General features: G+C 38.4%; 12 protein-coding genes, 1 long non-coding RNA gene and 1 other non-coding gene across 18 annotated transcripts; 9 read left to right on the top strand and 5 right to left on the bottom strand.

Annotated features, from left to right (window-relative positions):
- Positions 1-3,920: 3,920 nt before the first annotated feature.
- LOC105380669 (ecdysone oxidase) lies at positions 3,921-11,018 on the bottom strand. Its single transcript, XM_048629633.1, has 3 exons — positions 10,827-11,018; positions 9,798-9,931; positions 3,921-4,088 (listed from the first exon to the last, which is right to left on the bottom strand). Exons 1-3 carry the CDS (start codon positions 10,924-10,926, stop codon positions 3,921-3,923), a joined length of 402 nt encoding a protein of 133 aa, XP_048485590.1. The 5' UTR covers positions 10,927-11,018.
- A 43,383-nt stretch (positions 11,019-54,401) lies between these two features.
- LOC105380629 (GS homeobox 1) lies at positions 54,402-55,508 on the top strand. Its single transcript, XM_011550221.3, has one exon. It carries the CDS (start codon positions 54,402-54,404, stop codon positions 55,284-55,286), a length of 885 nt encoding a protein of 294 aa, XP_011548523.3. The 3' UTR covers positions 55,287-55,508.
- A 12,267-nt stretch (positions 55,509-67,775) lies between these two features.
- LOC119692629 lies at positions 67,776-67,882 on the top strand. Its single transcript, XR_005254308.1, has one exon. It is a non-coding gene; the product is annotated as a U6 spliceosomal RNA (small nuclear RNA).
- A 22,517-nt stretch (positions 67,883-90,399) lies between these two features.
- On the bottom strand, positions 90,400-244,782 carry LOC105380668. Its single transcript, XM_048629413.1, has 18 exons — positions 244,096-244,782; positions 210,734-210,773; positions 141,022-141,109; positions 134,520-135,235; positions 133,961-134,092; positions 117,135-117,313; positions 114,034-114,173; positions 113,165-113,301; positions 109,896-110,081; positions 107,357-107,497; positions 103,115-103,247; positions 102,387-102,587; positions 101,664-101,832; positions 94,798-95,005; positions 94,351-94,542; positions 93,089-93,254; positions 92,358-92,473; positions 90,400-91,952 (listed from the first exon to the last, which is right to left on the bottom strand). The coding sequence occupies exons 3-18, from the start codon at positions 141,065-141,067 to the stop codon at positions 91,446-91,448; spliced, it is 3,369 nt and encodes a 1,122-aa protein (XP_048485370.1). The 5' UTR covers positions 141,068-141,109; positions 210,734-210,773; positions 244,096-244,782; the 3' UTR covers positions 90,400-91,445.
- On the top strand, positions 99,133-101,009 carry LOC125490380. Its single transcript, XR_007267645.1, has 2 exons — positions 99,133-99,712; positions 100,049-101,009. It is a non-coding gene; the product is annotated as an uncharacterized LOC125490380 (long non-coding RNA).
- On the bottom strand, positions 110,488-113,036 carry LOC105380628 (cilia- and flagella-associated protein 157). Of its 3 annotated transcripts, none has more exons than XM_038113519.2 (2): positions 111,010-113,036; positions 110,488-110,871 (listed from the first exon to the last, which is right to left on the bottom strand). In XM_038113519.2, exons 1-2 carry the CDS (start codon positions 112,907-112,909, stop codon positions 110,684-110,686), a joined length of 2,088 nt encoding a protein of 695 aa, XP_037969447.2. In that variant the 5' UTR covers positions 112,910-113,036; the 3' UTR covers positions 110,488-110,683. The 3 variants fall into 3 exon arrangements, with proteins under 3 accessions (XP_037969447.2, XP_048485363.1, XP_011548521.3); XM_048629406.1 differs by having other exon boundaries at positions 110,489-110,767; positions 110,906-113,033; XM_011550219.3 differs by having other exon boundaries at positions 110,490-113,029.
- On the bottom strand, positions 156,984-159,479 carry LOC119692530. The gene is made up of 4 exons (XM_048629632.1): positions 159,405-159,479; positions 158,733-159,031; positions 157,660-157,711; positions 156,984-157,286 (listed from the first exon to the last, which is right to left on the bottom strand). Exons 1-4 carry the CDS (start codon positions 159,477-159,479, stop codon positions 156,984-156,986), a joined length of 729 nt encoding a protein of 242 aa, XP_048485589.1.
- LOC125490379 (proteoglycan 4-like) lies at positions 193,976-195,065 on the top strand. Its single transcript, XM_048629411.1, has one exon. It carries the CDS (start codon positions 193,992-193,994, stop codon positions 194,928-194,930), a length of 939 nt encoding a protein of 312 aa, XP_048485368.1. The 5' UTR covers positions 193,976-193,991; the 3' UTR covers positions 194,931-195,065.
- Positions 201,147-203,332, top strand: LOC119692529. Its single transcript, XM_038113417.2, has 4 exons — positions 201,147-201,279; positions 201,735-201,990; positions 202,252-202,470; positions 202,719-203,332. The coding sequence occupies exons 1-4, from the start codon at positions 201,183-201,185 to the stop codon at positions 203,011-203,013; spliced, it is 867 nt and encodes a 288-aa protein (XP_037969345.2). The 5' UTR covers positions 201,147-201,182; the 3' UTR covers positions 203,014-203,332.
- Positions 203,656-206,842, top strand: LOC105395529. The gene is made up of 5 exons (XM_038113723.2): positions 203,656-203,798; positions 204,019-204,238; positions 204,726-204,809; positions 205,295-205,404; positions 206,604-206,842. The coding sequence occupies exons 1-5, from the start codon at positions 203,753-203,755 to the stop codon at positions 206,825-206,827; spliced, it is 684 nt and encodes a 227-aa protein (XP_037969651.2). The 5' UTR covers positions 203,656-203,752; the 3' UTR covers positions 206,828-206,842.
- On the bottom strand, positions 208,797-209,500 carry LOC105395527 (protein transport protein SEC31). The gene has a single exon (XM_038113420.2). It carries the CDS (start codon positions 209,453-209,455, stop codon positions 208,865-208,867), a length of 591 nt encoding a protein of 196 aa, XP_037969348.2. The 5' UTR covers positions 209,456-209,500; the 3' UTR covers positions 208,797-208,864.
- LOC105385172 (juvenile hormone esterase) lies at positions 224,144-229,989 on the top strand. Of its 3 annotated transcripts, XM_048629407.1 has the most exons (6): positions 224,144-224,164; positions 224,358-224,435; positions 225,083-225,193; positions 227,773-227,904; positions 228,185-229,491; positions 229,810-229,989. In XM_048629407.1, exons 1-6 carry the CDS (start codon positions 224,159-224,161, stop codon positions 229,967-229,969), a joined length of 1,794 nt encoding a protein of 597 aa, XP_048485364.1. In that variant the 5' UTR covers positions 224,144-224,158; the 3' UTR covers positions 229,970-229,989. The 3 variants fall into 3 exon arrangements, with proteins under 3 accessions (XP_048485364.1, XP_048485365.1, XP_048485366.1); XM_048629408.1 differs by lacking the exon at positions 225,083-225,193; XM_048629409.1 differs by lacking the exons at positions 224,144-224,164; positions 224,358-224,435; positions 225,083-225,193 and adding an exon at positions 225,895-226,066.
- Positions 231,325-233,515, top strand: LOC125488454 (juvenile hormone esterase-like). Its single transcript, XM_048629410.1, has 3 exons — positions 231,325-231,696; positions 231,833-233,148; positions 233,231-233,515. Exons 1-3 carry the CDS (start codon positions 231,568-231,570, stop codon positions 233,448-233,450), a joined length of 1,665 nt encoding a protein of 554 aa, XP_048485367.1. The 5' UTR covers positions 231,325-231,567; the 3' UTR covers positions 233,451-233,515.
- Positions 233,522-237,080, top strand: LOC119692528 (esterase FE4). The gene is made up of 3 exons (XM_038113414.2): positions 233,522-234,547; positions 235,182-236,488; positions 236,727-237,080. Exons 1-3 carry the CDS (start codon positions 234,419-234,421, stop codon positions 236,905-236,907), a joined length of 1,617 nt encoding a protein of 538 aa, XP_037969342.2. The 5' UTR covers positions 233,522-234,418; the 3' UTR covers positions 236,908-237,080.
- Positions 244,783-288,358: the final 43,576 nt, after the last annotated feature.

The raw sequence follows: 288,358 nt of genomic DNA, 5'->3' as shown, positions 1-288,358 counted from the left end.
TTGTCTGGAAGGTTGAGCTCCGCAGCTTTTGCTGTACGGAAAATTAGACAGCTGACCGACGTTGAAACCGCCAGATTAGTTTACTTTAGTTATTTCCACAGCTTATTATCGTATGGCATTTTGCTTTGGGGTAGAGCAGCTGATATTGAAACTATATTTGTATTACAGAAAAGAGCCATCCGCTCTATATACAAACTTGGTTCCAGGGATTCATTGAGAGAACTATTTAAAGAAATTAACATCCTTACAGTTCCATGTCAGTTCATTTTTTCCAATTTAATGTATGTACGAAAGAATATTTCAACTTTTGATACAATTGGCAGTAATCATGACATTAATACTAGGAACAAGCATAAGCTGGCTTTTCCAGCGATGCGTCTGGCGAAAGTTAATAAATCGTTTTTAGGGTACTGTATTAGATTTTATAATAAGCTTCCAGCAGAAGTTGCTCAAATGCCAGAGAATAAGTTTAAGTGTTACATTAAAGAGAAACTCAGTAAAAAAGCTTATTATAAAATTGATGATTACTTAGAGGACGTTAATGCATGGCTGTGATAAGTAGTTAGCTCTGCTCATATTATTATAATAATAATTATTAAGCTTATATGTGTTGTATACCAACTAGTTTTAAGTCTTTTTTTGAAAAGATGGCTCAGGAGTTTCTTGCCTCCGTTCTTCTCCTTAGACAGAAAGAGCCCCCCCTTATCCGAACGGAGAGTAATTTGTAAAAATTGACGTTCATCAGAAAATTTTATATTTGTACGATGAATAAAAAAAATTGAGTTTGAGTTTGAGTTTGAGTAAGATACAAAATTATGATGCCAATCAAATAAAAATATAAATTGACACTTTACTTTTTGTTTATTTTACACACAAAAAACACCTTAGTTACGTATTAACTTGATATTCCATAGTACATTATTTTTATAACGATAGTTTGTTAAAAAATAAATCTTTTAATCCCAAAACGAATAAGTATTATTATTATCTATGTGATTTAAATTGTATCAGCGCACTTGCAGCATATTGTACGTATCTCCACCGTTTTAATCCCAATGTTTGCGCAGCCATATTTTATTGCATTACTGTATGTTATAAATTGGTATAATAATTCAAAAGATATTTATTTGTACTTTTTTAAACTGGCTTGGATTGAGATATCAAAATTTTAAGCTGGGCATACTCGTAATATATTATTATCATGCTTTTGAAGTTGGAGCCACGAAAGTAGTGTAAAGGGGCGCAAAATTACATGTAGGTAGGAACCTATTTTAATTCACAATATTTTATGTCATTTCAGAAAAGAAAGAAGTACCTACTTTAGATATTTTTTATATTTGCACGAACATTCTTAGCTTGGTTTTTTTTTCATAAAGTCCTTTATTACTTCCACGTATCAAACCAATCAATCATTCTGAACTTTAAAGCATTATGGCTAACTCTAGAGCTCCTACGTGTATGGCATATAAATAATAATTATAGTTTTTTGTTTAATTTACCTGAGTCAACCATTATTTATTTATTTATTTATTTATTTAATACTTTATTGCACAAAGCATTTTCTACCAGCCAACCTACAGGAAGTACAAGTAAAAAGGTGAAAAGGTGCAAAAAAAGATAAGATTACTACAGATTTGTTTCTTCAAAATAATGTTTTAACGACGTACTTATTTTTAATACAATAACATAATTGTAATAAACGTTTGCTGTGCTACCACAAAAAAAAAACTTTAAACACTGTTTAACTAGTGTTTAAAATTAAATTTGACAGATTTTGTAGGCGTTTGACAGCGCTAAACACCTGTTAAATAGTGTCTAAGTTTTTGTGGTAAGGCCCTTAACGTTTACGCATACGCCATTCTAATGGCCCCGCCTTGAACACAGATTATTATTTGAAGCTTATAATTTCAGAGCAGAGCAATCTGTGAGAATGTTAAACAAAATATGAATTGATATTGTATCAGGATCCGGAGGGGAGTGAGCAGTTTGTGTGCACAAGACCTTATTTTTTACTCTTATGCAATAAAGTTGCACAAAAGATATCCCTAGGCGATTTTGTTTTTACAGATAATATTATAGACGCTACCTGTTGCGATTCATCCTTTTGTATTGGTTTTTGCAAACCTCTTCCTTGCAACTACATTATTTTCAATTTATTAGAAACATAATTATACATAAAATATTTTATATATGTAATTTGGCAATGATGACGCTTCAATTTCTTACTTAATCTAATCTAGCAAATAACCAAATGTTAAATATAGCATTGTTTAATCATACTGGCAGCTCTTTCAGCAATCATAATGACGGGTGCATTGATGTTGCCGCTGGGCAGGCTGGGCACCACGCTCGCGTCCACCACACGAACATTGTTTATTCCAATAACTTTCAAGTCACTGTCTACTACTTTGCCTATCGCACAAGTACCGGCTAGATCGTACGCAGTCCTACCCATATTCAAGATATAACAACGCCAGTAATCATCTGAAAGATAATCAAAATTTGTACACTGAGGCAGATCTAATTTAACAAGAGAGGAGTTAACTCTTCCAAATGAAGTGGTGTTTGTAATATTCAAAACTAAGTTAATGCCGATTCTGAAAGAGTCAAAATCTTCTTCTTCTGTGAAATAACCTGTGTAAATTTTCGGTTTCGAACTTTTGCTAATATCTTTGATTCTAATGTATCCCGTTGAAGCAGGGTGAAGAAGAACAATATCGAAAACCACTACATCTTTCTCGGAATTTGAATTATTTACTGATTTTGCTACGCTTTCAGCATAGTTAAATTTATTGTAGAATAAATCATAGCCTAGACCAGAATATTTTGGTAGAAATGACGATATAACTTGAAAATCAGGTTGTATGCCACTATCTGATGATATGAATCCATGAACAGTTGGTATACTATTTATATCAGAAACCATCGGATAAGAAACATTCTTATCTAAATCTGAATCCTTAGTAAATACAAGTGGAATCACAGTATGATCAAGAAGCTCACTGCCTACAGGCAAGTCAGATTTTAACTGCAATCCTAAAAGTTCAACATCGTTTTTAGGTCCTATCCCTGAGGCTATTAGTATTTTAGGAGTATTTATAGCACCAGCACAGATTATTACTTCTTTCGTTGTGAAAAAGTCAAGTGTAGCTTTATTTACTATAGCTTGTACACCAAGAGCCATATTATCTTCATTTATTATTATTTTGCTTACATAAGCTTGTTTTAAGACGAATAAGTTTTTTCTGTCTGCTATGGGAGATAAAAATGACTGTGCTGTGCTGGACCTAAGGCTCGGTGGTTCAGATTGGGTAAAGTAGCGTTTAGAAGCTCCTAACTGTTCAGGGCCATTTATGTCTAAAAGTGTTTTCATACCAATATCGGCCATATATTCTAACAACTCTTCAACTTTGCTATCATTGCTATCTGTAGTAGATACTTTCATAGGACCTGCATCACTATGGTATGACGCATAATTTGTGTCATTCAAAAGATTTTGATCCGTCATATTTTCACTTTTTAGGAAATAAGGTAACACAGTTTGCCAATCCCATCCCTTAGGCCATTGTTTGTAGTCTTCTGGGTTACCCCTGAAAATAAAATAATATGGAATGTCAATTCTAAATCCAACTTTACTAAATATAAATGCTAAATGGCTGGAAGTTCAAAAATACTGAATAAACCTTGGTACAGGTTAGCCAAAATTTCTGTTCCGTGGTCAACTTTATCCATGTCTTTGTCTCTGTTTCAGTCATGTCACTTGTCAAACATGACACCTACATATAAATTTTGTTGGTTTTTAACCAATGGTAGCGATGTTTTACTATACAACTTAACTACGGAACAAAAAACTGACCCTGGGGGTAATTCTAAATCAATTTTGCTCAATGACTAATAAACAATAATAGAAAATGAATGAATCACCTGACATAGACCATGTCGTTCAGGCTGGAGGTCCCCCCGAGCATCTTCCCCTGCGCGAGCGGCAGCGCCCCGCCGCGCTGCGCCTGGCTCGAGTAGTGGTCGCTTTCGGAGGAGAAGGACCAGTCGTACTGCGAGTGAAGCAGTCGGCTCGATAGACTTGGCACCTGCAGATTTGAAGTAGAGGTTGATTTTATAGGTACACTCACCAGCTATGAAAAAGTTATATCTGCCATTGACGTTTTCCAATGTCACTTGAACTTTATCATTACTCTTGAGCGTAGTAGGTTTCTGATTGTACAGTGTACAATGTACATGGGTAAATGAATTGATTCAATAAATAAAATTCAAGAAGCTTTTTGAATTGAAGCAGTTTTATGTGAATACTGTATAAAGATAAAAGACAAAAATTATTTATTCGGTGACCAGCACCACACACCAAAAAAACACAAGGAAATACACACAGCAAACAACAAATAAAACAAAAGAACTTATATGACTAAACTTATAGGTAGATACTTAATATTACACATAACATGCATACAAGTGATAGCGGTGTGTGTTGTCCGAAAAGGCCCGCGCCTCAGCTTACACCGCTTCAAGTGAGGTGGCATCCACCCACCTGACGCAGCACTGACTTTCAGTCGCGTCCTTCGTGACTATCTCCCATCCATGAGTAGGTACCAAGGCGTACACAATATAATAAATACATTATATGTGATACTTAAATACCAATACTAACCAAATACAATATAATATACATTTTTTTTGGGCGGTAGGTGCAAAAAAAGTGACACATAATAATTAAAACTCTTTTAATTAAAATTAATAAAAACCAATAATTTAACATTTCCTTGAAATATTTACAATCAGGATATGTACAAAGTTAACTAATAATTGTTATCTGCACTGTCCTATACCTACAAGCAGTAAATAATTAAGCCTTACCTGCTGGCCTAATCTATACAGTATAACACCAATACACTGGACACAAAATAATAAATATGGCCACTGCTCAGAAAGTCCTAGAGAAGCAAATTAACATGGAGTCTATGATTGCTTCCCGACTGAATGACTTCGAGATGAGGATGAAGGCATTGGGCTCCACAGAGAAGAAGTCAGACCTCAGCGCCCTTGCTTCAGACTTTGCTGCGTTCAAGGACATGGTGCTCAGTGTCCTACGCCTCCTGCAGGAACAAGTGGCAAGTTTGGCCTGTCAAGTGGACGAGATTGACTGCCAGAGTCGTCGGAATGCACTGGTCTTCACTGGTGTCAAGGAACAGGACGACGAGGTCCCAGCCACTACAATCTTTGGCATTATTGTGACCAAGATGGGATTTGCTGAATTTGACCAATCTATGATTCACCATTGCGTCAGGATAGGAGCAAAGAACCCGAAGAGGCCACGTCCAATTCTTGTACGGCTGGTCAGCATCTCTGCTAAGGCATCAGTATGGGACAGGAAGAAGCAGCTGAAGTCGAGCGGCATGGTGGTCAGCGAGTTCTTGACAAAGAGCCGCCAGGACAACTACGCTCGCGCGCGGCGACACTTCGGCATGAATGCGTGCTGGAGCATGAATGGGGCCGTGTTCGTCAAGCTGCCCGACAACACCAGGGTGCAGATCGTCTCGGCCGCGCAGTTGGACGAGCTGTGCAGGAAGCATCCTGCAGTGGCTCCAGCAACCTCCACGGCCGCCAGGACGCCCGGCGACAAGCCAGCGACCAAGGCCGGCAAGATCACTCCCACTGCGAGCGCGGCTGCTGCTGCGCCTGCGACGAGGAGCAAAACGGGCGCATCTTCCAAAGATAGGCGAGTGTAAAATCACCAGGTGTACGGTAGATTTCTTTGCCCCTGATTATGCAAGTTTAGTTTCCTTTTTTTCATATTTTTCTTTGCCGTTGTTTTGTATTTTGTATCCTACCCTGTTTTGATTTTTATTCATATTTTTCTTTTTGTTGACACTGACGTCACTGACTGACAGCTGACAGATTTGATTCTGAAGTTTTGTTTTGCACAGATTAACATTTAGGCTGCGTTCAGAAATCAAATACTAAAATATTTAATAGGTATGTTTGGTTTGTTAAAAATCTATTTTCTATTTTCAAGTAACTGTTTGTTCCGGGGTTTGCATATTTTTTATTTGTAATTACAATTTTATCGCATGGACAGTGCGGATTGATATTATGCGTTATAAGATAACATATTACAACAATCATAGTTTTAAATTTAAAGTATTGATTAAACATTACATTTATACATAGTAACTAGTTAGGTATTTATATTGTATTTTGCAATATTTATTGATAGTATAATCTATATAGGTATATTTTATGAGTATATATGACTCTGCCGCCAGTGATGATGATGATTTTTTATCATGTTCTTCTGTAGGTTCCACCTCACTTGACATGTCATACATTCCTCTCTCCGCTAGCCTTAATACGGAACTCTCCAAGTATCGCAAAGCATTGAATGTGGTCCATATTAACGCACAGAGTATTCCTTCACATCATTCTGATATGCTTGCATCATTAGACAACAATAACATACACGCTATCCTCGTTTCGGAATCTTGGTTAAAACCGTCGCTTGACTCCTCTGTGTTTCCATTACCTGGGTTTAAATTAGTACGCAACGATCGTACCAACAAAGGTGGTGGAGGAGTAGCAATATACCTTCGCAGTCACATTCCTTACACCATTGTGAGTAGGTCTCCGAGTGAGTATTCTGGGAAGGCTGAGCATCTCTTCTTAGAAGTGCGTCTCGCCTTCAGTAGGATTCTTCTCGGAGTCTACTATAGCCCTTCTATGACTGTTAATTATTTCGAATCTTTTGAGAAACTTCTTGAGGATTATACTCCCAATTTTGATAACACCATAGTCATGGGCGACTTCAATACTTGTCTTTTAAAAAACGACCATCGTTCTAAATCATTGTACTCCATCACAACTGCACAAAATCTGCACATTTTACCCCTTGATGCTACTCATCATCCTCCGAACTCTGATCCGACACTTCTAGATCTTATAATCGTTTCTTCTCCTGACCTTGTACTTCAGCACGGCCAATTAACGGCTGACTGTTTCTCCTATCACGATCTTCTTTACCTTTCTTTTAAGGTTCGTACTCCTAAACCAAAGAAGCGTACAATTCTCCAGCGTAATTTTAAGAGGATGGACTTGCAGCGGCTCTGCGAAGATGCAAACGCCATAGATTGGGCGCAGCTAAATAGCATCGACGACATTGACGCAAGGGTTGAGTTGTTTAATTCTCTCCTGACCGACCTATTTGACAAACACGCACCCCTTCGTCCAGTTCGTGTGAAACAGCTGCCGGCCCCTTGGCTTACTGATAATATCAAAACCCTAATGTCGAAGCGAGATCATGCTAAGTACTGCTATAAGAAGCAACCGACAGATGAACACTTGCAGAAATATAAAGAGCTGAGGAATCGGTGCAATAGAGTGTGTAGAGATGCAAAGCGCCGATACATTCATACTTCCATTGATAACTGTGACACCTCACAGTTATGGTCATTCCTTAAAACGTTGGGCATAGGCAAATCTAAGACGCATTCTAATATTGACACAGACCTCAATGCACTTAATAAGCATTTCTCCACTCCTCCTTTGACCCTTAGTGATCAAAACAAGGCCGAGGCTCTGAGTAATCTTGATTCTATACCGCTGCCTAATTGCCCTCCATTCACTTTTAAATTGGTATCTGGTCGTGACGTTAAGAGATGTATTTCTAACATTACCAGCAAGGCAACCGGTACTGACAATGTAAGTGTCCTTATGATTAATCCAATTTTAGATATCATTCTGCCGCATATCACAAATATAATGAACCTCTCTTTACTTTCTAGTTCGTTTCCTAGTATGTGGAAGAATGCTTACATTGTTCCTCTTCCTAAAGTCCCTAATCCCTCCACCTTATCCCAATTTCGCCCAATATCTATCCTACCATTCCTTTCAAAAGTCCTTGAACGCCTTATATTTGAACAATTTTCCAACTTCCTCTCCACTCACCACCTACTTAATGAATTTCAGTCCGGGTTTCGAACAGGACATAGTACCGTCACGGCTCTGATCAAGGTCACCGATGACATTCGCTTTAGTATGGATAACCATCAAGTAACTATTCTAACCCTGTTAGATTTTAGTAACGCATTCAACACGGTGAACTTTGATATACTTTTAGGCATCTTACAATCTCTTAACGTATCTCCGACAGTCACCAGTTGGTTCGAATCTTACCTTAAGGGTCGTCAGCAGTGTGTGCGCACCGACGCAGAGAGCTCTGCCTGGTGTCCGGTACTAGCTGGCGTCCCGCAAGGCGGCGTACTTTCTCCTTTACTTTTTTCACTATTTATTAATGTCCTAGCTAAACAACTTACTTCTCTCTATCACCTCTATGCAGATGATCTCCAGATCTACACAAGTGTTCTTCCGGAAAACATAAACCTGGCAATTGATGAGATTAATAGCAACCTGGAAGTTATATCGAAGTGGGTAAAGAAGTTCGGACTTTTGCTTAACCCAGATAAGTCACAGGCCATTATATTGGGCAGTTCCAGATTGTTAAATAAGACAAATATGTTAATTAATGGGAAACTTACTTATGACGGCACTGAAATACGCTTTGTGAATACGGTAAAGAATCTAGGAGTCATAATGGACAGCACCCTATCCTGGCTTCCCCAAGTGGAAGCAGTCAGCAAAAAATGTTTGCATCTTTTCATTCGCTCAAGCGCATGCAGTTTTTCCTTCCTCACCACACTAAAATTACGCTGGCGCAGTCTTTGCTGCTTCCCATCCTCGACTACGCAGATGTAAGCTATCTCGATTTAACTGAAGAGCTACTTAGTAAACTCGAACGTCTCCAAAATTTATGTATCCGTTTTATCTTTGGATTACGTAAATATGATCATATTTCAGAGTATCGTGCTCAACTAAAGTGGCTCCCAATTCGCCTTCGAAGGAATACTCATATTCTAACTGTATTGTACAATGTTCTTAATAATCCTGCTGCTCCCCACTACTTACGGTGCAAGTTCACATACTTGTGCTCCCACGGCCGTGCTTTGCGATCACAGGAGAATAAGATGCTGAGTGTACCGTCACATAATAGTGCCACCTACAGTAATTCATTCGCGATTAAAGCGGTGAATCTATGGAATGCATTGCCTATGGATGTAAGATTGTCATCATCACCTAACGCATTTAAAAACAATTTGAAAAAATATTACTTTACGACCTTAGGTTGGTAGAAATTTACTATAATATTTATGTATGTTTATATTTTATTATTTATTTATTATGTATGTAAATATATATTATTATCTGGATATATATTGTTAATTTTGTAAATATATATTTTATTATAGACGTGTAATAGGTATAGTTAATTCTAATTAAATTCTATAAGATGTTATGTGTAAATATTAGGTTATGTTACTTTTGTATGCAAACATAAATTTAGTTATTAAGAGTTTAGACACTTGTCTCCTTACCTTCAGGGTTGACTGGAAGAGATCGCGTTTAGGCGATAAGTCCGCCCTTGTATACTAGGTAGTTAAGTTTATTTCTCTTCATCTTTTATTGTAACTAAGTATGTATTTTGTATACAATAAAGTGTTAAAATAAATAAAATAAATAAATAAAATAAATAAATAAATAATACATTAATATAACATACAAGTGAAGGCTATAATAGGCTATAATGTTTTCACATGGGGGACGGCTATATCCTGCAAAGGGTTGACATAGTCTGAAGTAAAACCTATAAAAGTTTCCTGTTCATGCTCTATTCGTTTAATTTATATTTGTTTATCCTATCTATTCCATGTCTCATCAACTCAGTCAGAACTCACAAGGCTCTCCTCAGGCGGGTCCCCCCCAGCCTCGAGCAGCAGCACATGCCAGCGCGCCGCCTCCGCCAGCCGGCCCGCCAGCGCCGCGCCCGCCGACCCCGCGCCCACCACTATGAAGTCGAACAGGTCTCCGCCTGCAACGGAAGGTAAGGTTTGTAAGCAATTGAGGTTCATCAGAAAATATTATGTTTATACGATGAATTGACTTTGAATGTTAAAGATAAAGATAAAATACTCTTTATTGCACACAAACAGAAACAGTTTCATAAATATAGACAAGAAAATAAATAGTACAATCGGCGGCCTTATTACTAAAAGTAATCTCTTCCAGACAACCACATTGAAAGGAAATGTTGTGTTTGTTATATTCAAAACTAATGTCGGTTCTGAAAGAATCAAAGTCTTCATGTAAATTTTATGTTTTGTGCTTTGGTTTATATATTTGATTCTAATAAAAATATCTCCTCTTGCAATGTTGTGTTTGTTATATTCAAAACAGAGTTGATGCCGGCTCTGAAAGAATCAAAATCTTCATGGTTTGTAAAATTGCCTGTGTAGATTTTAGGTTTTGGGCTTTGGCTTATATCTTTGATTCTAACAAACAGATCTCAGCATCAGAGTAAGTATTTGATCAGCTACCATACCACCACCAACATGATAGCAATTAACAATTCATAAGCAGCGCGTCGCTCGCCTAATTTGCAAGGATTTTAGGCATTGTTACTGCTAATTTTATGAGGTGGTCACCCCAAAGAGCTTAGATTACAGTTATATCGGTAACCTTCTTTAGTTATCCTGCATCAATTTAATGCGTATTAAAAAAAACAACATAATCATGCTCCACAATTTGAACATCTTATGAAAGATTATGGAACCAATTAATCGACAAATGGTCACATACTTACAGAGTGTATTATTAGTTATTGATAATTCAAGAACAGAGTTTATAGTGAGGTGAATTAAAAAGAGAAATGTGAAAGTTATTAATTATTTCCTAGTTACCAAAATATTATGAATAAATTATCGTACCCGCAACATTAGCGTTTTTTGGCCATTTTCTGGTAATGTTCTCCAGGTGAACAACATTAACAAACAATGCAACTACACAAAACACAACCTTAACCAGCATAGTAGATGTGTGTACCCGGCAGTGGCAAGCACTTGTACTGAGGACTTCATAGAACTATGTTTTTGTTGAATTTTTCCGTACAAAATCGGTATTTGCATGGATTTAAAAACTTTTGTTTATGTCGAGAACAAAAGAGTGAGCAGAGCGTATTTTGAAAACTGAAGGAGATGTTGTTAATATTCATAAGGCTTCAGAGGACTGGAGTTTCGCCGAGCAGAATAAACAAACATCAATTGCTAGAGCTAAAGTTGAGAGCGGCTTGATCAATTTTAATGATTATTTTTATCGGTGTGTTATATTTTGAATACAAACTCTGAGAACGTATTACCTTATTCATTTATTATGGTAATTATCGTATTCAATAATGATCTTGATCTTGTTTTTTACATTTAATTTACAATAAAATACATTTCATGAAGAAAATAAATATGGTAATTTAATTTAAAGCAAAATATACTTAGGTTAAAGTCAACTAACTCTACAATATATTTGTGAGGTATTCTTATACAGTCTAGTCCACCAGGGTGTCATGAAACCGGAGAGTGTATCATTGGCTCTCAGAATCACAGTTTAGTGTCGAGATACGCTCAGCTGGGACTGTCTAACGACTGCCAACTCTCTGCAGACTTGGTAATGAAACCACATGGACGATGAATCTTGCTGCGGTTGGTAGGTATCTCATAAAAAAATCTTTGAACTCGAATAAAGATACTGAGAATAGGACAGTGTACATAGAATAATATCACTGGGATGAATATTGTTGACAGAAAACGTTCTATCTTTGGGACAAGGACTCTCGAGTCTCTCGACATCGTATTTCTATACTTCCCGGATATAGGATATGGAGTGTAGGTACTTATTATTTTCTCCCACTGCCTGCATTGGTCCAATTGAGGGGATATACCTACTCTGGGTTATATTACTTTACGGTTTCATGATACGTGCTGCTATTCAATGTTCGGTGTACGACACGTGAAATGTCCCCCGTGTAGGGTTGTTCAGGTTTTGGGAATTTTATCGCATATTGGATGGCGCACTCCTCAATAACCATTTGCTGTTTGGTTCGCAAATTCACTTTTTGAAGAAAATTGTGGCGGCGCGAAGCACGATACGGTACATCATGTCATAGCTCGTGTGCATGCTTCAGGTAAAATGAATGTTTGCAGATAAATTTGTTTGGCCTATTACAAAGTATGAGTTTTATATTAGGCCTACAGATTATGGCAATACCCCTACAGTCTTAGAGGAGCTTTTATGTTCTATAGTGTATATGTTTTTGCGTTTTGAATAAAACGTTATAGTATTTTAAGTTAACCTTTAAATTAATCATCACCATTAAAGTGTAAGTACCGATGAAAAATCTAAATACCGATGTCACAAAACTAGCTCACTGCCGGCAGCGGAGCTAAGTAATTCCATTTTATGCAGCACTTGCGGCGAAGACGCTTCGTTGTACTAACTCCGACATCGAGGACAATCTAATATAACTCCTTCAGGCGCTGCGCTCCTGGTAACTAATTATATTTCTTTGCGGCACTCACTTCTATGATAAATTTGTTGCTAACGTAAGACTTTAACTAAACGTAATTTAAGTTAAGAAACAATGATCAGAAGTTTCTGTTATCTTGTCAATCCTTAACTTTTGACAAACTGAAAAGTGTCTATAGGTTCTCCTGAAAACATGAAGAATGTATATGCTCGAGGCGGCAGATAGACACAAACTTATAACATCTTTCTGTCTGTCGTGGAACTCGTGGACAGCAAGAAATATTTCATGAAGCGGCGACGCGACGTCAGCCGACGGGGCGCTGTAAACTTATTGTTCCAAAGTGATGAAAGAATTCCAATTTGTAGCGTTACAAAGTGGAAATATTGTACAAAGTGCTCCTGTACTTTCAAACAAAAAAATATAATTCTGTATGAACAAAGTAACGTAGTTTTCTGGTCTTTACTTTAGTTCAACAATAGCTGCTGTGGTCTCGAATAAAAGCGTGGCTTCTTGTTACTTTTTGCAATTCCAAATGTAGAGTACAACTCACTTTACACTGGTCCTCTTTCATGCAAGAGAACAACAGTTGTTATTTAACCGTACGTGTTCCATTTAAGATGGGATGTAGTTTACATTACAAACACAGCATGTAAGCGGGTGTCTCGATCTCTGAGATTTGCAGCAGGATTGTGTATTCAGTGTTGCACTTTGCATAAGCGTCGTAACATTACCTCTCCAAACATTGTGAAGACCCCGCAGTGCAATTAACCGTAATAACAGTAAACTCCGGGCGGAGACCGCTCGACGCGAGTGTCAACTAGTCGACCACTTTGTGTCTAGTTAATGTGTCGAGCCGAGCAGGTGTCGGCTGGAGTGGGCTCGAGCATTGTGAATCAACATTTTCGGCCGCATTCTGAATTTTCGTTGCATTCGGGATTGTTACTGGCATACATTAAAGCATTGTACACTTTTGCAATAAAGATTTTTAAAATTAATTGATTGTTTTTGACTACAAAGGTTTTAAATGTATTTCATCAGGACCATTTATTTCTACCGTGTATTTATCATATAGGTACTTAAATACTGAACTATATACCTTCATTGTCTTACATTTATTTAAAAAGAAACGTTAAAAATACAGTTAATGCTGTACTTAAGTACAAAGCCAATAAAAAACTCACACATAGACTTTAATCGCAAAACTCAATTGCACAAATCAGTTGCAGTCGCACCACTTATCGCGACACCCTGGCTGCTAACCCTACTCGTACTGGCTGCTAACCCTACGCCAACGCACAACGTGCGAGCGCTTTCCAATCCAATGGAAATTAAAATCAAATGCGAAAATTGCAGTTTATTCTCACTAACGGACTGTCAGCGGCAGGCGCGGCTGCAGGCGAAGTGGGCGGCCCCGGTTATTATTGTAAATAATGGAAGCGAAAATAATAGTGGAAAGCTCGAGCCACTGGCTCCGTACATGACTTGCTTTTCTAATTCCAGTGGTCACTGTAGTGGAGGAAACTGTGTAGCAATTGGGATGTTATAACGTTTGATATTGGGTGACAAGTATCAAAATATATCTTTTGAATGAAGCGCAGCATCCCGATGAATAAAATTAATGTTTTTGGTAGGTATAATTAAAAAAGTTTCTTTATGCAACTGGAGGTATGCCCTTTGGATACGGTTGAAGATACTATTATAAACAATCGATGAATGAACATAAAAAGCCATACATAATAATCATAACAGTTAACCCTAGCTGCCTGGTCAACGGTCAACGGTCGAGAAAGACGTTAAAAGGCATGTTCACACGAATTTGACGGAAATATTTAAAAACTCGGTGAACTAAAAACACGATTTTATTCCGCAGCTCAAAGTGAGGCAGGTCACGAATTTTAAAAGTAAAATTCTAAAATGGCACTGTTTCGTATTTTTACGGTTAAAATACTGCGGTACTCCAATTAACTTTTTGAGGGCGCCGATATTAAATAGGTATGTTTTTAATTTATATTTAAACGGTAAAATACTGCAGCTAAGCTTAGCGAGGTCAAGCGAAGTCATGTTATATTTTTTATGTCACACTACTTAAATAAAGTGTTCCCTAGACCAAACGTGGCGTGGGACGCCCTCTAGGTGGCTGGGCCTGCTACCCTAAGACAGACACATTCCAATGTAAGGCAGAAGATAGAGTTTTGTAGCGCTCCTTAAGATTCTTACGAAAGGCCTATTTTTAGCAGTGGATGATGAATGATGATGTTTCAAAACCACTCTTCAACATGCCGCAGCGAGTGAATCAATTGTAATTTCCTATAAATACTAATTATACCCGCTAGCTTACAAAACGGTCGTCCATTACTCAGAGATAATGCCCCGGCTGACGGATCGTCTTATCTTGGATGAGCTCGTAACTTGAATTTATACGAGTGGAAAAGGGTGTTTGTGGGTCAATTTAAATAGAAGAGTAATTTTAGTACAGATAAATAAGATAATCTATATTCAGACCAGTTGGTTTTGAATGTAGGTCATTATAGGTAGGTGTTCAAAGATTATGGAAAAGGTGAAAATAGATAAACTGATTCGTTATAAATTAACAAGCTTGTTAATTGGCGCCCACGCGCCTCGTCGAGTTCATTCAAATGGCTGTTCGCTCAGCCCCCGCCTACTGGCGGATAATTTTAGCATAAATCGACTCCACTTCTGCCAGTATTTGATATTTTAAAGGAATACGAGCATGAACTAAAATGCAAACGAAACGAGGTGAATTCAAATGAGTAAAAGCCGTTTTTTTCTTCATATGCAAAAGGTAATTTTCCTCTCATTTCTATTTCGAGGTTAAAAATGGCTATCCATTTTTTCTGAAAATTCAGAACAATGCTGAAGTTCTTCCCAGTATTTCCATTTTCAAAGGATTTAATTGTAAATTTAATGCTGGTTTACCTTATGGATTAAGTACATTAAAATAGCTAGCTAGAGTCCCAAGTGAAAAATAGGAATTTAATATGTTTTTTTATAATCGGATTGGCAACAACAGATTTTAAAGATTACTTTTAGGTAAGTAGGACATTGTATTTAAATTTTATTACTGACGTCTATTAATCTTAATAACTCGGTAGGTACATAATGGTCCTTCTAATCAGAACAAAAAATCGTTAGTGTAGAGTTGTCTAAATCGATATTTTAGTTAAAACGTGCTGCTTTTTAAAATACAAAAACACTTTTAGCTTGACCTGCCTTTATTGTATACACGATTATATTTCTCTTTCTGTTTATTTTCATAATTACATTGACTAATCACATACGTATATTTAACTTTTGCTATGACACTAAGCTGTTTGTGTGTGTGAGTGGAAATTCATCAAGTTTCAGAGAAGCTGCTCCGAGTGGTTGCATACCGCACTGTAATACGCTCTCTGCTTATTGTGCAACATACAGCTCAACTTGCGCTCTACTTCTCTACAACATTCCTGAAGTCCTAGTAGCCCCGTAAAATAATTGCACATGGTATTGAATGTTCACCGCAAGCACTAATGCGTACGTTTTGATGAAAGTAGTTTGACAAAATTTGCATTTCACTTCGATTAAGTTTCAGACGCAATAGAATTGTTTAGTCTTAGTGCAACTAAAAATCCACTTGGGGGTTTATTTTTGTTACGATTAAGCAAAATAATTACTGTAACAAAAGAGCAAATTAGATGACAAATTACAGGCATTCAGAATAGAATATGTAGTGTGTAGATGTTGTAGAGCTGTAGGTTGGCGGTGGGGGATAGATAGAAGAGATTACAAGGCATTCCGCGACGTGATCTTACAGCCGATTGTGGACGAGGACCCGTCCGACTCGGAGTTACAACTCTCTAGGTAAATAAATAAATAAACAAAACTCTAGAATCTAGCCCTAAATTGGAGTTAAAGGTCAAAGTTTCCTCATAATGTGTTCCTGCTTCCATAATTCTTATATTGTTATACCTACTTACATAATATGTATTTATGAATGTGAAATCATCCTGAAGTGTTGTTAGTCTGCCCAAACCAGCCTCTTGTAAAGTACAAAACTGTATAAATAATAAGTAAAAATAATGTATTTCTTTTAATCCCCACTACTGGCATCCCGATCAGTCCTTCCCCTCATCAAGGAATGTGGGTTCGCGCGCAAAGCTTTGTCGGTCACACGCGTCAACGCAAAAAGACGCCGCTGAAATGTCGACGAATTCGACGAAATTACGATAATTCGGCGAATCCTTTGTCGACGACAAACAGTAGCCGACACTAAAGGGTTATCGGGTTGATCGATCAGCCGACGCAGTGATCCATCTGGTTGAGGGATTCCTTATTGTAGTCGCGGAGACTGACGACTGCGGCGGCGATTGAGGCACGTTGTAAGACTGCAAGTATGCAAAAAAAAACGGTACCAAAATCTAACTTAAATAAAATATATTTTTGGTTGCAAAATTGTAATTGTAACCTCGAGAAACATCATGAAGCTTTTTATCTTAGCTCCATGCGGCGGCATGCAACTAAATTCTTCCACCCCGCGTCGCCGCCGCCGGTTCCTTTGAACGCCTATGTTTACACAAAACCACCATTCATATTAAATATGTCCTTTAAAACTACCATTCTTAAAATATATCGCATAAAATACAATATTTTATTCGCTATCACCTTTATAGCGACATTTACTAAACCTACAATCAATAAATCATTAAATAAAACTTACAATAGAACACTAAAATTCGCATATTGCCTACAACAGGTAAATTGTAAAAAAATATTAACTTTCGAATCGTTAAATAAACGACGCCAGAGTGTCTGAGTATTTCCATACAACTCTCCATTCACGGTCCATTCATTGACACTATCCATTCAAAAATCCATTCATGTTTTTTTTTCGTTCGAGAAATTGCTAAGGCTCTTAAAATCGGTGAACCTTTGTCCGTTTGAAGGTAAAATATCTTGTTTGTGGTAAATCGATTAGAGTAATTTATGGGGTACGTTGTGGAATCAATGTTCTCTCGTGAGTGGAATGGCCCCGGTACAGTTTGCAGGTAAAATTGCATTGAACGAAAGTAACTTTGGTCTGCTTTTAATGAACTGCCACGGTGTGTCTGTACTAACTATTAGCTTCATCATATTAAGTGCAAAGGCGTTATTATGTATGTGAATGTTCCAGTTATTGTTTTTTTTCAACATTCATACATTCAATAGATAAGTTTGAAACATATTTTACCCCCATATACAACAACATAATACTGAATATATTTTATGAACCTAAAATCTAATTATTATCAACAGTTGTGTTAGCTAGCTGGTTACAGGGTTATTAATGTTACTAAGTACTATGTAAGTATACCTATTTTCCACGCATTTCTAACAAATTCGGACCATTAATGCATTATTACGATGGTGAGCATGAAAGAAAGTACACGAGATAAAGTATTATTCTTCTATATTTTAATCGTAATTCATACATAAGTTTATTGTTGTTGAAACTTTTAAAATATACCTATGTATAATTATTTTTATCCGTTTTAAACTATAATCTTTCTATTGTTTTAAAACAGAGCTTTCTTTGTTAACTTAATTAAGTGAAATCGGCTAAAAAAGATTCTTTCATTGTTTTTTTTAACAAAGACCTCCAATCAGGAGCCGAAAAGGGATTGTCACAGTGAAGTGTTTTTTTGTCTTTTCACAAAAGGGCTGATTACCCGGCCGTATTGACATTTGCATAATTTGCCGGTTTCACCGTGACACGGGGCTTTGTGGCAGTTGCTTGCTAATTGCAATTTATTAGATTTTTGTATATGTTGTTAAAATGATGATTCTATCTTATTATTATAATGTAAGTAGTGTAAGTACCTACCTAACAACAAAAGTAACGATTGACGTTTTTATACGTGATCTAAGTACCTAGCACATTTGGAATAAATTAATGTTGTGAGTCTGTTTTTCTTAAAGTACTTCGATATTAAATTTAACCTAAATTTTCTATGCTAAATAACGAATGCATTCCATAATAATTAAACTCCTTGTCCACTCGTCTCTGATTGGTCCGTCGGCGCGTCGACTCCTGCGCATCTGTCCACTCCCCGCGCGGGGCGGGGCCTGTTGCCATGGCAACGGGACTCTGCCTTGTTATGCATATTAGGCAAGCTTTAATTCATTTCATAGACGTTGCAGTTCGTAACATCATGTTACATCGTTACATCTACTATCAGATTTATGGGCCTTACCATTTTTTATAAGAATGTTGAAGTAAGTTTGTAAAGTTGTTAATTTTGTTGACGTCGAGAATAAATGACGTTTTCGTCGTCAAAAATAATAATGCAGATCTTGATCCCGATGGATAAAGATTACTAACTCTTTCTCACCTTGTCAGGGGCGTATTTACCCTAGGGCTAAAAGGGCTACAGCCCGGGGCGGCAGGCGGCGAAGGGCAGCCCAGGGGCGGCCGGTAGGCCGCCCTTGGACTTTAGGTTGGAGGATTAAAAAAGTAAAGAACAATATTTTAGGACGTAACCCTAGAACGGCCCTGAGCCATCTTTCCAAATGTTGATTTCATGTCTTAAGAAATATGATTTAAACTTAAAGTATGAAAGCCGCCTTCGTTCTTTTCTGAACCGGTGGAATAGTCTAATTTTTTTCCGCCTTAGAGGAAATCTTAAGTTTTTTTTTTGCCTAACTCAGTCGCCCACCCTCCCTGCACAAGTTTATTTTTAAACGTTCTAAAATGTACTCGTCTATCCAGAAAAATCTTTTTTTTTTCTTTAGAAGATATCATTATGTTTGCAAATCTATCACCACAATGTTCCTATACATATGTAAGTCGGTAGATACTCTACACTTCTTCTTCTTTCGTGTCAGTGAACATGCGATTTTTTGAATTTGTCCAGACCAAAACGAAGCAATTTTCTGTCTGAAGTAAGTCTTCCCGAGTGCAGGTGGAAGGGCACAGGGGGCAGGAGAGTACATGCTCCATAGTCAAGGGGGCGGTACCACAGTCGCATAGGTAGGTTGGTACCAACGGTATAGCCCCACTTGCAAAGATTGTCCTTGCAGCAGCCTACCTCTGCTCGCAAACAATTTAGAGTATTCCAAATGTGCCAGGGGAGACTGATACCGGGAGCAAGTTTTTCCTCAAGAGGTAGGAAAGGATCCTGGGGCTGCTTTTCCTACCAGAGCCTTAGCCTTGCGTTTTGTGGGTTTTCATCCGTTAAGGACACCTCACTATTTAGAAACGCTTTGCGGCTCTTAAGGCGGGAAAGTGCGGCAGTATGTGAGTAAAGTGTATTTCTGGAGTCGATTTCTTGTTTGCCTTTCTCAACAGAACATGCCACTTTAGTAGACCTTGTAGTCGGTGTCGGTTTGAGGCATCCCGTTACTTCTCTAGCATGCGCGGACTTTGCCCATATCATCATCAGCCAATAATCATCCACTGCTGGACATAGGCCTCTCCCAAGGAGCGCCACAACACTCGGTCCTCGGCCTTCCTCATCCAACCACTACCGGCTCTACCCGCCTAAGGTCGTCAGTCCAGCGGGCAGAGGGCGTGCCACGCTGCGTTTGCCTGTTCGTGGTCTCCACTCGAGAACTCGTCTACTCCGACGGTTATCGGTTCTTCGGCAGATATGACCAGCCCACCACCACTTCAGCTTGCATATTTTGACAGCTATGTCGGTAACCGTTTTGCTTAGTCCTCAGACGGATAACCTCATTTCTGATACGATCCATCAGTAAAACCCCAAGCATAGCTCTCTCCATAGCACGCTGAGCGACTTTAAATCGGTGGACCAGTCCTACCGTCAGCGTCCACGTCTCTGCACCATACGTCATCACTGGCAGGACGCACTGGTTGAAGACTTTTGTCTTCTGGCTCTGAGGAACGGGAATCTTGCCCATATGGGGCAGGCAAATTCGGCTGGGGCGCCTCTCCGCAAGTTCTACGAACAAGTGCTACTTGTACTAGCTACTTGTTCGTAGAACTTGCGGAGAGGCGCCCCAGCTGGTAGAAGAAAGCCGTGGCAGAAGTTTGTTTCGGGAGCTGACTTTCTTCTTGGTGTTTTGGCTTTTGTACGTGAGGGTCACTCCGAGGTATTTTGGTGACGAGCAGTGCTGGATTTTTTAAGTATGAAATCCGGCCTTTGTTCTTTTTTAAACCGGTGTAAGAGTCTATTTTTTTCCGCCTCTATATTTTTTAAGGAAATCTAAAGAAAAAAAAATTGCCTCACTCAGTGCCAAAGTTTATTTCTAAACGTTCTAAAATGTAATCGTCTATCCAGAAAAATCATTTTTTTTGTTCGGAAAATATCATTATCTATGCAAATCTATCACCACAATGTTCTTATACATATGTAGGTCGATAGGTACTATACACTGACTGCTCTTTTTGTTTTCTTTCATTCCTTGATGGGGCGGAAAACCACAGGAGCCCAGGGCGCGTAATCTTTAAATACGCCCCTGCACCTTGTCACCATTATAATTTAGGGAATATAATTTTTCAATAGATAAATGATTACCAACCAACATAATAAATGATAAAGTTTGGAAACTCCAATCACCAAGGTGTTGAATTGAGTCAAAACTCGCCAGCAGCTTTACCTATCTTAAATAATACTAAGTCCCAAACTGCATCAACAGCTACTTAAGCAGATTGAAAGATTAAAAACTCTTTGTCGCCAGCACAAAGCGGCGCGACTCTAGCCCGTAATCTCATTTGAAAGCGATCGAAACGATAAAAATAAAGAACACTTTTTAAACGGTAATAAAGTGACAATTACCATGTAACAATGCGAGTCGGGCGGGGTGTCATACGATGCCCATTCACCGCGCGCCGCGGTGTGATATTTGAAACATGAAACCTCGTATTTACGCTCCCAACACTGTTAAAAGCCAAATATATAGTGTAACAGTAGGTACACGGTTACGTGGATTAAATTGACGCCTTTGTGAGTTCATTTTTTATTGCTCTGATTAAACTGCCGGTTTTGGGCTGATATTGTATAGACTGGCGCTCTATCAGTGATCAGGGTTTTTAGGCGGAAGCCTGTAGCCGAGATCCTACTGGACTAAGTATGATATCTGCTAGAATACTTTTTTATGCATGAATTTGAATAGTATAGTGGCCTACCTTAAAGCTTATAACATCTGGCACCCACGCTTGCAAAACGAGTTACACACGGGTTATCTTCAATATAGCATTAGATATATAGTTACTTTGCCTAACATCAGAAGAACCAGTAAAGTCCATACCTTTCATATTTATTAGCAATCATGGTGTTTAAGTACAATGTTTTTAAGTAACACAATAAAACGGCAGTTACAGTATACGAGTGTAGCGGTCGCGTGCAGCCAATAGCATTTAAAATGTAGCTTTACTGCTCACTTTACGATTACACTTCAAACATTGTAAATGTGACAACTGACCTTAGTTCTCAGATTTCCGTAGTTTTCGTATGAATGAGTAGGTACATTTTCCTTTATTTTGGTATAATGTGATTAATAAATACCTACATCCGTGGAATCAGTAAGTACATAAATATGTAAAACTTATTATTCATTATCCCCATGCTAAAAGTTATTATTCAAGCCAAGAAAAGCCATAAGTACAACATAACCGTAGGTGCATGTGTATTCGCTTTCCATCGTTAATTAACGAGTTTTGTACTCACTTTAACCACTTTTGAACAAGCTATTAATTTTTTGCAAAAAAATCTGACTCGTACAGAAATTAATTTGTAACTTTTGGTTTAATTTCACAACATTGGTTATTTTCCATTAAAACATAATGCAGGCCAAGAGATATTCTGGAATATTTAGAGTTCTCAAATCGATAATGTGATAGTGATATAAATGTGATGTGAAAATCGAACAAATGGCACAGTGGTTATATAATTGGTTACTAGGACTGCTACGCTTAAAATCCCGGGTTCGATCCACTCCACCATGATTATGATCCTATTCGACCATGTTTGTTTGTACCTATGGTCGATAATGTAAATAAAACAATTAGGAAAATAAGTGCCTACTTATTGAGTTTCCATTTTCTCCTCTATTTTGGCCGGCTGTAGTGCCGTACTGCCCTGAATAGAGCCCCGCGGCACAGGACGCGGCTGTGTTTATGCTAACGACACTGCGGCCGCCTCAGAATTATAATCCAGGTCTAGATTGACCTAATGTATAACACGAAATTAGCACCCAAATGAGCCAGTAAAGCACTAGGCACGATGAAAATAAATTAAACATAAATCTTGCTGTGACTTTATTAAAATTATCCTATATTTCTCATTTTAAGCAGTATCTGTGACCTGCAAGGCTGCCAGTAATTGGTTTTTTGATGGATTGTGTTTTGCGATACCAAGGTACTTACTTACTGGGGGATGATAGGTATTTTTAATTTGAAATTCCCCGAATCAATTTATATTTGTATTTGTACCAAGAAGGCGGTCGGTCTGAGACACGGCCCAGTTAATAACTTGTTCAGTAAAGTTATCATGGACCACAATATCATTAATCTAGTACATTAATAATATACTGCTAGGTACTAGGTATAAGGCATGTCCCTGTGGCTCAGAGGCAATCTAGCCATGATGCCACGAGTGAACACTAAATAGACCTACATTTTAAATTGTCAACTATTTCTAGGAGTCTGTACTACACGAGATAAATGAAACCCTTAATATTGCTACGATTAATTCTATTCTCTGTGGGAATGTATTTTTTTAATTATTCATTACATACATACTTATAGCATTAATATACTTACCTAGGGTTTTCCAGACAGGTTTTTCAATTTCACAGGGACCCAAAAGTAAATAAAATTACTCAAAAGAAAATCATGAACGCAGCAAAAAGTTCCAACAGGTGCTGGCAGCGTGTAAAAAATAAACAGCTGAATAATTCAAATTTGGAAAAAAGCTATCCGTTGTATTTTATCAGACGACACGACGCGTGGCTCCCAGCTGCAGATCCAACATGGCGGCGGACTGCCACCATTAATAAACGTAAATTAACCATAAACATCCACGCCCACTGTCCTTTAATATCAGTTTATGATACAAAAGTTATATTTGTATGGATGAAGAATTGGAAGACTTCGTGACATAGGCAGAGATATATTTTTTCTTTACATTTGACCTTTTTCACTCAGGTACGACTTCTGTATGGCCTGCTGGGTTGAGAATTGGCGATTGAATAGGTACATACATTATATAATATGTATTTAGAGCAATAGGGAATATGCATAATTTTTTTTAATACTTTTATTGGATAGTTTTACATCACTTTATTATAGTAAAAAAAAATTCTACGCCAAAATAAGTAATTTAAGGTATTTTAAAGAAAGTTAAAAAATTACAACCATCACGACCACTTTGAAATTCCCGTCAGGATGGCGGGCTGGTGTGACGTCATAATCTTTTAATTTCACGGCTCAGAATAATGAGTCCCGTCAGTCGGCATAGATTTTTACCTAATCAACACAGGGGTATAATCGTGACAGTTCTGACATTGCGAAAAAGAGACGCTTAGCTACATTAAGCGTAAGAAAGAAACGTTAAGCTGTAAATGTTTTTTGTCCTTTTTGCTGTGGCGCCTGTTTACGTCAGTTCTCTGTGCCAAACAATGAAACAAATGAAAAATCTGTGCCAAACAAAGGCTGACAGTTACAACAAAATTTTCTAAATGCTATTTATTTTTGATTTGCTAGTGATTTGTGGGTGTTTATTAAGTTTATTAGACTATTATCATCACTTAACGAGTGTGTGACATGGGTGGATGGATTTTGTTCGGTTGTACAGAGCATATTGAACGAAAACACGATGGAATGATGGATGAGATATATTTTCACATGTAAGTAGATACTATCAAGTTTAACAAGCTTACATTCATCATAGTACTATCTATTGGCTCGATTTTAATATAAAACGATACTAATTTTAATACTGTAAGGTCTTTTAGTATCAGTTTTAAGTAAAAATTACGAGGTACCATATCATAACAAATCACATGGTGTTGCAAGTTATTGAAAATTTATTTTACCCACAAATATTATAGTATGCAAAGAAAATACTAGAAATTGTAACGGACTCGGGTTGGGTTTACAAATGGGGCGCACGAATTCGGTTTTTGTGAAGATTGTATTTTGTAGAAGTCATTCTCCTCTTTCAAATGAGGTGCCTCTCATTGTGAGGAAACGTTCGTTTCTTTTTTTTTCTTCCATGTGTGATTTCTTCTGTATAATATAAAGTTTATTGTATTGATACGAAATACGTGTTTCCTTTAAAAAAAACCCCATCACATATTTGGCCCACGATTATAATGCTCATGCTCATCCATTTATCTCTTTCATAGGTTTCCGACAGAAAAAAAATATCAAGAAAATGGATAGACATTACCGGTCGCACAAATTGGGAACCAAGGAAACATACAAAAATTGTGTTCGGCACATTTTGAAGAGGATTGTTTCGATTGGACGAAGACAATGAATTATACAATTCACTCAGTTTGTGTATATTAAATAATTATATTGAAATCAAATAAGTATGAGTAAAGTTTTTTTTCTTATATCGTCGGTTGACAGGAAAAACTCACTAAGGCTGATTTTTCAATATTCAGATAAATGTTATCTGGGTAATACAAACATTGAGAAACATTGAGACGCAAGAGCATCAAAATTATTTCCCAGCAAAACTTTTGTCTGGCTATTGAAAAATTTGCCTTTAGTGTCTTTTTCCTATCAACCGACGATATACTCAAGTTTTGTTTTTGTTATTATGATAAGTTAAATTTCCCCATATTTAGGTTTTATTTTTTTGTCGGCAACATCTATGGTTTGAGTGAGAAAGAGAATAGTGCACACGGCGATTGCGAATCTATTTGTAGTTGATCTGAGCTAATCAAGTAATCTCACACTCAGTTGCAGAAAGCCTCTTTAAAATGTCACATTAGCTATTATGTCATTACCACTAATGATTCCATTATTTTAAAGCTGTTGCACAAAACTTTTTTGGACATAGAAATGAGGCGTTTGTTTAAAAAAAAAAAAGTTCCTTTTTGGAGAAATAGATGGCGTTGTCTGGGGTTGTACCAACTTTCAAACCCTCAGAACACACTCAGATCACAATATGTTATTCTGTGAGGCTAACGAAATGTGAAAGTGACGTAGGTAGGTAGAATTGTAGTATTATTTTCTCTATGATGTCGATGTCACTGTTGCTTCAGCGTTCAGTGCGATTGTGCGTACAGCCGTTCTTTTCAAGTTTTCTCAGTTTCCTTGTGTTTCTCCTGTATTAATTGAGTTGTAGTTGAGCTATCTGCTCCTCCTCCCTTGATACTGTAGAGTTACTGCACTCGAGATAGTGACTCTTTTGAGATAGTGACTCTTGTGAAAGTGACTGCTATACTGTAATAATGCCTAAGGACTATGGATCATGGTCCCTTGCCAATCTGAAGATAGAGTTACGAAAACGGAATGCCAAACTAACTGGACGGAAAGCCGTCATGGTTCAGAGGTAAGTTTGATTAAAGCATTTACAATAATAATATAGTAGCAACGTAGTAGTGCTTATGTTATATGGCACACATTCTCATCTTGTCTTGTAAGTATTTCTTTGGGATCTTATTTAGGATCATACAATAAATAAAAATAGAAAATCAGTTCTCGCACGCAGCACCCGTTCAAACGTCGCGCATAGAGAAAAGAACACTACGTGACGGCGCGGGTAGAACTATTCACAGAATACTTAGCACTATCCCAAGCCACATGCAGTCTGAGCCTCGGAAGGATGGCTCGCGCTACCACCCGACATTTAATCACAACTAGTAAGTTCTTATTCTGAGTTTAGTACTCTTTGCTCTCTATGTAATTTTTGACAGTTGATACACTGCGTTTTCACGCCATCTATCGGCTTACCCAAAATCTCAACTGACAGCTGTCAAGGAAAACGGCTCATTGCTCCTTTAAGTAATGACAAGTTCAACATATCTACTCTGTGCTCATTAGGAAATGAATGAACGTTTGAGTAGAAACATGGAAGTAATAATACAACAGGAATGCGCACTCACCAAAATGATGCAAACAAAAATAGACCTAACGAATTCACCTTAAGATTTATATTTGAAGTGAAAGAGGCCGCGAGCCGATAGAGAGGGTTACCACAGAGCCCTTCCTCTCTTTCTAACAATTGCCAGGATTTAGTTGTGTAAACTTTAGTAGATTTTGTACGAAGAGAGCTAGGCAAAAAAAATCTTAAATTAACTCATAGACTACTGTATATCATATCATTTTCAAAAACAAATTTATAATAAATCATTATAAATATGTAATTTTAATTAAATATTTGGTATTTGTATCAATAATAATTTCATAAAAAATATTGGTAGTTTTTCTAAATTCTTTACGACAAGACCGAAGTTGTCAAGATGACGGATGACGTTTATACTGTTGTGAGAGACGTTATGGTTAGGGTGACCATTAATTCGTACTTTTGAATCACTTTCCATTAATTAGGACCTGTTTCATTCAACTTTTTGTTTTATTTTATACCTAAGTATAATTAGTTATTATTGTGGCTGTTATCTTATAAGGCTGGTAAAGAGTTATGAGCTGTTGATTTTTTTGGTGATAGATATGAGTATTATAAGATAATTTATGAAGCTTAAAACCGGCGGAAGCACTTAGGTTGAGATTTTTTTTTTAAATCTAATGATTTTCATCAACGTTTTAGGTACATAGTTGCGTTTAATGTTAACCTGTTTTGACACTTTCTTGTCAACACTACACCTAACTTAATTTTATTTACTTAAAATTAGGTATATTTTCCCAAATTTCAGCTTTCCTTCTAATGAAGAAACATAGCAAAGGTGGTTCCAAGTAATTCCCATAAATTTTCATCATTTTAAACCCGATGATAAATCCCGATTCATCGCAAGTGTTTATTATCGTTACAGTCGAACTATAAAGTCCTGACAATAAAGAGTGCGATTTTGCTAAGACTTTTTATCATTGTCAGTTATTTACTTACCTGTACATCGAATTGTTCGAATAATTAGTGACTTTGAAACCATCGACACCTATTCGCGACATGATAGATTAGAAGTGATGTCTCATGAATTACCTAAAATTATGGTCACCAAAAATAGAAAGAGATGGAGGGCTCCGTGCTGACTATCTCTGTCGGCTCGTTTTTTTGGTGCAGTGCGCATTCCTGTTGTATTATTACTTCCATGAGTAGAAATGAGTGAACGAATGCGTTTTGATCATGCAAAAATCATAAAGTTTGGCATAAAATTACAATAATCAAAGAAATTCTACATTATTTTGAGATTTGATTCCTCTATAACAAAACGCAAAATGAAATGTCAACAAACAACAATCAACAAACAATACCACCGCATCGTTTTTCTTTATAATTACAATGTTGTTTTACCTACTTAACTACATAACTGCAAAATTATGCCGATACTGGAAGATAAACAAGTGAAAAATGCAGGTGTGACCTGAAATAAACTGCGGAAGAAAACGCGTTATTCGTTACTGTTTTAACTGGTAGGTTAGATGCTGCTACGACCAGAGTCTCTGGAAGACCATTGCCTTACGTATTGAATAAGTACAGGAAAGCCGCTTCGTGGATATGCAGATGCAGGCTGGGCAGGTTTCATCAGAGAGCCAGAGGTGCAGGCATTAACAACCCGCAGAGAATTGAATAGATAACTTTTATTCAACAATCATAGTTATAAATATGAATTACCTACTATTGTAGTAATATTAAACATTAAAAATACAATTTTAAAATACTGTTTTTTATTTATAAAGAGATAACACTGCATAGATAGATTGCGAAATTTTGGTAATGAGTACTTGTGTATTGGTTCCAATTCAAGCACATAAATGTTTTCCTCTGCTATAATAACGATTACAATTCTGTTTAAGACACTACACTGATTGAAATAGTTTCAAATACATAAATTATTATAAGAAAATTAATATAAAATTGGTTATAATGGATGCTTTTTGGGTCATTAGATTTGAAGTATATTTTAAGGGACCAAACATCGAAATAAAGTCACTTTAGGGGCTAATGTGGCTTTGTGCAACGCAAAATTGAAGAAAAAACGACATTGACATTTCATTAGGGTAAATTTGACATTTCATTAGATAAATTTAAAAGTCTCATGAAACGTCACATTAAAGTGCTTTTCTGCAACGACTTAATTGGACTTTAAGGTTTAATGATGTTTTTAAAACTTAAAGGACGTTTCTGCAACTGGGTATCAGAGTAATTTTGTATTTTCAACAAACCAATGTTGTCATGGTAACAAACGAAAAAGGAAGTGTATAAAGTGTGATCAGTGGCTGTTTTGTAATGGTAATAAAGTGTGACCAGTGGCTGTTTTGTAATGGGAGCTCGTAAATAGCTACTAGTAGCTCTTTTGAAATGGGGGCACGCAAACCAGAGGACCTTTGTACACAATATTACGTTATTATGGCAATATGAATATAAAGTAATATTTGTATTGTATGTAAGTACTAACTGTAACTTTGGTTCTCAATAAGAGAGGCTAGGGTTAGTGGGTCATTCTATTATATTATCTGTGGGGGTGTAAGAACCTGCACCTGGCTCTCTTGAATGGAACCATTGTGCATATGTCAAAAGTCTAAACCCCCTTCCTAAGCTTGGACCATTTCCCACCACGCTGGCCCACTGCGGATTGGTGGGTTCACATATCTAAATGTGCTGAATCTAAATATTGAGGTTTCCTCACGATGTTTTCTTTCACATGCTACATGATTATCCCCGAATTTAATTCTACAAAAATAATAACGTATAACATACATAATATTATCTTTTATTTATAATAAAAACTTTTCCGCAGCTGGCCACAGTTTACTCGTTCATACTGCGTAATAAATTTAATGTGTCCAGTTCTTCTGAAGACGAGAATTCTTCCATAACTTAATTTAGAAAAAAATAACAACTTTTGAAATATACTAACGACTGCCATTATAGCCTAAAAGTAGAAAGAGCAACTTGTGTCATGTTCATGTCATAATACTTACAATACAAATTTAATTTTATTGCGTTGCAATATGGAGCATATTTGAGTGGCTCGTTGACTAGCGAATGGCTGTTTACGCCTCATTACAAAAGAACAACTAGTGGCAGCCCATACACTACCAACAAAAAATATAAAAAGTCCTAAACTTTGCAAACAAACAAGCATATCGAACAAGAAGTGGAGAGGTTATAGGAGGCTAGGATCTATTGGAAGAATTTTTATGTGATCCATCGTATCTGATCACAACGAGCATCACAAACACTCGGTGACATTAACATTTCTTTGTTTACACTTGACATTTATTTAACTTCCGCCGTAAATGCAAAGAAGTTATTATTCTGAGATTGATATATAAAGAATTTTGACGTCACATCCGCCCTAAGAAAATGGGTGACGTTTCTCTGAAGTTAGAATTTACCGAAGTTTTTTTGTACTTTTCAACTTCATTTACTTGGTCAAAAATAAATTATAATCAAAAATATTGATGGAGGCGTAGTTATAAAATAACAAAGTTTATTATAAATAATATTTGACCTTTATTTGAACCTCTTGCACATCCAATATTTACTTTAAGGTAAGTACAGTTTTAGGTAAGATAATATTATAAGTTACCCGTTTTCCTGGAAAATCCTATGAATATGTAAATGGAACCCTCTGGTTGCATCATCACGGGAGCAGTGAGTGATGTCGGCATGTCGGGGCGGGTTTACTGCCAGAAGTAATGTTCGAGAACAGAGTGAGGGGTAATTACACGCTCCGTGTCTCTGGGTTACGTGCCGGGCTGCCGACTGATTCTGCTATTTTCAAATAATCTTTTAACTAAAAGGTAAAACAGCTACAAAAAGTTAAGTAAAGGCTTAAGGGGTAAACTCTGTTCCACTTTGTGCTCCAAACTTTATTGCGTACAGATATTATATAATAATTTTAGCATCAGGAATGGCAATCTATTTAAATAAAAGATCAGAACACACAAAATACAGCTTTTAATTACAAATAATCATGATATCCGATAAATTTACACACTAGCTCTTATTTAATCAATTTGTAACCACTAAAATGACAATCAACACGAAATATTTACACACGTTAATTAATAAGACACTTTTAGCAATCAAATAAAGCAATGAACACAAGAGAAAGAAAAAGGAGCAACGATACCGAGAACGCCTTCGCTTTACCATCCGCACGCACCGGGAGCCACGAAAAAGTGAAACCGGCTGAGCGCGCGCTGCGCCTTATATAGGCTCGGTGGCGGACGGGGGCCGTTGTTCATTTTTCTTAACCCTAAACCCTAATACGGCTTCTCCTGACGGTGTCCCGTCCTCGGGCACCAGGGATGTCTTCGGCCATTCTTCAAATCAGCTTTGGTTGGACGACTCAGCAACAGCTTGGTCGTTGGCTTCGGCAGTCGCACGCGTAGTGGCATCATGACTCGCATCAGCCCTGACATCAGCACTCCGGTCTCCATTGGCATGATCGCTGGCATCGGCATCGTCTGGAATTAACAAAGCGCATTAGAATTCTTACTCATAAGACTTTCGCATTCACGTCATCACACAACCAAGGCCCTCATACGTCATTCATATCTCTCACACTGAAAATAGGATCCTTCAGCACACACTGTGACAAACATCATCTAATCACACCCTCAGCTCACACACATGGGTGGACTCAGCTCTGAATCACGCACCCAACCACATGGACTAAGTACCCAGTGGCATACACAATGACAGAGGCCTCAATGAATCGCATGTCCCTCGACTAACAGGCAGCGCCAAGCGGTATCTACGTAAGCATTGACAGAGGCATCACTGATTCGCATGTCCCTCGACTAACAGGCAGAGCCAAGCGGTATCTATGTAAGCATGGACAGAGGCATCACTGATTCGCATGTCCCTCGGCAAATAGGCAAAGCCAAGCGGTAAATCAAGTCACATCATATAAACTGCTTAAAAGTGTACGTACACAAATAAAACAGGGGCCTCACCTTCAAAGAAGCTTGCACACGACTCGGGGCACCATTCCCCTCGCCACGGCACCATATATTCGGCTGCCGCCTGCGTCGTTTTGCCGTAGGCTCCACTGAGCAGCTTCAGCTCGTAGCGCCCGCTGGGTAGGACCCTGATGACTTTGTAAGGACCTCTCATGCCAGGATCCACTTTGCCAGTAGATTGGGAGTACTTGATGACGAAGGCTAGGTCACCAACTTCAAAGGTCCGCGGTAGATGTCTTTGCTGGTTTACCCTGGAATCCTGCTGTGCTTGGTTTCTCCGAAGTAGCTGACTAGCACGACTTCTACACAACTCGCGCAAGGACTCACGATTGGGTTGAGATCCTTCCACAGCTACATCCCTAATGAGGGCACGTATGACAGGTGTGGTAGCATCCGTGCCAATAAGGAGATTGAGGGGCGACCTTTGCGTGGTCTTTTGTTTTGTTATGTTGATTACTAGCTGTAACCTCCATAAATTCTGTGACCACGAACTCTTATTATTCCTGGACTCGATGCGAATCATGTTCAGTACGGTGCGAATGTACCGCTCAGCCTGTCCATTAGCTTGATGCATTTCGGGGGTAATAAGGTGGACCTCACATCCAAGATCGTTGGTCCACTTCGTGAACTCACAGGACTCAAACATTCTTCCTCTATCTGCCACGAGCAATTTGGGAGAACCGAACAGGGAAACCGCATTTGTCATAACTCTTTTTAGTTCACTAACATCTTGTTTGTAAAGGGCATACAGAAGACAATATTTTGAGAAGGAATCTACCAAGACGAGTACAAATTTAAAACCTTCTGACTCTGGAAGGGGACCTAATACGTCAACGTGAAGCGTTTCGAAGGGCACATTTGGTTTTTCAAAGGATGTGATTGGCTGGTGAGGGGCCCGGGGAACACGTTTACGTGAGATGCATATCAAACAGTGAGAAATGTACTTCCGTACAAAGCTGTTAAGGCCAGGAAACCAGAAGTGTTTAAGGATCAGGTCTACAGTCTTGTCTATTCCTATATGTGTATGCTCGTCATGGAAAAGTCTCAGTAAACTAAGTCTGTGACCTTTGGGGACGTAGCATAAGAGCCTTGGTTCTTCACCAGTAGGTGTATACCGATAGTACAAAATATCATTTTGTTTAACGTAACGCCTGGCATCTAGACTACCTTCATTCAGTTTCTGGACGAGATCCTGAACCTCTTCATCCCCAGCCTGAGCCATCTGCGCCCAATTGCGTGGTTTTTCTATGCTATGTACCTGGACCGCTGGTGGATTCCTGCTCAGGTAATCAGCGTGAGTCATGGACGTGCCTTTACGGTACTCGATGTTGAACGTGAAATCTTGCAAATAAATCCACCAGCGAGCCACACGCGGCAACAGATCCTTCTTATTTTCGGTGGATTTTAAAGCGTTGCAATCCGTCACGATCTTAAATTGTATTCCGACTAAATAGTGCCTAAAATGTTGCAGCGCTTTAACAACCGCCAGTGTTTCTAGCTCATAAGAATGATACCGGCTTTCGGCTCCCTGTGTTGTTTTGCTAAAGTACTCTACCACAGTTTTCTTGCCATCTGGCTGCGTTTGCATTAGTACAGCGCCGTAACCAATGCTACTGGCGTCAGTGTGGAGTTCGGTTGGGAGCTTATGGTCAAATATTGAAAGGATCGGCTGATTAGTAAGGCACGAAATCAGATATTGCCTGGCCTGTTCTTGTTCTGAGCCCCACTCGAACTTCACACCGCTTTTGGTTAGGTGAGCAATACATGCGGTTTTCGCGGCATAATCTTGAATGTATCTCCTAAAGTAGCCAGCTAGTCCTAGCAATTGCCTAACCTGCTTTACGTTACAAGGCACCGGTGAATTTACTAGGGCTTCTACCTTACGGGGGCTCGGCTTCACCTGACCCTGGCTGATAACTCTACCAAGATACTCTATTTCTGTCGTTAGAAACGTACATTTTCGCAGATTAATTGAAAATCCTGCGTCAGTCAGAACCTGAAGGACCTCACGCAGTAACGCTATGCCATCTTGGACGGTCATACTCAGCAATAGCACGTCATCTATGTAGACAAGGATATCACCGGAATCTATAAAACGACGCAGCGTGTTATTGATTATTCGCTGGTAAACTGTTGGTGAATTGGTAAGACCGTATGGCATTTTCAAATACTCGTAATGTCCTTCCGGTGTTACGAAACCAGTTTTGTGAACGGAACCCTCAGCTATGATGATCTGATGGAACCCTGTTGCCATGTCGAGTGACGTAAAGAATTTACATGATCCTAACCGGTCAATATGATCATCTATTAAAGGCAGGGGGTAACGATCTTTAACAGTTATCTTATTGAGTGCCCGAAAATCCACGCACATTCGATCTGCGCCATCCTTCTTCTTAACAAGAAGGATGGGGCTTGAGTATGGTGATTGTGACTCCCGGATAATGCCTTTTTCCAATAAGTCTCGAATTATTTCACGGACGCGAAGTTTTTCGTCGTACGAAAGTCGATAAGGATGGTAAGCGATAGGCGTATCATCGGTTAAATTTATATGCATCTCGCCTGTCTTAACAGTAGATGTCGCCGTACCCGTAATCAGAAAGGCTGAAAAGTCATTAATAACGGCTAGTAATAAATCGCGCTCATAATCCTTTAAGGGCGTATTAATTTGCTGTTGTGTGTCCGTACTAACTGATGCTACGTTAGCAACGCCCGAGGACCGCGTTAAATACTGTCTTTCTTTAGTTCGGATGTAAACCACACCCTCTCTATTTAAAACGTCAGTACCTATAATTATGGGAGCCGTCATACATGATGATGGCACCACCAGAAGGTCTACCTCAATTGATATCTCTTTAAATTCTATGACTAAAGTCACGAGACTGTTAACTGTTATCGGTTTTTCACTTATGCCTTTTATCACGCACATAGTAGGTCGCTTAGAACATGATAAATATCTTAAAGTGTCTTCGGAAATCAATGAAACATTTAACGCGCCGCTATCTATGAGAACATCAACGGGTATGCCCTGAACAATGGCCGTGGTTATGTCGTTAGATTTCTGTTCACCTTCATACTCTCGGCAAAGATTAACCTTTTTAACATTACGGGATTCCGATCTCTCCTTTGCAAAACATTTGTCTTCCCTATGACCGGGTTTCAAACAGAAAGTACATCGTACGGGTCCTGATCCAGACGCACTTGGTGTTGTATTATTGTCAGACATTTTTGACTTTTTTGGGCAGTGCAGACTTTTATGTCCAGGTTGACTGCAGTTAAAACATGTAAGTGCTGACTTCCCTAGATGGCGTTTCTTGGCGGAGTAACGAGAGTTTGAGTCTATCCTAGTGTTATCCGAATCTCGTTTAGTATTGGGCCCTGGGCGAACATAAATTGAGAGAAACGAGACTATGCTTTCACACGTGAGATCAGCATTAGCTGCCGCAGCACGGACTTGAGGATTACATATACCGCGAATTACTATTTGAATCATTAGTTCCTCACTTAAACCTTTAACAATTCTCAAACGCAGTAAAGTGCGGCGGGCATACTCTGCATATGAAGAGAACTTATCGGAGTTTGCGCACATCGTGTCGAAAAGAATGTTGGCATAATCTAGTTTTCTCGGGCACAATGGCTTGAATTCAGTTTTAAAACTAGACCACGACCTATCACTAGTTACCCATTCGTTTAACCATTGGTTTGCATCTCCTTTTAGACAGCCTGCTACTCTAGCTAAACATTCCTTATCGCTCCACTTATTTGCTATCTGAGCCCTATCAACTTCTTCGCACCATGCATCTACGTCATGTATTTTTGGGTCAAAGTTTGATACGTAATAATGTTGTGGTTTCGAGCCAGAAATAGTGCTAAGTAAATCAGCTAACACACGAGACGAATCTAGATTTTGTTCCGGCGTTGGATGGGCTGTCGTGCCGACATCGATAGGCGAGATCGGCACGTTCCTAGAGCTGCCGTCAGCTGTACTACTACTCTCAAGCGAACTTAAACGTGTCAAAATAGCATCTAAAGTCCGACGCGTGGACCGACGTGGGCTTTTCGAACGAGATCTACGCTTACGGTGTCTACGGCTTCGACTGCGCGACCGACTTCGAGATTCACGTGGCATTTTGTACCTAAGGGGGCCGTCCCCGTATTATTAACAAAACCTAACGGTAATTTAAGCAGTTTCTAATCAAATGTACGAATGAGCCGACTACAAAAACACACCACCACACTGAGTTTAAAATGTATCCGTTTTACTAAACACTCATCAACACGTTTGTTCACAGTGAAATTATGTAGCACAGGCAGGCTTAAGCGATTTACAATTGTAAAATGTAACAGATAATTGGCAAAATAATAATTACCGACCTTAAAAGTGGGTAGGCACAGCACTGCACAAAAAAACGTGACTATTCTCAAGAAAAAATAAATTCTAACACGATTTAGGCCGCACACTCACTGTTATTGCAACACGTATTGTTTAAATCACAACGGTAATCGATAGCAACAAGAAAATAAGCACAATTTAACATTTCGGTTGATTGTCCTTCAAGTGGGCTGTAGAATACGAATCCAACTTCTGATTTTAGCATCAGGAATGGCAATCTATTTAAATAAAAGATCAGAACACACAAAATACAGCTTTTAATTACAAATAATCATGATATCCGATAAATTTACACACTAGCTCTTATTTAATCAATTTGTAACCACTAAAATGACAATCAACACGAAATATTTACACACGTTAATTAATAAGACACTTTTAGCAATCAAATAAAGCAATGAACACAAGAGAAAGAAAAAGGAGCAACGATACCGAGAACGCCTTCGCTTTACCATCCGCACGCACCGGGAGCCACGAAAAAGTGAAACCGGCTGAGCGCGCGCTGCGCCTTATATAGGCTCGGTGGCGGACGGGGGCCGTTGTTCATTTTTCTTAACCCTAAACCCTAATAATAATATTATTATGACCTTTTATTCTACAGAAATTATTGTATTAGCAATAAATAACGCCAGTACAGGACGTTGGATGCGGTTAAACCAACTAAATTACTCATAGAGCTCGAAAAAGTATTATTTGTAGATTTAACTCCAAAACGAGAAACTTTCAGTGGTCGCGTCTCCTCGAATCCAGTCCTGTTTACCATCATACCGTGATCCGCGCATCAGTATGCACGCCGCGCGCCCCGGAGCTCAGGCTCAGGGTCTCATTCACAGTCTAATTACAACACAACAAATAAAACTAAATAACCTAAATACTGATTACGGAATAATGTGGAAGGGAAATGCTTAGTTAATACATTATGTCAAGACATTGATATAACAAAAGCTTGTTAAAGTTCGCTGTGCAGGGAGGTGTTAGCCATTGCCTTATTTTTCGTTCACCACAGTAATTGCAGTAGCAGTTTTTTATACCTATGTAAGTAATGTATCTATGTATAGGTAGGTAGGCGTAGTGCCTACCTAGTTCCACCTTACGGGTTCGGTAATCATGTCTTCTTTAAATTTTACATACGATGAATTAAAATACCTTTTCTTTATAATACCGGTGAAAAAGTTTTATTTTCAAATCATCTAGGTACTACCCGGTTCAGGTGGGTCGTTCTAGCGTACGAAAAACGAGATACTGCGCTAACTACGACTGTATCTGGCTGTATGAAAAGTGCCGATTGCATGACTGATCTTTTTTTTGTCAAGTTAGAATAACCCGCAGTTTTAGCCAGTAGAAGAGGCCGGCGGCGGTGGGTGGCAGGTCGCCGCACGCGATCCGGCGGTTTGTTGGAGATTATCGAAGATTTATCGACTGCGATTATTGCACTGATCGCCACCACCTACTTGTAAGGATACAGTAAGTAATAGTAAGTATACAGGGTACGAATTTATCAATGTTTCCCCTAAAGGCATACGTACTCAACTACAAAGATGTGCAATGCAGTGGTGCAAATTTAATAACCCTCTTTGTAATATAGCCAGGTGAAATAAAGTCCACATTGATACAAACATCAATGTACTTACGTTATAAGTCATGTAAGACAATCTCTACATGAAATTTGTATGAACCTACTACATTTTTCAATATTTTTTATACAGACGTTTTTTTGTAGCTTCTTCTGTACCATTGATAAAACATGACCCCACACACCACTACGTCCACCTCCCGCCGGCTCGGTCATCTATAAAGTCCCGCCGCGAACAAAATGCAGTTCATACTCGATAACTCACGCTATGATAGTGATGTATGTGCCCCGCAGCTCCGTGTATCAGCCGCGATCACCTATGAATCTTGTTGAGGGCCAATTATAGAACAACAACCTATTATTTTCTTGTCATGTCATATGTGACATTTTGAAAAATGTCAGAGCGTGCAGCGGCCGATACACGGTTTTCTTATCGATGTCGATAAACTCGTTTAATGCGCGTTCCACCAATCACAGGGCCGTATTTTTTGCGAACCGCGACAGTATCAATAAATATTCTAATTTCATTCTTAAGATATATTTTATCTATAACTGAAACTGATAAAAAGTCTTACCAAAGTCTTAGAAAAATAAAAAAATATATGTATTTGCATAGATACTATGACTGAGTTTCCAGTAGGTAAACTCGACCACGTAGGTATATTGACTCGGGGTAACATTAGTGGGTCCATTCATTGTGTCTGCCGTAGTACTTGGCACTTTAGAACACAATTAATCCTGACTAGGCACTGAGCATAATGTGAGGTAAACTTAACATAATATGGACTGTACCTATGTAAACATTATTGTCTAATAACATTTATTATTAATTATTAATATTTGTGTGTGAAGATCAAAATGTTACCTACCTGAAAACTGTATTTGAAATAAATTGATAGGCACAAGCAGCGAACTATAGCAAGGTAGCAATGTGATAATTCCAAAATATGTATTTAAAATTTTTAAATTATGGTCCAGTTTCTAATATTCATACCAGAGTGTTTACAGTGAAATTAGTATAATAGTGTTGTCACTAAACACTTGGTTGTTTCTCTGTCAAGGGTCGAGAGTCGTTTGTTAAGTAATTGCAAGTACCCTCCGTTTAGGAGTCATCCTCTGAGCCTCGGTTGGGACTAAGTAAGGTTAATTTGTCCGTCTTGACATCATTATGGCGTTAACTTAGTAATTTGTTGTCTCTCTTGTAAAATAGATAAAGATAAAGAAACATTATTTTACTCACTGACGTAAACGAATACCTACAGAAAATTATACAATACAAAACAAACAATAACAGAACTAATAGGTTGCTGTCCAGAGCGTCAAATAGGCACAGCTCAGCATGTGCTGGAGACAATACAGCCACAGCGCTGGTTTTCAGCTGCCTCTTACAAGGTGACCTCAGTCGCGCATGCATAATCACATTATGATACTATTTTTAATTAATTGGTAAGAAAGAAAGTATGTAGAAGTATATTTAGCTATCGCACAGAACCAGAGAGCACAACAAATAGAAGCAAAGAACGAACGAGTCACTGCATTTAATTTATTTTATTTCATTCCAACGACCTTCCGTAGCAAATTCATTTTCTTTCGCGACTCACTGCCCTCGAATGCAGTCGGAGTGAAAAAATAAACAAATTAAATGTTTAATTCAGAGACACCAACTGGCTGGATTGGTCACACTTTGCCAATATTGTCGCTACGTCTGTATGGAATTGGGGGCCAATAACAGAAACTCGTGTACTGAAAATTGAACCGTATTCCTACTTCAATACAATTTCATATTATAAATCTTACAGTGAATGGCAATATTATAAAAGCCGCGATTTCGTTATGAAACGCTATAACAAAATATCTAGTAATTGAGTAAAAATGAACCTAATGGAGGTGGTTTTAAAGAAGATTATGGTTTGTGGGATAGCCATATTTTGAATACAAATGATAGAAACATATGCGGATACTTAATTCGTGATGAGGAGCTTCAGAAGCCCGGGATGTTTGAATAAAATAAAATAATTAATTGTCATTGTGCGGATATTAAGTGCGTTTTGTGGACTGTGGGGTGTACTTACAAGGGATTACGTTATAAACATTAACCTAACTAATAATTATATAAAAAAAAGTTATAACACAACTATTACGTATTATAGTAGTCACATACTTAAGAGTTTAATATGAATAGTATAATAGGGGACAATCCTTCTAAAATCATAGAATAGATTTTTGTTATACTACGAGTAGGTATCACAAAATTGCCAATCTGGTAAATGTATTTTTTTCAAAATTACAGGAAAATATGTTTTCTGAAATATTCTGAAAGAATTCTTAACATACCTATTATTATTTTATTAAGTAGGTAAGAATATGTTTTTTTAATGTATGTTATTTTTGCTGATATTAAGTAAGACATCCGCTTTAAAGGAGTATTTAAATTTACTGCTAATAAAACAGGTAAAGGAAACGAGGAGGAAAAAACTTGAGAATTTATTTATCGTTTATCGAGATCAAACTTTTTCACTACTTCGTTTTTTTTCTCAACAACTATTCAAGTATCCGACAGTTGGAAGTAAATTGCAACAAGTTAGGTTCTTTCTTTGACCCCTCGATGTGCCGTGAATACTTGATTACTAGCCGGAGTTCCGCTCTGCAGTTTCAAGAAAACCATTATTATTTTATTATACACTCACGGGCAATGAAAAGATTCTACTGAGAAAAGCACCAAATTACTTCTAAACGGAAAAGGCTAACTTAATTTTACGCCTTCTGTAATATTGAAGTAGTACATTTAACAGAGCATCAGGATATAACAAAAAAAAAAACACGCGCTCACGCCTTGTACTAATGTACTCCCTTGCGGGGTAGGCAGAGGTGCATTGCTGCACCTACTTTTCGCCAGAGTGTTATGTTAGTCCCAATGTAATAGGGGGCAGGCCTATTGCCATTTTACGGGCACATCCAAGACCCGAGAACAAATATCTGTGTTTAAACAAATATCTGCCCCAGCCGGGAATCGAACCCGGGACCATCGGCTCAGTAGTCAGGTCACTAACCACTACGCCATTCGGTCGTCGTAAGATATAACCAACTAAAAACTGTAACATTTTGTTCAAATTTTATATAAATGTTTGAAAAACTTGGGGTCGTTTGGTGTCGGCATTTTGTGAGTAGAACTTTTTCATTGCCCGTGAGTGTAAATAGTCAATCTATAGTCAGAACGGTGAAGATTCATGAAATTTTATAAACTTTAATATCGGTATTTAACTTTACCACAAACCAAGAAAAACGTTAAACAGAAGTTTAGCACATTACTGCTTATTATAATTTATCTATCAAGTCTGTAAGATAACGTGTAAAACTGATGTTATACATGGATGAAACTTTTTAGTGGTATACTATGAATACTATATTCCACCGCGTTCTGAGGTCGTATTCGCTGACATATCCCAATGGCAATCAATAGCTTCAGGGAACAGGAAGAAAGAAACCTGTGTAGGGAAAGAAATAAAATTATAAGTATACTTATAATAATCCTACGGGACTCTCCTCGGCTCGCTCTTGCTAAGTTGTGAGAAAGCAACAACTTTCTCAAGTGAGTCGAGATACTTCAGTGAACCCCCCTCTAGTTGTGATCACCGACTGCCGACTGACACTGTGAGGCGAACTCTAGTGATGTCATTTTGAATTACCTTAAATTTTTTTATTATAATAATTATTATGAAAAGATTAGTGACAGGTTATAGTAATCATAATTATTACATACCTACAATATGTGCACTACTTAGGGCTGATTTTTCAATAGTGAGATAAAAGTTATCTGAGGAATAATTTTGATGATTTCGCGTCTGAATGTTTGTATCAGTGACAGGAACAATTTTATATCTCAGATATAAGTTGATATATAACATTTATCTGACCATTGAAAAATTAAAATTATCTTGTGCATGCATATAGGCCAAATGGCCATTTGGCCAATACAATCCTTCTAGTAGCCAATAAAATTGTTATAATGACAGTAACTTAATTATATACAAGAATGTATTCAATACCGAATATACTGACTGAATATGCGACTGTCTCCACTACAATTTAATACATTATTACACAGTGCATAAATTTCTCTCAAAACTGAAAGTTTCAGATTAATTTTTGTTTTCACGTGAACGCCTGTCGAGCGTCAGCCTCTGTCCGCTCACCGACTACAGTTTCAGGAATTCATATTATAATATTGTGAGTAACTGAGAACATGGCGTGGGTGGCTTCCTGACAGCTGCTCATTGTTTCATTTCATAAAGTTTACATTTTAAATACTGAACTAATTAATAAAAATATTACCTAGGTATTACAATTTCAGACAAAACACACGACATTTATTTCCCAAGGAGGGCTGAAACACAAATTAGTATATTTAGTAGTAGTAATAAATCACAAGCGCTATGTTCATAATTTTAATCTCATATTAAATAATTCTAACTAATAATTTCCCATAAACACAAAACACCATCTCACATTTCCAACTATAGTCCGTCCACTTAAGATTAGCTTCAAAATAAACAAACAGACAACTTAATGAGTCGTAGTGCAGCCAGCGCGTGGCGGTCACGTGGCCGTGATTACCCGGCCATGTTGAGATGTCACCGCCCCGGGCGCGGCGCAGGGGCGCAAGCTAATACTAGCTTTAGTCACTTTGTAATTATCGCTAGTTGAAAATATAGTTATGTTGCATTGCATATTACTTAAACATATAAAAACTAACGCAGCTTCTGTAGGTGTAGGTGCTTAGTATTGTGATAGACTTGGATTTGGACGCAATTATGTTTAAAATGTTTGGAGAATAAGTGTAGAAAATAATATAATGTTTTATCGTTATAGTTGCTTCAGCTATTGTAAACATTTACACTCCACAAATTCATAAAGGAATGTAAAGATTTCAACATTTATTTCAGTCTATAAACCCCTTACATGTCGTTTCCCACATTAAAGGATATCCACAAAAGGACACTTCACAAGCATCAAACGTAATGAAACATCTCGACACTACTTAATGTCACACAAAATGCTGATCACTTGAAAAAAGACCCCTCCCTTAACCGCAGAGGTCGCGTGAAATTGTACAATTATTGCTATTAACAAAACTTTTATAACAAATCATAGTTCGTTCACAATGGATCACACAAGGGAGACAGAATAGATAGTTTTTTTTCCCTAAAAGATGAAATGAATACGAATTTGTCTTTACCGTAAAAGTGGAAATTTATGTGCTGGAGGCGGGGCAGCGGATTTTATTAGCGCTAAATTTATTTATAGTGTTTCTGGAAATTGAATGTAAGTTTACTTTTCTTTCATATAAAAATGATAAGGTTTGTTTGTTTTTCGCTTTTTCTTCTTTATCAGATACCTAGTGTAGAATAACAAAAATTTTTAAGAACAATAACAGAATGAAGATTATTATACATTATACAGTACTATAGTACTTACCTATCATCTGTTCATGAGAATATGAAGCAGTAACCCCAAATTACAAAAATAATGTCACTTTTGAAGGCAACAAAATCACAAGTAAAACCAAATGCGAAAGCTAGCGTATCCCAGAGATGACATAAAAATGTCTCATAAGTGGGAAGCGTGACTGCCAATAGTTTAATGATGCGCCTGATATGCCCGCGCCCGCGCCGCCGCCACGCCAACGGCAGCGGGCAGATGCGGCGAGTGTGCGCGCGACCTTATTGTGCACGGATTAAAATTGGAATGTGACAAAAAATGGAATTATATTTCGTTATTATAGTCGTTTTTTCTAGAACGTAGAAAAGTGTGAAACCCTTAGAAGTATGAAAAACATGGGAATTGCTGTAATTTCTTAACGACACAAGCAATTTTAGTGAAGTACGCTGTGGCGAATCTTGGTCAAAACCATTTTTTTTAATCGCCACCTAACAAACAATTTATTAATCTCAAATGCATCAATAACCTAACCTAACAAAAGTTAGATTTTGTTATAAAAACCCTGCCGGCACCGTTACATGAAATTGTCAGAGACAGAATATTCATGTATATTTAACGCTCGAAAGCTTAAAGAAAGTAGAAATTTCTCTCGAATCATATTCGACTTTGGCAACTCCGCTATGAATTTAACATTTAAAATAACTAGGTACGTTTCAAATACGGAAAAGGTCACTTAGCTACTAAAAATATATACCTCTAGTTGAACTATCAACGCAATTTAGCGTATTTGGACCCCGCCTATCTCCGCGCGAAGCCTTGGGCGGAAGCCAAACTGAATAAATAATTTGGAACGACATTTTGGAGCCAAAACTCGAGCACCTTTATGCATGAACTTCGAAGAAAATCTCGCCCTTAGGATAAATATAAGACTAGTCGCAAAATAAAGTGATATGAAATATGAAAACGAGAAAAAAAACAAAATTCTTTAAAGTACCGAAACGCGAATTTTAATTCGCCGCCTAAAGTTTATGTCACATAATACTGGCATAAAAGGACACTTATGTCACACAGAATCATTCACCATAGCAAATTTTGAACAATTGATGCCGAGCCATAAGTAGCTCTCGAGATCCTACGCCGCGTCAAAGTGTCTGACTTTACAAAACCAAAAAAATCGAGGGCATGCATGAAATTCCTCCCCATAATACATTATTACAATAATAAGATAACATTTGTAACACTACTCGACTGGTATTCGACCGAAAACGGACTAAATTCGCACTTATTACAACGGAATAGAGTTTACTAGTGAGTGGTTCAGAATTGTATAAGATATTGCTAACAATGAGGTAACATGGAGCCGATTTGTCACCGCATGTTAAATGGCTCTTCTTGCGATGCGCCCGGTGAATGAATGAATGGGTGAATGAAGAGTCGGCAGTTATGCAATCAATTAGAAGGGGGCGGTGGCTGAAGGCATAAGGTTTTCTAGTAGCGATGTAGCGGCATCTCCAAGTCGGGGCCAGGGAAGTAGAGGCAAGGGTACAGTTTCAAATTAAACTAACAAGGTTATGGGACACCACAACTTACAAGAATAAATCGGAGAGGAAACACGTATACCTACTCAGATAAATCATATCATCAGTCTCACAACTAATTTTGTCGGTCTGTATAATGAAAAAAAACACATAATAATTCCATGGATCAATATGAAACTCGCTAAGTAAATACCACAGTAAATTAAAAAGATAAAAGGCTAGACAATAAAATGTACTACTGCTGCGCTGATCTCATGGCTCCAAGACTAGCGATACATATTTGTAAACTTGTGTGCACGTGTCAAAGATACCGCGGCTACCAAATTCTTGACATTCGACTAAACTTTATATGCTATTCTTTCCAATAGTATCGAAGTCCAACAAAGCAAGACCCCTAGCAGGCGGTATTTGATTCAGCCATTCAATAGTTACTACAGCCACTGCCATTTTTCTGTAGCTCAAGTCGTGCTGGCTGGGATACGGTGCAAATTTTCATTGAAAAAAGTGTGAATGAATATTGTGCATTAAGTTACGAATAAGTGAGTGTAAGTTTCCAAAGAGTTTCGAGAATGACTCTTTGAAGGAGCGTTTCAAATTTAAGAAAGTAGAGTTAGGCCATAAAAGCGGGTCGAAAGATATTCGGTCTACATAATATGTATGTACATGAAATAGCACGAATGTTTTATAAAACAATATAATTTCGTGTAAAGCTGTGATGCATCTGAAGGCCCAGGAATCATGAAGCAGCCATTGTAAATGATTAGGAAGTGAATGTATTATGTGAATTAATATGTTTGATATTACACCCTTTGTTCGTTATATCCGGTTCCGGTGTCAAAGCACCGGAAATGACGTGCAATGGCCATCCGTGGACGGAAGAGGGATCGATAACTAATTTAGTGGGTAATGGAAAATTAATAGACGCTTAATGAATATAAAATCTCATCGGAACTCCATTACACGATTGGCTTCTTTCATCTAAGGAAACAGTATTTTTGACATTTCTCTTTAGAAGTCTAGAAGCTAATTACCTATATCTCTGTAGATCAGGGCCCGAAGTCAAATAGCATGGCCATTGGATTTAAATACCATGACACTGCGAATAATATGACATATTTGCCTATCGATTAACTGCCAAATAAATTATTACATGCGTCCTAAAATGGTAGCTTAGGTCCGTTGTATATTCATATGATACCTAACTTTTTACACTCTCTATTCACGGCACCTAATATAAAAATGGGAGATAAAACTTTCCAAATACGTTCCAAAAACATGAGTCCTCTTCCAAGGCAACTAATATTGGGCCCGGATACATGATTTAAATCAGTTATCCAATTACAACACCAGAGAAAAAACATTTCTAGCTCAAAATAAAGTAAAAACTGGTTCAGTACTAAGTAGTCGATCAAACAGAGTAAGTTGTTAACTTTACACAAAGCTCTCATGATCCCGTGAGCTCCGTTCCCACATGCCCGACTCAACACATCTTTGCCAATAGTTTTAGCGTCATTGATTGATCAAACCAACACAAACTTCGAGAGCACTTCCTTTGAGAATCTTACATAAACAAAGATTTCCGAGCATTTCGCGATGGCCTCCAGCTAGAACTCTATCTGTTATTGTGAAATATATCGCAGAGTTGACGCCTCGAGATCTACTATCAAAACACCCAGCAAAAACGACCTTATCTTGATAAAAATAGTAACTTTTATAGCAGTGTTAGAGGCTGAGAATGGCAACAATAGATTTCGATTCATGTTCGTGAAGGATAGAGTCGGTTATTGTGTGTCAGAGTGACGAGGAAAGGGTTGAAAGAGCTGCGACAAATCCGGGATTTGTGAAAAGGCATTATTTGTGTGCGTCTGCTTGTGCCATTTCCGGGCTGCAAAATCTGTTTGATGCCATTTTGGATGACGGTTCACTTCCTCGAGATGTTCTTTTTGTTCTCGTAATACTATCAATAGAATTTGCAAAATCGATATAAGTATCTGCTGTTATCACTAAGGTAGTAAGCAGGTGTCTGAATTTCAGCTTAGTAAACTCTATTTGATGCTACTTTATCTGTGCAGCTCTGCTGTAACTTAGTTAAAGTAAATTACTAGTTTTGTTTGTCCTGTTGCACTAAGTATAATATGCATTTTCTTGCACCTCCTGTGGCTTGACTGGTAGAAAATGCTTATAACATTGAGTCCACCTTTTGTACACTTACGTTTATATTTGTGCAATAAAGAATTACATTAATAAATAAATTAAGTAGCATAAAATACAACAAATCTACAATGACAATGTTAAAACTAATGATACCAGATACCAGGGCCGCATGGCCAGTAGGGACATACGAGTGCGCGAGTCGAATGCTCAGCGTGACATATCAGAAATTTAATTAGTGCTCACGGTGTATGGCGCCCTCGCATATGTTCTGCATCCCTGGTACTAGCAGAGAACTAATAGTAGGATTGATTCGATACGCTTCAGGGACTAATCTGAAATGTTTTGGAAACGGAATCAAAACATTATTGTTGTTTTGTTGCAAGTGTATGTGATGGGGAGTGACGGAAGGATCTGCTTAGTAATGTTTTTGCAATAAGTTGAGTATTTATTTATGTCTAACAGGATAAATGGGTATATTATTAGGTTTTGGTAAATTCATAATAGGTAAATAACATAAATAAGGTTTTACTATATAAACTTTATTATTAATTGTATGTTTGAATATCATCATCATCTTCAGCCTATGTCTATTGTCTACCCACTGCAGGGTATAGGCCTCCGCTATCTTACGACAAGTCCCACGATCCTGTGCCACATCACCCATCCAGTTTTATATCATAGTCACCATGAAACCTAAACCTTGACAAAATCAAACAACTGCCGTAAGAAGTTAGTACACATTATTATTTCAAGTGCCAATCAAAAACTTCTTACACGGTATTGATTACAAAATACAGCAATTTCTAATGAAATAACAATACACATCACTTCATTCCGTCATTCGAACTTGCACTTCATCACAAACCAACATCAAAATAATACATTGTTAACAGCACAAATCTTACGCCGATAATACGTTAAGCAAGTAGCTAATAAAGGAGACTGCACAATAAACAATATCCCCTCAATTACCCATGAAAAGGAAACAATAAAACTCTTTGGCTAACCCTAAAGCGATTGGACAATACGTGAAATAAATAAATGTTTAAGACGTAGCCCCAGTTGACAATATAAAGCCTGCATTGTGAATTAAACGGATTGGTGAAAAAATAATAGCAAAAGAGAGGTTTGTGATTGTCGCTGCGGCAAATGGCACAAACCCAGCCCGCGGCGAGTGGGGACGAGCCATAGGCGATGGGCGATTCTTTCAATATTGGACAATGTGACAAAATAATCTTAATATATTAGAATATGGTTGTTATTTATTTATTTATTCATAGGAAAACTTACAGCTAAATATTATACATAAGAAATTTCGATTAATAATACATAGCCAATTAAAAGTTTTCACACATATGTTAGTAAAAATAAGTTCTTATTGAGCAAAAATACAGCTCGCACAAATTATTCGTTATGCTATAGTAATTTTCACCATCAAATTGTACGTTTGATTTGTATACGTAGGCATAGACATATATTTTATTAGATTATGCCCCGATCAAGAAGTTACAGATGTAGAGCGTTTAAATTTCGTAACGTTTTATTCATAGAGGTAATTAATAATAACACTTATGTTAGCTTTTCCAAGAACGTATCTACAAACCAATATACCTACCTATTCTTTAAATTCGTGTTACATAATCATCATACAAATCGCGTTTGCCTTCACCTTGGCACACACGCGAGCGACCCCTCTCGATATAGGAACTGTGTGACGCGAACAATTTGTCAACACTCGAGTGTCGGGACCAAGGCTCGGGGGTCACTCTATACTGACGAAAAACCAACGAACGAGTTTAATACAACAAGATACAGACGAGGCTCGCGCAGCATCGCTTCGAAACTTCGTTTATTGTCACATAGAGTAACCCTCCGGGACTCGGGACCGGGTGGGTCGAGTGTGCATGCCGCTTTACCTCGCTGACAGATCATGGGAAACGCCGCTCTACTGTACTGTTCAGTGCTGAAGTGGCACAGGTCTCTGAAGTGTCTTTATATTCAATCTTACACAAAAACCTCTGTATGTTTTTCGATAGTTTTAGCGAGATTTATATCATGTAAATTTCTTTTGCCACCACCGCGATAATAACAGAGCAATGTTTTTCAAAGGATAAGTATAAACCAATGTAACAGAGTATTTGAACAACAGAAGCAGGCCGCATAATTAACGGCGTTTACACAAGCTAAACAACCACACATAAGGGCAAAATAACGTTATGTGCAAAGTAAACACCCACCACGTTCATTTTGCGGTATCGGTGGAGCGATCTAGTTGCATATCATAAGTCGCGGTGCTTGGTGCAGATAAGCTTAGAGTGACAATATACGAACCAGATAGGTAGTAGGTATGTCACATACAAAAATATAGAAAAAAACTGTCCGCATTTTGTTTCAAACCGTTTTCATTTTGTTTACTGTCAAACCGTTTTAAGTTCAACCTAATGATAACCATTGTACCAATTAAAAAAGTGACAAATCTTCTAACCAAATTAATTCAAAATAAGCTCATTAGTAGAAGTGGGGTGTTATTTGTCGAGACGTTTCTTTTGCACGGACACTCCATCTAGTTCGTACTATAATATCGCTGCAGAGAAGCACGGCGCGGGCATGCTTCAGCTGTTATCTGAAATACAATCTCTTTACTGAAAATTCTTTTGAGGCCGCAGTGATTTGGAGCTCCTTGGAAAGGGATTGTTTACCATGGACGAGCTGGTTTTAAAGATTCATTTCTTTTTGGTGATTCAAAAACATATCAACCAGTTGTTAAAGTTTCATCCTAATTGATATTGTCTTTTTCTGGCGGAGGTTTTTCCCGAAATGATGGTGATTTTTATATTTTGAGGAGTTGTACTTAAACTTAACTTAACTTAAAATTTACAAAGTAGAAAATTATTCATTTTGGGTCAATTCAGACGTACCACAACCACACCACAGCCACAACCACACCACAACCACGCGGTGTGGTCGGGCGTATATTTTGTATTGACAATGAATAATCCAATTCACACGTGCCACATTTTGCCGTTGTTATCGACCACCTGTGTAATACGACCACATCGCAACCACATCGCAACCACAACGCAACCACATCGCAACAGCACCGCGGCAACCTGTTTTCCGTATTATCTGACAGCGACAACGCAACCACATCGACATTTTGTCGCTGCCACAACGCAACTGCAAAAAGCCGCTGTCACACAATTCACACGTAACCACAGCTTGACCACATTTTGTCGCTGCGACGTGGTGTGGTTGTGGTACGTGTGAATTGACGCTTTGATATAAGTACTTACAAACTCTAGCTGTTACAAAAAAAACTTCTTACAAAAAATAAGTCGCTTTTGAAACAAGCGTAATGACCTTTTTGTAGTTTTTCTATAAGTATTCTATAAGTAGCTATTTTTATAAATGGACAAAGTGCAATTTTACGCTAATATCTGAGTCTCACCCTTTTTGTTAAATCTATAATGTGTACACGTGGGCTAAATAAACTCCCCCATTAGATCAGTGTTTTAAACTTTGTAACATGTTTTACAACATCAAGCTAATGTTAAGAGGAAGCATCTGAAATTTTGGTAAAATCTTAACAAATTGTATACTAATATAAGTACTTTTTGTTGTAGGTATCAGAAAATATTTCACGCAAGTTGATTTTATATATTAGAAACATTCTGTCGAACTTACAGCTAAGTATAACACATTATTAAAATCTACTTTATACCTAGCTGCTATAGCCAATAAAAGCCCACATGTGGTTGTAAGTGGATTTTTATTGGACAACAAAGTAATTTTTATTGCTACGGTATGTAATATGTAAGAAAGTACCTATATAATACTAGCTGTTCCCGCGAGCTTCGTTTTGCCTTAAATAGTTTTCCCGTGGGAATTCCGGGATAAAAAGTAGCCTTTGTTCTTTCTCAGGGTCTAGACCATAATCCGTCCAGTAGTTTTGGCGTGAAAGAGTAACAGACAGACAGACACAGTTACTTTCGCGTTTATGATATTAGTTAGGATGTAAGAAAACGAAATTATTTCTTAAAGTATTTTCAGTTACTAACGTATTTTTTTCTTCCGCTCGTAGTGGCTAGTATCCCTCTTGTAAAGTTGACTTTGATGCGCTGTTGCGAGTCAACTCGGTCCATTAGTGACTTGCAATTTTTAAATTTGGAACCCTCCGCCGTTCCGCGCTTAATTCTTTATACGTTTTTGTTCTCCATTAAATTGACCGTTAGCGAGTTTGTGTCGATAAAAAACTTAAAATGTAACCGGATTAAAGTGACTAGGTGAGTTATTTTTTCAGAATATATCGATTGCATTTGTACCTAATTAAATTACACTATATAATATATCTAAATGTATATTGTATTTATAATTATTTTTCATTTTACTGCGAGAGCCTTTAAAATGATTACTATTATTAGAAACCTGTGAAACCTGTCCCAAATTGTAACCTGCTACCTGCTTGTGAACTTTCTTAGCTATCTCCATTATTCTCCCACATAAGACCGTATCTGTGTCCACAGCCCACTTGCCACTACATCGCGACACCTCCTCAAACAGCCGCCAACAATGCGCTGACCAGGCACAAAAGAAATCGATACTTCATTCACAAATCTCGCCTTATTCACGTCTCACCGTAGCTAAAATTTATCAATGAACGTAAAAATGTATGAATGAAACCAGAGAGCATCCCGTAGAGCGACTCGGCCTCAGACGCGCTGGCGACTGCATTGTTAAACCATTTAAAAGTCATACTTTTTCTAAGAAGTTTTGTGGAGTTATTGAATCGATTGTCTCGATCTCGAGTCGCGCACAATACAGGTGTCATTAAATAACTTTTCTGCACTCATTTCCGTTTCGCTTTTGTTTGGTCAAGTTTGGTCGCTTTTGTTGATTTCGCGCTCAAATTGTGCTAGGTGCATCTTTTATTGGTTACAGTTGTGAGGTTGGTATTTAATAGAATTTAGATTAGAATAAGTAATCTGTTCTGTGTTAGGAACAAGCACAAGCTGGCTTTTCCAGCGATGCGTCTAGCGAAAGTTAATAAATAGTTTTTAGGGTACTGTATTAGATTTTATAATAAGCGTCCAACAGAAGTTACTCAAATGCCAGAGAATAAGTTTAAGTGTTACATTAAAGAGAAACTCTGTAAAAAAGCTTATTATAAAATTGATGATTACTTAGAGGACGTTAATGCATGGCTGTGATAAATAGTTAGCTCTGCTCATATTATTATAGTTATTATTATTAAGCTTATAAGTATTGTATACTAACTAGTATTAAATCTTTTTTTGAAAAGATGGCTCAGGAGTTTCTTGCCTCCGTTCTTCTCCTTAGACAGAAAGAGCCCCCCTTATCCGAACGGAGAGTAGTTTGTAAAAATTGACGTTCATCAGAAAATTTTATATTTTTACGATGAATAAAAAATTTTGAGTTTGAGTTTGAGTTTGAGTTCCTTTCAACATAGCTACTTCTTGAGTGAATTCAGTAAATCTATAACTTTCATTATTTTATTTTACTGAATTTTTGTATGTTAATCATTATAGAACCTGTTCTATAATTATTAAAAGCTCTACGTTCTAACGTAGAGCTCACGTAACCTAGAAACCTCTTAAAGTTGTAGCAGTGGGCTGGCCATGTTGCATGGGACCTAAACAGGCAAGAGTGGCGTGCAACGTAATCCGACAACCTGAGTGGCTGGATGAGGAAGGCTGAGGACAAAGTGTTGTGGCGCTCCTTGAGGGGCCTATGTCCAACAGTAGACGACTACGGGAAAATTACAGGCTGATGATCTCTCGTCAAATCCTTACCATGCTGTGTTATAGTGCCGCTAATATTATATGGTTGGTTAATTGGCAACCATTTTTATCAATATTACCACTAAAGACGTATAAAGCTTCTCTATCAAATAACCGATGTTTGTGCTTACGCCAGAATTATCTTTTCTATCTCCATTACACCACCTGGTGGCGACGTCAAACTAAATAGCAATTTTTCCTTGACACGCGCAAGTAATAGTCTAACAACCCTTTATCAATGTCCATCCACGTATTTGTGAGGGTGGTATAACAAACCAGTGTTTTCCGCTACAAAAATATAGTCTTTATTCTGTGGTGATACGGGTTTCTAACTTTGATTTTATTTTGGTTATTTTGTAGATCAGATGTAGCGAGCAAACCGTCAATGTTTGCAGTAACATTGTTATTTGGATCTCTTTGTCTGGCTTCCTCCGCCGTGGATGCGATGGCAGTAGATAGTGCTCTGTTTTCATTCAGCGCGAATTGTACATTTCATTTTTTCATCCGTTTGATTTCGTTCGGCTGGTTTGTTTGTCAGGTAAACAACTGTATTCTTGCCAATTTCGTTTTTGGCATTCGCCTTTTATTGTTTATTTTAGTGGAACGGAACGTGAGAAACAAATGAATTTTACATAGTTTTTAAGGTTCAATGAATTTTGAACTAGAAAATACTGGTTCTAACGTTAACATAAATTCATTTAGTAACATATTTACGTGAACATACTGACACCACTATACCAAATTTTACTGTAATATTTCACGTAGAAATAAAGTAATCTTACACTGAAAATATGAGCAAGATCGCCACAGTCACTGAGGAAGGTGTAAAAATAATCTAAATTGAGATATCTACATTAAAAATCACGGTCACAAATCACACACCACAATGTAAACAGCTTTAGGACCTCGTTCCTTCATAAAGATTGAATGGAAAGTACAAAGAAATATAATTTCGAAGCCACTCAGAACCGGATGAAAACAACTTTCCTTACAAAACATGCTCACAAGATGAAGACATTATGATGCTAATCACATTTCTCCGGATCAGAAGCCATGTTTAATAAAATTTATTCCAATTCACATCGCCATTACGAACCACTTACCGTTTCAACAGAAGAACTGTATTCATTCTGTTACTGTATAAAAATTAAATGTGACATGATAATAACCATAATTGAATCACAATGCGCAGTTCAAACACAATTATTATTCGTAGCTTTTAATATTTCATAAACTAGTTTCGGAAAGATTGGAGGGTGAAAGTCCTGGGCGGGGCGCGGCTCGGCCCTCCCCTGCGCCGCCGCCGCCGCCGCCGGGATCACCATCACGTGTAGTGCATAAGGTCCTTATTATGGGGTATTCATACTTAATTAATACCACACACTCAGCGTGTAGTGGGCACACGTCGTGCTGATACTTGCAGCCGCGTCTGTTGCAATCACACTACAAATGACGCATACGGTTCCTCTATTTCGTGGAAATTGCAAAGTCATGTCGCTCATTTTAAACTTTACAGGGTAGAATTTCGCGTGTTCAAATGACAGCTATTTGATGAGAATTAGCTCAGTTCAAATACATAACTGCTGAAACTTGTTAGACACACAATTTATGCGAAACATCTTGAGTTATGCGAGTATGCTTGCGAAGCACCACTGTGAATTTAATTACCTCAGTCTAAACAAGACTACTCGGATCAACTCAAAACAAGCCAAATTGTTTCCAAATTGGATTTAATGAGGGAGATATTAGCGATGTTGCCGTCGCATACAAAATTATTCATTGCTACTAAAACGTGTTCTATTCATAATAACACAGGTTTTTTTCCCCGCGCCGGGGCCGAGGAGCCGACAAAAGGGTGGGATGGGCCGAGTAATTGCCGAAACGCTTCGACTGCCTGCTATTGTGTTTATTTACAATGGGGTGCTTAAGTGGGGGTAGTTTTTGTAATTGTTACTTGCATGAGAAGATCCCCTACATGGATCAGTGTAAGCGCAGCCACAGCCGTGAGCGCACAGAGCTTTGTTGCAACAGTGAACATACAGTGCCGTGACCATGTCGCGATCCTTCCTCGTCGACACGCTCATCAGCGACACGCCGAAGAGACCCGAGAGCGACCCTCTCCATCCGTACTCCACTCTGATTGGTCAGCACCTGGACGCTCGGCCCAAGTTCCTCCCGTACCCGTACCCCGGCAACTTGAACAACCTGCTGAGCCTGAGTTTCCAGCACCCGCAGCGCTCGCAGGAACTGTTTAGACCCTTTCTGGAGCACCTGAGCTTCCGCTACCCGCTGCTGCAGCCGCGCCCCGAGTACTACAGCGAGCCTCACTACGAGCCACGCCCAGACCACACCGTGCTGAAGACAGAGATAGAAGAGCCAATCAGCTTCGTCAACAGAAGAAAGAAGTCTGTTTCCCCGTACCTGCATCATCCGTACAAGAATGTGATATCGCCGTCGAAGAGTCAGGGTCAAAGATCTCCTTCTCTCTCGAGTGACAGCCGGAACGGCACGCCGAGCCCACCGCTGGCGCATCCTGAGGAGCTGCTGCCGGGGTACTCCAAGGAGCTGAAGCGAGTCCCGCTCAAAGAAGACTCCAGCAAACGCATCAGAACCGCCTTCACGGGCACACAGCTTCTGGAACTAGAACGTGAGTTCTCCACCAACATGTACCTATCGCGGCTGAGGCGCATCGAGATCGCCACCAGGCTGAGACTGTCGGAGAAACAAGTGAAGATCTGGTTCCAGAACCGCCGCGTCAAGCTGAAGAAGGAGGAGGCGCCGGCGGGGGCGGGCGCGGGGGGGTGCGAGGGGAAGGCCAAGAAGTGCTGCTGCTCCAAGTCCTCATGCTCTTCTAAGAACCAGTCGGACGCGTCGTGCGACAACGAACACGAGCAGATCGACGTCGTCAGTGACAACGACACCAGCCAGTGGGATTGAACTGTTGAACTACGTTTTTAGAAAAAGAATGATAACTTTTTGTGTAAATTGAACCTTTGAAAATCGAAAATCTATTTTAGATTATAGGATGATTACGAGATACGTTTGTGATTTTAAAAGTAAGTTTACGAAACTGAAGTCGGATAACATGTGTTTCTCAAGGTATTAGAAGGAGTTTGTAAATAGAACGGTAATTTATATAAAAAGTAAATGTAAAATCTAGATAAGAAAAGAAATCTATTTTTGTAATAATTTTACTGTATGTTAAGTATGATGAAATAAATTTTATACTAATTAATATTTGAATTTTCTTTTACAACCCAATCTTAAATTAGAAAAACTGATGAATGGAAATATCATAATATATGTAACCCCATTTTCATTTATGATTTTAATAAACTCATTTCATTCATTCTCTTCAGTTGGTATGTGTCTCCGCATTCTGGCCGGAGGGACCATTCAATGGATTGTCATTGCTTAGTTTTATTAGAATTCGAGTTATATGTATTCGGGGACAACATTCTTTGCAATATTAAATACTCTTTGGGGCGAGACTAATGAAATAATTTGAATGCTGAAGAGCAATCGTTTTTTTATTTAGATTGTTGTATTATATTTTGGTAATGCTGTTTTTTCTAAATTCAACCAATAATGGCCAAGTTAGAGTGTGGTTTTAACTCTTTGTGTTGTTATATTCCCGCGAGATTTCTCTTTCACACCATAATACAAATTATATTTGAAGCTATGCCTAAATTAAACTTAAAATCGGTTATGTAAAGCCGTTGTGTGGCATCTTGATGTATGAAACAAGATCTAAGACCAAGTTTAAATATTATACAGTAGAACTACAATACCTATATACTTAACATGTATTTAAGTTTTCCTCAGTATACAACTTTTATCTAACTATTGAATAATTTTCCCTGAAATGTGAAACTGAATCCCGATTGAATAAATATTCCGACGTGCATGGAACCGACACAACGCTATGCACCAGGAGGGCTTCTCTTGCTTGACGAAATGCGAAGTTTCAAATAGCTGGCCATGCAATCTGCACGTTTAATTCAAAGAGATAAAGTCGTAGTTGCACAGCAGCTTACAAAAACTTTGTGTTCCGTGAAGGAAGAGTAGCTGGAGGGTGCTCTATACTGACGAAAAACGAAAGAACAAGAGTTGTCGTTTAATCGGTACGTTTAATACAATGAGATAGAGTCGCGGCTCACGCAGTAGTGCTTCATGACTTCGTTTCTCGTCAGTATACTCGTAGATAGAGTGACCCCCTTGGACGACAGACGCCGCCGCGCTGTCTCGCCCGGTTCAATATTTATAAAGTGAAGTCAACGAGATGAGACTTCAGTGAGCAAAATCCGTTGAATGCACAAATTGCCTTTGGAAATTCTATTTACTGACTGTTTTGATATTACTTGCCATGTTTCGTAACATGATTTTAAAGTTATTTGTTAAGGTTTTTCGCGTGAGTTTTGATTGATAAGGAAATACAGTTGACTTATTATTTACAGTCAGCGCAATGATAATGGCTATTATGTGAACTTAATTAAATAATTATGGGAAAATTATTCAATAGTGATCTACTATATCTTTACACCTATATTTTGTTCTGACTAATTTACATTTTCATTGAATTCAATCCAAATTCTAGTGACTCCACGTAAACCAACACTAACTAGATCCACAGAAACTGTCCGTCGGCTTCAGTTAAGATTCAAATTGTGTACAGCAACAATATCCAGGAGAGACAATATTCTGCCCGGACGGGACTCACAATGATCTATCCGGACCGGGAAAGACAAAGATATATCCGGACGGACCGGGGCAGACAATCTGAAGGGCTAGGACGGCGCGCATTTAAGACGTGATAAGAGTTTTGCATCGCGCTCACTCACATCGGGTAGCCTCAAGAGCGAGCGCGACGGAGAACTCTTGTCACGTCTTAATAGCGCCCTGTGCTACATGGCCTGGTTGCAGCTCCCGGACCAGTTATCTCACAACGCAAACGAATCTGAAAGCTAAACCGAGAGCTCTGCAGATTACAAGATGGAGATTTCATTTTGACGATAGCTTTCAGTATAATACTCCCTCCCTGGCGCTGCAATTGGAGGGAGGTATTCCGTATGGTTGATGTTTTTCTGATGGATAAAAAGTAGTTAAATACCTAAATAATATACGTAATATTTGATGATGAATCCTCTTGGTTAATATTCCAGTATTTTAATTGAAGACTGTCGCTGTCTAGCTATGGTCGATCACGGATAATAATTAATAATTCTATGATTGAAATCATAATAAGTATACAAGATCTTAGTATTTCACCCTAAATAATTACGCCATACGCAATTTTCTCCCATGAAAACGCATCCTCTAATAGATAAATTTACTTAACAACCATCAGCAGCGATCTAAAATCAAACATCATCTCCTGCGACCACCTACACTGGTCCCCTCGGAATACTTTTTATTGCTGAATCGAAATAGTATTTATGTTCATTTTCCACTCCATAAAGGTCTGCGTACACTGGCCAGTAATATTTGCAAAAAGTATTTATTTATCATGGAGGGTGGAGCGTGCACCCATACGAGCGCCACGCGGCCTCCTTTCAACGGTATCTGTTTGAATTCAAATTTGGAATTTGTTTTTCATCAGCCAGCACTTCTTTCCGTTCGAAATGTCATTAAGTATGTCCGGTATTATTTGCGCTGGTGATTTATTTGCTCTTGAAATTTTCGATGTGCAATTTTTGGGGTCAGCGGTTAGGAAGCCGCGGGAATAGTTCAAGTATTTGCTTTTGTTATTACGAAATTAAACCTAGCTATCATTAAAATTTGGAGTTGAAGCTATTATAATTATACTTGCAATAAATTCAATATTTTTAATCTACCGTGTACATAATTTGCATTTGTACTATTGTTGGCTATTCTACCACAGCTTTTGATTATAACAAAACAAGCCCTCTTAATGACAAAGCAACAAAAAGCTAATTGCAACAGTCAAATAAAATAGTGCTCTATCAATTATTCATACAAAAAATTTGAATGGCATTGTATACACAAATGGTTAGCAGCATGGAGTGTCACGGTGCTTCTAATTATTTTGATTCAACCAATAAATCTGGCATCACGCTGACAGCCGCGTGTTTTGTCACTGCTAATAGGTCACGGCTATCAAAGCTTATGCTTGCTGTAACCTTTCCCTTATCATCCCTACCAATGTAAACCCGACCCTTTTCATAAAGTCCTAGAGTTAAATCTATATCCCCAACCGCATCGTCGCTTACGTCAATTTAAGACTCGATTGTTTCTTTGTCAACAACTTTTGTAGGGATTCATTCTACAGTTAGCTGCACGTAAAGCTACTTTTAGTGACGTCACGACGGAAGGGTTGATGCGTCGTTTTGTATCTGAAGTGGGTCCAGATCGGAATCACAATACAATATCATTTGCTGCGAAGCGAATTGAACGGGTTTGATCCCTGATAAATGGAAATTTAAATTTATTTTGTTGTATTTCATATTTGCTCCACACGGTCTGTGACTGATTCGCCACAGCGACAGTCAACAGAGCTCTTTCTTGTTTACGGTCGAGTTCATCAAAATAATATTACGAGTATTTGTGTTAAAATGATTCTCTATAAAATTGGTTTTGTGATTCCACTTAGGTACATTTTTTTAATAGCTTGTACTCACACATAAATTTATTTTTAAATCGGTTAAACATGAAGTAGGTAATATAAAATTAAATATGAATGTGTTTGGTATTAACTGAAACGAACTTTAAACGTAACTGCTATATTGACCTCTTCTCTCATTATCATTATATAGGTTCAGAACCTACCGGCCCTCGAGTGAAATGGCCCGTGACCACAACGAATAAACCTTAATTTGTTTTTCGAAAGTGTACAATAATGAGTTTTAAAACCAAACAAATCGATCGTTTTAAAAGCAATCTATCCAGAATGCGTGAAATTTTATGTCGATCAAAACATTTCGGTTTAATATTCCGGAAATTAACATTAGTGATAGTGGATGGTGGGGGACATCGTCACAGTTTATACTAAGTTTCAACTTCATTATTGATGAATGCTATATTGATTATGTCTACAGATGCAGCAGTTTTCAGCGAAATAGACACCTGAATAATGATTCTATGCGTAGTACGAACAAGTATCATTTGTACGCGAGTACAAGTGAAGAAGATCTATCCTTATGTTGGCTCTTTTAATTGCAAAATCAGCTTTGGGTATTTTTTATCATCATCAATATTAGCATTTCAATTAAAGTACAGTTAGATTTTACAAAAAAAAACATATATTATATACCAGCTTCGTGATGACTGTAGCATGTTATTTATAAATCCTACTCTTATTTTGGTCTACTTACCACCTATGATTTAGGCCTACCTGTCGATAGACAATGCGAGAAAAAATAAAAATACAATAAACGTTCTGTTTGTGCAGCTCTCTAACATTAAATTGTTCACATAAATCTCTCGCCAAATCCATTTTCCGGAACCTGACCGGGTTAAACCGGGCCGGATTTACCAATTCCGAAAACACTTACATATACATGTAATATGGCTCACGGCAATCAAAGCCTCCAACCACTACGGCAACACTGCATTTGGCATTTTCAGTATTTTGAGGTTAAAAGCGGTTATCATTTATTAATTATTTGGTCGCGGGTAGTGTGTAGTCTTGCTGTCTGGAAAGAGAAAATGGTTTTTCGTTTATGAACTTTGTTATTGAATAAAAACCCTCGTCATTCAATACTAAAAGTCTCATATCGTTTAAACGGCTAAGCTGATTTTGATAAAATATGGCTAAGAACACTCGGGGTAACAACACCTATGGCCCAAAAAAAAGAAATAAAATATCAGTTCAGCCGTTTTGGAGCTACGCTAGCACCGACCGATGCTCACACACAGATAAACAGACATGTTAAACTTCTAACTTGTTCTATTATTTTAGTTAATTGTACCTACTTCAAATTTAATTAGTTAAAAGATTTAATTTTGTAATTTCTCTTTCACCCAGTCGTAGGTTGGCTGGAAGAAATTGCTTTTTGGCAATAAGCCCGCCTATGTTCTATGTGTCCTATATGTTTTTAAATTTGTATCTGTTTTGTATATTGTTTGTTTGTATGTGTACAATAAAGCGTTTATAAATAAAAAATAAATAAACTAACACCAACCTTTTTAGGGTTCCGTAGCCAAAATGGCAAAAACGGAACCCTTATAGTTTCGTCATGTCCGTCTGTCCGTCTGTCCGTCTGTCCGTCTGTCCGTCTGTCACAGCCGATTTACTCGGAAACTATAAGTACTACAGTGATGAAATTTGATGGGAATATGTGTTGTATGAACCGCTACAAAAATATGACACTAAATAGTAAAAAAAAGAATTGGGGGTGGGGCCCCCCATACATGTAACTGAGGGATGAAATTTTTTTTTTCGATGTACATACCCGTGTGGGGTATCAATGGAAAGGTCTTTTAAAATGATATAAAGTTTTCTAAAAAACATTTTTCTTAAAGTGAACGGTTTTTGAGATATCAGCTCTCAAAGTCGTAAAAAGTATGTCCCCCCCCCCTCTATTTTTATAACTACGGGGTATAAAATTCTAAAAAAAATAGAGGTGATGCATGCTAATTAACTCTTTCAACGATTTTTGGTTTGATCAAAGTATCTCTTATAGTTTTTGAGATAGGTTGATTTAACTGTAATTTTGGTTAAGTTATTGTGCTTACTACGGAACCCTTTGTGCGCGAGCCCGACTCGCACTTGGCCGGTTTTTTTTAGCTAAGTACACTTTTTTTTAATGACCATTACTCTGACACGTCATCAATACCGTTGGGTTAATGTATCAACATCAATGCCACCGCTCGGGTGCTCAGTGGTATCCATTATAGGTTTTATTTCCCGGACATCTGATAGCCAATCAATTTGTGCCCGCACCTGGGTTACGGCGGCGGCGGCGGCGGCGGCCAGGGCAGGTGATTTCATACTAGGGCTACTCTAGCATAGCAAGTTATGAACGATAAATATTATAAAATGCTATCGTTTGGTTTTCGTAAGGTAGAGCTGACCCCCCTTGTGAAGAGTCGAAGCAACGTGTCATGTTTTAAAGTGTTCTATAACTGTTTCATCATAATAATTAAACACTGTATTGATACGGTAAGATTTTATTTGCGATAGTTAAGAATTTGCCCCGGTTTTGATTCTGCCCCGGTGTGAATTGAGCTTAACCTATACGTGCCTATACTAGGGCGGTGTTGGGATCATAGACTTAGTGACTTAGTATATACTACGCCAGTATATACTAAGTCTATGGTTGGGATCCATTACGAATGTTGCGGTTTTGTAACGTTATAAGTTTCAAGTGCAGGTATTAAATATAGGTATATACACTGTATGTATCTGTGGTTAAAAAAATATGGCTATTTGTAAATAAAATTTAGGTTTAACCATAGAATAACAAGTACAGGTTTAACTTTTTTGTAAATATAGCAAAATGGACGCAGATTCCCATAGCGGTACATTTCCTAACCATACAGAAACGCCATCTTTCGAACCCACTAATATCAAAGAGCTAATTCGTCATACTTTGACATAAATTGCCCTCTTTTCGCGCTGATCTATAGATCTATAGATCGGAGTAGCGGCGATGTATAGTGTATAGATCAATGATCTATGAATGAATGGAGTGAACAATAAGTGATTCGTCACGGTACTTGTAGCATCTATTGACAATATTTATGAATGGGTGGCTGCGGGAGAAATATTCTTAAGCTACACGCTGATGTTAAGTTGGGCAAAGAGCTACGAGTATCTACGACAATAATGTTATATCGTTGTATGCAGAATTGCAGAGTGTTATTGCAAAAATGATTGTGTAACGAAATACTGAACTGTTTTAGTTCTGCTTCTTTTGGAAATTCGCGAAACGCATTCAGCATGTTTTATTTACTTTGGAAATCGTATCATTGAGAATTTAACCAAGTTACATGACTAAGAACAGTTCAAGGCCACACCAATATTATGCGAAAAGCCTGTCTTAAATATCGTTTAACACTAGGCTGAAGTGGGTGGATATTATGAAATGTAATGGATTCCTGGAATTGAAGAGGAAATGTAATATTATTGAAATGGCGCGTGGGCGTCGTGTGGGAGACAGCTAGTTCACCGACACGACACACACGACACACTCGTGCAGTGGCGTGCACGGGCGATGCAACACGCATGCTCTAGTTGAGTGTAGTGGACTGTTGGACGTGATGATTGATTCATGTAACATTCAGTGGGTGATGCAAAACTGATGGAAAACGTCCCTCACAGTAGATATAGTACTAAAAGGGTTCTAATAAAGGGAGTGAAAATGCAACGCACGAATATCCAATCAGACCAGATACCAACCTTTTTCTTCTTAGTGAGTTGGTGACAAATATAACGTAGACTAGCATTATTGTCACCGTTGTAAGAGGATTAAATAGGAACCTATCTAAAAATATATTCGTATTTACTAAGCCTTTGATAAAATGTGACCTACGTAGATGCGCTAAAAAGCTAAAAATACATCCACGTGCCTTTACAAACAATATGAAACAAATGGCTCGGCAGGTCTGTTTATAATGAAATTCAGGAATAAAGGTTCGAATTGTTATTTTCGTCTGTTGGTTTTGCGAGTTGGCAATTTCGATAGGATTTGATTTGAATTGAAAACATCACGAGCCAGCTCCACTCGAGCAGTGAGCAGTGAGCAGGAGAGAACAGAACAAATCTAATTAGTGGAATGGAATCTCTTCTTCTATTTTTATCAGGAATTGTATTTTGGAATTATTCGCTACATTTATAAGCCGAATGCTCTTTTGGATGATGGACCAATGACCTTTGGAAGTGGCTAGATAAGGAAGGAGGAAGCCAGAGGTTAAGGTTGTAGCGTTCCTTGAAATTATCGATATAAATAATATATTATGTTAAGCTTTGAGTTATACATTTTTTATTGCTATTTGAAATCATTGCATTCTAGCAGTTTGAAAGGTTAAAATACTTATTAGCATTATAACTTTGCCAATTTGGCAAATAGGAGATTTATTCATCATAACAAAATATGATGATGATAAACTAATTAAAAACTTAAAAACTAGCTAGTCACATTAAGAAGTACAATTCGCCTTGTTAGTGCGGATGTAAATGCGGGATGAGGCTGCAAGTCCTCACTTTGTGCCGCAAACCATTAATATTCATTACATTCACAACCAGCGGGGCCACTCTAGCAAAACAAAAAATCAAACGAACGAGAGCTTTCATGCAATGGGCACGTTTAATGCAACGAGATAAAGTCGCGGTTTATGCATTAACTAGAGTACAAAATTGTATTATGTAAAGTAGAGCGACCCCGCAGGTCCCACTGGCATTCGTAAACGCAAGGATTTTATTCAAAGTGAATTATACTGTTTGCATTGATTGGTTGTGGATTTGAATTGAAAAGTGATATCCAATACTTGGCAATATCACAATGTTAATAAAAACCAATTGATATAATGCGGAGTGAAATTTTATAAGTGATCGGGAAACTTTTTCATGGTTTAACTTTTTATAAAAACAGTATCAACAAAGATACGTAAATTATCTTGATTTGTAAATGAATTTAACATCCTGTGACTGAAAGATTGCGGTTTGTCACCAAGGTGAAATTTATGGCTACTGGGTAGTAAGAGCAACAGTTCCCTAATGTCACGCGGCAGCGGTCCAGAGGTAAACAATTGCTAATAACGAAGATGTGATACTTAACTTACGCTTACGGAGCCGAGACGTGGTGCTTCACCAAAGGGCTTATCCACAAGCTCAGAGTTGCTCAGCGTGCTATGGAAAGGGCTATGTTAGGCGTGTCCCTGCGAGATAGGATTCGTAATGAAGAAATCCGCAGGAGAACTAAAGTTACCGACATAGCCAAAAGGATTAGCACGCTGAAGTGGCAATGGGCTGGCCACGTAGCCCGCAGAGCCGACGACCGCTGGAGTAGAAAGGTTCTGGAGTGGAGACCCCGTGTCGGCAAACGGCGTGTCGGTCGCCCCCCAACCCGTTGGTCTGATGATCTGCGGAAGGTAGCGGGAAGCCGCTGGATGCAGATGGCGGGTGACCGTTTGGGGTGGCGATCGTTAGGAGAGGCCTATGTCCAACAGTGGACTACGGAAGGCTGAGAGAGAGAGAGAGAGAGAGATACTTAACTCGCGGGTCATTTCGTCCACCCCTACTAACCTACATTGTGACAACCCAACTCTCTATATTTACGACATTGGGTACACTGTGAAGCCCCAAAGATCCATCAAAACAACACCTACTAATATGTATTTTATGGTTGAACGGAGTCACCTGCGGCCGCCACTCCGAACCGTGAAATTGACCAGCGGACGCACTCTGCAAACCAACAACCGAATTATAATACCAGGAGCAATCATATAGTTGCTACCCTGCTACGAAATTCTACACTCACGAGCAATGAAAAAGTTCTAGTGACAAAAACACAGATTACTCCTCCTAAAGGAAAAACTCCGTCTACAATATTGAAGTACATTTAATCAGAAAATTACCAAAACTTTATTAATATGGTTTTAAAATTTTCAATTAAATGTAAATGGGGGCATTCGGCGTTGGCATTTTATAAGTGGAATGGTTTTATTGCTCGTTTGTGTGTATGTGAAAAAGTTATGTTTATAAAAATTTACCAATCAATGATTAATTTTATTTATTTATTCTTACTTAACTGACTGGTCAGCTACCAGACCAAAAAAAAATATTATAATGGTTTCTGCAGTAGGCCTCCAATGCCCCACTGTCGTATAATAACCTAATCAAATGGAAGCCATTCTGTTTTACGTTAATGGAATCATTTTATATGTTTACTTTAAAGGTTATATTATTTGTATATTTATAATAACGGCAAAAAAAAAAAACAGGAGCAATAATGTTGATGCCACCTAATTTAAATTTAGTAACAAGTACTACGGAAATAACTTTTATAGTGATGTAAACCCTCACCTTTGTACTATGATATTAGTTTGTGACAAATCAAATGAAAGTTTCAAGACGAGATAACGAGATGGAGAGTTGACACCAAGAATAGGAGTCAGAAACTGATCATAATCTAAGGCGCACCCTAGACCTACAATCATATTGTGCAATATATGTAATTGTGCAATAAGATTGAATTGCGTTTTGTATCCAAATGACGTTTGCGAATCTTCAATATTAACCCTAGACGATCAATTATATTGCACATTTGCACAATCTTCAATATTGCGCAATATGAGTAACTAGATGATTATTATCATAAATATTATTATCAATTTACTCCTCCATTGAAAATTATTTCTTAGTGGTTGTTGTTTTAAATACCTATGTTGTTAGTATAATCTTCGTTTAATGTATGATAAGGATTTTACACAATTATACTCTATTATTCCATCAACCTATAATTTATAGTCTTTTATAAAAAAAATATTTGCAAAATATTATACGGTAAAAATGTTCTTTGAAAAATCCCATCATAATAATTTGTTAAGCCGACAAACTGGTAAATACACAAACATGACATAATGAGATTACTTTTAAACTGAAACCCGAAGCTTCTCTCTGACGAGCCTGAAACATGCCTGAAACGGCTAATTGAATGAAAGTAGCGTAAAAGCTTAAAAAGCTTTTACTTGGTCAAGATATTAAATGTAAGCTTTTTGAGGCGGCGCTTTAGTAAATTTTCAGATGTATTAAATTGTTAATAGTGGCATTTTATCATCATACATTTAAATGGAATATTTATTTTGATTATTTGTGTGTTTGTACATGTGTTTACTTCATTTGGCTGATCACAAGTTTGTACTTATTTCAAAGTAAAATTAAACCAATGTTTCAATTTATACTAATCTAATCACTGGACATAAGTATTTCAAAGTATGCCCGCACCGACCACGTACCGACCAATATGACAATACAGCTCACCGTCCCAGGGTGCTGCACTGTCCCGTCCACGGAGGTCAAGAGATAGGACTCTTCAATCAAAAACCTACGTTATTGTAAGGTATTTTCAATTCTTCGCTTTATAATCAAATTAAAAGTGGCACGAGAGGCAACTAAAGAAACCTTTTATCATAATAATAAAGTGCATTATCATCTATCTATTGATGCTTGAAAACATCTGCCATCGCTATATTATTTGGCCAAAAAATACAACTTTTTGGTCAAATTTCACGCGCCATTGCGTTTTACGCGTGTTATTCCGGGAGACATAAGTAGCCATAAAATTCATACAAAAATGCCCTTTGCCAGTCGTTAGGCGTGTATATTATATCAATGAGCATAAAAACATATGAATATAACACATTCGGTGCGTTTAATGGTGCGGTGAGCAGTAATGTTGTTTTTTTAACACCATGGGGACAATTTGAAGTGATTTGTTTTTGTTTATAAAAACTGATTGTATAAATGGAAATTCATAACTTAAATAATGTAAGAAGATTAGGTACCTACTGGTGCGGTGATGGGTGGTTGCATCGGTAGGTAACGTTTTACCCGAGGACGTATTGTCTTAAGTATGTCGACCATATAGGCAACATAAATATGAATACTCAAGAAGGGCCACTATGACCCAGGTTTTCACTTGAGTAATTTTATTCTACTACTTATAGCATTAACGTAAGTCCTACTCAATGGCCAAATCATATCTCAGTATCCCATAATCAGGTGTAATCAGAAACTGACTAATGAAAACTTATAAATGTAGAGCTAATGAATTAAGTACCTTGATCAAGATAATAAACGCGTGGAGAACCATACCCAGTGTCTGCCTTCCGTCTGGAAAATAGACATAGTCTGGTAAGTATGTATTAAGTAAGCTATACCTATATACGGAATTTAATTTTATCAGTGATGTTCCGTTTGCCTAGTCAATGTACCCAAACTTGGCTTCTTATTTGCTTGCTATCGTAATCCTTGGGACCCTTTTTGCTATTATCCGCCATCTATAGTAATTTAGCAAAATCATTAGATTACCAACCCCTTGTCAAATTATTATTCCCACCCCTCTATAATATTATTTGTACAGTAACTGTTTCTATAGTTCAAATATTATCTAATAGATGGCGCTTTTTTACTAGCGCCATCTGTGTTGGAAACAATGGACTTCGTGGTACTTGCGCTTCTCACTTAATTCAAATTAGTTCAAAACATTCACATTAGTTCAGAAAATTTCCGCTAGGTGTCATTGTTAATATTTTTTTGGTTTAAATGTATTTTATTGCATTTATTGGTATGAAATAGAGTTTTTTGAAATACTATAAAATTTAATTTTAGATGTCAAAAGTAATCGTAACTCAAATTCACACAATTTACAACTTTTTAGGTGGTATCTTGTACATATCGTACATCGCGGTATAAACATATTTTACTACAGTAACTATATAAGCATTTTCGATTCCCTTACCAGTGTACTTGCTTCGGCAGTACATATACTAAAATTGGAACGATACAGAGAAGATTAGCATGGCCCCTGCGCAAGGATGACACGCAAAATCGTGAAGCGTTCCACATTTTTTGACCATTTTACTTATAAATAATAATATTATCATGGAATGTAGGTATTTATTTTTGTATTAAATTACACATTGCTGGATAAGCTAGTGTATACGTTGGGCTGGTGCACTTAATCACACTTTTTAATTAAACAAGGTGTCGCAAAAGTGATATAGTACGCCAGTTGTCACGTTTAAAAGCTTTAGGGCTGATTTTTCAATGGTCAAATAAACGCTATTTGAGGAATAAAATTGTTCCTGTCACTGTCTAATAGAAACATTCAGATATGATAGGATCAGATTTATTCCTCAGACAACTCTTATCTGATTCCATTGAAAAATCAGTCCTTATTGAAGTATATTTTGTCTCTTTGATATTTTAAATCTATGCTCATTGTGTAATGTACATAAGGCACATTATTTACATAGCAAATAAAAAACTTGACTCTTGATGAAGACAATCTGTTCTTAGTGCATCATTTTGAGCTTTGTGAAAGTTCCCAGCTTTCTCATGGCAATCACTTTTATGTGTAAGCACGCGGCGGCGCTAAGTAGTTTGTAAGGGGGACTGCTCAATACACTCTGAATTTATTCACTTGTTTCTTACATGGGTAGGCAATTTTTCGTTACATTGATGATTTATTTGAACTTAGATGACTTGAACGCAATATTTTAGTTTTTACCATTTCCGTTTCTTCAAGAGTAATTTGGTGATATGCCGACTTATGCGACTGGAACTTTTTCATTGCTCGTGAGTGTATTTGTGTTAATATTTTTTCAAATATAATTTTTAGATTTGAATAGTGGGAGTCTTTAGTTAGGTTAATATACTTATAGTAAAAATATATTATTTTACTATTCTTAAAAATGTAGAATCTTAGTGTGTAATGTCCTCGCGACACAAAGACAGTTCGCGCCTGATCGAGGTTTATTCTTCGACGACGCGGCGCTGTTCTAACGATTACTTCCAGCGCAGGGTTACTCTAGCTAGACAATAATGATCCCAGGTCACCCCCGGACACACGAGGCAAGTTATGTCCTGGCCCTGTAGCACAGGGCGCTAATAAGATGTGACAAAAGTTCTCCGTCGCGCCTACTCTTGAGGCTGCGCGATGTGAGTGACGGCGATGCAAAACTTTTATCACGTCTTAAATGCGCCCCGTACTAGCCCTTCTGATGGGACGCACAAATTGACTTGGGAGGGACACTTTTTGTCACCAGAAAGAATACCTCAGTTGCGCAAACTATGAGTGAAAGTTGAACTAACGAAAGCTGATACTGTAATCAGTACGTTTAATACAATGAGATAGAGTAGTTTTTCGTAAACTAGAGTGATCCCCTTGCAGTCTCCAATATTGGAGCAGTTGCTCAGAGCTGGTTGCATAACTCTGAGCAATCCAAGATATCCGCAGAATAAATTTTCTCACTTTTTATTTTTAGAAAGAAAGAAAGAAAGAAAGAAAATGTTTATTCAGTGCACTGCAAACACACACCAAAAACAAACAGAAAAAAAAGTAAAAAGTACACAAAAAATAAAATAAAAACAAGGTAGGTACAGTACAAGGTCCTGAAAACGAAAGTGGATCCTAACTTTTACTTACGGGTTACAACTTGATTGCGCTAGGATCACCCTGATCGACGCCCAAATGTTGCCTGGGAGGCCTGAAATTGTAAATGTACTTATGTTGTGTGTTTTTTCAATAAAATTGTAATGTATAGCATTGCATAATTAGGGCGTTATCGTTACGCAACGCAAAAATGGACTGTGAAATATCTATATACTTACTATTGTAGTAAGTATATATGCGTTACTTACCGTTTTCAGATAATGATAAAAGTTCTTATTCGACTCTAATGACTCTCGTGTTAATAATATCTGTTTTCATATTTAAATTCTACTGAAAATTCATATCCCAATAATTTACATAAGCTAAGCTGTGCGCGCATAAAATTATATAAATTTTCTTCAAAAGCACACAGATCTACACTTTTTATTTCACTCGCAAAATGCAGAAGTACACACTATAGAATTAAAATATGATTACCTGAGCTTATTCACGGTGAAGCTTACGAAAGCATTTTAAAAAGGTCTCTCTGAAGTAGCTTTAGCGAAAAGCTTTCTGCGACAAATAGTGATGTGGCGAGAAGTCGATCAGTGCATGGTTTATGTGGGGAACTGTTGGTCTAATTAGACTAGACATTTTGTAAAAGACAGATCCAGTTTCATATTAGAACACATTATAAAGTTTAAGGCATGGTGGGTTTATTATCCGGTTAGAATTTGGACGAATACAGGTTTTCATAATAGTTATTGCACCTCAATTAACATAACACAAGATAGTAATTTCTGCGACTTTACATTCTTTGCTTATTTTTATAGCCCCAACTCATTAAAACTTAGAATGGTGGTTTCTATTTTGTGCAAAGATCTTATATACCAGATAAAATTATAGATACAATATTTAATTACGGGTAGTTAGTGATAGGTAATAATAATTATGTAATAAAATATGTTTACGTTTAATTTTCTCTATTTAATAAAATATCCTATAACTATAGACGACCGAATGGCGTAGTGGTTTGTGGCCATGACTATTGAGCCGATGGTCCCGGGTTCGATTCCCGGCTGGGGCAGATATTTGTTTAAACACAGATATTTGTTCTCGGGTCTTGGATGTGCCCGTAAAATGGCAATAGGCCCGCCCCCTATTACATTGGGACTAACATAACACTCTGGCGAAAAGTGGGTGCAGCAATGCACCTCTGCCTACCCCGCAAGGGAGTACATTAGTACAAGGCGTGAGTGCGTGTTGTTTTTTTACTTTCCTATAACTGGTGTTAGATTTAATGATGTGACAAAATAAAGTTATAAAGTCCGAGTCTTTGCAATAACGCGGATATGAAGGTGAAATCTCGGCGGAGCGCGGCCATCACTACGCGACGGTTATAATCTGATTTTATTTTCATTTTACATCCGAGCGGAGGAAGTAGCTCGTTACGAACTATTCAGCGCGTGAATAGAGAATGAACCGTAATGATGCTTATAATTGTCGGCCATGGATCTGCATTCATTTGAATAAATTAATGTGTGGAAACTCATTTTAATTGCATTCATTTCCAATTAGATAGGCCTCAAACAAGTATAGCTTCAGTAATCAACACATCAGAGCTGTACAATCTATGTACATAATCTTTCAGAGCGACGCAATGCCGTCTTCGATATTCCTCATATTGCCACTAATAGGCGACGCTGTTCCATTTTTGAAAGTTTTGTGAACTCATGAAGTAGCAATTTTAAATACATAAGTAGGTATATACCTACTATAATCCACGACGGGGTAGTCATAGGGGACTAGCAAGGGAGCTGATTTCCACTGTACATTTTTCTCCACAACAGAAGTTTTTTAATACAACACATACACACAATAATAAAAGAAGACTTATTCAATACCTATATATGCTCTAAAACTGTACAAAAACTATATAACCATATATATCTATTACAACTTTCATAACAACATCCCCAATTGAATTTTCATACACAACATAACAGTCTTCAAAAAGGTTTTGTGCACAAAAGGTCGAAAGGTTTCTCCCAAGCGGGTCAAACATTTTGCGTCCTTATAGTAGTAATTGCGAATTTACCAATCGAGAGCGAACGGCCAGGGCTCCCTCGTGAGGACTTCACACAACGCTTTACGAATGGTGTCTCTGGAGTAATCACAATGTTATTAACTTTTATGTGCTGTGGATTAACTGCCTTAACAGTGCAAAGTTCATGATTTTCCAGCCCTTGATTTGATTTGATAAGTAACACTGTTTGAGTTGATAAGTAAGTAAATAAATTAGAAGTACTAGTAGTGTTAATGGATGGCACTTTAATGGTGGCAACTGTAACAGTAAAAATATTTATACATAGGTGCAAATACAAACTAAATCCCAAATGACATCAATTCCAACCGCAACCTTGCAAAATAATGATGTTATAGAGACACATACTTCTATGTCAAGAACATTCAGTTAAAGTAAAACCTTACCACATGATCGAATCGAACTTTTACAATGAAACACAAAACAAAAGAGGGTGAGAACCGAGAGAGGGTAATCAAAACCTGGCAACACACGCCGGCGGTCCCGCGGGCCTCCGCGGTATTGCCACATTTGTTTACGAAATTTCCTAATAAAGTATCTAGAAATATGTGCGTTTGTTTTGTTGGTTTTATATTCTTTGTTTTATTATTCGATATTTTAGAATTCGGACTGATTGGTGGGGTGGTATATAATATTATGTGCCTCAACATCCTGACAACATTTCTAGAGATCCTGCAACATATGTAAATCAAATATTTTCGGAACTACATAAAAGTGAACGAGCTGCCTCTCCTAGTCATAATACTTAGAACATGTGCTACGTGTTGAAGTTTTTTCTTTATAAAAGCTAATTTTTATTCCCTAACCACTACACGCTAAGCGAATTATAAAAGTGATATACCAGATTCTTATTACTATTTCTTTTTCTGCTACAAGCTTAGAAAAATACTGCAAAGTCTTCATAGCATTTCTTCTACAATACAACACTTTGGTGTACAGTCGAGTCGACTATAAAAGCTGTTTTCATTGCTCCTACAACTACCATTAAGAATGGCAACAACGCGCTTTGAGCGGTAACTTTTAATTATACTTAGGTACTGTGTAAAATTCACAAATATTCAAAGGGATTTTAACAAACTCAACAAAAACTAAATGGTGAGCGATACTGATTTTTGAATAAATTCCATCATTTACATATATATTTTCCTAAAAATCGTAATTTTTCTTACGGTTTACAGGCTAATGATTGCGATTTGATATCTCCAACTCGAATGCCATGCATCGAGTTTGTTTCATATCCCTCCAGCCTTCCAGGAGGCCTAGGTAAGTACACAAAAATATGAGTTTATAATGAAAGCTTGCCTCCCAAAAGTGTTGGTTTAATTTAAATAAAGTTTAGAATCCCTTGTACGAAACGTGCCCATTATGAGGGTTTTATCGAATTAAGAGGAAGTTTTCGCCACGCGATTCTAACTTTACATGTTCAGCTTTAATCTGTTCACGGTTGGTTTCACATTAGGTAGCTACTTCATACTTTTTGATTGATCCCTCCATGATTTATTTCGTTAATGCAGACCTCGTGAACTAATAACGTAAGGTTTCCTACTAATGGTCAGATTTTAATCTTTCAATGTTGGAAAATGTTTTAGCCCGGTATATCACTATCATACCTTTAGACAAACAATTTACCAGATGCTAGGTACAAAAATTCTAAAAATATTATTCCCTTTTGATAAACTTGAGAATCCTTGGAGCATATTTCATTTCAGCAGCAGCTAATATTTATATCCTCCCACTTGTCCGTGGAACTAGCTCCGTCACACAGTCAGCCGGCGTGCGTCGCGAAACCATAAAAATCCTTTTACCAAAATGGAAAGTAGAATTCTCTCCACACGGTAAGTACTACCCACTTGTGCAGAAACGAAACGACGCAGACTCAAAAACCATGAGGTTTTATTAGAGTTTCTGCGCTTTTATTGTGATTTTTGATCAACTGGCGGCGCTGAGCGCAGATTCTCATGTTACTAAGACAGTTGTGCAACCATTATGAAACTGTAAAACTAGATTTATTCCCACGAAGGTCTCAGAAACGTTTTCTAAAACGCTCACGCTATTTTATAGCATATAAATTCAATATCCACCAATTCTCAAAATCGATAATAGAACAATTTATATTGTATTACAAGTGTGGACTTACGAATATCAACCACTGAATGCATTTATTTATTTATTTATTCTTTATTGCACAATATACAAAAGTAATTATGCATTAATTATATAATTACCAAAACGATTTTTTGCGGTCTTAAAAAATGTCGCGTATATTCGGGGTCTAAATGACGGTTTTCGATTTGTTTGCAACTGTTTTTAAGGAGAAGAATAGACCAGCTGGACGCTTCTAGTGCCGTAAAACGAAACGCGACGCATAAAACTATCAGTCTTTAACGGTCTAAATAATAGGAAAGAAAAAGATCAACTTCAAAAATAAACGTACCGTGACCATGAGATGATCTTAAAGCCTCGAAGAAAATGCACGTGATGGGTCTCAATCCCGTATTGCTGAATATCTTTAATATTATTTAAAACATTCTTTATTTCCACACAACAACAGAGCAAAGTTACTGAATAATTATTTGTTATTCTAAGCATTATATCGCAACACGCGTCTGTACCAAGAAATCCACAGCACTCTGCCAGAAGTGCTGGAGTTTAAACCCTAAACATAGGGGCTGTTTACATTACAATTAATTGTTCCTGTAATGTTCAGGCTCACTCGAATAATTGCTGGCGTCTCGCTGGATCTTGCTTTGAGCCGTAATGAACCTTCCTTTAGCCATGTTGGTTTTGTTATGTGTATCCTTAGATTAAGGATGTTGATCCATACATTTATATGATAAAATATAATAGTGTGTTTTTCTGTTATGTTCCTCTTTTATACTGCAAATTTTATTGCTGAATTTTATCAAGTTCTTAAATACCTATCCATCGTATTTGAATGAATAGCATTGAAAATAAAGTTTTCATGTCCAACACTAAAACTCAATAGTACAGTGTCAGAAGTAAACTCTACTCTAAAATAACTAATTACCATACACCGAGCGTGCCAACTATAAACTTAACTATGTCCTTTATGCTAATTAAAGCCTTTATGGTCTTAGAATTATAAGGATCTAAATCAACTACACCCGTGTACTTCGAACCTTTCTAATTACGTTACAGTATTCTGCATCCTAATTTATCTTATGGGCATGTGGTATTTTCTTCTCTTTTCCTCTTTGGGAATGTTCAGTTCGTGGTACGGGGTGGTCGGTGGCAGGTATTTAAGTAAAATATTCGCAAGACCGATATGAAAGGTCTTACGTGACGAAGAAATGGACATAGCAATAATGGAGTCACATTATTTACAAAAAAAACAATATGTAACTTTTTCAGACTTTATTATTGTAAAAGAGTAGATTATCCTTTGTGACAGCCTAATTACAAAATATTAGAAGTTATCTAACTTTTGATATTATGACCCTCATCATCATCATCATCAGCCAATAATCATCCACTGCTGGACATAGGCCTCTCCCAAGGAGCGCCACAACACTCGGTCCTCGGCCTTCCTCATCCAACCACTACCCGCCACCCGCCTAAGGTCGTCAGTCCAGCGGGCAGGAGGGCGTCCCACGCTGCGTTTGCCTGTTCGTGGTCTCCACTCGAGAACTCGTCTACCCCAACGGTTTTCGGTTCTTCGGCAGATATGACCAGCCCACTGCCACTTCTGGTTGCATATTTTGACAGCTATGTTGGTAACCTTAGTCCTCTGACGGATAACCTCATTTCTGATACGATCCATCAGAGAAACCCCAAGCATAGCTCTCTCCATAGCACGCTGAGCGACTTTAAATCGGTGGACCAGTCCTACCGTCAGTGTCCATGTCTCTGCACCATACGTCATCACTGGCAGGACGCACTGGTTGAAGACTTTTGTCTTCAGGCTCTGAGGAATGGCCGAGGAGAATATGTGACGAAGTTTCCCGAATGCAGCCCAACCCAGTTGGATGCGCCTTGCAGCCTCCTTGTCGAAGTTGCTTCTGCCTAGCCGAATAGTCTGCCCGAGGTAGACATATTCTTGCACAACTTCGATTGTTGCCTCACCAACGGCGACCGGCTCCGGTTTGATGTGAGCATTGTACATGACTTTCGTCTTGTCCAAGTTCATACCGAGGCCAACACGTCGTGAAGCAGCATTTAGGCCACTTAGCATCCAGCTGAGTTCCTGCAGAGATTCTGCCATAATAACGATGTCGTCCGCGAAGCGGAGGTGTGACATGTACTCGCCATTTATACATATGCCATGTCCTTTCCAGTCCAACGTCTTCAAGACATCTTCCAATGCATTGGTGAACAGTTTCGGAGATATCACATCTCCCTGTCTCACTCCACGTTGCAGTTGGATAGGTCTTGTCTTGTGGTCCTGTACTTGGACAGTCATAGTAGCGGCATTGTACAGACATCTCAACACCTCGATATAGCGCCAATCGATTTGGCATCTCTGCAAGGATTCCAAAACTGCCCAGGTCTCGATGGAGTCGAAGGCTTTTTCATAGTCAACAAAGGCTAGACACAGAGGCTGATTATACTCTTCGGTCTTCTGTATAATCTGCCTTACTGTGTGGATGTGGTCTATTGTACTAAAGCCTTTTCGAAACCCAGCCTGCTCTGGGGGCTGGAACTCGTCTAACTTTTGGGCAAGACGGTTCGTGATAACCCTTGAGAACAGCTTGTATACATGGCTTAAAAGCGAGATCGGTCTATAGTTCTTCAGAAGGGTTTTGTCACCCTTCTTAAAGAACAATACCACGACGCTCTCAGACCATGCCTCCGGTGTAATGCCATTGTGAAGAACCGAATTGAAGAGCCTCTGGAGCTGTTCGAGGATTGCACTACCTCCAGCTTTCAGAAGCTCTGTAGTAATTCCGTCTTCACCCGGAGCCTTGTTGTTTTTAAGCTGCTCAAGGGCTATCCCAATCTCGCCTATGTCGACGTCAGGGATGTCGTCAGTGTAGTGGCGTATTAGTGGCGCTCTGGAATCGGTGAGCTGAGCCACAGACTTCTGCGCGTGTGAAGCATAAAGTTGTCCGTAAAAACCTTCGATTTCGGCAAGAACCTCCGGCTTAGAGGCAACGATATTACCATCTGCAGACTTCAACTTCGTCAAGTGGCTTCTCCCAAGTTGCTGAACGAAGACTTTTGACCCCCGATTTTGCTCAATTGCTGCTTCTATGGCGCGTGTGTTGGAGCGACGGAGATCTCTTCGTATCAGCTATGACCCTAATAATCGAAAACTATGTGAACCAAAATTATAAATTACACTTACTAAATGTCGAAACCAAATGTCTCCAATTTTCTAAAACATTAAATTTAGAATTTGATAAAAATATTTACGTTTTTAGTGGTTAATAATATATTCTGATGCTCTGTTTGTACTTCAATATTGCAGACGGCGTCATTAAGCTAGTATTATCTGTTTAGGAGTTATTTTGTGCTATAGTTACTGGAACCTTTTCATTTCTCGTTAGTGTATTACAGGTAGTTATACTATCAGGTAGTCTCCACAGCTTTCTCTGACCTCTCGCGTCAAGCCTCCACTAAGGCTCAAGTGGGCACATTTTAACTCAGTTTTAATAATGAGTTAGCATGTCTAGACGCACTTGAGCACTAGCTAGCATCTAGCTTTTAGCATTTCAGCCTACGTCACGTAACGTATAGAGTTTACTACTGGTAATGTAGGGCTTATTTATTGTATTTGTAGCAGCGATCTAAGAGTATTTTTTGTTTACTTTTTACCATAACACAAAAATGCGGTATAACTAACATCACACCATCTTTGTATGTTTATGTGGTATTATACATTCAAAAACGGATAAGCCAAGTCGTGCATAGTTATTTGAAACTTGAACTCTGTTTTATGGTACTTAAATCCAAATAAATTGTAATATTATGGAGCTAAATTTATCACAAATACTTACTTTAAAAAATATGTTAAAGCTTGCAAACTGCCTCGCAGATGTAGAATGTCGATTTAGAAACGACATTGGTTCACCAATAAACATTAAAATATATGGTTTTGCCAATCTTATACAAAATTTACAATACAGACTTGTCACAATAACGTTACGATTTCAGGTATCATCCTTTATCATTAATTACTAGCTGATCCCGCGAGCTTCGCTTCGCCTTAAAAAGTTTTCCCGTGGAAATACGAGATAAAAAGTAGCCTATGTTCTTTCTTAGGGTCTAGACCATAATGTATACCAAATTTCATTCAAATCCGTTCAGTAGTTTTGGCGTGAAAGAGTAACTGACAGACAGAAACAGTTACTTTCGCATTTATAATATTAGTTAGGATTTTTGCTACGCCTGTCGTAGCAACCGTAGCACCAGCTACAACGCGACGTAGCATTTGCTACGACGTGCGTAGTCTGGCGCAGAGTGCTAGGTCAATATGCTCTCGCAATTCATTTCTTTCCCGCTGTTTACAGGTGCAGGTTTATTTCACTATATAACTTCTGTGCTTTAATACTGGTTTTATAATAGAGTTTCAAAATTATTCTATGGAAAGAAGTGAGTGTGAGTGATTTAAATACTGTATCCCAAAACTTGAAGCCAATGTTTTATCAACAACTTTGATACTTACTTAGTATAACATAAAGTATGGAATCGAATGGTGGCACACTGTGCGGCGCCCACACTCGCCACAGAACTTTTGTCGTTGCTGCGACATAGTTCTAACTTTTCAAACTAATTTTGTTCTCAAAGATTCTTGTGGTCTTTGTGTTATAAATTATGTATTTTAAATGTTGCTTAAATATAATTAGTTGATTTTATGTAGAAACTAACTCCTGTAGGACGCCTACAATTCAGGATGATTTTTTATAAAGTTTTTATTAAAATAATGTCTTGGTAAGCAAATCTATTGATAGATAGAATTTTGAATAATAACATTGTTTTCCTTTACTGCGACTGTAAAACAACGTGGGTTGTTTTACCTTAGTTTTATAATTGACTTAAGTAAAACGATCACGATAACAAGTTAAAATATGTATTATCAAATTTACGCCGGTTATAATTTACACGGTAAAATTTAAGTAAATTCACCGACGAATATTACGTCTCGGAAAATCTCGGCCGGTCGCAACCAACGAAATATCGTAATTTGAAATTCGTCATTATATTTGGAGGAAGATGAATAATGTTCAAAATGAATTTGCGCCCAATTTAACATAGTTCCGGTCCAGTGCGCGAGCTCGTTTTTTATTAGGAGCCGAAGCAAATTGCTCGCGGAAATCAAGTTTATTCGTTTATTTATAGCTCTTTGTAGCTTTGACTCATTTGGGGAAATTTAATTCGAACATAATTACGTATCGGTTCAGCTCATTGTGAGTTGGGCTTCGCGTGACGCCATTTTTGATTATGTATATTGAATTCAATCAAATTATGTGAGGTAGAAAGTTTTTGATTTAAGTGAAAGGATAGGATAGGATACCAGAAGTGACGGAATAGATAGCAGATAGCATACCTTTGCCCAGACTTCAGCCTTCACAGTACAACACAAAGACAGGACAAGATATCACAGTAGATAAGTTTCCAACAGGGTGTCGTGAGTTGTTAAGTCTTCTGTATCGGAACTTTCCTACTTACTGCAAGTAGCGTGAGGACGCCACTTCACAGCCACGTCGCTGTTGCAGGAATACTGTTGAGAGTATAGAGCAATGTATAGAGGCTTTAGTTGAAAATGAAAATTAAAAAAATGTTTATTTAACCACAAAATTTACACAGGTTATCTTAATAATTTTTTTGGATATAAGTTCTGTCCACACTCAGCATTTTCATGTTCATCAATTCACGCTTTTTTTTATTTTACAAAGAAAAGTTACAGAAATAATATGTGGAGTGACACTGATAGTTAAAAGTCAATTATAAGTTTTTACTTATTATCAACAATTGATGCTATATTTTTTTCACGTTTTGAGACACACAATGATATGCGTTCATAATGTTTTTATTACGATATTATTACTTTTATTCATCTTATTCTAATTATTAATTATTTTAAGTGTTTCACACTTTGTTTAGCTCTTACCTATCGAATGCAAAACAAAATGTTCAATCTTTTAGTTCGCTTCATAGAGCAAGTGCTCGAGTGTCCACTCAGCTGATGGAACTCTGTTATTGAAAGTTTCTTGTTATATTTTGTCTCCGGTGCGCGGTGTAGCGACAGTAAACGGGGGAATTTCAGAAGTGGAAGAGCCGAAGCCATCTTTGTCATACTTCTGGAGAAACAGAAACTGATGCGAGAAACGAGTACGTCATCCATGTACTTACCCACATACCTTGTATATTCTTTTTATAAAACCTAACCATCGATAAAAGGCGCGTTATTTGTATTAAATAAAAAAAACGCGTTATTTATACTATTGATGTGACTGATATTATATTTAAGCTTGTGCAATGAAGTTCTTTGAAAGCGCAATAATTTGAAGTTAACAGTGCTCTATTTGATTATTTAAATTACCTATATAATGTTTTCGAATATAGAGCTCTAACGCATACTCTCATAAAATTTCAACAAAAGTTCTTATCTTTTAAAATAACCATTAAGTAGTTACCTAGTTAGTTAGTAGTAAGTACCTAAATCAAAATCTTTGGTAGCATGTGCTATAAGTTTTCCAATGCGACCAATGATGAAAGAATTTATTCTTTTGGGCTGACACGATTGAATACTTGTAGAATTAAAAACCTCTTATAAACTTTTAATAAATTATACTAACACCTCCAGGGGATATTATTCAGCACACCCACGAGTATAGTATCAAAATGGTAACAACAAGAGCAGTTTAGACGAACAATGTGAACTTGACCACTAACTGAAAGTTTCACAGCCCCATCGGATCCGACAGTGAAACCACATTATGTTGGGACTTCTCACAACTAGGGCCCATACAGGACATAGATATTTACAACTTGTCAATGGAATAGCTTCATTAAAGTTTGGTAGAAATTATTCCGGCGGGATTATCACCATTTAGATGTCGTTTTAATAGCACATGCCAACTTGGTAATCATCGGAGCTACCTGCAGACACCTCTCATCTGAGGTCAAGCGTGCATGTGTGATGTGCATTATTAGGGATAACACAAGTATGTAACTCAGTTAAAAACAACAGTAATTTTTTTACAAATTTAAATACAAATACACAACAAAATATACATATAATCCGAAATTGCAAGCCGACCACAACCCTCGACGAGGGCTCGACAATCTCCGAAGCTCCACACACCCCAGGATGCATCGCCGTTTAGCCTCCTGTAATTTCAGTCAGGTGCAGGACGTAATTAGGATCTCTCCCCCCCCACTGTAACTGCTTCCGTAGCGTATAGGGAAGGGGGGGAGTGGGGGACAATTTGAGCTAAACGGGGAGGTTCAGGAAAAGTTATAGCGTCTCTGTCTTGGAGTTGAATGGAGGGACTTGTGATGTATCAAGCGTGGTAGTAACTGTAGCTACTGTTTGAAAGAACACAGGAACTTCACCAAGCTTTCAGTGTTTGTTGTATACTGTAGTTTATAGGTAAATGTACTCGTCCTCTTATAAGTATTTCATGTATGTATGTATGATTATTCGATCTTTTTTAATCGAGAGACTTAATAATTATTTTAACTCGTTATTAAGTTATGCTTGTTTGATTTCGTTTTTCTTTTGTAGTTTAAAAGTCATACGTTTATATTTTTTTATATATATCTTTGGATTTGGGATTTTATGTTTCATCTTCTCTTCCATTTGTACTAGTTTTAATTAGGCAAAACGTTGGCCTGAAATCGTGTTTTTATTAATACCTATACAGGTAAAAAGCAGTTAATTATTAGTGAAATGTATAAATCAGAGCGCATTCTGACTCTGACGCGGATATCGCAGTAATCACTGTCAAAGGAAACATTGAAATATTAATTAATGAATGAAAATCAATGAATGTTAATCAGAGTTTCAACCGGATCATCGTCCGAGCGACAGATTTTAAATAATCGCATTGTATTTTATTATCGTCGCTGATGAATAAAAGTTTTACTAATTTAACATACAAATGATAAACTCGGCTTCCCTGAAATCACTTTTAAATTTGACTATAAGCGATAAGACCTCCCTTGGTACTTTTATTAAGTTGTTATGTAAATTTGATATTTTTCCTTTGTGTACAAATAAACCGTTCTCTATATACCTAAATCTACTATCAATGTTTAAGAGGATGGATTTCTTTTCATACTTGTACAATTGCCAAGACTATGGCTTCCGACTTCTCTTATTCATTATAAACACGAAGAATTTACTGTCCAATTAATTTAATTGCAAGGTCGTGGCAATTATTGAGGCCCTAATTTCACGGAAAGGTCTGGAGCGATCCTGCGACGTCCAAACTCTGACCAAAAGGTCTTGAGTCTTTAATTAAATGCCGGACTTAGACAAACGAATATTAAGTTTAACCCACGTTACTTATCCAAATAAGTAGGTATATAGTGCCTAGTATAAGTAATGTTGTTATAGACTTTCTTTGTTTGCACACAAAACAGAACACATTAGTTTTGAAACTTTAGTTTTGGTCGTGAATTCTTTCAAAATGAGTATCGGTAAATAATATATTAATTAAGAAACCCTGATTTTCATACGAATCTATATTTTGTCTCTGCATGATAAGTATAGTTATTGAAATTTCTTCCTACTGCTACATACTAGGTATATTGTTTACGGATTAGACAATACAGTCATGAAAAACACAAGTTTTTTGTGTCTCAATTAATTTGTTCTCACTGTACTGCGGTGCTTACATTGAAGAGTGACCTGGTTCACGGCCGTCAGTTGGTAAAATATCTCATTCGTTAATCCGACCTTTTTCCATGAAACGAGAGCGATGTTTTTAAATATGTAAATATGTGAGGGTTCTGCTTCCCTGCTTTGATACATAGATATGCATCATGTTAAACGTTTACACTTTGCTATTAAAAATATTTACATATAAGTATGTATACTATGTATACAATACGCCTATTAAAAACAACAAACGTAAAATAAATAAGTAGGTATAAATAATTAAATAGATATTTAGAAAGTATTGGTAAGTTTTAATTTCCTCCAGGTAATTTCCCTCACAAACTTGTAAGTCCCATCCTTCCTTCTCTAATTCGTTTTTCAGGAGAGTCCTGTTTAGTCCGTAATGAATGCAGTAAATAACAGTGATTCTAGTCCACTCACCTGCGCGCTACCACCTAATTACATCAATATCATTGCCGACATTGGGCTTCGATCCTATTTTCATTATTATACTACCTATATATACTTTATTCTATTCTATTCTATTAACAGATTTATATGAAACATTACAGCGTACAGATCAGTCTAACAGCTGGTTTTTATCCCGTATGATTAAACCATATACGTAATACATATGCAGTAAAAGATTGTGTGTCTATTACATAATATAATCAGTTGCTGAAGACCAGCAGCGGTAATGAGATTCAGCAAACCGCCAGTAGGTCCGCTCTGGGTCCCGAAGGCCCGAAGGATCCGAAGTTTCCACCCAGTTGTGCCAAGTTCATTTAGCGGGTCACTTGGCTCAGGCGCTAGCGTGTGATAATCTACAGGCTTGGCTTCTAAAACTCTATATATATCTCTAGAAAGCAGTTGCTCATAATAATGATTAAATTTCATACACTTAACCGGAACTACTTATTATCTAAAAATCTTCCACACTAGTTGAAGCTCACGAAAAACTGCAGTTCATTATAAATTCAATTAAGTAACTACCATATTTTACTATAAATGTAGGTAGGTATTATCAGTGTCAAATATCATCAACCAACTCTCGTTTACAGCAGTGCTTAATCATTCAGACATTGGTTTCAGACATTGAACTTTATCTTTTTGTCTAGCACCCTATTTACATCATCTCAATTTCAGTCAGCAACGTCATCATTCGCAATTGAGAATTCAACACCCAAACTTTTTAAAGTCATTTTTTCGTGCTTAGTCGTTATTTTTTTTCATAACACTACAGTGCACTCACAAGCAGCTGCAAGGCCGCTGTAGTAATGGATATCGGCTCAATCAATAGCTCGTTAGCAACGGTTCGGGAAATTTCAATGATTGATGAGTGCGGTAAGTGATTCTACAAATTTTTTCATAGCTGCGATGTGTGATGTTTGCTAATTTGGGATGTTGGTACTTACTTATTACGAACAGATGTTTTACTGACTCTAACTGCCGTATTGAGGGTCCGGGTTCGATCCTCTGCCGAGACATGTATTTCTTTAATGATTTCCAATTAACCTTTCAAACTCGGAGTAGGCCTATATTATGTATTGGCTAATACTTACTGTCTGTGTGCTTTGCTTACTAATGCCACCTTTTTTATCCGGTACAGTTTATATGTATATTTGGATAGCGTTAATCCCCACCACATAAATAAGGGTGTCGTAAAATACATGCATTAAAGGTAAACTGTCTAAGCCACGTTGCCCATTAAATAGACATCACCATTTTCAGCGGAGTCCTTAATTCATATTCTAGAAACTAATTCTACCTTTTATACGTGAAGCGCTCGTTTTACACCGGTTGACCAGTTAAAAGTAAATTCGAATTCATATGGCGATGAGGAAGTGCTTAGCGCGTGTACTGCTTCCGATTATTTTTCTAGGCTCTCTGAAGATCCGATTACCCCTATAATCTACTAACATAGATCCCCCCCCCCCCGCTCGCCCTCAAGCGGTTAAGACGTGTTTACTTTTGCTCCGTCAATTAAATTAAGAAAAGCTATCTACAACAGTTTAATCGAATTTAAAACTATTAATACTAGTGCAGTGAAATAATCTGTATCCCAGAATCATCCTACGAGTGGACATCAGTGCGCGATTCGTGAGTTTTATACAATCTTATAATCTCGATTGTGATATTGATAACAAGTTTTGCTCACCTACCGCACGTACCCGACCCCGCTCAGCGCCTGTTCAATTGATAATCGCACTGTTGCAAAAACTCTATACTTTGCTAATATGTCGACCCAGAATGTTATGCAAAGAACACCTCCTAACAACTTGCTTCGAACCAACACCGTTGCGCTTAACGAGTCCCGTAGTTTGGAGGACGTTCGAAAGCCACAATACATGGATACTATGCCGTTACTATCTCCCGAATCCCAGAAACATCTTCCTCAAAGAATTAAGCGGCGCCGTGAAGTGGCCAGCGACGAACTAGCGGACGAGCTTTCTGAATTCAAAAAAGATATGAAAGACATGATAAAGGAGTTGATTTCCGCACAAAATACTAGAATGGACAACCTGGAAAAGCATATGTTGGATATGAAAAACCAATTCTCTACCGTCAAAGATACTAATAAGGATATTGAGGTAGCAATGAATTCAACAAGAATCTTGTTAAAGCCTTGGACAAGAATCTTGTTAAATCGTCAATCGAGATACGCAACGTTCCTAAGCGACCCACTGAAACTAAGGAAAGCCTGTTTTATCTTATAAAAACACTCGCACAAACTCTAAACGTCGCCCTTCAACCTCACGATATCAGAGACGTGTCACGTCAGCCTTCGAAAAGAGAAACCCAAGTTTCAGCTGTAACAGTGGAGTTTTCAAATACCTTAATCAAAAGCCAGATCCTAAATAGTACGAAAGAGTTTAACAAGGCAAACGGTAGAGACAAGCTCAATTCGTCACACCTAGGACTAGGATCACCAAAAACACCTATCTACGTAGCTGAACAGCTAACTAAAACAACCAAGAGACTGTACTTTCTCGCCAGGGCTCTTGCGAAAGCTGAAAACTACGCATTTTGCTGGGTATCTAATGGACGCATTCTTTTACGTAGAGACAAGGACGGTCCTCACATTATTGTTAAGGACGAATACCATCTTAAACAGTTGTCAACAAAAAATACTGGAGCGTAGTTTATGCGATCCTAAAAATAATGGTCTTTATATTTTAGTTTTTATGCATGCATTTTTAACTTTAGTTATACTTTATCTCTACTCAGGTCTCATACAATGTCCTTACTTATGCAACTGCAAAACTACAAAAAACTATAATTACGATCAAGTACTGTATTGCGATATGAATAAAATTGCTTCATTCTACAGGAATTATTTAATTTTAGATAACATACCAGCTACATCCCTACAAAATTCCGACCATTATGTGTTTCCTTTACGCTATTTTTCCCTAAATCTTTTTGTTACCGATGGCTACTGATAATATTACAAATGTACTAGATGATATTGATAATGTTTCTGTATCAGACACTTTTGTTTGTGCGCCTGAACAATCAGAGTCTCACCTCACGAACCCTAATAATTATTTAAAAATATTAACTCAAAACATTCGCTCTATAAATTGTAATTTTTCAAGCTTCGAAACGCTCACCGATAGAATCTCTTTTGACAGTGACGTAGTTGTTCTTACCGAATGCTGGCTTTTATGCGCATCTAACGCTTTACTTCCTACTATACAAGACTACTCTCTACCTATATCTACAAACAAAAACCTCAACCAAAACGACGGGGTTGTGGTATACGTCAAGAAGGACCTCTTAATCTCATGGGAGGAGCCTGATTTCAAAGGTACAGCCACAGGAATAATTTTAAAACATTCTCAAACTACAGCCATCATTTGCGTTTATCGATCCCCATCCATAGACTGTATAGATAATTTTCTTTCTTGCCTAGATACAATCCTAAAGTCAGTATCTAACTTTAAAAATGTTATATTAACGGGGGATCTAAACATAGATATAAAACCTTCATCCCTCGACACCCGTGCGCATTACTATCTCAACCACTTAGCATATCATGGCTTCCTTCCATGTTACACAATCCCCACAAGAGATACTAGTTGCTTAGATCACGTACTACTCCGCTCAAAATCCACTGCTACTACACTTGTTTACGAGTCCACAGTCACTGACCATTTCTCAACACTTGTTTGCCTACCACTTAAACAGCGTCATCCAGGCGCCATTACTAGTATAACCAAAATAGACTATAAGTCATTAGATATTGATATAAATAAATTAAAGTTCAGTGAAATTTATAAAATTACTGAGCCAGATATTGCTATGAAATCACTGGAATCACTGTTGTCAGAAGCTATCCACAATAATTGTACAACAATAAATTTATCAAAACGAAAAAAGATACTCAAACCCTGGATTACTCCGGGGCTTGTAAGGTGTATAAAAAATAGAGACTCTCTTCATAAAAAGTTAAGAAAATCTCCGGAAAACTTAATATTAAAGCAGACATATACACGATACAGAAACTTTTGTAATAAAATAATAAAGAAAGCAAAAAGACAATATGACGCTTTGGAAATAGATAAAGCTGGTAAAGATTCTAGACTTTTATGGAAGGCCATTCAGAAAATAACCAACACATGCAAGAGTAAACATTCCTCGTCTCAACTAATTTCCACCACATCTTCTCCCAAAGAATCCTGTAATTTAGTTAATAATTTCTTTGTAAATATAGGAAAGGAGCTGGCTGATAAAATTTCTCATCCCAAAGGTGCTATTTTTGATAAACCTATCCCTGATTCCCCCACTAATTTAAGTTCATTTGCCTTAGTCAACACTGACCCTGACGAGGTCCTTTCGATCATAAACTCCTTAAAAAATAATGTAGCTACTGGATGGGATGGAATTTCTACTACAATCATCAAACGTTACTCCTTAATTCTTGCAACAATTTTGAGCCATATCTTTAATCTCTGCTTCGAAAAAGGCATATTTCCGTCTTCCTTTAAAAAAGCGATTATACATCCTATTTACAAGGGTGGGGATGGGGAATCTGTCAACAATTATCGCCCTATTGCAGTTCTCACATCAATGTCTAAGATTCTAGAACGTTTACTGAATAAAAGACTTACAGACTACCTTGAACAATATAAAATCATCTCTGACCGACAGTTCGGGTTCAGAAGTAAAAAATCTACAGCACATGCAACGAACAACCTGACAACCTTCATCGTAGACAAACTTAATCAGCATAAAAAAGTACTTACAATATTTCTAGACCTCGCTAAGGCATTCGATACAGTCCCCATCCCGACCCTTCTATCCAAACTTGATAGATATGGCATAAGAGGTCGCCAGTTGGATCTTTTTCATAGCTATCTTACTGGACGTACTCAAATTGTCAAAATTGGTAATCACCTTAGTGATGAACAACAAATAGCCTACGGCGTTCCCCAGGGCAGTATCCTGGGGCCAACACTGTTCTTGGTTTTTATCAATGACCTCTGTAACCTAGATGTAGCAAATGGTAATATCATATCATTCGCAGACGATACCGCTGTTACATTCTATTCAGATACATGGATCGATCTTCAGGATATAGCTCAGACAGGATTTAATTCCATCCATAAATTGCTTTCATCTCACACATTAACACTGAACACCTCCAAAACAAAATTCATAACCTACTCCCTACGCCCGTCCTCTCAGCCAGAGTCCCCCATCCTCCTCTATGCCCACTCCTGTGATGTCAATGAAACTTGCGCATGTCCATTAATAAATCCAACCCCCACTATAAAATATTTAGGTATTACTCTTGACCGTCATCTTAATTTTAATGTCCATATTGAACTTTTAACAAGTAGAGTGCGCAAGCTCATTTATATTTTTAAGACCTTACGTCACGTGGCTAATGGTTCTATCGTCAGGAAAGTGTACCAGGCCTTAGTAGAGTCAATTGTCTCGTACTGTATTACCTGTTGGGGTGGCTCAGCAAAAACCACACTAAAACCTCTCGAAGTGGCTCAACGAGCAATTTTGAAAGTCGCAACATTCAGGCCTTTTCTGTACCCTACAGCTCAGTTGTATAAAGACTGCGACGTCTTGACGGTTAGACAACTCTTTATCTTACAAACTATACTTCTCCAACATCGCAACACTCCCTTCGCTAAAATAACAAAGAGACGCAAAGACAAAGTATGTACGATACCACGTACCAACTTTGCCTTTACTAAACGTTTTTTCCTGTTCCTTGGTCCTTTTCTATATAATAAACTAAGTTCACGCTCTCCTTTGATTGATTTAACTCATTACGAATGTAAAACTATTATAACTAAATTCCTAAAAAATCTAACATACTTTGAAACTGAAGAAATTTTACAGACTATATCGTAATACCTACGTAAATAAAGAAAATATGTATATTTATCGTTATTGTCTCATTACCGTAGTTTTGCAAAAGTATATGTATGAGACACTCGCAAATGTGTAACTAAATTAAATAGACTAAAATCTACTTTATGACTTTATTTTTATTATTATATTCAGATAATTACTAAGTTGCTGTATACGATTATTACCTAGTATTCCCTAAATTACCAACCTATGTATTTTTCTTATTATGTTCCCATCAAATTGGGTATATATTATTACTTTACTTTATATAGCTTTAATTACACATTTTATAATTAAATTCGAAACTGTATCTCTTTATAATGTGTCTACTTAATTACGTTATTATATTTGAAATAACATAATTTAAGTATTCTTCGTCTGGGTGTGGCACTGATGTCCTTTATACAGGTTATTCACTAACCTAGTAAGGACAACAGTTCGACATATCAAATAATTATTCCTTCAGATTATGTTACTTCATGCATGACTTATAATAAGTTTCTAATTTTAAGTTGAATTTAACTCTGTTAGCATGAATAAAGTTTATTTATTATTTATTATTATTATTATAGATGACAGTAAGCCGGTCGTGGATGGATAACAAAGGCTGAGAACAGAGTGTTGTTGTGATCCTCAGAAGAGGCATACGACTATGGATGCTCAATTTTTGGCCGATGATAACCATGATGATGATGATGATGGATGAATACTTTCTGTTGTCTCTAACTCATCCTAAACTAGTCGAGGGGATACTAGGACTACCAGCGGTTCAGGATTATTTCTATGATTTACTGATGTTAAAATTAAAGAGTTGCCAGTTCAAGTAAATGAAAAATGCACGAGAATAATTAACAAAGAGAGCTACGAGTATTTAATAATACTCAGCGAAGTCGTCTGCATCACGCGGGCGGTAATTAAGTTACGCTGCACGCGACGTGCCAACTGATCACCTGTCATTGCTGGTAATGATCAATTAGGATCGGATCATGTTATGATCAGTTATTAATTCCTTTGTGCAAATCGTCTAAGGACCATTATAGGTATGGGGCATCTTCCAAGTTAAGCGTGCTGATAATGTGTAAACTTCGCATGTTTTGTTTTCTCCCCAAAGTTGGACTTACCATAATAGCTTTTAAATTTTCGTGCCAAAGGGAATCTCACTAATAAAAATCCACCTTGAATTCAATGGACTGAAATTTCTAAACTAAACTTTTGCTAAAGACTAGGTAGTTACAAGAATAAGTTGGGAACATCTTGTTTTGCTGTAAGCAGGTTAATTATTGTGGATCGGATCAGACCCGTTATCTCTCTAATCTGTCACAATGCTCGAGTCCGTAAATATTGGAATCTGGGTTAGCGATAGTGATGGTCATTACTGTGTTACTGAGTTAACAGCCACTCTTATTTTAAAATTTTCATTCTATTTCTGTCCGTAAATATTTTTTCTCGACAACAGGACTTTGATCTACTCGACTCATTTATGTATTTCTTGCCTGCTGATAAAGCCGACACGCACTAATTATTCTCAGGTAATGGATGGATAAGAAAGGCTGAGTACCAAGTGTTGTGGCGCTTGGAAATCAGAAGGGGGTTACAGATAACAGCCACGTATAGCATCAGGGCGCTTATTTACTGATATGCTGATAGTATACCTAGTTTGGGGCTCGGGGTGAATAGACAGTGTTTGGCTGCAGGACATTTAAATATTGTGAAATGAAATAACCATTAAAATACAAAACAAAAACGTTTTATTGACGCCGTTTACAAACCAAAATAACATTAGAAACAACATCGCTTAACACTAGAAGGTATTGCAAAATTTTTCATTCTTATAAATACTGCATTAAAAATAATACACCTAATTTAATTACTATTACAAAACAGAGCGATCTTGTTTAGTAAATAATAAATGCTTTGGTAATAAATGACTAGATAATTATCCCAAACATAGAGATCCCGGTGCAATAATCCATAAATTCAATTATACGAAATAATTTTAATAAGTACCCGACTGGTTCTCACAAAGTGTTGTAGTGCTTTGCGGTAGTATTTTTTTATGATTTATAATTTATATTTTAACAGTAGTAGAGGTACCTACTTAGTTTTTTAAAAAGTTAACACGTCAATGAATATTTTTAGGTCGATTCTCCAAACCTCTGAATAAATAGAATAGGATCGTATTGCACTGCCCTAAGGATCAGTCTCATGATAATACTAACATAATTTCAGCAAACATTGCATATCAACAAAAATCTGCATTGGAAAAGCTTACAATCTAAGTATTATGTGGTATTATTGTTGTATTTACATTAAATTATAGAGTTCATTTTAATGAGCATTCTAATTAAAATAATAAATTGTAATTAATTGAATAAATCGATGGCAAAATTATGTGACAATATGCCAATAGCCAAACTGACTAGTATACGTTCAGAGTCTTCCGAATTTATATCTACTACATTAGCATTAGCTAATCGTTACAAATACTAATGTTTCATTTAGTTACTATGGAATAAAATCTATTTCTAATTTATTTTAGAACATGAAATTTTAAATGTATGTGCTAGTGAGTATGTTTGTGGAGTGATATGAAATTTATACACGTATTTTGGTCCTTATGTCCTACAGTGAGGAAACAATCATGAGAACAATATACTTTTAAGATACACGAAGAGAAATGAAGGTTTAAAATATTTATTTTATGTTAGTATAAGATTTTGGTATCTTATTTATTATTCAAAGTACGATGTTGGCACTATATCAACTTCACTTTAAACTCTGACATCGAATTTATCAATCATTTTATTACTATCTGGTGTATCATCATCGGCAAATTTGATATCATTCGACGATTCTGAATCATCCGCAAACTTGATGTCGGAGAGATCTGATGTTCTCTTAAGGGTGTCATCTCTAGTTTCTCTCGCATTGTCATTCACTCTTTTGAGCGTTGCATTATTATCAACCTCACTTCGGTCTCTTTTAGTGTGAATTTTAACTGGGGACCTGGTCAGAGTGAGGTCTTTCATGGGGATATCATTATCTTTTTTTTTTTTATTCCTTCTCAGTTTGGGTGAGTGTTGCAGGTCGGTGATGCTGAAGTTGAGTGGGTGGATGATGTTGGTTCGGTCAACGACCTTGCGGGTCGACTTCACGGAACCGTTGGATTTCTCGGAGCGGTTGTCGAGGTTTCTCTTCAGCGTGCTGGAGGATGGTCGTTCCTCTGGTGACTCGGTGTTGCTGCCAGGGTCCGGGTGAAGTTCCTTAGGCACGATTTCCTAGAACAATGTAGAATTAACAATATTAAATGTTACATAATTTCGTATTCCTTCATAAATCTACTTCTTCTACAGGGTGTTGCAAAAAGGGCATATTAAGCCGAAACCTACATGTGCAGCATGTTATATCTAAGCCCGAATCTAGAATCAGAATTTCAAAATTCGCGAAAAAAAAATACATTCTCCATAGTAAAAAGTCACGTGACCAACCAAGTTTCTATGAAAAAGATTTTTTTTTCGCGAATTTTGAAATTCTGATTTCAGTTTCGGGCTTAGATATAACATGCTGCACATGCTGGTTTCGGCTTAGTATACCCTTTTTGCAACACCCTGTATATTTTCATTATGTTAATTTAAGTAATAATTTTGCTTCTCCGATAAACGCAGTTAAGTATCAGTACATACCTCGTAAATGGGAACCTGTGTTTCGTCGATCTCCCTGATGATGTCACCGTCTTCAATTGGAGGGATCCACACCAGGAACGCAGGATCCATGCCCAGGTATGATCCCGGGGCTGAACCTGAACAAAAAAAATAAATTAAGGTAAATGTATTTGTTTTAAAGCCTAAAGGACCTTACTGACAATGACGAGATGGAATTCTACACCTTGAGCATTATGTCTAATTAGGATTCATTGAAACTGATGATGATAACTATTGATAAAAACTTTTGAAAAATGATGGCACTATTAAACGCAGAAATCCGGTAACGTTTCACAATCATTAACAAAATAATATCATCGATACCGTGCAGCAATAGATATAGCACCAATTATTATTATTGCTCCTACTAAGACACCAAGAGATCATCTAAATACAAAAGCTGTAAATCTGACCGGCATTATTGACTTCATAGTCCTAGTAGTCTATCTCCATCTCTGGGTGGCTGGAGAGGCTGAGGTCGGAGCGCAGCAGGTGATTATTTCTACCAAAGCACTAATATACCATCTAGATACAAACTCCCAATTCATAGTTTTTTTGACACTTTACAATAGGGTTAAAATTGACGTTGAGATATAAGAATTTCATCATTTTCACTGACGTAAAGAGTCGAATCTTGTGTGTATCAAAGTAAATTTTAACCTTGTTGTAAACAATACGTTCTATAAATTTGTGGGAAAAGCTACAAGTCTCACCGGCATTATTGACTTCATAGTCGTAGTAGTCTATCTCCATCTCCGGGTGGCTGGTGAGGCTGAGGTCGGACCGCAGCAGGCGGCGGTTGGACGACTCCTTGCTGTGCTTGGGATTCCCGCGGACGCGCGCCGCCGCCACGCCGCTCAGCGCCGGGGAGTACCAACCCTGGGGGGAAAGATTAGGCTGGGTGTTGAAGAAGTGTCGTGAGTATACAGGGTAATTCCAGCGGTATCTCGGACGCTACACCGGGTGACGCCCAGAAGGTGTCCGACTGATCAGAATTGGCACAGAATAGAGAAGATTGGCGCGCTTTAATGGCGGAGGCCGAGATCCACTTGGGGTCGCTAAGCCAGCGGAGTAAGTTAGTATACATGTTGAGAAAAGATATAGGTACATACATGGAAGTGACTCTATTCATTTGAAAGTAATTTGAATTTGAATGAACTATCTACAACTATAAAATTATTGGTGACCCCAACGTGATTGTACAGGGTGGGCCAGCGAAAAGTTTAAATTTAAAAAATTTACAAAAAAAAATATAACATCAGAAGTCCGGATTTAAAAAAAAATAATAATTGTCTTCATATGACCACCGTCCCGACTTCAGCATTCTTCCAAACGAGAATGGAAATTTGTCAATACTCTTTTGCATATTGTTGGTATTGCCACCATCTCTTCCCTAATCTTTGCTTTTAATTCGCGCAGTGCTTTGGTTTATGGATGTACACACGGTGCTTCAGGTATCCCCATAGAAAAAATAACTACTAGGACAGGTCAGAGCTCCTGGGTGGCCAGGATATCGCCTCTCCGTAAAATCAGCTTTTCCGGGAAAATTTCTTGAACTACCGCCATGGACTCATTTGACGTGTAACAAGTGATTTCGTCTTGCTGGAACCACGTTATCGAATTGTAACCTCAAATACCTATAGTTTAGGGGACAGAAACACTCGTAACGCTTCCTATGGCAATACCGAGGTCTCTATGCAACAAAATTTCCATTCTCGTTTGGAAGAATGCCGAAGTCGCGACGGTGGTCATATGAACAATATTATTATTTAAAAAAAAACCGACTTCTTTTATATAAAAAAAAAAATTGAAATAGGTATTTCTTATAGTTTTTTTTCTGTGAATTTTTTAAATTTAAACTTTTTACTGGCCCACCCTGTACTATATTTCCTTGCCAAAGATTAGAACACCTCAAAAATACACCTATGTTATAGAGGTAACTTAAAACAGAAATGGCCACTACAATACCACTCACGTTCGTCAAAGTGGCAGCAGATGTGGAAGAAGAAGCTCGACTTTGACAGCGCTCCTTCTCCCACAGGCTGTCCCTGTCCTTCTCACTGCAGCTGTCGCCTTCCCTCTCGCTCACACTGCTGATGCTGGTGCTCAGATCCGCTGTTGTTGATTGAGTCTCGCTCTTGATTGAGCTTTGGGGAGGTGATCGGACCTGTAGGAAACATATCATTTACGGTAAGGTTCTAAAAATAGACACTGTTAAGAGAGTTATAAACAACATACACAAAGCCCGTAAATAGTTCACGCATGGGCCTCCTTTAAAACTGGGGGGTTGTTACAAGGGTTGAAAACCATCAACACATTATCCAGTTTCGGTAGCATTGTTAGATACAGGATTTGTGATAGTGATACGGTTCATTAATAAATCAGGGACTTAATACCATAGAAATAAAAATTGATTATTTACCTGTTCTATAACCACAGAGGCAGTGCTAATAGTATGCGATCTTCTGAGCGGCGAAGGCGTGGCCTGCTGCCCGGCCGGCGCGCTGCTGGCCGAGACCCGTTCAGGGGTCACGGTCGCCTGGCTCGCCCCACTGTTGTGGCTCGCGGCGCTGGCACAGTCCTCGTCTTCGTTGTCGAGCTCCGATGTAGCTTCGTCGTCTTCTGCGTCCCTGGTACCAGAAATAGGCAAACATTTATATTTGACCTGAATTACTACTGCTTCACATTCATTGCATATAAAACAGAAGACCACCTTTTTGTTTTTAGTGTGTAATTCTGAAACTTTTGTTTATAACAGATACTGGTATTTTTTATCGTTCTTCTTCAAAATCAAAGAACTATTATTATCCATTACAAAACTTAATTAACCAGCCAATAAACGGGACAGGATTCATACACAACCACAGTTATACCTACCTATAAAGAAAAATAAAGAGATTAAAAATAAAAAATGGAGTAAAATCGAAGGAATGAAACGGAGGGTACGGAAGCGAAACGATCAAATGCCGCGGGGCAGATTAAAACAAAGGGAAGAAAAACAATGGAAATAACTCCAATTATTTCTAGAACTCTTCTGAACTCGCACTGAAGCACATCATACGATGTTGAGGAGGTAATTACTGTGGAGTTATCGCAGACCCTTCCTTGTATCACGTACAGGTAAACGAATGCCAGTAGGTACAAAGTAGACTTTTTCATCTTTTTTATCGCTCATACATTCATACTTTTGTATTTTTTAACATTGGACGATTATAATGTGAAATTCAGTCAACAAAACCATAACGATACTTGTAAGACAATGAAAATGTTTGTGAAATAATTGAATTTGCCATAAAAATACGATAAACAAAGTATCAAAATACAACAGTTTACCATAAAGAACCCTACCTACACTATCTTCACGCTATCTAACTCGCCGGAAAACAACAAAAGCGTCATAAAATATGCATAAGTTTGTAGAATGGTGCGCTGCAACTTCGTTACTTCACTAACGTAATCTCCAACTTAGCATATTCCTCATCGCAGTATGGAGCGGGCTATGGGCGTATGTAAATGATGCCTGCAAACTGTAACTCGGCCATCAAGTTTTCTTCATCAAAATTTCATAAATCTGTAACGAAGTCGTTACAACAACGGTCAACACACCTACCCGCATCTCCGAGCCAACAACAAGAACGCCGCGGGGTGGGGCACCGCACAGACCACTCCGGGTGACCAGAGGGGAAGCGGGACGGCACGGCCGCCGCACCTATAAAGCACCGCAAGACCGCCGCTCCGGCACCATTCGTCAACTCCAGCTCCGGCGTCTGATCAGCTCCCATCCCGTGCTTCCTTCCCACTCACCCTTATTGTATTTATGTATCTATAGCCTGCGTCGCGACGATCTGGTCTCGATAGGCGCAGCTTGGTTACCCCCTCGTTGTGACTGAGGCTTCGAGCGCGGCGCGGCTGCAATTATTAGCCCAAGATCCTGTACCCTTTATCCTTTCCTACTATTTGCTATAAATCCGCGTTTGCCCCTTCAGGGCCCTGTTTAAATAGTTAGAGACTTAATAGATATCCTTATTTGTGCATTTGTGTGGTGAATATATAGTTACAAGCTGTAAGTACTAGACATATAAGTTATTATTGTAAATAAAGCGGAGCCAGTCCCGCCTAATTGTTGTATATTGTAATCCGTGTTATTCATTTCCATCCCGTACACCTACCGAGGTTATTTCCCTCCAGGGGCCTCAGGAATAAGGATAGAATAGCTAGGACCGCTTCACGGTCATATTATAATCCCCCAGGGTGACCGGAGACTCCTTCAGAGGCCCGGCACCGACTTGAGCTAGCCTAGGACCGCTTCCCGGTATACACCATTCGAGAGACATTCAGTACCAGCCCTAAGCACTAGGAAACCAGTAGTCATTAGGGTAAGTACATATTTAATATAGCATCCAACCCCTACTCTCGGGGGAGGCCAGAGAGGTCGATTCACCCAGGGGTCGCTCCCCGGTGGTCCAGACCCGCTCCAGCTGAACTGCTACATTACATTGGCGCCCAACTTAAAATCCACTTATTTTCATCACTATTTAATATTATTTAGCCCCCCGTAATAACACGTAAATCAATAGAAATAACGAACCGACCGAGTTACCGTTCAATTTAACTACCTACCCGCAATCATTCTAAAAATAGACCGACAACCGACCGACCGACCCCGTTTAACAAAAATTACAATTCAAAAGTAAAGAACAAAAATTTTTGTTGGTCATTTTTATTAAATTTTTCGTAACCGATTACAAACTGGCCCCGTTTTATAATAGATAAATATACCTGTATAAAATCAAATGCCAACTTCTTGGATTTATAACCTTAGTAAAGAGGAATTAATAAGGGAGAGCAAGGAAAGGAAGCTACCGACCGTAAACTTAACCGTAGACAAACTAAGAAAACAGCTAGCCGACCACACCAGAGAAGAAGAGGAGGAGACCTTCGAGATGACATCCGAAGACCAGACCAAAACCACGAGCCAGCTGAACCTGTCGTCCATCGTGAGGGAATGGAATATATCGTTCGACACCGCATGCGACCCGGTTGAGTTCATCGAGCGTTTGGATGAACTGACGTCATCAGGTGACGTTCCGCAGGACCGATTACTCCAGGTACTACCGAAAGTGCTGAGAGGAAAACCGTTATTATGGTATAGAAACAATTCCGACACCTGGGACAAGTGGGAAGACTTCCTAAAAGACTTCAAACTATTCTACTACCCGGCGGGATACGAGAAGAACCTGCTCGAGATGATCATCGCACGCAAACAACACCACCGTGAATCTTTCGTCGATTACCTGACCGACATACAAACCCTGATGAGAAGATATGGGAAAATGACCAAAACAGAAAAAGAAGAAAGAATATACGAGAACATGAACGCGAGTTACAAGTACTACATCAAGAAGCAAGACTTCACCAGCCTCGGGGAATTAATTAGACAGGCAGCCGAGTACGAACAGATCACAGAAGAATCCTCATCTCAACAGTGGAACAACCAACCAGACCGACACCGCCAGACACCGAAAACCTATCCAGAAAGATCACCAGAACCGCGTAAAATACACGAAAAATACGACAAGACCACGTGCTGTTGGAACTGCGGCAGAGCAGGCCACTCACACAAGGAATGCCGGGGCAGGCAAGTACTGTTCTGTAGCCAATGCGGAGTCCCCGGGAGACTAACGCGCAACTGCTGCAGAAGAGAAACCAAGTTCGGAGACACGAACATAACCGCCGAAGAAAACCGACCAGAATACCGAATCTTCGAAGACGTGAAAATAGGGGGAATCACGTACCGAGCACTAGTTGATACAGGCTCCACCAGATCATACATCAGTAGAAATATCTATGAAGATAACTCGACAAACGCCGATAAAGAAAAAGTCACAGATATGCGAGTAACCGTCGCAGATGGCAGAGTCATGGACGTGAAGCTCAGAATAGAACCAGAAATCGAGATACGGCAGAGAAAAATAAAACACGAATTCTTCGTGCTACCACCTTATTCACCGCCAAACCTAATCATCATAGGTATAGATCTCCTTAGAAAAGCAGGAGCCACAATAGTCTGGGAAAACAACACCGAAAATACACCGAAAGAAGAAGTCCAGGAAACTAACCAACAGAAACCTCAAGTCGTCGCACAAGAACCAACACCACCGAAAAATAATAAAATCAACGGCCCAAGTAAGTCGAAATCCCGCAAGCACAAGAAAATACCTAGTCAACAACATCCACCAAGATATCCCGACACAGCTTCAATCCAGGAACGAAAAGAATGGTTCGAGAGAAAAATGATCGAAACCCAAAATTCACCTGAAAATGACCCAACATTTACAATTAAAAACGGCTCACTCCATAAACAAATTGTAATTCCAAGGTACGGGGTCAAGATAGACGCACAATCCCAATGGAAAATATGCGTTCCGACAATGAAAAGAAGGTCGATTATCGAACAACACCATAATGGACAAGCAAAAACAAGATACCTAAGCACCACAAAATTATTAAAAAGTATTGCCGAAACATACTACTGGCCCGGGATGTACAAAGATGTTCTTCATCATATGAAAAAGTACAAAGAACGACTAAAATCATCGTCATCAAACTCGCCGCAACCAAATTCCACCGAATCGAAGCAATAAGTTACCTACCGACGACGTCATCACCCATCGCCAGATGTGCCTAGCCGCGGTACTCATGCGATGCCGAACGAACCGATTATTCCAAACCTACCCTCAATCATCAATAATGAAGATCGAAGATAAATAACCGTAAAAAGTTAAAACATTTATATATTTATGACCTAGTCATTCCGTACCGTACCGTATAAATCTTATTAACTGTGTATAATTAGTAATTTAATTAATTATAGATGTACAACCGAAAAACCACAATCTGTATTAAAAATATAGAAATAGATAAAAATGTAAACGCAAATGCACACATTTAATACCGTCCGTCCGTAGTATAATATAATATAAGTAAATAATAGACACACAGATATGTTAAACGTATAACAACCACCTTTTTACATTCAAGTCACAGGTAAAAATTTTGCTCAGACTTAGAATAAGGATTGTAACATTTTTGAACGCAGCCCAATACGTTACTCTGTGAACGTACATAGGTTAGAATTTTAGTTGTTAATTCATTGTCAGGTGTCAAACCGAGTAAATTTCAGCAGCGCAAGGGCACATGCGCCGTATAAATTTTAACTTTTAATTGATTTGCAATGTAAAGAACTTAGTAAATTGCATCAGTAAATAACCGAAACTATATTATATAAGAAGGAAAATGTATACCGAGTACACAATAAGTTGTACATAGCCTACAATGTAAGTAAAACCAACCACGCATTTTATCCTTGCTCATGCTCATAAAAACAAAATATTCACAATCTTTTGTATAGAAAAGAATACCGAATACACCGTTTCCGTCCGAATTTGCCTGCACTAAGCAAAGATGAAATGCTCATGTACTATTTACCTTATAATCTTGTTTTTCTTTTTGCTAAAGTAAATAATAATGCATACTGCATACCGAAATAATGTAACTTGTAATAATAGCATAAAGATATAATACCGAATGCACAAATAATCCCGTAAAAATAACCGTTTGACCGCATAATCCCCTTTGACAATATGTATACAGATCTTGTGAATTTTTATCAGGTAAAAATTCTACCGTTGAGGGGGGAGAATGTAACGAAGTCGTTACAACAACGGTCAACACACCTACCCGCATCTCCGAGCCAACAACAAGAACGCCGCGGGGTGGGGCACCGCACAGACCACTCCGGGTGACCAGAGGGGAAGCGGGACGGCACGGCCGCCGCACCTATAAAGCACCGCAAGACCGCCGCTCCGGCACCATTCGTCAACTCCAGCTCCGGCGTCTGATCAGCTCCCATCCCGTGCTTCCTTCCCACTCACCCTTATTGTATTTATGTATCTATAGCCTGCGTCGCGACGATCTGGTCTCGATAGGCGCAGCTTGGTTACCCCCTCGTTGTGACTGAGGCTTCGAGCGCGGCGCGGCTGCAATTATTAGCCCAAGATCCTGTACCCTTTATCCTTTCCTACTATTTGCTATAAATCCGCGTTTGCCCCTTCAGGGCCCTGTTTAAATAGTTAGATACTTAATAGATATCCTTATTTGTGCATTTGTGTGGTGAATATATAGTTACAAGCTGTAAGTACTAGACATATAAGTTATTATTGTAAATAAAGCGGAGCCAGTCCCGCCTTATTGTTGTATATTGTAATCCGTGTTATTCATTTCCATCCCGTACACCTACCGAGGTTATTTCCCTCCAGGGGCCTCAGGAATAAGGATAGAATAGCTAGGACCGCTTCACGGTCATATTATAATCCCCCAGGGTGACCGGAGACTCCTTCAGAGGCCCGGCACCGACTTGAGCTAGCCTAGGACCGCTTCCCGGTATACACCATTCGAGAGACATTCAGTACCAGCCCTAAGCACTAGGAAACCAGTAGTCATTAGGGTAAGTACATATTTAATATAGCATCCAACCCCTACTCTCGGGGGAGGCCAGAGAGGTCGATTCACCCAGGGGTCGCTCCCCGGTGGTCCAGACCCGCTCCAGCTGAACTGCTACATTACAAATCTATTAGGATCCACCTGAGTTTCCCTCGTCATGTATTGGGAAATGAAAGCATTGACTTACTGTTTCTTATTGGTAGAGTCATCTTATCTACCATGACGCTTAAATTATATTTACTGTTTTCTAACGTATATATGATATAATATATGATATATGTAACCTTGAAGAGCCCCTACACATTACGAAACTCACTTTAGCTTAAACAATCGCGCCTGATGAATTGCACACGCTCTGTGAAGAGTTCGTTAGCAAATAAAACCCCCCGCTGTGAGCTTTGATGATGTCATCATCATCCTATTCAAGCAATGAAATTGAGGGCTTACAGTGAAGCTTAAAATATAAGAGAATAGTTAAATTAAATTTAAAGTAAAATAAAATATCTCGATGGTTCTAAAGATTTTTTAAAAAAAGATAGAAACAGCGGCGAATAAGAAGGAAAATGTAAATGAAAACACCTTGAATCTTCAAGGTTATTTTCTTACATATCTAATTGAATAACTCATAATAGTCACGAAAATAATTAAGTATATTTTTTTCACTGAATTACCATTTAAGGCATTGCAAGGTTAGAATTAGTCTAAAAGGGGCCGATTAATTGGCTCTACTTAACTAGCATTGACTCACTTCAAACACGCACTCATCAGAAACCCTCCTCCACTCACCTCTGCCCGTCGCCCCCGCCCCCCTCGTCCCTCAACCGCGTGTGCCGGCGCGCGGGCAGCAGCCGCCGCAGCGCGCCCCCCGCGCCCCCCGCACCCCCCGCCACCTCTGACAGCAGCGTGCTGCGCGACCCCGCTGTGGCGGCTCCCAGCTCCAACGAGAGAGAACAGGCTGTGGATAGGGGTGTTGTTAGGTACGTCAAGACCAAAGAAACGTGACCCCACTCTGTCAGCATTTTCACTCTGAGAGGAGTCAGGTTAATTTGGCTCAGGATGTATAATTTAATTGTTAGGATAAACAGATGTATTGGCCTATTGGGACAATTACGGGGCAAATACGTAAAAGTTTCGTTCACAACTAGGTAATATGTGCTCGTTTCAATCAGCTTATTTCTGCTTATCATTTCAATATCGATACTGCTTTCGACTGATAGCTTAGATTAGGAGTATGATGGATTTGCCTCGTCGACGCAACAAGTTTATAGCCGTACGTAACCGCAGGCAAGACTTTGCTTTCTCATGACCTATTTTCATAAAATTTCAGCTACCTATTTGAGTAGATTAGTTCTCCAGTAGGTATATGTCACGAACACATAAAAGTTGTATCGGACCAGACAAAGCCACTATAGCGGCTGGGTGAGGAAACCCGGAGTGTTGTGGCACGTAGCAAGAGGTCAGGCTTAGATGTCAAGCAGTTTACGTACCCCTGTTACTCTCCCAACTCACCATCACTATCAGTCAGCGACTCCTTATCCGCCGCCCGCTGGTAGGCCCTAGTCCGATGCGCCGAGTGCAACGCCAGCGCCACGGCCGCCAGCGCCGCGCCCCCGGCCAGCGCCAGCGCCGCCGCGCGCGCTCCGCCGCCCTCCACCCACCAGCTTGAGGCAGAGACTGAGGCCCACGCTTCGGACGCGTTGCGGATTGGTTCTGGGGGGACAGGATACTTAGGTTATAATATATGATTAAGGTTACAGCTATAATAACAGGAGGACCCTGATGTACGTACATGATTCACTTATTCCAATTTTAATAATAATAAATGTAATAGTAATAAATTCCAACGAAACTTATTAGTTGATGAACAAATTTTATTTGTATTAGGTACATCTAATTTTGTTAGTACAGTACAAAATTATTAATCTGACTCACTATGCCGGAGGGATAAAGACTACCTACTTCATTGAATTCGGGTCAACTTCGATAATAGGATAAAGCTTCTACTATCTCTCTCTCTCTTACCCATCTGCATGGCGTGTGCGAGGAAGCCGCCGGCGCAGGCGTCGCTGGTGTCGGCGGACCGCAGCTCCAACAGGATGTCTCTCTCTCTCTCTCTTACCCATCTGCATAGCGTGTGCGAGAAAGCCGGCGGCACGGCGTCGCTGGTGTCAGCGGACCGCTGCTCCACCAGGATGTGTCTCTCTCCCTCTCTCTCTCTCTCTCTCCCTCTCTCTTACCCATCTGCATAGCGTGTGCGAGGAAGCCGCCGGCGCAGGCGTCGCTGGTGTCCGCGGACCGAAGCTCCACCAGGATGTGTCTCCCGCCCGCCAGCTCCACCGCGCCGCCCTCCAAGCGAGTCGCCTCGCCCGTCTGTGGACAACGATAGAGATATAGAAGGAACATTTACGAGACACATTGATTGCAACAATAAATACAGGAAACAATACAATAAGAAACAAAGAATTACAAAAGGGGCGTTAAAAAGGCAACAGCTCAACATGTCTTTCAAAATAGCACGCCATTATAAATTTAGGGTGGGTTGCATCAACATCCCGGTTATCGTAATAGTTAAGGTTAAACTTAGCAATGACAGAGTCGTTACAGTTAACATTTTACTGCAACGCGTTGCACCATCACTTCGTTCGTCATTGTTAATGTTATTAGGGTTGCTAATCGTTTGAGACATAATTATCCCCAAAGTTATTGTGGGAAACGTTTTTATGTAGGGCAATACCAAATCTAGCTGTCGGACTGAAGCCGTCACAGAGTACATTGTAGCCGTCATTCTCTGTCAAAGCACTCAAAGTCAACATGTCATAGGGCCTAAGTCTGTTATTCCTCCAAATATTGACCAAAAGATTATCATCAATAAAACCCGCGACAAAGTAGACTCAGGTTTATTATTAATTAATTCTTAACAAGTTGAAACAAGGAGGTAAACGCAGCGTGGGACGCCCTCCTGCCCGCTGGACTGATGACCTTAGGCGGGTGGCGGGTAGTGATTGGATGAGGAAGGCCGAGGACCGAGTGTTGTGGCGCTCCTTGGGAGAGGCCTATGTCCAGCAGTGGATGATTATTGGCTGATGATGATAAAGTTGAAATTAAACAAAATTAAAACTAACGATGTAATCTATTGAAATATTTTATTTTTATTAACATTCCTGCTAACTGCATAGACAGGTTCCTCTTCATCAGATGATGAATCATCATAAAAAAAAACCTAGCTGGTGGTACAGGGTCTCTCATTTTGTTACATAATATATGTATTATGCAGCTATGGCGTAGCCACTATAATGGGCTGCACTCTTCTTAGTTCTGTTCTTATTTTCATTGATAAATTGCTGTATTTGAGTGATTGCGAAATTTCTGAAAACAAGGTTATTCAATTAAAGAGTTACGTAGGTTACTTTGATATTAGATTGCTGCGCTGGACCGGCAGCCGGCCGGTAGCTGGTAGTGGCAGGATAAGGAAGGCCGAGGGCACAGTGTTGTTTCGCTCCTTGGAAGAGCCCATGGCTAGAAATGGACGCTTATTTGGTGGTGAAGATGATCATTACACCTACAACATAATAATAGGTGCATTGGTACTTACTTCGTCGTTGGAGGCAGTAAGAAAGGTTCTAGTTTTAAAGCCAACACTCGAGCCACATTTTTGAGACCTGGAACCTATCCAAGAACGAGTTCTCATCCCAAGTTGCGAATCTATCAGCTCTCTGAAAGTACACCTTTCTCTTAATATTTCGTAAGTTCCGTACTTACTCCACCTCAATCTCAATTTCTGAGGAACTTGTTTCAAGCTCTATTTCACGTAGAAGCGACATGATAAGAATTATTTAATATTAATATTTGTACGTAATACTGTTACTTTGAGGTTATACAATGCGTTTGACAGCTACCTGACTTTAACAAAAGCAGTAACCGGCCAACATTGGGTGGTTATGGTTATCGTTAAAGTTATGACGTCATTTTAACCATAGTTGAATGGTGCAACCAATTTTTCGCTTAACCAATGCTTTGACAGACGATGTGACGTTTGTAATAGTTAAAGTTAAATGGTGCAACGCACCCTTAATTTTGTCAATTTGATTATTTATTTTTCAAAATTACTTTTAATTTAATAGAGTAGAATAGAATATTGTCAGTATTATTACATTTTTAAATTTTATATCGATTAAAATTTTTAATTAAATTTAAATTGTATCGTAAGTTATAATTATTGAAATATGTTTGTAAATTATTATGTAAAATTGTTTGTACCTATTGAATGAAATTATGAACACTTGATAGATATTATGATAAATTAATTATGTAGCATGTTCCTTATATTAATATGATTATGTGTATGCATGCTTTGGAATGAAATCTAGATCTATGTTCTTCAATGCTTATATTCTTAATTTGTAATGATTTTATTCTGTTTTGTGTACCAAATAAATAAAATAAAAATAATAAAATAAATAAAAATGTGCTTTAGACAGTAAGGCGCACAGTTCTGGTTTTCTTTTATACTGCCCGATAAGCTCTGCGTACCTAAACGTAAAGTGAGAGAAGAGCCAAGGTTGAATTGTATTGGCTTGGCAGATAGGGATTCTATGCTGTGATTTTTTGTGCCTACCTATTAGTAAGTTTACTACCAACAGCAAGTAAGGTTCTGGCAGGTGTTATTTTTATTGATTTTCTCAACATTGTTCTAATAGTTCCCTATCAAGTGAATTCAGGTAGAGTATCCGTTTTATATACTTTTTTATGTTTGCAATAAACTTACTTTACTTAGTTACACATTGCGGCCGAATGGCGTAGTGGTTAGTGACCCTGACTACTGAGCCGAAGGTCCCGGGTTCGATTCCCGGCTGGGGCAGATATTTGTTTAAATACAGATATTTGTTCTCGGGTCTTGGGTGTTGATATTTATATTTAGTATCTATCTATCTATGTATTTGTGTAGATATATCAGCTGTCCGACACCCATAACACAGGTTCTGCCTAGCTTGGGGTCGGATGGCCGTGTGTGAGATGTCCCCACATATTTATTATTTATTTATTTACATTCGCAACTGTTGAAGCTATTAAAATCTTACTCGTATCACAACTGTTACTGCCGTTACAAAGTTATTTCACGATTTCAGCGCCTCTAACTATTCTAACTTTTATGTCCCGCTAACATTGTTAATTGAAGACATTGAACTGAGGACAAATTAAATAACTTGTAGAGTAAATACAAAAGCGAACGTTTTATGTTTTACCGTAACATAAAATGTCACTTTACTAACAGAATGCAACGGAATACCTGACGAGTTTCAGAAAGTTAATAAAATATGAAAGCAGTGGAAAGGCTTTTCAGTAACTTTGCAAAACACACGATAGTAAGTATTCATACTCGTCTTGGTAGTTTCCCAGTGCGCAGACTTGCTCGTGTAGGGACACGGCCAACTTTAGTGACAGAAAACAGACAGAACTTTGTCAAAGTAATGAACCAAGACAAAGGTCTCTCCAAGTGTTGTTTTATCTCAGAACTTTCAACAATGCGCTCTTTACTCGGCGCGAATCAAAATTGAAATTGTTTGGGTTTTGGACATTTAATTTCACTTTCTTTTATGACTCTTACTCATTACGAGTATGTTGTCCCCATAAGTAGTTGTACAAAGGCATCTTCATATATATTATTATGTTTAAGTTAAGAAATGAATTAACAACATTATTTGGTAAATGGAACACTACCTACTATGTTATGATACGTTGTGATAAAAATCAATCAAAAGGATGTGTTTTATAAAATAGGTATTTAATAAATAAAGCAAAAATAGAGGTAGATTTCACCCGAACAAAGTTTGTTTGAAATGTTAAATCAAGATTTATGAATTTTGTGATGAAGGTAAAAATATTTGTTTCATACTTCGTTAAGCTCAAAATTCGTTAAAAGCCTTGTTGTATGTTAAAAAATATGATACTTGAAATTCAAAATACGTTTCAAAAGATAAGGGCAATTTTTTGTTTATTATAGCGTATTTTTAAGACTGGAATAAAAAAAAAAGTAGCAGACAAAGAAAACAACATTTCAGTATTATGTATATGGTTCTTCAGTGTTTATTGTATTGAATATTAATATTTCAATTACAATAATATCCAAGGTATATTATTATTTACATTATGATGTATAAATAAGCACATAACATTACTTTATCGATGTTCCGGATGAAGCCGGAAACGCCGTAATCATTTCCGCGCGGATATTAACATCGAACGAATATGAATTGCAAATTCCTTGAAAAATCTATAGGTATTCAATATTTTAATACATCATAATAAAATATGGCAGTAGGGAATATATGGAAACATGAACAAAATATATTAAATATTACATTACACGTATCAAAGAAAAAAAATACCGTTAATTGATTTTTTTTTTGTCTCACCTAGATTGTCAGCAGTCCCTAAGACATTAAGAATGTTATATTCAAAAGGCTGGCACCATGACTCACAATAGCGTTGCCGTCAGGTCCGTCCCAGGAGGCGAGCAGCGGCGAGGCGAGCGAGTCCCCGTCCCGCGCCCGCAGCGCCTGCCCCGGGCACGGCAGACGCACCGACTCAAACCGCAGACGCACCACCAAACCTTCTTCTGCCTGTTGGAGAATACCATGTTCGTGATTAATTATGAAAAGAGGTGGTCATAGAACACACCCCTGTGGAACCCCAACAAATGGTCTTGTGGATTAGAAGTTCGTGAAGCCCGCTTACTAAGCGCGGAGATTATAAGCAAATCCTTTGAGTCTTAGAGAACGTTGTTGTGTTGCCCTGTGTGTTGTGTTTGCATTTTCATTCATATAATAAGTCAATTGTATTGTTTTCATCAAAACGTTACATAGAAAAACACGGAGTCGAAAGTAAACTAATGCCAAGTACCTAAAACAGTAACACCACCCTACAATATAAATGAGGACCTATTTATGACACATTCCGGCCATAAATTGAGATTGATGTAGACGTTCCATCACAATAAATCTTGAATATCTTCATTATTACGTTAGATTGGACACATGGAAATTACCCGGAAATAGCAGGTTGCTAAAATCTAACTGTAACCTGAAAGTCTGTACTACAAAGCACAACCTCCCTCAAATATTGTATGCACCTACTTCGGCTATGTATACTGTATACTGTATACAAGATTTATTTAACGCCTTCGTTTTTCCTGCCACTGTAAATTTAATTTTCATCTCAAAATACTCGTTCTTTACAGGTATAAACATTTAGCAATGTTTATTGTAAATTGTTTCGCTGTGAATTTCAAATAATTATAGGAAATAGTATCTTATTTAATTAACGTGCCAATTATTGTGATATTGTGTTACAGCAATTACTTATTTCGTAATGATTTTGAACCTACAATGCTAAATTTTCACTATCATAATTATCACAGTCTCGTATTCTATACCAAATGAAGTATAAACGTATTTTGTTTCAAATACCTACTATTTTTATTTAATATTGATTGCATAAATATTGCAAAATAAGAGTACAAAGGGTGGGCTTAATTCTTAATTTATTTTCTGCCAGTCAACCCACACGGGGTACTGGGAAATTTCTATTCTTTCATAAACAGAGTGTTGCAAAAGTAGAATAGAATTTACAGCGCATTTGTGAATTTTCAAAAGTCATGGAGCAAAAGTTCTTTACAATGACCCCGGAGTTCACCACTCACCCCCCTTTCGGCTTACTATTCCTATTTAATAACCTGTAATTGTGTAGCTAGGTAGGTATACCTATAGGGATAATTGGTAAAACTTTCCACGCCATAAAGGCGAACTGAACCGTAACGAACAAAATTTGTTATAATTAGAGGCTATTCAGTTGAATTCACGTCCGCTGATAGTTTTCATACGCCCGCCTACCAAGCCAGTTTTGTAAACGAAAATCTATGAGCCAGTGTTGCATTATGAATCGCCTTTGTTTTCAAGCAATATTCAGCAAAAGTCGAGCGCAAAAGAGAGCCGACAAGCGGGAATAAATCTGTAGAGAATGATAATGAAAAGGCAAACTTCTGTAGTTGTCCCAAGTTGCTCCGTCACCTGCCCAAGAGGGTTACTCTATACTGACGGAAAACGAACGAACGAGAGAGCAATCGGCACGTTTAATACATAATATAAAGTGACCCCCACAGCCTCGGTCGTGAAGAATGCACTAACTGCTGACTGTGTTCGAGCGTGCTCGCTGTTCCGTTTGAAGGTTTTGATGAGAATTCAGACGAAATTGTTTATTGTGTGTGCGTTTTGAAAGCTTTAGGAAATTAGCAGGCACTTTTCAGGTGAAATACTCACAATACTCACAGGTGAAATAATCGTGAACGATTATTTTTTCTAATTCTTATTATAAATATATACAATTCTTTATTTACATAAAATATATGTATAATACAGAGGCGATCTTAATGCTAGTAGGTAGCATTCTCAACCCATTTTTGTCCCTTGTTACCCAAGTTAGTACCGTCGTTTACGTAAAATCAATTGTAAACTCAAAATGCACTTAAACATTTCCCAAACTTGCCAATAACATTTGACCGTAACATGTCGCTAGGTTGTGGCAGTTTCCGCTACCTGTGCCGCATAGTTTGATAGTGTACGCGAGCCATCACAACATCATTAAAACTTGTAATAAACGCTTGCTTGTTGTGAACTGTAAATTATAATGGTTCTTGTTTAGTGCGTTGCTAGAGATTAATTAGAACACATATTAGTGTTGTAATTAGCGTGGCGTCGACTACATGTCGTGGTCACAAAAATGAGTACTTATAATATTATTTAAATTTAACGCTTAAAATTAGTATAGGTGAGTATGAGTAAATCAAAGTATTTTTTAACTCCTAATAAATTCTATACCTATGTAATGCAATGCTGCGGTCCTCTTACTCTTCTTTGTTTACAAAGTGGGGCATTTAGTTGGAGCGAGACAGGCGCAACCAACGGAGTTGATGCTTAACCATGTATCAAAGCACCTGTATCACCTTTTCTTTCTTTCACTCACCTGCAACAGCCAGAACGACCGCGCCGCGCACGCCCGAGCGGACCCGGCCAGCAGCCGAGCAGCCGGCGCGAGGTGCAGCACGCAGCCGCAGCGGCAGCGCGCGCCCACCTCCGCCACCACGCCCACCGCGTCGCCCGCCCACGGACGTGACGCGCACTCGCATGCCGCTAGCTCGACGGCTTGGCCCTAGGGAGAGAGAAAGGGGTTATCTAGTTTTTCTTGCACCCGTTTTTTTCTTATTATTATTATAAATTCTTTATTGCACATAAAAAACATTGTACAAAGACGAACTTAATGCTAGTAGCATTCTCTACCAGGGTCTTGAAGTCGTTATATGGCTCCTTACCATAATACAGTCATTTATATTGTGTCTGAATTCTTAATTGAAGAGTTTATACATAATGATGATGGGAACTACCAAAGGAAATGTTAAGCTTTTGTTTATAGTTAATTTAGTTTTCATTTGTTGTATCTGGCAGGGTCCATAAAATTCTTAATTTTATGTCTTTAACACCTGTGTAAAACTTTTGCAATAAATGATTCATTATTGGATGTGAGGTATTTTAAAGGATGAAATTGAGGAGGAAAACCTAATAAAAACACAATTATAAATAGAATAATGTACTTTATTTCAATATAGGAAATCTCACACCACAAATGAAAATAAATACCTAATAGAATTAATTTAGATCACTCACACAGTTTCACTCAAAATACAACGTTAAAATTATCATACGAGACAACATAATAATTATTATTTCAATATGATACCCAATCAAAATTAAATTTTAGATATCTGGATTTTCTGAAACTTTTTCGTCAGACTTCTTTGTTTCAAGAGCTTTTACAGTTTCAGGTTCTGATGTTTCTATGTTTGGTGATGTTTTTTCAACTGACTTAGAGGAAGCCTTTCTTAGCTCATCCTCCTGAGGTTTTTCAATGTCATCTACATCTTCTTCAAGTTTGGCAGCGGTACCTTCCTTTGATTCTTCCTTTTCTGATGTTTCTATGGTTGGTGATGTTTTTTCAACTGACTTAGAGGAAGCCTTTTTTAGCTCATCCTCCTGAGGTTTTTCAATGTCATCTACATCTTCTTCAAGTTTGGCAGCGGTACCTTCCTTTGATTCTTCCTTTTCAGATTCATGAACTCCTTTGACACTTTCTATTTTAGTATCTAATTCAACACTTCCTCCTCTACTTTCATGACCATCTCTTACGCTTTTTTTACTCATGCTTTCTTTGTGAATACTGGATCGTTTCGATTCTCTGGTTGTTTTAATACTGGTTTCATCTTCTTTTTCTTCACCTATTTCACCTGATTTTTGTTTTTCTTCAAACAATACTGACCTAGACTTAGATTTGTCTTCTTCAAGTAATGTTGCTTTAGACTGTTCCAAATCTTTCATTAACGATTTTTGTAGCTCAATTTTGCTAGCTTCGAGCAATTTTGAAATATCTCTCCTACTGGGAGCAAGGTCCTTATCCACTGAACTGTCATCAGATTTCGGCGTCGCTACCAAAGACTCAATGCTATCTTTTACAGTTATTGTATCTTTAGATATTTCTGGAATTATTTGAATGCTTGGTATTGTTTTCAAGGTTATATTAGATTCACTTGACATTACTGAAGATACACTTTTTTTCTCGGAAAATGATTCTTTCGATAAACTTGTACCATCTGTTATGAGTTTGGATGCTTTACTTGTCTTTCGATCGGATGCGACTTTTGGAATAAAACCCAAATCACCTTCTTCGTATATTTGTCCGAACGATGCTAATGTCTCAAGAGATGCTGTCGGTTGAATATCTCGATATTGTGTAACAATCTGAAGAAGCTTGGACAAGAGTAGTTGTCTATCCATTATTTCTCTACTTGGGTCAATTTTGGCCCAGTTGTCTAGTTTTAGTGCGGCTTGAACAGCGGTTGCAGCTTCCATTAAAATTTTCTTGAGGTTGCTGCTTTCATCGATTAGTTTATTAGTTTTCGCATCAACATTATTTTGATCGTTTAATTTTGAATGAAGATGTTGTTCTAAAATACGAACTTGTAGGGATAAATCACTATTTTCTTTTGTGAGTCTTTCTAGTTTTGTTTGTAGAACATCAAAATCAAAGTTTTTCTTCTCAAGCAATGCTTGTTCTTTTTTCATATCTTGAAAAGCTTTCGTAAGTTTATCAATAACTTTTAACTGAACGATATTTTTATTGATAGCTGTGTCTCTTTCTTCTTCTGCTAGCTCTTTGGCGGCGCGGGATATTCTCTCACTTTCCTTATATTTTTCATTAAGTTCAGAAATTTTTTCTTGTGTTGATAGCATATTATCTAATTCATTGTTAATAGCAATATTTTCCCTTATAACTCTGTGTGTAGAAGCAGCAATGCGCAACTCAGTTGCATCTTGAAAATCTTGAGCTAATTGCAACAACCGCGCCTCCATTTCTTTTTTTAATTTATCTTTTCCAATAACAAACTTCTTTTCGGCGTCGTATATAATTCTTTTATATTTCATTTCTTGATCTTGAAAATCTTGTTCCTGTTTCTCAAACTTTTTCATCAAGTCATCTCTCATTGCTCTGAACTCTTCAAGTGTATTTAATTTCCCTGCTAACAATTTGTTTTCAGATGTAAGTTGGTCCTTCATGATGGTAAAATTCTTCTCAAGTTCAGCAACTGTTTCTTTGAAACCCGAATTTTCTAAATCTCTGTTCTGTTCCAGACCCTTGACTTTCTCTTTCAACTCAACATTTTCTTCATTTTTAAGATTAAGTTGTTTTTTCAAGAATGCTATTATATCCGCACGATCTTCATCTAACTTATCGTAAGCTTTTTGTAGTTCTTCGTTCTTTAATTCATATTCATCCACAGAAGTTCGAAGTCTGGCTATTTTACGATTCAATTCAGCTATTTGAAGTTCAAGGAAAGTCTTCTCTACTTCTGTAAACGTTGCCCCAGGTTTATCATCTTCTTGTTTTCCAGCCTTTTTCTTATCTTTCTTGTCCTTTTTTGGTGGCATTGTTAAATAAGTTAATAAATAGGAAAATTCTCGATAAACACAAAATTATAAACTTGATTTTAGTTCACAGTGTTGATGTTCACGAGTTGACAAGTAGTATTGATTTATTTGTTACCTAGCAACAGTTGCTATGCAATCAGTTACCATGTGGTTACCTTAGTTACTAACGAAAAGTATCTACCTCCACAGAATAGCAACGGCTTCTCGCCTTCATAATCGATCGGCCGTTATTATACCGAGGTTCCCACCACTCACCTCGCAATACTTGGCGCCGTAGGCCGGCGGGGGCGAGTCGCAGAACCGGTGGCGGCTCCTGGTCCGGGTGCTGCAGTGGTCCGGCGAGGGGCACGGGGACCACGGCGACCACTCGCCCCACCCCCCCGCGCCGCCTTCTGCTTGGAGACGGAATACGAGGTACAATATTTATTAGGTATGTAACAGTGGTAATACTAAGTAAATATGTGGAATAAATAAATATGTGGGGACACCTCACACACGGCCATCCGACCCCAAGCTAGGCAGAACCTGTGTTATGGGTGTCGGACAGCTGATATATCTACACAAATACATAGATAGATAGATACTAAATATAAATATCAACACCCAAGACCCGAGTACAAATATCTGTCTTTATCAAATATCTGCCCCAGCCGGGAATCGAACCCGGGACCTTCGGCACAGCAGTCAGGGTCACTAACCACTACGCCATTCGACCGCCACCCAGTAATAATAGACAGTATTTTATACGAAATACACTGACAAGTCACGAGAAATGAAAAAGTCCCAGTTACAAATGGAACGGCAATGGCATATGGCAGGTGGAACTTTTTCATTGCACGTGAGTACACTAAATAAGATCACAAAGGTATAGATATCAGAATTTATGTAATATCTCAGCTTTATGCTTATAAATACATTTAAGTTCTATGTATAACCTGTCTCTGAGCTGGCCCAAGATCGTAAAGAATGGCGGCGCTTCACTTCGGCCCTTTGCTCCCCAGCGGAGATTGGGAATAAGTAAGTAAGTAAGTATAACCTGTCTCATTCATCCCTCGTGCAACTTTACTTCACACTGCCAATAACATAAAGTTTCCACCAATCAATGGTCCCTCAATCCCACTAACCTGATAGCGGCAGCGTGGGCAGGCAGTCCATCCGGACATCAGCCACGGCGCCGGTGACCGCCTGCGACACGTACACGAAGCAATACTCCGGGTAGCGCTCGCTGAACAGCCGGCAGTCGAAGGACGCCGTGTGCTGCCCTCTGTGGAGTACTGGCTGGTTAGGAATGAGGAATAGAAGTGTGCTGCCCTCTGTGGGCAATACTGGCTGGTTAGAAATTAGGATGTGATGTGAGCTAGTCTTTGAGGGGGCATACTGGCTGGTTAGTAATGAGGATGAAGAAGGATACGGGTAAGGTGAAGGTGAGACTTTGGAATAAGGAAGCTGGACCCAACCAATCGGGCTCCTCAACTGCACTGATTTAATAATGCTCAGGATTCAGGATCAACAGCTCTTTCAGACATCGTGTAAGTATGTAACAGTTATTTTCATATTTTTTTGTTTAATTCCTCTAGACACCTCTTTTTTTCCACATTCATTAATGTAGGTAGGTAAATTATAGCTTTTATTTATTGTTGGTGAATGGGTAATGGGTGATGAATTCGATGATAATCATAATATTATTCAAATTGCAGTGTCTGAATTGGGATTCCATGACTTTAATTCACGGGATGCCTGTAACATACTCGTACATAGGTAGCGACACCAATTAGAGGATACACATTTCCACAAATTACACAAATGACAATGGGCAGATTGGGACCACCCTCCAATAGCATTAAGACTAACATCGTTGGATAGGTCTTGTCAATAGGAATAACTTTTGCTATGACAGCTTTGTTGTCACAGTTGTCCGTTCAGAGATATATGACTTATAAGTTCCGATACTCGTCAGTTCATCTTACTGCTATTGGAGGCCTGACCACCCTCCAATAGCAGTAAGACTAACGTCGTTGGATAGGTCTTGTCAATAGGAATGACTTTTGCTTTGACAGCTTTGTTGTCACAGTCGTCCGTTCAGAGATATATGACATATAAGTTCCGATAGGGGGTTAATTAAATATTTTCTTGGGAAGAAAAATAATAGCACTGGTGATTCTTTAATTATTTATTATTATAATTACACTATCTACACTATCAGACGAGATCTGGGCATATTGGATAACAATAACTGACGATAAAAAACAAAAAGGGCAGCGGTGGAGGTGTATTCTGCCTCCAATAGCAGTAAGATGAACTGACGAGTATCGGAGCTTAGAAGTCATATATCTCTGAACGGACCACTGTGACAACAAAGCTGTCAAAGCAAAAGTTATTCCTATTGACAAGACCTGTCCAACGACGTTAGTCTTACTGCTATTGGAGGGTGGTCCAGCCTCCAATAGCAGTAAGATGAACTGACGAGTATCGGAACTTATATTAGTCATATATCTCTGAACGGACAACTGTGATAACAAAGCTGTCAAAGCAAAAGTTATTCCTATTGACAAGACCTATCCAACGACGTTAGGCTTACTGCTATTGGAGGGTGGTCCAGCCTCCAATAGCAAATAAGATGAACTGACGAGTATCGGAACTTATAAGTCATATATCTCTGAACGGACAACTGTGGAAACAAAGCTGTCAAAGCAAAAGTTATTCCTTTTGACAAGACCTATCCAACGACGCTAGTCTTACTGCTATTGGAGGGTGGTCCAGCCTCCAATAGCAGTAAGATGAACTGACGAGTATCGGAACTTATAAGTCATATATCTCTGAACGGACAACTGTGACAACAAAGCTGTCAAAGCAAAAGTTATTCCTATTGACAAGACCTATCCAACGACGTTAGTCTTACTGCTATTGGAGGGTGGTCCCAGCTCCCATATATTTTTGCCCATCCTCTTTTAATTAAAGATCCTTTGCATGAAATGCAAATGGCGGGGTTATTCAAAATCCATTTCAATTTTATGACAGTTTAAATAAAAGAGCCGATTTTCACAAACCTATACGTAGTCATTTATAAAACAAATATTTTATGTTGATTTTATACCGGTATTTTTCGATGAAAATAAACGAGGATTAAAAAAAAGTTTATTTGTGTTTTATCCTCAGGCAGTTTTATTGATAAATGCTGTTTTTACGAGCGTGTAGCGAGATATTTTAATTTGTGTCACTTTTTATGATGCGCTATATTTATTGTTTGACTGATGCTGGGTATTTTTAGTATCTGTTTCAACTTTCACCCAATTCATAGTTTAAATTATTTGTGAAATGTCTGTATTTATCTTTGTGTATTTGCACTCGATTTGAATTCATATAATATTCTTTTACGAATAGTCTATCGATCTATACAGTGGGTTGCAAAGTGTTACAGTAAGCCGAAAGGGATGTATAAGAGTTTGACTGACTGACTCACCTCTTACAGCTTACTATACTTACTAACATAATGTTTCTGTACATAATATTCTACAAGTATATCTATCTCCACTAACCTCTGCACCCGCCTCTCCGCCACATACTTCATCCTGCTCCCGTCGCGTCCGAACACGTGCACGCGGTCGGCGCCCTCTAGCGAGCACGCGGGGTACTGGAACAGCACGCGCGCCTGCCCCTACACTTCCACAGACGCAGCAGTATACTGATACTGCTGGCCACTGGGCCCGTATCAATTCTGGCGCCGTGCCGCTATAGGGTTATACAGCCACCAACGGCGATGTGGCAACCCATAAACATACGAGTGCTGCAACTACCATCTACAATAGATGCTGTGGCCAATGATGATGTCTATTTAGCAACTTGACGGTATCGCTTACAATAAGAAGAAGAACATCCCGTCAATACAGTGTATGAACTAACCTCTGCACCCGCCGCTCCGCCACATACTTCATCCTGCTGCCGTCGCGTCCGAACACTCGTACGCGATCAGCGCCCTCTAGCGAGCACGCGGGGTACTGGAACAGCACTCCCGCCTGTCCCTACACTTCCACAGACGCAGCAGTATACTAATACTGCTGGCTACTGGGCCCGTATCAAATTTGGGCACGTACCATTTAGCAACTTGGCAGTATCGCCAACACGATAGGAAGAATATCCCGTCAAAACAGTGTATGAATCAAGCATGTAGCAACTTTGTTAGATTGTCGTCGATACGATAAGCAAGTATGTAACTATCTCCACTAACCTCTGCACCCGTCGCTCCGCCACATACTTCATCCGTGCCCCGTCGCGTCCGAACACGCGCACGCGGTCAGCGCCCTCCAGCGAGCACGCGGGGTACTGGAACAGAACGCGCGCGCCGCCGCCGCACGGCAGCACCGACCCGCCGTGCACGTTCAGCACGAACTGCTCGGACCAGTCCGCCTAAGGAGGAGAAACACAGATTATTAATAATTACGTAACCAACGTTAAAAACCCCTGACATTCAACACTTCAAGTCGCATAACTTTTGAACGGCTGCTAAGAACACTCAGAGTAACATTACCTATGAGCCAATAAAAACAAACCGATAATCGGTTCAGCAGTTTGAAAGCTCCGCTACCTCAGACTGATACACACAGATACGTTCAACTTATAACAACCCTATTTTTTATCGGAGGTTAATACTATAGCCCGCGACACCATTAAAGTCTTATGGCTAAAGCAGAAGCTACTCATTATAAAAGCCGTGTGCGACTACATTAAGATCTGCGCGTGCAGAACGCGTCTATCAGCCTTCAGTCGTGGCACGGACTCTACAGTGTTGGTAAACCTGTCGTTTTCTATTCTATTCCAACAATCGACTTTGGGTGAACGATTTTAGACTCAGTGCAAGCCATGTTTTTATTGTCCTGTCCATGACAACTGTCTCAAATGTTATACTACTCCATAAAAAGTTTTACCTATCGAAACTATCAACAACTTTTTCGATTCGTCACGAACTTGAATAAGTATACCCCATTGCTAATAGGACTCAAAATTTTACCGCGAATTCCCCTCGAATCCTATTCCCGTTGAGGTCATATATTATTAATTTCACACCTATTTTATAAGATTTATTACACGCTTTTTAAAATTTCTGAACTGCCGGTTTGAATTTGCGCTTAGATTTCAAAGATTTACGGGTTAGCTCGCTGCTGCGAATTTTGTCAAGCATGCGGGGATTTTACGAGACCGACAATAGAAAATATTGCCGATCCCATTTCATGTTTGATCTATGATGAATGTTTATGATTTATGTGTATCCATACGTGCGTTTATATAATGCTTTCGGTAGTTTTAATTTAAAATTTCCCAATAATATTGTTTAATAGATAGGCACGTAGTAGGTAGGTACTGCTTTCGTTCTTGGACCCTTACAAGATCGTTAACCCGGCCCAACGAATGATAGAGTCCAATTCTCTATTATTCAGTTGGGTAAATCTCATCTGGCGCGTCCACGTCGCGGGAGTGGGCATTGCGCATCCTAGTAGGCCGGGGCGCTGCGATGGCAAAGTTCAGTGTGAGGACACAGTACTGTGGGGTATAACACGGTCCCCTGCCTAGGGTTACAGGTGAAGACCTCAACGGCAACAGCGGCGGAGAAGACAGGCTTCGGAACGGCAATGTTGGCGGAAGAGGCACCGGATCTGGAATACCGTTAGGCGCGAGTAAAGTCCAACTTGAAAAGCGGCAGTTCCTGCAACGAAACCAGCTCCCCACGTATCGACTTGTTCTTTCCTGAGGATTCAGCTGGGGACGTCGAGAGAGTGCCACAGATGCTGGGCAAGTTTGTGTCACTTAACTGTGTCCCAGGCGATACAGCGCTTGTGGAGAGGTCACTTCACCCGTGCCAGGCACGGATAACAACACGGAGAGCCACAGTTACCAGTCATAAGCTCATATAAATGGACGTATATTATGGGCGCTAGGGGTGTCTCTCGACGGTGGGAAAGTCCATTGCGACTTATTGGCCAGTCACCGCCCGCCTTAAACTGGGCAGCCCCCAGTCAATTAGGTACTGACCCGTCCCTCATTGTTGTGCTTTATTGGGGTAAATAGAGCAGCAAGTAAATTGTACAAATGATGAGTCATTCATTTACCCAAAAACAAAACAAAACATAAAATTGCACCAAACACAACCGACCTACGCTTTGCCACATGGAATGTTAGGACCATGACACCTGGTCAGGATGAACCTGTCGACGACATTCCATCGGTACGAAAAACAACTACCATCGACAGAGAACTGCTTCGTATGCGTGTGGATGTGGCGGGCCTGCAGGAGACGAGACTATCGGGAGAGGGCAGTCTGCGCGAGGAAAACTACACTTTCTGGTGGAAAGGCAGGGACGAAGGCGAGAGACGTGACTATGGTGTTGGCATAGCTATCAGAAACCATCTGCTAGACTGCACTGAATCACCGGTGTGCATATCCGAACGCTTAATTACTGTTCGATTCATGACGGAATCTGGTCCAATCACAGTAGTATCAGCATACGCACCGACCCTTAAAGCCGAAGCACATGTAAAAGAAGCTTTCTACCAAAGCCTGGGCGAGTGCATGGAGGGAATAAGCAAGTCCGATAAGCTTGTCCTACTTGGAGACTTTAATGCGAGAATTGGTCGGTCCAACGAGAACTGGCCAGACTGCATGGGTAAACATGGAATAGGTAACATAAATGACAATGGCCAACGCCTTTTAGAACTATGTGCCACACATCAGCTTTGCGTCACCAACACCTATTTTAAAAACAAACCTGCACATAAGGTTTCCTGGAAACATCCTCGCTCGGGTCACTGGCATCAGTTAGACCTCATCATCACCAGACGGCGGGACTTACGCGATACGCTTAACTCTCGCGCTTACCACAGTGCGATTTGCGACACCGACCACGCCCTCGTCATTGCCAAGACTCGTCTTACGTCCAAAAAGTTTCATGCTTCCAAGACCAAAAATAAGAGACAAGCCATTCTCAATATGGAGTGACGACACTGACGTGAATACGGTGTACAAGCTGTCGCTTTGTTTGTGATATTTAAAATAAAATACGAAGAAATTGATCATAAAAAGTATATTTATTGTATCAACAAAGCATAATTTAGTACACAAAGTGTTATCTTACAGTGAAGTGCAGTAATTACGCTGGAAATTTAATCAAACCTAGTGTACAGTGTACTCATTGTGATTACATTGTGGGTAATTCTCGTAAACCCTATAGTGTGCGTACCCTACAAGCGAAACTCTTGGACCATCCTACTAAATCATATACAGTGCCACCTAGTACTAGCGACAGTAACTATTTATTACGATCGATAAACAACAACATCGGCTGTTGTTTTGTTAATAAACTATTCTGTCATCTTTTCTTATCATCGCCACACGATGACTAAATGCGGGATGTGCAAAAAATACATACCGAGAGGCGATATCGCAAAGTGTGCGAAATGTGCCAAATGCAGCAGTCCCTACCACCCGTACTGCATCAAGGAGGGCGAGGGCGTAATACCAGCTACCTGGATATGCCCGGCCTGCAGCAAGGATAAGCCTATGGAGGCTGCACCCAGCACGCCCGTGCGCCCCGCCGGTCCCGCGCCCCCAGTCGCCGCCGCGCCCCCCGCGTCCTCCGCGCCCCCCGCGACCCACGCGCCCCCTACCGCCCCCGCCACCGCATCACCCCGGCGCAGCGCCCTCGAGCTGCTCGAGCTGCCAGAGCCGGTGGCCGCCGACCACCGCCTCAACTCCACCGCCAACGACACCACGGAGGAGTTCAAGGTGGAGCTGGGCCTGGAGATCCGTCTCTTCAGGGAGGCGCTAACCGCAGTGCAGGAGGAGATCCGCCTGTTCCGGAGCGAGGTGATGGAGTTGAAAAGCTCGTTCATCGCCTCGGACCAGAGGCTCACGGAACTAGGCTCTCGGGTTGACATCCTCGAGAAGCGTGTGACGGATGGGACGGGCTCTCGGCTCGAAGCTGTCATCGCGGAGCTACGCCAGGACCTCAATGATAAGGAACAGGAGCTACTGGACAATGATGTGGAGATAACCAACCTCCCTGAGGAGAATGGAGAGAACCCCACTCATATAGTCCTGTCTGTGGCCGTGAAATTAGGAGTCCAAGTGCAGGAGTCCGATATTGTCAGCGCTGAGCGTGTGGGACCCCGGAACCGCTGGCACCAGGCGCCGTCGGGCGAGAGCGGGGCGGGCGCGGGCGCGGGGGAGGGCCGGCCGCGGCCGCTGGTGGTGCGGCTCACGCGCCGCGCGCTCAAGGACCAGCTGATCGCCGCCGCGCGCGTCCGCCGCGGGGCCACTTCAGCCGACCTCGGCCAGTCCTCCGCGCCGCGCCCCTTCTACGTCAACGAACGGTTAACAAAAGTTAACCGCCAGTTGTTTCACCAGGTTCGGGAAGTCGGGCGAAGGCAGTCATGGAGATTTATGTGGACCAAGAAAGGCCGCATTTACGCTCGACAAGGTCAGGACAGTCCCCGGCACTGGATTCGCAAAGCCGATGATATTGTTCGCGTGTTTGGTGTCCCTTATACTCTGTAATCTACCTACTCCGTTACCCTTCCATTTGAAAAAGTATATTGACCCCTTAATATGCTCACTTAAAAATATTATATTAGAAAATAAGCTGTTTACCTGGCTATGGCTATGTTATATTAATATCATGTATAAAAAATGTATTCTTTCTCAGTTGAAAGTGGGTAACATAAATTATATTTCGTTACTGTCTATCTTAATGAACGGTTATCGCGTAACCAGCCGTACCTATTCCTATAAGTACTTTAATTGTATTAATAAACGTGTTGAATGTCATGTTGATGAGGTTTATTACGAACTTACTGTTGATTTTTTTGTCCATCGAGTTAACAGTCTGATAATTTGTTTGAGTTTATCTTGTTGTCTGGCACTGATAACGCTGTTGCTAGGCGTGCAGTGGGCCTCTACGCTTGATGTGGTATCTACCTACCTATTATGGTTCAAAGTTGTTCTGATCAAATATTCATCTAGCATTATCTATTTAAGTCATTTATTTTATTTGTTCTCATTTTATATATGTACACATAATCAACAATTAATTTATACACAGACACACCTACAAAACTTGATATTATTACCTATATACAATATTAAAATAGGTTTCACTTATAGGAATGAATAAGCATAAATTATTTACAGTTGGTATTTTCAACGCCGGTTCGCTATCCACTGGACAAGATGAGTTTATAGCTACCATGCAACAATACTCAGCTGACATAATGGCTATTAATGAGACTTGGCTCAGGGAGGGGGGCGATGACTGCGCCCCGGTCGTGCCGGGGTACAAGCTGCGTCACGTGCCGCGGCCGCGCACCCTGCGAGACCGCGGCGGGGGCGTGGGCTTCTATGTCAGGCACGGCATCAACACGCGCATACGGGCACATCCCATCTCACCCACCGTCGAGCAAATGTGGCTCAGCTGCACCGTCAACTCAATCAAACTTCTGGTAGGTACTGCCTATAGGCCAGAATGGGTAAAGGTAGACACATTTCTTGACGCGCTAACCGATTCAATTACCTCATTCTCAGGCTATGATAAGTTAATTTTAATGGGAGATTTCAATATCGATCTTCTTGTCCAAAATAATAAAACTGCTTTATTTACAGATTTTCTAAGTGTTGTAAACTTAAGTCAAAAGGTACAACAACCTACTCATTTTACCGCGAGTAGCCAAACTTTAATAGATGTAGTGTGTACCGATACAGATATTACCAACTTAACTGTGGATCATATTCCAACTCTGGGAAGACATGCTTTTGTGACAGTCGGCATAAATATAAAAAAACCCAAAACACCGCCTAGATTTATTATTATTCGACCTTTTAAAGATATTCTGTGCGATTACTTTAATAGAGATCTAAACGCCATGGACTGGGAAAGTGTTACGAGGAAGGACTCTATTGATTCTATGATAGATTTATTTAATTCAATGATTCTCCAATTATTTGATCTGCATGCCCCAGAAAAACAAATATGTATCAGGGATCGCGGTTACCCGTGGATTACTGACAATATCAAGCATATGATGTTCCTTCGAAACGAAGCCTTTAATCGTTACAAAAATACAAAACTGGATACACACAAGGAGTATTATTTAGAATTAAAAAGGTTGGTTAACTCTGCTATGTACAGTGAAAAACGTGCTTATTACGAAAATTACATTAATAAAAATTGCAACGACTCGGCGATGCTTTGGAAGAACCTCAAAAATACCGTACTTCGGAGTCATAAAGATACTGATTTGCCGTCACAATTTAATGATCCTGATGCAATAAATCAGCACTTTCTGGATTTACCATGCAAAGAAGACATAAATTTTAAAGAGCTAGCGTCTTTTGAAACAAAACGATTTTGTGAAAATACATTCCGATTAAAAACTGTAACCAAAGAAACTGTTGAAAAAATTATAAATAATCTTAAATCTAATGCTCAAGGTATTGATCGTATCACTATCAATATGATAGTTCTCACTCTTCCTCGCACACTGGACACTATCACTTTCATTATAAATTATTCAATTTCGTCGTTCACCTTTCCGGAACTATGGAAAACAGCACTTGTTAAACCGATCCCTAAAACTACTTGCCCTTCGACTTATAATCAGCTCAGACCGATAAGTCTCCTAGCCTGTCTATCAAAGGTCTTAGAAAAAACTGTAAGCTATCAGATGACACAATATATAGAACATAATGGTATATTACCGTCTGTTCAATCTGGGTTTAGGAAACTGCATAGTACATCAACTGCATTGCTAGACGTCGTAGACAATATAATTGCGTCACAAGACAAAGGTAAGGGTACCATTTTAACATTGCTAGACTTTTCACGCGCCTTCGATACCATTAGTGTTCCACGGCTACTAGCAAAGCTTTCTTATTACGGGTTTGATGCTGACACAGTGAAATGGTTTTACCACTATCTCAATCAAAGATCACAAATAGTAAAGTTGAGTAAAAGTAACGGGAAAACACATACATCATTGTCGTACCCAGTGACCAGAGGTGTCCCTCAAGGCTCCATCCTTGGACCCCTATTGTTTGCTCTCTATGCCGCTGATGTCGTAGAGTGTATAAAAAATTGTCAATTCCATATATATGCTGACGACCTGCAAATTTATCTATCGTGTTTTCCGGATGGCACTGCTAATGTAGTTAATAAGATAAATGAAGATTTGAATAAGATAGTAGAATGGTCCAAGAAGAACTCATTATTATTGAACCCTACAAAGTCAAAGTTCATGGTAATAGGCTCTAGAAAACAAGTCCAGGGTATTAATGCTATGAACCCCGACATAGAGGTAGCTGGGGAATCGATTGAAAAAGTTACAGAAGCTAGAAATCTAGGTATCTGCTTTGATTCTAATCTTCGTTTTGAAAAACATATTCTATGCCTGGTCTCTAGTTGCTTTTACCGACTAAAAGTATTATACCGTATTAGACCTTATATTAAAACGGAGGTACGTATAAAACTTTGTGAGAGCTTAGTACTATCTAAATTGAATTATGCAGATACAGTCTATGGACCTTGCCTTTATGCCAAAACACAGCGCCTACTACAGCGAGTACAGAATGCCTGCACTAGATTTTGTTATGACATCCCCCCCCGCACTCATGTGACACCTTACATAAATAAAAGTAATATGTTGAAAATAGCAAGTCGACGGTACCTACATTTTGCATGTTTATTATTTGGCGTAGTTCATAGACACATACCTGAATACCTTTATAATAAACTAAGGTGGTCCCGTGACTTCAACATGCACCGAACGCGAGCCTCCTCGTACCTGCTGCTCACTCCTCAGCACAAGACCGCCATATTCAAAGCATCGTTTTCTTTCAATGCTACTTCCTGTTGGAACCGCCTAGACCCAAGCTTGCGTAACCTGAAATCAGTCACATCATTTAGGTCAAAGTTAAAGCGAATTCTCATCTTCAAACAAAAACTGGGTTGGTGTCCTTGGTCCCTCTAGCAGTGTAGCAGTAGCGCTTACATTACTTGATTATTGCTCTTAAATATTGTATTATTTTCTATTATTTGCTCTCGTATATTATGTTAAGTATTATTTATTTACTATATAGGTATGTGTAGTACTTACTGGCATTCTTGTCACGACACGTGGGGGTGCTGTTTTCTCACTCAATCCCGAGAGATCAGGCCATCAGTCTTTGTGTTGATGTTCCACTAGTTTACTCTTTACTTTCTATGGTCCTCATGTGTTGTTGTTCTCATGAAGTGAAAATCTTAAACAGAAGAAATGAATTTAAATAAAACAAAACGACATATAAGTAGTAGGTAGTTCTTATGAAGACTGCTTCAATATAATGTAATTAATAATTCATTCGTTTATATTATTATTATTATTACAATGTACATCAGATAGTTATCAACATAAAATGTCTTACCTTGCATGTTACTTTACTTAATTTTCTTTGCATAGTCCGCCATTGCAAAATGGATCTTATGTAGTGTGCATTGTGTCCATTTTTCACTCACAGTAGTGTATATTTTATTATGAAACTGTTTCACAGTTGTGTTCAGCCGGACGGCACGGGCTGGTCTGAGCGCTGAAGCAAGTCAGCGATGGCGACCGGTCTCGCTCGCCCGCTGAAACGCCGATGGCTGTTTTGAACTCTTCGATTAATACCCTCAATTTGGGTAATATTTTATTTATAGATATTCTGCATTATGTCCTATTATAGCTTTCACTTGTATGTTATATTAATGTATATTATATTGTATTTGGTTATTATTGCTATTTTAGTATCACATATATTATGTATTTATTATATTGTGTACGCCTTGGTACCTACTCATGGATGGGAGATAGTCACAAAGGACGCGACTGAAAATCAGTGCCGCGTCAGGTGGGTGGATGCCACCTCACTTGAAGCGGTGTAAGCTGAGGCGCGGGCCTTTTCGGTGCTGGACAACACACACCGTTATGTTGTATGCCTGTTATGTGTAAAATTAAGTATCTACCTATAAGTTTAGTCATATAAGTTCTTTTGTTTTATTTGTTGTTTGCTGTGTGTATTTCCTTGTGTATTTTTTGGTGTGTGGTGCTGGTCACCGAATAAATAATTTTTATCTTATCTTTATCTTTATCAATATTTCACGTAGACCAGATGAGGCACAACTAACAAGGTTCCATGAATTTATAGAAAAACATTTATCGGACAGCCACCTCAAAGGAATAATAGACCTGGAGACACTTTGGAACAAAATAAAGGTGACACTGCTGGTAGCTGCTAAGAGAGTATTTGGCAAGAAGGCTAAAGAGAAGACAGATTGGTATTCAGAGTTCGAAGAACTTCTTCAACCACTCGTTGAGGCCAAAAGGAAAGCACATATAAACCTGGTTGCCAACGGAAACGACCACACAAAGAGTGCTTTCAAAATTGCTAAAGCAAACCTCCAGCGTACCGCACGGCAATGTGCGAACCAGTATTGGATAGACCTCTGCACATCCATACAACATTGTCACGACATTGGTGATATTCGAGGCATGCATCAGGGAATCAAGCGGGCCATGGGACCGGTAGCTAGAAAACGTGCGACCATCAAGGACACGGACGGGTCCCCGATAAGCGATAAATCCCTCCAACTAGATCGCTGGGCGCGGCACTACAACAATTTGTACTTTGAGGAGGTAAACATCAGTCCTGAGGCTGCTAGAACTATACCTCATTTTCCTACACTTGAAAGCCTAGATACACCTCCTACATTTGCCGAATTTCTGCGCGCTCTGCAAGCATTAAAAACCGGGAAAAGTACAGGCAGTGATAACATACCAGCTGAGCTGATCAAGCTTCCAGCCGCTACTAATCCCTTATACGTGCTGCTGCTTCGCTGTTGGGAGATGGGCACTGTGCCACAGGAAATGAGGGATGCTAACATTGTCACACTTTATAAAGGAAAAGGAGACCGTGGCGTATGTGACAACTACAGGGGAATATCACTGCTTAGTGTCGTAGGTAAAGCTTTTGCCAGAGTCATACTGTCCAGACTACATATCTTGGCTGACAGAGTATACCCAGAGTCACAGTGTGGCTTTCGCGCAAACAGATCGACAACTGACATGATTTTCACCCTTCGCCAGCTTCAGGAAAAATGTCGTGAACAACGCAAACCACTATTTATGGCATTCGTCGACCTAAACAAGGCTTTTGACACCGTCAGCAGAAATGGCCTCTACGAAGTCCTAAATAAAGTCGGTTGCCCGCCGAAGATGCTCGCCCTAATCAAGTCCTTTCATGATAACATGCGCGGGTGCGTTGTTTTTGATGGGGATGTATCAGCAGCATTTGACGTCAACCGTGGAGTAAGGCAAGGCTGCGTTTTGGCTCCAACTCTCTTCGGCATATTCTTTTCGGCGCTTCTATCTGCTGCCTTTGATGGATCCGAGGAAGGAGTGCACCTGCATACGAGACACGACGGAAAGCTCTTCAATATAAACCTTTTGAAGGCCAAGAGAAACCGTCTTGACCTACTCGTCAGAGAACTGCTCTTCGCCGACGATGCCGCAATTGTGGCCAACACCGAAGAAGAACTTCAGCACCTGGTCACTCGATTTGGTCGGGCATGTGACATGTTCTCAATGAGTGTAAATACCAGGAAAACAGTCGTTATGGCACAAGGCACAACTATTCCGCCTACGATTACACTCAACGAGTCCACGCTGCAAGTGGTTGACCACTTCTGTTACCTAGGCTCAACAACCACGTCTAACTTGTCCAATGACAAAGAAATTGACTCCCGCATTGGCAGAGCTTCAACGGCATTTGGGAAGCTGTACACAAGGGTGTGGAGAAATTCTAAGCTCACCACCCGAACCAAAGTCCTTGTGTACAATTCATGCGTTCTCAGTACCTTACTGTATGGTTCTGAAACTTGGACAACCTACAGAAAACAGGAGCGCCGTATTAACGCATTTCACATGCGCTGCCTGCGGATAATTATCGGAGTCTCGTGGAGGGACAAGGTTACGAACGAATGCGTCCTCAACACCACACGCACGACCAGCATTACTGCCATCCTGAAGCAGAGACGCCTGCAATGGCTGGGACATGTCCAAAGACAGGACACAGAAAGACTGCCCCGTAGAGTGATGTTGGGACAACTGGCCAATGCTACCAGACCAGTTGGGCGGCCATTACTGAGATTCAAGGACTCATGCAAGCGCGATATGGACGACTTCGAGATAGATAAAGATAACTGGGAGTCCCTGGCATTGGACAGACCAGTATGGAGACAACTGCTGCATCAGGGCAAATCAAAACACGATGGGAAATGGTTGGAAAAGTTAAAAACTAAGAGGCTTAATCAACATCTGGAAGCATCGCCAAACCCGAATTATGCCTGTGTCCGATGTGGCAAGCAGTGTAAGGCCCGTATAGGCCTGTTCAGCCACATGAGAAAATGTGGCTCTCAAAACCCACAGCCGCTGTAACAATCATCTGTCAAGATGCAGTGGCCAATGATGAGTAGGTAGGTACGACGAGACGAGATACGAATAGGTACCACAAAACATTTAAAGCATTAATAATAATTATAAAAGTTTCACGTTAGTCACTCAATACTCATATTTTTATGGTTTTGAAATGGAGAGATATTTATTTTTATTTCTCTCCACATTACATGAAGCAAATATTTTACACAATTAAAACCCGATGGAGAATGAATTCACATAATTGATCCATCGCCGCCGCCACCGTCGTCCGTCGAAAGCAAATAACTCTGTATATACGGAACCATTTTCTGATATTTTAAACTGAACAAGGTCTTCAGGGATTTTCAGTATTGGGTTTTATTGAATAGACCTTACAATAAAGCGAACGAAGCCCTATGGGAAATCCAACTATAGTCTTTGCTAGTCATAAAGACGGAGGCTTATATCCTATCTTACACATTACTTAGTATAACCAGAGGGTATCCTAGTGCGGGAGCTAGGGTACTTAGGTTTACTAACTTGTAATTTTTCTTGAGTTCAATAAAGAAATTTGTTTTATACCTACGTATAAAAAAGTGGTATAACCTTACCATAGACATAACAAAATTTGTAAAAAATAAGGCTTCTTTGCGTGCAGTGCCCATAACAATATATCACCCAAATGAAGGGTTTCGGCAACCAACAGTCTACTCAATATGCTTTATCTTGTTCTCCGCTCGAGTGATGGATCGCAATCGTATTTAATTCACGGTGCAAAAACTCGACCTTTGACATAGAGCAACTTCATTCAGTGAGTTCATCTTCTTCTTGTAGTGCCTCTCCATCATTGGATGTTGGCAGTCAGCTGAGTTCATACCGCTAGCCAAGCCCTAGCCTATTAGCCTAAGTAACTGTAGCCCGTAAAAATAACCATAACAATAAAGGTTAGGAAAAGCCGTTTCCCTCACTGAGGTTAATCTTTAACGATAATTAGCGTAAATGAGCTTTAAAAGATAAGAATTATGTGGAAGAAAAATATATCCCGTGGTGTATTTTTTTTTTTTATTATTATTTAACTCTTTATTGTACAAATATTACAAATAAAAGTACAAAGGGTGGACTTAACGCTAAAAGCATTTACAAAGGGTGGACTTAACGCTAAAAGCATCAGCATCGTGTAATAGAATGCTCTAATAAAAATGGCTGCGTATTTATAAATTCTACCCAATCTTGCCATTATATTATACAATAAACAAGAGTTTGTATCATAGCTACTATTTTCATCATTACACTGTACAAACTGAAACAACCCGTCCATTATTGAGATTCATAGCTGGAGGTTTTCCTTCCTGTAGCAACCTTCTTTTTACAACGTGAGCCCTCCCGTTAACTTTAGCAGGCGATCCCCGATCAACGGTTATTCCTCCCTTGTTTTTTATTCAACAAATAACCACAATTCACTTAAATTAACAATATACGAACACGATGATATTTCAAATACAAAAACAAAGCAAAACTTCCCGCATTTGGTTTACTGTCAAACCGTTGAGAACACGTCTTTACACTTAAGGGCCTGTACAGGGTGACGTGCCGCGCCAAATTTGGGTTTTCAATGCTCTTCACACAGCACACGCAGTGACACGCACACATGTAAGTTTGCACAGTGGTTCGATAAACTTTTACTCGCCAACTTTATTGAAAATTATGTTCAAGTACATTTTGGGTGATTTTAGGGTACTTAAGTATAATTTTTACTTACACTGGTAGGCACCAGGAAAGATTAGAAATTAATAGGAGTGCCACTTTACTCCATACTCGGAACCCGATTAGCTTTTTCAAACAAATGTGGTATTTACTTGTAGAAAGGTAACTACAAGTATTAAAGTGTACATAATAAGTTTCGGACATCCTCCAGCCAACTGAACCCCGACGACGAAGCAAAGTAAATTCATAGTGTCGCAAAATATCGCTATACTAAGCCGAAAGGGAATGACTCAAGGGGTCATTCTGAACAACTTTTGTTCTACGAGTTTTGCAAATTCGCGAAAAAAAATATTCGTTTTCCATGGTAAAAAGTCACGTGTCCAACAAAGTTTCTATGAAAAAGGTTTTTTTTGTTAATTTCCAAAACTCGTAGAACAAAAGTTCAGAATGACCCCCTGTCTTACTCCTTACCTGCCGAAGGAGGAAGGTAATGTTTTTTGATTGTATGTATGTATGTTTGTCTGTTGCTTTGTTCCCTCCTGTAGCCTAAACGGCTTGATAGATTTTAATGTATGAGGTATTGTTAGACGCGTATTGATTGCGCGATGGTTATAGTTCATGTGACGTTACATTAAAATGTACATAGCACCCTCTAGAGTCTAGAGGACATAACGTGATGATCGAAAAAATAATAATTCAACATTGCCGTGTAAGGTATCAAATGAAAGGGCTTGATTTTCACATTACAAAAATATGCATATAGAAGGTACCTATTTAAATAACAACAAAAAATTGAAATAAAAAATGATCATGAACTGACGTAAAATTTCATAAAATAAAAACAACTAAAAAGTTACAAATAAAAATATATAATTATTAACAAACAAAATACCTTTTTGTTTGTTTATAATTTGTTTAGTATATACCGCTTTTTCAATACCTGTAAGTACATTTTTTGGTAGCAGCATAATATTTTTTCTTATTTTTAGGGTTTCGTACCTCAAAAGGAAAAAAAGCAACCGTTATAGGATCTCTTTGTTGTCCGTCTGTCTGACTGACTGTCTGTCACCGCCCTTTTTCTCAGAAACGGGTAAAGATATCAAGCTGTCATTTCGCATAGATGGGGAGTACCCCAAAAAAATATTGTGGTACTCCCTGTCCCATACAAGTAAATTGGGGCTGATATTTTTTCCGGTTATTTTTTTGATGGTGTAGGTAGGGTATCGTTGAATAGGTCTTTTAATAATAATAGGTATAAAAAAGGTTAAAATATAATTATTTAGCTTTTACCCTTAAATTTGGGGATTACACCATAGACAAAACTTAATTAAAAAAAATGATTTCAATAGATGGCGTGATTTTATGTTGGGTAACTCAGAATAAGAAGTGATGATATCTCAGAATAATAATGGTTAATGGTGCTATTCCGCTGAGCACCGAAACCGGTGGGACACTAGTGATAAGTGGTCATGGAAATGCAGCAGGGTAGACCCTGCTCCTAGAACAAGGTATGAGTTTGTGATGTGTGTGCTTGAAAAGCGAGGATGGAAACTTTGAATATTTTCTTGATTTTGGTGCTGAGCTCACCGATCAATCAAGTGCTGTGGCCTTACTGTCCACAGCTCATGCTGAGCTGGTGCCGTTTCGACACTCCGGACAGCAAGCCGTTGTGTTATTGTTTTGTATTTTGTCTGTATTTTTGTTTTTGTCTCAAGTTCTATTTTTTTTGTCCTTGTTGTTTTTTATAAGTATGTATTTCTTTTTCTTTAAATCTGTATTTTTCTTTTTGTTGTTGTTGCTGTATATGTGTCGCATAAATGTATCTTTATCTTTATCTTCAAATCACGCAATCTATCGTTGGTTTTTTTTAGTGGCCACTGTCTATAGAAGAAATTCAGTCATTGACAATTTTACGTTACGAATTTATTTTCATTTATATTATTTTTATTTTTACATTTTCGTGGAGAACCAACAGCATTTTGTTAATCAATAATTATTACTTATGAACACATAACAAATTGATGCCATTAACAGAATGAACTTAGTAAACCGAGTAAACCTAACTCATCCAGAGGAAAAATAAAATATCTTTCTCTCTCTCTGAAAAACATACTTAATAGCCCAAAGTCGATGCTTCTAGCAATTAACATCTTTGAAATAAAATTGAGCCACCAGCGTGTTACTGCCCTCATCAGATCCTCACGAGACCATACCTCCACCAGCAACATGCGACTGTATTTTTGATCCTTAACCTGCGTATTGTCATCACTTAGATCCATTCGCTATATTCCTGCTCCTCATCAGACTTTTACGAGCCTGTAATGTCACGAGAATATTACCCAATATAATTTGATGTATTGAATATACTAAAAGAATTATGCTTCCTCAATTTCAAATCAAATTATGTTGGTGTCATAAAAGTTGAAAAAGTGCAATGACAACCAATGTGCAGTGATTTTGTATGTGTACACGAAAAGATCGCGAGCTGTCAGTGCTGCCTAAACCGACGTGACCCTTCTTTGGAGGCCAGCGGCCGACTGAGTCAAACGTTGCTTGTGTTTATGATTTTATAACACAGAAAGCCGCCATAGATATTTGTATGAAGATTTGAGGGAAAAAAATTGCTCAAGTTTGCGATTAATTTACACAAAATAAGTGTGTGTTTATTAATAAACAAGGTAGTTAGCGCCTAGTCCAAGCATTTAACTTTATAATATGATAAAAATCATATGAAAATTCTTGATAATTACGACACAGTTGTTACAATACGGGACTGCTTTTTCGTGATATTCTGAATTTTATTTACAGTTATCCATAAGCATTTACTTGAATTGGAATCATTCAGCACCTAGCTAGACTCTTCGGCTACCTGTGTGATTTTTTTCAAGGTTGTAGAGCATCGTTTACTACATAATTCTATGACAATGCCAACCCTCGATTCCCCCTTGCCGACCCTTAATAACAACCATTGTAGGTACCAATGAATAAGGCCATAAATCACCAAACCTAACTGATTCAAAATAAGTGCTTGATAGTAGATGTAAGGTATTATTTTGTTGAGACGTTTCTTTTGTAACCCTCCATCTTGTTCGTATATTGTGAAGACAATCTACAATCGCACTGAATAAAAGCGTGAAAGATAAAAGTGTATGACGCAGTTTGTTTTCGTGAAAGGTCGACAGTAAAAGGCAAATCTTTTGGAAACCCTTCGTGAACATTAAAGAGAAATTGTGGTCGAACAAAGCCGTGATTCATTTTCTGTCTAGACGGACTAAGTTGCCTAATACCTATTTTGCTTGTTAGTAAATTATTTAAATTATAACTTAAGTAAGTACATAATTCAATTAGATTAGTTATTTAACACAAAGAATAAAATGTTTTGCTTACTGGAATTTAATTCTTGGTAGGTAATTCGTTGTTGTCTGATAATTAAACAGTTAGGTATAAAACTAAATTATGATGTTGAAATTCTTTGAAGTATCTGCAGAAATGTTTTTCTTTTAAGCTTTATCTTATTTTTCCCAAGTAATACGAATAAAATTGTAATATTGGCTTGCACGCTTTGATTATGCACGATGTGACGTCGTCGTGAGCCCTTAGTAAATGGCGACATCTCTACCTCATTTCATAAAAAAATATCATTGTTGAAGCAACAGTCGAAACCTCTCATCATGTACCTACCTTGGAATTGTAGCGGACACCTAGCCACACATGTGTTGATTGTGTGGTTATGTGTCCGCTACACAATCATCATGACATTACGTGGAGCTGGGTGTACCTTGATGAAGACGGAGACAGCCAGGTTGCTAGACTCATGGACTATGGGGCACTGCCCCGGGAACCCTTGCATCTGTGAGGGACAGGTGGAGCTGGATGTACCTTAATGAAGGCGGTGACAGCCAGGTCGCGGGGCCCGGCCGCTGCGGGGCGCAGCGTGAGTGCGTAGTCGCCGGCCTGGCCGAACAGCTCGCAGCGCAGCGCCATCGTGCGTCGCCCTGGGAACCCGTGCATCTGTGGGTGGAGGGGGTTGTGTAGCTGGGTGTACAGATAATGCTCAGTCTGTGGGGGGATGGGGTTGTCTAGCTTGGTGTACAAGTGATGGCCATGTTTGGTTAGCTCGGGGGTATTGTGCAGGATTGCTGGGGGAATGGGGATTCGTCAGGGAAAACCATAGTTTTATACAAATATTTTCCCCGTGGTAATTCAAGAATTCAAAGTAGCCTAGGCATTAATCCAGGGTATCAACTTCTTACACACGAAGTTTCATAAAAATTGGTGCAGCCCTTTTTTGTGTGTAATAGTAACAACCATGCACACCTCCAACTTTTGTGTTTACAATATTAGTAGGACCTTCAATCTGCCCAGGTTAATTTAGAGGACACGCTAAGAAGGATATATTATTTGGAATATAAATATGGTAGTTACACGTTATCCTCACCTGCTCAGAGTACAGCACATGCGCATGCGAGCTAGTGTTCCTGCCGTCACACAGCACGGCACCACCGCTCGAGTGGCCGCAGAACAGCAGCTCCAGCCAGAAGTCCGCCCCAGACTCCCGCGGCGCACACTCCACGCCAGGAAACTCCACTATAGCCGTCACTGGACGCTCCGGGTAGGTTTGTATCAGCTCGGGGGTGACCGCCAGCCGCACGCTCGGCCACGACACTTCAAACCGCCACGACTTCACTACACTGTCACCAGTCTCCATCAACACTGGCTGGCTTGCACTGTCTTCGTCCATCTCTGCGATGTTCACTTCGCGTTTGGCGAAACTGTCACTGCTATTCACACTGTCATAGTCTTGGAGGAAGGGTTCCTTAACATCCGCCACCAGCTCCAAGTAATAGATGCCTCCGCGGGAGAAGTAGCCACAAGGGAGGGTCATGCGCCGCTCGGAGTCCAAGGTCAGTGGCATGGTGGCGAGCAGCGCGCGGCCGTCGTCGCCGTCCCGGGCGAGGCGCGCGCGCAGCCCCGCCCCCGCCGCGCCCCCCACGCCCCCCGCACCCCCCGAGGCTCCCGCGCCCCCCGAGGCCCCGTGCACCCGCACATGTACGTCGCCCCCCAGAGCCACGTGGCCGCGCGGCAGCTCCACCCATACTTGGTTAAGGTCGATGTGATCTTCTATAGCGTCAGGGTTGATGAAGCTGGCGCCACCTGGTGGGAAAGAGATGGTTTGTAGAGGATCTGAGTGGGAGAACTTTAGACTGGATTTATCTTAAGGGAAATGCTTTGTTTCCCTGAACGAAAACAAAATATCCCGTGCTTAACTTGTTGTGCAGATGCGTGTGATTTATTTGATTCCTTATTATACAAAGGAATTTAAACGAACCAATTTATAGGATATGATAAGAAAATGTTTTATATTTTTATTTAAGTATAGAACGATTGTAAAATTTTGATCTATTTATATATGTAAATAAGGAACACCAGCAGTAAATTAAATTTAAGAAATCTAATTTACATCATCCTCTACTGTACCACATTTATTAAGTTAACTTGTCGCTAAATATGCTAACATAATTTGATGCCAATCAAGCTACAATATTTGCCGAAACCGGAAACAATTAAAAGTTACAAATTTCCAAACCGACTGATGTCAAAGGCACTCGCGAAGGAAATTGAAAATTGAAATTTGGCAATTTCAGCGGCATTGTACATGAAATTGTTAACATCTGAAATATTTTTAATAACGTCTACAGCAAGTACCTAACTGCTGAATAACATTTCATAATTAGTTCGGTATTCAAAATTACTTGAAATTTAAAGTCAAAAATGAAATAATTCAATTTGTTTTGATTGACGTGAAACATAATTAAACATAAACATTTTCAAAATATACCAATACCCGTCTATGTAGTTAAACGAAGTGTTTTTTTCGCTGTGATTACTATATTTTTTATTCAAGCTAAAGATAATTAAACTGTAGTTTTCCCAAATATAATCTAAAACCCCCAAAAATAACGCGGCAATAACCATTTTCCGCATCGCCGCCGCTCTTTTACGCGTTTAATTGTAGCAATATTGAAAGTGATCGTAAGTTTCAGCTGAAAGGAAAGGGCCTTTACCAATTAACTGTCTCTAATGGCGGGACTTCTGCGAAGCAATGCTCTCAACTTCGTTAGTCAAGTTAGTATATTAATATTAATGGCCGAGCCTCGGAAGGGTTACTCCTGCGTTACAAAAAACGAACGAGACTTATTGTGAAAACGGTACGTTTAATGCAATATAGAGTCGTGGTTAGCGCAGCTCCAACTTTGTTATTCGTAATCGAGAGTGACCCCTTGTTGCCGGTCCGAATAAGTACTTTCAATAAGTTAGTGAGCCGAGCCGAATAATTGTTTAGTAAAATTTCGCGGGCTATTTTAATATACATTTTATTTATTATTCTAAAAGGGCATCATCTTAAAGGGCAGTAAGTACCTAGTTGGTACTTACTGCCCGTTTCACACGTTTATTGTTCTAATAATATGCTAAATCTAAATATGTAAGATTTCCTTCACACGATATTTTCCTTCAGCATAAAAGGAACGCTATACAATTATTGTACTTAATTTCTCAATAACTAATTGTTACATGTCAGGAGAAGGATTTGATATAGCTCATGTGGCGTGAGAAGCGTGTGCCTACCGAATGAGCTACTACGGCACTGGTTGAAACTTAAACATACATAATTATCATTAAGTATAGTTTTTCTTAATATAAAGAAGCTGACAAATAAAATACAGTTTAAAATATTATGAAGACGGAGTTCATCGAAACATTTCTTGTCTACCAGTACCTACTAGTTCGTTATAACTTATAACTTCATGATTTGAAGTTGAACTTTCAACGATTTCATCCTGAAAGGGGACAAGTTATCACAACTTTCCATTTACTTCGTACTTGAATTAACAGTTATTGAACTAAACGAATAACTAACATTCAGCTTTGTTTGTGGTACAAAGTTTTTCAGTTTATATAAAGTTCCAGACTTTTATTCAATTAATGAATGAATTTGTTCTGTAATTTAAGTATCTCATACCTACCTATTAGGATCTCATAAAAACGGGGTGAAGCGTTATCGTTATGTGTTAATAAAAACTATGACAACTATAAGTATACGGAGTGAAAATTTAAAAAATTAAATTACAAAATGACACTTTACACTCGCGAGCAATAAATAAAATAAATAAATATTATTATGTTAATAATGAATGTTGGCAATACTCTGATGCGCAGTTAAAATTACCTACTTACGGCGTGATTAAGCTAGCATTTTCCGTTTAAGTGATTTGGCGTAATGTCACTTCACTGAATTTTCATTGCTCGCGGTTTTAATAATAATGAAAACATAACACATTATAAACAAATAACTGTAACCACCCGCGCTACTGATATCTGACCCTCAAGTACGGGTTTTGCTATTAAATTTATGAAAATGAAAAAAGTTTACGTCTTCTCCTGTCATACATTATTTGTCAAAAGTTTCATGATAGTTTCCGCTAGAGGCGCCACTGTGTATGCGAGAAAACGTAAACTTTTATAGTTTTCGACAAACTATCAAACCTGTACTAGACCTACTGGTGTGTGCGTCGTGACTCGCATGTGTTTAAGCGTTAAAATACATCATGAGCCTCATTTGAGCCGCGCATCGGCAAACTTGAAAACAAAATGAGCACCAATTTGTTACACTTCATGAAAATTGCAATACTTTAGCAGAAGACAAGTTGCCTCCCGAACCCATATCTATGTATGTTTTAGTAGGTAGTAGCGAGTTTTACGGAGTGACAATCTATTGTGTTTCGTCTACTTTTATCTGTTACTCGTAGTTACAACTTTTTATGATATCGATATCGTTCGAAATCCTTCTTGTATGAATATTCAGACTGAAACTGAGCATAAATATTTATATATCAATTAAGCAGAGAGTATTTATTTTACTAACAGGTGCCGTATTATTTAGTTACTCTAGAGTTTTTTCTCCTTTCTTACACAGCTTCTACATATAAGTATTAATTTGTTTGTTATTATTACATTTATTATCCTTGCCTGGAAGAGCCACACCTTCTTTGTTATTATTATTATTAAATTCTTTATTGCACAAAGTAAATTGGTACAAAGGCGAACTTAATGCTAGCAGCATTTTCTACCAGTTAACCTTTGGTGATGTTGAAGAAGTGATTGGTAGTGCTTATGGCTTTGAAGAAAGAAGATGGTTTATATTGAGTACTTAACCGAAATATTAATATCATGTTCGGTAGTGTATGTTGTGTGTTTTTTCAATAAAGTTATATTATATATTGATTGTACATTTAGGTGCACAGTAGCATTTCTTGAGCAGAGGCCTATATCGCTTCAGAGCCATTACCAAACCAAACTTGGTAAATACGCAAAGACATCCCAATGAATAATAGGCTCTTGGAGACTGCTTAATTACACTCCCAGAGAGCATTCTCACTCACTACGTAAATATATTTACGTTAAACACTTCAGGGGGTCACTTTAGGTTAAGAAAAATGAAGATGCGGAGGGCTGCTACAACTCTACCCTGGAAACGTATAGATTGCATGTCTGCTTCGAAAGTTCGTTTTTTGTCAAGCTAGAATAAACTTAGGCTTCTTCACACGGATGGCATGCAAAACCTCTTTTAGTAGGTTTGTCATTTATGTGCCTTTGATGTGCTATTTAAAGGCTTTTATGGGTCGTTTTCATATTAACTTACCAAAATCCAGAGGGTTCTATTCGTTCTTAGGGATGAGGAGGGTATGATGACCATTTTAATTTAATTAGGTACTTATAAATACAAACCAAAGGTTACATAATTAATTGTTCTTACGATGTTTGAATTATTTTACTCTTTTTATGTAGGTATTATTAGTTGAATGAATTTCTAGTAAATTAAATGACTGGCTCAGAAAATAAAGAGCAATTTAATTAATGAAAAGCATAATATTTTAAGAACAATATCTGTTGTTTGCAATCCAAGTGTTGACTGCAACAATAAAGCCTTTGTTTATAGCACATTAAAACGGCATTGGATGTAAAGCCGTCGGTTATAGCAGGAGGGTCACTTCAGCTTCCGAAAAATTTAGTTTCGGTGCTCTGCTGGCGCAAACCACGAATCTATCTCGTTGTATTAAATGTACCGGATGCATGACAGCTCTCGTTGTTTAGTTTTTTGTCAAGCTAAAGTGGCCTTCTGGCTCTGGGTATTATCCACATGGTTATGAATGTGTCTGGGACTGAGTCTGTTTCAGCCTCTTAATGTCCGCATGAGCCGAGTATGGAAGTGCAATTAAATTTTATTAACGTAAGCGAAATCATAAATGTAAAGATATTTATTTACAAGATAGCTTATTCAGGAAACTTAAATGCATTGTGATAAGTGTCAATGAGGTGTGGGATGTGATAATGATAGCTATTGAGACGGTTAGTCAGTGATGTGTGCGTTATATATTACAACAAAGATGACAAAATAAAATAAAGATATAACTTCGTTCTAATGACTTCGTTCGTTTTGTGACTAATATCCACCTACCTATCCACCACCATGGAAAGGGAACTTACAAGTAAAGGAAACAAAATAAAAAAGGTTTATATTTTTATAATTTCATCGAGAGTTCTAATGTTTAGCTACCCAGTATGGCCTGTCATAGCCAGAGGAACTTGAAATTTCATCGTCAGCACTCTCGCTCCACTCTCAAGGCTGAAGTAATGTGTCTGTGTCCCGCCCAGTCTGGCTAGCTCCTAGCCAGTATCAAAATTATTATTTCTGTGACATTGTCAAGAAATTTGCCTACTTGGTACATTATTGGACCTCTATGTTTTGGTTGAATATCTTTTTGTAATACCCTGACCCTGTCACCCTTTATTGCCAGATTTTTTTCGGCTCATGATAAAATTGTCTTAGATAAGATACGATAAGATTGTCTCAGAATCCATTTTTATTTGATTCCGAATTATAAGATATGTCGAGATAAAATACTAAACTTTACACTTTTACCTATATTTTTTGTTATAATTAGAGTAATTCACCCTCAGGGCTTACGTATAAAAAGGGATGCCGATAAACAGACAACCCGTCCTATCTGGAGCACAATAAATAACGTCGTGAAAAAAGTCACGAACTCATTTTTGTAACGAACCAAATGAGGGCAAATTCTCCTTCGTGTCATAAAAATGCAAATTAAAAGCGTAAATTCAACCTGATACACAGGAATTGTGATTTTTTTTCTTTCTCAATATAAAAATGTAAAGAAATTCTGAATAAAATTCACGGAAGGGTGAACATTTCTTGCATGACTTACTGTAAGGTATTTTTGAAAGACGCACTTAGAAAATATGTAAGTATATTTTGGTGTACGTATTTCAAATGCTATACCTACTTATAACTCTGCAATCAACGTATTTTTACATTTCAATAACACCGGTGGATACTCTATTTCGGTATACTCAGACTTAGTCGCATAAATAGATAGGTACTATCTATGTTTTTTCAGCTTTGTTTAAGTTATGAAATAACGAATACATTTATAAATATCGGTCCTCATTACGGACTCTATACGACTTCGCGCTCACAAAGACAACTGTATTCAAAGTTACGGGACAACTTTGTATGTCCGAGCTCGCCGTAATTGCTTACGTATCAGCTGCGCAGGTCGTTATTTATGTTAGTTATTGTTTGAAAAGGTATCACAGGGGTGCAGGACAATTTCTTGAAAAATGTAGCGAATAAATACTTAACTCTTTTTCGATTTCTTCTTTTTTAACTAGTCGATGCCAATTATATTTAACTTGCATCTATTGCAAGTATTTATAATAATTTGTTTGCGCTGTTCAAATCGCATTTGCTGCCACAGTAGGGCAAGGATTTGTCAGTATTTATCCAGTCTTGGTCTAACCGGCGTCTCCACCAATGACACTATTATTGGAAGAAATGACATTCAGCAGTAAGTCCGTACCTGCGAGCAACAGCAGCCGCAAGAGTGCGGCGACGTCGCGGCGCATGCTGTCACCGCGCCATCACGACGCTACTCCATGCCCGGAGATCTAGAACAAACAACCAATCATATTATTAATTTGCATATATATCGTTGGAATAAAGAAGAAGTGGGCTGAAGGGCTAGCACGGGGCGCAATTAAGACGTGACAAAAGTTTTGCATCGCGCTCACTCACATCGCGCAGCTTCAAGAGGTAGCGCGACGGATAACATTTTTCACGTCTTAAATGCGCCCTGGAAACTCATCTTGTCAGAATGATGACAGGTTGTCAAAAGCGTTGACTCAATGCTGGCCAACTAACATAGGTGGAGCAGTGGACAGACTACGATCAAGGATGGTGGCTTAGAGCAGCATAGGGCTGTAAAAGTTGGCGCACATATAAGTTCGTCTATTAGAATTTCTAACGAACAAGAAATACATGTTTAGGGGTATCTAACTACATAGATAGCACTGTTTATGTGTCTTAGTGTAGTCCAAATTGACTGTGCAAATGCAAAACCTGCATCAGCTGACTTTAGACAGTTTTAAAAATCCATATAATATTTTAGGTGTCTTCTGCTTCACGAAGCGAATGCAAAATGCGAATAAAACAGCTCGTAAACGCTCGTCAGCAGACTAATGCAGTAGTATGATGTATTCATATGCTAAATCGTAAAACTTTATTATCTCACTTTAGAACTTTCTTCGTGGAAATTATTGCGCTTTTTAACATAAAAACCTGCAGTAACGTTGAAGATAACGAGAAATGTCTGGAATCACCCCTTTAGGGCATCTTAAGTTCATTTATCAAAAAAATACTAAATAGATATACTAAAATCCACCAAGTAGGTACCTACTTATAACTTACAAACAAAGTCTAGACTGTAATTCTTATGCTCCCCTAGTACAGAATGCAGACACTAAGACCTCACTTGCTAAGCTGTTTATGTACTTTTTATGACGTCATTATTCGCGTAATGTTCGACGTACATGAAGAAAATGAAGAATTAACGAACCGGTTTCATTTTTGTTTCAAGGTGTCATACTGTATTTTCATATACCGACACACATACGTTAATGATGTGTTTTTATATTATTAAGGACAGAATTATTTACACAAATTAAAAGTTAAACTAATTAATTAATAAGTAGGTAGACTGTCATAAAAAAATCATAAACCAAGTTAACTTTAGGTACTTGGCGGTGTGGTTAATTAATATTTAATATTTATTTATTTGGTGTAGATTAGTTTTTAATGGTTTTACGTTTGCAGCAGAGAGCGATTGTTGATACTTAATTGCTATAATTAAAACTGTAATAAAATAGGACGAATATAAATCACATTTACTTTTGGGACCAGTCTACCACGTAGATATCTGACCCCTCCCCAATCTGACTAGCCAATGCTCTAGTCACGACGGTGGAAAAACCTAGTCTGTTATTAATAGTCCTAGTATTTGTCACCGACTTATAGTAGGTATTAAATTACAAATAAATAGTTTCCTTCGGAAAAATTTAGGTAATAGTTAGGCTTCCTTTGGTATTACAGGCATAAACCCAGAATACAGATCTCCTAAATGCTTTGTTTGTTCAAGATCCCTCATTACTACTAAGGCTAACAATAAATTTCATAAGTAACCAGCCATTATCCGAACTGTAAATAAGGAAGATCTCTCGATCCATCTTCTCAGGAAATCCCGCAGTAATTCTGTAAATTTCTGGATTCACTACATACTTATAGTAGCGTTTTATTAACTCTACTAAAAGGGCAGAATTCAAATAGCAGTGTTATTTAAGAACTAAATAGGTACCAAATTTTCTAGCCATGTGATGGCATTTTAATGAATTAGGTATAATTCTGTATGGATTGAATAAATACATAGATGTTTAGGCAGTAACTGAGGTAGTTTTCTTATTCCAAAGGACCCGAATTTAAATCCCGACCGAAAAATTATTTGTTTAAATATATTTGGATTATATTTAATATTTTATTGATGATCTGCAGCCGCCAGCCACAGAAGAGTCGGAGTGTAGATTATGGCGAAAACCCTCCATTATTAGGGAATGCCCATTTGCCCATGTCCTGCAGTGGACTATTAGACAAAACGTATATTAGTCAGTATTTTGACTAAAGATTGTGTCAACAGAATCGGCCCGTTGGCTGATATCTTCACTGCAGATGTTTGAGGCAAGTCTCGAGCGAGGCATGTCGAGATTAACAAACTTAAACATTAACGAATAACTCTCTGCGACGGATTCTTAGATGAAAAAAGTTTTGGGAGTCCTTCATATTTGTGTTCTTCTAAATAGTTGTGTAATGATTTCCGTGTAGTATGTGTATGTTTTATATATTTTATGAATTTATAAGGGGTTCAATGACTCTAAATCCAAGCGTGGGCAATACAGAACTGACGACGAAAATTAAAAGTCCTAAAATTTACTACCATAGGTGGTTCCTGAATTATAAGAAGACTTAAAGTCATTTTTCGACAAAGATTAGACTTCACTCAGAGAGAAATTAAGATCAAGTATGGAATAGGCCGCATCTGTCGAAAAAACAACACTCTGAGCAGTAAACAGCTAGAGTGGAGACCGAGACTGAGACTAAACAAATAGATTTTCTCGAAAACTACGACAGAACAATAGGAAAATTTATGTAAAATATTTGTATTTCTTTGTGTTGGCTAAGGAACACATCTTCACCACACCACGCAAATTTCGTAGTCAACACAAACAAAAGATTTCACTTACATTATTTGCACAAAACATCAGCAACCCTTCCTAATGTTAAAACTACACGCATTGTCAACAGGTATCATCAGGTAATATGAAACTCAAACTCGACCCAAAAGTCTACAATATGTAAACATTCCCTAACATTAGGGGTCCCTTTTTGGTAGTTTTGAGAACTCTTGAGGGCAATTTCTAGACCTTTTAAGTTTGCTTTTATACTCAGTACCATGTTGCGTAAATAGTATTTTGCTTAACATTTTCTTGTGTACGTACGAGTATGGTACCTAAGTAAATGTGATTATGTGTTATGGAAACAGATGGTCTAAACCTTTAATTTTATTTCTTTTTGAGAAAAAAGACGCTTGTTCCTAATTGGAAAATGAACATTTATTAAAAGCACTTCATTAACATGAGATTGGCCTGATCAATATCGGCAGTAGTTACGATTTGTAATTAATATTCTAGAGGCGAGAACAGCGCAGCTTGCCCAAACATTTTAAGATGAAAACCTCACCAGTAAAATTGAAGCAAACTTCATTCTCATAACAGAAAGCAAACTTTATTCGCAAAAGAACATCAGTAATTGAGATAACCAAAGTTAATAACCGTGGTCAATGTAATAAATTATTAAGAAATTAATATTTGAAAGGGTTAACCAATTATGACGTCTAAGTACCTAGTATCTGTAGTTTCTGAGTATCTCCACATCCTTATGGTTTATTCAATTATAAGATTCGGTAATAGAATCAAACATCACCAGTAATGAGAAAAACATTTAAAATTGAATTGACTTTTTTGAACGTAAGATACCACAATAGTTCTAATTATGGCACTTACTCTAGTTATAAAAAGGACATCTGGCTTTGACAGAATCATCAGTTCTCATTCGAGCAACAAGACACCAACGCATCAGTCAAGGTAAGAAAAACTTTCGTAAATAGTAAAAATATAATGTAGTTTCACCTTTTTCATGCAAGATATCTTTTCAGTAAAACTTAACTACCTGTACTAAATGATTCTAGTTTGCCTAAGATGCACCACGAGTAATCTTTTATTAAGGTTTCTTACATTTACCTACCTGTTATTGGCTATATTAATCGAACATTAAATACATTGCGTAGAACGGCTTATCAATCAGTTGTGTAGAATCTTACATTAGAGTGTCGTATGCATGAGAGGTAGAGTGCTTAAGACATTTCAATGTTGCAGTATAAATCACTTGCAAGGAGAGTGAAGATTAATGCTGAGCACAGAGTGCTCTTACACATACACAAATGGCATAGGATCATATCGAACATGTAGGAATATTCTGAACTGTGGAGATTATAGCATAGCCATACGAACTTAGGAACTCTATAATATTACACATATTATTATTATTGTGTACATGGCAGGAGCCCATATTGAACACTAACCCCCTTATTCATAAAAAAGTTAGTGGACACTTTAGTTATTAAACTGTTCTGTCACTCTCTGACAGATAACAATTTGTTCTTTGACAGAGAAGGACAAAACAGTTCAATAGCCTCATCAATAGCTAAAGCGTCCACTAACTTTTTTATGAATTAAGGTGTAAGGAATCTGTAATAGATTAAGTGCCAATTTCACCATTCTCGGTTATCTAACCGACAGGGATTGATTTATAAATTAAACGTCATCTCCATATAAAATTCATGACAGATGTGTCAAAAGTTAACCACTACTCCCTGGTTATGCTCTAACAGAGAATGGTGAAATTGGCACTAAAGCATATTATTTAGAATTTAGTATATTTTTCATACGCACAAGATTCCTTGAATACACAATCAATATCCATCTTTCTCATCTTATCCAGCGTAAAATGATCTAAATTAGTCAATGTGTTTAAAAATTTCCACTTTTTTAAATCATACTTTCTCCGTCCACAGATGAAGTCCATCCTCTTCGCCTTCCTCTTCATCGCCGTACTGGCAGTCTGCTTCTCTCTCCCTCTAGAGGATAACGACGAAGGGGCTATTGAAAAGAGACAGGCGATGTTCTACCGCTCCTACCCCGGCATCTACCCGTACCGCTCTTACTACCCGTACCGTTCTTACTACCCGGCGTACAGAAGCTACTACTACTAGAAGATGGTGGGACTGACAAAGACCTTCGGCAATGATTGACGGATTAGCTTGAAATAAACTTGCATTTATGAATTAGCTGTTTTGTTTAATTCTTTTTTTATTCTTTAAAATAACATAGGTTATTAGACAAAAGGTGAACTTAATGCTGAAAGCATTTTCTACCAGACAAATTATAGGAGAGTTTACTTAAATGATTTAGGAAAGAGACTGCTACCGAAAGTTCTGAAAAAAAGTCTATTTGTCTATCTACTACCTAGGTAGACACTAGACACACTAATTGCCCTACAATACAAGTAGGTACCCTTACATTTTCTCACCGCGATTGCTCTACTAAAAAGTAATATGGCTACATTAAAAGAAAGTTTTTCATTCATAATATCACAAAAGTGAAATATTATATTTTTTGTTTTTGTTTTTATTTTGTTTTTATTTTGTCTTGCTACCTTTTTACCTTTTTGTTTACCAAAAATGTTCCTAAGATTAGTACCTATTTAGTTTTAATAATTTAAATACCTACCTTAACGCATACCTATTAAGCTAATAACATTATTTAGATTTAAAAGTTCTATAAGTACCACCCACCTACTTAGTTAATCATTTTATTTGTAACCATGTACACTGGCATCCACGACACAGGCTGAGCCTAGTGTGGAAGCCACCGAATTTCGATAATTTATAATCTCTCACCCTTTTATTTAATTTCCTAAAATTATTTGTTTAGTACCTACTAACTTTTTTAAATTCTATGGTGTTTAAATAAATATTTTTGATTTGATTTTTTGATTTTGATATAGAATAATGCAAAATGCTTTAACATACGGATAAGTAAATTATTAGGGTTGAAAATCATAAAAGAAACGAAATTAATGTCTGGCCAATATGACCAACATTCAAGAGGAAAAAACTCATTCGATGCTTTATGATTGTAGACAGAGCCATAAACTTAGTTCCCCGCCCGCCTAGAGTTTCAGTTCTTATTATAGGCATATATAAATTAATTCTGTAGACATTCTGGTCCTCTTTTTAGCCTGGCTAAAGCATTATTATTATTATTAGTTATAATTCGCTGCTCAGGATGCGCTGGGAGAATATACGAGTCCGTATTTAAATTATGAAAATGATTATAATGTGGACCTTCAATTCTATTGTATTCTCTGTGGGGGTATGCATATCCCCAAGGTCTAAACTGTCTTCCTTAGCTTGGATCCCTTAATTCCCACCACGATGGTCCACTGCGGGTTGGTAGGCTCACATAATCTAGAAGTGCTAAATCTAGATATGCAGGTTTCCTCACGATGTTTTCCTTCACTGTAAGAACGATATGTACAAGGTTCTACCTTTTTTGGCATAAGATTTTTTTGCCTAATCTCGTATTGCATAGTAACGTTTGGTCAAAGTCTCGTTACGCCGAAAATCGTATGGCATAAATCTCGTTTAGTAAAAAGTTATTTCGCATAACATTGTTTAGCCTAATAATGGTATAGCCAAATCTTGAATAGCCTAATAATGCTATGGCATAGGTTTATACAAAGTAATAATATTCGTTTTACTTTAACTTTGACGTAGCGTCTCCCTACATAGCGCAAAATGGTGCCTTGTATTGTTTCCGCTGTTTGGAAAACGCTCCGCTCCGCTTCGCTGCGCTCCGCTTCGCTGCGCTCCGCTTTGGTTTTGATGAACATGTGCACCTAACACGCTCCTCCTCGCTTTGCTCGTCGTCGCACCTATTTTTAGGTTTCGATCACATGGGGTTTGTAATAATTATATTGGTTGTTAACTTTCGATTTTTTGATCATACAATATCGTGATTTTCGGGATGTAGGAGAAAAATACCACAATTTGTACATTTACTACATACTTAATATATTATTTATTAAGATAACATTAGGAGAAACAAGATTATACATAGGTATAGACGAAAATAAATTTGAGCAAACGAAACTTAGGTGTTTAAAGATTGTGCCTAAAGAGTTTTAGACGAAACGAGCCTTATGCCACATAAGTCTTGGCAAAGTGATGGTTCGGCCAAAAAAGTTTAGACCATACGAGTTATGCGAAATGAGTTTTGATCAATAAAGATTATGCCAGATGAGCGGAACCCTATGTACAATGTGATACTTTGTTCTTAAATTTAAAGGAACTCATCGGTACATGTCAGCGCCGGGATTCGAACACGCATCTTTGACGTGAGAAGTGTTTACCCAACTGAGCTACCACTGCTTATGTGGACCTAAAAGTAATATATTATTATATAGTTGATAATTATGTAACTAGGGGAGGCTCTTTTTTATGCAACCTCCTTCTGGTTATAGCCGTGAGTCGACTGAAATTCAATGGTTTCACAAACGAATACATCCAAAACTCAAACATGAGACTAATTCAATAATTTCATTTCTTCAAAGACCTCAAATAACATATGTTCACCGAATATAGAGAATCTTAAAATAGGTTTACAAGATAGAACTCGAGAGTCTGTAAGATAAGTCCATAACTTCTATGTTAGCAGGAGTACATTTATGTTGTAAGTACTTATGTATGTTTTATGACCATGATGATTCTTATAGAATAGTTCACTGATCAATTCGAAGACACACTGAAAAATAGAATGCAGTTTTAAACTTTTCTTACTCCTGAGAGTCCTGAGTAGCACAGATCATTTATTTTAGTCTGGGAAAGTGTGATACTTAAAGATCTGTCTTGCAACCATGTCATCGATTTCATTAAAAGATAAAACTGAATTACTGAATCCACACACATGTACAAATACATAAGCCTCTCACTAGTAGCGTCACAACACCATTTCTTCGGCTTTCCTCTTTTATTTACAATCTGTGAACATTTTGAACAACTTTAAAAAGCTGAGACTAAAAATACCTTTGAAGCATTCTTTAAAATATCTTGAAGTTGTCAATTTGGGACCGAGCGGAGAGTCCTGAGAGCATCACTAAGTGAGCGATCGCGCTTGACCTGATTCTGTGTCCTTATTGAGTTATATACAGTTTGTAGAGGATCTCTAAACTTGGATGATTCTATTTGATCTGAGGATTTGCGGAAAAGCATAAATTAGTGTTTTAGCTGATAATAACCTATCACATCCCGGGAAAAATTACTGGTGTATTAGGTATAATTCAAAACATCCTAATTAATATACCTACCTCGCGTTCGTGACTGAGGTCACCACACTAAGGGCCAGCTGAAAACCAGCGCTGTGGCTTCTCTGGCCACAGCACACGCTGAGCTGGTGCCTTTTTGACGCTCTGGACAGCAACCTTGTTTGTTTGTATTGTATTATTTTCTGTTTTTTTCATATATATTTTTTTTATTTTTCTTTTTATTTTTTGTTTCTGTTTTTATTGTTCAGTGTGTCAAATAAATGTTTCTTTCTTTCTCTTTCTTTCTTTGTATAGCGGGTAGCCGGTAGAGTGGTTAAAATGAGAATCTGATTGATATCAAATTTTCGTATGCAACCTGCATTTGCTATTGACAAGATTAGGCAAAACCCAAAGCATTAATTGGTCCGCTATATTATTTTATTTGGCTAGACTAGTTCCGGATGTAATTACAGAACAACGGAAAATAACAACAACAGTGGAAAGCTGGAGAATATCTTCACATTAATGTAAACATAGATTGGGTATATAAAAGACAAGTTAGTTGTAAAAGATCATCAGTGCCTTTTCTGAGTGCAACTACAAAACCTTACAAGGTAAGCAAGAAATATTTTTTTTAACCATCATAATAGCTTTCAGAAATGATTGAAAATCATACATTAAGTCGCCACTGGAAACATCCTAGGTTCAAACTGATTATTTCAAAGTACATTAGTGTACCTAAAAGACGAGGAATGCGTTTCGAGGAGAAACCAATTTGACGCACAGCAATGTACTACAAATTCACAATCGCTTTGCAAACGCTGATTTGCATAGGTATTGAATAGGGTAGCAATAGTTGTGACGGACAACACACAATGTCGGCACTACAATAGAGCTTAGCTTGACTCGAGTACAACCATCACACGAAGAATTAATAGAAGGCCTGTGACAAAATGATTGACGTCTAGCGCTGAACCTACGGATGGAAACTACCGTTGTAGTGACTAGCATGTGCTGTTTCATACTGAATTAACAGCTTTAGAGGTACAGCAAGTAGCTTGAGTTGGAAGCTGGATTATTCCCTAAGCCTAATTAGAAGGGAACCTGGCGCTAGTGACGTCAGTAGGGTCTATACCTTCTAGGGTGTCACCGTCGCAAAACCATAACAATTGAACATCAAAACAAACTCTCAACTCCTTGACCAATAACCAACCAAAACAGCTAATCCACCCTTCTCTCCCACAGATGAAGTCCACAATCTTCGCTCTACTCCTCATCGCCACCCTGGCATTCTGCCTCGCGTTGCCTCTAGAAGGTCCTTCTGCCAGGCCCAAGCGGACCCTGCACCATCTGTTCGAGCATCACTATCCGAGCCAACACGTGGTGTATGACGTGGCGCCGGTGCATCATGACTAATATCGAGATACTTCCCGCATTATTTGTATTGAGGGTCTTTGGGTTCTCTTCGCTCGGTCGCTGTGTAGTTAGGTTGAAGGACTGTCATCTACCTTACGGTTTAGAATATTTTTACGGGCGCGATCGAGTGGTTAGTATTCACAGTTCACATTGTTTTTGTAAGATTATGACATGATCGAGGATTAATAAATGAATTTTGAATATGACTTAATTGTTTGTTTAATATAATATTATGATTTTCATTTATAGTTCCTGAGTCAATTAAGTACTTATAACTAACATAATTAAGTATATTTTTTAGTCATTAGTTGTTCCATTTTCTACTTTATTTAAATTAGTACAGTGGTGACGGTTTTATGCTTGATAATAATTATAAAACGATTAAAAATTAAACAACTCTATTGATTTCTAAAATTTTGTATAAAAAGTGTAAAAAATAATGGAAAAGCATCACAACAGTTTGTGAAGCCAAAGCCACCACACCAATCAAAGTAAGTTAATACTCTAACTTTCACACTCTCCAAATACTTCACAACTGCATCCAAACTCAATTAATAAAAAAGATGAAGATAAGAAAATAGATCTAGGTCCGCTTACTGAAAATGGGACCTTCTGTTTCCGCGCATAAGTAAAACACCTACCAACAGTACCATAAACTGGAATAAAAATTACCCTAACTTCAAAAACTCAATTTCCAGATGAAATTCCAAGCTATCCTCCTCGCCGCCGTGGCCTGCGCTGCCCTCGCCTCCCCCGCCCCCGCCCCCACCCCCGAAGGCATGGAGTGGACCGCGTCTTACGGTAGCTACCCGCTCAACTACTACCGCTCCTACCCGCTGGCTTACCGCTACTACACCGCGCCGCTCGCCGCCCGTATCGCCGCCCCGCTCACCGCCCCGCTCGCCGCCCCGCTCGTTGCCCGTATCGCCGCCCCGATAGTGGCGCCGCTCACGGTGGATGCCATCAAGTCATATGAAGCGGACGACTTCGCCTCAATGTATGGATTCTACCCGAGCGCCAAGTGAGGGGAATTTAACTGTTGCTAAGAATAAACGATGTTATATGAATTGAAGTTGTTGTTTCTTCTCTGTACTAACTTGTTATTGATGCATGTTTTGGTAGATTTCTAAAATATTTAAAACTCAAGATGAAGGGTTTTTCAATCATGTATACCTCAACATCAGCCCTCATCTTTTAGGTGCGTGTTTTGAAACTATATAAGGCCAGAACGCACCCATAGTGTACTAGCACTGTATAGTTTCAAGTGAAAAAAAATAATATTTTACTTGAAAATATACACGATTTGTGCGTACTAATCGCGTATACTTTCAAGTTGGGATTTACTGAATCGTTCTTGAAAATATACAATGCTATTACGCACATTGCTTGATTGGCGTACTTGTCGCATATAATTTATACTTACATGCTGATTCTGATTTACTTAACTATTTCGGTACATGTACACTACATGACTACTTACAATTTACTTGTTATGCCTGTCATACCTAAAGAATGTTAATAAATAAAGATGAACAAGCTCTAATTTGATTGATAAATGGATATTTATAGCAGTCATACTTGCAAGTAAGAATTACTAATATCTTATTATTTATATGAATTAAGAGTAATACCTACTACACTCACGAGCAATGAAAAAGTTACAGTGACGATAGCTCCTAAACGGAAAAGACTAGCTTAATGACGCCGTCGGCAATATTAAAGTACATTTAACAGCGCATCAAAATATTATTATAAACAACTAAATTAAATGTTTTAAAAAATTGGGGTCAATTGGTGTTGACTTTTTGCTACATGGACTTATTCATATTACATATTTTTCATCAAGTTTTGATTTCAACGTAATTGTCTTTTATGAATTGTTCTACACCGTCTTCTGAGATCATTTTTACAATTTAATTTAAATCAATTTAATTTTTAACTGTATGGTGTAAACAAAAAACACGTAACGAAAAAAATGCCAAGTGCGGAATTATGATGCAATGTTTAGACTTATTACTATTTCGCATGAAAGAAAGAGAGAGCAACAATTCACAAGGGCTACCTGGTAACTAATCACGTATAGTTTCAAGTGCTCGTATTGCCGCTTGGCACTTGAAAATATACACGATTAGTACGCAGTGGTAACTGCTGCAGTATATTTTCAAGCCATAATTTTGGCCCAACTTACTTGAAAATATACGCGATTAGTGCGTAATGGCCTTGTATACTTTCAAGTAAACCATGGCACCATTTTAATTTGAAAATATACGCGAGCAGTCCCAACCTCTGCGTTATGGCCTTGTATAGTTTCAAAACACGCCTTTTAGGTATAGGCCTCCTTTTGTGAAAACTAACTTTTTTGGTTCTGTATTCTTGTCCACTATTTCCCCGTAACCTTGCTGATATCATCCGGTCATGATATGGTCTGCCAACAGATCTCCAGCCGTCTCAAGCCCACCTTAGCCCACTATAGCTGCCTTTTTAAACCTTCTGACCTCCAGACGACAGTCCACTCTCAATTTGAATCTGCGATTCGCATACCGACATCGAAAACTTTAGTCTTCTGTCGGATCTCTGCGTTGGGAAGACGGTCTCAAAGCGAAATCCCTAACATGGCTCGTTCCATAGCTTTCCGTACAACTTTACTCTGATTTGGTGCACAGTTTCCATGGTCAGCGTTAATGTTTCTCCACTGTATGTTATAAATATGTAGGGCAAAACACCCAGTAACTGACCACCTTAAGGGAGTTGTTCCAGTAATTTATCTGTAGCGGGCTCAATTCTTATCGCTTATTAAATCCGATTTTTGTTTTAGAAACTAGAATAACAGAGCTACATTCCTGAGTAAATAGCAAACATGTAGAAGTTACTAATTTTTTTATATATTTTTGCAAACAAAAAGTAGTGATTTTCCCAGTAACTGACCACTAAAATCTAGTAACTGACCACACTCGATGCCAGTAACTGACCACCAATTTAAAATGGTTTAAAAATGGAATTATGATTAAATCTTATTATTATTTATTTATTTGATTTCTTCATGTAATAGTACCGATCCTCTGGTCTCTTTTAATGTGTGACACATCACTTTTGCTCAAGGTTTCTTAACTGAAAAGTGCATTAAATTAATTAATCAGATTAATGCATAATTTAAATGATATCTTATCCTAATAATCAACCATTTATTTATTAAAAACACAAGTTTATGCATTTTTGTTAAATACTAAAAACAAAGGAATAAACACACATGCACATAGTGAACACGCATTTTAAATTTACAGCTTTCAGGGAGATTAAGTGGCCCTAATGTAGTACCTTCAGATAAGTCACAGAAAGGGTGATTTTGTTTGTCCGGAACAAGCCAGGATCAGTGGGACAGGCCCATGAAGCATTCATGGTGCCAGAAACGAGCATTTTCTTAAATATTAAGTAGCGAATCCAAGCGCTATTGCCGGTCTTTTCTATATTCGGTATCAGCTGATGAGGAGGAGGAATCGTGGTGGATTGTATTGTCGGCCTGGGAAAACATAAATTCCCCGCCGGTAAAGTAGGCCCTTTCCCCGCCGGTCCTTTCAAGGATGTAGGACCAGAGACAGATGGTTTTCATTATTGCTGAAACCCCACCCAGAGACTTTCAGTGCGGCTAAAAGAGCAAAGAGGCATCCACCTTGACGAACCGGATTTCAATGACTATGTTGAGGATTCAACTGGAATATTTAGGATACTGTTGAAACGTGCTTTCGTAGGTAAGTATTTGGCCAAAGACAGGAGTAGTCATTTCTGCAAGGGGACAGGGAATCTTTGCCTCGTTGAAGAGGCGTCACTGAAGCAGAACATCGCTGTACTTTCTGCATTTTCCGCTGCTGGACTAATGTGTCTGCCAATGATAGTATAGCGTTGCCAGTGGATTCCGGATAGTTGTGGTATCGGTTCCAAATGGCTGGGGTGTTGGTCGTGGTAACAACTTATAGAAGAATGCCCCATTTCTTGTGTGCCAATTTTACCGTTCTGTTTGAAATCCGCTGGCTGTTCATAATGCCATTGAAGGGCGTGTTGGTGCACCGGCTGAGGGTGCTAGCATTGTAGTGATGCTTTCTTTTTCCTATTTTGCTGAAGTGGCTTTGCCTGTCTTTGGAAAAATGTGGAGGCGCGTTTCGTCGGTAACGTATATTCGGGTTGGGTCATTAATAGCGTCATTGAGGTCTTGTTCGCCAAGTGCTTTTGTGCTCGGGGAACCAATTTCATCTGGTTCACAAGCGCTGGCATTGGTTAGGTACGCCTTCAGCTGTTCTGAAGATAGCATTTGAGTATCTTTTCATAGAGTGAGATGGTGAAAGCCATTTGTCTCCTGGTCTTGCATTCTTGAAGGGACTGCTCCAAGGATTATCTTTAAGGAAAAATGGTGACATCTGTCTTTATCCTGGAGAATCCACATTATCCTAGGCTGATAGTATGCTCCACTAGCGTTTTTATCTTCCTCATCAGCTAATACCGAATCTGGAACAAACTTGGACTTTGTGTTTGAATTCTCTATATTTTAAAAGGTGCTTGTTTGTCTCAGACAAGTGGGATTGCCTTTTCTATACTTTTTTTGCTATCTTGGCGCTTTTTCATCTCGCTGAAAGCTGTAAAAATATATCATATATAATAATACCAGTAACTGACCACCAATTTACCCAATAACTGACCACCTATGTCAGTAAATGGAAGGAGTGAAGATAGAATGCTCATATTTTGACACAAGAAAATGGCACATATGAGCTTTAATATTACGTTCTTATTTTTCCTAAATTCAGCTTCAACCAAAAATCCCAATAACCGACATAGGTGGTCAGTTATTGGAAAATCGCTGTTTTGTCGTCCAGTAACTGTCCACCCCATTAAAAACAATCAAACGGGAAATAACAAGCTGAATCTTATCAAAAACGTAATCTTTATAATTAAATCTATATGGTATAATTTTTTCTTTCAATGATTTAATTTTTTTTCATGGTAAATTTTACGATCAAAAAAATTACTTACCTTAACAAATACGTTAGTCACAACTGCAATTTACTCGTCTCGCGCGCCAACTGAACTTTTTCGATCGCTCACTATCCATCTGTTGGCGGCTGGCAAAATCTTTTGTATCAGTAATGCTCTCAATGAACCACAAAATAGACTGGATGTTCACTAGATGGCCCTGCTTGGCTATATTTCTTATTTATTGGAGTTAAAGAGGAAGGTGGTCAGTTACTGGCACATGGTCAGTTACTGGGTGTTTTACCCTAGTATGTATGGAGTGTACAATATACATAGTTTAGTTTTTAGAAGTGCCATCGCAGTACGGTAAAGTATTTTTTGAAAACTTGCACCAATGAATAATATGAAGGAAAACTTGAAGGGTCGAAAATATCTTAAAAATATCATGAGAGCCGTGGAATGCCTCTTCATTCTTAGCACCTCATGCCATGTTGCCCCCTTGTTGATACGTCACTGTAATGTACTAGGGGCAATTTTGAGGGGCCCATTTACTGTGTGTGCGAGTCACCTCCTGCCTTTTTATCCGTGTGTGAAGTGCTAGTAGCTACACTGTGTGTCGGCCGCACGATACTCATACAGTAAATTAGAGATTTTGAAACCAAACAATACCATTAGAGCGGTGGTTGCCAAAATAGCACTTAAATCTGAAAGCTGAATCGGCAGTGGACATGTCTGCTGAAAAAAAGATAAAAGTAGTCTGTTCTATCTGTGGAATAAAGTTGTTTGATGATGTAAGAAAGAATTCTTTTTATTTTAAGGTACGAGTCTCGAGGACAAAATAAGCACTGTGTTATTATCATTGATGCAAATTAATTTACCTAGGTACTGGATAATGTATGTGTAATGTTGAAATGGGTAGATCTCTTTTCATATTGTTTTGTACTCTCTTTATTGTTTGTTCTCTCTGTACCTGGTCATATCTGCCGAAGAACCGATAACCGTTGGGGTTGACGAGTGGAGACCACGAACAGGCAAACGCAGCCGCAGTGTGGGACGCCCTCCTGCCCGCTGGACCGACGACCTTAGGTGGGTGGCTGGTAGTGGTTGGATGAGGAAGGTCGAGGACTGAGTGTTGTGGCGCTCCTTGGGAGAGGCCTATATTTAGCAGTGGATGATTATTGCCTGATGATTATGATGATTTGTACTATCTTTTGTGTGTGATATTTAAAAATAGATTTGGGCGTTTTGTCGTTAGTTTTATATTCGCTCAAGTTATTGTATCCTTATTTTATAAATGTAACTACTCTAAAGTAGTCGAGCGGGCTTCAGTGATCGTAACTGATCACTGTAGTTAAGCAACAACTGGCACGGTCAGCCTGGATGGGTGACCGATTTCAAGTGCATTGGACGGCACGTTAAGCCGTGGGTCCCGATTGCTGCTTCGGCAACCTAAACCATCCCTTCATTAGAAGGAGACCCATGCCCCAGCAGTGGGGACATAATGGGTCGTGATGATGATGACGTGATGAAAGTAGCTAACATTTAATTTAGGTGAAATGTACAGAAACCACAACATCAATTCATAATCCACGTTTATTTCCATCAGCAGCAGCGGTCAAATCACACCAGACTTCCTCACTTGGCAGTCGGGTAGAATCCGTACATGGAAGCGAAGTACTCCGGGTCATAAGACTTGATGGCATCCACCGTGAGCGGCGCCACTATCGGAGCGGCGATGCGGGCGGCGAGCGGGGCGGCGAGCGGCGCGGTGAGTGGGGCGGTGTAGTAGCGGTAAGCCAGCGGGTAGGAGCGGTAGTAGTTGAGCGGGTAGCTGCCGTAGGTCGCGGTCCACTCCATGCCTTCGGGGGCGGGTGCGGGAGCGGGGGAGGCGAGGGCAGCGCAGGCCACGGCGGCGAGAAGGATAGCTTGGAATTTCATCTAGAAATTGTTTAGTTTTCGAGGTTAGGTTAGTTTTTATTCGAGATTATAGAGCCAGAGCCTGAGCTTTCATCGTGTTTTATTTATGCGGAACCAGAAGATCCCAATTTAATTAGGGGAGACTATGTAGATATATATTTTTTTTGCTTCCTCTTTATTAATTCAATTTGGATGCAGTAAAGTTGTAACTGAAAGACTTTAGAGTGAAAGTTTCCCGGCACCGTCTAACAAGGCGGAAAGGAGAGATTCAGTTGAACACCGGAAACACGACCCACGGAAGTCAGTTTACTGACTTTTAGTTTTAAACTTTTAAAACCAATAGTTGAGGTGTTCTTTTCTATTGAATTTCAATAGTTTCTAGTTGCTAACTTACCTTGAATGAAGTGGTTGTTTTGGCTTCACAAACTGTTGTGATGCTTTTACAACTGTGTCGTAACTTTTTATACATATTCAAATTATTAGAAAACACTTATTTCCTACGGTTACTTTTGTTTTTAATCGTATTTGTCATTATTAAATCTAAATATTTTTCAGATAGAATTTAATTTTAATTAAATTAAAATTAAATTCTATCTGTGGAATAAAGTTGTTTGATGATGTAAGAAAGAATTCTTTTTATTTTAAGGTACGAGTCTCGAGGACAAAATAAGCACTGTGTTATTATCATTGATGCAAATTAATTTACCTAGGTACTGGATAATGTATGTGTAATGTTGAAATGGCTAGATCTCTTTTCATATTGTTTTGTACTCTCTTTATTGTTTGTTCTCTCTGTACCTGGTCATATCTGCCGAAGAACCGATAACCGTTGGGGTTGACGAGTGGAGACCACGAACAGGCAAACGCAGCCGCAGTGTGGGACGCCCTCCTGCCCGCTGGACCGACGACCTTAGGTGGGTGGCTGGTAGTGGTTGGATGAGGAAGGTCGAGGACTGAGTGTTGTGGCGCTCCTTGGGAGAGGCCTATATTTAGCAGTGGATGATTATTGCCTGATGATTATGATGATTTGTACTATCTTTTGTGTGTGATATTTAAAAATAGATTTGGGCGTTTTGTCGTTAGTTTTATATTCGCTCAAGTTATTGTATCCTTATTTTATAAATGTAACTACTCTAAAGTAGTCGAGCGGGCTTCAGTGATCGTAACTGATCACTGTAGTTAAGCAACAACTGGCACGGTCAGCCTGGATGGGTGACCGATTTCAAGTGCATTGGACGGCACGTTAAGCCGTGGGTCCCGATTGCTGCTTCGGCAACCTAAACCATCCCTTCATTAGAAGGAGACCCATGCCCCAGCAGTGGGGACATAATGGGTCGTGATGATGATGACGTGATGAAAGTAGCTAACATTTAATTTAGGTGAAATGTACAGAAACCACAACATCAATTCATAATCCACGTTTATTTCCATCAGCAGCAGCGGTCAAATCACACCAGACTTCCTCACTTGGCAGTCGGGTAGAATCCGTACATGGAAGCGAAGTACTCCGGGTCATAAGACTTGATGGCATCCACCGTGAGCGGCGCCACTATCGGAGCGGCGATGCGGGCGGCGAGCGGGGCGGCGAGCGGCGCGGTGAGTGGGGCGGTGTAGTAGCGGTAAGCCAGCGGGTAGGAGCGGTAGTAGTTGAGCGGGTAGCTGCCGTAGGTCGCGGTCCACTCCATGCCTTCGGGGGCGGGTGCGGGAGCGGGGGAGGCGAGGGCAGCGCAGGCCACGGCGGCGAGAAGGATAGCTTGGAATTTCATCTAGAAATTGTTTAGTTTTCGAGGTTAGGTTAGTTTTTATTCGAGATTATAGAGCCAGAGCCTGAGCTTTCATCGTGTTTTATTTATGCGGAACCAGAAGATCCCAATTTAATTAGGGGAGACTATGTAGATATATATTTTTTTTGCTTCCTCTTTATTAATTCAATTTGGATGCAGTAAAGTTGTAACTGAAAGACTTTAGAGTGAAAGTTTCCCGGCACCGTCTAACAAGGCGGAAAGGAGAGATTCAGTTGAACACCGGAAACACGACCCACGGAAGTCAGTTTACTGACTTTTAGTTTTAAACTTTTAAAACCAATAGTTGAGGTGTTCTTTTCTATTGAATTTCAATAGTTTCTAGTTGCTAACTTACCTTGAATGAAGTGGTTGTTTTGGCTTCACAAACTGTTGTGATGCTTTTACAACTGTGTCGTAACTTTTTATACATATTCAAATTATTAGAAAACACTTATTTCCTACGGTTACTTTTGTTTTTAATCGTATTTGTCATTATTAAATTCACAGTATTCATTCGAAACAGCCGCACCTACATCAATACTGTAATGATTTTTTAATGAAATAACCTGACCAGCCTCCATCATAGAACTATTAGATAAAAAACTAATTAGTTAGCTTTAGTTGATCTATAGGTTTGTAGGTACTAATTAACTTAGGACATAATTTCATTCATTCATTGAAACCAGCATTTAATTATGTCTAAAATATAATTAGGTTCCTACCTATGAGAAGATTTTTAGAGAAATTCATTGTACCTACCCTTCTTCATGAATTTATACGGGCTGTAACTGCCTATGAAAAGCAGCTCATGTCACAAGCAGCCTCATAAGCCTCCGCTACAGGCCCCACGTGCAGCCTCCGGGCGGGATTACGTCGTTACACACTTGTTACCGACCGAGCCTCACTTGGACACTTGCAATAGAGGATAAATCCAGAAAAGCCACTACGAATTATAATATATTACTCAAATAAATATATAGTTAAGGTACGGTGGAACAGCAGTAAGATAGATAGGTACTTCATTACGAAGAAATTCTTTTAGTTTACAAGTATTATTATAGAAGAATAAAACCTTGGGGCAAAATTATAGCTGAATTTATTTAAAATCAAAATATTTTTTTCAATCAAATTATTATTCAGGAAAAGTGACAAACATACGTATGTAGACTTAATTAGCTGAATAAGAAATACTTTCGTAATTTACCTGACAGTCGATCAAATTCATACAAAAACCACCAAATGTATGAAAGCAATACCTACTCCAATTTCTAATGAAGATTGCAAAGATTCCCATATGGCTGAACTGTATAATAAAATGCATCTTCAAGCGCCTCTTCTGTAGTTATTCTACTAGACTCCTTAACTCGCTCGAGTGTCCGTCTGTGTAATGAAGACTAATGGATCTGCAGCAGTGAAGGTGATGAATGGGGAAATTGAGTCTCGCGTGTATTATTATGTTAATGTTCGTGTATTTAGGTGTAAACTAAACAAAAGAGATCTACCCTCAGTGTAAACATTTATGCTGTATAGCCATTTTCAGTCATAAGTAGCCATTTCACTTTTGCAGATATTCTACAGAATCTTCGTATACATGTAAGTGATAAAATCTATAACTACAAATTCTACAAACACAATAAGCTCTTCTTCTATAAAATGATCTAACTTCTCCTCCCCTTCACCTATAAATTTAAAAAGAACAAAGAACTATTCCAATCAAAACATTTGAAGTCGCGTAAACCAGCCGAAGTTCAACAGCCAGACAATAGGTCCCGCGGCCGCGGCGGCCGTGACTCAATGGGAAGTCCCGGGTTCGAGTTTCGACTGAATTATTAAAAACCCTCGATCGATGCTGTCTGCACGCCAGCCCCATGCATAGGGTTACTTCAGCTTGACATAAACTAAACAAAAGAAAGCTGCTTTGCAATCGGTATCTTTGATACAACGAGATAGAGTCGTGGATAGCGAAGCAGCTCCCCTAATTATGGTTTTTGGGAATCTACAGTGACCCCAGCGACCACCTGCATTCTATTCAAATGTCCTGAGCGATAATGAGGCGACGTGGTCACAGTAAATGGTGCTGATAGAATCTATGTCGCTTTTGCGTGATTGTAGTCGCGAAGTAAATAATGTCTGAAGGGTATTTAGTGATCATGTTTGTTTTCAGCAACGGATTTTCTGAATTTTGTGAGTTGTGAGTCGCGTAGAAGCTACTCGATCCCCTCGCGCCTCGTCCCCGCGCACATATTTCTGCCGGAATACGCGACTTACAACTCACAAAATTACGCTCGTGTGGCCTCACCCTTATTGTATATAATTATCATAGCGTGTATGTCTGCATTTTGGACGGACAGTTGTATATTTAGCTCAACTCATTTCTGAATAAAACTGCACACTTTATTTCTACCTCCAGCAGGCAGGGAACCAGTGCAAATTCATTTATTTATTGAGCAAGAGGTAAACAAACAAAACAGCACTGTGTACAAAAAAATAACAACAAGTAAAACACAGTACACTTTTAATTTGCAACCTCTACGAATGTAAATTGCATTTCAACCAAAAAGTATACTTACAAACGGAAACGGAAAAACTTTGAACTGAAATTAAATAAACGAAACATTCATTCACTCAGTAAGAAGTAAAAGTAGAAGCACTTCTCAACAGAAGCAATAAGAAAGTTAGCCGAAAATAATCTCCATAAAAAGATGAACTTTACCCCAACTGTAGTCTGACCATTAGAGAATATCCTGATCATGCGGTTATCCTCCACCTAGTGCCTTTGCTCTGGATATGTAGTAACTATCATCTGTTAAGTTGCTGTGGTCACTGATTAATAATGTTAAAATTTATACAGTGTTTTGAAAAAAAGGTATAGTGAACCATAAGAAGGTGATTGAGCGATCATTCCGAACAACTTTTGTTCAGCAACTTTTTGTACGGATTTTTTTTTGCGTATTTTTAACCCAATCATTAAAGTTTATTGAAAAAAAAGTATATGAATGAAATGAAATGAACTTCATATACTTTATATCGCTTTTTACTTTATAAGTTGCAACGACGCGGCGGCTGTTGCGGTGTTTCTCCGCGGGAACACATTATTTGGTCTGAGTATAAGCATATTATTCATCTGTGTGCGAACTGCAAGTATTCGCTACAAACTGGTAAAAGGGAGCGAGAATAATATCGTAAGCAAACTAGATGAAAAAAGTTTCGCTTATTCTGCCCGGATGCGCGGTTGCCACAGGTATTCTATTATTCTGTTGTGGGAACGGATGACTGTATGCTTTTCTGGAAACACCGAAATAATATACGGAGTTGAAAAGATATATGAGGTCAGAATGTAATGAAAAAACTTGTAGTTTTCATACTCGAATATTTTTCCTGTAAGAACACAGTTTTTTGTTGTTCTGGTAATTTATAAATCTTACTAGAACAACGTACACTGATAGGTACATACCTAACATGGTGTCATACTTAACTGTTATACTGGTAATTCAGTAAGGATAGTACTTTAGTTCTATACCTACTATACTGAGCGTTCCAAATGTTTTTTTTTGTAAATTTCCTAGTCTCAGATGAAAAGTTGTTCAAAACGACCTCCTGCCTCCTTTTTCGGCTTTAATACCACTTCTGCAACACCATTTGTATAAATATACTGATTCATACCAAAAAAATACTTCTGCCTGACTTTTTTGACTGTGTTGTAGGAGTAATATACATTGAATAAACACTTTTTGATCTGTATGTATGAGTAAGCAAGAGGGTTCAGTATAAACCTGTTTTTCTGAAGCTAACCACATGGAAATGTGCCGAGCGGCAAGATGCAATATTTGCTTGCTGTTCAATCTGTGACAGCAATATCATTTCAGTATAAATGTGTTACTACTACTGTATTTCTAGTATTCCCCCTCACATTTGCCTTTTTTACCCTTGACGAAAAAAGAGAAGTTTTAAGTTTGACGTATCTGTGTGTTTTATTGGTTTAAATTCTATATATATCACTGAAGTTCATTCATCATCGTCATCATCACGACCCATCACGTCCCCACTGCTGGGGCATGGGTCTTCTTCCAATGAAGGAGTTTCATTGTATGCGTGAAAATATATTTATTAATTACCTTTCTTAAAAATAAATTTGTAGGTATTGATACTTTTATTTAATCGTGGATTTAAATTCTATAGATATTGCTGAAGTTCATTACAAGCGTGAAAATATAATTATGAATTACCTAACTTACAAGTGAATTTAATTCATTTACCGCAAACACTACACCGGAACTGTTTTATTAATTAAATATTAACATGGCTACCTCATAAAATCCGGTTGTAGTTCCACTAATTAGCCTATATGATAAATTAATTAGTACAGCAACACAGTAGATAGTGTGACATTTTGTTCCTAGAATCAAATAACTATGTGGCGACATTCATTTGTTATGCTGCAGAAAACAATACTAATTAATTACAAATAGGCATCTACATAGCAATTAGTTTATAAATTTGTTTAAAGAAAATTGGTTTTCTAATCTAATGTCCAGCCAAGCTTGTTTGTTGTTTTTCTCCACAAGTACTATATTTATATAGATTCGAGGAGTTAACAAAAAGTGGGAACATTTATATTTTTTTATAAACAGCACTCAACTCTACCCCAAGCCTATACAGGGTGAAAAACACAAATTACTGCAGTTAGGAAAGTGGCTTCCCCTGTACACAGGGTGTAAAGATAACATTTCCGCCGTAACCACAATATTCCGCCTCGATAATGGCACAGGGCACCCTGTTTGTTTAGATAGCTCGTGTTTACTCTGCAAGATGGAAAGATATACGTCGGTACATTATGATTTTACCAAACTTTGTAAACTTGGGTTTTAGTTAGGTAGTAGAGCAGGAGGGTTATTCTCGCTTGATAAATGGGATAAAGTCGTGGTTGGCGCAGCAGTGTTCGTAGATAAATGTTTTGTAGTATAGAGCGATAAGGCAAGGAAGAAGAAGAAGAAGCGACCTCCCAGCACGTCGAACAGAGGTAGCCAACGATGTTTGATGAATAGATTGATCTACGATTCACTACGGATTTTCACGGGCTTTATAATTCCTTTAGGAAGTGCTTTGATTCTTGGCTGATTTACTGTCTCAGGTCATGTGCAGAGAAACCAGACCCCCCTCTCATTTTAACAATTTTTCTAAGAGGGGTCAGGTTTCTCTGCCCTTTACGTAGGTACTTATATGACAGAGGAATATGTAAAATATTATATTCTTGAAGTATATGAAAGAGCGTAAACATTATTAATCTAATCTTTTTTGTCCCTCAGAAATCTCATATAATAACAACCTTCAAAGACGGACCAGTATCATTATTTTAAGTGGCAATCTTTAATTAATTGGATGGAATAAGAAAGCAAAAAGGTGTATATTTTTGTCCTGACAGTAGGACACATTGTGTGAACAAAAAATTCATATTTACCTCACATGTTATAATTTTTCATAACTTACTTAAAATAATAACATAATTACCTAACTACGCAGGTATTTCAGTAATAACTAGTTCCAGGTACATGTTTGAAATTGTTAGAGAGTGTGGAGTGAACAAAAATATGCTTTTCCTAGCCGCTAGACCCACCGCATGGAAGTATTCTGCGCACGGAATATTTTAAACTGCAAACTATCCAGCTACTCGTACATATTCTACCGGCGGAAATGTCAATAAATAACAGACCGTCATCGCAGGTCTAGGAACATGGAAAACAAATTAAAGACTATGTGAGATATTTAAATAATGGTTTAACGTGCGGACAGATCTGTGAAGTTGGTTAAGTTCATGTTTGGAACCAAAATAAGCATATGAAATGGATTATGTTCCTAAAGTACCTAAATAAGGCCGAGAACTACATTATAAGTTACGACACCACAGCTCAGATATTTAGACTGTTAAAATTACTAATTTATCCTGTACCTATAGGTATATCATGTATGTCCTTGTCTGTGGTGTTATACAGGGTGCTGGCACGGGGCGCAGTTTGTTAGTTGTGCTTGGACCTGGAGCGATGCCAGATTGTTTGACGAAACACCAAGATTCAGAGTGCTGTTTAGTGATCGGTGCCTCTATTACAACGTGATAGAGTCGTGATTACCACAGCAGTTCAGGAGGGAGTCGTGGGAGGCAAATAGTTTATTCCATCAAGGTTAATATATTATGTACCATATACCAGTGGTTTCAATCCTTAAGTCGGCAGGTCATCAGCACCAGTGAAATGAAATATTGTATTCGTCGTTATGAAAACATTCTAAACGAAAGTCAAGTCAGATTTACTATTTTATTTATGATTTAGTCTTTATTATTTAGTCTAGATAAGTTTATTTATTTAAACTGGAGCACCAGCAGCTTCAACAACTAACATTAATTATATTATAGTATACTAAATATGAAGCATCGCCACTAATTAACAGTGTGGAGGTAATTTCCTACCTCCATCATGTTACATTTCCATTTGATATACGTGAAGAGCAACATCCACTATTCTACAGCCTGATTCTATTTACAATAGAGATTCAATTTCGACGCGAAGGATTGTCGTGCTTACAATTTTTAATATACCTACTCTATTCCTTACTCATGTTATATTTCCATAGACCATTATTATTATGTGCTGTTTATCCACTGCTATAGTCCACAGATATTTACTACTTTGTACTTAGTATTCATTTATTATAATGATTCGCAGCAAACATACTTACAACTGAACTGTGTATACCTAGATAGAACAGAAATGCATGCGTAATCAAACCCGGAATAATGTTTCCGGTCTGATAACCGAGTGAAATCAGACAGGGTTCTAACGGCTAAGCCTGTAATCGGAACCTGCCTTAAACCAACCACTTTGAATAGCAAATTTGAGTGTTCAACTGCAGATGGATCTAGCCGACGCTATGCTATAGCCACAGTTGATCTCATAGAAAGGAAACGTTTACTCGAGTCAAATTGAATTTTATTCAACGTAAACTTGTTACTTTTGCCTGCTTACGGTATTTTTATAGTGCTTTAAAAGTATTCCTAGACGAAACAAAAGGAACGCAGGAAAACGTAGACAAATGTAACAAAACAAATAAAATCGGTTCTCTATTTTTCCAAAGTGAAATTTTTCCACCACTTTACAGAGGGTGCATAATTTTCTCCCTCAAAATTATAATGGGGTATGGATTTCCGAAAGAAACGTTGTTTTTGTTTCAATATTTCTCGAATAACTTTTATGTAAATGTGCAATTCTGCTTCAAAAGCCTTTTTGATCCCTTTCTGCTCAGAGTTTAGAAGAATACGAAAAGGTAAAGTTCGTTACTTGTATTACCCGACTGCAACATTGGGTGGTTTATTTTTGCTTGTGTATAAAGTGAGCGTAAAAAAATATGTTATTAATGTTAGATTATAGAAAAATATGTAATATCTTTCCATAAAATCGAAAATTAGGGTTCCTTTATCACACACTCCTACACTTTTTAGCATCACCCACCCCGTCGCCCTCAAGTGATTATTCCCCCGACCGTACATCATAGATTTTGGGCCAGTCTGGGCCAGATAGTCCATTAGGGCAGGAATCTCACCGAATATCATGTTAAATTACCAGCTGACCGGGACAGGCTGGCGCGGGGCCAGGGAAGTGTTCCCGGGATGTGTGTGTGTGTTCTCACATGTGTTACATGCAGACTTGAAGTAGAGTCAAGCCAAACTTAGGGTTAGGAACGTGAAATATAAGTGGAATCCTTCATCAAGGTGCATTAAGACGCTCATCTCTCATCGCACAATCAAATTTCATTTTTTTGCACAGGCTATTCAAGAAATTACATGGTTAATTTATTGGTTTTAAATGACTTGCCTAAGTAAATTTAAACAGGTAGGTAGTTAAATGCTCAATATTCAAGTTTCAATCATGTAAACTTTTGATTTCATGAATTAAACACTGAACTGAATATATTGAAAACTTTGTATGAAAAAAACTAAATTAACCACTTCACAAAGGCTCTCACAAATATTTATCGCTTTGACAAAAACGACCGGGTGGGAGCTATCAGGCAATGGGTACGTACATTTACGGAATCTCATATAAACCCTGCGAATGAAAAAAATATGGAAAAAAACCACAGGATGGAGTTGTTAAAAAACAAGATAACAACTTTGTTTTCCGTAAGTCACAGTGATGTCCCCGCGCCATGTCGCCAGCTCCGGCGGTAGTCTCGTCCGGAAGCGCGCTCGATTAGTCAGCACTTCCCGTGCCGACTGTACGACGCACGATGTACGTCGCTCAGAGTTAACTGAGCGAGACAACTGCATGGAGAGTGCGAGTTTTTGCATCGTTCTAAGGGCCAGGCCACAACACTGCGTTGCGACGTCGCATCGCAAAAATCTGCGACACTAAATTAAGCATTTGTACGGGAAAACTTCCAAAACAGTCGCAGAATTTTGCGATGCGACGTCGCAGTGTTGTGGCCTGGCCCTAAAGTCTAGCACAGGGCACAAGACATGACGCACGTCATGACATGAAAAATTATTTCCGTCGCTCTCGAGGCCGTGCGACGTGAGTGTGACGCAAAACTTTTGTCACATCTTGGCGCGCGCGTCTTGCGCCCCGTGCTAGGCCTTCTGGTAGAGGCGACTAAACGTAAATTTGTATGAAGCGGATCACGCGATGCACTAGGTGCGTACGATACTTGTGTTGATTTTCCCTACTCGATCGGTTAAGTAAAACCTGCACTAGGCACTCTGTAGATCACGTCGTGCTAACTGAGCGAGGCGGTGATAGATCGCGACTAGTTCTCGACTAGGGGGAGTGAGATTTCCTTTCTGCTACAATGCTACAAACGTTAGTTAGAAGGTTAAATTCAATATATTGGTACATGCCTATCAATATGGTACCTAATAACTAAATTAAAAAAAAAAAGAGTTTATGGTAGTAAGATAATAATACCAAGATGCACATAAATACATCCATTTCAGCTGATTTAAGCGTAGACTTTGATTGAATAAATTTACGTTGATATAAAAATACCTACCAGGTTTACTAATTAGATTAACCAAAACAAAAAAAAACGGTCTCTATACTTACAATCAAAGAGAGTAAAGTTTACAAGATTCGCAGCGTACCTGAAACAAATTCAACATACTAATTAGACCACGAAATTAAATTAGTTCTCATAAGTGATAATAAAAAATAATTAAAACAATCAATAGTAAAAACAGGTGTTAAATATTAATTAAAAAGGCACTTCAAAAAACATTAACACAAATTAAAGTGATATAATATAAAAAGTCGCATTAAAACTGTACCATCATTCAGTTGCAAACTGTGAATCAATACACTTGCAAAGGTAAAAATCTCATTAAACTTATAACCAACTTATACATTTTATTTTATTTTTATAAGACTAATAAATAGTGCAGGGAAATAAACTCGCTCTTATTTATAAATGGAAGAGCATTAGTAGCAGTCTAAGTAGTCCATTAGTCTTTCATTATCTTTCCGCCTGTGTGGCAGATAAAACCATTCAAACTATAATCAATCGAGACTTGTCCTTGTTTATTCTTAAGGCTTTTACTAATAACAACAGACTTAAGGCATACCCATCTAATACGTATGTTCTTATAGAAATAAAGCAATTATTATAAATATCGTGTTTTCCGATCATTCTGAAGGGGTGTGAAGCGCCAGGATAGTAAGGTATCTAGCAATCTGGAGCTTTATCAAAATAAATTATTCCAGTAGTCTGCACCAGCTCATGAGAACCACTTAAATTTTTTCAAAGTTGATTAAATATTTATTTTGACAGTCATTGCAGTGGAAGATACAAAGGCGTTTCAATAAGAAAGACGTTAAATCATGTAGATGGCTACAACTCTCTCTCTCAGCTCAAAATTAAGTCCCCAAAACTAACAAAACCCATTTCTACTTCCAGATGAAGCTGACAATTTTCTTCGTGCTAGCTGTCTGCGCATGCGCGTCGCTGGCGGCGCCGCAGCTGCAGTGGGACCCGAGCGGCCAGTACCGCGTGCTGGCGCGCGCGCCGCTCGCCTACCTGCCGCCACTCGCCTACCCACCGCTCGCCTACCCCGCCGTCGCCTACCCCGCCGTCGCCTTGCAGAGGGCGAGGGCGCCCTTCTTCTACGACTACAAGCAGCTGTAAATTGCGAAGGTTGCCGGTGGATTCTTGATGATGAAATATAATGGCTTTTGATTGAGAAATTTTTGTTGTTGTTGTTGTAACGAAGGTTTATTTACACTAGGAGGCGCTACTTATTTCTTGACTAAAAAACATCACACCGAATGCCAGCAAGGTGTGAGTACATACGTATGTACCTACACTTTGCTGACTAAAAATCATCAGACCGAACATGAGTTAATTAAGTAATTTATAGTTAAAACTACACATCTAGAGACCCAGACATCTCATACGATGACATAATATGGAGACTGAAGACCCACGGCAGTTTTTAGACAAAGTTAAGTTTGTAGCCGCCAAAAAACTGAAAGTTGTGAAATTTTAGTTCTCTGGGTTTCAGGAAGCTGTATTTTTCTAAAAGTTTTTTTAGGTAAAAACCCCGTTACTTAAGCTAGCTTTATTTATATTCTGTTATAAATTTTATAGTAGTCTACTTTGTTAGCACCTTGGAGGGTAAAATATATCTGTGGTAGACGTCATATCGTTTCGTGATTATCGTGTTCTAGAGTTATCGATAAACTATGCTGTGACTTGGTGTGCTTTCACTGCACAAGAAAAACGGAAATAATGTTGGGAAGCTCCAGAAGTATATTTTATTCAATACTATCTTTACCATATCTAAAAAGAAGTAGCGCAAGAGTTAGAACTTTAATAAGTAACATAATTATTATGTACCTAGAAATTAAGGTACTTTGGACATACACTACTACTAGCAGATAGTAGCTACGAACTAGATAACTGCTCTGCATGATCTGTCCTAACCTAAATTTCCTTTTTTGACTTTCTCTTCAATTAATGACACACGACATGAAATAATATTGTATGTAAAACATACACGAAACGACTTGTCGAGATTGGGATTTATTTTTTGAGCGACCCTTATGTAAGTTCTGTTTCTTCTTGTTGTGTCAACTACAACCAAAAAGAGTCACTAAATAATCCGTTTCCAAAAATAGGCAACTGATACTACACCATCTCATTAGAGACTCACTCACAGACAATGAAAAGGTTCCACTAAGAAAATCAACAAAGTAGTCCTAAACGGAAAAGACTAGCGCAACATTGAAGTACATTGAATAGAGCATCAGGATATTACGAACTAAAACCGGTAATATTCTATTAAATTTTTTAATGAAATGTTTGAAAAAATTGGTGATGTTTGGTGTCGGCATTTTGTGAGTTTACTTATTCATTTTTTTAAAGTTCCATTCAGAAAATCACCAAATTACTCCTAAACGGAAAAAACTAACTTAATGACGCCTTTTGCAATATTTAACTATTTCTACTTTGAACTATTTCTTTGCCCGTGAGTGTATGTTCCTTGTACTACCCTGTCACAAGAGGCTTGAAGGTCCCTTGTTCATCTGAATGAAAAGGAAAAATGAGGTTAATCTATTCAATTTTTTGACCTCCTCACAAGCAATAATTCGTGTTTTGTTCATCCGAGAATATCGGATTCGAAGCTATTTAGATAAAGGGCTTTTTGATAGACATAAAGAGTCGAAACTCGTGTGTTTCGAAGTCAATTTTAAACTTGCTGTAAATTTACAATACGGTCAATCTTGATGGGCTTAGGAAGTTTAATTTCTTATTTTTGTTACGGTATTTCTTATTGGTACGTCTTACGTAAGATTTCTCTAAGAGGGAGGCTCTCAGACAGCGGCACTAATAGATTGAGGAGGGATATTTTTAGTCACCAAAGTATAGATACGTACACACACGAAATGTTTTTTAACCAAGAAATAAGTAATGCTTCCTAGTGTAAAGAAACCTTCGTTACAGTAACAACTACAAAAATTTATCAATCAAAAGCCATTTAATTCATCATCAAAAATTCATCGCCAGTATTGCCAGCCGCTATTTACAGCTGCTTGTAATCATAGAAGAAGGGCGCCCTCGCCCGCTGCAAGCCGACGGCGGGGTAGGTGGGGTAGGCGACGGCGGGGTAGGCGAGCGGGGGGTAGGCGAGCGGCGGCAGGTAGGCGAGCGGCGCGCGCGCCAGCACGCGGTACTGGCCGCTCGGGTCCCACTGCAGCTGCGGCGCCGCCAGCGACGCGCATGCGCATACAGCTAGGACGAAGAAAATTGACAGCTTCATCTGGAAGTAGAACTAGGCTTTACTCTAAAAGGAAAGAACAACAGTTTTCATGCAATTGGTACGTTTAATGCAACGAGGTGGAGTCGTGGTGATTGAGTTTTGGTTTTTATCTGCGTTCTACTTCTGATGCTGGTGATTATCATCAGGCAATAACCGTCTGCTGGACGTAAGCCTTTATAGGTCAAGCACCGCAACAATACTCTGACCTCAGCCGTCCTCATCCAGCTACTCTTCCACATAAAACAGATCATAACAAATAAGATGCTTCTCTGTGAAATAATTTGAAAACACCTTGAAGTCGATTAAATTCATGAAAGAATAACATTGGAAATTTATTTTATTTTATTATATTGGTACACAAACAGTTATAAGAATACAGAGTTCCAAACATATACAATATGAAGTTACATTTCCTTCCTATAACCGACGAGAGTGCACACTTCAGTTTAATGATTAAATTTTGATAATATTAGTTAACAGCTAGTTATCACTACAGTATAACATGCAGGTACGATAATTTAATAAAAAATATATGAAAATTAATATAGCAAGCTGTAAATAATTAGTTTTTAGATATTGACAGTTTGGCAAGTGCCCTTTTGAAGGTGGAAAGTGGCTGAGTAAAATGCTCTAGAAAACTCGAGCAGCTTTTTTAATTTTTACACAATGTGTATCATCATCATCATAATCAGCCTATAGCAGCAAATTACTATTAGGTTTTAGTTTAAATAAATAAATAATTTAATATAGTTATTTTTATTATATAATCTTATTTGAGAAAGAAGAAGATTAAAAGTATTAAAATAATAGAATAATAGTTTACCTTTGTGTGTTGTTTTGCAGTTTGCAACTGAATGATGGTACAGTTTAAATGTAACTTTTTATATTCTATCACTTTAATTTGAGTTAACGATTTTTTAATGGACTTTTTAATTATTAATACCCAAAACAATTTACTTTGCTAGCCATTTTGATATTTTATTAATACTTGTAGTTACTGCGGTCATTATTGTATAAACCTTGGAAGAGCAAAGTCAATCTTGAATAGACGTTAGGCGCCAATAAAGTTGTATGGAATTTTATTGATGACGTGTTTTATTTCTATAATTGTATATCTGTAATTGTTCTATGCCCGAAAGCGTCGTCGTTAAACAGTAATTGACTGAATTGTCGTTATGCAGGGCTAACTTCATGCTTAGGTGAAATTATGTCAGTAAGAAACTGTGCCAGTTATGTACAAGCGAGATGGATATGTCATGTTTGTATACATACATGAAACCAATATTGCAAATCGGTTGGATAAGTCGGTAAGTTTTGTGCGGGTACCTACTCGGTGCTCTCAATATCCAAAGTCCTGTCCAAGTTCCGGCCAGGCTTCATCACTCCAACTTATGAACACAAAGTACTTAGTTACATAATGTACTCTACCTACTTATCTCAGTTCTTGGTCTAAGATCGGACGAAATGTGTGGGTTTTTTTTTCAAGTTTTTATGTTTTCCTGTAATATTATAGGCAACTACCTATATTTGTTATCATTACCTATTGTACTTACTTACAACAACATCTTGTTTTGTGATGATAATTACATAGTTCTAATAAGCCTTTAAAACCCACTTTAATTTGGAATACTTAATATTTTTATGATTGATTTCACTTCTGTGGTCAAATACCAGTCCACTTCATCTTGTGGTTTTTGAGAGTTGGACCAAATGTGGCTTCAATTTATTAGTAGCCATGTACAAAACATTTTAGAGGGCCTTAATATTCCGAGAAAATGTGTTACGAATCTTCGTTTTTATTAAGCAAGCCCTTCCTGCACCTGCTACGACACTGCGTAGCAACGTAGCAAGTACTACGCGAGGCGTAGCGACCGTAGCGACTGAAACTGGAGTTCATGAGACGTCAAGTGAGCAAAAATTGCCCCTAATTAACCTGCTTATCTTGTTGTAAATGTAAAATACCAGTAAGTCTATCAATAATATCTGACTAGTCATAAAATCCCGATTGAATTATTTTCTTTTACTTAACTGGTTTTGAGGGATGTCGTAGCAAGGGGGTCACTCTACATATTATTATATAAGTTTTGGAGCGTTGCTGCGCGAGCCACGGCTCTATCTCGTGATATTAAAAGTACCGATTGTTTGAAAGCTTTCGTTCGTTAGTATTTCGTGAGTATAGATCCTCCTGGGACAAAAGTGTAGGGGGTGAACTAGTAGTAGCGCCTCAAACCGTCTCCACTGATTGGCCTATTCAGTGTAACGTGCCTCGGAGTGTCAGTTGCAAATCCTCAATTATTAATTTCAACCGACAGACTCAGGTGCAGTTGACTGGCGAAACTTAGCAGAGAGGGGGTAGGATACGACCGAATGGCGTAGTGGTTAGTGACCCTGACTACTGAGCCGAAGGTCCCGGGTTCGATTCCCGGCTGGGGCAAATATTTGTTTAAAGACAGATATTTGTACTCGGGTCTTGGGTGTTGATATTTATATTTAGTATCTATCTATCTATGTATTTGTATAGATATATCAGCTGTCCGACACCCATAACACAGGTTCTGCCTAGCTTGGGGTCGGATGGCCGTGTGTGAGATGTCCCCACATATTTATATTTATTTATATATTCATCAAAGAGGCAGTAGAGGTGCATAATGGCGCTATGGTCTTATTGTCTACAGCTAAGCACATGCTAAATTGACAGCAAGCATTTCATTCTTTGTTTTGTATTGTATTATCCTATCCTTTTTTTTGTTGTTGTTTTGTATAATATATTTTTTTCGTTGCTGTTGTCAGTGTGTCAAATACTTTATCTTTAATTAAAAGAAAACAATTGTCCTATATTCAAAATATTTATGACGAATCTAAGTAAAGGAAAGACAACATTGTTTTCCCGCTCTAGTATTTTTCTTCTAAACAACCGGAGTTGTTGACTTGTTTTAAACAATTTCAGTCAAACAAAATTAATTTCCGCCCAATACTTCACATTTATTTCGACATGGAACTCCGAGCAACCCTTAAAGTACAGTCGCGTTCACAACTTGTTATTACACATCGCCACAGCGGGTGCAATGACCCCGGACTTGCACTTATCAATTATTTAGTAACCTCAGTCGCCCACCCCCCCGCACCCCGCACCCCCGCCCCCGCGTCGCGTGTCGGCCGTCATTCATCACCGGACACTGACGTTACAAATTACGATGTCCATTTTTCTGCCTCTCCTGTAGTTTGACGACCAATTAGTGGATTTATATTTTTTGTGCAACACTGGTTTGGATTAGAGATTGTGTTTTCAATTTCAGATTTTTATATAGTTACGAGCTGCATTCATTTGCATAGTATAGTTTGCGTAGTTTCATTTGTATAAGCCAATATAACTTAAATCTTAATGACATTTATTACTAAATGATACAAAAAGACAATAATTATTGCGGTAACGTAATGAATAACACATCAGGACAGTATTAAATAACATAAAATTATCAATTAATAACCAATTAAAACATTATAGCGTTCGCAGAAATAGGTCATCAATTCGTAATAACATTAACGAACTAGAATCGCAATTCCTGGAACTGTTTAATTCAAATTACGACAACTAACTCTGACAACGTTCCAAAATCGCCCGCTTAGGTACACCGACAAACTTCCTCTTTTCGAGCTCCAAATCCAATTCCGTGTCCGATTTGAACACGGCAAAGTGATAATAAAAAACCGGTGTCATTTACCGGTTCCGGTATTCCGGTGCCCTCTGGGCACTAATGCAATTTTGCACTCGATTGTACGCGGGGAGAGTCCTTCCTTTATCAACGGCGCGGGTCGACGAACTTGGCGTGTGCGGAAACACTTTTGTTTTCACCTGTCTCCGCCATTTCGTGCCACATGAATAACATGAAGCAACATAATTAGATAAATTATAGATAGAGAAAGCCTTTCTGACCTTTCCGTTGGGAAAACTGCACGAAATTGCCTGAAATTTATTTACTTTTCAGTCGACTCTATTGCATTAGACAACAACCAACACCTAAAGTTGGTTAAGCTGTTAGCTATTTGGTACTTTAGAAGATTTATGTAGACAAGTTTGTGAATAATTTATTTAAAGTTTATGCTGAGGGATGGACTATCAATTTAGTTTATGGAGATTTGAACACGAAGCTATTTCAACTGAGCAGCCATTTTGATGATAGTGCAATGGTTTTATGAAATTGGTATGTAAGCACAACCTTTAGTCTGTTTTACTAGTTAAAAGGTAATTGTTTGTTTCTTAATAAGGCAGGATTTCAAGAGACACCATACCTGACAAATATCAATTGTTTTATAGTAAAATGACTAAGTACCGTACCTATATTTTTTAACGTACCTACCGTGTACCTACCACTATTGCACATTTGCACAACCATTAGTGATCTGTCAAGAGTTACATCAATCATTATCTTTGTCAAAGTTCTTTGAACAGCAAAACCAGAATGTTTCCATTCTAAAAACCATATAACTTGAAGCAGAAAGCTTTGAAACCTGAATAGTTTTCAACAAAACTAATCCAATGCTAACAAGGTAATGTAAAGGTAAAATATTGGCTTCATTATAAGTTTGAATGGCCCTCGCAACGACCACCCGTCTGCTCCAATATCGAACCAGTTTGTGTACAATCATAATAATAATTTCAAAGATTTAATTGCATTTTGGTCCACCTAATGAAGACCTAATGACAGTCATGTGATTTGTTTAAGGTTTTTTTACGCTGCACGAAATATCTAACTAGATTTGATTTTCAATGTTTTTTCATTACAAAGTACAATACTGTCTACCGTTACCGCTGACCAACTTCAAAATGACCACAACCTGTAACTTATCCTATGGTCTATGTGCTGCTGGTGACAATATTGAAATAATTTAAGAGTACTTATTATTTGCATGGTGCCAACAAAGTTACCACCATCAAAAGCTCTGCTTAATCTGCACAAAGTACTGTGTTCGATTCCAGCTAAGAGCTTGTCAATACTGTCTCCGCAACACACATACACATATACATATACATTGCACATTGTAACTAACATACAATCAACGTACACCCACCCTGCACCCAAGAACCACGGCCTAGGGGTCTACTCCTGCTTCGCGAAATAGATGGATAGATAGATGAATTTATTGTTTATTTACGGAACACAATACATACACAGAATGATTACACTAGGTAATGCTAAACTCACGACTTTATAATATAGCAGACAGACAGAAAGAAGTTAATATATTGAAAGCAACATAATGAATGCAATTTTTCAGACAGCTGTTGCGCTAACCACGGCTCTATGTCCCCTAAACTTAGTGTTTCGTCAAGCAAGAGTAGTCCCCCGGTGTAAGTTAGTTGTAGGTAAAGGAGGTTAATTGCAAGTGAGGTGGTTCTCTGAAACTGTCGATCGGGCGGAGGGCTGAATTATTTGCTGCAATAGAGAAACTAAGATTTAGGCACAGCATCCAATTAAGTATGTAAGATACATAATAATATGTGTAATTACTGTTGCACATTCATTGTAATCACGTCGTGTACGGTACTTAAAAGGGCATCGCTAAAAGAAATAGTGAACAAATAAAATAAAGTTACGTGTATTCAAAGCTTTTTCAGAAGCTTTAATACAACAAGAAACTTCTCTAAAAACAAATAAATCACATTGGAAAAATCTCTCCTAAGTAATGCAATTCCTCGTGCCATAGAAAACTTCGCAAGTAGCTGCAACTCCTAACTAAAAGCGGCTCTGTTTGCACAAAGTAACACTAGATGGCGCTGCGCGTTGTAATAACACAATTACTTCGACGCTCCGCAGAGTAATGAGATAGGTGCCGCCAAGTTGGGATAATGGAAAGTCAATTATGTTATATTTTCATGTATTTACTTTGCCTAGCTTATGAATTTTTAATTTAGAGTGTGCGAAGTGCCAAAATTTCTACGTGCACTAAGTATTTTAAGCGTAATTTAAGATCAACACCTTCCATGCTAGCTTGCCGATGTCCATCTTTGCGGCCAACAGTTTAACCTACGTACCGTATGGTATGAGCTGATTCTTATCAAAATCAAGCCTTTGGAGTACGTCAGCTGTAGTAATATCTCCTTTTGATTGAAATGTTTTTCCTCACATCATGCAGTATGTAAAGTGAAAAGCGTGCTTCTTTGGTAGTTTACACAATAGAAGAGTTCGCTCATCACATTAACTTTGATGTTTCAGACTTGCGAATGCGGATAGCCTGCCTCATTTCATTTGCATAGGCTGTGTCTACTAGTACACACATTAGGTTTATAAGTTTTTAATTTAAAAAAGAGGAGTAAAATGTAATACAATCTGCAAAGCTATAGGTACCATGAACGACCGTAGATAGCACTATAAATCTTACATTTTAAAACGCATTTGCTCTACAGTCGCAGAGCCGAGAGGTCCGCCATTACATCAGTCATCCGACAAAGACCTTTGGATAAGTTGAAACGATTGGAATCTCTTCAGAGGATCTCTCTACGTCCCTACTTCAGACTAAGAGATCATTTTACACACAGCACTTTGATGTTAACCTACTCGAGCCATCATTCTGAGGAATATTATATTATGTATTATTCAGTGTTGCTGCCTCATGCATCAATTTACACTATGTTCATTGAGAAGATGATAATAAAGTATGTAGGATATTACTATAAGCAGATACGACTAAAACACTGGTAGTTCTAAGAAAAGTTGTAATATTTTGTACATTGCTTGAATTATTTAAATTTCATTACCTGTAAACTTTCCGTGTAACCTATATACTATCATTTTAAGTAATTTTAATTATTTATGTTAGTTATTAATCTATCATGTAAGCTTAATGAACGTGCAGGTACGCACACATTTCGAAGACATCTGAAAATGTTATGGTCTGTCCTAAATTTCAATTTTCCGTGACAAACACTTTATTGTAAGTATGTGTTGAAGGAAGGCCCAAACGTTGATGAAGACAGTCATTTAAGTAATTTAATACTTTCAGATTATTATTGATGATGCCTCGACTTGATACTAGCTTGTTATACTCAAGGGTCAAAGTGTATAATTACAAAGGCAGCATTATCTCGCTACAGGTACTATGAAACAGATATTACCAAGGTGCCAGGAAGCTATCGGATACGAAGTGATTAATATTAGCACAGGAATTTCATTAATATTGAACTAGATGAACCAGACCCACTAGATGAACGACGACCGAATGGCGTAGTGGTTAGTGACCCTGACTACTGAGCCGATGGTCCCGGGTTCGATTCCCGGCTGGGGCAGATATTTGTTTAAACGCAGATATTTGTTCTCGGGTCTTGGATGTGCCCGTAAAATGGCAATAGGCCCGCCCCCTATTACATTGGGACTAACATAACACTCTGGCGAAAAGTGGGTGCAGCAATGCACCTCTGCCTACCCCGCAAGGGAGTACATTAGTACAAGGCGTGAGTGTGTGTGTGTGTGTTTAGATGAACCAGCTACGCGGAAATTTGGTCTTTGTGACGCTAATGGTTTGGTTACACAATGTTAATAGAGGTTCTATTAAATAGGTCTGTATTTATTTTCGGAGAATTTCTATTTCATGAATTAATTATGTTTCGTTCTGGTGCTTGCTACTGCCGAAATTCTATGTAACTCAAAGGCCAACATGAAATAGTCAAAGGCTATAATATATAGCTATAAAAGGTACATTAATATGAAAGCATAACCCTGGAATGATAATAGAATATAACATTATTGTAGTATTCTTTTTGGAAAATGCATTATTTAGCCATGAGAATGCTACTATTTAAGTTGGTTTTTGTACTTGTTTGTTGTTGTCATTGTGTGCAATAAATAATTTATAATAATAAAATAGCCTAGAAATATTGAACATTCCACTCCACACAATCCACCTTCTACAAAAGGCCACAATCCTGAACACCTGCCGCATCACAAGGAAATTGACCTCATCATCCTGCATCACCAATTCGGTTACGTTTGGCTATTAAGGCCCGCGTGATCTGGATATAAAACATACCCCTCAAACTCAACAGAGGGAGAACAACACACTACAAAAATAATAATAATATTAATGCCCTAGTTCTAGCTTCATGTTCGCTTCATGTAAATCGTCCACAAACCGACTGCAGTTTAAATCAGGTCAGAAATAGCCGGAGTCGGTGTCTTCAGACGCCTTCACAGACCATTACTTTATCTGCACACGATTCTCATTCTTCAGCCGTAGGCCGACCGACGTTTATTGTGTGGCGGTAAAAAACCGAACTTGCATTATATAAAAGAACTTACATACTTACAAATTTTATCATAATTAATTGCTTGAATTGGTTTCTAAAGTTTTACTCGAAACGTACTACTGTAATTATTTTGATTACAGCCATTTAGTACCGACAAAATGATACAGACCTGCTTCATCGTAAGTAGGTACCTGTTTTTTCGTTACCCTTAAAATTTAATTATGCCTATAATAATGTCAAATTCTATATCAATACTTTTACCAATGCCACAAGCATGCCCCAAGTAATTGCCACGAGGGGGATTTCTAAAAGTCAATTGCCACGCGGCCTACTATTCTATGTGTTCTGCCTAAAAGTAGACTTCAGTAAATTATCAATAGACGAGCCAGCACACTAGCGCCCCCGCCCTGCTCGGTCATCACTCGAGCTGTACCCAGCTACTGGCTGGGAGTATAGAGCTGGGAGTCAGCTGTGATTCAGCAGATAAAGCGCTAATCGGGCGCTGTCGTCGACTGCGCGGGAAATGGAACAGATTGAAGATTACATCTGTCAAAGAACCGATAACCGATGGGGTAAATGGCTTGTCGATGGAGACCTCGACTAGAGAAGAGCAGTGCCTCCTGGGAGGTAGGTGAGTAAATTTCAAAGACTGAATGTAAAACCTTCATATCTATCATCCTTCATCCCATAGTATAACGGCCATTTTGATAACGAATCATCTAACGAAAAATATGAGATGAAAATTCAACAAATCTGTATCCATCTAAAGCTAATCGGATCACGAAGGAGTGGCCTAGTTCTCAGAACAATTAACTATGAAAATCCTTTGAATTCATAACTCAGAGATTACTCCGAACCCAGCTCCAGACTAAACCTAAACCTTAGTTTGTGACGAACCATTTGTATTCACAACGGGATCTGTGTCTTGTTGGTAACTTAGTTTATTTCCAATTTCGCTGCGATTTAGCTGCAGACTTACTCCCGACTCTGTACAAATTGACCTAAATTGAAGATATAGATAGGCGCCGACAAATAGCAGTAAACACGACGTGGACTTTTACTAGAAGAAAGATCCTGGATGGCAAATTGTGACCATATTGATTTATAAACCAGTAATAACCTATGCCAGTATTTTTTTAATAATAAGCACTATTTACCAATATTATCTTGAAGTTTAACTGAAAACTACGCAATACGCCTAACGAACCAAACAATAGTAAGCTCAAGTCGTAGTACCTAATTCATCTAGAAAAATCCTCAAAAAATATCTATTGAAGAACACGGATGTTGTGTCATAATATCAGATTCAGTTAACCTAATTTCAGTAACGACTTGAGTATTATCTAGTTTTACAAAACAACAAAATTACATAATTATTGTAAGGTTGTGCTAAATCTACTTAGTTTTAAGTGTGGCTTAGCCATACCATTTTTTTTGTTTATGATATGAATTTTACCTTCCATTATTTTATTCAACCATGCATATTTCTGGTCTGCTTACCTGGAACAAAAATTATTATTATTATGTTGTGTCGTTACCATCACGGGACCATGGGGTCCCGGGCATTTGGAAGGCGTGCATGGGGCCGAAGCCAACACGTAGAGGCCCGTTGACAACATTAATCTAAATGAAATGTGACACCCACCGACGATATTCCCTGTGAAAACTATAGAAGTAAACCCAAGGAAAACCGCCGGTTAGTGCAGGACTATTGTAGGATATGGAGAAAACTAATACAGGGTTATGGAATGGGGTGCTAAATGGACTGGGTATCTGGGACTATGGGAGGACTATGGCCCCTGCCTGGACCTATATGTTTCACATATAGATAAAAAGGCAGGGGGTGACTCGCACACACATTAAATGGGCCCCCCAAAACAGTCGCTAGCACATTACAGTGACGTAGCAACAAGGGTGCAACATGGCATGAGGTGCTGAGGATGGAGAGGTATACCAAGGCTCTCAGAGCAATCGCGGATGCCGAAGACCCCTACAAGCACTTACTGGATATACATCCTTCCTCCGAGCATTTCTGCTCTAGCGGTACACTACTCAAACCAGCCAATGAAGGCAAGCAAGAGGTGGGAGATCCTGTTCCTCGTCAGTGTGCACTCTGGACAACCAATAAAGGCAAGCCAGAGATGAGGAACAGGGGTTCTCCCCGGCATCGGGTGGGTGGGGTCGCTAATGCCCAACAGCTCGCCACAAGCTGCCCTGCCGCATTATTATTATTATATTGTGTCTTTACCGTCTCGGGACCATAGGGTCCCGGGCATTTGGAAGGCGTGCATGGGGCCGAAGCCAACATGTAAGGCCCTTTTGACAACATTAATCTATATGAAATGTGACACTAACCGACGATTTTCCCTGTGAAAACTATAGAAGTAAACCCAAGGAAAACTCCCGGTTAGTGTCATTATTATTACTATTATTATTTATTTATTATCAGACAAGAAGTCAATAATAGTAAGTAATACAATGTTCTTACATCTAGTGTTAGTAGGCATATATATACAAGAATATTTTAATTGGTGTGTAACCGCATCCATCTCTGAGTCAATGGAGAGTCCCATCGATCAGCAAAGACACTGAGGATGCTGTTGGTACTGCAGCGGATGCGAGCCATGTTAAATTAGTATTAATTAGGTTAGTATATTATAATCAATTAAGACTTGGCTGTTGCCTACCACATGGGTTTTCAATAAACTTTCATGTATTAAAATACCTATTCTAATGATAAGTATAAAAAATAAAAAGTAGGTACCTACCATGTTAGTAGTCGATTTTAGTAGGTAAATATTACAAAATGTTGATTATTTAATTATCAGGCTTTTAATTGAATGGCGCAGGTTTGTTCTACCCGTGTTACAGTTATTGTCTCTTCATTCAGGCGCTACTCTAAGCAACTATTTGTATAGGAGCGGCGGCGGCGGCGGCGGCGGCGGAGCGTCTACATTTCTTACCACTATTGTTGACTCTCATTGCTAGAATTCTGACGAAACACTTCTAAATTATTTCAAGTGTGGTTATGGTTTGAAAGATAAAATATTTGTATTGCAGGTATTTCTAGGAATAACAATCTTGTTTTGTGTATTTATCGGACTTATGGAACTGTTATTTTACACAAATGCCAACTTTTAATATTTCTCTTGACTTTATATTTTTGATGCCCTCTTAAACAATTAATAAACCTTTATTGTTCATTAAAGTATCAATCAAAGTGAAAAATCTTAAAACTAAAATACAGCAAACAAATGCATTTTGTTAGCTTTATTTAAAGCTAACAAAATGCAGCAGGCAACTGTAACTTTGCTGCAATTCTTAACTTTCCCAAAATATTCCCCTCATAGTTTCCGTCATGAAAAACTTTGCAAAGACGCAAAAAGCTGCGTTTACACCAACAAAGGGACGGCACTTTCAAAAAGACAGCTATCTCGCTCGCACTTGACCGCTTCACTGACAAAAGTGAAGTGTCTTTGCTCGCGTATTAATGAGAAGCATTGAACGCAGCCAGCAGGTACGGTTAGCAACGGGATGAAGCGACAGCACTCAAAATGGGAAGAATAGTTGGGAGTGTTTACTAACGCGTACGTTGACTGAAAATATTTTTTTTTCTTATCTACGTGGATTGGTTTTGGTTGTCTTAACGCTGGTGAAGCTAGGTGTCCTACCGTCCATAAAAAATAAACATTAAATTTCTGTTACGGTAATCACTGGAAAAAAATTACTATTATAGGAAAAAGAAGCTGTCAGCAAAAAGCCCTTCGGAGATTTCAGTCTTGAGCATATTTTAAGTATGCATGTGGAGTTATCATTAACACAAGAGCAAAAAGATCTATATACCTATTGTAAATACTCAAGTACACCTTGCTTGTACCTATTCGTTGCAAAGATCTTACCCTCATTTATTAAGTTTTTATTTTAACTTTCAAATCTGTTAATTATCTTTTACAATCGTCTGCAAAACACTCAGTTCAGGAGGTATGTATATTTTGTTTCTGTGAAACGCTATTTAAAATGATACCTATCGTGTTTTTTATAAAATTTACTTTTAGAGCGATATCTTCATAGTGGTGTATTTGCCAGCATTTCTATGTACTCCGTGTTCACGTATAATATTTTCCTCGCACGAGTTTAAGGGTGGCTTTTATCAAAGTGATAAATGTATTTAACTTTTTATTTAAACACAATTTGAAATAAAATTTCGTAAAACATCTTTTACCACGACTTAAATATGATTAGTAATCTGTTAAACCTAAATGCGGTCAAATGGCTATTTAACTTTACTAAACACATTTATCTACTACGCATGTCATGGCGTCAGTCGCGGCGAACAGCTGACCGACCGGCTGTCAAGAGAACTTTTCCATTTCTAGCATTTTTCCTCAGTGATGTCTAGTTGTTGTCTGTGAGAGATTCAGAGGTCATTGTTCAGAGGTTATCTAATAAATAATGGATTTGTGGGATATTTTGTTTGATGACGATGATGAAGAATTACTTCTCTATATGAATAGACCTCGCTCATTACGCTATATTGCAGAAAGAACTAACTTATTTGAGACAGTACCGGATAAAAAAATTGTTATGAGATTTCGTTTGACAAAACAAACTGTATCGCTATTCTATTCTATTCTATTCTCTGTGGGGGTGTAAGTACCTGCACCTGGCTCTCTCGAGTGGAACCTTTGTGCATATCCCCAAGGTCTAAACTGCCTTCCTAAGCTTGGACCATTTCCCACCACCCTGGTCCACTGCGGGTTGGTGGGTTCACATATTATTATCTAGATGTGCTAGATCTAGATATGCAGGTATCCTCACGATGTTTTCCTTCACCGTAAGAGCGATGATATACATTGTACTTAAGTTAAAAGAACTCATTGGTACATGTCAGCGCCGTGATTCGAAACCCGCTAGCTAAACTGTATCGCTTCTACTACAAGAAATTCAACATCATCTTGAATTTATTTCCACCAGGTAAGTAGCTAAGGTATTGAAATAATAAAGTTATCTGACTACATAATTATCTTATACTTTTATTTATACCTATAATTATTGTTACAGAAATAATGCAGTTACTCCAATGAACCAGTTGTTTTGCACACTCCGATATTATGCAACTGGCAGTCAGTTAATTACTTGCGGAGATGTGATAGGTGTGGAAGAACCAACAGCTTGCAGAATCATTCATAGAGTTACCCATGCAATAGCATTATTGTATAAAATATACATTAAATCTCCTGATACCATTCAGGAACAACGTTTTTTTGCTCTCTATAATGTGCAAGTATGGTTCCAATACATTGCACAATAAATCTTGTTCTTCCCTTGTAAAATTAGGGGCACGAACACGAGAAGAAGTTGCTTGACTATTCATTTTACTTTGAAATCACAACAACAAATAAATACAAACACCACCACGCGGTGAAAGCCGAAATAAGTAGTGTTATTTTCTCTATGTTTGAAATTGATAGATTGACTCCGTTTTACGCTGAGTCGTTTCGAATGTTCAATAAAAAATATGAAGTCTCTCATTAAAAGATGTGGAACTGAACGTAAATAACAAATTGCAGGATGCTAAACGCATTTAACTAAATAGTAATCAAAAGACCATGGTGAATTATGAAGCTAAACATGTTTAGGATAAAATTGTTTAGTGCATTAAACGAAATTAGCTAAATGAATTTATGTAGTATTTAAATAGAAGTTCGTAACAGCCACCCTAAGTGAGTATAAAGCTGGAAGTAGAAAATCCTTGACTTTAACGGAAGACCTTTCCAGCTTTTGAAAAATATGTTTTCTTTGAAATTTTCCAATGCAAGTTTGCGGTGCTTTTAAAACTCGCTCTCGTATCGTCATTTGTTATGTTGACGGTACCAGCTGAAAGCACAGGTGGGATGACGTCACACTGCAATATATTCAGCGTCTCTGAGTGGCCCGCTTTCTTTGCCGACGGTACTTAAGCCTAGCTGTAGCGAAACCGAGCAGTCTTGATATTAATGCCTTTTAAAGTAAATATAAATTTAATTTTGTTTTCGCTTCCAGTTTGTTGTTAACTCTAATTATAAGTTCCAGCTTGTTTGTGAAGTTTGTTCGATAGAGTCGATTTTATTTGTCTCTTCGACAGAGTTGGCTTTATAACTAATTTATATAATAGTTTTCCTGCTCCGTTCAATAAAGTATATATAATATAGCTCTCATTTCTCACGTATAAATATTTAAAACCTTACCGATGAAACCAGGACAAAATCACCCTTATTTCATAAAAGAGCTTAAAATGGACTTACAAAAAGGGTGTCCAATACAGAAATAATCCCACAAATAACCTCCTTTTATTTCGGATAACCAATTTTGTTGGTGTCTTGTCGAGGATATTAAAAAATACCCGCGTCCCACTCGCGTTATTAAATTCAATATGGCGGCGAAAGTCCAAATAACCTAGCTCGGTTCATCGACCCTTTGTACAGAGATGCCTTCCTTAAATGGGTCACAGAGGCACCTTAAAACTATTAGAATCAGAATTATTGTATCTTTCTGTTGTAGTTCTTGTATCGTATTAAATTTATAAAAGTACTAGCTGTTCCCGCGAGCTTCGCATCGCCTTAAAAAGTAGAAGGTAGAAGGAAATCCAGGATAAAAAGTAGCTTATGTTCTTTCTCAGGGTCTAGACCATATACCTATATGTACCAAATTTCATTCAAATCCGTTCAGTAGTTTAAGCGTGAAAGAGTAACAGACAGACATACACAGTTACTTTCGCATTTATAATATTAGTTAGGATATTATTATTATTTATACCGTATGCTCAGTTTACCAGTGCTACCAGCACTTAATAAAATTATTATTTTTCTATTTGTAGTTGTTGAAGTTTCATTTTTTACTTTAAAAATTTAATAATTTAACGCTTTGGCGCTTAAGTGTAATAATTGTATTATTGTATGTTACATTACAAAACATATTCATTATTGATTGTTCCGATACTACAATGTTATTGATTAACAATACTAACTAACCTAAATCTTTCAACCAGTCATTTGAAAAAATCATTACACTAATCTGCCTTAACCGTAAAAAATATGAAATTAGGTATCTACTGTAGCTGAACAACACACACGAATAGACACGATCCTTAATATAGGAATTCCACATCAAATACCCTCTACTAATTTATACAATGATATGACCATTGGCTCGCAAAAAGGCACATTTATATTACCTTCAAAGATAAATATATGTGAATGAACGGGACAAAATGTAAAGGGTTTCCCAAAGGAATATTTTGTTACATTACCTAAGCTTACTCAGTTGAAATTAATGGTACAAAATGTCCATATTATTTGAAAAGGCACATATATTCTAATCAGTTCGTTATTACTATATCACAGACGTTGAAGAGTATCCCAATCTTCTTCAACCACGGACAAAAAATTCATTCTGTATCTTTTTCTTACAATAATTTGGTGAGTAATATTCAAAGCTAGATTAAATTTAAGATTTATTTTTCGAGACGTTTCTTTGCACTGACACTCCATCGTATTATGTTATTGTATTGTACACATTCGTATATTGTTAATCTAAGATCGAAAGAAATAAAAATCGGAATGAAGTGCAAATAGGTAGTGACATTGTAGCAGACAGTCAAGTCAGACTTATCAATAGGTAGGTACCGTTAACCAATAAGTTTTGATGTCTGATTACTGTAGAGTCGGCAAAAACAGTTGGATGAAACAAATATCAGAAATAACAACCGCAGAGCAAATTGGAGCGCAATATGGTGAGATTTCAAAAGCTTGTGTATTTCCAGCTTTTGATGCACGAGTTTTTAATATTTGCCTGCCAATATCCTGTGTGCAATGGATGCATTCGAAAACATTATACTTTATTTATCATTTCAATCTTAATAACGTTATTATGCAAACTTAACTCATAAACAAATTGACATCTTTTTTATACCTTGTACGTATACACACATCTAGAATCTTGAATTTTCCTAACAATTTTTTCCTTCACTGTATTCAATTAATGACTTAAAATCTACCTATAGTGTAGGTACATAATAAGGAACATCGATTTACTTCGTAAAGATTATAGTACATATTTCATTTAAGTTATTGTATTATCGTACTGTTTTGAATGGCCATTCAAATCATGATAGATGATTTGAATGGCTATCATTTACAAAGTATAAACAACCAAATAGTGTTAAGTAGGTACATGATTATGTGTTACATTTCTCGTAAGCAGGAAAATCCTGATTACGTGAGGAAACTTTGTCTTTCAATAATTATCCCAATTATCTCCTTCCTACTCTAATAATGTTGTGGTGAAAGAGAAAAAGAACGCTATAATTAAGTTAATCCGCTCTAGCTTTTTGTAGGTGTTAAAAGGGTCAGTGGCTGAAACAAAACATGCTACACTTTGGATGAGCTAGAGAAACGTTTTGGTAAAAGGTACAAGTAGGCACAAGCCTAAGGTTCTGATGGAATTTAAGCTTCTTTTTCTCTCAACTTCGACTTAATTAAATTTTATACTCCTGGAGTATGTAATTTTTTTTTTAACAAGGCTGCGAAAAACCACATCAGGTTTTTTATGTTTACGAGTATAAAAACACCATCGGCATCGTGTAATCCAATCGTGTAATTGTTTTTTTTGCGCGTATTGGGAACGTAGCCGGTTTGCTAATTATTGTTGTTGTTGTTCTGTGAACTTGGCAGTCGACGCGGCTGTTTCGTGCCAAATATTGCGGATTGGTGTCCTAATGCTGCACACATGCAAATAATTCTATACACGCATTGAGTAATGTATGTAACCTACTTATACATGAAGAGCGAGTCTTATTTGAAGGTTGAATAAATGTAATTTTATGTAGGTACTTATCCAATGATAAATTAGTGACAGACCAAAAATTTTGCATTTTCTTTGTTAGTTATTAGTAGTTAGAACGTTACATACCATACCATACTGTCTGACTATCTCTGGAATATAAAATAAAAGTCACAGCGTCCTCATAATACCTATAAACAGATCTTGTGAAAGCCTTTTTATACCAATGATTTACTGTAGCTTGTGCGGAGGTCGGGTGTCACTGAATTGAATGTGCGTTTATTTCGCATTTGCAAACATATAGGAGACTCATTCCCACCTTCTTACGGGAGGTTACAGGATTTTAAGTAATTCCAAGGAAAAAACGTAACGGTTACAGTTTTTGTCGTACTGGCCACTTTGATCTCAAATATTACCTTTATGGTTAGGAATTCCAAATTCAAATTCATACAGCTATTTACTCATGCATTTGTGTTTCAAACCCCCTAATTCATTTGTTTTTTCTTCTTTAGTTTTTTTCTTTGTGTCACTCTGTTTACAAAATGGAAAACTTGAAATATCGCGTTATTTACGAGTATGAGTTCCACCGTGGCACCAGTGCTGCAGAAACGGCTCGAAGGATTAATGATGTGTATGGTGACGGTGTCGCAAAAGAAAACACAGTGCGTTTTTGGTTCCAACGTTTTCGTTCTGGAAATTTCGACCTGCAGAACAAGCCTCGTGGACGGCCGGAGACCAAAGTTGATAATGAAGAATTGAAGGCTATTGTGGAAGCGGATCCATCGCAAACCACGTCCGAGTTAGCTGCAGGCTCCGGTGTTAGTGATTAAACGATTAGAAAATCCACTTGAAGCAAATTGGGAAGGTGAAAAAGCTTGAAAGGTGGGTACCTCATGAATTGAGTGAAGCAAACCGACAAACGCGCGTCGACTGCTGCGTTACGTTACTCAACCGGCACAATAATGAAGGAATTTTAAATCGAATCATTACCTGTGATGAAAAGTGGATCCTCTACGATAATCGGAAGCGCTCATCGCAATGGCTGAACCCTGGCAAACCAGCCAAATCCTGCCCTAAGAGAAAATTTACTAAAAAAAAGTTGTTTGGTGGACTAGTGCCGGTGTCGTTCACTACAGCTTTCTTAAATCTGGCCAGACGATTATGGCAGATACCTATTGTCAGCAACTGCAAACCATGATGGAAAAGCTAGCTGCTAAACAACCGAGGCTGGTCAATCGCTCTAGGCCACTGCTGCTTCAGGACAACGCTAGACCACACACTGCACAACAGACGGCTACCAAATTAGAGGAGCTTCAATTAGAATGTCTTAGACATCCACCGTACTCTCCGGACCTTGCTCCAACAGATTACCATTTTTTTCGCAATTTGGATAACTACTTGCAAGGAAAAAAATTCAACTCCGATGGGGCAGTCCAAACCGCCTTCAAAGATTTTATTGATTCCCACCCGAATGGTTTTTTTAGTAAGGGGATCAATGAACTACCTATGAGATGGCAAAAGTGCATACATAACAATGGTACATACTTTGATTAATTTAATATATTTCATTTAAAAAAAAAACGACTTTATGTTCCTCCTATAGAAAACGCCAATTTCATATGTAAGGACCTAATATTTAACTTTTCATGTAAAATCTATACTTATCAATTTGTATTCTGTGTCACGTTTAGCATAGATATGGTTCCGTACCGGTCGGTGCGCGAACGTACCCGATGTTTCTTGCTTGTGAAACAATTGACTCTAATCATAGATAGATAAAGATAGGCTAAGGAGTTCGCTCGATTCTGTCCTCGGCCTTCCTCATCAAGTTATCAGTTGTACCTGCTTCGGTAAATAGAACAGCACCACAAACATGACAGCTCTAAAATAATAATAATTATCATCACACCATTGCATCGTCTTTGGTCGTCTTTCATAGAAATTCTCTACAATACTGGTATGTTCCACACGATAAATCAAAACACCGGGAAGGAAATAAACGAAAGCAATATGTAGGTATTCAGTAGTTCCAAAACAAATAACTATGAGAAGGTCTGTAGTATTAGTATTCCACGGGCCTGCATATTGTCCTGTCAGTCGGATAAAGTAATATTTCCGAGGACATCTGGCATCCGATATTCATTGTCACCAGCGCGTTGCGGGGCGGGGGCGACTGCGGGGCGGGGGCGGGGGCGGCGGGGGCTACTGCGGGGCGGGGGCGGGGGCGGCTGCGGGGCGGCGGGGGCGAGTGTAACTGACATGTCATTGAGTTGAGGAAATAGCATCAGTGGACTTCCTATCAATTGTATTCATTTCGGAACACTACATAATTGTTTTTCGTACGGGGAAATATTAATTAAAACTCATCACAGATCGTGGTAGGTACTTACTGCTTATAAAAATGTCTTCCATCCTTTATATCTGCTCCATTGTATAATAGAAATAGACAACTTTTTTGTAAACATAAAGAAATACAAAAAAATCCTACTAAATTTTGATTTTAAAGTCTACTTTCGGAAATACCTACATAAATTATTTCTGCCTTTCATTAAAAGTACCCGATAATACGGTGAAGGTAGGTGGGGAAATTGAATCTGAAAGTCGAGCACATTACACTTGAGGCATGGCTCGTTTGCGGCCGAAACTGTGATAAATGACGACCCGTGCTCGCATTGTTGGACTTTTATGTTAAATCTTTGCCCTTTCCGAAATGGAAATCAAAATGTGTTAAATGGATATTTTATGCTCTACCAGTAGATACAACCCGGACTCGGATGTCATACTATATGAGTACATATAGCTTTAAAAGTTTAAAACGTTTAAAAATAATCCTGAAATAAAATTCTGTGAACGAAGTACATAAATACATACATACACGCTCACGCCTGTCTCCCAGAGGGGTAGGCAGAGATTACGGATTTCCACTGGGCACAATTCTGATACACCTCTTTCGCTTCTTCCACATTCATACACCATGTGAACGAATTCTAGTTAAGAATCTACTTTATTAACTTCAAACGTCATGCAAATTACTGCAAAAAGCATCTAATCCCAGCCCACGGCTACGGCAAGTCGGAAGTTACCTCCAAACACTGCCTTTGTCCGACAGGATATTGTGAAGAGGACATGCAGCAGTTGTCTAAACAAGCGAGGATCGAGGACCACTCGCCGCTCACGACGCTCCTCAATCGTGATTGGACTACATAGCGGGGTCACGTGACTGTGTGCTGGGGGGTCACTTTCTAAATCAACGAACGAATAAGAATTAATGGCACGCTTAATACAACGAGATAGAGTTGTGTTTAGAGCTACTGTTTTGCTTTTCCGAAGCTACGAGAGCTAGAGAGTGACCCCTCTGTTTGCGTATGTCTCAGGCACAGATTGGATTAGTCACGGTGGTTGTAGACAGGTAAATGGATATTTTTAACTAGTGACACTGATTGTTGCACCGAATGTTATCCTCAAAGAGGACTGCTGCTTTTCCCGCGAGCTACGCTTTGGCTTCAAAACTTTTCAAGTGGAAAAAACGCAACTCTATGTCAGCTTCATATCAAAATTTCTCTCCACCCCTTTTTCCGTGAATGAGTAACAAACATCCATACATAATATTATTACAAACTTACTCCCGTTTTTTTATAATAATATATCAGTAGGATTATTATTATGCTATTGCTGTGTGTGTGTATAATCGTGTTAACTTTTTTTTTGCATTACCATACAATTTGCTCTCTGTACCTCCTGCAGGTTGACTGGTAGAAAATGCTTTTAGCATTAAGTCTACCTGATTGTACATAATTACATTTGTATATTGTGCAATAAAAGAATTAAATAAATAATAGCTGGAGCTGCAGGGCGAGAGTGGGCGCGATGTAAAGCTTTTATCACGTCTTGACGTGCGCGTCTTGCGCCCTGTGCTAGCCCTGCCGTAGCAATAATATTGAAAACAATATACGAAGTCCGGAAATTGCATCTGAAAGAGCAAATCAGATTAATTTAGGTTTACATGACAAAGCTACAATAACACAATGGAAATTCTATTATCCCTGGAGTGTAAGCCTAAAATCGTTTTCAGAACGTAATTGGAAAAAACAGTCTAAAACCTATTCAAAGAGCGCTTACAAAAAACTGGGAAAAAGCAATTCATAGTCGCCATTTCATCTCGCGAATGAAATCCGTTAATTTTGCCTCCAACAAGGCCTGCGAGGTCGTAAATAATAATTTAACAATTTTCATTGTAATTTTATTTCAAGGCTCAACATTTGCTGCAGTGTTACGAGTATTTTATTTTCATAGCCACACTGCCATCCACCACTGAAGAAGCATACTTATAAGCAAACAACAGACTTTTGAAATTGCAGATACATACGATATTTCATCCTCCTTGATTCGTTACAAAATGGCGGGAGCTAAGATTGACGCGTCGTGTCGAGTCCCAATATTCCTATCGTGATTGTCTTTTGTTATTTGTAATATGTTTTTCTGACGTGGTGGAAAATGGCGACGATGGCGGCCGGACAGCATTTTGCCGCTTAATTAAACGTCACACGCGCTTTTTATGAAAACACTGGGTGGATTTTATCATTGCTCACCCAAATGCGGTTTAAATGCGTCAAGTATGAGAAGTCAGAAAAGAAAGAATTGTCTTTAATCTGCGCTTCAATGTACTTCATAATTTTAATTTAATAAAAAAGTTCTTCATAAATTTAACAAAACTTAAAACAAAATTATATTATTCAATATATTTAGCAGGTGTTTCCCATGCCAAGTATACCGGGTACATGGACCAGTGTTCAACATGTCCACTGATAAAACCACGCCCGGTACATCCGCATGGGCGAGCCCGCGCGGGCTCATCACGCGCTCATTGTATTGTGATGGAAGTTAAAACTCCGATATTACTTATTCATCATTTTAATGTCAGTCTATTTAACGTGATTTTTTATATTAGGTAAGTATAAAAATGTGTTATGTTAACACTTAGGTTGCTACTCACGTTATTTTATAAGGTACTCATTAGTTAACGATAAACATCATACTTTATCAACATCAATCACTATTCGGTCTACATTTGGTTGTATAGAAATATACATATATTTACTTTAATAGTAGATAGTCGACAAGGGTCCTAGGATCTGGAATCATCCTGGACTCATCAAAAACCGGTCACCGGCATTAAATACGTACAAAACTTGCAGGCTATGTTAATTTAATTAATAAGGCAATGAAAGGTCACAAATCAGAACTACACATGACAAACATGATGTCACTCTAATGATATTCAATGGGCACCGCAAGGCCTATCACCGACACACATCGTGCATTCGCAAGCGTCGGCGAATTACTCGCCCGATTGTTCCCTGTGGCGTTTAAATTATCGACAAAGACTATCGGACTGCGGATTCGCACTTCGACGGCGACCCCTGAGCCCATTACTGCGAACAATGGGAGACCGAACATCACACAGATTCAAGCAAACTTCTAATTGGTAACTCGGAAAGAAAGCCATTCTCTCCTCTCATGAATAGTAAGTTGCGAGGTGTTTGTCACCGGCAGTCGGCCGGCATTCTTGTCACGTCGTAACAATGACAGCTCCTAATCGGTGTTGTTACACAACTGTTGATCCTCGCGGACGGGGCCAATGTCACGAGCCACTGCGAATATCGATTGCAAGGAAGACGCATCCGGAAGGAAATATTGGGAAAATATTCTCCCGAGACGAGTATAAAAGCTTCAAGTTGGACGGACACAGCATCATTCATCTCAAAGCAGTTGAAGTGACAACGGCTAAAATGAAGTCTTTAGTGTGTGTTCTACTTCTGGTTGCTATTGTGGCGGCCGAGCCCCCACTGTTCCAGCCGCCGTCGCGGACCCAGCGCCTGGAGTTCCGGAGAGATGCTGAAGACAGCTCTAAAGAACCAACTACGGAGAAAGCAGCTGAAGCGGTCCCCAAAAATGTAGACACTAATGCTGGTGGTGCTCCCTACCCGGCGGCTGGGTTCAGACCCGTCGTGCCCTTCAGTCTGCCCCCGAGAGCGCAGGCGTCTCCTCCAGGCACATCATACGGTCTTCCTGCCGACAGCTACGGGCCTCCACTATTCAGCTTCGTGGGTCCCCCGTCGTGGTACGGTGCTCCGGCCAAGGCTGAGGAGAAACCCGAAGAGCCGAAGCCCACAGAAGCAGAAGCCGAACCCACGACTACCACCGAAGAGCCGACGACTGCCAAGCCCGAGGAGACGACTGTAGCAGCGACTACAGAGAAGGTTCCAGAGCGAGCCACCGGGGCGTACTATGTTCTGCTGCCGGGGCCACAGCTGCAGCGGATTGTGTTCTCCACGGAGAATGACGTCACCAACATGGCGTACACTGCGCAGATCCAGTACAAGAGCGAGGACCGCGGGCCCATCTTCGTGTACTCCCCCGCACCCGCGCCCCCCGCAGCCCCTGCGGCGCAGTACGGGGCCCCTAGCGCCGCCTACACTACGTACCAACTGGCCCCCGCGTACCAATACCAATGGCGATAGGACTTTTAATTGATTCTTGATTCCTTTGTGAGATTATTTATTCCATACTTTTCTGTTCGGTTATTTATTTTGGACGAGGTCGTAATTTTTTATGTTATGCAAGGAGTTTGAAATAAAATTTCAGAATTAGCATAATTTAATTGTTTTAATATCCCGTTTAAGCCTGCGCTTCTGTCGAGTTGTGAAACACTGGCCTCGTCATTTCGAGAACAAAAATTTACATGACAATAACACTTTGTTTTTAGGTAATTACGTGACACTTTTACTTGTTACGTTACTTTTTTTTGTTTTTCTGATGACATGTTGCTCAGTTTTTTGTACAGCGTAACGAAGAGGCCTTCTCAATAGGGCTACAGTAAATGTCCATTACGTACATAATAATCGTCAATACTTTGAAATACTTATCGTTATCATAAGCAATAAATTAACAGATTTATACTTACACAAAACTAAATAATTATGTATCCTGCTAGATAAATTATCCCAAAATCAATGCGCGCATAATCAGCATCTGTTGCATCCAGAACGTTCTAGATCCACCCCATGTGCAGTCGATGGCTCACAGCGGAGAAGCGAGCGGAGACTTACGACTAAAACGCCCGCAGCCGGCAGCGCACAGGCCGCATCAAAATCGCCTTTCTAAGCCACTGAATAGGGTAACGTAACGTACCTTGGGACGCTTGTACCTCGGGACATTGATTGTATTTTAAAATCCGGCTAAATAAACACATTAAAATTCTACCCTAGGCATAGTATTTTACTCGCTTGGCAAAACTAGTGAGTCTCGTGATCATACCAACATCTAGTGTGTGGTGAAGACAGTATGAAGTTTTTTGGAGTCAAAAGTAGCATTTGTATAGTTTTTTGTGTTGCTTTATCTCATTGAGGCATGCTCAAAATAAAGACATGGATGTCACGTATAACTTTTCAGTTATTTAATTTTATGACATGGCAATTATCTGAGAGATTCCTATAAATTAAAAATAAAGATATTAAAATTTTGGTTAAATATTGCTTTTTTGTACCTTGGGACACTATTAAATTTGTACCTTGGGACACTGTTTCCTATGGCTTTGTACTATGGAAAATGCAAACATCTAAATAATGCCTTATATCTCTGTTCTTATTGATGCCAGAGTGAAACTAGACAGAAGAGAGATGCAGTAAATAAATAAGAACAGAGATATAAGGCGTTATTTAGAAGTTTGCATTTTCCATAGTACAAAGCTACAAGAAACAGTGTCCCAAGGTACAAACGTGTAACGTACTTTGGGTCAAAACAAGCAGTTTTAATTTTATCTTAATTTAATAAAATCTGGCCACACTAAAGCTTAAGCACAAATACTAGTGATAATTGATTATATATCCTACCGAATAAAGAAAATTTCACATTAATATCTTAGTTGTAGGCTGCGATAGCTTCATTCAAAGTTGGGGTAGTCGAAAATGTCCCTAGGTACGTTACGTTACCCTACTGATTGCCCTGCCCAATGTGCACACGTTCACTTTACACACGACCCCTCCACCACTGAAAGACATTACAGAATAGCCCCAACAGCAAGAAGTTACGGGGTTACGAGTGAAAATTCACAGGACAACCTGATAATGAATGGTGTTGTGTACGGAAGCAGCGGATAGTTTCTAGCCGTGATATATCTGGGACATTTTTATGCCCACCGTGAACATGTTTTTGGACGGGCGGTAAATTCAGTGCGGTGTCAGAATTGAGCTATTTTCTTTTATGGTGTGTAAAAGATTTTCGTCGTTCTGCAGTTGAAACTACGCTGATTTATACTGCCAATGCTAACCCGATATATTGCTTTTGGAACTTGTGGAGCACATAACGTTTGACCCAATTTTACGAATCTAAGCTTAGGGATGCATTTGAATCGGTTGCATTTTCGGACTACGATTATTAGAGAATTAAAAACATGAGATTTTAGGATCAATTTAGATTTTAAATAACAAATTGATTTTTTACTTCAATATAGTAACTTACTTATTTATTATTTTACAGGTTAGTGTAATCTTTGATTAGAACGGAGCAATGGTCACTACATAGTTCTCAGGCATAAACTTGGAGGCCCGAGGGGCGTCTCACAGATTGCGCAAGTGGACCGTGGCTTATCACATGAGGTGGAACTCGATCAAACCGGAGATTAACTAATAGCCAACCAGGAGAGTCAATATTAGGTCAAGTCATCTTGATCACTAATTAGAATATTACCGTTGGAAAGTATGTAAGTAGGGTGATTCTGAAGGAACCAGTTTTAAATAGGTATAGCTTAATCCTAAACTGAATTCCATTTCATTAACTTTGAAGTAAGTACAGAACTAGAAGTAACATCTGTACCTACTGATCTACTGTCAAGGTACCTAGCTATGCACTAGACTAACAATAATGCTTGACTAATAGCCATAGCCATGTCCAAATACAGTGTTTTCTAGTATTTTTGTAAAGTGCGTGTGGTCGACCTTGCACAAAACAAACAAAGAGTTCAGTCTAGGAATCCCACACTGAGCCTACTACAAAGGAACTACCTTGTACTATATTTTCTTTATTATATTTTAATAGGTTCGAAAATAACATAATTTGCAAAAATAAACCTGTACAAGTAAAAGTAAAACATTAGTGCTACTTTAAAGCCCCGAAACGCATATTTGCTCGAAAATTTCAGACTCGCGTACACACACATACAGATCGCGTACATACAGATTTCGCGTTTGAAGGTCTCACCACTAACAAAGCGGCTTTATGGGTAGAGGCGATAACGGAAACAAAAGATAGATAAAAGTATATAAGTAGGTACATAATTTTATTACATAGGTAGTCATAAAATATTCAAAACTCTTGAAACAATTATGTTCTATAACTTTCCCTATTATGAATAGATTGTGAATAACTTATGCATTCTCCATCAGCTCCAAAGCTTTCAAAGTCAAACTGCAAATGCACTACCTGTTCCACATCTAAAACAATACACTTCCTCCCTTATCTTTAAACCTAAAAGGGTTAGAATTCCTTGGAGGAGTGTAGCCCTGTGTAGCATTTGGTATGCTCCGAACTTGTTTCAGGAGATTGGGTATGTAGGAAGATGTAAGGCGAATTCGATGTGGCAATTGTAAACAGCTAGGGTATTGAGTCTGCAGGTATATTTGCTGACTCACATTCGCGTTGTTTCAATGTTTGAATAGGCGGCTTTATTGGTGGTCCACTGTGCCTAGGTCTGTTTTTTTATATTACCTACTTAGGACATGTTAAGCTTTCTTACTTCAAAATATTTCAGATCTAGAAACGAATGGTGTATTTACACCCGAGTCCACGTTGTTCCAAATGTTGTTTGCAAAAAATTCAAAATATGCCGTTGTAGTTTATTAAATAGGTAGATTATGTACTAAACTTGACTAGGTAGGTAAGTATAATAATTATGCAATTTTTGACTCAGTTACCTAGTGTTTATTATAATAAATAGTTAACGTGAGAAGACAGCATTACCTGAGTTCATTCAATAAAAGCATATTTGATATTCTCGAGGCAGCTATGCGTTCAGAATGCTCTACAGAGCGCGCCGAGATTGCGAGAAAACGAAGTTAATAGAGCATTAAATGTACAACATGCTTTTCTCGATATTTTCCTGGGGGTAAAGCTAAGAAACTACTACTATCAGAGTTAAAATATGTATTTATTAGTTATTGTGGGCCATGAATAATAATATGCTGAGCATAAGGTATTCGATCCAGCATAGTATGCTGTGTATGTTCTACGTAGGTAAAATATAGTTTAGGATAGACACTCATTCTTATTACCGTATGAAGCAAAGAATACTCAAAAAACAATCAAAAGAAAGAAGTAAAAGATTATCTCTAAAGTACAACACAACAGTTATTTTTATAAATCTCAAATGATAATTATCTGAAAATCCATTATTTGGTCTCGGCATTCACATTTGGAACAAATAAGAGGTCCGTTAAATTAGGACGTGTCTGTTCGCACCTCAAGTACAACGTTAAGGTCCGAACAGACAGGTTTACCACACGCTGGAGGAATCCGAGTTCCACCCTTTAGGGTTGTGCTGATTGTGGTTATATTTACACTATTACGTACGAAAAGGGGTGAAACAGCTTTACCTTACTGAACAGCTTTTGTCTACGACTTTTCGAAGTTCATGAAAAAAATCTAATTCCTGTACAAAAAATCTCGTGTTATGAAAACCTTTGTCAATAACGTGATTTTTTCAAGATGGTAGAACTTAAATAGCTCAGAAAGACCCCCTGAGCCACCCCCTTTCGTTTGATCTTTCACGGACACCTTATCTATAAATACTCATACATTTCAGTACCATACCAGTATTAATTGACAGCCCTATGTAGGGTTCGTACTTACAGCCATTCGCCCAGACTCCGGACCGCGAAGTGTGTTTGGACTCTCGTGAATAATCGCCGAGATTTCACTAATTAATGCACCCCGCTTTTAAAGTTACGGAATTACGAAGTTACTTACGAGCTACAGTAAAAGTGAAGAATAAATTAAATTGTGTTGGCGAAAATGGGTTTAACTCGTTACTTCTAAATATTGTTAGTCCAATATAATAAATAATGATGATCCCATAACAACACATTTCTGCCATGACTGGGATTCGATCCCTATACCATAGAATTAAACTTATCCTATACCTAACTGCTTCATAAAATGTAATTATAATTCAGGCTGCACCATTTACTTATTAGTTATGTAATTTTACTTAAAACATTAAACTATCAAGTTTTTTGCAACTTAACATACCTACGAAAGAGCATTGGTAGCGACCAATTCTAATAAAATCTTTGGTTTTCCGGCGCGACTTTACTTAGTTCCGTATGAATGAAGATGACCTCACGATAGGCTTCGTTATCTCTGAATAAGGTCCTCTCATAACACGCACTTCCCGCCACATTGACTCCAGATAAAATTACCGGTTTCGAAAAAGGTTCTAGATACTAGCCTTCCCTACGAAATGGGAAAGAAATTATTGGTCGAATAGCTGAGCGGTTTTCCCATAGTTCAGAGATGACCCAGAAAAGTTTAATATCACACACACTGGCGCGGAAATATCTCAGTTATGAGAATCGTGCGCGCATTTGGATCTTCACCGACTTTTAAAAGGAGGATCATTAGTGCGATAGTCTGTATGTTTTTTCAGTGGAGAGAGAACATAATTATTATCTTTATTGAGGCAACCCCATATTTTACTATTTTGAACACTTTTCAGATAATAATATGTCTTAGCGACGGTATAATGCATTGTTCATCTACATTTATATCTTTCAATAAACTTTACTGTATCTTCGGTATTGTATTAATTTAACTATCGCCAATATTTTCAAAAACGTCCATTCGCTGTAATCTCATGTCACGCGACAACAAAGACGTGCCTTTGTCCAGTGCTATTAGAGCCGGAAAGGTTACTCTACCTTACCAAAAAAGAACAAACGAGAGTTTTCATGGACTCAATACGTTCAACACCACGAGATAGAGTCGAATCCGAGTTTGAAATTAGTGTTTGGTGGCTAGAGTGACCCCTGGCAGGAACCTGAGACCGTCTCGAGCAGAAACCATAAAACTGGCGGCGAGTTAATTAGTACTAGTCGCTACGGTCAGCATAGGGAGGGTTCTAGGCTGATTCAGTTTTAATTTAGTTACGATCGATCGAATTTCATACATACATGTATTTGATTCAATAATGAAAACAAAATTACTTGTTTGAAGGATGATCACGGACCTTATTTTCGCCTCCCTTCCTTCCCATTTTTCATGTTCTTTAACATGACCGTAAATTTTCCATGCTGCGATGGTTGCTGCCCCTACCCTGTATAATTGTATACTTATCTCTACTACTATAGTAGCCACTAACATAGCGAGGCAGTAGCCGACCGGAGGAAGCGCTAGTATTTATTAGCTGTAAGCAGTAAAAGCTATTTTATTGAGGGTATCAAATAAAACTTCTAGTAAACTTTCCCGCCTTGGCGTGGCGTTCGCTTGCTTCATTGCTTTGATTGAAGAAAGAAAGATTAACTTGAACAATACGTTATTCTGTAATAAGTAAAATGATTATTCTACGTTTTTCGTTCAGTTGCTTATCTGTGACTGTTTAGCATTTCTATCTATATAATATAATAATAGTCTGTGCATTATGAATTTCATAATGATAATAAATATTATCGTAAAGGAGTCGTACAGTAAGAATAATAAAAGTTCAACACAATTACGTAAAAATGATTCATAAAGAGCAAGAAGAACTTAGAACTACGCCGATATCTCAGCACGACAAAAAAAAGTGCGGGATGATTGCCGTCGCCGCCATCGTACAATGTCCGTGTCTTAAATAACCTCTAATTTCAGACCAGCACTGTGGTTTTCAACATGAAATTATACTATAGCTGTGGTCATGTTCATATAAATTTTACAATCCTCCTCGATTGTATCAAAAATTATATATTTAGATTCATTTCATATCTTGTGGTACTGATATTCTTATTTATACTGTAGTATGTAAGCTTGTAAATAATTTGTTTAAGTAAGTAGCATAAGTTGTTCACTTATTAAGTTATTGGAATAGCACTAAGTTCATTTTTGTAAAAATTTAATTCTTATTTTTTATGCATGTTGTGCTCACTTCTAGTAGGGCTTATTCATTGTAAGGTAGTTAGGCAACTGTTTTTGAAAGCTGTAAGAACTAAGCTCAGTTTAGTGAGCCAAATAAAAAAAAAAAAAAAAAAAAAAAAAAAAATCTTAAAATCGTAAAATCATCAGTGTTTTTCCATCAGCTGTGGCGGTGTTTGCTCTCGGCGCCACCGTCCTGGGTTGCATGTGGTCCGTGGAACGCGCTCTCTTTGAGTTTGACACGCTGGCCCGGGTGATGTACCTTTACGACCCCGAGGCATGCGGCCACGGGAGCACCAACCCTCGGACCTTCCACGAGCTCGTGCTCAGCAACGACACGAGAGGGTTCACTGTCGTTCCTATCAAGAGATTGCCACCAGTCGCTACCAAGTCTACCAGGCTGGCAGCGGAGATGCGGAGGTGGGTGATAGGCAAAGATGATTACAATAGCTTCTTCGACACACTAATGCGCCATTGCATTCGTAATCAAGTTTCTAGAATCAAAGGTAAATTACTTAAATTCATGATCACAAAAAATACATAAGCTTTCTGCATTAACCGTATTTCATCAAAATTTCTTCTGAACCTCTCCCATGCCAGGGTAACAAACCTCCAACAATTATTCGCGTTTAATATATTATACTCGTACATAATAAAGTAAAGGCGTGATTCTTCTTTCAGGCATGTGACCGGAAGCATAGTATTACATGGGATTTGGTTTCTCCTGAGCGTCTACATCCGGTGCCTCTGTGGCTTCAAGAACGTCAACGTGTCGGTGCTCAGATACTCACTCATCGTTTTCTTCTGGTCTTTTGTCCTCATCTGCATCTTTGATACGAGTATGGGAATCGTTTACATTGCCCATGTGCAGCAGAGCTTGACCATAGGAATGATTGTGAGGTAACTATAATAGTAGTTAAGTTCTGTTTTTCTCTTAAATATATGCTCTAGTTTACAGGGAAGTGGGAAAACATGCCGAAACTATAATTAGAGTCCTATCTCCCTGATTAGGCATCATCGATTACACCAAATGATTCAGACTCGTTCCTGATTCCTTGCTCCCCTGATATGTTTATCAAAACCATCCCCCTACATTCCACCATCCGAAATCCTATCCAATATCAAAACATCATTCCAATCCTGCACAGATACAGCGGCTGGTTACGTCTGAAGATCAGCAACTACGAAGACTTCGGGGGCTGGCTGCCGCTGGCGCTGGGCGGCTGCTGGCTGAAGGGCGCCGCCCTCGCCGCCCTCAACTTCTACTGCTGCGGCGTCATCCGAGCCATCATGAGGAATGTCTCCGCCAGGGACTACAGGAGAAGGCTCGTGTTTGACGTCAATGAACCGATTCCCGAACCGTTGAATGCGACCTTTGAGAAGGGTGCACTGTATTACAGGCTTGGGGAAGAAAAGCCGTTTAAGATTAACAGTAGTGATTAGTTTATTCAATCCGAGTTATTGGTACTGAGTGAGTTTTTCTGACTATTATGAGAATGAAAACCTGAAGCTTTTGTTCAATTGAACATTACTAACATCATCTCTTACTGTTATTTTTATATCAGGTTTAATTAAGTAGGGTATAATAATTGTGGTGTCATTAGAATGCAGTAAGTAACATTGATGATAGGTAGGTACGTAACTTGTGTTTGAGTGTAAGTGAACATCGCCCTACATTAAATAAAGACTGAAGTGAAATGCAGACTACTTCTTTTACTAAACCAAGCTCAAGCTCAGCTAGAACTAACGATAATCCCGCTGAGACACAGAAACACCGGGAAACGTCTAGAAATAAATTTAAAATTACAATCTTCCGTCTTCCATCTTGGATTGGAAAAGATCGGCGGGACACGATCGCAGTTATCCATTCTGCGCGGAATGCCGCTCGCATAAAAGGTGGAAATCAAATTATGTGCTTCCATTCCCGGGAAATTTCATTTTAAAAGTGGAAAATGAAATTCTATTAAACTTTTCATTATGATCCAAAGACCAAAATAACCCCCCCGGTCATTTATTTGAATGATTAGTTCGTGTTACGATTTCAAAATAACATTTTCACTGTGGCAACAATGTCGTCGTCATCGGTAGCCTACTAGAATTTTGAACAGTTTTTTAGGACGTGCATAATAATTTATGTCTAGCTCCATACAAAAAAAGTGTTCCCATATTTAGATAATTACCTATGGAATATTTACATGTATGGACTATTTTCATAATATTCTTTCAGAGTAAGTATACTGATACTGACTTGGTAGCAGGTTACTTAGATATAAGTTAGTAATTAGATTTTCTGCTAAAACTCCCAATCTCTCGATACTAATATATCAGACACAAATTTAGAAGTTATCATCATTTATCTGTGAATTAATTAATGATACCTTCACACAATCTAGAATCTTTTTCACTCCGTGGTTATCCTCCCTCTAAAATCCCTCTCAAATTTTTCAGCATGTATCGCCGTGTCCATCTGCTGGCTGACGCTCGACTGTCAGCTGTCTCCCCGCCACGGCGAGTACCCTGAACTCACTCTCATGAAGATGCTCTACTTCTTCGACCCCGAGGCGTGCCACAGGGTCGTCTTCTACAACGTGTCCAGGGTCGAAGGGAGGACTGTTCAGACAACTATCATCTGGCCGAAGAAGAATCCTGTTGCTGCTAAGTATAGAAGGTGTAGTACTTATACTACAATATTTTAATGTGTAGATTAGATATTCATTCATGTTAAGTTATTTGCCACCGTGATTGCGCCTTCGTTAGCTTTCAAATCCGTGGAGTATTGGAGCTTTACCTACTGTATTTTGGTATGCTGTGAATAGAATGTAAGAGAAAAAAAATTACGCGACAGCTAAATGAGTGACCCGGATATCCACTTGAAAAAATACACACACAGATTTCACTAATTCAGTATTTCTGTTAATAAGACTGTACTTTCTATTCTTAGGTTTAATTTCAAAAGTTTATTTTAGTCGTTACCTGAAATAGCTCGCTTAAGATTAAAATTAACGGAAAAATTCCAAGTATTTAACTTGGGATCGTGTGAAATGGAACGCCGATGTCGTAAATTATGCTCCGTTCCGTAGCAGAAAGTTAAGAGGCAAGTCAGGATCCAAAAGTACAACAACATTTTAGTTAAATCATAATTATGGCTTTTTCAGGTTGGTGCAATATTCAGGGTCCTTCCACGTTATATGGCTTCTACTAGCCATATTGAATGTGACACTGCAACAAAAAAGTTACGGGTGAGGGTCAAACTATTCCTATCATGTACCTACCTAGGTACTCCTACACTACTAGTAACAAACAGAATTCAAATGTGTATGAATAGGTATAAGGAACACATTAGAGATATTTTCTGTTTAAACACTCCTGCAGCGTACCTCAGGCACAAAACTTACAAAACATTAGACTGTAAAAATTACAATTTCCATTGCTGTACGGTCCACTCAATCTTCTTCTTCTTCACATAGTCTTACGCGCCGATCATTATTGTTCACCTGTTTTTCCTTTCCCATGACGACCTCGGCTACTCAATCATTAGGGTAAATTTTTCAACCACCTGCATTAGGCCAGCGTGGTGGACTAGACCTAAACCCCTTCCTTCATTGGAAGGAGAACCGTGCTCCGGCAGTGGTGATATGATGGGTCTTGATGATGATGATGATAACTGCAACAAAACGTGTGCTTCCTCACCCAGGCTTGTACTAATTATTATTCAATAACCCAGGTTCTACTGCGCGCTGCTCCCGTGCAGTGGCGTAGGGGCCGCCCTGCTGCTCACCGACCTCGTCTACACCGGCATGTTCCTCGGAGACCTGCAGTATACTGGGACTGAAGGTAACACTACTTCTTCTTCTTCTTAGCATGGCAGTAATAAATACATAAAGCGTGAGCAGGGTTTGTCGCCGTGGTGAAGGGATTAGCCAGTCCAAATAGCGCCTGCTCAGAGGTTCGCAGGTTTTTATAGAGCACTAGCTGTTCCCGCGAGCTTCGCTTCGCTTTAAAAAGTTTTCCCATGGGAATTCCGGGATAAAAAGTATGTTCTTTCTCAGGGTCTATACCATGTGTATACCAAATTTCATTCAAATCCGTCCATTACTTTTGGCATGAAAGAGTAACAGACAGTCACAGTTACTTTCGCATTTGTAATATTATTAGTTAGGATTACGGACCGTATTGATACAGCATTGCAGGAGGCTCTTTTCACACACACAAGACTACTCATTATATTTATTGTTATACTAAACATAAATTTATACATAAGTTATAAAAATATAAGTTTAGTAGTCGGTAGTACAAGCATTTTTGTAAGGTGATATCGTATTTTATAGTCTGAAGGATAATATGGTGATCCTACAATTCAATACAACAATATTCAATTTGAAAATGCATGCGTTACTACTTATGTAGATTTACAAAATTTTAGGCATAGCTCATTCCTGATTAGGTTATGCCAGCTAATTCATACATCGACCACAATCATGACTGTATACTGTATAATCTAAGATCCGAAGTCTCGCCCACTCCACACTGGAGCCTGAACCGATCCGGAGTATATTAATTGGATAATTTGCTTCAGCCGCCGTGAGCTTGCGCTTATGTAATTGTTGGGAACTGGAGGACATTGTTTGAGCATTAGTCCGTCTTGTGTGTCTAACGAACCAACTAGTTAATACTGTTATATTATAACAGGATAGTAATGTGGAAATGTATGAAGTATCGATCTATTGAGTTATCTGGTAACTATCAAAGACTGATAACGTATCTAAAGTGACCCTGCCGAGGCAGAAATTTTGTATCAGTTAGTTATTTTTGGGTTTTATGTAGTAGTGCCTTGTCTGGGCTATTTACCTTAAACCCTAATTTAAGGGTAACCCTATGTAATGCAAAACATTCCACATAATCTCTGACTTGAACACAGTGTACCAACTTAAACCATTCAATTTATTTCTTGAGTTTTCCCCATTTCTCTCTGTGGACAAAATTTAACCCCTTCTCATATGAGTGAATTTTTCACATTATTTTTTGTATTCCAGAAGCGATCCTCTCCTACATAGGCGCTGCCACCAACGCCTCCGCTATCTTCCCCTCGCCCCGCGGCTCATCCCCGCGGCCCCCGCAGCTCGGGGTCACTGACACCAGCTGGGCGAGCCTGCTGATGGCCTACTGCTGCTGCCGCGGGGTGGCGCTGTGGGTCGTCAACTTCTGGGTCATCAAGGATAATTACTTCTACGGGCTTGCTTGTCATCGTGAGTTTTGAAATGTGTGGTTTTTCAGAGAAGAATAATGGAAAGAGAAAGGTTTTTCTTACAAAATTGGGAGGTGATTTATTTTCGGATAATTAGGATGAAAGATAATATTTATTTATAACCCTTTGGTAGGTATTCTATTCTATTCTATTCTATTCTATTCTCTGTGGGGGTGTAAGTACCTGCACCTGGCTCTCTCGACTGGAACCTTTGTGCATATCCCCAAGGTCTAAACTGCCTTCCTAAGCTTGGACCATTTCCCACCACGCTGGTCCACTGCGGGTTGGTGGGTTCACATATCTAGATGTGCTAAATCTAGATATGCAGGTTTCCTCACGATGTTTTCCTTCACCGTAAGAGCGATGGTATACATTGTACTTAAGTTAAAAGAACTCATTGGTACATGTCAGCGCCGGGATTCGAACCCGCATCTCTTGATTGAGAAGCGGGCGCTTACCCGACTGAGCTACCACCGCTCCCCGACTGAGCTACCACCGCTCCTTTGGTAGGTAAATAATATTTATTTATAACCCTTTGCTTTGAGCTTAAACTATCTAGTATTAACTATGTTAATGATTGTGTATTCCAGGTCGAATACTGGCGGAGAGGGCTGTTTTGCGACGCAACGCTCGCGCTGTTGGATTATGATGAAGTACTCGTGTAGGAGATACACCGTACCTATTGATAAACATTTTATTGCTCATAATAATAATAATAATTATAAGTTCTTATTAAATATCAATACATATTAATTGTATATTTTTATTAATGTATGATTTCTATGCCGAGGATCGATTGCTTTAATTAAGGTAATCCATATTTAGACACAACTTATAATTTTATAAGTAGGTACATACTCAATTCATTACAACAATGGAACAAAATGAAAGGACAATAAAAAGCAAGAAGACTTCGCGAAATTCAATACGGTGTTACAATAGGCCCTAACGACCGCATAACAAAGTTAAATTTGTCGGAGGCTCCAAAGTTTAGATTTGATCCGCCATCACCCGCAGATACCGAGACAATTTCACTCTTGTCTCTTTCTCAACGGAACTGCGACAGTCACAGTCACTGCTCACAATACAGTGGCTACACAAACAAACACAAAAGCCAAGAAAATGGCCACTTAATTTCACAAAAAAACAAATTACACTCACTTTCTTGTAGAAAACCAGCTGAAAACCTTCACTTTGCGCACGTTGTCAGAAACAAAACGCTGCACTATATTTTAACGACTCTGCGAGAAGTGAATGGGGGCATGGCGGAAGCAATTAGAGGCAGTCTTTATAATAAATGAGATCTCTTCCAGCGCTCAAAGATACAGATGAAAAGGGTTCAGGCGCATGAAGCGTTGGAGACGCTGAAATTCCTGAATTCTGGCGACTGAAGCGAAATACTTGGAGTACGGGGAATGGCGTACAGAGTCACACTTCGTGGGTAATGGTACCTACACGTGATGGATGGCAGTGTTGACATGTCATAATAGCAGTCGTAAAGGTTGTGTTATTATTTAACCCTTGAACAAGAAAGAGGGGCGATGTAAGTTTGACTTGTGTATCTGTTCATTTGCTTTATGTTGCACTAATGTTGCAGGACTACCTAGGTATGTAGTTAGATGTTTGCATAGTTGTGACAAAATGGAGAGATGATTGTAAAGTGCTCTGAACACCTGAACATTCATTTTACCTAAAGCTTCCAGTCCGCACAGGTGCAAAATAACGTATTACTTCCTAGCGGGGCTGCAAAGTGCGAACATTTTAATCTTCAGGCGCCGAAACGTACATAAAATAAATCTTCCAAATGTATTATTATGATAATGCTGGGATATTCCCTAAATGAACGCTTTTACTGAACAATAACAACTTTTGTGAATTATGAGAAAAGAAAATGATACATTATTTCACAAAATAAGGCTTTTAAGAAAAAAAAGTTTATTAAGTTGGGGAAGTAAGGTCAGTGTCAAATAACGTAGTCATATTTAGATGTAATACATTCAGCCATTTATTCATTACTTTGGTTACAATAATCAGGTCACTCACTGGGTCTCAAACGTTAGCGAAGAAGAAGGGGATCCTGTCCCGTAGTTGTAGCCTCGCGGTGTAGGCCATGTTCTGGACATCATTCTGCGTCATGAACTGAACCCTCTGGAGGTCTCCGTTGGGCAACAGCACGTAGTATGTCCCCGCACTTTGCTGGACTTCAACTGGCCCTTCTAGCTTCTCTGCCTGGGGGTTCTCTGTCGTCTCAGCGTCGGGGTTCTCTGTGGGCGCTCCGTAGGTGTTGTCTGGTGCTCCATAAGAGTTGTCAGGAACACCGTAGCTAGTAGAAGGCGGCGCTTGCTGAGGCAGAGTCAGCTTCGGGCCATCTGGCTGCCATCCGGACGGAGGGTAGGGAGCGTTCTGCTGTTGCGGTGGTCCGTAGGAATCTTTGGGTGTCTCTTGCGGTAGCGTGAAGGGTTCCCCCGAGGGTTTCCACCCCGAGGCCGGGTAGGGGGCGGGCTCGGTGGTGGGCTCCGTGGCCGACTCCGTGGTGGTGGGCGCGAGCTCCTGGCGCTGCAGCCGGAACCTCGCTGGGCGGTAGCGAGGCAGCTCAGCGAGCGCTCCCACCAGGACACAAGAAAGGATGAGGAGCTTCATTGTTGATTGACAACTGACTGATGATGGGAAGGATGCGACTGCAGTTTTTATACCGGGAGCCTTAACGATTCATTGTTGTTCTCATAAGGAATCTAACGTAATGGGCAGAAGGTCGCGTCATGGAGAGGACATGATGATGGCGTTAGCAGCCAGCGCACGTCGGCCGCTGACATTGACCTCTTCATGTGTTCGTCAGTGGCTTGATTTATGAGGATCCTTGGTGTATTGACATGTTCTGGATTTTCCTGCACTGACTAGATATTTTCTTTTAGATTAGAGCTTTCTAAAAGTTGGTTTTCTGTTTGTATATTTTCTATATTATTCATAGTATTATACCGACTTATTTTATGAGGTAACATAAGTACACAAAATAAAAAATCTTATATTTTCTCTCACAAATATGGCAGGTAAACCCCAGCACCTCCTGCCGGCAATATACAAAAATAGGCTAATATCAATAAAACGTACAGGCAATATTAAGTAGACGGATTGTTACCTTTTACCCACCACTACACTGTGTTGTATAGGGACCGTCAGCAGCCAAAGCTTTATTTTAATTAGCTTCTGTAACTATTTTATTATTATATTATATTTTCTTCTCCTAATAAATTAAGAATTTCCAAAATGTTTAAAATTTATCATGGTATTTTAACAACCAGTAAAAAAATATTTACTTGTAAAAGTTCCATGACCACTAATCTCTATTCAAAGTTTTCGTCGATAAATAAATTAAGGACCTTATTATTATGATCATTAAGTAATCACTACATAGCGTCAACAATTTTTTTTTATCGAAAACCTACTGACTTTTAAAATCAGATAAGTTTAGCACAGAGCAAGTTGCGTTGCTGTCGGTACGCAGCTCGCGTGTCCTGAATAAATTAGGTGTTTCACTTTCGATACGGATCTTCCATTCAAGCTCACTTCCGCTTCCTATAAGGTCAATATTTTAGCCGGTTAAGTTTTTTATTCGGAAAAGTTTATTTTTCTTTACTCACATGGTACAGTAAGGTGCAGATAAACCTGACCCCCCTCAGAAGTATTGTTAGTTAGCATTGAGAGGGGGGTCAGGTTTCTTTGCACCTGACCGTGGCCCTTACTACTACTACAACATTACTTAAGGGGTCACCCCATGAGCAAATTCAGGACTAAGGATAGTTTTCGTTCTAATTGGAAGTTCTATCTACTTCCTTCAGTTAAATTCTGTAACTCTTGTATTTCTGTGCAAATTATTTAAATATAACGACTTATAATAAAATTATTATAAATCAGACTTACCTATTACAGAAGACAGAAGTTTCACCAACCGCAATTTTATCTGCAAAGAAAAGTTTATAATTAATTAAATTGTTTTATAGAAAAAGTCTAGATTGTAATGAAACTTTGAGAAGTTATTTTCCTTTGATTACGCACTTCAAAAGCTAACTGTTTGAAACTTATTTTGTACTCGCTTTCGTTTTGAGATTGACATTGTAATATTTGTAATGTTTTACCGCGACACAGTGACATTGGTAGGCACCTAGAGTCTGGCAACGCTAACTTTTCAGTGGGTTAAGTTAAGAAGGGAGACTATTTTTTTACGTGTGGCCCTCATGGAAGTAAAAACTACTTACACGTCAGTACGTAGTATGGAATTAATAAGTAGAACACGTTCCATGGTAGCCCTACAGAGTGAGACGTAACATGTCAGAACTTTTTTTTAGTTTTGGCACTTGTTTAAAAGTAAGCATCATATCGCATGTAACATAATGCCAGTAATTATTTATTTATTAGCAATTAATTGGTAAGCTGAGTATTTGAACTATAAAATGTAAAAATGTAAATTTTACACAATAAATTGACTCACTCGCCGCCGTAATTTACAAAATACGAATCGAATTTCGTTAATTAAGTAACAAAACAAAATGTTTGTTGCAAACTTTTCCAAATTTCTGTTTTGTTTGACTGACAGACGGACGGGCGTTTTGTCATTGTTCTGAGCTGAACAATGAACGACGCAGTTGATGACAACTTGTACAATTTGTACACTGTATTGGGGGGTCACTCTATATGACGAAAAACTAAATTTCGTAGCGCTGCTGTGCGAGCCACGACTCTATCTCGTTTTATTAAAAGTTCCGACAGCACGACAGCTCTCGTTTTTCCGTTTTTCGTCAGTATAGAGTAACCCTCCTGTACAGTGTACACGTACACAGTTTGTTCCAGCGCCTGGGGCGGGCCACATAGCAAATACACAAGTTAACACTTACAAATACAACATTCATTAAATTACTTGGTGATAATGTTGCTTACTATTACAGATCGGATGATGATACAGATTACAAAGCAAGACGTAGAATGAGAAGCTGTGCGTAGAACTTTACTTTACAGGTAGGTAGACATTGTCACATACCATTTTGTCCCAAGTTGAATTGAAAGAAGATAATATCGTGCATATTATTTTTTATCTTACAATTTAAACATAAGTAAATCGACACATTAGACACACCAAAACTCCGCACTTCGCAGTAAGTATTCAAGCAATCAAGACAAAACTTTCATAAAGTGCCACGCGATTTTGACGACTTTGCCAAAGTAATAAAACCGCTACGTCAGTCAGTCGCCCTGAACTCGACAATTTATGAGTACAAGACGTCAGGTGTTCACAAGTAATTACTTTTCTTGCTGACGGTACCCGTGAGATATTGTTCTGGGTGCCACGAAAGGTGTATTTTGTGCTAACATGAATTTACTTATAAATACCTAGGTACCTCTGTTATTGGTTTAATTTTATTTCAGGCACTTTTTTCTAGTCAGAGGTTGAATTTGGATTTAAAGTATAAACCTACACTTAACTGTAATCCACAAAACAAGGGTGGCTGACCATTTTGTGGAAAAATAATGAGAAACGATAAAAAATTACACCCCTTTATAATATATTGTGAAATTTTCACACGAGCAACCTTTTTATTTTGCACGGCCACAGTTAAGGATTTATTATGAACACGCAGAGACCTTGTTAATTTTGAAACCTTATTTAAAGTTCACCTTTACAGACCTGAAACATTTATTGAGCTCTAAGCTGAATAAGTAGCTTATGTTCCCTCGTTTAGTTATTATTAGTATAAAGTTCTGAATTCTGATATTTCTTATTGATGCACTATGATGTTACCTTTGTCAAAAAAAGACAAATTAATGCTTCAGAATACCCAAAAATAGTACCTAAACTATTTCTAATCCCCAAACTTTCGTAAGTATTATCTAGTTTCATTAATCACGGCGGCGAGGTGTTGTACGCGCGTCGACGTGTCTGTCTGTCTGTCAGGTAGATTTATTGCAAATTACCACGAACCCGGCTGTGTGGGGAATAGGGATAGGTGCGAATTGGGATATCGACTCAACTAGACATATTCTAGTGGAGTTAAGTTAGCTTCAGCGCTTGCTGAATTCAATGTGCTACTCTGAAACTGATTAATTATGCGAGGAAAAGTTTAGCATCATGTATTGTCGAATTTTCGCGCTATTGCTTTACAGTTTCATTGTTTCAATCATGAGCGAGTATGTTATTGGTATACAAGTCTATTCGTATTTTAATACACACGACACGTACTTAAGTATATACGACTATACACACTTTAAACTTTATTAAGTAGATAAAATCAAAATCAAATCAAATCAAAATATATTTATTTAAAAACATGTAACATTATACAGATCTTATATCTATTCATTACATCTAAATACACTTTGCCTTCATTGGATCTGGTACTCTGTCTTCTAAACTAGGACAGGGTCCTGTATCTTAGAAGACAGTTTTCCAGTTACAGGAGCTTTGTCGGTTGATACGCGTGTATCATTTCATAGGCCTAAGTTGTTGTGATAAAAAAATAATAATAATAATAAGCCTCGCTATTATTATAATTCGCTGGCCTGAGAGTGTTGTATGACTAAACCCGAATTTGGAAGCACTGTGATATAATAACTCTCATTTGACAATGTTTAATCTGACGTTAGCCATGCTCGGCTCACCAACGTTCGTAGCAGTGACAGTGCCGCCCGTGATTGATCCAATTTTAGTTCACTGACCAAATAGTAAAACGCGAAGCCTACGCCGAAGCCGCTGCTAAAAAAACATACACAGAGACGAATTGCAAACGTCCTCCTTTTTTCGAAGTCGGTTAAAAAAGCGGGCCAACGTCAACGATCGTTAACTCATCGTCTCTGAATTTGATGTGTCAGTAAAGTCAGTATATTCTTCAGTTTCTGTTATAGATAATTATATGAGATTTATTATTATATAAATAAACTGTGGAAAGCTATAGATCGCATCCAGTGGCGTGCTTTGGGAGAGGCCTAGGTCCAGCATTGTACTGCTATAGGCTGATGATGATTATAGCTGCCTATTTACTTTTGTTTCTCTTTGCCACTTTAGTGCCACGAACAGACTAACAAAGTTAAGCCCTCCAGCCCGCTATAGCCAGACGACTTTAGACAGGTACCTTAGTGGCTTGATGAAGAAGACAGACAGATGATGACGATTCTCCTTCACATCACCTGCAAACTGTATACATATACGATAAAGTCTTTTTTTCTCTCATAAACTCGTATATGAGATAAAAGGTGTAAAACGGAGTTCTTAAACTTTTATCTTCTCCTTCAGTATGTGTAAGAGGTTTTTTACAGCCGGGGCCTGGCTGAAGATTTTACGATTGGAATTATCTTGCATTAAAAGTTACCTGGCCATGTAGATTACGCTCGTTGTCATAAAAACGGACACTTTCATCTAAGTAATTAGTTAATTACCGAATTAGAGATAAGATTCTGTGGAAAATGTACCTTCCGATGTGGTACAGGGCGAAAGACACGCCTCTACAAGACAACATAAGAGTCTTGAGGGGGTAGAGAGGTGGATGTGGTTTGTACTCGTAATGTAGCTAACGAATATTCGCATGAAATAAATATAAGTAATATTGCTTCCGGTGTTTCCTTATAGATATCTAGAAGGGTTTTTGATAGACATTAATCCGTACCTATAATATTATTACACCCTAACACACATACAGTCGTTGACGTGTATAACAGGTGGCGAAGGATGGCGAAAAATATAGACGGCAGGCACATTCACTTTATTTTATTTTCGGGCAGAGGTTCCCCTTAACTAAATGTCTAGGTGACGGTGCAGTAAAGAGTGAGGCTCTCTCGGCCCTTACATCTAGTTTTATAAGAACTCCCAACAATTTGAAAAGTATCGTAATCTAAGCGGAAATGGAAACGCTTACAGTATCTGGATATTCTAAATATTAAAATTATATAATCCAAAACAACTCGTAAAATCATAAATTATTTAGATTATAATTACCTACTACATATTAATAATATTTTTAAAATGGTTATTTTAATTAAATAACAAAACTTGATACTTAATTTAACTGTTCCGGTAGTATAATGGCGCCACTGTCGCTAGTGCCAAAATAATGTAATATTATAAAGCTATTTATAACTGCATATTAATAATTTCGGATATAAATCATATTATATAAACCTTAACAATAATTTGATCAACATATAAACAATAATTCAAATCCCTACTAATATTAAATGTACATCCGGTAGTGACGTAGTGACTACTGCTGGGATGCATTCGCTAACACTCGGCCATCCTGGAAAGCGCGTGTCCCACGTCGCTCGGGCTGCACCCTGGAGTCTCCACCGCTGCCGCTGCCTCCATTTTGTATCTGAAAAAATAATAAATTCAGGCAGAAAATTGGTCGTCGAATAAAATATAAAGTGGGGTGATGAAGTATACTTATATTATTGAAAGTGAAGCAACATCTCGTTCCTCAAGCGAATGGTAAGTTTAGTAAAGTATAATATGTATATTCTATTGCTTTCATGTCTACATTTTGTTCAAGTCACACAGACTTATTTTTTATTAGTACCCCTCATTGTTAAAACATGTCACACAGACATTTTTCATCTCATGGACTTATTGGCTGTCACACAGACTTTAAATAACTCCTAGCATTGTCACACAGACTTTGTTGCACCTAGAATTGTCACATAGACCCATTATTATGTAATACACATCATCACACACCATGTGCTTGCTTCTACGTGTCACATAGACCTTAAGAGCTAAGTATGTTTAAAATCCGCAAGGCGCCATGACGTCACACAGACTAGTTTTGTCACATAGACTTAGGTTAGGTAACGGTTATCAATAATGCTATATTTGTTTTTAATTGCAGTTTACCGAGTTTACCGCATAAGAAGATCTTCGTGGAGTTGCAAGTATTCAGCCAGATAATGTACCTACTTATATCCATAATATTGTTTGTACTGTTTACCATATGTTCAAAATACCAAGACTCTGTAAATCATTATTTCTATTAAACATACTATTTGGCCTGCTTTTAATTTCATACTCGCACACAAGATATAAGTTAAAAGTTAGTGAATCAAGCATATAACATCATAATTATTCGACATAATTTTGCAAGTTTCCATTTTGATTATGAACAGTCTATTTACAGGATTAACTTCTACTTATTTATACATCATTAACTCTCTAGCAAATCTATTAAATCATCTCTATCCACATCTTTATCACTAGATGAACAGCTATCTGCATCGGAAACACATGATTTATATGGTCTTAATACTTCACCCCGAACAACTGCACTGAATTTCTTATATCCTTTCATCCCTTTTACACTACATATTGTATAACGATCTATGTTTGGTTCTGCTTTGCATACCCTGTACGGCCCGCTGTACGTTTCAGTTTTTGTGAAACTTTTGCTGTCGTTACTCTACTAGCGCCGCCTTTCCACAAAACTAATTGACCTACTGTGTATTTTTTGCACTTCTTACGGGAACGATCGAATCGACTTTTCATTAGTGTCATATTCCTATCAATACGTAACTTTGCGTTCTCTCTCCTATCTTTTAAAGCTTCCTCTTGAGAAGTAGGCCTATTAGTAGGGTAGGCCGGCAAACGGGAGTTTTCGTGTCCGAACATAAGTTTGAATGGGGGGAATGAGGTAGTAGCATTAGGCGTATTGTTGATTCCCTACACAATATCAGCAAGTTTTTCGTCCCAAGTACTCTCGCTCTCCGACATTGTATTGAGACCATCTATGATAGTGCGGTTGACACGCTCAACTTGGCCATTTGACCTCGGACTAGCTATAGCATTGAGTATGTGTTTAAATTGGGTTTCTTCCGCGAACTGCTTAAAATAACGACCCGTAAAGGCCTTTCCTCGATCTGTAATGACTCTATTTGGATTTCCAAACATTGTAATAATTTCTTTCATGTGTTTTACTGTTTCTATAGAGCTGCAGTTTCTGACAGGTCTTGCGAACACGAACTTTGTGAAAGAGTCTATCACCACTAAGATGTACGTATTTCCTTTTCGAGTTTTTGTAAAGGGGCCTAAGTGATCGGCATGCAAAGTATGCATGGGGATCGGTTGTTTTTCGATTGGGTATAGCTCACCCTGCGCTCTACCATACTCTGACTTTCCATATGCGCACTGTAGACAGGAATTCAAGTATTTTCTGATAAACCGTGTCATACCCGGAAACCAAAATTGTTCCTTAATAGTTTTCTCGCACCTATCAAACCCCGGATGTCCTATTTGATCATGGTACTTCTGTAAAAGGCCATATTTTGCTAATTTTGGTATTACAAAGCGTTCTCCGTACAATGTTTTTTGGTACAAAAGATTTTCTTTCAGAATATAATTGTTGGTTATATCTGGGTTGGTTGTATTTTCTCGTAATTGGGTAATATTTTGTAAATTATCATCCTGTAACTGAAGGGTCACAAGCCAATCAGACTCATCTATTTGGTACACGTTTTCAGTGACAGGGTTCCTACTAAGCGCGTCTACGTGTTTCATTCGTTCCCCCGGACGGTACTCTATTTGCAAGTCAAAATCCTGTATAGTAAGCCACCAACGGGCAATTCGTGGTATTAAGTCCTTTTTAACCAGTGTAGAACGTAAAGCTGCGCAGTCGGTAACAACTTTTACTGGTATTCCCGTTAAATAAATTCGAAAACGTTTTAACGACTCTACAACCGCTAAAGTTTCTAACTCATAGCTATGATAGAACTGCTCCTCCCTAGTAGTAACCCTGCTAAAATACGCAATTGGTTTTAAGGATCCATCAGTCTGTATCTGCATAAGTATACCACCTAATCCTAGTTTGCTGGCATCGGTATGCAGTTGGGTCTCGGATTTACTATCGTAGATACCTAGTACCGGTCTTTCTATCAGCCGTTGTTTTAGAGTTTGAAACGCGTTTTCCTGTTCTGGACCCCACTGCCACTCTACGTCTTTTTTTGTCAAACGCGTCAAGGGTAGAGCAATTTCAGCGAATCCGCGGATAAATTTGCGAAAGTACGAGGTTAATCCAATAAATTGTCTGATCTCGTGGACATTTCGAGGTTGACGATACTCGGAAACACAATTAATTTTGTTTTGACCTGGTCGTATAGTACCTTCAGTAATTTCGTGACCTAAATAGTTGACACTAGTTTTTAAAAACGAACACTTTTTTAGGTTCAATTTTAAATTGGCTCTTTCGAGAAGTTCCAAGACACGTTCTAATAATTCTAGTCCTGACTCTACAGTAACGGTTGGTAGCATGACGTCATCAAGATACGTTGATACGTCATTTCTGACGTCATGTAGAGCTAGACGTATTAATCTAGAGAAAACTGCGGGAGCTAGACCAAACGGCATTTTAAGGAATTCATACTGTCCCGACGGTGTAACAAACGCAGTTTTAGGTATTGACTCCTCTGATATTTTGACTTGGTAATAACCTTGGGTGAGGTCCAAGGTCGAAAAGTAGCATTTTCCCGCTAATTTCGTAACTTGGTCATCAATATTTGGTAACGGATAGCGATCTTTAATAGTTTGTGAATTTAGTGCTCTATAATCAATGCAGAGCCGGTAATCTCCATCTTTCTTTTTTACAAGTATAACGGGACTTGCATATTCAGACATCGACTCACGAACAATTTCCGAATCGATTAAATCCTGCACCTTTTCATTAACTATTTCGTTTTCTTTATGTGACAATCGATATGGCTTAAAATGAACTGGTTTGTCGGTCGTTGTCTGAATTTGCATCTTAATTAGATCCGTGTAGCCTAAGTCTTTCGTATCTTTGGCAAACATATGACTATATTTACTAAGCAAGGTCAATAATTTATCATTATCTTCTCCTGAAAGTTCACCTATGTCAATTTCATTAGGATTTAATAATGGTACGTTACGTGTGGACTTTGTTTGTAATTCAACAGCCATGACGTCGCGAAAATTATCAGGAACCAGGGAAACAAGCTCGGCTCGGGCCACTAATTTATGGGCTGGTAAAGATATGACCTCATCACTTAAGTTAATGAATTTTAAATATCCCTCGATGCAGATAACTCGCCCAGGTATAGCATAGCACATCTGACCGTTATGAACATATATCGAATTAGTCAGAAAACAACAACTATTGTCATTACATTCAATATCTACGAATACGTTAATGTAACAGGCGCTTTGAGCTGGTATTTTAACATCACACTTGAGATACACGCAATACTTTGAGTTGAAATCATTGTCCTCTAGTTTACAATTCATAAGACAGTTTTCTACCTCCTTAGTTTGTACGAACTCTACAGTATTTTTGGTAGTGACTAGACTAATACCGGGTTGATTGATCATAGACTGTCCTATGATTAGATCTATATCTGATAAATCGTAATCAGTAATTTCAACTTCTCCACTTAAGCAAATATCATCTATTGATACATCTATGCGCGTTCTGCCTAAAGATTTTATATGAGCACCCCCAAATCCTCTCATTACTATATCCGATGGAACGACATTAAGATCTAGCATTTTGGCTCGCTTTGATGTAAGGATATTCAATTTACTGCCCGTATCAATGAATGCTAATAGAACAATCGCACCAATGTAAACTAGTCGTTTATAGATGTCCTGACAGGTACTGATAGTTGTAAACATAATACGACTCACCCGTGATGTCGCCTGCTGCACCGGTGCCCGAGATGAACTTGGGGCGGATGCAAACCAGCAGGTAGCAGAGGTGTGGCCGGCCCGCTGGCAGGTGTCGCAGCGTTGTTGAGTCCGGCAGTCCCGTGCGTCATGACCCACTCGTCGGCAGGCGTAGCACCGCTTCACTCCAGACGGCTGTGATGTTGCGACATATACGTCAGTCGCGCCTCTTCTCCACGTTGACCGCCTGGTTGATGCAGCCGCTTCGACTTTTCGGTAGTTTTCTAGTGACGACAGGTAGCCGTAATAGAGAAGCTCGGGTGTTTCGCATTGATACGCTTTAGCATTAGCGCGCAGTTCCACAGGCAGACCACGAATAATGCACGAGATTGCACTTTCACCTTCTATTTCACACTTTTTGAGGAGTGAAACTTTGTCGTGGAAATAGTTTGTCATGGTTTCCGTGTCTCTTTTTGTTCTGGACAACATGGCCTCAAGACGATCCACGTAGTCGGTTGATCGTGGAAATGCAGTTCGTAGTGCACTTTTCCAGTCTTCCCAGCGTAGATTATAGTTTTCTAGCTCGTCATACCAACGTCGAGCTGAACCTCGCAGGCGGAGTTGCATCACGAACTGCTTCTCGGTCGCGTCCCATCCGTAGACGTCTCCCAGCTGGTCGATCTTGTGTAGCCAGCTACTGACGCTGGTGTTGCTGTCTTCTGGTCGAAATTTTGGGACTACTTCTGCGTCGGCATGTGTGACTCGCCGTCTTTTCGTCGGAACAGGCATGGCGTCGTTGGAAGAAAAAAAATTTTCTTCGTTTTCTTCGTCGTCGGTGGTGGACACGTGGCTGATTGTCCTCTTCTTCATGCCCAAACCAGCAGCATATGGGCCGGACATCTTGGGCTCATCCCACTTCTGAGGTATAACAGGTGGCGAAGGATGGCGAAAAATATAGACGGCAGGCACATTCACTTTATTTTATTTTCGGGCAGAGGTTCCCCTTAACTAAATGTCTAGGTGACGGTGCAGTAAAGAGTGAGGCTCTCTCGGCCCTTACATCTAGTTTTATAAGAACTCCCAACAATTTGAAAAGTATCGTAATCTAAGCGGAAATGGAAACGCTTACAGTATCTGGATATTCTAAATATTAAAATTATATAATCCAAAACAACTCGTAAAATCATAAATTATTTAGATTATAATTACCTACTACATATTAATAATATTTTTAAAATGGTTATTTTAATTAAATAACAAAACTTGATACTTAATTTAACTGTTCCGGTAGTATAATGGCGCCACTGTCGCTAGTGCCAAAATAATGTAATATTATAAAGCTATTTATAACTGCATATTAATAATTTCGGATATAAATCATATTATATAAACCTTAACAATAATTTGATCAACATATAAACAATAATTCAAATCCCTACTAATATTAAATGTACATCCGGTAGTGACGTAGTGACTACTGCTGGGATGCATTCGCTAACACGTGTCCTCCTTGAGCCTTGAAACATCTCGATCATCCCAACTCGGCCACTCCAACTTTATCGTCTAAATAATCTTGTGGGGATGTTTCGCAGTTAGTATGCAAAGCGAGCCCCAGCGGGCGACGGCGTCACACTTTCAAAGACCCAATGTAAGTTTACCAACTTCATCAAACGTGGATAAATCGACAATTACAGTAACAGCTGTGTCCTGGTTTAATTTGAATGTGTTAATCATAAATTTCGCACCTAGGTATTTAATTATGAAAAATTACAATCAAATGAGGGAAAAGCAATGATTTCAAAAGGAAGGATACGCCCGTCAAAAGAAAATGGCACCCGCGCGCTGGCCCTAATTCATACAAATTATGACAGATTTATGAGATTTTAGGGCCAACGCGAGGGTGTCATTTTCTAGGGCGGTTGGGCCTGTCCTTACGCTAGTAATATATAAGTCAATGGGGAAAAGTTGCAAATTATGCAACACTGAGAATAAGCGTACAGTTCTCCCATATTAATAATGCGCATGCAAATCTTCGCAAACTGTCGTATTCCCGGAAACACCCGAATCAGTGCCTTAAACAAAGCACTTGCATTTTGATCCTTGTTCGAAAGAAATAGTAGTCAATATCATGTGACACATAATCGAAAACAATTTGGGCGGTCGGTGGCTGTCACCGATCAGTCAAGGGTCTCAAGGTCAAGATCAATATTACTTTTATTTATCAATATTACAGTTTATGGCACAGTGTGGGCGCAGCACGGCGGCAGCGTAGGCACTGAAAGCCTTTTACAGCCGCGTGAGGCACTCGGGGCCGCTGAAAACACGAACCGCTTATGCGTGTGAAGTACCCCGGGTGACCTTGGTTCACAGCTGCCGGCCGTGCACTTGCCATAGTTTTAGTTTTTAGTTTTTAGTTTTTATTTATAGTCAGTGGCATCATAAAGGGAAGCGGCTGAAAATCAGCGCGGTAGTAGGTAATATATTATCTTCTACCGCCTTAGCTGAGCCGCCGTCCGTTTCGGTGCCAGACAACGCACACATATCCTCTCATCTATTTCTTTTGTTTAGTCATAAGGTCTTTGTGTTCATTTATTACTGTTTTTCATTATGTTTTCTTTTTTTTTCTGTGTGTGTGCGATGGCACGGAATAAACGTTTTTATTATTATTATTATTATTATTATTTTGTGGAATTACAAAGAGCTGCAATTACACATCGTTCTTGTTATTTTTTTCAAATGTGAATTTAATTTCAACTTTAATTATTTTTGACGATGCCATATTATGAGGCACATTTAAGAATAAAATATGCGTCACATTGATAGACTTCACTTTGCCAATAAAGCCACACCCAAAAGACCAAGTTTGTAATTGTAATATTATTGTGAATGATCAGCGCTGTAAATACTTTTGAACTGAGATTTTAATGTAAACATTTTTATTAATGTGAAATAATCAGTGCTGTAAATACTTTTGAACTGAGATTTCATTTTTTTTATATAAACCTGTGTTTGAAATCCATTTCTCCTTATAATATAAACCTTGTGTTATTCAAACCTTCTTTCATCCATCTTTACATCAGCTTCAGTAAGACACTTGAAAAGTACCTACTGTAACATTTTCGAAGTAAATTTTAATATTATGGAAAATTATGAATTATCGAATCAAATTTCGTTACTGATAAATCAATTATCTCTTTTAGCACCAATTACATAATTCTACTAAAATTTCATTAAGAAAATGCACTTAACCACTCTAAATACATAATAGTTTTCTAACGCTCGGGAATACGACCGTTGCCGAACAATGACGAAGATTTCTATGTGCATTATCAATTTTGGGGAACTGTACTAAAGTAAATAAATAATAGACCTGGATTTCTCTTTTGAAACCATTTATGCTATAGGTATTTGTTCTGATTCATATATGGTAATTAAATCACATTAGACAATTACATCTTTACACATTTTATCTACATTTTTGCTACCTCTTTTACTCGGTATATTTGCATGTCAACGTCAAATGTGGCCTTTTATGTATTGTATACATAATATTACATATACCTACTATCAGGGGTATAATCGTGACAGTTGTGACATTGCGAAAAAGAGACGCTTAGCTACAAGCGTAAGAAAGAAACGTTAAGCTGTAAAAGTTTTTGTCCTTTTTGCTGTGGCGCCTGTTTACGTCAGATCTCTTTGCCAAACAATGAACACTATGCCAAACAAAGACTGACAGTTAAAAACAATATTGGAAAAAAGATGGAAAAACTGATATTATTGCATAAATGGTTATTAGTTAATGTTTTTTAAGTGCGTATGGGGTTTTAAACATTAAATTACTAGTGTGAATCATGGTTTCGTGTAGCATATTAGGGTGTAAAGGGAATAGTGCCCGAAAAGACGATGGGATATCTTTTCACATGTAAGTGCATAATAAGTCCTCTTGTAAGTTTACATACATCACAGTACTATGTATTGGGTTGATTTTATTATAAAACGATACCCATTTTAATACTGTAAGGTCTTTTAACATCAATTTTATGTTAAAATTAAGAGTTACCATTCATTGACAATTCGCATGGTGATACCAGCTATTGAAAATTGATTTTGCCCACATAAAATATATTATGTAGAAAAATTATTAAAAATCGTAAAGTACTCATGAATTCGATACTACTAGAGAGGAAAAGGCTGTTGTCTTATAAGGCTGGTAAAGAGTTATGAGCTGTTGATTTTTTTGGTGATAGATATAAGTATTATAAGATGCGGAAGCACTTATTTCTCGAGAAATATTTTTTTGAAATCTTTTGATTTTCGTCAACTACGCTACGCGATTATGTTATATGTGTGTTAAGTATATTTATTTATTTAATATGTATGTAAGTATATTATCTATATAATAGGCCGTGTATTTATTTATTTAATTAATTTTATTGTAAATATATACTTACATGTTTCATTTTAAAATGTTTTCTCCATTCCATACTTCGCTCACGATTATAATGTTCACCCATTTATTTAGGTTTCCGAAAGAACAACAAACTTTAAAAAAATGGATAGAAGCTACCGGTCGTACGAATTGGGAACCGAATAAAAATTCAAGATTATGTTCGGCACATTTCGAAGCGGATTGTTTCAATCGGACAAAAAAAATTACATATTTAAACCCATTAGCTTGTCCAACTAAATCCATACATAATATGAATGTAAGTAAAACAATAAATTTTAGTATTTTTGTTTTAACTAAATACTTTGCGATGTACGCAGAAGAAAGGCTTTTATATGAAATCAAAAGTTACCTAAGTAGGTACCTAGGTACTCACATCTTTATAAACATATTTCTTATAAAATCTGGCAAGACGACATGAAATTAATTTTTATTCCTATACATTCTTCAAGGTATTGAAAAGAAATATGACTCCATCAAATGAAGATAACATTGATATGACTGCATCACAGGCAAAAAAAATAATGCTGGTTAGTACATAATATATAGTTTGTTACTGCAAATTACCCCTTTCTATCCCTACTCCCTCCCTCTTACTATCTCTGAACAAAACTGTAATTTCCTAGTGCTATAGGGTCACATTGAAGAAATATTTTTAACTAGCTATTCCCGCGAGCTTCGCGTTGCCTTAAAAAGTTTTCCCGTGGGGATTCCGGGATAAAAAGTAACCAATGTTATTTTTTAGGGTCTAGACCATACGTAAACCAAATTTCATTCAAATCCGTTCAGTAGTTTTGGCGTGAAAGAGTACCAGACAGACAGACACAGTTACTTTCGCATTTATAATATTAAGTTAGGATTAGGATTAGGATATTATAATAACATACATACATATATATTTACGGGCGCGTACCCGACTCCACCGCATCTCAAAATCCTAACTAATATTATAAATGCGAAAGTAACTGTGTCTGTCTGTCTGTCTGTCTGTCTGTTACTCTTTCACGCCAAAACTACTGAACGGATTTGAATGAAATTTGGTATACATATGGTCTAGACCCTGAGAAAGAACATAGGCTACTTTTTATCCCGGAAATCCCACGGGAAAACTTTTTAAGGCGAAGCGAAGCGCGCGGGAACAGCTAGTACAATATAATTTTATTATATAAAATTACAGATCTCGACAACAACAAATGATACACTGGAAGGACTAGAAATTCAAAAACTTAAAATAGAAAATAATAAACTTAAATCAGAAAATCAAAAACTTGAAAATAAGAACCGATATGTAAGGATAATTTATATTCATCTTCTATTTCCCATCAACTATTTTTGCCCGGTTTAGGTGCGTAAATTCTTCTTAGTATGTCGGTGATAAACACTGAAACCGGACTAGAGTTGGTCATCGTGGTGAGAGGATTAGCCAGTTATTAGTCACTGACTGCCAAATTTCCCCATATTTAGGTTTTATTTTTTTGTCGGCAACATCTATGGTTTGAGTGAGAAGGAGAATAGTGGCACGGCGATTGTGAGTCTAGTTGTGGTTGGTCTGAGCCTACTATAGTGTAGAACCTCAAGTCTACAAATAGAATGGGTTCAGGTAACTGAACAGCTAGAGTATGTATTTAATCCGACAGAAGCCAAACATGTGTACAACTAACGTAGGTATTACGAATTAATTTAGTGAAAAACCGAGTCAAATTACCGACTGATAGCTGAGTATAATGTTTCTGATACAAATGAAATTTGTTTTTCATACAATAAAAGTTTAATTAATACATCATTAAACATTCAAATAAATATCTGTGAGTAATTGTATGTTGTATTTTTTTCTGTAAGTAGGTACAATATTATTTGAATTGATTAAGTATCTAATTGTTTAAGTATCATATCAGGTACCAAACATTGCATAATGCATAAGTAGATAATGGGCCTTTACAAAACGTCGCCGGTTGATAAGTGATAGGCTGTCTGCTATAATAAGCTACAACTTGCCATAAACCGGTCCAAGTATCAGTGAACGGCTGGTAAACAGATAATGAATATGACCAACTCCTTAGTACGGATCGCGCCATACATTCAGCTCCACGACTGTTTGACCAGTGCTAAGTTCAATTCAATTTCTTAAATCATTTTTGTCAGAGACCTTGAGGATTTTAAAGTGAGTAGACAGTTTTTTGTTCGTTTTTATTACAAAATAAATGTTTGCTAGGCTAATGTTTATAAGTACCTAGAATAGGTTTTGCTTTTTAACATATTAAATAAAAGCAGTAAGTAATAAGTAATTTATAAACAAAATATCTCATTTTTCTACATTTGAAAATCCTGAAAGTCCTTCTATTTTATTTATTCTGTAACTTCGTAACTAAATTGACAACAGTGATCTCGATACAGCAGATAATATGGCCTGTAAGCTCAATTAGTTAGCCCTTAATTAATCGCAGATTATTATTTGCCGTAACCACCGGTTAACCTTACATCTGCTTGTGTAGACGATTAAGTAATATCACTAGTAAGTACGAGGTATCACTTATGTTGTGGTCATGCAAGGTCCAAGGTTCAAATACCGGCTTGGTTTGTATTTACATAATATCAATAACATCGTTTAACGTTGTTGTGATGATAATTTTTATCATTGTGTCGATAAAACAATCGTTGTTTATTTTGTGTGTGGTATAAAAACAAGATAAGAAGACGTCTTTTTGTAATCAATGATCTATAGCCTACACTGAAAGTTTATTGCATTTCATTATACGCAGTCACAATAAAAGACAAACCGCGGTTATTTTTAACCGACTTCAAAAAAAGGAGGAGGTTCTCAATTCGTCGGGATCTTTTTTTTTTTTTTTATATTTTTTTTTATGTATGTTCACCGATTACTCCGCCGTTTATGAACCGATTTTGAAAATTCTTTTTTTGTTGTATTGAGTTGAGCTCCCAGGTGGTCCCATTTTTTTTTCAGAATTTTATCTCACCCCCAAGGGTGGGTAAAGGGGTAAAAACAGGGTATGAATTTCAATTTTGGGCACATATTAACCGATTCTAATGAAATTAAGAACGTAAATATAGTTCTTATAAAAAAAAAATATGATGGTGACCTTGAGCTGATCTGATGATGGAAACGGAAGGCAGTCAGGAGAACTCCTCAACGGTATATAGCAATTACTTCGTGTTTAGGCTTGAATGATTCGTATTGATTAGTAGGACTTTTTGGTATCATTTGCACCTTACTTTTGATTGAAAATTATTACAAATAAACTAAAAACTATTAAATAAAATAATAATTAAAAAAATTAAAAAACCGACTTCAAAAAACCACTAAAATGTAAGAAATAATTTAAGGTTTATACAAATTCTACTCGTATGAGACAGTACAAATATACCTAAGCAGGAACTGTTCTTTTTTGAAGTTGGTGCCATATTTCTTCAGATTACTTTGTACTTTATAAGAAAGCCTAATACAAACCGCGGTTATTTTATTAGGCTTTGTTCCCAGTTGGAAAACTGTAATATGCCTGCTAGCTTAATCTGCGGCGAACAGTTTGCTAACTATGAACTCAGTCTTCTAGATGTTCTGATTCAAATGTATCATATTCGGTAGATCACACGGAGAGGCTCTTTGCCTCCTCCACCATCTTTTCCTAACCCCTCGTCCTGGCCTCCAGCTATTAAACAAATCCGCAATAAAACTCAAAGTGAATGTGAGAGCGAAAGACGAAGTCATTGGTATACGTGCAGCATGGAAGTACTTCCATGAGACGTGCAGTGACAATTCAGTCCATCATCGGCCACAGCGCTAGTGTTGCAAAAAAACAATCACTTTTCCTTTCCTCCACGTTGTTATTAATACTGACTCCCCTGCACTAGATGGCGCGCGTGCAGACGGCGCAGGGCTGGCTGCAGGGCGAGGAGCTGGAACAGGTCGGTGGCGAAGGCTCCTACTTCAGCTTCAAAGGCGTCCCGTACGCCGCGCCGCCCGTGGGGAAACTTAGGTTCAAGGTGCGTAGTAGCTCATAAAAAAACAGTGATTTGTTATGTAAAAAACTTAAAACTTCACGAATTTAAGTGCTGCGGGCCGTGACCGATGACTTGGATGGCCTTAGACTAAACAATTGTAGTTTGTTTCGGTTATGGAGATCCATGTATAAATATAACTGTATAAGTATAAATCAGTAGGTATAGGTACTTTAAAAACATGTTCCTGCTTTTAGAAAATAATATATTTATGAGTAAAATAATAAATAGTTTATCCTTAAAATATATTCTGTTTTTATTCCAGGCCCCACAACCGCCTCTGCCCTGGGACGGAGTCAGGAAAGCGACTGAACACGGCCCCGTGTGTCCACAGAATGACATCTTCACCAACACGCTCCTGCCCGGCAGCGAGGACTGTCTCTACCTCAACGTCTACACTAAGAACCTCAAGCCCAAACAACCCTTAGCGGTCATGGTGTTCATACACGGAGGTGGATACAAGAGTGGCTCAGGAAATGAGGAGCATTATGGACCGGATTTCCTCGTCCAGCATGAAGTGGTCCTTGTAACCATCAATTACAGACTTGAGGCTCTAGGTTTCCTCTGCCTGGATACTGAAGACGTGCCCGGCAACGCAGGCCTAAAAGACCAAGTAGCAGCTTTGAAGTGGGTGAACCAAAATATCGCAAACTTCGGTGGAGATCCAAACAACGTAACAATCTTTGGAGAAAGTGCGGGCGGTGCGTCCACAGCTTTGCATGTTTTGTCACCGATGTCGAGAGGACTCTTCAAAAGAGCTATTCCCATGAGTGGGGTGCCGCTGTGCGACTGGTCCCGCCATTACGAGCCTCGGCGACGCGCATTCGTGCTCGGCAAGGACCTCGGCCACCACACTACAGATGCCAACGACCTATTAGACTTCCTACAAAGCGTGCCAGTTGAAAAACTCGTTGATGTGGCTCCAGCTGTCTATGGCACAGAACTTGTGATCAACAATATCGTCAAGATGTTTCCATTCACTCCCGTCGTCGAAAAAGATTTTGGCAAGGACCACTTCTTAACTGAAGATCCAGAAAAACTATTGCAAGAAGGAAAAGTGAATGAGGTCGATGTAATGATAGGCTACACAAATGAGGAATCTCTAGTAGCGATCGGCCACTTCGAGGCAATGATGAAACACTTCGACAAGTACGCCGAAATGTGGGTTCCAAGGGAGCTGCTGTTAAAAGTGACTCCGGATAAAATGCTGCAGATATCTGATAAAATACGCCAGCACTACATCGGTGATGAAATCCTTGGATACAACAACATCAGAGGCTTCCTTTCTTTCGTTACAAACTCTTGTTTCACGTACAACATTAACAGATACGCAAGTCAGCTCCCTAAAGTAGGCAATGCGAAGAGGTATTTCTACAGATTCTCCTGTGAGAGTGAGCGCAACATCTACGGCAACCAAGGCAAGCCGTTCGGGATCACCGGCGCCGCGCACTTGGACGATCTGGTGTATTTGTTCGATCCCAAACACGCGAAGTTGCCGATCGACAAAACCGCCAAAAGCTACAAATTGGTAAACTTTGTCTGCACTCTGTTTACAAATTTCGCCAAATATGGGTAAGTTGCAGTTGCGGTTTTGTTTTCCGTAAAATATTTTAATTAATCTTCTGTTGAAAATGCAATAACTTTTACGCGTAACTCACTGAATAATTCTGTAAACCACTGCATTACTATAACCATGTTAAAATGTAACGTAATATCATCAAATCAGCTCAGCTCTTGTGTTTGTCATAAGTTTTACCTAGTTTAATGAATGTTTAGAAAGGAATGTGACACATACATAAAGTATTGTTTGACGGCGTCTTGGCTTAACGAAAAAACATGTAGGACAATAATAATATACACATTCACTAACCAAAACCCGATTGTCCCCAGCAACCCTACTCCCACCCCCGTCCAGGGCGTCACCTGGCCGCAGTACGACCGGGGCGCGCGTCTCTACGCCGACATCGGGGACGCGCTCACAGTCGGCGCCCGCCTCGATGCAGACGTGCTGGAGTTCTGGCAGGCCATCTATGATGATGTTAATAAATAGGCTGGCTTGAAGACTGTGTACTGTGTTGAGTTTTTATTGACCTTTTAGTGAGATTTATATAATTTAGTTAGAGAATTTAACAAAAAATCTTAAACTATTATCTTATATAATAGGTAGGTACCTACCTACCTAGTCACAGCTGAGCAGGTTAGGAACAAAAGGTTTCATTTATGTACATGTTTCCGGTTTCAAAATAAATCCAGTCAATTAATACTTAGGTACTGATTTATCTTTCTCTATGAAAATTACGGTTATTGCTATAGATTGATAGATAGACAAATAGATAGAATAGAATAGAAACTCACCACAACCAGCTACCTCCTTTCATAAATTATATTCACTCATGCCACAGGTATCACCAGCTACCACCAGTATTCACCAGTGAGCGGAGTATGGAATTTTGATAGGTAAAGAGGCATGGTTCCATTTTAACCGTGCGGAGATAACAAGTGTCAAGACCGGACGCATAGTCGCCGTGTCGGATGGGTATTGTTGTTTATACCTTTTATTTATTTGGTATTGTTTTTGATATAATACCTACTTTACAAAGGCCCGCTGCTACTTAATTTTTATCTTTATTCATACGTCTTAAGGGGCAGACAACCCACACGTTCCCCAATACTAATTTAACAGCAAAACTGTAACTGATAAATAATTTAAGAGGATTTTTATTATAACATTTGTTGGTATTCTCATCAAGACGTCAATTATAAAATTATCATCAAGCCCAGAGGGTCACTCTCTAAACCGCAGAACGAACGAACGGGAAGTCACATGGAAGCTATTATGTTAAAGGATTGTTGATGTAATGTGTGGTGGTGGCAAAGCATATAAATTATGCTGTAAGTACTTAAAAAAACATATTGCTATAGAAAACATATTTTTACCATCTGTAACAATAGTAAAAAATTCACCACTACTTTATTATCATTGGAACAACCGGTTTTGTTATTGATTTATAATTCTTATATATTCAATCATAGATTTAATATATAAATAATTCATATTACCCCTTAATAGTTAAAAAAATAAATTTAAATCATTTGGTTGTGGTTTATTGTATCACGAGCACTGAATAAGTTGCGTATTAATAAACTATTGATGTCGATTCTAAAGGCATACAAATTATTTTTTGCATAAAATTTTAAATTTTTCCACTGACAAATGAAATTTACGGCAACATCTATAAAGTTTATGTGCGTAAATTTGATGCCTTCAGAATCGCTACCATTATCTAATTATCTTCATGGTGATTTGCAAAACTACAATATGGATAATGATATATTGAGAACTGCCATGACATGCCAACATACAAAATGGCACTACATATTAAGTATGTAATCTGTATTTAGTCTGGTATCTTGGCGATCTTACTTACGTGTGGTGTGGCGAGATTTCTTATGTATCACATATCATATTTATTAATAAAATTATAATTCAACGACAGCTTACTTGACAATATCGCCTATTTATCAGAAAGATAAGATATAACAAACTCATATTATCATGTTTGTGTAATTGAAATCACAATTTTGAAGTAAGTATACAAAGAAGTGAATTGAGTATTTGTTCTGTAGCCGTCAGACAAACAGTTGAGAATGGTGGTGGTGAACGTTACCGAAGGAAGCTTGGAGGGAGAGTTGCTGGACAATGTCATCGGAGGAAAATATTACAGTTTTAAGGGAATCCCGTACGCCGCACCCCCAGTTGGGGACCTGAGGTTCAAGGTAGGATTTACAACTTCTGTGTAAAGAGTTTCTTATACGTAAATAAACCAGAAGGTATAGTGATAGAAAATATTGCAAGTACCAAGAAAACTTCAAAGTCTAGTATACAATAAAGAAACATTTCCTACAATTCCAGCCCCCTCAACCCCCAAAACCATGGACTGGGGTTAGGACTGCCCGGGAGCACGGCCCCATCTGTCACCAGTGGGACATGCTGCTGAAGACTATGAAACCAGGTAGCGAAGACTGTCTATACCTGAACGTCTACACCAAGCAGCTCCAGCCGAGCAAGCCGCTACCGGTCATGGTGTGGATCCACGGTGGAGCCTTTGCCAGTGGCTCCGGGAACACCGACCAGTACGGACCAGATTTCCTCGTCGACAAAGACGTGGTCATCGTCACCATCAACTACAGGCTCGAAGTGCTGGGCTTCCTGTGTCTAGACATGGAGGAAGCGGCTGGTAACGCAGGAATGAAGGACCAAGTCGCAGCCTTGAGGTGGGTCAAGAAGAACATTAATAAGTTTGGTGGCGATCCCAATAATATTACTATCTTTGGTGAGAGTGCTGGATCGGCCTCGGTATCCTTCCACCTTGTGTCGCCAATGAGTAAAGGTTTGTTCAAGAGGGCTATCCTGCAGAGTGGAGTCAGCAACGCCAGTTGGGCGACAGTACAGGAGCACAAGGAGAAGGCGAGGGCGCTGGCGCGACAGCTGGGGAAAGAAAATACGGACGATGATAGAGAACTTCTGGAGTTCTTTAAATCTCAACCGATCGATGTGCTTGCAAACACAAAGCCAAACATAACATTTTTTGAAAATGAAAGTCCGTGGGTGCAGCTTCATTATTCTATTGTAAGTGAAACCCAATTTGGAGAAAACGAGACATTCTTCACTGGAAAAGGTACTGATGTACTTTCAAACGGCATACACGAAGGCGTAGAAATCATGATTGGCCACACGGCTGACGAAGCACTAATGTTCCTAAACTACAACTCGCCATTAGATGAAATTGTAAACAAAGTAAATAACTATTTGGAATCTTTAGTCCCGAGTTCACTGAAATGGCACGTACCGATCAGTAAGCAGCTAGAGATTGCCAGAAAGTTCAAAGATTATTACTACGGAAAGAGCAGTGTTACGGTAGATAACTTGGGACCATTGGTTAGATTTCTTTCTATGGATATGTTCAACTACCCAATATTTCAGCTGGCGAGGGCTTGCGCTGGAAACAAATCTAAAGTTTTCTATTATCAATTCCATTACTACACCGAAAGAAATGCATTTGGGGTGTTGATGAATACCCAGGGAATCCTTCCTGGGAAGAATGCAGTCATACACGCAGAAGACTTGTTCTATTTGTTCAACTTTAACATGTTGAACATACCGTTCGATAACAGTAAAACGGCCATTGATACTGTTACCAAACTGTGGACCAACTTTGCTAAATATGGGTAAGTTACATGATAATAATTATCTTATTGTCTTTGAAAAAATCACATGAATCCAAAAAGTAATGAAACAATATTTACACAGGAATCCTACTCCAGATGACTCTTTAGGAGCAAAATGGGCGCCATTTACGATCGAGAAACAAGAATACCTTGAAATCAACGACAAATTGGTTTTGAAAACATTCCCTGATGAAGAAGAAAACAAGTTCTGGGATAATAATTTAATTGTATTGGAAGAGTTTTATACATTCCAAAACGCTACTTCTCCACCAAAGAAAGGTTGGTCATACACTACTTCTTAAGTCCATTTTTGTAAATTTGTATTCAGTATACAATAAAGTGTTTATAAATAAATAAATAAAAATAATGTATCTATTTACTAACAATAATAAAATTTAGCTTTTTACGTAGTTGCAGTTATAAAGGCATCTTTGTTTCTTTCCGTAAATACATAAATATTTAAGTATTTAAATAATGAAGCAGCATAAACTAACAGGTGTAACCGTATTTATTTTTAACCATTCCATTAGCTAATAACTGCCTACAACTAGGATATGCCTATTACAGTAAAATGTGGAGGAAAACAGATGCTATTAATAATTACATAGGTATGGATGTAAGCACTTGTAATTTTCAGGGTCCTTCTTGTTAAATAATCATAAAGCAATTCTGTTCTGCCTGTGTCATTTATGAAAGTACATAACATTTATGTATAAAACAATATTATGTCCTTATATTAGCAATAATAGTAATAAAGCACAAATAAATGGCAATGATATGAATTATGTCACTGATCTGAGCAAATATGTGTGTAATGTACCTACACCTAATATAAATTACAAAATTAATTTAAAATTACCTTAAATAAATAAATAAAAAGATAATTGACTGAATGATACCTATTATATAAAAGCTCAGCTTTAACCACTGGAAATTGATTAAAATACTCTCATAAGTTGAGTAAAAGTTGTATAAATGTTCTATAAAATTTGGCATGCCATTAAATTACATGACGAAGTATTTAGTCCACATAAAAAACTACTTTTCAGCGAAGCTCGGGGGGAAAAGCTAGTGTATAAAAATGATTAATGATAGACTCACAGAAGTAGGAGGTACCTACTATGTGTCGTGTAGGCTAGTTAACTATGTCACACAGTTCACACTCCCATCAAACGTTCCTTCTACGTACCATTACTCACTTCATTCGATGTTTCACAGTCGTCGTAAATGAAACGCGCGTGTTCTGGGAAATAACTAATTCATTGTGAAAATGGTCCGGGTAACGGTTTCTGAGGGAATATTAGAGGGACAAGTTTTGGATAATGTTCTCGGGGGAAAGTATTTGAGTTTTAAGGGAATCCCTTACGCTGAACCGCCCGTAGGTGATCTGAGATTTAAGGTAAGTAAGTCAATATTATTATTTTGGCACTACCCATTCAATGTATAATATTATGCTTACATGTTTAAATTATCCACTTTAATTTGTTTATTTTCCAAACACAACAACAACAACACACGCACTCACGCCTTGTACTAATGTACTCCCTTGCGGGGTAGGCAGAGGTGCATTGCTGCACCCACTTTTCGCCAGAGTGTTATGTTAGTCCCAATGTAATAGGGGGCGGGCCTATTGCCATTTTACGGGCACATCCAAGACCTGAGAACAAATATCTGTGTTTAAACAAATATCTGCCCCAGCAGGGAATCGAACCCGGGACCATTGGCTCAGTAGTCAGAGTCACTAACCACTACGCCATTCGTCGTCGTTATTTTCCAATTGTTCATTATTCCCTAAAAACTCATCCAGTGATGAAATCATTGAAGAATATCATTTGATTGCCAGTTAGATTATAGCAAGTATTGTTACTCATGCGTTGTATATCATGAGTTCTGTTTGGTGATCTTACTAAATACCTACCTCCTTCATATGTTTTTTTAAACCGAACATTTTGTTAATAGTTTATTAAATAATACGACTACTGAAAAAAACATATCTGGAACAATGCCTTACAAATCCGAATACACACTTTTAGGCACCACGACCGCCAAAGAAATGGCACGGAGTCAGGAGCGCGAGGGACCACGGGCCAATCTGCCACCAATTCTACGTGTTCACGATGTCGGTTCGTCCCGGCGCCGAGGACTGCCTGTTCCTCAACGTCTACACCAAAACCGTGAAGCCTTCTCGACCCGCGCCCGTCATGGTCTTCATCCACGGTGGGGCCTTTGTGTGCGGCTCCGGAAACTCGGACCTCTACAAACCCGACTATCTGGTCCACAAAGATGTAGTCTTAGTCACCATCAACTACAGACTTGAAATACTTGGATTTCTCTGTCTGGACATAGAGGAAGCCCCTGGTAATGCTGGAATGAAAGACCAGGTAGCAGCTCTGAAATGGATCAAAAAGAATATCCATAATTTTGGAGGGGATCCAAACAACGTGACAATTTTCGGGGAAAGCGCCGGTGGGGCTTCTGTTTCGATGCACTTGGTTTCCCCAATGAGTAAAGGTCTGTTCAAAAGAGCTATACTTCAAAGTGGCGCTTTGAATTCGCCCTGGGTTATTGTTAACGAACCTGTGGAGAGAGCGAAGGCATTCGCTCGTTCGAAAGGTAAAGACACTGATGACGTTTACGAGCTGTTGCAGTTTTTCAAATCTCAACCAGTAGAGGCGCTCATAGCTGCCCCGATAGCAATCACCTTCGATGAAGCTTGTACCGGCTTGTACAAACCAACCTTCAGTGTAGTTATAGAGAAGAACTTCGGTAATGGTAAAAGTTTCCTTCACGACAACGTTCCTGATGTCCTCAAAAACTGTATTAATGAAGATGTCGAAGTTATAGTAGGGGTGAACGGTGACGAAGGTAATATGTTGCTAGGGCTCTGCAATCTCGACCCAGTCATTGAAAACTATAACCGATTATTGCAGAGTTTTGTTCCGTTGGATATGAACTGGAACATAAATATTCGAAAACAACTTGAGGTTGGAAGAAAAGTCAAGGAATATTACTATGGTGACAAATTGGTATCTTCAGATAACTTGTCCGGTTTAGCCAAGAAGGCTGGAATGATTAATTTTGTGCACTCAGTAGTGCAATGGGCTAAAGCATGCGCTTCAAAACAATCGAAAGTATATTTCTATGTTTTTAATTGTTTGAATACTGAGAGGGCTTTCTTTTCGTCCACCTTCAAGACCAAGTCATGGTCTGGCCGCCCGGGGGTCCTGCATGGGGATGAGCTCATGTATCTGTTCGCTGGAGAGGTGTTTGAAGAGGCCCCAGAGAATCTAAAGATGGTGGATAAAGTCACAACACTTTGGACAAACTTGGCAAAGTTCGGGTGAGGCTAATAAGTATTATAAAAATATGATGTTAGATTTTATAAAACATTACACTTTACAAATAATCCATTAATCCACTTTAACAAATTTACATATTTGGAGAAAAGCAGCATAATTATGCTGCTTTTGATTAATTAATTAATTAATCTTAACCGTGGCTAGCGCTAGTCTCACCTTGGTATTTATCTTGTTCTTCAAAACTACATAACTTTATAATAAATATTGTAAAAATTTCAGAAACCCGACACCTGACGAGTCTTTGGGAGCAAAATGGCTGCCGTTCACTGCCGAAAAGCAAGAATACTTGGACATCAACGACACACTCATATTAAAAACATTTCCGTTCAAAGAAGAAATCCAGTTTTGGGAACGTATTTATGATGAATATCTGGCCGAACATAACTTTACTAAAGCTTAATTAAATTTAAATAGAATTTATAGTATTATAATCAATTGATGTTGTGTTGTAATGAAATTACTAGAACTTGAAATCACTCTCTAGCACTAATACTTTGATATATGTACTAGTTTTAATGGTTTTATTGAAATATATACGCAATTATTCACTACAATGTACGTTTTTTGTTAACTGTTTCCTCATGGGAATACAATATTTTACAACATCAGAACTTAGGTTTTTTTTTATATAATACCTAGATACTATCACATCTTCAAGCTTTCTTGGTGTGGAAGCGAGTGGTTTCGTGTCTCAGTGAGAAGAAAATAGAATAAAGTGATGATGACTATGTAAAACTATGTAAGGGCTGACATTTTATTACCCGACTGCCGAAGGAGGAGGGTAATGTTTTTCGATTGTATGTTTGTATGTATGTATGTTTGTCTGTTTCTTTGTTCCCTCCTGTAGCCTAAACGGCTTGATAGATTTTGATATATGAGGTATCGTTAGAAGCGTCTTAATTGCGCGATGGTCATAGGCTATGTGACGTTACATTAAAATGTATATAGCGCCCTCTAGAGGACATAAAGTGATGATCGAAAAAATAATACTTTTCCAACTATGCTGTGTGGGGTATCAAATGAAAGCGCTTGATTAGCACTTTACAAAAATATGCATATTGTAGGTAAGTATTTAAATCACAACAAACGTAACATTCATCTAAATGGTGGTCTATGTACCCTATGCTGGTCCCCGCCTGCGATACTTTCCATTTACATTGGGGCTTGTTTTCATCTTTTAAGCGTGCAGACGGGTTTTTTGTTTGTTTATAATTATATTTTTTCAGTATTTTTTTATTACAAATCTATTTTCACATGAACTACATAATTAATTATCTAATAAAATGCGAATCCTTACAGGCCAAAGCTGAAACCGTGTCTAAAAATATCAGACTGGGGAAGGAATTAGGCAACTGGAAGAGATCGAGGATTGAGGACATTACAGCGACCTCCAATATTGATAATAATCGCACTAATGGCTCTGCCAATGTCAATACTTCTCGTTTTTCAGGGTTCCTGCGACTGGTCTTTATGTATTTTTCACTTATAATAGTATATATTATAAAAGATAAACGAAGGTAAAAACTGTGGCTGCCCCCTCTTATTTCTACGCAAACAAAATATTTTCAACGACATTTCGAGATGTGATTAGTAGTAGTACCTACTTACTTACCTCATTTATTTTTTAAATACTTATTACTATTTTATTTTTTACAGTTTTCAAAACAGCAAATATGAAAAATTCTATTATATTTACAGGTGCAAAATTTTAAGTAATTGCTCACATTCTCTTTATATAATAAGTAAGTATAATAAGGTACGGAATCCTTTGCAAGCGACACCGACTCGCACTTGGCCGGTTTTTCACACTTTACTGAGCCATCAGCTATCAGAAGATCGGGAGAACAATGGTATGGAAATGATCCGGTTAATAGCAAAGTGAAGTGGAAAAAGTTAGGTAAGTATTCATAAAATATTTTTACTCAGATCAGGTATATATATTATTTGTGCCTCTCACTTATTTTAACTTCACGTAACGTAAGTAACTGAAGAAAAAATGACGCTGCTTAATGATTGCTAATTGCTAGTTTTCGGTGATGGTTACCCCACCTTTTTTCGTATGCACCAGGCTACCCTACCGTAAGGCATTTCTTACGGCGACGCGTCGGCTCGTAAAGAGGAGATATTACTTTCAAGTAACTACCTACCTATGTTGCAGGTATGGTATATAGTATATATGTAGTATGTCCCAGTATGTAGGTACGCTGCGCCCAACAATGTGGAAGGAAATTAAATTTGCGCGGAAACGCCAAGGTGCGCGGAGGGCGCTACAGTCGATAGCACTAAAACATATACTTTTATGGGAATAATGAGCAAGTCTGATTCATTTTGATACTCGATATGCCTTAGTCGACTGAATAAGAATGTTTCGTTACAATAGAATAAATAAGTGTTTTTCTATTGTAACGAAACATTCCTAATTCCTATTCAGCACAAAAATGTAGAGGTACAATTATGTGTATGAATTTTGTATTATTTGTTGTACAATTATGTATTATGTTGTTTTTTTCGCAATTTTCGAAATGTATTTTAAAATAGTTAAAAAAAAACGTGCCTCCAGCTATAATCCTCCAAAATTTAAACTCAATAGAAACTATTTTTGATGATGCCAAAAAATAGTCGTGAAATAGTCATAAATAGTCGTGTTTTCCAAAAAAATAGTCGTATCATACTTTCGGAGTTAGAGCTATACTTTATGGAGGATTATAGCTGGAGGTCTCCAGCTATAATCCTCCAGCCTCTGCAGAACAAACGGTAAGGCCTATCGACTTGGTTAAGGTCTCAAAAAATAGTCGTGAAATAGTCGTAATGACATGCCAAATTTCAGAAATAGTCGTCAAAAGATAGCAGAGATATAAAGGTACTTTGCTGCAGCCCTGGTGGAGGATTATAGCTGGAGGTTTTGAAAATATCGAATATCTTTGGAACTACTATGACTATCGGTTTGAATTATGTCTCAAAAAATAGTCGTGAAATAGTCGCTTCTATTTATTATAATTTTAAGCTTGATAAAAGCTGTTAAATAATGATATCAAATTCTTCATACAAATCAAAGTGGACGAGAATGCCAAAGCGAGCCAGTACACAAAAATAATAGCACCGTAGCATTGAAGTACTCATGTCGAATTTATCTATAAATCATTTATTTCGTCATACTTTGCATCAATAGTATCTAAACTAATCTTGGGTATGACATTTTATTGCTTTTGCTCTTAGCCTTTACCTTACTTACTCCGCCTTTACTTACTGTGTACAGAGAAAACGTATGCCTATACATGCACACATTTATCTCTGTTATCTTGACAAACGATAGCGATGACGACTACGGCGATGTAGTACCTAGGTCAGTTATTGTCATCCCTTACTATCCCGTGATCAGACAAATATAGCTATTCTTGTCTCCTTTCTAACCGGCATGCATCGCACGCATAGAACGCGTGAGCGACCGCATAACATCTTGACAAGCTATAGCAAACCGGTATTTATTACGTCCCTTATGTGACCGCCGCCGCGCGCCGCCACCGGTGAAGTTGGGGTTAGTATTTTGCATGTTTTGTTTGATAATTTGTTTACAGTTTAGTGCAAACTATGGTCACGATCGGTGTTATTGTTGGTTGTTAAAATATTGTGAGTGAGTAAAATATGTAAATGAAAATTCAAGATGTTATATTCTAAAAGATATTAGTGGATGCAGATAAGAGTGTTTAGTGAGTGCTATGTTTGAATATTGCAAGTAAGTATCCTTTTTAATACTCAATATCAAAGCAAGCCATCCCATTTTGTTATGCTCAGCTTATTTAATAACATGATTTTTATTGAAGTAACGTAGCCAAATTATTGTTTAATATCTATGCTTAATATGTATGGCGATTGTTATTCAATTAGCAATTTTACACTATGAGCGAGTAAATTGTGCATACATGCAATCAAGGCATTCATGTACATATCTTAGTAGATACGAAAATATGTGGGTATCATCGATTACCTACATATGGTATAAACTGCCTCTGTGGTCTAGTGGTAGAAGCTTCGCTTCATGACCCAGAGGTCCTGGGTTCGATTCCCGGGTGGGACCATCAATTTGTGTTTCTAAATTGTGGTTCTAAGTTTGGTTAGGACATAGAAGGCTGATCACCTGATGTCCGAAACAGTGAAACGATCCATGCTATCGGATGGGCATGTAAAGCAGTCGGTCCTGCGCCTAGCTTTCTCCAGTCGTGTCGGTCAATCCGTCCCATTGGGCTATGAGAGTGATGGAACAGAGAGTGCTCCTGTGTACTGCGCACACACTTGGGCACTATAATCTACTCCTGCGTAGATGGCTGATCTCAATTGAGATTGGCCGCCGTAGTCGAAATTCGGCTAGGAGGACATTCATTCATTCATTCATTCATTCATTCATTCATTCACATATGGTAGTCCTGGTTAAATGTGGATATTTACCCCTCAATAGCAAAAAAAGGCGTTATTGTTTGTATTTCTGAATGAAACTAGGCAAATAAATATATGTATATTTTTTTTTATGTGTAACCTACCTATAAGCCTAACCATTATTATTTCAGGTGAAAAAACAGCCTATTGATGTAATGCGCCGATAAACTATCATGACTGCATTGATGTAATGCGCTAAAAAACTGCAATGGCATACATGATTACCAGATAACAAATCCTGGGTAAGAATTTATCACTATTTTCATATGGTATTGTGCTTATGCTAGACCTATAAAGTGATGTGGTGCTGAAGTTGATAAAGTTATAACAGCCAATTTACTTGTCAAAACTCATTTGTACCTATCAGTTACAAGCGACAAAAACGTGTTTCTGAACTAAATACCTTTCATACAAGTTTCAAACGCACCGTCCGACCAAACCGGTTTTGGTCAAAAGCCAAATTGTTTTCTCAGCTATCTCTTTCGCTCAAAAACAATAGAGGTCGGTTATGGGTAAGGTAACCATACGTCCCGCTTTCGGCGGGACAGTCCCGCTTTCAAGCTGTGCGTCCCGCTGTCCCCGGCGAGGGCAAAAATGTCCCGCTTTCATAAACAGGCCAAACGATAATTTTAATTACCTACATTTTGCATTAATCACTTGAGACAGCTACTTATATATTTTCTTACCTCTCACATAGACTTAGGAAATGCAATCTCGTCGCGCCAAGATCCCGATCTCGCGAGATCCCGGCCATATTTAACGACATTGAAACTCGTTAAATTTCGTACGAGCCTAAGCCGAAAGCTACATGTGCAGCATGATATATCTAAGCCCGAAACTGAAAACAGAGTTTAAATATTCGCGAAAAAAATATATCATTTTTCATAGAAACTTAGTTGGTCACGTGACTTTTTACTATGGAATATAAAAATAATTTAATCCTAATCTACCTAAAGATTGTTTAATGAATAACTTAAGTATAAATAAAAGTACTTTCGGCCTGTGATTGTAATTAAATGAGTTATTCATTATGACAATAACCGTGATTACACTTACCTAAACTTACTAATGAACAATCTGTGATTACTTTAACTTAAGCTTATTATGATATAGGGCTAGAAAATAATTATTTATTAATAGTGAAATAATTACATATTTAAGTTCATACCATATTTTTTTTTATTGAACTACGTCAATATTATATTATTACTTAGCAATAAACCAACTGTGATTATTTTAAATTAAACTAAATATGTTTATAGGTAATAGTCAAATAATACTGAGATAATTGTATGAAACTTAATCTACCTAAAGATTGTTTAATGAATAACTTAAGTATAAATAAAAGTACTTTCGGCCTGTGATTGTAATTAAATGAGTTATATTTCAAACACCGTATTTTATTCTTATCGCTTGAGTGCTACCCTGTACTGCGTCTTCAATAAAACTATTCCAATTCTATCCCAATTTCACCGGCGAAGGTGGCGGCCACATCAACGCTAATAAAAAAACAAGAACAGCACTATTTGTGTGATCCCGGGATAGTAAGGGACGTAATAAATACCGCTTTGCTATTGCTTGTCAAAATGCAACCGATGACACATTCGCTCACGCGTTCTATGCGTGCGATGCATGCCGGTTAGAAAGGAGACAAGAATAGCTATATTTGTCTGATCACGGGATAGTAAGGGATGACAATAACTGACCTAGGTACTACATCGCCGTAGTCGTCATCGCTATCGTTTGTCAAGATAACAGAGATAAATGTGTGCATGTATAGGCATACGTTTTCTCTGTACACAGTAAGTAAAGGCGGAGTAAGTAAGGTAAAGGCTAAGAGCAAAAGCAATAAAATGTCATACCCAAGATTAGTTTAGATACTATTGATGCAAAGTATGACGAAATAAATGATTTATAGATAAATTCGACATGAGTACTTCAATGCTACGGTGCTATTATTTTTGTGTACTGGCTCGCTTTGGCATTCTCGTCCACTTTGATTTGTATGAAGAATTTGATATCATTATTTAACAGCTTTTATCAAGCTTAAAATTATAATAAATAGAAGCGACTATTTCACGACTATTTTTTGAGACATAATTCAAACCGATAGTCATAGTAGTTCCAAAGATATTCGATATTTTCAAAACCTCCAGCTATAATCCTCCACCAGGGCTGCAGCAAAGTACCTTTATATCTCTGCTATCTTTTGACGACTATTTCTGAAATTTGGCATGTCATTACGACTATTTCACGACTATTTTTTGAGACCTTAACCAAGTCGATAGGCCTTACCGTTTGTTCTGCAGAGGCTGTAATAATCCTCCATAAAGTATAGCTCTAACTCCGAAAGTATGATACGACTATTTTTTTGGAAAACACGACTATTTATGACTATTTCACGACTATTTTTTGGCATCATCAAAAATAGTTTCTATTGAGTTTCAATTTTGGAGGATTATAGCTCGAGGGACGTAAAAAAAATACACAAGTAGTTTTCATGTAGTGTAGTACAAAATACAAAGTCAACATACAGTGTAGTAATTTTAAGTTTATGTATGTATATGTGTATGTATGTAATGTATGTATGTATGTATCATGTATATAATTATTTACTTATATTGTATAGGTATAGTTATATTAATATTTTGGTTAGGTACTCAATTTAGACCATCTTCTATCGTAAGCACTACCAATCACTTTCTCAACATCACCAAAGGTTAACTGGAAGAAAATGCTGCTAGCATTAAGTTCGCCTTTGTAACAATTTATTTTGTTCAATAAAGAGTTTAATAATAATAATAATAATAATGTCAAACAAAATATAAAATATGAAACTGCCGATGCCGGGGCGCGGGGTCTATGATGGAAAAAACATTGCTGACCTAGCTCAATCCCCTCACAATCACTAGAAACACAACCTGAGGCTGTAACTGGGGGGAAATTCCTCCTCTCGCTTGACGAAAAACCAAGTTTCAGACTTCTCTTGCAATCGGTACATTTAATGCAACGAAATAGAGTCGCGGTTATAGCGTATTTCCGACGCACCTCAAACCAGCAAACAGCTGCCATAAGTGATTGATAGATTGATACATCTATCTGTTGCGTACTGAAATAAAAATATATTCGTGTTTGCCTTCCGGTTTCATTTACTTACCCTAACTGGCAAAGCTGAACAGTATTGTTGGAGTACCTGAAAAAATAAATATTCCATTTTTAGACTAATATAGTCTGCATAATATGCAGTTTAAATAAAAAGGATAAAAAATGGATCTAAGAATACATTTTTATGATTTTCTTGAGCTTCGAACCCTACCACAGGTCCAGCTTATACAATACAGGTTCTAAATGACCGTTCTAAATGAGAATGAGGGGTTATCGCAAAGTCAAAACGGAGACACATTTACCAAGTACTTAATCCAATTTCAATACATTTTGAATCCGAAAAACGTTGTTAATACAAGTTTGTGATAGGAGGGCTGCTACTGAATAATTTTACCGCATGATTGACTGGTCAAACTGAGCAATATTCCAGAGAAAACTGAGCAATATTCCCTTTCGCAAATGAACTTATTGTCACATCGTCTTTTTTTTGTAATTGCAGTACTTAGGTACCTACTACCTACGTAGTCGTTATAATTATTATAAGTACTGTAATAATATACTAAAATATTATAAGAGTAAATCTCTATAACGCTGTTATGTTATAAGTCTTCATTAGTACCAATTAATAGCTAACCCAATATATCCACATAATACAGCAGAACGCAGATTAATAGGCAAATGGCCTGGGGGAAGCCGGGGAGATGTGACACATCGCTGCTAATAATTCAATTATTTACGTACACATTCTGATTTTGACAAATTGATAACCTCTTAGTAGTACTTTCTTGATGTTACCAAAGTTACTTTTCGCCCACCAGCAAGACATACAGATTTTGTAAGTACATATTATAAAAATGCTGCTATTATTACTGACACCTACACACAATACCTAGGTAGGTACATCTCATTTCAGTGAACCAACAAAATCCAGCTTAATAATACAAAAGCGTATTTGGGTTTTACAAACATTAAAATAAAAGCTTTGTCATAAGTGTCGGTGAGCCGGCGTGAAGGGGTGTGATGTGCTTTAAGCGATATCTCCCACTCTACTCCACTTGTTCCCCTCATGCGAAATTTTAGATAAGGTTAATGACCGATTTTATTTTCCCGCCATTTTAATTTCGTCCAAATGGGCTCCATTTGGAAATGGTAAGCACTTTTTTAACATGGTGGCATTTTACATGTGCGAGCAGCGAACGAATATTGGTGAATCATCAATATCAAATTAGCCTGAATGAAAAATAATATATACCTACCTTCGTATGGATAATAAAGTATAATATGTATGGTAAGTACCTATTCAAAGATTTCTATTTATATTTATTTATTTGAATACTTTATTGCATACCTACACATAGAAACATACGAAATAGGTCTATGTACACAAACGCGGACTTACGAGTATAGGTATTATAATAAGTGGCACTGTTAATTTTGTTATCTATCAGTTAATTTTTGCGATATATTAGTTAATTAAAAGTATCTTTGAGGGACTGAGAATGTACAAATCAAATATTGTATTAGTAAACTAAGTGCACTTAAACTCCTTAGATCTACAAACAGAGACAATCTTCATAAAAAGCTGACAAAGAAAACAGCATTTTCTGCTCGGGGAATAGAATAGGTGTAAAATAGGGGGAGAATATTGCGTGGGGCAGCAGAGTGGGGGGTGCAATGTAGCGTGATATATGGAGAGGGCCAGCGACCAGTGGTGCCCAAACATTTCGGCAACAATCGAAATTATTTTTTTAAACATAATTGAACTTTTATTAAGGTAAAACATTGCTTTATTATACAGAAAACACAAAAAAATGTCGTCATCTCAGGATGACAGTGAACAAAATAAAATCACAGTTTACTTAATTATTTAGTTACCACCAACCGTCACGTATGCAAAATATATAAAATAGACCTACATTACGTTGATAACGGAACAAATCCTGAGTAGAGCACTCACATCGAAAATTAAAGAAAGTATCACATATCGGCGAAGTAAAACAATTACACGGAGTCGTTTACATTTACACAGAAACAACATGGCGGCACAAGTTTACCATGCGGGGGCGCGGGGGCATAACAGGAGGGTTACTCTATTCTATACTGACGAAAAACAAACGAACGAGAGATGTCGTGCAACCGGTACTTTTAATACAACGAGATAGAGTCATGGCTCGCGCATCAGCTACCCGAAACTTCGTGTTTTGTCATATAGAGTGACCCCCAGAGACAAGGCATCCGACGTAATGGAACTCACTCGTTGTTTGATCTAACATGGCCACATTCGGGAACAAATTAACTTGTGATATGAAGCTGTTATTTACAGACAACTCTACGCGTGGGAGGTGTGCTTGTTTTATGTTCCTGGATATATTATGATGAAACTGTTTGTTACATAATGTTGGCAAACTTTGGAAATTTTTAGGACAGATTTTATCTGCCATCATAATATACTTACATACATTGATACTTAATTTACAATTTTATTATAAATTAAGCAATTTAATTATTATTAAATATACATGTATACTTACATCATCTAACTCATCAAACCTATGGTCTATACCATACCGGTATTATAAGGTACCAGCAAAGAAAATAATATAAGCCTCTCTCTACAAAAGCCAAAAATTCAAAACAGTATAAAATTCCTAGAGTGAAATAAGGCATCTATAAAATATCAATACCTATACAATTATCCAGATGAAAGTTTGAGCATCACCGGCGCCGTGTCGTCCGGAGCGGAGGTTCGGCCATTTGCAATACATTGTTTGTTCAATTTCTACCGCAGCTCCTCTCCAGAGGAACACATCTTCCCCTTCAATATACAATCTTATCTTCGCCGTAATAAGATGTATATTTAATCACCCAAGGGCCATAGGCCTAGGTATTTTCGTTCGTAAACCGTACAGGTACCTATTGTGTAGTTGGATTATGTAGTGTAAGATAACATTGATAACAATCAATATTGCTTTATACGGTCTGAATGTAAGGGTAGTGATTGTGTTTCCCGGAATTTCTATGAGATACTCAGACGATATTGTGTTGGAATGCCTCAATAGGGTTTGCAAGTGCGTGTAATTTGAATGTATCGTCTACTGATTATGGTTTTTTAAATATTTGAGGGAGAGCAGTTGTCGCATATCGTGAAAATTGAATGAGTCATAAGTACTTATACGTAAGAATAAAAGTAATTTCGTAATAATATCAAATACAATATAATTATTTCCGGTGTTAGTACCTACCTATTACCTACCCTAATTGATATCACAACGTTCAGTAATCTCTGCAACGGTGATTTTGAAACAAATTTTCAATGAAACAACTTGGGCATAAACTAGGGTGACCATAGCATTTACACCACAAGAGTTTTAGAAATCCACCCTCAATTCGGATAACCTTTCGAACTTTAACCTACCAGATTTATCGGCAATTCAATGCTGCTTTGGAGAAAATTCTCAAATATGGTAACCCTACATGTAGGTTGTCACTACATTAAGAATTCATAACTTTGGAGCATTTATCCCGCCGTTGCTGAGGTGCATTGACACTAGGGGAGAACGAGGACTATGCATGGAAATTTATACGAGAGGAGGACCGGCCAAAATATTAATTTGAATACAAAAGCTTTAAAGTTGCATTTTCGTTTACTTTTAAAGAGTAATTTATGGGAGTATGCAAATCGTACAGGTTGTTCTTTTGTCTTCATTGAGAGAAGTGAAAATAATTAAATTATTTACTTAGTTAGGCACTAACTTGTAATGTAAATCAGAATGTAGTTAGGTAAATATGAGTCTTACAAAAACACTTTCATTGCAATTTAAATAATCATTTAGATGTAGGTAGTTTAGGAGAAGAAAACAGCAAAACGAGAAGTACTATCGCTAACTCTAATTAGATTAAGCAAACCTCTACGGGAAATTTATTTTATTCTAGTAGCATGTATCTAGTAGAGATGCCACGAATATTCGGCAACTATTCGGTATTCGGCCTATTCGGCCAGTTTTTTCAGTATTCGGTATTCGGCCGAATAGTGCGTACTATTCGGGCCGAATACCGAATAGTAAATCATGTAAAAAATGACTTGTTATTTTAATCAAAATTGTGTATTTATTTCCAAATCACAACGTAATGTGTTAGTTTATGTAAATAAAATCAACATAAACAAACTTTATAAAAAAAATCACTTAAGTAAAATGGAAATGGAAAAACCTACCTAATTAAAAAATGGAAAAAATAAAAATTATAAAAATCACAACATTTTAGTACTTAAAATTAATCAGTAGTAAGTTTTGCTGACTTGAAGAGTGACTAAGGGATTGATGAACAAACTACAAGTGTTCGTCAACAAATCCCTGAGGTCGATCCTCCGCATCTTCTGGCCGAACACAATCCGGAACGTTGACCTGTGGAACGTGTGTAAGCAGACCTCCATCGAACAAGAAATCGCATTGCGAAAATGGAGATGGATTGGCCACACAATCAGAAAAGGAGCCGAGAGCAAAGCGAGCATTGCCTTCGAATGGAAACCGCCTGGCGGCCACCGCAGACGCGGTCGCCCCGTGCACACATGGCGGCGCACAGTGGACGGCGAGCTGCGAGCGCAAGGCCTGAGCTGGACGGAAGCCAGAGCGGTTGCTGAGGACAGAACGGCGTGGCGCACGCTTGTAAAGGCCCTCTGTACCACCGGGGTACCATAGGACAGCAACAACAAAGTTTTGCTGGATAAAAACGAGCATTTCAGCATTTTTTGGTAGCCCACGATTGCGTTTTTTATTGTAACCATCCTCAAAAAATAACCTCTCACTATAAACGCTACTTCCAGGTGAAGAAAGATAAGTTTTTGCAAACTTCAAAAGGTTCGGGTATTGTTTTTTGTTTGCTGACCACCACTTGTAAGGATCGGCCATCCGATCTAGGCGAACTATTATCAAATAAAAAGTCAACTCGTTTGCCACAGCATTCTGCCTCCTAATAATTAGCATTTCTCATATAATCTGTAGCGACTTCTTCAAAGCAGTTCCAGGAACAAAAAAAACAGGTTGTAGCGCCGAATATTCGGTGGCCGAATATTCGGCGCTTCGGCCGGCAGCGTCGCCGAATATTCGGTATTCGGTATTCGGCCAATTCACTATTCGTGGCAACACTAGTATCTACCTACATAATTATGTACGTCTATCGCAAAACAAATGAGTGCTGCACTCGGCACTCAGCCCTCGTTACAAATAATATATTATGTGTTCTTTCGAAACACACAGCGTTGAGTGAAGAAGCAATTATTTGATTTCTTAGTATAAATAGGAAAAAATGGGTTTTTACATACCAATCTGCTGTATTTTCCTCTCTTTCACTTTAGCCAGTGGACAGTGCAGTCTAGAATCTGGATTCTACTCTGTGACGCGCTGTCAAATTTCTGACATAGCTTTTTGATTTCTTGAATCAAACGCGTTTATATATTTTTGAAAATGGATTTTTTACTAATAATCCATGATAATATTCGTGTTTGTGGAATAAAACAATCAATAAAAGTGTTAATTCACTTAATGTATAAAAAACTCTGTATGAGACATCGTACTTTTCGTCAATGTACAAAAAATAGTTTCGCGCCGCTACCGACGCCCCGCCCGCGGGCCGGTATTAATATTTTTTTCAGAAAACCGAGAAGATCACAAGATTACATGAAGATATTATGATAAATCTCTGTGATAGTGTGAAATATGCTCTCCAGCAAATTGGATTCATACCTACCTTCGAAGTCTGAACTGAGTAAGTCAGAAAACTATTTCACGCATGAATCTTTCGGTACAAAAACATTGCAATTTACAAATGATATTTTATCTTTGTGCTTATACCTTTAAACCAGAAACCAGCTCTGTTCAATGGTGTTTCTTTATTCAAATAGTATTTACGTTGTTACATACTGTATTTACATAGTTTAACTCCATTTGGTAAAGCTAAAAATTCTCATAAGAGAGAGAATGCTTACTTATATGAGAACATTTAAGTTTGTTCCTATTCATTTAATGCCATGTTATCTAGCATTAGGAAGCCTCCCAGATGGGCTACAGATGCTTGTTAGACCTTTGGTTGTTGGGTTTATAACCTTTACACTGCTTACTTTGAATTTAAATGTTTCAATTGTAAACATGGTATTGATACTTGGTTTCAAAAGTTTGAAAATATTTTCACATCTGGTATTAATTAGTTAACATGTACCTACCTATCTACATAATATACCAACCTTTTGATTGCTGCATGCATAGATGTGTTGTCGCAAAATATTTGTAATTTGTTGATTACATTATTTATTTACCAAGTGTTTATGAAGGGTGACACAATGAAAATAAGTCACTATTTATGCCCTTATGTGGGTCACCTCTGACTACCCCTTCGGGGATTTGCAGTCGTGTGTATATTATACAGAGAACTTTACACTTATATTAGCAGTTTCACTATTGAGACTGTCATCTTAAAATAAATTAAATATGACATGCAGTGCTGTGGTTGACAATATTGACTTGCAACCAATGGCTTAAGCCAGTAGCATAGTTTGACCTAGCGGATGGGTTGATGAGATTATAATTTATAAAATCTCTTGGCTAATATTTATCCCTATATTTACAACTTTTGTTGTCTTATAGGTTTTTTACCATAATACCTTCTTACAACTTATATGTATACATGTTGTTTTATGCTCACATAGCATTTAAAACTGGCTCGGGGCCCCTATTTACCATATTGACTTAGTTATTAACCATAATAACTTCTTACAACATGTATGTATAGGGTAACGTAACGTACCTAGGGACATTTTCGACTACCCCAACTTTGAATGAAGCTATCGCAGCGTACAACTAAGATATTAATGTGAAATTTTCTTTATTCGGTAGGATATATAATCTATTATCACTAGTATTTGTGCTAAAGCTTTAGTGTGGCCAGATTTTATTAAATTAAGATAAAAGTAAAAAGGCTTGTTTTGACCCAAGGTACGTTACACGTTTGTACCTTGGGACACTGTTTCCTATAGCTTTGTACTATGGAAAATGCAAACTTGTAAATAACGCCTTATATCTCTGTTCTTATTGATTTACTGCATCTCTCTTCTGTCTAGTTTCACCCTGGCACTAATAAGAACAGAGATATAAGGCGTTATTTAGATGTTTGCATTTTCCATAGTACCAAGCCATAGGAAACAGTGTCCCAAGGTACAAATTTAATCGTGTCCCAAGGTACAAAAAAGCAATATTTAACCAAAATTTAAATATCTTTATTTTTAATTTAGGAATCTTTCAGATAATTGCCATGTCATAAAATTAAATAACTGAAAAGTTATACGTGACATCCATGTCTTTATTTTGAGCATGCCTCAATGAGATAAAGCAACACAAAAAACTATACAAAAGCTACTTTTGACTCCAAAAAACTTAACATTGTCTTCACCACACACTCGATGCTGGTATGATCACGAGACTCACTAGTTTTGCCAAGCGAGTAAAATACTATACCTAGGGTAGAATTTTAATGTGTTTATTTAGCCGGTTTTTAAAATACAATCAATGTCCCAAGGTACAAGCGTCCCAAGGTACGTTACGTTACCCTACATATAAATATGTTGTTTTTTGCTCACCCACAGGATTTAAACTGGCTCGTGGCCTTTTTATTCCTATTTACCTATTACCTAGGTATACATATTATGTCCTTTTACATGCGGGTGTAATGGACAGAGCAACAAAATACATTGCCAGTCTAAATGCTGATAGGCACTGGCTATGATGAACTCATGGATCATCTCATAATGTATTTTAACTTTGCATAATTTCATTAAACTTTCGGAAAGTTAAATGTAGCAGTTACTAACTGCAATATTATTGATGACACACACATTGGTGGTGTCGGACCCATCTTCAAGTACCTAATTATTGGGGATTTTATGCAAAGTTTATGAAGGTTTGAACTTATAAGTTCATTGTAATACATTGACCAGTCGAAATGCTGTTTATGGCACTGGTGAAGTAAAATGTATTATATTATATTTGCATAATTGCTGGAACCTTCCTCGCGGAGAGGTAAAATCTTATATGGTATCTGCAATTATTCACACACATTGTTCATGGGATACCTATATATGCGAAGTTTATGATGGTTCACAACCGCTTTATATAGCATTTAACCAGTCGAAAAGCCATGGGCTCTGGTAAACTAAAATGCATTGCCACCAAGTTTTTGCAATTATATATGCAAATATTATGATGTTTAACAACCATTTGTATAGCTTTTAACCAGTCGAAAAGCCATGGGCTCTGGTGAACTTAACTGTACTTATTTTATTATTACATAAAGATAATTAACTGTTTACTTTCTATCTGTAATATTTTTTCATGATTATAACTTTTTCAAAGTTGTTCATGTCATACCCTTGACTTTGTAGCTATTTGGGGTTTTTAAGCAAGAATTTATGGGAGTTTCAATACTTAATACTCAATCAATGATTGCATCCATAAGTCTTACAGTTTAAAACTGATAATAGGCATAATCCACTCATAAAAAGGTGAATTGCCAATTTTTTCTCCTGTTTACCAAAGCAGCTGCCCGCCAGAACAAAGCACAGTCCAAACAGGTTGGGAGATCCTCCCTTTCCAGTGGGGATAGCATGGGACCACCATCACATCCCTATTTATTTTTACAAATAACACCACTTAACGGTTTCTGGCTAAACCCATAATGACAAGATTGTTGCCGCGGAGGCCATGTGCTATTGGGACATATGATTATTGATATGCAGTGGCCAAACATAATGAAAGCTGATAAAGCAGCTTTCTAGGCCCAAGCCCTACCTTCATTGGAAGGAGACCCGTTCCCCAGCAGTAGGGACGTGATGGGTTGATGTTGAAGCGTCTGCGCCTTGGCAGCTAGAGTTACACATTTTCAATCTAATATATTGTGTTGTAACTTGCTTACTTTTTCAGGGATCTTTTCTTGAAAGACATAACCTGAGATCTCATATCTTCTATCTTAAAGGTGAGCTCTTGTATTGTGCCTATACTTAATATTGCATACAATACATATTTTTTCTGAATTTAATTTGGTCTTAATAGCTAACACAGGCTTGCCATAAGGAAGAGCTCAGTGATTACAACAGTAAAGTTGACTTCAGAATGAATGTTTATTCAGTAGACATTGGCATTAATATCACCTATACAAGGTGTATGCCACAGCACATATTTTACCACTATGTTGGCTGATATTGTTTGAGCCCGGATTTGAGTACTCCTGACCTAGTGTACCCACATGGCAGGTGGTTGTCAAATGATTTTGCCCAGGTAGCTTTCTAATACCCACATTGCACAAGTTTGTAGTCTCTGGAGAGTACAAACATGAGATAGCTACAAGTCTAAGTGCCTATTATTGTCCTGGACTTTTGTTCACCAAGTTGTGTTAATATTTGGCCTTTATGAGCCCTTCTAAGGATCTATCTGGTAAGGTGCCTATATTATATTGATTTTTATATGTATACCATATACCTACATCATGTGGAGCCTATGACTGATGGCTGTGAAAATACCTATCCAATTATCCATATTGGTTAGGCTATTGATTAGTCCCTATAAAGTGTTTACTTGCATTTATGGTGGATTATATTACAGTAGTAAATTGTTTATCAAGTATAGATAGAGATCATGTGCGGTTCTGAAACTTTATATTTCAACCTGAGAGAAGGGTGTAAGCCTAATAGCTGTACAAAAGCTGTTTCTATTCTAACTGGCCCTTTACTTAAGTAGGTTGCTACCTACATGCAGGCTTGACTTTTTAAAGACTGTTGGTCCTGTAAAATCTTGGTAAAATTAGTCATGTTTGATTGAAATTGGTAGTTACATCTATAAATTTTTTCGTGTACCTAGAGACTAGTCATCACCCATGTATATCTCAAAAGGAAAATTATGATAGTGTACACGTAGACAGCTGTCATGTAATCCTATTGCAGTAGGCTATTCAACTACCTAGCAAGGGTGGTGCAGTGACATAAGTCTAATACAATCCATATTTCTGTGCTTTATAAAGTTCAATTTTACTTCAACTAAAAAGGAATACTACCTAATAATATGTTTGACTACCTAATATGTACAAATTACCTATGGTTATGTATTACCTAGAGGGCCTATGTAATACAAATTGATAGGTACTTATATAAAGACAATGATGTAAAATTTTATATTTTCTATTGTCTGTTTCTATGCTATTAGGTATTCCTCACACCTGGATTGGTCCTTTACTAGTTCTAACTTTAATTTGATAAGAAATTGGCTTATTTATGTTATACTTACTTAAATTAATAATGGTATGATTTATGATCCCATTAGCAACATACTTACAGATCATACGTGTAGGTAAGTATGTGATATGTTGTGTATCACACTAGGTATGTAGTGGATACACACCTATTGATCATTAACTAGAGTACCTATGTACTTATAAATTTTGTTTTTAATTAATTTTCTTTCTTTTAGGTGCAAGTACCTTTATGATGAAGGTACATTTTAAGTATGTTTCCTTTACAACTATGATGTTGTCTAACAGGAATCTTTATTATATTTTAGGTATATTTTACCTAAAAAGGAGATCACATAGCGTTTAGATTTTCTAATCTCTTTCACCAGCAGATAACAAACAAGTCTTCACTCAACGCTGTGTGTTTCGAAAGAACACATAATAGACCTGTTTTGCATTACAACAAAACAGATATTATGTGTATGAAGAAACACACAGCGTTGCAGCAACGGCTTGCAGGTGAGTTTTGAAGACTACTATGTCAGAAATTTGACAGCGCGTCACAGAGTAGAATCCAGATTCTAGACTGCACTGTCCACTGGCTAAAGTGAAAGAGAGGAAAATACAGCAGATTGGTATGTAAAAACCCATTTTTTCCTATTTATACTAAGAAATCAAATAATTGCTTCTTCACTCAACGCTGTGTGTTTCTTCATACACATAATATCTGTTTTGTTGTAATGCAAAACAGGTCTATTATTCAGCTTTTCCTGAATTCCAAAAGCATCCCCGACTGAACAGTGAACATCTACCAATGAACTCTCGATTTAAAATAAATTCTAGCCAAACGGTCATGTCGGTTGCCCACGTACAGGGTGGAATAGTATCACGGTGTTGCTAAATGGATACTGTTACATTTCGGTCCAAACAACTTGATAGTTCTGAAGTTGGCAGCGATTGCAATTTTGTACTAACTAATAAACCATCGACATTTTAAAGAATGAGTGGGAAGGTTTGACTAGGTACAAAAGTATAATCGCTGCCATTTCAGAACTATCAAGTTGTTTAAACATAGTTGAATCGAGGCTTCTATTAATTCGTCATTCTGAAAAGGTTTTGTTCTACGATTTATCAAAATCGCGAACTTTGCAAAGTCGTAGACGAGTCGAGTTTTCAGCTAAAAATAACCTTTTTCTAACCCTATATACAGTAAAAGTTACTTTAGCTACTAGCTAAAGTTTAACACGTCTACAAATACACCAGCAGTGTGGTGTAACAGAAATACAAACAAACCCCAAACATACAAATTGTATTGGATGGATGGTGTTGGTCAATCCCTTTAGCTAGATTGAAGTACCCTTTCAGAAGTCGTGTAGACTTGTATATTTTTATCAACATAAAGTTTGATTTGAAAGAATAGATCACAACAGACGAAGTCTCTAAATATGTCTTACGTCGTTTACTTATATTATTTACGTCGTATTTATATTTTTAAACTTAATCATAATAAAATAATTTTACAATATTTTCAAAAATATAAACTTACAAAGTACATGCAACAGTAGGGTTAAATAATACGATAAGAAAACCACGACACGAACTACCTTATAATGAAAGCACCCAGCAAACGTTCGGTCCGACTCCAAACTGTATCAAGTGACCCTCACGCCCTACAAATTGCAACCGCTTACCAAATACACGGACCCTTAAACTGTTTGCCGGACGAAAATATCCCTTAAACCATGTTGTTAGAGTACACATACACGCCGGAACAAATAAGCAAAGGTATACAAAGATACACTGCCGGTGACAGAAAACGTATTGAGGAAAAGGAGCTAAGAAAATTGTCAGGGCGTGAATGAGATAAAAAACGTTAGGAATGAATATTTTAGGTTCTGAAGGTTCCGTATGGAAAAATAAAAAAAGCTCCCAGAACAACAGAGTACAGTGCCACAAACTTATCTGTTCCGGTGACAGCTCACGTAAATGTGTAATATTTCTTCATTCTATAAGATTTTAAGTTTGCCAGTAGTGGTAATTCGCTCTTCTGGTTTCAATAAACCCACCTAATCTATAGAAATATATAATTCATTAGTGAATAATGAGATATGGATCAAATTAGTTCGCTCTCACCGGAACAGATAAGTTTGTCGCACTATAAGAGGTTACATGCGCCTCCAATAAAAATTTCATAGCTTTGAAAAGTCAAAGACATATTCTTGAAATGTTAATTCAAATTTTAAAAGCGCATCACGGAAGTAAATAGTTTTCTGGCTAAAAGACTTCTGAAAACTAGCTTCAAGTTTTTTTTTTCAATTGTGGGCACTAGTTCATGTAACAGCCATAAATAAAATCTTTTTTCCCAATCGTTAATTACCTACCTACTGAACCCAAAAAACGGTGGGCAATCTTTGAGCAACGCTAGGAGACATTGAACGATGGCTTCTCAGTAATTTGAGGGAGAGACACTTCATCACAATTTGGGGCAAAAACATCCACTCTCGTTCGCGCCTTCATCGCGGTACGAATTCATCAGAATTTACAAATTTACCTGTGATAGAAAAATAACTAGATTATATAAATATAGGTACATATAAGTGGTTTTGGTTAGCATGTAGTGTAAAAATATAATAATGTAGTTATTATGATTGTGTAATATAGAAAATCTCTCTAGGCTTCTTAATAACACCACGGTATTTATGCTCAAACAGACGCTGGCAGTTATACCTACAACCATAAAAGGAATATGAAACGAACAGCTTGCCTAAGTTAAAGTTTCTAATCTCTTTTAAACTGTACATACGAGTACTGTAAACCAAGGTTCAACGATCGTCACATTACACTTATTAAATCGCACGTTAAAATCGTTCTTTTTCTCACAATTGAGCACTAACGTAAGATCAAAGAGGAGACCGCCACAGTTTTGCACATCGCTGTCCAAACAGCCCCGGCCTCCCCTAGCTCGGGAGGGTCCAATTATTTAAACTCATTGGACCGATTTCCCATTTTCCCCTACCGGCCGTGCTGACCGAAATAACGTGACCCGTTACACTAACTCGTTTCTCTACAAACATTTGTGCCGGGGGGGATCTAGATGGAATAGCCGTGTCGTGTGTACTGACGGCATCGTAAACTTGCTACAGAAATTGAGAATTAATTCTTAGGACTACTTGTAACTACGACTGCTGAAGGCCTTATTTGATGTAGGTTTAATGGTCTTACAACAGGTACCTACAATTATTTGCTACTTAAGATAGCTGTATTCTCTTTTTGTGTTCAAAAGCTTACGCCTGGCCAATGGTGGTGGTCTTTCACCTTTTATAATGGATACAGAGAAAGGTAGCACCCCAACTTTAGCTCAGGACATTTTCAGTAGATAATTTGACAAAGACAAAGTTTTATTGAATTAAAAGCACGCCATCCAACCAACTTCCTAACTTCTTTGTCGGAAGCTAAAAATATATTTACACTGCCAAAGCTCTGTGTTCCCTAGGCAGGACGGTCACTCTACCTTGACAAAAAGATAAAGAACGAAAGCTGCCATGCAATCGGCATTGGCATGCTACGACTACGACATAGAGTTGAGCTAGCTTCAGTGATCGTAACTGCCCCCGTATTTTGTAACTTTTTGAGAGTTAGCAACCGGTGATAATTGGTATCAACTTAGAGACTTATTAACTGAAAACACCAAAAATCTTAGTGAAAGAAATATGCAAGAAGCCTACCAATATATCCTTACATTCAACATAAACGTTTGTGAAATCAGATAAATCAGTAAAAAGTTATTAATTAATAATGCTCTAAGTTGTCAGCCATTTTATACCAACCAACCCCACTCGGAGTTACATAATACGGGGGCTGATCATTGAAGATAAGCAACAGATGGAACGGTCAGCCATTGGATGGGTGACCGATTTCAAGTGGTTGTTTTCTGGGCGCTTCCGTGCTTCTGGTTACTGTTTCGGCAGCAGTTGTAAAAAAACCAAGTTAGAGGCATCCATCTGAAAACATTTTTTCGTAAGCTACAGTGACCTTCCAGCTGTCCAGCTGTTGTCGACGGACACCGCAGTTTCTTGTCGTAACTCTTCCATTCCAGCTGCCCTGGATTTGTCCCGGATAATGCACCGCTTTATTTAGCTTTGTAGTCATTAGCCAATGCAATCGGGGTTCTAATTAGATCGAACTGCGGCTGGAACGAAGCTTTAAATGAGAGAATGTTGTGCAAGTTGAACTATTGGTAAAGTTACCAATGCTTAGAAATAGGTGACCGTTTTACAGCTATACTGTAGTGCAAAAACAGGAGATTTAAAATAAACATTATAGGTACCTATCATCAGCAAATAATCATCCACTGCTGGACATAGGCCTCTCCCAAGGAGCGCCAGGTCCTAGGCCTTCCTCATCCAACCACTACCGGCTACCCACCTAAGGTCGTCAGTCCAGCGAGCACGAGGGCGTCCCACGCTACGTTTGCCTAATTACCATTAATTGAAAACTAAAAGCGAATCAAGAACAGCTAATGATGCGAACATTTCAAACTGAAACAAAACCAAAGTCATCGCCTATTAGCTTCCGCCTACTCGCCATCGCGCCTACTCGCCTACCCTCGTCAAAGCACGGATCATTAAATATCGAGCAAGAGTAAATTAGAAAAAAGTTAAAATTGTTGAGTTTTCAAGTAGGTAGTAGGTATATTATTATTTTGTGGTAATGATAATTAGTGTTTGTATGGGTACTCTCTGGTTTTATGTGTAGTTATAGCTACGCAATGTCGATTCAATATACCAATATACCTAGTTATTATGGCTTCATAAATTCATAGTTGGTACGAGTAGATTGAATAAATTCGACAGCTTACAACGCAGCGTTATGTAGTAGTTTGGAGTAAAATAGAGGAAGACACGAGTTGATGTTGATGATACGTTTTTATAAACCTACCATACTACAGACATTTGACAGACGACTAAATACATAACTATATTTTCTTCCTAACATATCAAAATTAACTTAATTATTCAATAAATCGTTCAAATAAATATAACAATATTATATTTTCTATATTTATTCCCAAATAACGCCGACCCACAACTATTTGAATATACGCACCCACAGATTCAATATTGAGGCACTATATACCTGTTACTGTCAGTCTGTAATCAAATTTCAGCAACCAGAGCCGCCGCTGTTGCAAATGAAACCGCAAATTGCCAAAGAGTTGAACCATCCTGTATAGCAGGACACCCTGTATATTGGGACACCCTGTAGCTGCATCAGTTTTCAGTGACGTTGCTGTCTGTAGTGAAAATTCGTGAGAACTTTTTGTAATTATTAAGAACTGGGCTGAAAAAAAAAACAATTTTACTTTATTGTGCCTAGTTTTTTATGGTAAGTACTCGGTAAGAGATTTAATTTTAGAAGTAAGTAGGTACCTAGTATAGTTATTATTATGTTGTAGTATAGAGCATACTTATACGTATCCAGCTTTTAAAAACCATGAGTGGTTTGTAACCACATCGTGACGAGGCCCCGAACATAGAGTGTGAAACGCGACCGCGACCTCGCTCCACCATAACTTATGAACACCATTTGTTTACTCAACTCATTTCTAATTATTAATGACCTACAGGCAGTTCACCCGACTTGTATTTCTTTGTTACTGAAAACGCCGACCCTTAACTGCTACAATTTTACCTACTTATCTTGTACAAAAGTTTAGAAAAACATAACCTCAAATTTATGAGCCAAAAATACCTAAGTCTGCTGGGTTATTTTTATTATTATTTACATACTTAATGATTTTATCATTCAGGAAATGTTGTGTACACGATAGGCAAAGTTGTAGCAGTTTACGGTACTCATTGTGGAGTCTTAACTATAAGTACCTACATACTTATAGGTACCTACTTGTTATGTACCTGTTTTTATTAGGTAAGGACATTTTTCCACAAAACGTGCAACCCACATCCCGCAACAAAAGACAGTTTAAAAACTTTTGTTTGCCATTTCCGCACCCACCCGGCACAGGTTCAGTCCAGACAGGTATTTGTAATGTCACACAATGCTTCCCTCAACCACATTTTTATGAAGCTTATTTCGTAACTTTGCACAGAAATACATAGAAAAAAAAACATAAATGAAAATAGCGTTTGATCAGGTTTGCTAAAAATTTGAAGAGTCAAGCGTAAGTAGGTAGGTACTTATAAGCCGTTTTTTATGATCAAATAAGGTAAGATGCCCATTTGCAGATAAAAACAGTCATCAAAATCCCCATGAGGCTGTAAAAATATCATGAATAACACTGACCATTCAGCAGTAAAATATCTACCCTTTTACGCCCAATAATAGCGTCAAAATACATGTATTACGCCTTTTCGAACGCGAGCGGCGATGTCATTCGGCGATCATAAAAAAGTGATTTTTCATGAAAATGGGAAACCGAACAAGCATTCAGAGCTAACGCGCGAGTTTCAACAATAATAATGTAGAGAGCTACGACGTCGTCACTGAAATGTCGCAAAAATTATAGTAGGTATGCATACAGACAAATAACTAATGTGTTTCCCTTCCTTCGTTCTTGTGACAATTGTGACATGTGTCGTGTTTACTTGTCTTGTCAATGGAGTGTCAATGCCAATTGCCAATGTGACAGTACTGACAGTGACAGCTGACTTTTTCGTGCGTTCATCAGCGTTCATTCAGTCATGACCCAGTCTTATTACTTTTTATTTTGTTATTCGCTGTCATTGTAATTTCTGAACGTAACCGATCTTTGTTTTTAATAGTGCGTTTTGTTATTGCAATATTGTTTGATGTTAATATTATTCTTCTTTACATTGAAAGTTGCTAGTAGTAACTGTAACTACATAATTTTAATTTAATTGTAACTATAAGGTACTCTTATTATATTTATATATATTGATTATTGCAATATTTATATTTATTTAATAATATTTATTATACTTCTTATTATAACTAATTATATTATTTGGTATATTTATGTTTGATAGATGCAAGATCCTGGTGCATGCAGTGATGATGAATTTGGTTCCATCGTAACTTCCGATGAATTGAACAGTACAGGTAGTAGTTTTTACAGTATACCGGATATTCCGGATGTTCTTAATTCTGTTTTTTCTGACGTTAAGACAAATTTTAATGTTGTCCATATACCTAAATGCCCAAAGTATTCCGGCACATTTTACTGATATGTTGGCATCATTTGAAAATAAAAATTTACACGCAATATTAGTATCGGAGTCTTGGCTCAAGCCATGTCTCCCGTCTACTTCGTACGCATTGCCTGGTTATAGTCTGATTCGCAATGACCGCACCGGTAGTGGTGGCGGTGGCGTAGCTATTTATCTCCGATCGCACATTCCCTACTCAGTACTTAGTATGTCTTCTCAACCTCCACCAGGCGATGCTGGCGAACATCTTCTGATTGAAGTTACTCTATTGCACACTAAGATTTTACTTGGTGTGTACTACAGTCCCTCGTTGCGTGTGAATTTCTTTAGTTCTTTTGAAAACCTTCTTGTCAACTTCATTCCTAATTACAGTCACGTTATTGTTATGGGTGATTTTAACACCTGTCTCCTTAAAAATGACAGCAGGTCGTCTTCCTTAAAGTCATTAGTTAAGTCCTGTAATATGGAAATCCTTCCCCTTAATGCAACACATCATTTCCCTGACTGCGTACCGTCCCTTCTGGACCTAATTCTTGTTTCTTCGGGCCAACATGTTGCTAAACACGGGCAGTGTGCGGCGACAGGTTTCTCCTATCACGATCTCGTATATTTATCATATAAAATTCGCCCCCCTAAGGCTAAGCCAAGAACGCTTCTGCTGCGCAGTTTTGGTGGAATGAACGTAGAGGATTTGCGGCGCGATGCAGTAAATACGGATTGGGCTCCTGTTCTCAGTGCATCTGGTGTTGATGAACAGGTCACCTTATTCAATTCCTTGCTCACCAAACTGTATGACGTGCATGCGCCTTTGCGACTATAAGGAATTCCCAGGACACTGCTACCGTGAAACCAGTAAAACGCACAAGTATAGGTAAACCGTTATTATTCAAATACTTTGACCAGAACTCAGACGTCTGTTCTCGTTGCGTGCTCCAAACAAAGTGAGCTGCCAGCCAATCGTTCAGCCTTTATATAGCAAACTCTTCGCCGTGCGATATTGCTGTTAGCTTTATTTTGTGAACAAATACAGATGCTTAAATGAAAAACAAAGTGTGAAATAGCCTAAAACCTAACATTCGACCATCCTGACGACATGCTTGTCCCCAAGCATGCTGACAGGCCTTGTCAACCTAACATTCGGTCACTCAATTAGTTGGATGCACGCAACAAGACTAACAAAATTGTATGTAAAAAAAATCACAAAGTTATGGTAACTTCCAATCTCAATAAAATAATAGAAGAGAGTAAAACAAATAAAAATAAATTGTTTCTTTAAATTACTAACAAAATATAGAAAAACCTCTATTAAACCTCTTTAACTCCTCTACATTATAAAAACTTCACTCTTACAAGATTATAACACCATTAATACATTAAATACAATATAGGTATATCACAATTCAATCATTTGCTCCGCTGATGCCTGCGAACCCTCCTTCTCACAGGCAACAACGAAACAATCTTGTGAACCCTCCTTCTCACAAGATTAAAATTATCATATAATAAATCAATCGATTCACCACAGTCAGTGAGCCTGTTTTGCTGATACCCATGAACCTTCCTTCTCACAGGTAACAGTCAAAACATATCCCGTGAACCCTCCTTCTCACAGGATTACTACACAATACTCATCATGAATCAACCGAACTACTAAAAATCGTCCTGCTGTCACCCATGAACCCTCCTTCTCACGGGTAACAACAAAACAATCTTGTGAACCCTCCTTCTCACAAGATTTCACACATATCAACGACTGCAGGCAGTGAACCCTCCTTCTCACTTGCCTACAATAATCAATATTTAGCCAAGAATCAAAATCACAAATTATCGTTTAAGTTATTGTAAGTAGGTAATCTGAGTGAAGTATATATAGATTAGTCTAATAAAAACATCAGTACATTAGTATACAGAATAAGTAAATCATCTGTTACATACTACATTTACAATCAATCTTATTTCTCCTATCTTATCGTGGTTATTTCTACTAGGTTACTACATATAAAAATCATTTACTTATCACTTAAGTTATCATCCTGATCACTTTCCTCGCCACTCTCATTGACATTCAAAGCAGCCACATGTACCCAGGGCATCATTCGATCGGAGGCTACTGTAGTCTTGCGCTTGTTTTTGGTGCTGTTTAAGCCGGGTATAGCAGCAACCCTATACCGGTCGTTACCTAACGCTGACACTACCCTAAACGGCCCTATGTATGATGGAATGAGCTTTTTGCTCTTTCCATCGTTACTGAACGAAGTTCTAGTAATCTTCACGAGCTCTCCTTCGCTGTAAATGCGAGCAGGGCGCCGGTTTTTGTCATACCTTTGTTTTTGTTTGTGTTGGTCATCGTCAATTTTATCCTTAACGTTTTCACGAATAGTTGTTAAATTTTCGTCTTCCTGAGCCTCACGAACAACTTCATTAAGTATCGGTCTTATTTCTGAATTCATTTGTGGCCCAAACATGACTTCAGCCGGCGTCCTCCCCGTAGCTTTGTGGCAAGTATTATTAATACCCCATTGCACCCTGCCTACTTTATCATCCCAGTCTTTTTCATCAAAATTTAGGTTTTGCGCCGTTAAAGAGCTTAAAATTGTACGGTTATATCTCTCCACCTGTCCGTTAGCCCGTGGACAGGCGACCGCGTTTAGGACATGTCGTATACCCTTCTCCGAGCAAAAGTGCTTGAAGGTGTACGAAGTGAAACTTGTACCGCGGTCACTGATAATTCTATCAGGATTCCGGAAAGTATAAAATATGTCATCCAGTACTCTTATTGTCGTTTGGCTTTTTGTATTTCGGACTGGCTTAATGAAGGTGAACTTTGTAAACGAGTCTACTATGACCAACAAATAACAGTTTCCTCTCTTTGAGCGTACGAAGGGTCCAAGGTGGTCGATATGTAAGGTATTGAATGGTACTTCCACTTTGTTAATTGAGTGCAAAAGACCTTCGTTAGTACTACATTTCTTAGAGTAAGCGCACTCAAGACAAGCTTGAACGTACTTTTTGACGAACTTGGACATTTTTGCAAACCAGTATGTCTTTTTTATGCGTTCTAGGGTTTTCTCCACGCTAAAATGTCCAATTTCGTCATGATTCATGCGACAAATCTGCCACCTTGCACCCTTTGGTACAACCCAGCGTATATTATTTTTGTCACCATCCAAGTATCTGTATAATTTATCATCTTTAATAAGATAATTGTCTCTTATATACTTGAGACCTTCTGCATCCATATCATGGCTTAGAATGTCACGGATTCGGCTCAGTTCCGAATCTCCCAATTGTAATGTTTGTAGCCAGTCATCGCCACTAATGGTCATTACGCTGGGGTACGTGTCGCTAACCGCATCAGTGGTGGAATCGTCAACAGCAGGATTTCGTGACAGAGCGTCCACATGGGACATTTTGGCACCGGCCCGATATTCTATCGTGCACTGATATTCCTGGAGGAGTAACCACCATCGTGCAATCCGTGGTATCAGGTCACGTTTGGAAAACGTTGAGCGCAGCGCGCTACAGTCCGTTACAACTTTGAAACTCTTGCCGAGGAGATACACTCTGAATTTCTTCAGAGAACTCACCACGGCGAGAGTCTCAAGTTCATACGCGTGGAAGTTCTTTTCTTCAGGCGATGTTTGTCGGCTGTAATAGGCGACGGGTCGAAATGTATCGTCACCATTACGTCGTTGCATCAGTATACCACCAACGCCAACTTTGCTGGCGTCGGTGTGCAACTCAGTCTCGGCTTCGGGATCATATATTGCCAATATTGGCCGACCAACTAGCTGGTCCTTCAGTGTCATGAACGATGTCTCTTGCTCATCCGTCCATGACCAATCAACATCTTTCTTTAAAAGTTTGTTTAGTGGAAAAGACAACGCAGCAAAATTTCTAATAAATTTTCTAAAATATCCGACCAATCCTAAAAATTGACGCACTGAATGTGGGTTAGTTGGGCGAGGGAAATTCACAACGGACTCAATCTTTTTGTCTCCAGGGCGAACACCAGCGACACTAATTTCATAGCCTAAATAATTTATTTGGCTTTGGAGAAAATCGCACTTGGCTAGATTTAGAGTGAGATTTGCCCGCTCTATTAATTTCAAGACATTCTCCAATCTTTCCAGGCACTCCTCAACGCTTTTCCCGTATATGAGGACATCGTCTATGTAAGCAGTCGCCTCGGTGAACCTGGAGGATCCGAGCACTTTGTTCATTAACCGCTGGAACACGGCCGGTGCGTTTGCCAATCCGAACGGCATACGGTTGAACTCATATTGACCGTCCGGAGTGACGAACGATGTAAGAGGCTTTGACTCTTCAGCAATAGGGACTTGGTAATATCCCGATGCCAGATCAAGAGTTATAAAGTAGGCTTGTCCTGAGAGTCGTGCAAGCTCATCCTCGATCACTGGCATAGGGTAACGTTCTTTAACGGTTACAGAATTCAAAAGCCGGTAGTCTACACAAAGTCTCTGTTTTCCGTCCTTTTTACGTACCAAAATTATAGGACTGGCGTACTCTGAGACTGACTCTCGGACAATCCTCGCGTCAAGCATGTCAGCCACCATTGTCCTAACTTGATCTCGCTCCTGGTGCGATAGCCTATATGGGCGGTAGACAACGGGGCGCTTGCTATTTAACTCTATATTCATTTCGGTTAGACTTGTACAGCCCAAATCTTTCAGGGACTCTGCAAAACAATGATTGTATTTCGTCAACAACTCAAGAAGCCGTTGCTTTTGGTTACCATCAACCCCGTCACCTACATGTACCTTACTGGAGTCTATGGTAGACCCTTCATGCCCCGTCAAATCTGTAGGATCCGAGCAAATTCGTTTAACAACTTGAATTCTCGTTCCTCTACTCAATACATCGCCTTCGCCAATGACACAGGACTCAGTTAAGGGAGTGAGATGAACATACAACTGCCCTAGCTTAACCTGGTATACTCCACCAGTAAGGGCGAACTCATGATTGGGTTTTCCCACTACCCTGCCACTTAACAGTATGTGTCCGTCAATGGTGGTGCTGGCAGATGCTTTAACCATAGCGGGTCCGTATATCTTAGTTGTTGATATACTTGAAATGCTCACGTCAGGGCTATCTAAATCTTCACACCGTGCAAATGGTAAGTCATTGTTAACGCAATAGAATTTAAGATTGTCGGCGCTCTTTATGACAAGTATATGGGGTTGCTCGGTGAACGTTTGTCCAATTAGTAAGGGACAGTCCAGAAATTTATCTTCCACAACGTGACATATTATATCCGCATTTACGCCATCAACGCCCACAGTCACTTTTACACCGCCAAAAGAGCTGACAACGGTATTGCCAAAACCCTTTAATGGAGTTGGCGGTTGATCACAGACAAGCCCTAAAGACTTTGCGGTAGTATTCTGGATAAGTGAAACCTCACTTCCAAAATCTACGAAGGCTTTTGTCGGTACTTCATTAATCAGGCTCTCCTTAACAAATTTGGAATTAGATTCGGATGTCATTATACGCATGGTTTTAGGAGCATTACCTTTACCGTCACTCTCCTGCTTGTATGTACAAGTATCTACGTTATGGCCGATCCGGCGGCACTTGGTGCACATATTCAAGGGTTTTGGACACTTTAAATATGGGTGCCCTTTTTCTTTACAATTAAAGCAGAAGAGTTCTCGATTTGAATAAGGTGCGCTCCTATATTGTCTTTGATTTGTTTGGTTATTAGTGAACGATTCGACATTTTTGGATTTAAAATTAGAACGATCAAAATTTTGTGGCGCAGGAGTCTCCTTGTTTGTCATCAGAAAGTGAAGAAGTTGATCAGGTTGAGTACAACATAGAGCGTTAGCACTAGATCGCATAGTTTTATCATTTAACCCGTGGATAATACATTCCACAGCGCGCTTGCCTTCAATATCACACCGATTTAACAAGGCCAACTTTTCGTAGTAATAAATCTCTAGGGGTTCATTGAATTTACTTCTTCTCTTAAGCATGTCCTCCAGGGATTGGCCATAATTCTGCTCAAACGGGAAAGCGTTAAGTAATTTTTGTTGCCATTCGGCCCAGCTGAATAGTATAGAATTGAGGCTTTCATACCACAACTTAGCCAATCCTTGGAGCTTCTGCATTGAGAAATGTATGGTCGTTTTCTCATCCCAGCCATAGACAGTGGCACACTCATTTACTTTTTTAATCCAAATATCGATTCTTTGACCCTTTGACGAAGGGTCAAAATCAGGAAGGATATTTTGGTGATTGATATTATTTGAATGTGATGAAGTCGGCACGGTCAATGGCTGGGATTGCCTGAATGAATTAATAATGGACATAAGGTCCTTAGAGGTAAACGTTGGACTATCTGACCTGCCGCAGCCCTTCAGTCTTGGTGTGCGATGCTCGTCGCGCTGATCTTCTCGGGAGCGTTGGATCTCCGGTTCACGCTCGCGGAGGTTGCTTCTCTCGCGGACGCTGTTGACATGCCCTGCATCACGCTCACGATGACGCACTTCCTCACATCGGTGACGGCTGCGTGACTCTTTTTGCGTCACGCTTTCTCGGCGGTGACTGCGCTCTCGACGCAGCTCATCCTCGAGTGTGCGTACTCGTTCGCGCTGCAACTCCAGCTCTTGCAGTCGCCTCAGCTCAGGGGTACGCAGCCGGCTGCGACTTCGGTAGTCTTGGCTTGCCCGACGGGTGCGGCTGCGACTGCGCCTCTGGGACTCCCGGCTGGGACCCGCTTCTCTTCGGTCAGGCGTTGTTAGGCGCCTCCGCGAAGCATCGTCGCCTTCAGGCATCGTATTCGGCACTCGAAACAAAGAAAAACAAACGATATTGAGTAAAAAAAAATAGGTTAATCACGCAAATTAGCAAAAGTGTGGGTATCTCGAAAACGGTGCGTCGTAGCTCAAAAATAATGAAATTTTTGCCCCCCTTATGCAAACCCCCATATAGCAATCGTTACCATAGAATCTGTCATAAAAACTGTCAAATGTCAAATATTTAACAAAAGTGCGGGTATCTCGAAAACGGTGCGTCGTAGCTCAAAAATAATGAAATTTTTGTCCACCTTTTACAATCCCTTTCGTCATAAACCATATAATATGTCATAAAAACTGTCAAATGTCAAATAAACTGTCTATTAACTTCAAAGAATGGACCTTTCTCAGCTTTGCTCAACCACGTGTTTAATTTCGGTATATTGAATTGTCAAAACTAATAGTATTTTGCAAAAAGTGTAAAAACATAATAAAATAAACGTGTGTACTTACCACTTCTGAAGTATAAGGAATTCCCAGGACACTGCTACCGTGAAACCAGTAAAACGCACAAGTATAGGTAAACCGTTATTATTCAAATACTTTGACCAGAACTCAGACGTCTGTTCTCGTTGCGTGCTCCAAACAAAGTGAGCTGCCAGCCAATCGTTCAGCCTTTATATAGCAAACTCTTCGCCGTGCGATATTGCTGTTAGCTTTATTTTGTGAACAAATACAGATGCTTAAATGAAAAACAAAGTGTGAAATAGCCTAAAACCTAACACGACTGATTAAAGTGAAACATCTTCCGGCGCCTTGGCTCACTGAGGAGATAAAAACTTTGATCCGTGTCAAGAATGCTGCCAAATCCAAATATAAACGCCGTTCAACTGAACTGAATAAGGAGAAATACATTGCTTTACGAAATCGCTGCAACAAGGCTTGTAGGGATGCTCAACGCCGCCATATCTATCAATCAGTTGAAAATGGAGATCCAGCTAAAGTTTGGAAGTTTCTACGGTCATTGGGAGTGGGCAAGTCACGTACTGATTCCATACCTAAAGATTTAGACATTGATTCTTTGAACTCTCACTAATCTTCATCAGCAGCCATTGACAGTGCTGTAAAAACTAGTACACTTAGTCGCCTCACGGCTCTGCCTACTCCTGACTTTCCTTCGTTTTTTCTAAGTCAATTTACCGATTGTGATGTTAAAAAGGTCATTATGTCTATCGCTTCCAATGCAATTGGCACTGACAGTATAAGTCGAAACGTTGATGATGATGTCCTCCACGACGTATCCGTCGACGGCGACACCGAGCTAGTTCCGGGCGTGTGCTCGGCAGTGGCTGGCGAACCCGAACTTTGTCTTGAATACTCTTCGGCAGGTGTAGCAGAAGAGCTGGCCACTTGAGTTGTATGTGTAGTCGTAGGTGGGCTTTGGGCGAGCTTTCCGATGCTGGCGTTTGGTGTCAAGGTCTTGGAGCCGGGCGTGTGGGCGTTTGGTAGCAGATAGCGCAGAAAACTTGCAGCTGTACTTAGACAACTTAGACGAATCGTGTCGCAAATTCGGACTGGTAATAAGCGTGTCGAAAACACAGATCCTGAAACAACCTGCAAGGGGAACATCTGCAAATGAGACCGCAATTTATCTGGACAGAAAACAATTAGAGGAGGTCCAATGCTTTCGTTACCTTGGAAACCTAATTCGCAGTGACAATCGCCTCGAGTCTGAGCTCTCTGCTCGTATTGCCAGTGCTGCTGCTGCCTTCGGAAGGCTCAATCGAAGAGTATGGGACTCACATGACCTACAGCTCCAAACAAAACTAAGCGTCTACAAAGCAATAATATTACCACTGCTTCTCTATTCCTCGGAGACCTGGTGCCTTTATAGAGGTGATATTAGACGACTGGATGTGTTCCACATGAGGTGCCTACGATCAGTTCTGCGAGTCACCTGGGAGGATCGTGTGCCTAACTCGGAGATTCTTCGTCGCGCCAACATGACCGGCATGGAGTGCCTACTTATGAAAGGACAGCTAAGATGGTGTGGCCACCTGGTGCGGATGGACGACTCCAGATTGCCAAAGTCTGTCTTTTACTCTGAGCTGTCGAATGGGAAACGGAGAGTCGGAGGCCAGCACTTACGGTACAAGGACGTACTGAAGCGTCACCTGGTATCGTGCGACATATCTTGTGAGACGTGGGAGGAACTGGCCCATAACAGACGCGAATGGCGAAATGCAGTCATGAAAGGCACGGCCAATAAGTCGAAACATGATAGTACCTATTTTAGATATCATCCTTCCCATCATCACCCACATCCTAAATTCCTCCATATCTACTGGTATATTCCCATCGTCCTGGAAAGAGGCTGAAGTGGTTCCTCTCCCGAAAAAATCCAATCCCTCCTCATTTTCTGAATACCGTCCCATATCCATTCTACCGTTCCTATCCAAAGTCCTTGAACGCCTTGTCCATTACCAACTTTCCAATTTCCTTACCCATAATAACCTGATGAACCCTTTCCAGTCTGGCTTCCGTCCTGGCCATAGCACTGTCACAGCGCTTATAAAAATCACTGATGACATCCGCCAGAGTATGGATAAAGGTCAAATCACTATCCTTTCATTGTTAGACTTCAGTAATGCCTTTAATACTGTTGACTTCGACATCCTGCTTGGAATACTTCGATCTCTTAACATATCTCCTACGGTAATCGACTGGTTTCGCAGCTATCTGCATGGGCGCCGGCAGCGTATACGCATTGAGGAGTCACATTCTCAGTGGTGTGATATCTCGGCCGGTGTTCCACAAGGCGGCGTGTTATCTCCACTACTCTTCGCAATTTTTATCAACTCCATTTCTGAAAATATTTCAGCTTCTTACCACCTTTACGCAGACGATCTCCAAATTTATAAGCATGCTTCTCCTTCAGAGCTTCCAGAGGCTGTTGCATCCATTAATATAGACCTAATTGCAATTTCAAACTGGAGTAAAAATCATGGGCTCAAAGTGAACCCCAACAAAACCCAAGTGATTCTTATAGGCAGTTCACGATTGATCTCCAACAACAACTTGCAGAATATTCCACCTATATTATTCGATGGAGTTCAAATTCCGTTCAGTGATACTGTTAAAAACCTTGGAATTTTATTGGACAAGTTTTTTACATGGGGCCCTCAGATGGAGGCCGTTAGCCGGAAGATTTTTGCGTCAGCAGGTTCACTTAAAAGGTTGCGTAATTTTCTACCTACTTCCACCAAGATCGCGTTAGCACAATCACTTCTCCTCCCTGTTCTTGACTACGCCGATGCCAGCTATCCTGATCTCACCGAGGAGCAACTAAACAAACTTGAGCGTCTTCAAAACTTTTGTATACGGTTCATATTTGGCGTAAGAAAATATGACCACATCTCCGAATACCGTACTAAACTCAAGTGGCTCCCAATTCGCTTTCGCCGGAATACCCACATTCTTTCACTTCTTTACTCTGTACTGTTCAATCCATGTACCCCAGCATACCTGAAGGAGCGTTTTGGGATGCGTTGCTCTACCCACAGCTGTACCCTTCGTTCATCGCAGAATCTCAGGCTGAACATCCCTGAACATAAAACTAAATTCTACAGCGAATCTTTTACTGTCCAGGCCACATTGTTGTGGAATGATTTACCCACACATATCAGACTTGCGCCTTCGCTAGCATCATTTAAATCCCTGCTGAATAAGCACTACAATAAATTATTATCTTTGCCAGAATAATATTTATTTATAATATATTATATATTTAAAAGTATGTATATATTTAAGTATATAAGTATGTTGTATGTAGTTTATATTACCTATTACTAGGTATAGATTAGGTATCATTTTATATAATTGTTAATTTTTCCTTTTATAAGTTATGTTTGTAATTTTTTGCACTTTCCCCTTTTCTTTTGTATAATTTCTCTCCTCCGAGGTAGTCTGGAAGAAATTACTCTTAGTAATAAGGCCGCCATTTGTACCGTCTATGTTGTGCATATTCTATTGTAATTTCTGTGTTTGTGTGCAATAAAGAATTATCTATCTATCTATCTATCTATCGTATAGTGTATTGTAAACATACTTAATGTATTTTATTAAAACTATTTATTACTTATAAATTACAATACTTGGTCTATATTTTCGTCACCTGTTAGGTACTTATAAGTACTTTTTTTTTTACTTATATTAACCTATTCCTCGGTCATACAGTAACGTAAGTACTTACATAGTTTTATTCGCCAAACATTAACATAAAGCAAGATTTTTACCTCAATTATTACATCCAACCGTACAAATAGCAACAACCTAACAACCCTCACAACAGGGCACTTACCGCTCGTAGGGCTATTCTTAAATCTTTATTAGACCCCTCTAACCAGCATAAACAATTACTTAGCTAATTTCTTAGCCCCCACCCTCCGTGTACATTTCAGCACGATAATTACTACAAATCCCTCTACCAGGGCATAATAAACTAGAATAGTTAACATTACACGGGCCCTGGCATTGAAATATGGCCGCAACATGCATTCTTGTCTAGTCACGCAAGGGCACACGCTACGGCCATCCTACATGACTTTATACTACGATATAGTTTGGACATTCTGTTATTATTACATGACAAACACGGTGGCCACGCTTATTTTCATAGATTTCTATAAAAGAATTGTATAGAGAATGTAATAGAAATTGCCACGCTTGGCATGAAAAGAACAGTGGGCCCAGTGGAAGTTTTTCTCACCGTGTGTTCCCGTGTCGCCCTCATACAAATTTCCTGTTAACATTCACAGTCTGCTCGGTTGCTGTAAAAAGTCACACTCATTATGATCAGACTCACACTCGCTCTCAGTATGCTACCGTATTCATGCCATCTGAGCTGTTAGCTGCCGTTGCTGAAACGATATTGAACTGGCAAAAAGTACTTTAAGAAAACTAGTTAATTTTTTTTCTATTATGACGTTTGATAAAGCTGAGTTGGCATGAATCATACATCATATCATAGGTACATACTCGTTTCATCTACGGTGAGATAAAACCCCTCTCCACTTCAACATCAAATAATAATATTAATTCCTGAAACATCAAAGAGGAAAAACAAGGAAACAACAAAACCCAAACGACTGTACTCTTCGCCGGTACGTAGAATTTTAATCTGACCGACATTAGTGCCTCTTAAATCTTTCAGCGTATCGATCGAGCCTACGCTGAAGACCTGACCTTTCAGAATAAGGCCACTGGAGTACTATCCTAGCTAACTTCGACGTTCATAGACTAGACAATAGACATAGACGTCGTAAGTAATTGATTTATGTGCCTAATCCACATAGAATGCGAACGTCTCGCCAAAGAAGAAGAATACTTTTATAATTCAACTATACATGTATGTAAAGAACTATTGTATAAAGAACTAGCTGTTCCCGCGCGCTTCGCTTCGCCTTTAAAAGTTTTCCCGTGGGAATTCCGGGATAAAAAGTAGCCTATGTTCTTTCCCAGGGTCTAGACAGTATGTATACCAAATTTCATTCAAATCCGTTCAGTAGTTTTGGCGTGAAAGAGTAACAGACAGACAGACAGACAGACAGACACAGTTACATTCGCATTTATAATATTAGTTAGGATAGTTAGGATAATAGGTACCTATGTATAATCCGATCCTCTCGCTCCTCCGCCGTACTCTACTTGGTAAAGAATCTCTGAATGTAGACCTAACTAAACCTTCGCAATTGAGTCAGAAGTCAAAAGCACAGTAAGTGGAGGAGAGTAAATAGGGGAGAGCGGGGCTACACGGCGTCGTGATGAAACAAAAAAGATTCCGTTGTTCCGAGTCAACAGTCACACTAAAAGTGGAAACTTGCCCTACAGTGTTCCGTTTTGTTCGAAACAGCAAACGTAGTTAAACGAGTCCATAGTTTTTTGTCTATTTTCTCGCGGCGCAGTCAACTGGGTAATCCTTTGTACCAATTTATACCGAGTTTGGGAGTCGCGTGAGCTCGGCAGCGCCTGTTGTTATGAAATGGCAATATAAATGAAGACTTGTTCCGATGCTGTTTATTGCTAACATAATCGCGACAGGCGCTCCCGTTCTTGTCGCCGCGGCTCGTTTGTGGAGCAATTTATGGAAATGTATGAGCCTGAGGAAGCACTGTTAGTTAGTACGTGTGAAATACGCATTTTTCCCGCCAACTTTATCATTTGGGGTGAAGTAATAAATGCGTAATAAAGAAAAATGGCACCAGGGATTGTAAACGCACCCTTGTGACCAATTCCACCACAGAGTTGCTATGAGTGAGCGTTCTAGGAAAACCTAAGCGTTTTTTCGACAAAGTATTCCTAATATTATAAACCTACTCTCAAAGCGATTATAATAATATTACTTACTGTATTATGTTATGATGATTCCACTTATTAAAAGAAACGGAAATTCAAAATGAGCTAAGTTAAAATATAGATCTAAATGAAAATAAAGTAAAAGAAAGAAAAAAAAATACTTGTTAGTTATTTGTTGGCATAAATCTCAAAATTCCGTATAAGGCATTAGGCATTAAAATAAAAAAAGATAAAATAAAAATTCTAACATAATAGGTAGAAAAAATCCTTACCTATATGTTTCCTTTCGAAACAAAATGTTCCTAACACCATCACAGTAAATGCAAGATAACCAACTTAGAGGAGAGAGCGCCAATCTCCACATTGTAATGAAGTTGAAAATGTTTTGGACAACCCTTGAAAACTACCAACTTCATCGTTACCGCGTGCCACACAATATTCAACCTTATGTTGAGGGAAACAAAGGTTATGTAGCGTGTTACGTAATTAATATCGTGGCAGCCGAAAGTCTTCCCCTTGCATGAATAATAAAACAACTTAAATGATAGGGCTGGTGTTTCTTATTTAAAAGTTTTCACTATAAATGTTAATCAGTTCTAAAGATTTTCTTGAACTTGATCTCATTATAAGTAGGTACTTTATTGCTGACTTCAATAGGAAGATCCTACCATCATAGAACCTACCTATTTAACACAGTAGCTCTGCTAGCTATTAAAATAAATACGATAATGAGTTACTATTACTAGTACTTATGTATTTTTGTACTTATAATATTATGTAGTTATGAGCTATAAGTTATTTCAGAAAGAAAATTACTTAATCTTTTCTGTTAAAAATCTAATGCCTGCTGAAAGCAATGTAGGTTACATTTTACATTGTTCTTACTTTTCAACGGCAATCATTGAAGTAGGCTGAATGTTTTTTTGTAAGAACAAATATTACAAAAAAATACTTGTCGAATGTTGAATTGAATAGATAAGCTATTGCGACCAATGAACTAATATAACTAGTTCAATGATAGCGACTCCCCTAAAATTGAAAAAGCAATCTCAAGAAATCACTGGCTTTACGATCGTCATATTCGTCACACGCTCACACAGTATCGTGTGATATTAGTCTAATCTGTTAGTTTCGGTGTTGTATTAAACAAAAATCCATTCGACACGCGACACAGCCCTACCTTAGTCCTACAAATCTTACATTCATTTCCAATCTTATTCATGCTTTTACTGTCGCTTTTATTACTGTAACATTATGGTTCAATTTCCCCCAATTCACCCGCATATTATTGTATGATGTCGCGACGAGCTGTAGCGTTTTCGAAACGAAAATGTGTTGTAATCCGTTGTGGGTAAGAGCTGTAATAGCTTGGCGGGTGGGCTAAGGGGTAGTTGCACTAAATGCACCCTAGTTTTGGCAAAGTCTGACGATCCCTATAATTCTTGATTCGATTGAACAAGTTACAAGGCGGTCTTGCGATGTAGGAAATTATTATCGATTGGGAAATGGAAAATATTCCAAATAAATCAGTTTTGGATTGGATTGCCTTTTGTTTCTTTTATACCATTATAGTAGTTATAGGGTGCTATCCCACCGTATTAGCAGTTAACTTCAAGTAATTAGTATTTATGAAGTTGACTGTAAAGACTGGCTGCCTACCCTTTGCTACCACTACCACGTAACTATTCAACTTATTGGCAGTATATTTATAGATAAAGCATTATAATTTAATAAATTACTAGAAAATTAATAAATATATGTGAGAAAAATATGAATCTTACAGTAGTTATATTTTCAATTAAGTACTTATTTAAAAACATGTCGATTCTCTGAAAAAAACAAAATACCACCCCAAAATATAGCTATTAGAAAACTGCATTAGTCATCCAAATTTTATCAATGACCTACCCCACATAGGAAAACATCAAAGACCTCGAAAAATCGATTTAAAAAACACATTCACACCCCGTGGACACTCGCATACATTACTCCTGTAAGTAAGTAGTGCGAAGAGGAGCGGGTGTGTGGTGCACTGCATGTAGACTGATAGGACTTTAGAATTGAGTTCTATGGTAAATTTTATATTTTATGACATTTTATTTAACATGGTGCAGGAGTTTGTATAAAATTTTCTACTTTACTTAACTAGTTGAACATAATATATACTACATATACGCATGCGGTAGCCAGGCCAGAGGTGCTTGCCAGCATTCTGCCAGCCGGTACTCAGTGTTGTCTAACAATCGAAATCAGACGTCCTATTTAGTCTTTACCACTGCACTGTGAATTGTGAGCTTAATGTTAGAATAAAACAAAAAATAAGAATATACATTATACGTAGGTAAATAGATTATTTCCGGGTTCAATCTTCACAGTCCAGAGCAGAAGTGACCGCTAAACGCAGGGGGTGAATTATTGATTCATCCTAACAATTTGAACTAAGGTGCCCGAGTCCCGAGCATCCCCCATGCGCTTGAGTCTCGCCAGCGCGCCCCGCTCTCCCCTATTTGTGTAATACCCAGTAATTTGGACGTAATTTCCTTATGCGTTTTTTTGTTTATATTTTTTAAACTTAATCAAGGGCGGCTTTTATTACCTTTGGTGGTTTTAAAGTAATTAAGAGCTCCTGTTGTAGAAATTAATTTGATGTTTATATTTATAGAGAACTTTTGCGAATAAATACGATATTTTAATGATCTGCCGCTCAAATACGATATTCAATTTAATATTATTTTCTCTATTTACATTTTAATGGATGGTTAGATGTTAATTGCTATATAAGTAATTTATTAATATTGGTCTACCTAATTCTAAGCAAAAACAAAAGAAAAATAGACGTTCAGAAAATAATTTTAGAAAATACTCCATGTCCGACAAAATAATATCATCATCACAAACCATCACGTCCCCACTGCTGGGGCACGGGTCTCATTCCATGACAGGGCTTTAGGCATAGTCCACCACGCGGACCCAGAGCGGATTGGTGGACCCCAACACAAGCAAGCTTTTGCTCAGAGAATATGCATAAATAAAACTTTTTGCATACAAATACACTTGAGAATAATGCCATTGAAGTATTATTCTCATAAATATACCTTTATGGTGATAGTGATACAAACTGCGACTGTCAAAGAGAAGGAGACTGAATAACTGCAACTTGTATTTCGTTTTCTGTGACCTCGATCTCTCAACCTGCATTTTACAGCCCGCTTAGATGTCGGTGCACTCTTGAAATTATAGCCACAGATTTTTTATTCAAATTAATATTAGCTATCGTTTGTCTGATATCCTGGTTGGTACTTGGGTCTAAATTGCTTATTTCCAGAGGTGTATAGTGCGACAAACTTATCTGTTCCGGTGAGAGCGAACTAAATTGATCCATATCTCATTATTTACTAATGTATTATATATTGATATAGATTAGATGGGTTTATTGAAACCACAAGAGCGAATTACCACTACTGGCAAACTTAAAATCTTATAGAATGAAGAAATATTACACATTTACGTGAGCTGTCACCGGAACAGATAAGTTTGTGGCACTATACTAAAGTTATGCTTATGGATTGACAAAAGTATGTCAGTAACTTTTTCAACACGGAGCTAGGGACCATAGTCTAACTCCTTATTCATAGGAAAGTTACAAAACGTTTTAGCTACTGAACTGTTTTCTCTCTCTCTGTGAAGAAACAATTTGTTCTTTGACAGAGAGAGACAAAACAGTAACTAAAACGGGGTTAGTTTAAAGTCTTGTATAATAATAATAATATGATCATATTTATTTTTTTGGCGTGTTCCGTTGTTACTGATATAACATGTTGCAGGCAACATTACACTGAGGCAATACCAGTGCTCTACCGACGAGCGACATACATTAGTGAAACAAATGTCTACCATGAATCGATCGAGTTTGAAATACGTTTCTAGAGTTCACCATTCAGGGTTTCAACTACCCGCATCGCGCTAAACCCTGATCGTGCCGGATGCAGATATAAATCCAACCTGCAAGATGGCTGATTAAATTGAGATCTTCCTTGGAGGCAGCGTTGAATATATCCACCCCGAGGCTTACAGCTTGCTAGCTGGCGGTTTCTGTGTTACTTTTCAGTTACAGATTAGCGGGATAATAGAATCAATGTTGTAGTTCTAAGTAAGTATCTTAGTTCCATTTAGAAGAGGTTGTGGTTTTTGTGGGCCTGAAATCTAAATCTCATACAACCCAGAGAATGCCGAATTAAACATGGCTTTTTAGCAAAAAAAAAACGGTTTTTAAAAATAAACTGTAACGAGCCGTTACCAAACCATCCACCGCACCTACCCACATTCCGAAGCCGCAAGAGCGCCCGCAAGACGAGGTGGGGCACCACACAGACGACTCCGGAGAATACAAGGGGCGCGGGGCGACCCGCCTATAAATAGCCGCCGGACCGCCGCCCGGCCACCATTCGTCACCTCCTGCTCCGACGAGTGACCAGTCCGCTCCCGAGATCCTTCCCCGCACCTATATCTATCTTAAGTATCTATTCACGCATACTAAGCTCACAACACCGTCCTCCCTACGCTGTGGGTCGCCTACTAGCGGATCGAGGTTCCCCGGAATACACGGACGCCTGGGTCGCCTAGGTTAAGCGGCCGTGTACCGAACTATACAATCGCTGAACACACACCGGCCCTCAGCCACACTTTCTTATCAACACAAATACACTCCACAAATCCTGGAACAAACCGACACGCACCACCAGTATTCGCCCGACCTCCTGTACCCTATATTCCTTCCCCTTATTAGGATATATAGAAACGTCCGCGTAGGCCCCTTCAGGGCCCGATCAATTTAAATTTCGATAACTGTGACAAGTATTTGTGCATTTGTGTAGTGTGTTTAATATTAAGTACATAAGCTGTAAGTACCCTAGATATATAAGTAAGTGGTTGTAAATAAAGCGGGTCCAGTGCCGCCTCAATTGTGTTACACTAATTAATCGGCATTATTAATTCTCACCCCGTACACCTACCGAGGTTATTTCCCTCCAGGGGCCTCAGGATCAAAATCAGGACAGCTAGGACCGCTTCACGGTCATTGTAGATCCCCCAGGTGACCAGGCACTCCTTCAGAGGCCGGCGCCAAGCTGAGCTAGGCTAAAACCGCTTCCCGGTACATATTAATTGAGAATTATTAGGTAGGTACCAGCCCTAAGCACCAGGGACGTGAGTCATAAGGGTAAGTATCACATAACAATATAGCACACAACCCCTACTCTCGGGGGAGGCCAGGCAGGTCGATTCGCCCAGGGGTCGCTCCCCGGTGATCCAGACCAGCTCCTGCTGAGCTGCTACATTACATTTGGCGCCCAACGTAAAATCCACCAGTTCTCATCAATATTTAATATTATTTAGCCCCCCGTAATAACTTGTAAATCATTAGAAATAACCGACCGACCGACTAACCGCGCAACTTAACTAGCGACCCGTAGTTATTCTAAAAATAGATCTACGACCGACCGACCGACCCCGTTTAACAAAAATTACAACTCAGAAATAAAGAGCAAAAATTATATACAGTTGTAAACAATTTCTTGTTAAAGTTTTTTTTTTTCAAATTTCCGTAACCAATTACTGCGAACTGGCCCCGTTTTATAGTAGGTAAACATATACAAACATACAGCATCAAATGCCAACTTCTTGGATTTATAACCTTAGTAAAGAGGAATTAATAAGGGAAAGCAAGGAAAGGAAACTACCAACCATAGATTTAACCGTAGACAAATTGAGAAAACAGCTGTCCGACTACGTTAGAGAGGAAGAGGAGGAGCCATTCGAAATGACGTCCGAAGACCAGGGAAGAACCGCGAACCAACCAAGTCTGTCAGCCATCGTGAAGGAGTGGAACATTTATTTCGACGCCACATGCGACCCGGTCGAGTTCATCGAACGGCTAGAAGAGCTAACAGCAACGGGCGATATCCCACAGGAACGCCTACTTCAAATCCTACCGAAAATATTAAGAGGCAAACCTTTATTGTGGCACAGGAATAATTGCGATAACTGGGAAAAATGGGAAGAATTTTTGGAAGATTTTAAACTATTTTACTACCCAGCGGGATATGAGAAAAACTTACAAGAAAAAATAATAGCGAGAAAACAAAAATACCGCGAATCTTTCGTCGACTACCTAACCGACATCCAAACGCTAATGCGCAGATACGGAAAAATGACAAAAAAGGACAAGGAAGACCGAATATACGAAAACATGAACGCGAATTATAAATACTATATAAAAAGACAAGACTTCAGCAGCCTCGGGGAACTCATAAAACAAGCGGCCGACTACGAACAAATTTGTGAAGAAAGATACAGAACCAACACAAGATTCACACCGACTACAGAGGGAGCGTCAACGTCACAACAATGGAACCACCGGCCAGACCAACAAAGCCACCCACCGAAAAACATACAGTCGAGGAACGCAGAAAACCGCACAATACATCCGAAATACGACAAGAACACATGCTGCTGGAACTGTGGAAAACCAGGACATTCACATAAGGAGTGCCGTGGACGACAAGTCATCTTCTGCAGCCAGTGTGGGTTACTCGGAAGGCTGACACGCAACTGTTGCAAAAGACCAGCGAGAGTCGGAGACACTTATTTAACCGTAGAAGAACACCGCCCAGAAAACCGCATATTTGAAACAATAAAAATAGGAGATAGAACCTACAAAGCATTAGTCGACACCGGATCAACAAGATCATACATCAGCAAAGAAATATACGAAGAGAATTCAAAGAACCCCGACAAGGAAAAAATTTCGAGGATGAAAATAACAGTCGCAGACGGCAGAACAGTAGACATAGAACACAGAATTTACCCAGAAATAGAAATTCAACAAAGAAAAATAACCCACGAACTATTCGTACTTCCAACAGAAAAACCATCAAACCTAGTAATTATAGGAATGGACATTCTGAAAAGAACAGGAGCCACGATAAATTGGAACAACGACGTAAAAGAAACACCACATGAAACCCGAACCGAAAAACAAACAAAACCACCGTTCAGGATACAGAAGTCTACCGAACTAACAGAACACCAACAGAAAATCCTAGAAGAAACAATAAGAACCGAATTCGAACGCTGCGAGAAAAGCCCAAAAGGAAACACATGGGTAGAACATAGAATCAAAATGAAGCACAACGAACCAATAAAACAAAAATATTATCCAAGAAACCCGAAGCTTCAACAAATAATCGACGAACACGTACAAGAAATGCTACAAAACGGTATAATAGAAAAATCAGACAGCCCATACAGCTCACCGGTAGTACTGGCAAAGAAAGAAAACGGGAAGTACAGATTCTGCATAGACTTCAGGAAAGTAAACGAAGCATCAGAGAAGGACGCGTACCCGTTGCCACAAATTGACCACACACTAGAGAAGCTGATCAGAGCGAACTGGTTCTCAAAGATTGACCTGAAAAACGGATACTGGAACGTGAAACTCGCAGACGAAAGCAAACGGGTGACCGCCTTCACCGTCCCAGGCAGAGGACTCTTCCAATTCCGAGTCATGCCATTCGGATTGCACTCCAGCGGATCTACATTCCAGCGGCTACTCGACAGAGTAATCGGACCAGAGTTAGAACCGAACGCATATGTTTACTGCGACGATATTATTGTGTGCAGTGAAACCTTTACCGAACACATAACCCACCTGAAAGAAATATTCAAGAGGATAAGAGAAGCAAGACTCCAAATCAACATAGATAAATGCGAATTCTGCAAACCGGAACTAGAGTACTTGGGACATATAGTAACAAGAGAAGGAATTAAAATGGACGCAAGCAAAATACAAGCAATCAACGAGATGAAACCGCCGACCACAATAAAAGAAACAAGAAGATTCATAGGCATGACGTCATGGTACAGAAAATTCATACCGAATTACGCCAACGTCATGGCCCCACTAATTACCCTATTGAAAAAGAATAGGAAGTTCGAATGGGGCGAACCACAAGAAAACGCATTCAGAGAAATCAAGAAGATAATAACACAGAGTCCAATCCTCACAAGAGCGGACTTCACCAGACCATTCATCCTCGAAACAGACGCAAGCGACGTAGGAATCGGAGCCGTCCTAATGCAGGAACAAGAAGGAGAAAAGAAAGTAATCATGTACGCAAGCAGATCACTAAGCGCCCCTGAAACAAGATACACAACCGCAGAGAAAGAATGCCTAGCAGTGGTATGGGGAGTGAAGAAAATGAAAGCATTCCTGGAAGGATACCAGTTCACAGTCATAACAGACCATCAAGCATTGAAGTGGCTCAACACACTGAAAAACCCATCAGGAAGGCTGGCACGATGGGCACTAGAACTCCAACAATACGACTTCAACATCGAGTACAGGCCCGGAAAAAATAACCAAATAGCAGACCAACTATCAAGAAACCCAGCACTGGCCACAATCGAAGACAAAAAAGATTGGTATGAAAGAAAACATTCCGAAACACTGAAATCACCAGATGCCGACCCATCATTCTGCATTAAAAACGACAAATTATATAAAAAGATATCAAATCCCTCCTACGGACTCAAAATAAACACCGAATCCGAGTGGAAACTATGCATACCAGCATCCGACCGAACACAAACCATTAAAGAAAACCACGACGAACCAACCGCAGGCCACCTAGGAGCCGGGAAAACCATGAAAAGAATAGCCCAGAGGTACTACTGGCCGGGGATGTACCGAGACGTACTCAGATACGTAAAGAAATGCATGAACTGCCAAACACACAAGACGTCACAAGAAAAGAGACCCGGCCAAATGCACATTAACAACCCCGAAGGACCATGGCAAACCATCACTACCGACCTGATCGGACCACTGCCGCGCTCCTCAAACGGACACATATGGATCATAGTATTCCACGACAAATTTACCAAATGGAGCGAGATAAGACCGCTAAGGACCGCGACAGCGCCGACAATAACCAAGGCACTGAAAGAATGCGTGATCATGAAGTACGGGTGCCCCACGACCGTCGTAAGCGATAACGGAAGACAATTTGTGAGCAAACAGTTCACAGACGAACTAAAGAAATACGACATAAAACACGAACTAACCGCACCGTACTCGCCGCAATCAAATCCCACGGAACGAGTCAACAAAACACTCGGCACCATGATCGCAACATTCATAAACGAAAATCATAAGAAATGGGACCAATTCCTACCAGAATTCAACTTCGCACTTAATACATCGATACAAGAATCGACACAGTACACACCAGCATTCCTAATGTTCGGAAGAGAACTGAGAATGCCAAGAGATAAAAACCAGTTCCCCGTGGCAACTATCAAAGATAAATCAAACATGGAAGAGATCTACGAAATCGCGAAAATCAACCAAAATAAGGCATCGCTACAACAAAAGCGACACTACGACAGTAACAAAAGAACATGGTACCCAAGAATAAACGAAACCGTATTAAAAAGAGAATTCCCATTATCATGCGCAGATAAAAACTTCTGCGCTAAACTAGCACCGAAATACTCCGGACCGTATATAATAACGGACAAAAAGTCACCTGTAATATTCGAATTAAAACACATGCATAATCATAGAAAATACATAGCCCACATAAAGGACCTCAAAACATATAACAACTAATAAAATACTTAATTAAAACTCGACCGCAACTCGTATGAAACAGGCCCATGAATAACAACCACAACTACCCTCAAATACAATTATCAACCGGTAAATACGCAAGACGAAGAAGAAATCGGCCAGTTGAAGACACAACATGTCCACAGCAACAAGCGAAGGCCACCTCATAGTGACCGGGAAGCCGTCGGAGATCGTGATCCGGGCGGACGGGGCGCTAGCAATCATCACCGAACCACCTACACCACCGCCATCTCCGCCGACGATACACATCCCGGAAACTGAGGACACCGTAGCAGCAGGGATAGAAATAATGGCAGACGGGACCATATACATCCGACCGACGCCACCACCCCCGCAGACGACACCGCCACCTCCAACGACGTCATACTCATTGGAATCCACCGTGAACAACGAAGTAGAACGACGGGGAAAGAGAAAGAAAAAGCGAGGGGGAAAGAAGAAAATCAGGGGTCCTACCAGGGGCCTAGCGCGTCTGCCACGATGGGTGAAGCATTAAATCATAATAAACAAGTCCTGTAAATGTCCTGTAAGTAAAATAACAAATTTAAGTTTATTCGCAAAGTAGGCAAAATAATAACCTAGATTCAAATTTAACCCGTTGATATTGTTAATAACATAACCGTACACCCGACCACTAACACGGATGCACAAATACACCTAAATAGGAAAACTATAACAACACCTATTTAGGGCCAATAAGTTAGTTCATCCATTATATAGATTTATAGGTTATAGGATGGTTATAGGTTATTTTATCCCAACACCAGCACGATGTCTCATATTGTCCATAAAACGTCATCATGAAGCGTAGAATAATCATAAAAAGAAAAACACACCTGTCAAATCATACGAAACGTAATCTGTGTACAGGAGAATTAGAGGTTATAATTTTTCATGTACAGTCACAATGTTGTTGTAAAATAAAACACATAGTATTCATTTATCAAGTTTATTGTTAAATTTGTTAATAAATCTAACAAACATAACCAGTACAATGAAATTAAAATGTCAAAGAACACATAATAAGAGAGACACAGTTGAAACATAAAGAACAATGTTCATCCGACCGATAAAATAAGATCACAAAGTATATGTAAGTAACCAGGAACACATAAGAAAACCTGCCGAAATAATAAAATTAGACATATGTATCACTTATAATGTTATTACCGTAAAGAGAACAAACAGTAGCATACTAAAGTTAATAATTCTTATTATAACTCGGATAGATTAACCCCAAATGAATGTCTAAGTAAATATAATGTATAGATAATGAAGGAAGACAATAAAGTAGGAACCTGTTGTAACAAATGCACAAATAACATGCACATTTCTCTTTAACTTTGTCTACATGACCTGGGAATTTTTACCAGGTAAAAATTCTCCTGCTGAGGGGGGAGAATGTAACGAGCCGTTACCAAACCATCCACCGCACCTACCCACATTCCGAAGCCGCAAGAGCGCCCGCAAGACGAGGTGGGGCACCACACAGACGACTCCGGAGAATACAAGGGGCGCGGGGCGACCCGCCTATAAATAGCCGCCGGACCGCCGCCCGGCCACCATTCGTCACCTCCTGCTCCGACGAGTGACCAGTCCGCTCCCGAGATCCTTCCCCGCACCTATATCTATCTTAAGTATCTATTCACGCATACTAAGCTCACAACACCGTCCTCCCTACGCTGTGGGTCGCCTACTAGCGGATCGAGGTTCCCCGGAATACACGGACGCCTGGGTCGCCTAGGTTAAGCGGCCGTGTACCGAACTATACAATCGCTGAACACACACCGGCCCTCAGCCACACTTTCTTATCAACACAAATACACTCCACAAATCCTGGAACAAACCGACACGCACCACCAGTATTCGCCCGACCTCCTGTACCCTATATTCCTTCCCCTTATTAGGATATATAGAAACGTCCGCGTAGGCCCCTTCAGGGCCCGATCAATTTAAATTTCGATAACTGTGACAAGTATTTGTGCATTTGTGTAGTGTGTTTAATATTAAGTACATAAGCTGTAAGTACCCTAGATATATAAGTAAGTGGTTGTAAATAAAGCGGGTCCAGTGCCGCCTCAATTGTGTTACACTAATTAATCGGCATTATTAATTCTCACCCCGTACACCTACCGAGGTTATTTCCCTCCAGGGGCCTCAGGATCAAAATCAGGACAGCTAGGACCGCTTCACGGTCATTGTAGATCCCCCAGGTGACCAGGCACTCCTTCAGAGGCCGGCGCCAAGCTGAGCTAGGCTAAAACCGCTTCCCGGTACATATTAATTGAGAATTATTAGGTAGGTACCAGCCCTAAGCACCAGGGACGTGAGTCATAAGGGTAAGTATCACATAACAATATAGCACACAACCCCTACTCTCGGGGGAGGCCAGGCAGGTCGATTCGCCCAGGGGTCGCTCCCCGGTGATCCAGACCAGCTCCTGCTGAGCTGCTACATTACAAAACTTTCGATGAATCTAGGAAACACGTCAGCAATATCCAAGGAATCGAGAGACAATATATAAAAGCTTCGCAAAACAGATTTTATTTTCATTTCCAGTCCACTCAGGCTGTTAGCGTCGCGACGCAGAAGGGTTACTCTATCTAGCAGGACCAAAACTAACGAACGAAAGCGGTTCGTTTAATATTACGAGATAGAGTCGTCCGTCACTCGTGAGCAGCGCTCTGAGACTTGGTTTTTCGTAAGCTAGAGTCACCATTCGTCTCCTTTGTACGTTTCTCAGACCACTCGGAGATTTAGGAACAATACAAATCTATATTTTGGAGAGAAATATCGAGATGGAAGTAGTAATAAAAGGCAATCCGGAGCGACGACTGCGAGTAATAAAACTCCCTTTATTTAGTAGCTATTTATTGCGAATCCATTAAATATTAATAATGCCTTACTATTTGGCCGTTTGTCTGCACTAATGTAGGTACCAATAACTCTCATTACCAGCTAACCAAGGACTTTGTATTATAACAAAGTCCTTGCAGCTAACAGAAGCGGATTAAATATGATAGAATTCAAGAAAAAAAAAACACGCACTCACGCCTTGTACTAATGTACTCCCTTGCGGGGTAGTCAGAGGTGCATTGCTGCACCCACTTTTCGCCAGAGTGTTATGTTACGTTATGTATGGACGAGTTTTTCTTCGCAAGGATGAAGGATACAAGTATATCCTTGTTAAAAATGAGACCAGCCTCTATCCAGAGCACATCAACGATGAAGATGAACCGAAATAGATATCATAGCATAGCTTGTTTCGTGTGCTTAACTTATCTTATACCTAAAGCTCTTAACTCACATATAAAAATGTATACAAACACTAACACAACCTGTAACCGTAGTCCTACTCGTAACCTAACTGAGAACAGAAGCCATGCCACTGAAGCGTCGATTGCCGATCTCTCCTCTATGCAGATACATGACATAAAAAACGCCAAAGATACCCCTAAAATACCAAAACTTCACCTGACTAAACCGCTCCACTTTTGTGTGTCACCAACCTTAATAATTTCTAATGGCTAGTCAAATTGAACTTCTAAATGAAATTGATAGTACTGAACTTTATTTTAACATTAAAACATTTTACCCTGAAAAATGCAAAGATAACCTAGGAAATGTTACCTCCCAACTTACTGTGCTCAATCAAAATATTCGCAGCATAAATAAAAACTTCGATGTTTTTGAAGTTTTCCTATCGAGACTGAACTTTTTTCCTGATATAATTGTCTTAACAGAATGTTTTCTTAGTGATAAAACCCCAAACTACAATATTCCTGGTTATAACTGTCATTATTCTAAACACTTCCTTAACAAGAATGATGGTCTTGTAATATTTACCAGGGACAACCTTCTGGTTAATATCATAGAACCTCCTTTCAACGAGTCAAATTGCCTAGTAATTAACGTAGGAACAGAACTGACTCTAATTGCCATCTACAGATCACCGTCTTTCCATAAAATTGAATTATTCTGCAAATCACTTGAAAATGTAATTGATAACTATTGTAAAGCTGACACTTGCGTTATCACGGGAGATATCAATATTGATAT

This window comes from Plutella xylostella, chromosome 23, assembly GCF_932276165.1.
Source record: "Plutella xylostella chromosome 23, ilPluXylo3.1, whole genome shotgun sequence".
NCBI classification, from domain to species: Eukaryota; Metazoa; Arthropoda; class Insecta; order Lepidoptera; family Plutellidae; genus Plutella; species Plutella xylostella.
The sequence above is the reverse complement of the archived record's forward strand: the minus strand, read 5'-3'. Positions and strand labels throughout refer to the sequence as shown.

What these genes read in the sequence shown, in the direction of transcription:
- LOC105380669 (XM_048629633.1), bottom strand. Translation starts at nt 10,926, where the DNA reads ATGCTGGTTAAGGTTGTGTTTTGTGTAGTTGCATTGTTTGTTAATGTT. An exon ending in AAAAAACGCTAATGTTGCGG is followed by an intron (nt 9,932 to 10,826) that starts GTACGATAATTT and finishes CTTCCGTTGCAG; the next exon opens with GCGGAGACCTGTTCGACTTC. An exon ending in ACCCGCCTGAGGAGAGCCTT is followed by an intron (nt 4,089 to 9,797) that starts GTGAGTTCTGAC and finishes TCAAATCTGCAG; the next exon opens with GTGCCAAGTCTATCGAGCCG.
- LOC105380629 (XM_011550221.3), top strand. Translation starts at nt 54,402, where the DNA reads ATGTCGCGATCCTTCCTCGTCGACACGCTCATCAGCGACACGCCGAAG.
- LOC105380628 (XM_011550219.3), bottom strand. Translation starts at nt 112,909, where the DNA reads ATGCCACCAAAAAAGGACAAGAAAGATAAGAAAAAGGCTGGAAAACAA.
- LOC105380668 (XM_048629413.1), bottom strand. Translation starts at nt 141,067, where the DNA reads ATGCGCCGCGACGTCGCCGCACTCTTGCGGCTGCTGTTGCTCGCAG. An exon ending in CCTCTGTGGTTATAGAACAG is followed by an intron (nt 94,543 to 94,797) that starts GTAAATAATCAA and finishes TGTTTCCTACAG; the next exon opens with GTCCGATCACCTCCCCAAAG. An exon ending in CTGCTGCCACTTTGACGAAC is followed by an intron (nt 93,255 to 94,350) that starts GTGAGTGGTATT and finishes CTTTCCCCCCAG; the next exon opens with GGTTGGTACTCCCCGGCGCT.
- LOC119692530 (XM_048629632.1), bottom strand. Translation starts at nt 159,479, where the DNA reads ATGTATAAAAAGTTACGACACAGTTGTAAAAGCATCACAACAGTTTGT. An exon ending in GGATTCTACCCGACTGCCAA is followed by an intron (nt 157,712 to 158,732) that starts GTGAGGAAGTCT and finishes GTTACGACACAG; the next exon opens with TTGTAAAAGCATCACAACAG. An exon ending in AAACAACCACTTCATTCAAG is followed by an intron (nt 157,287 to 157,659) that starts GTAAGTTAGCAA and finishes AACAATTTCTAG; the next exon opens with ATGAAATTCCAAGCTATCCT.
- LOC125490379 (XM_048629411.1), top strand. Translation starts at nt 193,992, where the DNA reads ATGACAGCTCCTAATCGGTGTTGTTACACAACTGTTGATCCTCGCGGA.
- LOC119692529 (XM_038113417.2), top strand. Translation starts at nt 201,183, where the DNA reads ATGATTCATAAAGAGCAAGAAGAACTTAGAACTACGCCGATATCTCAG. An exon ending in CTGGCAGCGGAGATGCGGAG is followed by an intron (nt 201,991 to 202,251) that starts GTGGGTGATAGG and finishes TTCTTCTTTCAG; the next exon opens with GCATGTGACCGGAAGCATAG. An exon ending in ACCATAGGAATGATTGTGAG is followed by an intron (nt 202,471 to 202,718) that starts GTAACTATAATA and finishes AATCCTGCACAG; the next exon opens with ATACAGCGGCTGGTTACGTC.
- LOC105395529 (XM_038113723.2), top strand. Translation starts at nt 203,753, where the DNA reads ATGGAATATTTACATGTATGGACTATTTTCATAATATTCTTTCAGA. An exon ending in GTTGCTGCTAAGTATAGAAG is followed by an intron (nt 204,239 to 204,725) that starts GTGTAGTACTTA and finishes TGGCTTTTTCAG; the next exon opens with GTTGGTGCAATATTCAGGGT. An exon ending in CTGCAACAAAAAAGTTACGG is followed by an intron (nt 204,810 to 205,294) that starts GTGAGGGTCAAA and finishes TCAATAACCCAG; the next exon opens with GTTCTACTGCGCGCTGCTCC.
- LOC105395527 (XM_038113420.2), bottom strand. Translation starts at nt 209,455, where the DNA reads ATGAAGCTCCTCATCCTTTCTTGTGTCCTGGTGGGAGCGCTCGCTGAG.
- LOC105385172 (XM_048629407.1), top strand. An exon ending in AGGCAAAAAAAATAATGCTG is followed by an intron (nt 224,436 to 225,082) that starts GTTAGTACATAA and finishes ATAAAATTACAG; the next exon opens with ATCTCGACAACAACAAATGA. An exon ending in TGGGGAAACTTAGGTTCAAG is followed by an intron (nt 227,905 to 228,184) that starts GTGCGTAGTAGC and finishes TTTTTATTCCAG; the next exon opens with GCCCCACAACCGCCTCTGCC.
- LOC125488454 (XM_048629410.1), top strand. Translation starts at nt 231,568, where the DNA reads ATGGTGGTGGTGAACGTTACCGAAGGAAGCTTGGAGGGAGAGTTGCTG. An exon ending in TTGGGGACCTGAGGTTCAAG is followed by an intron (nt 231,697 to 231,832) that starts GTAGGATTTACA and finishes CTACAATTCCAG; the next exon opens with CCCCCTCAACCCCCAAAACC. An exon ending in ACCAACTTTGCTAAATATGG is followed by an intron (nt 233,149 to 233,230) that starts GTAAGTTACATG and finishes ATATTTACACAG; the next exon opens with GAATCCTACTCCAGATGACT.
- LOC119692528 (XM_038113414.2), top strand. Translation starts at nt 234,419, where the DNA reads ATGGTCCGGGTAACGGTTTCTGAGGGAATATTAGAGGGACAAGTTTTG. An exon ending in TAGGTGATCTGAGATTTAAG is followed by an intron (nt 234,548 to 235,181) that starts GTAAGTAAGTCA and finishes ACACACTTTTAG; the next exon opens with GCACCACGACCGCCAAAGAA. An exon ending in ACAAACTTGGCAAAGTTCGG is followed by an intron (nt 236,489 to 236,726) that starts GTGAGGCTAATA and finishes TAAAAATTTCAG; the next exon opens with AAACCCGACACCTGACGAGT.